Genomic DNA, 230,000 nt, shown 5'->3' with positions numbered 1-230,000 from the left:
GGGTCAACGTGTCCGCTGTGGGGTCTCTGTGCAGGGGGTCAACGTGTCCGCTGTGGGGTCTCTGTGCAGGGGGGGTCAACATGTCCGCTGTGGAGTCTCTGTGCAGGGGGGTCATCATGTCCACTGTGGTGTCTCTGTGCAGGGGGGTCAACATGGCCGCTGTGGGGTCTCTGTGCAGGGGGGTCAACATGTCCACATTGGTGGCTCTGTGCAGGGGGGTCAACATGTCCGCTGTGGGGTCTCTGTGCAGGGGGGTCAACATGTCCGCTGTGGTGTCTCTGTGCAGGGGGGTCAACATGTCCGCTGTGGAGTCTCTGTGCAGGGGGGGTCACCATGTCCGCTGTGGGGTCTCTGTGCAGGGGGGTCGACATGTCCACTGTGGGGTCTCTGTGCAGGGGGGGTCACCATGTCTACCATATCTATACCTGCTTTGCATGAAGAGGTGAAACAAGTCATGCTGTACACCACCACTCATGAACAGCCATTACCAAGACAAGTCATTACAACTCACACCACCTACACACACACTGGCACCTCCCTCTCTCTGTCTCTCTCTGTCTCTCTCTCCTCCTCTGAGCGGAAGTGCGAGTGAGCGTGCGGCGCAGACGCCCGAGAGCGGTTGTGAGCGTTTATCTATCTTTTTTGCTATTTTCACCTTGCAAATATTGTACATAGTGTGTTTTGTAGGGTTACTGGCTTGGTTTGTGTATATAAGGGGGTTTCGAGAGGTTTTGTGTGTGCGCGTGTTTTCGGTCGACCAACGCTTGCTGGTCGGCGTGCTAAACGCCGGCATGGAGTTCACCAAACTCACCAGGGAACATGGAAAGTGTCGCCTGGTTTCCCGTGTTCGGTGGAGGACTGTGCCCTGGCAGTGGGGGAGGTTGTGGGTCACAGCAGCGTTAAATCTGCTGCTAGGATGAACGGCGCTGTGGTGATTTTTGTCGACGCTGTGGCCAAAGCACACCAGGTGGTCGAGGCCGGCGTTGTTGTTAATGACAGCCTCGTGTCGGTGTCGCCGCTCACCACGCCGTCGACTAGAGTCACCGTTTCCAACATCCCGCTGTTCATCTCCGATGAGTTTTTGACAAGAGAATTGTCGAGGTATGGAAAAGTAGTTTCGTCGATCAGGAAACTGTCGTCTGGCTGCAAATCGCCGCTAGTGCGACATGTAGTTTCACACAGACGACAGGTTCAAATGATCCTGAACAAGAAAGACCAAGACTTGGATGTAGCTCTTAGGGTGAAGGTGGAGGATTTTGGTTATGTTATCTTTGTAAGCTCTGGGACCCTGAAGTGTTTTGGCTGTGGAGGGGAGGGTCATTTGGTTCGGGCCTGTCCTGCGAAACACTCCTCTGAGGGCAAAGCAAAGCGTGAAGGAGAGAGCGGAAATAAACAGGGTGAGACCAGGCAGAACAGTGAAGAGACAACAGAGAAGGGACAGGGTGAGACCAGGCAGAACAGTGAAGAGACAACAGAGAAGGGACAGGGTGAGACCAGGCAGAACAGTGAAGAGACAGCAGAGAAGGGACAGGGTGAGACCAGGCAGAACAGTGAAGAGACAGCAGGAGAGGGACAGAGTCCAGACCACACGGACAAAACGGAACCACACAAACAGAGTGGAAAGTCTACAAAGGAAAACAATGTTGAGAAGGAATCACGAAGTGAGCAGGCAGTGGCATCAAACACTACAGGTGGAGTAGCAGAAGGTGTAGTGTTAAGCAACAATGAGGATTTGGTGGAGGACGACAAAGTCTGTAGCTCTCCTGCACTACAGAGAATGCAGTTGGCTAAAACGAGAGGCTCTCAAGCCAAAAGAGGAGCATTGATAAGGGAGGGAAGCAGGCAGTATGAGGAGCAACTATCTGACGTTGAGTTGGGTATGGTGGAAGAGGAGGAGGAAGGGGATTGTGGTATAGACAGCCAGGTGCCTGTATTAAAGGAAAAACAGCACGAGGTACAAATGTCGGGAGATGAGTCTAAGGAGGACGGTGGTGGTGTAGACAGCCAGCCTCACACTTCCTCCCAGTTGTCAGGGGCGACGAATCCAGAATACTATGATGCCCGCTGAATCAAGAATTTCTTGCAAAAAACAAAAAATTTGAGGAATGTCAAAATTGAGGATTGTTTTGCCGACAAAGAATTGTTTATGCACTCTGTTCAATCTCAGAGGAGAAGAAAAGAAGAAGAACGGGGCTACACTGAGCAGGAGATGTACAGGTTGAGGAAAATGGTTCAGAAGCTCAAACAGGAATTACAGCATGGAGAGTCAGAAGCAGTATAAGACAAGTCATTTCCCGTTCTGCTCATTGTTGTTCTTTTATCATGTGTTGTTTTTTCTCTCATCAGTCTCGATGGCCAACCTCAAAGTCTCAACACTTAACCTGAATGGAGCAAGAGACGTGGGAAAGAGCATGTCTTTTTGAATTTGTAAAACTAAAGCTCATTGACGTCATGTTTGTCCAGGAAACACACAGTGATATAATGATTGCCACTGACTGGAAGAAGGAGTGGGATGGTGAGGTTGTCCGAAGCCACTTGAGTAAATGTAGTGGAGGGGTGGCTCTCCTCTTTTCTAAAAACTTTTTACCACAATCTTATGTGGTTGAGGAAATAGTGGAGGGTAGATTGATGGTAGTTAGAGCCAAATATGAGTCCTTCACTTTGGTGTTTGTAAATGTGTATGCTCCGAATGCAAGGCCTGACAGAGTTCAGTTTTTAACTGACCTCAGGGCAGTTTTAAGTCAGTGTGGACCTGAAGAGTTTCTGTTTCTGGGAGGGGATTTTAACTGCACAGAAAATGACAACATGGACAGGAATCATATTGAACCTCATGCTGCCTCCAGACGTGCAATCAAGCAGTTGACAGAAACTCATAGTTTGGTTGATGTGTGGAGAGAGATGCATGAGGATGTCAGGCAGTACACCTGGGTTCATAGTAGAGAAGCGTCTCTTACTATGGCACGGCTGGATCGTTTCTACTCTTTTAAGCATAATTTCAGTATCTTTAAAGAATGCAGGATTATACCTGTAGGTTTTTCAGATCATTCAACGGTGACATGCAATGTTTTCATTGCAAACGTAAAGCAAAGGTCTGCTTATTGGCATTTCAATACTGCTCTGCTACTAGATGCACACTTTAAAGAAACCTTTAAATTTGTTTGGGATATTTTCAAAACTAGGAAGGGGGAGTTTACATCTTTGAAACAGTGGTGGGATTATGGGAAAGTGCAGATCAAGCAGCTTTGTCAACAGTACACTCTCAATGTCTCCTGTAACATTACCAGATCTATGAGGGATCTAGAGACTGAAATAGTGGAGCTGCAGACTTCTGCAGGGTCCAAAGGAAACCGAGGCTGTGTTGAAGACCTCAAGTCCAAAAAAGCCTTGCTGGCTGACTTGCTGGGTGTTAAGGCACAGGGGGCATTGGTCCGGTCTCGTTTTCAGAGTGCCGCCCTGATGGACTCACCTTCAAAGTTTTTCTTCAGCCTGGAAAAGAAGAATGGACAAAGCAGGTTGCTTCATGCCCTAAAGTCATCAACAGGGCACCTGCTGACTACGACCAATGAGATCCAGAAGAGAGCTCTGGATTTTTACTCTCTTCTGTACAGCAGTGAGTACACCGAAAATGAAGGGGCAATTGACTCCTTCTGCAGTGGGCTGCCCAGAATTTCAGAGGAGAGTGACGAGGAGTTGTCTACAGCATTGCAGAGCATGCAGGTGGGGAAGGCCCCTGGGGTTGATGGACTCTACAAAGCTTTTTGGTCTGAGCTGTGTGACGACATCATTGAGGTCTTCAATGAATGTTTTAATGACTCCTTCTTGCCCCAGAGCTGCAGGAGAGCTGTTCTGACATTGTTGCCCAAAAAAGGCGACCTGCAAGACATGAAGAACTGGCGCCCGGTCTCTCTTCTGTGTGCAGACTACAAACTGCTCTCCAGAGTCCTGTCCAACAGACTAGAGAAGGTGATAGACCAAGTCATCCATCAGACCCAAACCTACTGTGTGCCCGGCAGGTCCATTGTTGACAATGTGTCACTAATTCGGGATGTTTTGGAAGTCTCTGGTCCATTGGGCATTGATGCTGGTCTGGTTTCCTTGGATCAGGAAAAGGCATTTGACAGGGTTGAGCACCAATACCTTTGGAAGGTGTTAGAAAGGTTTGGCCTCAGCCCTGGACTTGCTGCCAAGATTAAAGTTTTGTACAAAGATATTGAGAGTGTACTGAAAATTAATGGTGTTTTGTGTAAACCTTTCAAAGTATGTAGAGGTATAAGACAAGGCTGCGCACTGTCGGGCATGCTCTATACGCTTTCAATTGAACTGTTATTACACAATTTTCGCTCTTCTATTGGTGGTCTGTGTTTGCCTGATCTTGGCACAAGAGTTGTCTTATCTGCATATGCAGGTGATATAGTTATCATCATAAAAGGTCAAGATGATGCTGATCTGATTGAGAAACTCGTGGAAAGGTTTGGGAACCTCTCAGCTGCTAAAGTAAACTGGGCAAAAAGCGAAGCCTTAGCGGCTGGAAAGTGGTCTACAGGTCTCCCTCAGCTGCCAGGGGGGCTAAATTGGAAGAGGTGGGGTTTCAAGTACCTAGGAGTGTTTCTGGGTGATGACCAGACAGTTTGGAAAAACTGGGAGGGGGTGGTGGAAAAGGTGGAGGGGAGATTACAGAAGTGGAGATGGCTGTTACCAGAGATGTATTATAGGGGAAGGGTTTTGGTTGTTAACAACTTGGCAGCCTCCACCCTCTGGCACAAGCTAACTGTTCTGGAGCCCCCTGCCGGATTGCTAAAAAAAGTACAGTCCATCTTTGTGAACTTTTTTGGGATAACCTGCACTGGGTACCACAGAGTGTACTATACCTACCAAAAGAGGTGGGAGGGCAGGGTTTGGTGCATCTGGAGAGCAGAGTAGCAGCCTGTAGACTACAAATTATACAGCGCTACCTCACAGGGACTGATGATGTGCTGTGGCGACCTCTCATGAGTGTTATTTTAAAGAAGGTACAGGGTTTGGGTCTAGGCGCTTCTTTGTTTCTAACAGACTGTGTTTTTAAGAACATGCATGACCTGTCACCCTTCTATCAAGGATTGTTTAAAGCTTGGACTCTATTCAAGTGGTGCAGACTGGAGCCTACAGCATCTCTGTTTTGGCTTCTGGAAGAACCCCTAATCCATGGGGCCAGCAAACCAGGTCTCAACCGGAGGCTATGCTCAGCTGGAACTGTTAAGTTGAAGCACATTGTGGATGCTGCAGGTCCAATGCTTCTTGACACAGAGGCAACGGCTTCACTGCTGGGCTTGAGGTCAAGCAGACACACCAGAGACATTCTGAATGCATGGCATAAAAGACTCACCAGGGAGGAACTGGTCATGCTGCATGACCATGCCATTGGAACCGAGGCTCCTGATAATGGAGATCCGTTCCCCGAGTTGGGCCTCCAAATAGACCAAACTGGTCTAACAAGACCTCTGCTGGTGCCAAATTTAGCTACTAAAATGGACCTTTATATGTTAGATAGTAAGGTCTTGTACAAATGCTGTGTTGTTGCCATGAACAAGAAAACACTGAATGAGAGAAAGGACACTATATGGAGAACAAGGCTAAAAGTGGCAGATGATTGTAAACCAGTGTGGAGGGTGCTGTATAAAGCCCCGCTGAACAAAAGGTCAGGTGACTTGCAGTGGAGGATCCTGCAGGGAGCGCTGGCAGTCAACAGTTTCATCTCTAAGATTGACCCAACTGTTTCTGTTAAGTGTCCTTTCTGTCAGTCGCCAGAGACAATCTTTCATTGTTTCATGGAATGTGAAAGACTTCAGGTGCTCTTCGAAGCTCTTCAGATCATATTCTCACATTGTGATGAACGATGGAATGAAACTGTTTTTATCTTTGGTGCTGGGTACAAGAGGAAGGCTGCGGAAAAGTGGCAGCTGCTAAATTTTGTAATGGGGCAGGCTAAGTTTGCGATTTTTAGGAGCAGGAAAAGTCTGATTAATAATGGTTCAGAGGAAGATTTACTTCCGTTGTTCATTGCAAGAGCGAAGGCGAGAGTCCGAGTGGACTTCAGCTTCTTCACCTTAATGAACAACTGGATGAATTTATTTCGCGGTGGTGTTTCAATAAAGCCGTTTGTTCAGTCATTGAGAGGCAACTAGTATTTCATTCTGTTTTTGCATAGTATTTCTTTTGACCCTTCAGGAGTATGTGACTTGGACCACTGTCCCAAAAAAGAAAGAAAAAGAGGAAGAATTTTCTGGCTGTCTTAATGTGAAAGAGTTGCTCGTGCTGATGTTGTGAAATGGATGTGTCTTTGTTGGTTTTTTGTTTTATGTAAATTGAAGAGCTTTAAATTCTCTCTGTCTCTCTGGGCCCATGGGGATGTGTTGTGCTCAGTAAAAGACAACTAACTTGTTTTTTTTCTGGAGAATTGATTTGATTTATTTGATTTTGGGTATCTATTTACTTGCTTGTGTTTTGAATATGATTGTATATTTTTTTAAAATAAAAAGTATTTTTAAAAAATCAAAAAAAAAATCTGTCTCTCTCTCTCTGTCTCTCTCTGTGTCTCTATGTGTGTGTGTCTCTCTCGCTGTCTGTCTGTCTGTCTGTCTCTCTGTTTCTCTTTGTCTCTCTGTGTGTCTCCGTCTCTCCCTGTCTCGCTCTCTTCCTCTCTGTCTGTCTGTCTCTCTCTCTCTGTCTCTCACTGTCTCTCTCTCTCTCTCTCTGTGTCTCTCTCTCTCTCTGTGTCTCTATGTGTGTGTGTCTCTCTCTCTGTCTGTCTGTCTCTCTGTCTGTCTGTGTCTCTCTGTTTCTCTCTTTGTCTCTCTGTGTGTCTTTGTCTCTCTGTCTCTATCTCTGTCTCTCTGTCTCACGCTCTTCCTCTCTGTCTGTCTGTGTCTCTCGGAGTCTCTCTGTCTGTCTCTCTCTCTGTCTCTCTCTGTGTCTCTGTGTGTGTCTCTCTCTCTCTGTTTCTCTCTTTGTCTCTCTGTGTGTCTCTGTCTCTATCTCTGTCTCTCCCTGTCTCGCTCTCTTCCTCTCTGTCTGTCTGTGTCTCTCACTGTCTCTCTCTGTCTGTCTGTCTCTCTCTCTCGCTGTCTGTCTGTCTGTCTCTCTCTGTTTCTCTCTTTGTCTCTCTGTGTGTCTTTGTCTATCTCTCTCTCCCTGTCTCACTCTCTTCCTCTCTGTCTGTCTGTGTCTCTCTGTCTCTCGGAGTCTCTCTGTCTCTCTCTCTCTCTGTCTCTCTCTCTGTGTCTCTATGTGTGTGTGTCTCTCTTTGTCTGTCTCTCTCTCTCTGTGTGTCTCTGTGTCTCTGTCTCCATCTCTCTCTCCCTGTCTCGCTCTCTCCCTCTCTGTCTGTCTGTGTCTCTCTCACTCTCTCTCTCTCTCTCTCTCTCTCTCTCTCTCTCTGTGTCTCTGTCTCTTGCTGTCTGTCTGTCTGTCCCTCTCTCTGTCTCTCTCTCTCTGTGTCTCTGTCTCTTGCTGTCTGTCTGTCCCTCTCTCTAAGGTTTGCTTGCAGAACACATGCCGACTCTATGCGTCCTCCTGGTGTAAAACCTCAGCGGTGGCTGTAACATCATAGCTACAGGAGGTCTGTCAGAAACCCAGGCCTTCTCCCTGCAGCCCCGCTCCTTTCATGTACCACAACAGCCAAATACTGGAATGAGGAAGACAATCCATCTTGTTTGAAAAATAACGGATCCCCCCCTACATCTCGGGGGAAACACTTGCTTGTGAAGACGTTATGCAAACAACTAAAGTCGATCTTTGAGGTAAAAGCGAACACGGGGTTGAACAAACACACTGCGCCAACCGTCACACCAGAAACAGGACCGCAGGAGAAAATAACTGCACATTTTCCATGTCAATTATGATAATAAAACACACACTCTCCAGACATGAGCATTATGTAAGAGGTAAAGGGCAGGTTTGCTGTGATGACATTTTCACCAACATAACGCCTGACAAAACCTCGGGTCCTCTTCACTTTACAGCAACACTTTCTTGGGTGGAGTGAGCCTTGACTCGTGCTGACCTTTGAAAAACCTTTCCTTTCCAACTGCCAGAGATATGTCACAATCTGGCGTGTTGCAAAACACAGATACGTCCGTGTCAAATGTATGAATACAAACTACCGCATACTGGTGTCAACAATACGAGTATTTTGTGTTTCAAATACCAGAAACACTCTCTAGTGTTAGGATTCCTCCTAAGGGAACTTAAAATCAGTTTGTATTATGAACAAGATGACAACTGATCGCGTGAAAGGTTTTCCTAAATAAAATGTAGGCCTTCTCCTTTCAGAAACACTTATTTTGTTTGAATCGGTGCCGTGGGTTTGAATCCAGTCAGTCCGCAAGCCAAATCCCTCTTTCTACAGTTTGTCCTGATATCCTCCTCAGCACACCGTCAAATATATCAGCCTTGAAAATAATAATGTGCGTTTGGAGAAGGCTTGACCCTTACAAAAACAAAAAGGGGCCGAGCATCATGAGCACAGGTATGGAGACGGGGGGTTTTGTGTGTCTGCAGATGTGACACATACATGCACAAAACTGCTTCGTCCACACGATCCTGTTGGAACGAAGATTCGCTGGAAAAACACGATTCTTCGACGCGTCTTTATTCACAACAGTGAAAACCTCGCGTTGTTTGAACTTCCTCCACAGGAATGCATGAACACCACTGCAGCATCCACACCACAGCAGCATCCACACCACTGCAGCATCCACACCACAGCAGCATCCACACCACATACAGCATCCACACCACAGCAGCATCCACACCACTGCAGCATCCACACCACAGCAGCATCCACACCACACACAGCATCCACACCACACACAGCATCCACACTACACGCAGCATCCACACCACAGCAGCATACACACCACTGCAGCATCCACACCACATGCAGCATACACACCACTGCAGCATCCACACCACACACAGCATCCACACCACAGCAGCATACACACCACACACAGCATCCACATCACAGCAGCATCCACACCACACACAGCATCCACACCACTGCAGCATCCACACCACAGCAGCGTCCACACCACACACAGCATCCACACCACTGCAGCATCCACACCACACGCAGCATCCACACTACACGCAGCGTCCACACCAAACGCAGCATACACACCACTGCAGCATCCACACCACACGCAGCATCCACACCACTGCAGCATCCACACCACACACAGCATCCACACCACAGCAGCATCCACACCACACGCAGCATCCACACCACACGCAGCATCCACACCACTGCAGCATCCACACCACAGCAGCATCCACACCACAGCAGCATCCACACCACTGCAGCATCCACACCACACGCAGCATCCACACCACAGCAGCATCCACACCACACGCAGCATCCACACCACACGCAGCGTCCACACCACTGCAGCATCCACACTACACGCAGCGTCCACACCACACGCAGCCTCCACACTACACGCAGCATACACACCACTGCAGCATCCACACCACACGCAGCATCCACACCACTGCAGCATCCACACCACACACAGCATCCACACCACAGCAGCATCCACACCACTGCAGCATCCACACCACTGCAGCATCCACACCACAGCAGCATCCACACCACAGCAGCATCCACACCACTGCAGCATCCACACCACACGCAGCATCCACACCACAGCAGCATCCACACCACAGCAGCGTCCACACCACAGCAGCGTCCACACCACATGCAGCATCCACACCACAGCAGCATCCACACCACAGCAGCATCCACACCACACGCAGCATCCACACCACAGCAGCGTCCACACCACATGCAGCATCCACACCACAGCAGCATCCACACCACAACAGCATCCACACCACACGCAGCATCCACACCACACGGAGCGTCCACACCACACGCAGCATCCACACCGCAGCAGTATCCACACCACAGCAGCATCCATGTCACCTCATCACATGGGGTTTGGCTGCTAACGGTCCTCATATCACTCTCGTCATCAGCGTGTCTTGGATGACGCTAGCAGAAAAGATCTGCTCTCAAGTCTGATCTTTGCTGAAAAGTATCTTTTGAGTATCTTCAAATACAAGTTACTGCTCTCAGAAGCAGCAAATTAACAATAACGTTTTTTTTATTTCCACACTGATCAAATACGAATTACAAAACATTCAAAAGTAATTAAAATATGCATTTCAAAAAATGTAATACGTATTTTAAATGCAAATTAATTAAAATACTACTATGACGCAATACTGGAAACGGAAACGGTAACGGATACCGCCTGACACACGCCAAGGCCGTCCGCGTTAAATTTTTTTCTCACCAGCACCTTGGAAGACCCGCCCCCTGATCTGTCGCTGATTGGCTAACCCCAACCAACGGAAGCAACGAGTACCAGCCAACCAGACGCGGAGTAGGACGGGTCTTCATGAAACGCGGCAGTGGGGGAAAAAGTGGGGGCTGAACTCACGTGCTTTCGGCGAGAGGCGTGCGGCTCCCTCGGCCAATGGGAGGACGGCAGCGGGACGGTTGGCGTTTGAATCGACTGGTCATTAAAAACAGCGGCAGATGACAGCTCGCTGCCGTTTCAGCCGAGGAAGCTACCGTTAACGCGCCGACGTTACTCGCTTTTAATCAACCGAAGATGTCGAAAAAACAGATTTACTACTCTGACAAGTACAACGATGAAGAGTTCGAGTACAGGTGGGTTGAGAAATGTTAGCTGAAGTGGGTGCTAACACGAGTTTAACGAGACTTACGTGATGTTCAGATGCTAGCTTCATTTAGCTAATAGCCAGCACCGATGCTACTAGCTTCGTAACTCGTTCAAATAAGCGTTAACGCTACTAAGGTTAGTCAGCCTCACCTTTCGAGCTTCATGTTCTCAGTTGGCGAATGGACGTGAGATTTAAGGGAGTATGTCAATGAAAGAGCATATGTCTCTCTGCGTCTGACGTTAAAATAGCTAACGCTAACATTAGTTGAGTTAGCAAGCTAACTGGCTGGACTAACTTGTTAGGTCAACCAGCTAACTAACGCCCATGTTCTACCCAAAGCAACGTTAGTCTCTGCGCTGGGCGAATTTAACCAAGACGTTAATAACGGCGTCGTTACGTCTGACGAGCTTGTGTGACTTGACAGAACGGGTTGCTAGCCCAACTCCCAGTACAGGGTAGTAGCTCAATGACAGATATGGTTCGCCTAAACTTTTTTTTTCTCTTTATCTTATGAAACACATGTACATTATATTATGAACAACACAAACAGTTTATGCCAGGGGTGCATACACAAAACAAAAGGAGAAGAATTAAAAAAATAATACTCTTTGCTTCAAAATAAAGTGTTGTCAGTCTATAAGAAATGTAACCAAAACACAATTAGTTCTAATTGCCTTCTTGTTTTTAAGTCCTCTTATCGTAGTGCCATAATGGCGCAGTTCCTGATGAAAAGTTCCAAAATTTGGTTTGGAGTCCATCCATCTCTTCTTATGAATGTGGAATTTTCCCAATAATAAAATTGTCTGTGTAAAGAAAACAATATTTTTCCATCTCATTATCTCCAAGACAAATAAAAATGTCTTTATCCTGAAAGCGGATTGTTTGTTCAGGTTTCCTTCTTATATAATGCTGAACATCCACCCAAAATATTCTGGTACACATGCAGTGATAAAATAAATGACAGATTGTTCCTTCTTCTAGTTCACAAAAATTACAAGAATATTCAATATCAGTTTTACATCTCTAATGTCTTCTTTGCTGGATATATACGATGCATAATTTTAAAGGAGACCTCCTTTGGTTCGCCTAAAGGCAAGGGCTAACGTCAGCCTCAAGTGCATCGCAGCGTGTTACTGCCGCACCCATGCAGTTCCTGCGTTCAACTGAGTGAGTTTTGACACTGACTTTTATGTGATCTATTTCTCCTCTTTCCTAGGCATGTTATGCTCCCAAAGCAGCTGTCTAAACTGGTCCCCTCCTCCCACCTGATGACAGAAGAAGAATGGCGGGGTCTAGGTGTTCAGCAGAGCCAGGGCTGGATCCACTACATGATCCACAAACCAGGTGAGCAGCAGAGGACCTTCATACCCCGGTGCTTTTGGCCTGTCTCGACAGTTGGGTTAGATATTGAACGAAGTTATGAGCGTTAGACCTTTTTTGAATTGGCAGAGCCTTGGTGCTGTATTCACCAAACGGCTACATTTATACTTACAAATACCCCTTGTGTTTTTTTACTCTTCAGAGCCACATGTACTACTTTTCAGAAGACCTCTACCCAAAGAGTGATTGGGATACCATCCATCAAAACTGATACCGTCTCTGGTGTTTTGTGCTGACTTCCGACCACACATCTTCCACATTTACATCTCTCTCCATATGTTGAAATATATCACAGTCCTGTTGTTTGTAGTTTTTATTTTTAAAAGCTCAACTTTTGTTGGAAATCAGTCAAACAAAGCCAAGGAGAGTTGAAAATGGAGTGCCACCCTCCACAGGGTCGGGCTGGGGGTTAAGCAATTCTGCTGTAATTTATAAGCTAAGCAACCAACAAGTTTGTGAAGTTTCATGTGCTTTGAAAGCATTGTCTTTACTAATGTCATTTGTTAAGATTGCTTTTCTTAACGGGTTCCATCGACTGTTTTTGCTGTTCCGAATGCAGGCCTACACAACATTCCTAATCTTTGTTGGTCAGATTGTTTCGGTCTAATCTTGTTTCCTGTAATGTACATACATTTTCAGAGCCAAAATTTGTGTTGATACTAGAAAAGTACTTTTGTTGCTCTTTACAATATAAAGTGTTTATATGTTTGGGTTTTTTTTTTCCCCCAAAGTTTCCTGTTTTACCTTCTAAGATAATAGCCTTGAATGCCTTATATTTTTGTATTTGTTTTTGTTTTCTAAATAAAGTGGTCTTTAAAACAAGATGTTCTTAAACAGCAGCATGCGCTCTTCAGTCGGCTACATTGACAACAAGTGGGGTGACAAACTCGGTGTGTCTGGTGCCGAGGGAGTAGGCTGGGGCCCGAGGCTTGTTGACCGTCACCTTCTCCGGGTTATGACTTCCGGGGCCGGGTTTCTTGGTTGGATCGCTCGGCTGGCTGTGACGCCCAAGCATGGAGAAGGCAGGCCGCCGGGGGAGATAAATGTTGGGGTCTGTACTGTTGTACCTGCACGGCCCCGGCGTCTTGGACAAGTCTTCCGATGCCCCCCCTGTCTTATACAGACCTGACATTGTGTAGCTCGCGCTGGCCGGCTTATTGGGCACGTGGGAGCCCATGAGTGCAGGGAGGGTGTACTTGTTGGGAGCAGGTACTGCGTCAGTGCTGCGGTAGCGTGTGCGAGAGCCCATTGTGTATGACGGAGGTCTGCGCTGAGTGTTACATGGAGGGGCGCTCTCGGGGCTGTATGCACCTGGTCCAGGCGTCTGCAGGAGCCCCTCTAGTAGATCAACAGAATCATTAGTGTGTGTGTGTGTGTGTGTGAGTCAGCAACTCAACCCCATGTGGCAGAGGAATAGTCCCAAGTGCCTGAATAACGGTCCTCAAGTTCAGCTAAGCCGGAGAACGAGGGCTGTCCAAACCAAATGTTATTGCACACGGTCCCAGCATGTGACAACAGGCCAAAACTTTTAAGAAATGCAAAATTAATTTAGATGACTGTGCAGTTGCCAAAATATATAAAAATATGTACATTAAGATTTTTGATGTTTTTATGTTTGAGAAAAAGTAGTCACAAGTTCCCACCAGTGCAGAGTCTTGGCTTTTTGCAGTCTAAGAAGACACTCCTTACTTTTTACCCCCTGCCATTAACATCTACGATTTTCCTTTGCCCTCCTCAATGTTTTTGGCTCGCCAACAAAAGGCCAATTTTTAATGAGTTGCAGTACTTTTTTTTTTCTGTAAGGCATCCCACGATATCAAATCCAAGGCAAACTTAACCACTAAGTTTCCAGATGTTTCTTTAAGACAAACACTTACTTTGTGCTCTCATCCTGCCCAGCATCGAGTACGCCGGGCTGCCGTCCCTTCCAAAGCGAGTGATTTTTGCATCAACGTAGTACTGAGGTCCAGGACTGGAGTCCACACAATACACTGCATTTTTAGGCAGAAAGAAGTCAGTATTACTGATAATACCTAGAATAAACAGTTACTTTGTTCAATAAAACATACTTCTTCTGTGCTTATGTACATGCAGAAGTGAGCCGTCACACCATTTTGTCTCCCCTCAATGGAGGCACTTGGACACTGCATTACTTAGAACCACTTCAAGTCAATAAATGAGTTATTACCAAGGGATGGATTTTAGGAAATTAAATTGCTACGACTGACTACAGTTATTTAAAAGGCTTTATTGTGTTTCGTCAATTTGGTTCCCTGGAAGTCCTCATAACCCGGTCTGCAAGAGCAGCCCGTGCTTCTGCAGCCTATATGTGTATGGGTTGGTGTATAGCAGCAGCACTTTTTGTCACAGGCCACAAATAATACATATTTCCATTGCTCTGGTTATAGAAACGAGGAACAATCACTGTTATTGCTCATCCTGCAGTGAAAAGAGTAGGCGGGGCCGGTCGGCTTGGTGAAGTCGTGGCCAATGAAGCCGACGGTGGGTGGAAGTGCATAGCGCCCAGGTCCAGGCCCTAGAGACAGATCAGATGGAGCTGTCAGAGAGATTGAGGACCTGCATGCACACACCATGATCATGAATCACATTTACGGTGCAAAAATTTGACATGTGCGCAATATCCAAGATTGAAAACAGCAATCACTCTTCTTTAACCACGGCTTCTTTTGTTCTCCCAAGATCCAATAGCCAGGCTTCTTCTGCAGGCTTGAATTATATATATATATATACATATATATACATATACATATATATATATATATACACATATATATATGTGTGTGTGTGTGTATATATTTATATATATATATCCATCCATTATCCAAACCACTTATCCTGCTCCCAGGGTCATGGGGATGCTGGAGCCTATCTCAGCAGTCATATATATATATATATATATATATATATATATATATATACACACACACACACATATATATATATATATATATATATATATAGAGAGAGAGAGAGAGAGAGAGAGAGTTTTTTTCCGAAACCATCAATGGTGTTGTAAGTGCTCAACTAATAAGGAGCGGAATATCAACACGGATACAGGAAAAAAGATTTAATACATTGCAGCACAGGCCTGTTTCGTGCATCGCGCACTCACCAGCTGCTAATGTGTATGTATATATATACACTACCGTTCAAAAGTTTGGGATCACCCAAACAATTTCGTGTTTTCCATGAAAAGTCACACTTATTCACCACCATATGTTGTGAAATGAATAGAAAATAGAGTCAAGACATTGACAAGGTTAGAAATAATGATTTGTATTTGAAATAAGATTTTTTTACATCAAACTTTGCTTTCGTCCAAGAATCCTCCATTTGCAGCAATTACAGCATTGCAGACCTTTGGCATTCTAGCTGTTAATTTGTTGAGGTAATCTGGAGAAATTGCACCCCACGCTTCCAGAAGCAGCTCCCACAAGTTGGATTGGTTGGATGGGCACTTCTTTGAGCAGATTGAGTTTCTGGAGCATCACATTTGTGGGGTCAATTAAACGCTCAAAATGGCCAGAAAAAGAGAACTTTCATCTGAAACTCGACAGTCTATTCTTGTTCTTAGAAATGAAGGCTATTCCATGCGAGAAATTGCTAAGAAATTGAAGATTTCCTACACCGGTGTGTACTACTCCCTTCAGAGGACAGCACAAACAGGCTCTAACCAGAGTAGAAAAAGAAGTGGGAGGCCGCGTTGCACAACTGAGCAAGAAGATAAGTACATTAGAGTCTCTAGTTTGAGAAACAGACGCCTCACAGGTCCCCAACTGGCATCTTCATTAAATAGTACCTGTTAGAGCCTGTTTGTGCTGTCCTCTGAAGGGAGTAGTACACACCGGTGTAGGAAATCTTCAATTTCTTAGCAATTTCTCGCATGGAATAGCCTTCATTTCTAAGAACAAGAATAGACTGTCGAGTTTCAGATGAAAGTTCGTCTTTTTCTGGCCATTTTGAGCGTTTAATTGACCCCACAAATGTGATGCTCCAGAAACTCAATCTGCTCAAAGAAGTGCCCATCCAACCAATCCAACTTGTGGGAGCTGCTTCTGGAAGCGTGGGGTGCAATTTCTCCAGATTACCTCAACAAATTAACAGCTAGAATGCCAAAGGTCTGCAATGCTGTAATTGCTGCAAATGGAGGATTCTTTGACGAAAGCAAAGTTTGATGTAAAAAAAATCTTATTTCAAATACAAATCATTATTTCTAACCTTGTCAATGTCTTGACTCTATTTTCTATTCATTTCACAACATATGGTGGTGAATAAGTGTGACTTTTCATGGAAAACACGAAATTGTTTGGGTGATCCCAAACTTTTGAACGGTAGTGTATATAAAATATTTTGTCAGTTTCTGTGCCACATAGAAATCTTTTAAAATCAAATAAAGCCTGAACACTTGACTTGATGCATGCACAATTATCCAGGTAAGAAAATCCAGATGAACTGATTCAACCCTTTTTTTTGTTGAATTTTCTCCCTTTTTCTCCCCAATTGTACTTGGCCAATTACCCCACTTTTCCGAGCCATCCTGGTCGCTGCTCCACCCCCTCTGCCGATCCGGGGAGGGCTGCAGACTACCACATGCCTCCTCCAATACATGTGGAGTCACCAGCCGCTTCTTTTCACCTGACAGTGAGGAGTTTCACCAGGGGGACGTAGCGCGTGGGAGGGTCACGCTATCCCCCCCCCAGTTCCCCCTCCACCCCGAACAGGTGCCCCGACCAACCAGAGGAGGCGCTAGTGCAGCAACCAGGAAACATACCCACATCCAGCTTCCCACCCAACCCACAGACACGGCTAACTGTGTCTGTAGGGATGCCTGTAAGGTAACACAGGGATTCGAACTGACGGTCCCCGTGTTGGTAGGCAACAGAATAGACCGTTACGCTACTCGGACGCCCTTGAATGGTAAAACTGATCTGTTGCTTGTCGCAGCCGTCTCCATTGGAGACACTATTACATAATAGTGGCCAATGAGCATGAGGCTACAACATCCAAAGAGAGGATTTATACCTAGCTGGTACACACCAGACAGAAAAGTGTTCAGAGGAGCGCTTGCCCATGGCGACCCATTTGGAGTGATGAACTTTTTATCTTTTTTAACCAAAGAACTGAGCAAGTTCAGGCAAGTCTAATGAGCAGTACATCCTGCTCAAGTCACCCCCCCCCCCATCAGATGACTGAACTACAGAACACTGGTCAGCTAGCAGGTTGCCTGACTAACAACTGACATTTTGCTAGTACTCGGCCTTCAGGGTGTTATTCAGCTAAAACAAGGCTTGCACGTCTCTCAACACGGACTCACACACGTCACCGGTGGTGGCAGGAGTATTCTGCAAGAACTCGCTCTCCTTAAAGCAACTCACCTTTTTCTCTGCCTGCAATGACGGGACGTTTTTTCTCCATGTCGCTCATGGCAGAAGAGCTGCACCGAGTCCTTTCAAGAATCCCCGCACGCCAGCGACACCACCGAGATATTCAGCAATACTACGAGACAGGTTGTCATCGTACAACGTGAATAAAACGATGGCCGCTGAAGACACGGGAACTACTGCAGCCAAACGAACACCTTGCAAATTGACAACCCCCCCCCCAAAAAAACAAAAAAAAACAAGTAACTCAACTTGAACAAGACTTGTCCTTTGCACCTTAATGGACAGAAATGGCTCGTACTAAGCCGGTGCCGGGGCTAGCGTCACACCTGGGAAGTAACAAAAGCCTTTGAGGACCTTTGTGATGATACGGCCCAGCTCGCTGTAGTCCTGCAGGACAGCCTCTCCTCAGACACCATAGCAAGGCCTCCAGTTCACTCCCCCGAGATGCAAGGTTTCTCCCCCTGCCCTGGATTAAAGTGCAAACTCAGACCTTGTTGAGGGATTTCCTACATAGGGCACAAGGGCAGAGGGGCTTTGAAGGATTTAGGTTCGCTTCATCTCTCTTTCTGCCGTCTCTGCATCCGCTCCATCCACCGTGGTGGCTCGGCGGAAAAAGAAGAGCGGTCTCGTCTCTTTCAGCGGGGCGGTGTACAGGCGCATTCAGCTGGTGCTTAGAGACAATGTCATCACTCCAATTCACTCTCGTGTAACGCTAGATCCCCCCACAGCCATAAATGAAAGCAGGAGCCCCTTCTCCCCCCTCTCTGTTTTCACTCTCTCTCTGCTCATGGCAGCGTGCAGACCCCGTATCCCATGCAGTTACCACAGAAACCATCCTGCCCGGGTTGTCTGACCGGGACGGCCAAGTCCCCTGCAATGCCGGCTTATTGACGGGCTTATTGTTCCCTTACCAACGTGCCTGCTCCATTCATGCTGGATGGAAGAATTGATTTCACCCGGGTGGAGGGAGGAGGGTAAAGTTTCTACATACGCCGGGGTTTAAATTTCTAACTTGCACCCTCAGCACACCTTTTATGCTATTTGTATAAATGGAAGAGGCCTTACAGAATGGGTGTGGCTTTAGATTCTTTCCTAATAGTACCTCATTTTTAGATATGTTTCCTTTGCATTTCTCAGGTGTTCCTCTTATCGCATGAATCTTATTGAGTATTACCATGTACTGAAGTAGCCTGACAGAACTGTAACTCACAGGACTTGTTTTGTTTAGCCATCCCCCCACCCATCCATCCATTACCCAGACCGCCTATCCTGCTCTCAGGGCTGCAGGGATGCTGGAGCCTATCCCAGCAGTCACTGGGCAGCAGGCGGGGAGACACCCTGGACAGGCCGCCAGACCATCACAGTCCCCCCCCCCCTCCACACACACACACACACATTCACATTCACAGCTAGGGACAAGTTAGTTCGGCCAAGTCACCTGACCTACATGTCTTTGGACCGTGGGAGGAAACCGGAGCTCCTGGAGGAAACCCACGCAGACACGGGGAGAACATGCAAACTCCACACAGAGGACGACCCCCAAGGCTGGACGACCCCGGGGCTCGAACCCAGGACCCATTTTGCACAGAATTAATATGAACTTTCTTCCCACAAATGTATGCACAGTCCTCCAAATATACACAGGGTTCCCACACGTCCTGGAACTTACAGTACGTTTTCCCACTAATGGAGAAACAACTGGAAATGATCAAATTGATCAAATATCTTGTAACTATGATTGAGGTCATGGAAAATTGTAAAAGAAGGTTATAAAATCGTACTTTAACCAGCTGAGATATATTTTAACCATATTTTCAGAGATGTCACATCAGCGTGTGGAGTTTGGGCGGTGTGTCCAGTGAGCAGCTAAAAGTCGCTCTTGTGGTGACCCACATCTATATATCGAGAGACATTCATCTAAGAGGACGGTGTACCTTTAAGGGAAGAGGCGAGGGGTCAGATAATGCACTTCCGCTTCCGGTTCACAGTCAGTTCAGTGTCGTTGTCGAACGTATGACATGCAAAGTTGGAGCTAGTAAACTACCTCGACTACGTCTACTCTCACGTCTCCTGTCTCGTTGTTTTCTAACTCCACACTCCATTTAGACACCGATTTATTCTGAATAACACGACCTGTCAGCAATGGCTGTCATGCACATACCAGCAAAAGTCATGGAAAATGTCCTTGAAATTTCCTGGGAAATGATTTTGTTTTTGGATTTTGCCCCATTTTTCTCCCCAATAGACCCCGTATCGTGTGACGTACAAGCCGCGTTGTAAACAGGATGCTCGCGCAGAACGTGTGGCAAAACATGGCGGAGAAACGACGTGCGTACCGATGAAACTCACAGGTGAAAGCGTATAAAACTTAAAATTCAACGGAGAGAAGTTAGACTTTTGAGAAGATGGAAATCTCAGAATATCTTGAAGGTCTAAGCAAGGTAGACAGCAAGTATTACGAGTCGAAACTCACGCTAAGCACTGGAGAAAAACTTCCCCATCCGTTTACGCTTTCTGAAGCTGAGTGGAAAAGTGAGACCACGAAGATGCCAACCATCAACTGGAGGGATGTAACCAAATACCTCATAGACACTAGGGGTGTAAGAAAATATCGATACACTCGAGTATCGAGATGTAACCCACATAAAGTAGCCAACATGCAGTGTTAGGTTATTTCCTAGTGTTATACATTGTAGCGAATTCGGGGGACAACGCAACCACAGGAACTGCCGCGGCCGGGAAGCGAACCCGTATCGCCCGCACCGCAGAAGACATCGCTAACCGCTTGACTAAAGGGTCAGACCCGCCAGCCAGCGGCCAGCGTGTCTACTTATCCATGCACATTACAATATGATTTAATTTAGTTTCCTTGCCATTTTCAACTATGCATTTCCCCTGCATATTAAATTTGCCCAGTAGATGGCAGTAGTAACGCTGCAGATAGTAGAAACTGTTACAGTGTTTACAGCAAAGAAGAAGAATGAAACTCGTGCTCAGCAGAGCTGGAGCGCAAACGAATTCAACTACAAGAGATACAAAGTGAAAATATGAGATTTAAGAGCTAGTTAATGAGTTCTCTTTCAAGAATGCACTTTTCAGCAAGTAATACAGCAAAATGTGTCGGAGTTCTTAGGAGGATTCCGTGAACTTATAATTATTTTCTTCGGTGAGTGTCTTACCTTAACTTCGCCATGTGCCTTGCTAGCATAGTCAATGTATTCCATATGTTGATCATGCAAGGTTCTGGTTGAAAGACTACTGTATTCTATTCTTTTTGTTAGCTCGATCATTTCCTTGGTAAATGTCTTGATAAGATGTGTACAAGTTAAACAAAAACCAGTCGGAGGTGAATGTTATGTATGCACACATCGACAGTGCTGCATTTGATTTGGTGCTGTTCTATTGTGCTGGGATCGATTGGTGATGCCTGCGGGCTCTGGGTTGTTTGATCGGGTCTGCCTTTGATGCTGTGTCAGTCTAAATAAAGAATGCCACGGAGAGGTTGTGTCGAGCGACAGCGCTGTGTCCTGACGTGATTTCTAAATACAATATTGGCGACGAGGATGGGATGGTTCGCGACCAGCTAATCCAACAACGCAAAGGTGCGTGAGACTCTCCTGCTGGAAAAAGACGATCTGCTGCTGTCCAGAGCAATTACCATCGCACTACAGGTTGAGGGAGCAGCTGAGTGTGCTGCTATGCTAAATACACAGCAAGTGGCCACCTCCAGTCAAGCTGCCAACGACTCCTCCCTCTACTCACGGCTGCCCCTCGGGACGCAACCCAACCAGAGCGAGGCGGGCGCCGACTCCGCTGGGGACGTCTTGCAACTGCAACGACGGCGTTCTCGGCCCCGCCCTCAACAGTCCTGTGGTAACTGTGGGTCTCGGTCTCATGTTTCAAGGGCTCAGAACTGCCCTGCCCGTGGCCAGACATGCCGTAGCTGCGGTAAGCACAATCACTTTGCCAACGTCTGTCGATCTTCCCCGGCTGGGTCAGAGGGCCACACCCCCCAGTCTTCAACCGCCGTCATTCACAAGGTGAGCTCTGGGCCAGTGTCATTCAAATCATGCACAGTCAACATTAATGATGTGTGCATCCCCCTGCTGTTGGACACCGGTGCAAGTGTGTCTCTCCTGAATGTTGATACCTACAGTCAATTTTTTGGTTCACTGCCACTGTCCGCACCCTCAGCTGTCCTCTGTGGGTATGGTGACTCCAAAATCGATCTGGTTGGCTCTCTCCAACTGACTGTCCGCTATGGAACCAAGCTGGTGCCCAATGCAGTTTTTCATGTGGCACGCCGTGGGGCCAACCTGATGGGCCTGGACCTGTTCTCCGCTCTGGGGTTCTCCCTCTTAGACACAAGGGGGGCAGCAATCCTGACTGTCGCCACACCTTGGCAGCAGAAGTGGCCATCGCTGTTTATGGGGCTGGGCTGCCTCTCCGCCTTCACCCATCAACCTCTCCTCAACCCTGCTGTGAAATCTGTCATCCAACCACTGCGCCGCATCCCGTTGGCTCTCCGTGATGGGGTCTCCGCCGAGCTGCAACAACTGCTGGAAGCTGGCATCATTGAACCGGTGGACGCGTCACCTTGGGTCTCAAACCTCGTGGTGGCTAAGAAGAAGTCGGGGGGGCTGCGTGTCTGCGTCGATCTACGTGCAGTAAATAAGGCAGTGGTCCCTGATAAGTATCCACTGCCCACCTCAGAAGAACTCACTGCTCAGTTCTATGGCTCTGAGGTGTTCTCCAAGCTCGACCTCAGACAGGGGTACTTACAGGTGCCCCTTCACCCCAGCAGCCGAAACCTCACAGCCTTTGTGACACATGCAGGAGTGTTTCGCTACACCAGGATGCCTTTCGGTCTCAGCTCCGCCCCTAGCTGCTTCCAGAAAATCATGGTCTCCGTGCTGGCTGGCATACTGGGCGTGGCCATTTATCTGGACGATATAGTGGTACACGGGCCCACCAGTGAAATCCACGACAAGCGCCTTAACATGGTCTTCGCAGCCCTGTCCAAGCACAAGCTAACTCTCAATGCCGAGAAATGTGTCCTCTCTGTGCCAGCCATCGACTTCGTGGGGTTCCGGCTGTCAGCGAGCGGTGTAACTCCACTACAATCCAACGTGGACGCCATTCAGGCCATCCCTGAGCCCAGCTCGGCCGCCCAGGTCGCCTCCTTCCTGGGTATGACAAGTTACTACCTGAGGTTTCTTCCCCAGTACTCTGCGACCACAGCCCCCCTGCGCCAGCTGCTGCGTAAGAACGAGCCATGGGTGTGGTCAAAGGCATGCAGTGACGCTGTGCGTGATCTCAAGACTCAACTGACTTCACCACCAGTGTTGGCTCACTTCGACATCTCCAGCTCCACCTTTGTGACCTGTGACGCATCAGCCACAGCGATAGGGGCCGTGCTGTCTCAAACCCAGAACGGTGTGGAGAAGCCCATTGCCTTCGCCTCCCGTGCCCTCAACCTGACCGAGCAGCGGTACTCCGTGGGTGAGCGTGAGGCGTTAGTCTGCATCTGGGCTTGTGAAAGGTGGCACCTCTACCTCTATGGCCGCTCCTTCACCCTCAGGACAGATCACCAGGCCCTGACAGCGCTGCTGTCCACATCTGGGACAGGCCACAAACCCCTGAGGCTGCACCGCTGGTCTGACCGCCTCCGCCAGTACAACTTCAGCCTGTAGTTCACCCCAGGCAGAGACAATGTTGTCGCCGACCTGCTCTCTCGCTCTGTCTCCACCCCAGCTCCACAGACGGACACTGACTGTGTGGAAAAGGACATTGTCCAAATGCTACACACACCCCTCCAGGCCACTGTCTCTCTGCAGGAGCTGAGGGCAGCCTCCGAACAGGACCCTGTCCTCTCCCAGCTCCGCACCTACATCCAGAACGGCTGGCCTCACAAGGTCCCAGAGGAGCTGGCTGCGTTCGCCCGAGTCAGACAGGAGCTCTCCTGCTGGAACGACACCTGCGTGGCACGTGGGTTTTGCACAGTGGTCCCAGCTGCTCTCCGTGCACGTGTTTTGAATACGGCGCATGAAGGCCACCTGGGCATTGTGAAACTGAAACAGCGCTGCCGAGACCTGGTGTGGTGGCCGGGGATAGACAGAGATATTGAGGCTCTGGTGAAGGACTGTTCTGCCTGCCTTGTGAGTGGCAAGACTGGCCACCAGGCTCCCCCACCCCTGCAACCTCTCGCCTGGCCCTCTCAGCCCTGGGAACACCTGCAGTTGGACATTTGTGGTGAGATCCATGGAGTTCCCCACCACCAACGCTTCATGGTGGTCGCCTACGATCTACACTCAAAATGGCCTGAACTCACCACTTCCGGCACTGTGACCTCACAGATCATCATCGACTTCCTGAACTCTCTTTTCTCTCGCTGGGGCCTCCCAAAGGCCATCACCACTGACAACGGCCCTCAGCTGGTCTCTGCTGAGTTCACTGCTTATCTCGAAAGCAAGGGCATCCGTCATATACGCACTGCGTACTACCACCCCCAGGCCAATGGCGGCGTTGAACGTTTTCACCAGTCACTGAAGAACGGCCTCAGAGCACACATGGCCCAAGGGTGCTCTTTCACGCAGGCCATCCGTCACACTCTGCTGCACTATCGGGCCACACAGCACTCGACCACAGGCGTCTCCCCAGCCTCTCTCATGCTAGGCCGGGAACTGTGCATGCCCCTTGACAGGCTCCGCCCCTCCACACCTCAGGCACCTCCCTCTGGGGTCAGAGCCTCAGTCACTCGTCAGCAGACGCGGATGAAGCAACGGTTTGACCAGTCAAAACGAACCAGGGTGCCAGACATCAATGTGTCACACTGGGTTAGGGTCCGCAGGCCCCACAGGGACAACAAAATGGCTTCATACTGGTCCTCTCCTCTCCAAGTCACCCGTCAGCTGGGCCCAGCCACTTACCTCCTCAGCGATGGCACTCGGTGGCACTCCAGTCGTCTACGGAAGGTGTCAGCTCCGCCACACACAGCTGGTGACACAACCATAGCCATTCCCTCAGCATGGCGAGACGCCCCGGGGCTTCATGCAGCTCCTACACGGGCCCCAGACATTTCTGGGCCTCAGCTTCCCCTGCCATCTCCCTCCCCACCTCGGCCTGCCCAGCCTCAGGCCGCCCCGCGACCTGTTCGCACACGTTTACGCCCTGGCCACCTAGAGGACTTTGTGTCAACCTTTCATGTTTGAAATCCTGCCGGGGGGGGGGGGGATGTTATGTATGCACACATCGACAGTGCTGCATTTGATTTGGTGCTGTTCTATTGTGCTGGGATCGATTGGTGATGCCTGCGGGCTCTGGGTTGTTTGATCGGGTCTGCCTTTGATGCTGTGTCAGTCTAAATAAAGAATGCCACGGAGAGGTTGTGTCGAGCGACAGCGCTGTGTCCTGACGTGATTTCTAAATACAATAGTGAACTTTAGTCTAATAAACTGAAGTGTGACGCAGAGCCATGGTGTACCTGTATTACTGGGTTGTAAGCTACCGTCTGAGCTCGCATGAGTAAACGATATGATTGAAAGTAAAGTTCCGACTCACTATGCGTTCATGAATACAGATTATCGAGTGATACTAATTCCAGATCTGGTAATGTTTATTTTCTAAAGAGTAATTGAGTATTGACCTGCAATGCAGGTTGGTTTTTTGTTTATGCGAGAAATTGAGACGATCCAGTGCACCGCTAGACATTGGACAGACGAGTGCGCAGCCGCGGAACAGAGGGCGGAAGTGCAGCATCTCACCGCCAACACGAACTGTTCCAACTCCACGCTGTCTCCATGTCGTCACACAGATAAGCGCTTGAGATCTCACCACACTTTAAAAGCTTACTACCCGGGTAGATGGACTTTGGGTTTATTTTATCAGAGCTCTGAATAGGTACTTTTATTTTATATTTTTGGGCTACACACGCATTTTGATTTACTACAACTGAAAGGACATTGAAAAAGAAAGTGAGAAATCACAAACAGTGTGTTGAATAGTTCATGTTTAACAAATGCCGGCTATTGCTCTGAGTTAAACTAAAAGAAGTGTTTTTGATTTTCATTGAGTCACTCCTCCTCGAAAAGGTCCTTAGATCCGGGGCATTTGAATATTGTAAACATATCTAGTCAGGTGCCCTGCCTTACAGAGACATTATCTTTTGTGATACTGTATCGATTCTCAAACCTATTTCGATTTGTAATTGTCTACATGTAAAGGTTCGTGTCAAACATTTTGTGTTGTGTGTAACCCCACGACCGCTAGACAACAGTGTTGTAATCTATCTTGAGTCATTTGACTCTTCCACTCCGACGAACTGAGACAGGAAGTAGCATAAGCACAAAGAACACAGGACTATGAAACTGCAATATATCACCTTGCTTACAGTGTCGTAATATATCGCGATATATCGAATCGTAACCCCTGTATCGTATCGCCAGATTCCCGCCAACACACAGCCCTGAAAACACACCCAGTATATTTACGAAAGAATCGATGAAGGCATACGAGTCTTTCGAAGCATACGATTACTTTGCTGGTGGACATGTCCAAGACTGCTAACTTAAAAGGTGCAGGAGCCAGAGCCAGCAGAGGGTTGAGTGGGTGAAACCAACCATTTTCATCTGTGGTACAAACAGAGGTTGAAAAGCTATGGAGGTGGAGGCAGTAACAATGCATTATTCCTGCGATTTATCATCACAATCTTGTGGCATAACTTACACTGGTACAGTAACTGTTTTTATTCACCAGTGATCTTCAATCAATCATGGCTGTCTAGCAGAGTCATTCGGACACAAATATGGCGGCTGGCATTTCGGAAGTGGCGTTTTGATACCCATGAATTGTATCCGGCCAACTACCCCACTCTTCCGGCCCATCCCGGTCGCTACTCCACCCCCTCTGCCGATCCAGGGAGGGCTGCAGACTACCACATGTCTTACTCGCCAGCCGCTTCTTTTCCCCTGACGGTGAGCTGCTTCGCCAGGGGGACGTAGCGCACGGGAGGACCACGCCATTCCCCCCAGTCCCTGACCGACCAAAGGAGGAGCAAGCGCAGCGACCAGGACACATGCCATGGACGTATTATAGGTTGTTTGCGTATGACGTCACGAACTACAGATGGAGGGCAGGAAGTGACTTACTACATAGGGAGCACCATCACAAACTTTCGAAATGCCTATGTTTGGCGTCATTAACTGAGAAACCACAAGGAGTTTTTATTGAGCACCAAAAGTTGTTGTTCATGAGGGGGGAAAAATGCAAGAAATTGACCGAAAACGCCGGAAAAAAATGGCTTGTGAACCTTCGTCTGCGGTCGGGAGGGGCGGAGTCGGATAACGTGCGTGTGTGCAGTGACCACTTCGTCAAAAAAATTACTCTTCATAACATAAGATCATGTCCAACATGTCTTACTTTCTGTTTACACCTTTCTCTCATAATATCGTCTAAACTAGCACAGTTCGAGCTAAACTAGATCCATCTCGTCCATTCTGCTTTTCACTTCCTGCCTCCATCTGAATCTCGCGCGTCATCAGAATCACGTGACTGAAAATAAGCATAGTAGAGTATGCCGGATCTAAAAATGGCGCCTGTTCATTCATATGAGAATTGCTCGGGTTGAGGCTAGATCCAACGGGCTGTAGGCACGGAAGTAGCCGTGATTGGCTGTTGCGTCGGCCAATAGACAGCGCGGAACCTCGAAGCGCACTGACTTGAAACAAACGATGCGCACTGAAGCATTTAGCTAGCTAGCTTACAACTGACCTTAACATTGCCAGATCGTACTGTAACGATAGCTAATGTTAAAGCTTGCTAACAATGGAAATTCAAAAAGAGTTTAAACCCTAACCCACGGCTAATTCGCAAAACCACAAACTCAACATATCTTGATGTGTGAAAGAGAAGGCTCAGCTTTGTGTCATTTATTCACCGTTACCTTTGATTTTTGTTCATCCGAACAGCGTTTGTTTAGCCAAGCAAAGATCCTTGTTCCCGAGACACAACATGACCGCGCGTAGCGTGCTCATACACAGCCGTGACGTCATGCAAAAAAATATTTTTCTGGGCTTTGGAAACATTTTAAAAAGATTAAAACCCATGGCTTAAAAATATATAATACAAAGAGTAATAATTGACCGTGATTTTGGCTGCAGGTGTCCTGTCAACAGTTTTACAGGCATCTCTTTTACAATGGTGGTCTATGGACGGGGTCCCTGTTTGAGCTAGTGGTGTGTAAGAATGAGGCATACTCCAAGTTAACAGTTAATAGGCTTTAGTGTCGAACTGTGAGTGTCAACAATACAGAGATGAACCAGTGTCGGTACTTGATCTACTCGCCTTACCGGATGTGCTCGGGGTCCTACGACTACAGATGACATCACTACTTCACGCATTATGATTGGGTAGGGGCTAGTTCAGTTTAGGAACAGTGGGAAACAATAGATTGACGTTAGACGTTGCTTGGGCCTTCGGCCCTGGCACCTTTACATAACCAACTCAATGTCAACGTGGATTGTAAAAAACACATTGAATGTGCTCGGGCTCGCTCCGAATGTGCTCGGGCTTGCTCGATTATAATCCGTGACGTCATATGTAGTCGAAGGATTCCGAGTCGATATTGTACTCGAGCAGAAATGGAACCCACACCGGCACACGCAGGAGACTGTGCCTTACGTAACATTGACTACAGCTAACATCCACTGGGTGGTGCTATAATACCACATCAACATCTCCCTTTCCTTTAAGTAAACAAAACACTTCTTGAAATAACTTATGAACTTCACCCAAGACATGGTTCTATGTAGATCTCAAAAACAATTAAACAGCCCGTCTATCCCCCCCCCCCTTCCCTTCAGCCACTATCACCAGACTGCCTAAAACTGAACATTAGAACCAGTCCATGTGAGCTTATAGGTTCAGTCTGTTGGGAGGCCGTGTCTGACCACCATATCGAGAGAGAGCAGGGGAATGGGGTGACGATGGGACAGCAGAGGTGTCCAAAGCCCGTGGACTGCTGTAGAGCCTGCTGGGAGAGGGTTGAGGAGAGAATGTGCATGTTCTCTCACCCTCTGTCATTACACTCTGTGGCTGAGACCCACTGCATTCAGATGAACGCCCCTCTGTGCCAGCCCTAGGGTTTTTTGATGGCCTTGGCTCTGACATACATAGATCGACTCGATTGAGACGATACAAGGAGCCCTCGACCTCTACCAGATATGACTGTGGGGCCGCTTTCTGCAGACACACTCCCCATTGTCAGATGCCAGGCCTGTCCCCTGGTAGTGGTTTCATCCAAACTGCTTCTCCCACTGCAAGCTCAGATAAGTCTTTAGCAGTTCTGTCGTAGATGAGTTTCGAGACTTGTTTCCTATGCCACAGTTTGTCTACGACATCCATAACGATGTGTGGCTCAAGATGTGCATCAACCAGTGTCAGAGCTGCCTTAAACGCCATGACATGAGTCGTTGGGCAGAACTGCTGTTCATACCCTTCGTTGGGGTGTTTCTCCATTGTAAGATTGCCTTCCAGGCATCCTCGCCATCCCATAGTGCTTTCTTGCACAGGTTCTTTGCGATTTTGACCGCTGCTTCCGCCTTCCCGTTGGCCTTGGAATGTCTTGGTGAGGAGGCGATGTGGTCAAACCGCCACTCCACAGCGAACTGGCGGAACTGAGTACAGGCGAACTGGGGCCCATTGTCGGAAATGACTCTGTCAGGTTGCCCATAATGAGCAAATTGAGCCTTGCATCATTTTATTGTTGTCTCCGCGCTAAGGTCTGGCAGAACATCCATCTCCCAGAAATCTGAGTCGTGATCAACTACAATCAGAAAGTCTTTCCCACTGTGTTGGAAAAGATCCAGACTTATGATTTGCCAGGGGCGTGTGGGCAGTTCATGGCTCTGGCTCAGCATTGTCTCCTTGTGCTGCTCAATCGCATACTCATTGCATGTAGAGCATTTACTGACATAATCCTTGATTTTGCTCTGCATTCCAGGTCAGTATATGGTCTCCCATGCTTGTCTGTAGCAGGCCTCACCACCGATGTGACTGCCATGTACTCTGGGAAGCATCTCAGGATGCAATGATTTTGGGATCACCACTCTTTGCCCCCTAAACAAGACTCCGTTCTGGACACTTAGCTCCTTTTGATAGGCCAGAACTCTCTGACTGCCTGCTCTGTTTCATCCTTATCAGTGGGACAACTCTTCAGGATAGCAGACTTCACGACTTGCAGCTGTCTGTCGTTGTCTGTGTGTTGCTGTATCTGTAGAAGCCTTTTGTCTGTGACATTCAGATAGTTGGCCATATTTATGTGCTCAATTGCCAGCTGCTCGTCTACCATACCGCAGACTGTGTGCTCTGCATGCATAGAGCCAGGGTGTGTTTTGGAAGTGACAGCCCTGCTTAATGTGTCACTTACAAACATGTCCAGTCCTGGTTTGTAGATCACCCTCAGGTTGTAATTCTGAAGAGCCAGTAGCATGCTCTGCAAGCGCTTGGGAGCATTGAGGAGAGGCTTGCTGAAGATTGCTACGAGAGGCTTGTGATCTGTCTCCGCTGTGATATTGTCTCGGCCGTGCAGATAATGATGGAAATGCTGGCAGGCAAATACTATGCTGAGGCATTCCTTCTCTATCAAATCAAATCAAATCAATTTTATTTGTATAGCCCAATATCACAAATCACAAATTTGCCTCAGTGGGCTTAACAGCAACACAACATCCTGTCCTTAGATCCTCTCATCGGATAAGGAACAACTCCCTAAAAAATAACCCTTTAACAGGGAGAAAAAATAGGAAGAAACCTCAGGGAGAGCAACAGAGGAGGGATCTCTCTCCCAAGACGGACAGCGTGCAATGGATGTTGTGTTAACGCAATTTACATAATACAACATTGAAAGAGGATAACAGAATTATAATGGACATACAATTTATGAAGAACATGATGCACAGGATGCCAAGCAGTGTCCACATGCCAATGGAACAGTCCAGGTCCCAAGCCACCTGACCAGCATCATCATGTAAAAAAAGAAAAACTTATGTGAGGAGAGGAAGGGCAGGCATCTATCTGCACATAGTTTTGCTCTGTAGGTTTGAGTGCCCTCGATGCAAAAGCAATAGGCTGTCCCTCCTGCATCAGTCAGCAGCCCATGCCATGCTGGCTGGAGTCACTGTACTGTGACGGGTTTTGACACATCGTAGTATTGCAGCACAGACGTCTGTGTCACAAGCTGTTTTATCTCCCTGTCAGCTGCATTGTGCTTCGGCAGCCAGTGCCAGACTGTGAGTCCTTTTTTCTGAGTCTCCTCAAAGGCTCGCATACTTCTGAGAGCTGCGGCAGAAAGTTAGTCCAGTACGTGACGAATCCGATGAATCTCTGCACACCCTTGACGTCGGATGGGGCTGGCATGTCCAAAACCGCTCTGACTTTCTCCGGGTCACTTTTTAGACCTGCAGCAGACAGGATGTGGCCATGGAACCGCACCTCAGACACTCTAAACTGAAGCTTCTTGACACTGAGCCGTAGTATCACTTGTCGACAGCAGTCCAGAAGGGCTACCAGCTTGTCATCATGGTCCTTGTTTGCCTCTTCCTCACTGTCGCCACAGCCAACGATGAGGATGTCATCAGCTATAGGCTCCACTCCCTCAAGCCCTTCCAACAGCTCATGCTGTTTCCTTTGGTAGACCTCTGGGGCTACTGACACACCAAACGGAAGTTTCAACCATCTCTTCCGGCCCCAGTGGGTCCAAAAGGTGGTCATGAGGCTGCTAGCCTCATCCAGTTTACACTGAAGAAAAGCATGTCTTCCATCGACCAGTGTGAAGACCTTGGCTTCAGACAGCTTATAGAGCACATCCTCCAGTGTGGGCATGAAGTAATGCGAGCGCCTGAGTGCCTGGTTGAGATGGTGTGGCTGCAGACATATTATACGCAGCTTTTCTGGTCTTTTGACTATAACCATATTGCTGATCCAATCCGTGGGCTCACTGACTGATGTGATATGACCCTCTCTTTCATATCGGTCGAGCTGAGCCTTCACAGCTTCCTTCATAGCCACTGGAACATTGCGTGGCGCACTCTGCACCGGCTGAACTGCTGGATCCAAGTCGAAATGAACCTCTCCGGGGTGTGCCTCCACAGGACTAGTGAAGACATCCTGATATGCTCTAATGACTGTACTTCTGGTGAGAGGCATGGTGAGGCTGTCGTCCACTGCATTGAGCCCATCTACTCTGAGCTCCTCTGGGATGGTGAAGTGTATGAGCCCCATCTCCTCTGACGTGGACCCTGACAGCAGTGCCAACTGTCGTGTATTTACAACCTCAAAATCCAGCTTGTATTTGCTGTCCCGTACAACAAACTCAGTGGTAAGGGCCCACAATGATGGCAGACCTTGGTCTGAGTACATTTTCAGCGTGCTGCTACTACGCTTTAGTTTCTCCCTGGGAGCTAGCCTCTTCTTGTCCCTGAGACTCATGTTGTCGCACGTAGTCAAGCTGGCATCTCTGTAGTTTGCCAATAAGGCGAAGATTGACAAACCATTTCTTGCCTTTTGTTCCCACTGCACCAATGCTTTGTGTTGCATACACATCATTTGTGTCCATGACTGTGTTGTCTTTATCCATGTTCAGTCCCTCAACTGCGTGGAGTTTACCATCCTTTTTTCTTATTTTTATTGCAAACTCTCGCGAAGTGATTGGCTGTGCCACAAGCATTGCAGGTCTTGCCATATGCTGGGCAGTGTTCTCTTCCCCACTCATGTGCTGTGCCACAGTATTTGCATGCGGAGAGGCCCCCACCTTGTGATCTGGGGTGCCCACTCATTTTCTCTGTAGTACTGTCGGATCTTTTGAATTTTTGTTTCCCTACTACATTGACATTGTCCACGAGTGATCTCTCCTGCTCCATGGATCTCAACTGCAAATCACTCAGCTCTGCTGCTGTGCACGCTTCAATAGCCCTGGCTAGAGACGGTCCTTTTCCCTCAACAACCGTCTGCGTGTGCCCTCTTTAGCAATGTCAATGCCTGTTCTGTCCCTGATTAAGTCATCTCTTAGGGCTCCATATTCACACGTGGAAACTTTCTCCCTGAGCCGTGTCAGAAAACAGTCTATTGTTTCACCTTCCTCCTGTTTACAACAGCCAAAAACATAGCGCTCGTAAATCACATTTTTAGCGGGCTTGAAATACCTTTCCAATGAGTCCAGTATGACGGTCGCGTCGGTCAGGTTTCAGTTGTGTTTGTAGATAAGTCGACATTCAACTCCCATGACGCTCCTCAGAGTCGCCGCCTGGACCTTCTTGTCCTTGTCCACCAGCCCTGTGGCTAAAGCATAATCTTCATATTCTGCTCGGAAGATTTCCCAATTCGCACTCAGGTTGCCAGTGAGCTTCATGGGAGCTGGCGGGGGTATGGTTGCGGCCATGGCTATTCACTGCTGTTACTGCAGTACGGCTAGCTAGCATTAGCAAAACAAAAAAACTTGCAAAACTCGCTTGATGGCTCAATATCCCTTCAGCCACCAAATCGACGAATCAAAGGTCCACTTCTGACTCCATGTTTGAGCTAGTGGTGTGTAAGAACGAGGCATACTCCAAGTTAACAGTTAATGGGCTTTAGTGTCGAACCATGAGTATCTACAATACAGAGGTGAACCGGCGGACTCAGGAGACTGTGTGCCTTACGTAACATTGGCTACAGCTTGTCAGTGAATGTTCTCATTCATCCAGGTCATGGTTATCCAAAGGAGTTGAATCAAGTGCAACTGGACTTGGTATATATCCGTGAAGACGTTTCGCCTCTCATCCAAGATGCTTCCTCAGTTCGTGCCTTTCTGACTAGACCAAGCTAGTCTGACTGGCTGGTGATGAGACTCAGTATTTGTCCTCTAGGAGTCGTTGTCAGAGCTATTGATATGCGTGGCTCTTTGTGATCAGATGTTTACCAACCACATCTGATATATACCAAGTCCAGTTGCACTTGATTCAACTCCTTTGGATAACCATGACCAGGATGAATGAGAACATTCACAGACATGTTGCGGAACAATTTGGGTCTGACACCCTTAAAATGGTGATGGAATATGAAAGGATGGCTCGGAAGATTGCAGACTACAGAAACCACTTGCGATTCAATCTGAGATGCAGACAACACAGGCTCATACCCACTAGCCTGCGCCTGTGTACCACAATGAAAGGACATAGAGCAGACAGAATCATAGAGAAGGCACAGAATCAACTCCTGAATGAAAGAGTGAGACAGGTCCATTTCACTATTGAAGGGCTGAAGGAGAAATCTGACCAACTACTCCAGCAAATAACATCCCACTTGCCTGGTGCAGTCTTGGAGAGGATTACTGATTTCACCAAGAAAGCCCAACTATCTCAACACCACAAAACCAAAGAAAGGCAAACAAGGAAGTTTCAAAACTTACAGCGACGAACCAACAACACTAGCCAAGCCGATATACTTACCTGGAGACAAAAGACAGAACATCCCACACAAAACGGAACGCAGAACAGATGGATCAAGAATCTGTCGGACAAGGTACTTTCACAATCAGAGAAGGAGGTCTTAGCCAAAGGACTGAACTTCGCCATGACACCCAAACAACTACCTATAGTTGACCTCATCACATCCACAGAATCAGCCATAAGGAAAAACAAGCTAATGGAAACCGAGGCGGAACAGCTTAGGTTAAAGGTATCAGCAGCTCTGTCCAATGCGAAACTCCCTCCTTCCAACCTAACCATGGAGGAAAGGAAAGCCGTGACAGCCCTGAGCAAGGACGAAAACATCACTATCCTTCCAGCAGATAAGGGGAGATGCACGGTTATCCTCAACACAACAGACTACCATGCCAAGATCACATAATTACTCAGCGACACCGACACCTATGAATCTCTGAGACGCGATCCTACTAGTGGTTACAAGAGGAGAATAATAGAGTACCTACAGAAACTACAAAAAGGAGGAACCATTGATCAGATACAATACCACCGTCTCTACCCACAAGATAACATTCCATGCATATATGGACTCCCTAAGATCCATAAAGATGGAACCCCCCTCAGGCCCATCGTCAGCAGCATAAACTCGGTCACGTACAACATTGCCAAACATATAGCCAACATCTTGACCCCTTTAGTGGGCGAAACACCTCACCATATCCAAAACTCCGTTGACTTCGTGGACAAGGTCCAAGGCGTAAAACTGGAACCAGATGAAACCATGGTATCCTACGACGTGACCTCGTTATTCACCTGCATCCCAACCATGGAGCCTTTGGAAACTGTGAGGCAACGTTTGCTACGGGACGGCACCCTCCACAATAGGACCAACCTCAGCCCAGACCAGATTTGCCAACTACTGGACCTTTGCCTGAACACTACATATTTCCAATTCAGGGGCCAGTTTTACAGACAGAAACACGGCTGTGCAACGGGCTCACCAGTATCACCCATTGTGGCCAACTTATATATGGAAGAGGTAGAACACAGGGCCCTGGACTCCTTCAGAGGAACACCTCCGAGCCACTGGTTCAGGTATGTGGACGACACATGGGTCAAAATCCAAACACAAGGGGTGCAAGCGTTTACCAAACACATCAACTCAGTGGACAAGAACATTAAGTTCACAAGGGAAGACGTAAAGAACAACAGTTTGCCCTTCTTGGACTGCGACGTCCACATTGGGGAAGACAGGAGCCTCCACATTGGGGTTTACAGGAAACCTACACACACAGACCAATATATACTTTTCGACTCACACCACCTGCTGGAACACAAACTGAGTGTCATCAGAACTTTGCAACACAGAGCTGACAATGTACCCAGCAGCACTCACGCCCAACGAGAAGAACACAAACACCTGAGGGGAGCTTTAAAAACCTGCGGCTACCCCAGTTGGACCTTTGTGAAAACTGCAACACATTCCAAAAAGACCAACCAGGTGAGCGACGAGGAGAAAAGGAACAGAAGGAATAGCACAGTCATCCCGTATGTTTCTGGGGGCTCCAAGAAACTCAGGAGAATTTTCAACAAACACCGCATCCCGGTATACTTCAAACCCAGCAACACACTCCGACAAAGACTGGTTCATCCCAAAGACCGTGTACCACACACCCGGAAAAGCAATCTGGTGTATGCCGTACAATGCAATGAGGATTGCACTGACCTATACATAGGAGAAACCAAACAACCACTACACAAACGGATGGCCCAACACAGAAGGCCAAACTCCTCAGGACAAGTCTCAGCAGTCTATCCACACCTAAAGGAGAAGACATACTCCTTCGAAGCCAGCCACGTACACATTTTGGACAGAGAAGATAGATGGTTTGAAAGAGGGGTCAAGGAAGCTATCTATGCGAAACTGGAAAAACCAACCCTCAACAGAGGAGAAGGTCTGCGACACCACCTATCTCCCACTTACAATGCCGTCCTTTCATCTCTACCCAGGAGACTCAAGAAGCCTAGCCTCCAAGAACAACAGTCGGTCACTAACGGCTCCAACGTCTCTCATCACCACTGAACAATGAAGTCGAAACTAACACCCCCAACGACCGTCGCTGCCAAACAAATGCAAATCCATAGCTCCGATGGCGACGGGTGCGGCTGGACATCGGAGCACAGGAGAGCCACGCATATCAATAGCTCCGATAACGACGGGCGCGGCCAAACATTGGTACACAAAAGAGCCACTCATATCTATGGCTCTGTTAGCGACGGGCGTTGGTAAACATCTGATCACAAAGAGCCACGCATATCAATAGCTCTGACAACGACTCCTAGAGGACAAATACTGAGTCTCATCACCAGCCAGTCAGACTAGCTTGGTCTAGTCAGAAAGGCACGAACTGAGGAAGCCTCTTGGATGAGAGGCGAAACGTTTTCACTGATATATACCAAGTCCAGTTGCGCTTGATTCAACTCCTTTGGATTGACTACAGCTAACATCCACTGGGTGGTGATATAATACCACCCATAACAGTCCCCGGCCTTTTTTCTTTCTTTCTTTTCTTTCTTTCTTTTTTCTTTTTTTGCACAGCGGACCGGTTTAACATCGACAGTATTATTGCGGGAGGGACGGGGGTAATCAAGACCGGAATATAGGTTAGGTTTATGTCAGTAGCATCATAACGTTTAAGGTAACGTTTGGATATCAAACACTGCATAGTTTCCTCGCATGCACATATTAGAAACATTGCGACTCACCAGTATCACTGAATCAGTGGGAGCCCTGTACAGCAAGCCCTTTTAACATTTATTAGCTAGACGAGATATCTGCAATGGCGTAGTTACAGACATCTGCAACGTCATTTCGCCTAGTCAAAACTCTACTTCAAGATATCTCGTCTAGCTAATAAATGCTAGGGCTTGCCATAGTCCTGGGCTCGTTTCACTGCACCAAGGGTACAACTCGTATTTCATTTTGAAGGAAGCTTTTTTTTTTTGATAGTCTCGGCTTCTGCTGTCTCTGCGTTATCATGATCGTTACATCTTTTATTTCTTCTACCTCTTCGCAAGAAACTCTCAAGCATCGTTTGTTGTTTTTTACTCATGGTAGCTAACTAGGTGGCTAGTAGCAACATATCGAGCAGGTAAGTGGGTGATGACCGACTGATGACCTTGCGTGCGTTGCATGACTCGTTTAACGTCATCATCCTCATGCTGTTGTGGCGTGAAAGGGAATGGTGAGGGAAGGTGGAGCACAGCCAGACCGTGTCAAGTTCAATGTAATTACAGCACAAATAGTCTGTAATGATACAGGTTTATTATTCAGGTTGTTTCTTTATCATCTTATTTGTTTATTTTGCCGAAACATATCGTTTGCTCGCGGCCCGGTAGCCGATCACCCTGATACTATCCCTACCCCCCCAAGGCACGACTCCCATATGCAGAATATGCTTCTATCTGATATTTTCATTTTTCATTTTTGGACAGAAACGATATAACAATGAATCGTCTCAGACATTACAATGTATACAGATACATAACACGTTAAAACAGAATGGTCGTGGAGCTCAAACTGTTAGCTGTACCAGTATTAGTCTATGCACATCAGATATTTAGTAACATTAACTGTAAAAAAAAATAAGAAACCAAAGTATTTCAGTATGCGATTCCGTAACTCTCATATTGACAGTTTTCAACTAGCCTATAAAGGATACTGCAACACCAGAGTAGAATTCCTGAAATTCACTCTTGGCTTTTGGTTTTGGTATGCCACCCCAAGGTTTTCAGTGGCCCAATTTGGCCACCCCTATGAAACATTTGTGGGGGCGCCACTGCCGGTAGCAAATGCTTTGCGGCCCGGTGGTTGCTGACCGCTGGATGGGGAAAATGCTTTTTGGACCGCAGAGGATTTTTCGCTGCAATACCGCGAGTGACCATTGGAAAAAAATGGCTGCAAGGCTGAGCGGCGGCGCTGTATCCAGTTCTACTATAAAACATCCATGACACATACCCACATTCGGCTTCCCACCCACAGACACGGCCAATATGCACCCTCTTCCGCATTCCGACTCGGTCAGTTCGACCATTTCCGGGCAGCGCCGTAAGTGATACTTACAACAACAGCGAAGCAATGGCGTTTTTCACTCGGTCTCTTCAAGATCAAACTTCAAACAAGATCAAACTTCAAACTTCTCCTCCTCCCTGAACAGGCGCCCTGACCGGCCAGAGGAGGCGCTAGCGCAGCGAACAGGACACACACCCATATCCGGCTTCCTACCCGCAGACACGGCCAATTGTGTCTGCAGGGACGCCTGACCAATCCGGAGGTAACACGGGGATTCAAACCGGCGATCCCCGGGTTGGTAGGCGTCGGAATAGGCCCTTCTCACAATGTCGTCAATTAAATTCCGCCTTTCCGCGAAGCAGGTTATCTTCACTTCCGTTTGCGACGTAGACGACTCATGGTGTAGAGACGACTTCAAAAAATGCAGGAATGCTCAACCTGAAGTAATTTCGAAAGGTAACGTTAAGACTAGCTAATCATAGTCATATGATTATGACTATGATTCTGTCTGTCTTTCTTTAAAGTATTTTTTTTCTGACTATCAATCCGTCTGTCTGGTCTGACTGTCCGTCTATCTATCTAGCTATCTGTGTCTGTCCGTCTGTCTATCTACCTATCTATCTATCTGTCTGTCTGTCTATTTTTTTTATAATACTGCAGGTCTTATGACACAGAGCATGGCTGAAATATTTTAGTTGTTGTCTCTGAATGGTCGACAGAAGGATCATATTTGTTCCAAGTTGCTGTAGCACACTTTCATTTGTTCGTTTTTCTATCCAGCCTATTCTCAGCAAACGGCGGCAAAACCACATTTCGGCAGCATTGATTTTCTTTTCATCTATTTTAGGCAAAGTCCATCCCTCACTTCCGTATATCATGACAGGCCATATGACTGTTTGTAGTATCTTCATTTTCAGATTGGTTGAGATGGCGCCATCTTTCCATAAGTTATTTAGTTGAATTCAAGATCTCCCCCTCACTCTCTCTCTCTCTGCCAAGATCTCATTTTTCAGACTATGATTTAAAGTTATTGCCTTTAACATAAGGTATTTAGCATAATCAAACATGTACCGTTCGATGAAGAATTTGTAGCCTTTGTCGAGTTTGGAGCGTTTGGTTAATGCAAATGTTTCGGCAATCCGCGGTACACCGTCTAGCCGTATTTCAGGCAGGTTTGTGAGCGACTGCGTAAACTCCATAGTCCGTCCGGAAGTTAGCATACCCTGCAAGGAGTCAGAACGGAAGTTCTCAGACGTCATGTGAAAGGGCCTATAGACTGCCCCGCTACCCAGATGCCCCTGGGAAATGATTTTCTAAAAAAGAAAGGGAACCCTGGTACAGTATTGTACTAGAGTGCAGGTTTAAATGCACGCCTCAAGCAAGTACAGGCTGAGTACCTTAATTTTGCATGCTCAATAAGAAATTAAGTTGTAAATGACCAATTTAAAACGGGGATGGCCCCCTGCCCATGGGTCTCCCTCCCCAAGGATAGCTGCTGCCAATGGCAAAGTAAGAGGGTTGACAAGTGGGTGTGAAAAAACAAAGGAAAATACCGTTAAATATTACCTCTAATCTGCCTACTGCTACAGGCTATCCATGTGTGTTAATGGCAACAAGCATACGCAGACCCATATACTGTAGGTGCAAACCCATGTGGACACACTGTACACCCCCCCCCCTCTCTCTCCAGGGGTTGGCTCCTCGGGGCAATCAAAGCAGAGAGCTCTCAGAAGCAGTAAGACTGTAATGCAGCTCAGCGCTGGGAGGAAATCATCTCCAGACTTCAACTGTCCTTTCAGAGGAAACGGAGCGACGCAGCATCCATAAACAAACTGGCGCGCAGCTCTTCCGGTCCTGGCAGACGCGCCCGACGCTGCGCAACGGGAACGCAGCGGCCCGGCGCGCTTCAGCGCTTCCACTCTCCAGATGTAAAGAGGATAGAAATATGAGGTAAGCTAGGGTGGCGGTACCCATGACGGAATTTAAAGAGGATAGAAATATGAGGTAAGCTAGGGTGGCGGTACCCAGGACGGTGTTATGACTTCTCTTATGTACACTATTGTAGTGTTACTATTCGTGGGTTACTAACTTAATCACTATATATCACTATATATAAGTACACGGAGACGAGGATGCGGCACAAGTCTGATCTTTACTGACGGAGACATCACACACTACTAGGCTCGACCAGTGTATTACAGAACTCAGTAATGGTGACAGTCCAACACAATCGAGCACCGAGTGCTCGATCCAATACACCACATCCCTCTTTTCCAACTGAGATGTGGCCTACTCATCAGTTACTTCAACGATAGACCCTTTACCGAACCATTAACACTATGGCATCAACACTGAACAAGTCTTTTCTACTTGCATACTCCAATGATTAATAAAGCATGTTTTTTTTAAATGACAAATGACTCTCATTAAACAACATAAACCATTTCCTTTTCACATTCTGTTGGTTAGCATGTAAACATTTTGAACATTCAGCAATCTTGCAACATTTCAGGTTAAACACACCTTGTACTCTTTGTTTCACCTTCTTTTTTCTTTTTTTTTCTTAATAAACACTTGAATGATCACACAAAAGAACCCTGAGGTTAGTCATTGTATCTGGCAGGGCACCTAAATGCTCTGCCGCACTTTGTGTAGCATGTGGGTGTACTGCCTGTAGTCACCGGAGGAGGGTCGTGTGGTGGCAGGTCATGTGGTGGTGAGTCGACTGGCACAGGCGCTTGTGAGGGTGAGGGTTGTACCTCTGGGTCAAAATGTTCCTCACTGTCCGTGTCTGAATAGGCTCGGATGTATCTTCCTCAGATGTCGCCTGTTCCTTCTTTGCATCCTCCCAGCCGGTGTCTGCACAGTGTAGGACCGTGGTTCATCTCGCTGTCGGATGACAACGGCAGGCTCCCAGCCGCGCTGCGTTTGCATGTGTACGGTGTCTCCTGGGGTCAACACTGGCAGGGGCTTTGCACACTGGTCGTAACGTTGTTTTTGGCGGAACTGCAGGTTGCGGATCTTGCTGTGAATGTGCTGTGGGACTGATTGTGTCAGCACAGCACTGGAGCACGGAAATGTGCTTCGTAGAACTCTCCCCATTAACATTTGTGCAGGTGATACGTCCAGTCCTGTCACCGGTGTGTTCCTCAGTGACAGCAGCACCAGATGTGGGTCAGTGCCGGTCTGCATTGCCTTCTTCAGCGCATGTTTCACTGTCTTTATGGCTCTCTCAGCCATGCCATTTGAAGAGGGAAAACCTGGGCTGGAGTGTGTGAGCGTGAACTCCATGAAGCTGCAAATGACTTCATCTCATAGCTGGCAAATGGGACATGGTCACTCACTATCTCCCTAGGAATCCCGTGTCTGGCAAACACAGACTTCATCTTCTGGATTACTGTGTATGCTGTTTTGTCAGATATGTTGAGCACTTCAGGATATTTGGTTAGGTAATCAACTAACAACAGGTATGACTGACCGTGTAGCTCGAAGATGTCAGCTCCGACTTTCATCCATGGCAGTTCTGGGACCTGATGCGGCATAAGTGGCTCAGCCTGCTGTTTGGGCTGTAGCTGCTGGCATGCACGCACTTTTCCACCATTGCCTCTATATCTCGTGCCATGCCAGGCCAGTAGAGAGACTTTCTTGCTCTGGCTTTTGTGCGCTGCACTCCTTGGTGTGCAAGATGCAACTTCTCCAAAATCGTGCTCCTGAAGCTCTGGGGTATGATGATTTTGTCTCCGACCAAGACAATGTCATCTTCCATGCTTATAATGTCCTTTACTGCCCAGTAGGCGTGTAGTTTTCTGTCCAAACTTTTCTTTTTCATGGGCCAGCCTTTCTTGTGTTTCTCACACACAGCTTGCAGCACACTATCTGCTGCCGTTGCTTTCTTTAATTGGCTGAGTGTTTCCTCGCTCAAGGCATCTGTGGCATCCAAGGCATACACAACTCTCTCATCACAAGGGTTTTCATCAATATGGTCACCTTCTCTGCTAGCTGTAGCGCGTGAGAGTGTGTTGGCAATGTACATGTGCTTGCCTGGTGTGTATGTTACACTCAGATCATACCTCTGCAGTTGTAAAAGCATACCTTGCAGGTGCTTTGCTCAGCGGCTTGCGCATGATGACCTCCAGAGGCTTATGATCGGACTGGACAGTTACTGGTCTGCCGTAGACATACTGGTGGAATCTCTTAGCAGCAAACACTATAGCGAGCAACTCTTTCTCTATCTGTGCGTACCTCTTTTCTGTGTCGGTGAGCGCTCGTGAGGCATAGCACATTGGGCGGTCGTCCTGCATCAGACAGGCTCCCAGTCCATCCTTTGAGGAGTCTGCTTGTAGAGTGAGAGGCTGCTTGTGATCGTAGTATCTCAGCACAGGGGCTTGTGTGAGGATGGTCTTTAGTGCCTTTAGCGCTGAGCTGTGGTGCGGGCACCATTGCCACGCTACATCCTTCTTGAGCAGCTGTCTGAGGGGTGCCGTGAGTGAGGCTTCGTTTGGTATGTATTGCGCTAGGAATTTTGTCATTCCAAACAGACGTTGGAGATTTTGTTTGTCTTCCGGGGTTGGCATGTCGACAATCGCTTTGATCTTTGTGTCGTCAGCTCTCTGTCCTGCCGCCGTGATGACGTGTCCCATGTACTTTACAGTATCAACTTTAAACTGAATCTTGTCCCTGTTAAATTTCACATGTGCGGTCTTGGCTCTCTCCATTACTTTCTGCAGGATTTCATCGTGTTCCCGCTCTGATGACGCTGCGATGATCATGTCGTCTGCTATAATGTACACACCTGGGATATCGCCGAAGGTCTCACAGTTCTTTTGTTGAAACACTTCGCTGGCCGATTTGATCCCGAATGAGAGTCTGAGGAAGCGGAACCGGCCCCACGGCGTGTTGAAGGTGCATAGCTTAGACGACGGCTCATCTAGCTTGATCTGCCAGTATCCATCCTTTTCATCTAGGATGGAGAAGATGGATTTTCCTGTTAGCCTGCTGCGCACGTCTTCCGGTGTAGGAATGGAGTAGTGTTGACGCTTGACTGCCTCATTCAGGTTGCAAGGATCCAAACATACCCTTAGCGCACCATTTTTTTTCTTTGTGGCAACAAGACTGTTCACCCATTCTGTAGGTTCATTGACAGGAGTTATGACTTTCCTGTTCTGCAAGTCTGTGAGTGTCTCTCTTAGTGAGTCCATGATGGAGAGTGGTACGTTCCTGCACGCGTGAATCACAGGCGTGACGCTGGGGTCAATGTGTATGTGATGAACTCCAGGAAATTCGCCTAATCCTGTGAAGACCTCCGCATAACTCTGCAGCAGCTCCTCTTTGGTGGCCGGAGGTTTTGTTGGTTGTGGGGACTCCACTGTAAGCGCCTCGACTCTTCTCACCAGCTGCAGCTCTTCACACGCATCTCCACCCAGGATTGGCTTGTCAGCTCGGCTAGACACATGGAAGTACAATATAGCCGTATGCTTAGATGTGCGGCAATCTAGAGATGCAACACCATCTGAGGGTAGTCGTGCACCACCAAAAGCAATCAGCACAGTCTTTGTGGGCCGTAACTGAACGGGACCTGGTAGCTGCCGGAATACGCGCATAGGAAGCACATTTGCATCGGCGCCTGTGTCCAACTTGAAGTTAATTGCTACGCCTCTGACCGTGGCTGTTTCACGCCATACAGTGCCTTTAGCTTGGTGGGCTGCTTTGTTTTTGTATTTTCCAATCATGCCTATATGTAAGGAATCAATTTCACTTTCTAGATTATGCACTGTCTTTGTCTTGTAATTGCCGCTTTTTTCAGTGCTTGATTTACACACCTTGGAAAAATGATTGTTCTTACCACATTTGTGGCACACTGCACCATAAGCTGGGCATTGACGGGGCTCATGTTTATTTCCACACTTGTGGCAGAAAGTTGTTGCTACATGCCTCTTACTGCTCGTTTTGTTCTTGTTCCAGCTGCCCGTGCGCGTTTGCCCTGTTGCTTTCTTCAATGCCTCCACTGAGGCGTCTTGGACAACATGTGACGTCTGCATCGCTTGTATTTGTGACTTAGCGAGCTCGGCTGATCTACATATCTCTACGGCCCTGCGCAAAGTAAGCTCATTATCACGTAACAGTCTTTCTTTCAAACGGGCATCGTTTATGCTGAACAATAATTTATCCCTTATCATGTCATCTTCATGTCTGCCAAACTCACAGTCTTTGCTCTTCTGGCGCAGCTCTGTGATGAATCTGTCCACCGATATTCCTGCTGACATCGTGTGCGACCAGAATTGATGGCGTTCGAACACGACGTTCTTCCGAGGGCTGCAGTAGTCCTTGAAGGCTTTCAGAACGTCCTCCATCGATTCGTCGTCTCCTTCTGGGATGACGGTGAGTGTGTTATACACTTCTAGCGCCTCCTCGCCGATGGTGTGAAGCAGAATGGCTATTTTAACCGTCTCTTCCTTATCCAACGCACCTGAAGCGGTCATGTACAGCTGGAAACGCTGTTCCCATCTTCTCCAGGTTTCTGCGACATTCCCGGTAAGTATCAGCGGTGGTGGCGGCTTGAACTGTTCCATATTTGTGCTCAGGCTAGCACGTGTTAGCTAGCTGCCTCAGCTACCAGCGAACTCGTTGAAGTACCGCCCTCGAATTATACCGTAACTCCGTCTTCTGACACCATGTTGTGACTTCTCTTATGCACACTATTGTAGTGTTACTATTCGTGGGTTACTAACTTAATCACTATTATATATAAGTACACGGAGACGAGGATGCGGTATGATCTTTACTGACGAGACATCACACACTACTAGGCTCGACCAGTGTATTACAGAAGTCAGTAATGGTGACAGTCCAACACAATCGAGCACCGAGTGCTCGATCCAATACACCACAGACGGGATCTAAAGAGGACAGAAATATGAGGTAAGCTAGGGTGGCGGTACACAGGACGGGATTTAAAGAGGATAGAAATATGAGGTGAGCTAGGACGGGATTTAAAGAGGATAGAAATATGAGGTGAGCTAGGGTGGCGGTACCCAGGACGGGATCTAAAGAGGATAGAAATATGAGGTAAGCTAGGGTGGCGATACCCATGACGGGATCTAAAGAGGATAGACATATGAGGTAAGCTAGGGTGGCGGTACCCAGGACGGAATCTAAAGAGGATAGAAATATGAGGTGAGCTAGGATGGCGGTACTCAGGACGGGATCTAGAGGATAGAAATATGAAGTAAGCTAGGACGGGATTTAAAGAGGATAGAAATAGGAGGTAAGCTAGGGTGGCGGTACCCAGGACGGGATCTAAAGAGGATAGAAATATGAGGTGAGCCAGGATGGCGGTACCCAGGACGGGATCTAAAGAGGATAGAAATATGAGGTGAGCTAGGACGGGATTTAAAGAGGATAGAAATATGAGGTGAGCTAGGGTGGCGGTACCCAGGACGGGATCTAAAGAGGATAGAAATATGAGGTAAGCTAGGGTGGCGATACCCATGACGGGATCTAAAGAGGATAGAAATATGAGGTGAGCTAGGGTGGCGGTACCCAGGACGGGATCTAGAGGATAGAAATATGAGGTGAGCTAGGATGGCGGTAACCAGGACGGGATCTAAAGAGGATAGAAATATGAGGTAAGCTAGGGTGGCGGTACCCAGGACGGGATCTAAAGAGGATAGAAATATGAGGTGAGCTATAGGATGGCGGTACTCAGGACGGGATATAGAGAATAGAAATATGAGGTAAGCTAGGGTGGTGGTACCCAGGACGGGATCTAAAGAAGATAGAAATATGAGGTGAGCTAGGGTGGCGGTACCCAGGACGGGATCTAAAGAGGATAGAAATATGAGGTGAGCTAGGATGGTGGTACCCAGGATGGGATCTAAAGAGGATAGAAATATGAGGTGAGCTAGGATGGCGGTACTCAGGACGGGATCTAAAGAGGATAGAAATATGAGGTGAGCTAGGATGGCGGTACCCAGGACGGGATCTAAACAGGATAGAAATATGAGGTGAGGTAGGATGGCGGTACCCAGGACGGGATCTAGAGGACAGAAATATGAGGTGAGCTAGGATGGCGGTAACCAGGACGGGATCTAAAGAGGATAGAAATATGAAGTAAGCTAGGGTGGCGGTACCCAGGACGGGATCTAAAGAGGATAGAAATATGAGGTGAGCTATAGGATGGCGGTACTCAGGACGGGATCTAGAGAATAGAAATATGAGGTAAGCTAGGGTGGTGGTACCCAGGACGGGATCTAAAGAGGATAGAAATATGAGGTAAGCTAGGGTGGCGGTACCCAGGACGGGATCTAAAGAGGATAGAAATATGAAGTAGGCTAGGGTGGCGGTACCCAGGATGGGATCTAAAGAGGATAGAAATATGAGGTAAGCTAGGGTGGCGGTACCCAGGACGGGATATGAAGGACGGCAGTGCCTTCTACCTTCTTGTCACGGGAGACAGTTCCGTGCTCTGCGTAAGACCAAGCCCTGACGCCCAGCAGCAACCACACAACAAAGCCCGATGTTGTATACAAACTTTATTCTTGTTCGTCTGAAAAGCACTGGATTTCATATAGAGAGGGGATAAGAGGAATCAAATCTGGTACATTTACAGTAATTCCAAACTTCATTCTCGTTTTTTCTTTCTTCTTTTCTTTTCACGCTGGTTGCTTCAGGAATCAAAAATGTCACAAGTAAAATAAACAAAATAGCTTATGAACTGTACAATCAAATCCCTGTCTGCTTAACAAGGCGACGGATGAGCGGAGCGGGACGTGGGAGGAGAGGAGCGCTGCTAGCAACTAGCTGCTAGCAGCTAGCTCGCTACGACAGTCACAACACGAGCTTATGGTTCTGCAGAGCATATGGGGAGCATATGTATTCTTCCAGCAGGATACAAAGTACAGGAATTTCATCAAAAAATCTCAATAATTGGGTTAAAGCTTGCTTTTATGAACAAAAAAAAATCTTTTGCAACGAATATCTTGTCTGAGCTGAAAGTAGCGTTAGCCGACAGGGCAAAAACTGGAGAATATAGGCAGGCAAGGACAAACAAAACTGTCGATTAACAAAAAAAAAAAAAAAACAAACAAACAAACAACACAAGCTCTTGCTACAAATAAATACCACAGATAGAAAATATAACAAAACATTTTGCTGAAATGCAGGTGTAATTACAAACATAAATACTTGAGTATCTCATCTAGTGATTACAAAAAGCAGTATGGTGAGGAGCAAAGACGCTATGTTGTCTAAAGGTGACGAGGAAGACAGGAAGTACGACAGAACGAGCAACAGAGGTCTGGAGGACGCTGGTTTACAAACAGTTACACACACACACACACACACAAAAACACACACACACTCCAGATCCCTGTGGTGTCCACCTCTCCGGCTGGCCAACTTCTGAGTCTCTCCTCTCTCCACTCACGCTAACTTATTCACAAATAATGTACAATTTGGAGGTGGGGGAGGCCCCGTCGTCAGGCTGCATTTCTGAAAATGACAGGAGAGGAAGACACGTGTTTGGTTACAACAGCACCTCACACAGGATTAACGTTGAAGCAACTGCAGGCATTTCCTATTCCCACTACACTATTTGAACCAAGTGCTCCATCCATCCATCCATTATCCAAACCGCTTGTCCCGCCCTAAGGGTCGCAGGGATGCTGGAGCCTATCCCAGCAGTCATTGGGTGGCAGGCGGGAGGACACCCTGGACAAGCTGCCAGTCCATCACACAGGGCCGACACACACACACGCACACATTCATACCTAGGGACAATGTAGTATGCCCGGGTCACCTGACCTACATGTCTTTGGACTGCGGGAGGAAACCGGAGCCCCCGGAGGAAACCCACACAGACACGGGGAGAACATGCAAACTCCACACAGAGGACGACCCGGGACGACCTCCAAGGTTGGACTACCCCAGGGCTCAAACCCACAACTTTCTTGCTGTGAGCAGGGTTGGCTATCGAAAACGGTGCCCATATGGCACCGACCGAAATATCTCAGTCCTACCGAGTATCAAACTCTTTGGGAAAAAAAACGGTGCCAAATTTCGATACTTTACGGTAGACGACGTGAACGCTATCGCAGCCAGCCAATCACTAGCAGCGTTGTTGTACACCGGCGACTGACTGACGAATCAGCATGAAGCTATTTGGTATGCGTGTGCATCTCATGACTGCGTTGGAGTTGAAAACTGGCGGGCAAGATTCAGGGAGCTACTATGCCTTCCAAAGCGAGGCTACACTTTGTAAAAATAGACAACACACCTGACACAGTAAAATGCAGCCGCTGCAAAGCCATCATCAAATGCAAGTCTGGGAATGCGTGGAACACGATGAAACAGCTGACCAGGCATGAGATAAATTTACGAGTGGACCACTGCTCTGTGTTTGATAACGTTAATGTCCGTCCTGCTGCTGCCAACGTTAACGTTAGCTCTGGGACGTCTGCTGCTGGGTCTTCTGGTGCCACTACTAGCAATGATGAAACAGGTAAGGACGGTTATGATGATGTATATAAACAGGCTCACATACATTAAAGATGTCAGTCTGCACGTTGACCTCATTGTCACTGTTGACCTCACTTTCAATCTCCAAGGGCGAGAGTACAGAACCAAAATAACAGAATGTGTCAATGAATTATGGTGCTCGCTGGATAGAAAAGTAGTTTGCTGATTATCCTCTAAGGTTTTCATAATTTATAGTACCGGAAAAGTATTGTTTAGGTATCGTATCGAATTGGAGGTATTGGTTTTGGTATCGAAAATTTTCAAACGATGCCCTACCCTAGCTGTGAGGCGACCGCGCTAACCACTGCACCATCCAAGGTGCTCTGTATAATATTTGGAATTTAAACAATGACCCACATGACTTAGAATACTATTTCTTTTTTTTTTACCCCCGCCTCCCTTTTCTCCCCAATTCTACTTGGCCCAATTACCCCACTCTTCCGAGCCGTCCCGTTCGCTGCTCCACCCCCTCTGCTGATCCGATGAGGGCTGCAGACTACCACAGCCGCTTCTTTTCACCTGACAGTTAGGAGTTTCGCCAGGGGGACGTAGTGCGTGGGAGGATCACGCTATTCCCCCAAGGTCCCCTTCTCCCCACGAAAAGGCGCCCCGACCGTCCAGAGGAGGCGCTAGTGCAGCGACCAAGACACATACCCACATCCGGCTTCCCATCCGCACACACGGCCAATTGTGTCTGTAGGGACGCTTGACCAAGCCGGAGGTAACACGAGGATTCGAACCGGCGATCCCCATGTTGGTAGGCAACAGAATAGACCGCCACGCCACCCGGACGCCCCCAGAATGCTATTTCTTTAATCAATATCGTCAGCCCTTGCATATTCGGGTGAAGTGGGGCACACCACCCCCAGGTAAAAAAACACAGCAGTGCTCTTTTTCAAACAGATCAGTGACCCACAAATCCCACATTTCATTCAGATCGATAAGGTGATCGTACCATCGCTCAGGGTTGTTTTTTGTGTCCAACATGGTTAGATGTGCGTCTGCTGAAACCGTCCCCTTGCTACGCTCTGCCCCCTCTTCCTCGGCAGGAAGCTCCAAATGCTCCTCACCCTCTGCATTGGCGAGGAAAGGCTCGGAATCTGGGTCGTACTCGTAAGAGTAGTAGGACACCTCCGCCATGGAGGCCTGCTCTTCCTCACCTACGGGGGGGGGGGGGTGTGAAGACGGGACGTTGGAGGACATGGAGCAAATAAAGTACATAAGAGTCAGGTATTTCAGGGTAACCGGGTCACAGTTGGAACACTTCCACATCTCTGATGTGCAGAAGGACAGACTTCGTTTACTTGCAGTCGCTGTGGAGGCTGTGAATGTGGACACGGTCAGTCACATCCTGCACATCCTGCACATCCTGCAGCTCTGGATATTCTGATATCTGCGTTAACGTTTTCGATCTGTCCATCGGATACTTTGTTAAAATATGTGCAAATGTGTCATCTATCAAATAACAGATATGTGCAAAATATCATAATGTGTGCAAATATGTGCAAACATGCTCAATCTGTCCATCGGATAATTTGATAACACATGACATTCAAGTATAACACAACGCTGTGTTGAAAAAGTCTCATCTCAGCTCAAGTGAATGATAATTACTATGATGATGATGATGATGATTATCCATCCATTATCAAAGCCACTTATCTCAATTGGGGTCACGGGATGCTGGAGCCTATCCCAGCAGTCATTGGGCGGCAGGTGGGGGGACACCCTGGACAGGCAGCAAGGCCATCACAGGGCCAACACACACACACACACATTCACACCTAGGGGCAATTTAGTACGGCTGATCCACCTGACCTACATGTCTTTGGACTGTGGGAGGAAACTGGAGCACCCGGAGGAAACCCACGCAGGCACAGGGAGAACATGCGAACTCCACACAGAGGACGACCCGGGACGACCCCCAAGGCTGGACTACCCCGGGGTTCGAGCCCAGGACCTTCTTGCTGTGAGGCGACCATGTTAACCACTGCGCCACCGTCCTGCCCATAAAGGGCCCGAGCCGGATTCGAACCCAGGCTGCTGCGGTAAGGACTCAGCCTTATGTGGTATGTGCTCATTATTATTATTGTTATCATTTTCATTATGTTCATATAACCAGTAGGGGTCACCCTATGCTTAAAATCTTCATCCTCCTACAGCAGGCTCCTTCTAAACCTGTCTCTTGAGATTCAAGTAAACCATTAGTTGCATGTCCATAACATGGCCACCCATGAAGAGGACTTGTTTTTACCCACCTCACCATCTACTTTCGTTTACTATTCGTAGAACAGATTGGACTTTGTGGTTTAAACAACAGAAATATGTATTGGATTCATAAAAAAGAAAACAAATATACACAAAACTCGCCTGAAAAACCCCCCAAAAAAATCACAAAAACAGCAATGAAACTCAGAGTGTGAGTGACGGCACGGAGAAGGCCTGTGCGTGTGTTTATCCGTCCGGTGCTGCAGTCCGGTCCAAGTGAAATAATAAGAGAGACAACCCTGGACAGGGAAGCTAAATCCGGAGCGTGCTTCCTCTGCTAATGCAGCGGGACCTGACAGCTCCCTGGCACAGCGCGCCCTCACCCCATTACGCTCTTCTTAGCGGGCTTGTCGTCAACATCATAATGGTTTACCACAACTATGTTCTCACACAGCACTTATTAAGCCTAATCAAACATCATGTGACGTAGGTGCCTGAGCTGTGTGTGTGCGCGCCCACCAATGTGCGAGCATGCACGTGTGCGAGCATGCACGTGTGCATGCGCACATGCAAATGCACAGCAGCGCCGTTTTAATAGCATTTCTGTGGCGAGTGTGAAGCCGGAGCCTTTGTACGAAAGAGACCTTTGACTGAACAGCTTTGTGTGTCGCAGACGCCGGGAGCTGCAGGCTGCAAACAAGTCTGCACACGCCACGCACATCCCTCTCTTGTCTCTCCTTCCTCTCACACTCACACGTTCATATACTAACACACACACAAATGGTGACCCCCGCCCTCCAACACATATCAGCAATAGCAGATATACATACACAAAGTCCACCTCTTGCACAAAATCCTTAGATATAACATTTAGCAGCAGCTGACAGGTGCATACGCAAGATGCACGTTAACACACACACGCAAGCACATGCACACACCCACACACGCACGCACACACACATGCACACACACACAGCGATGATGTTATACACATTAACACTCAGCACTAGCTGACACCGACAAACAAATGTACACACATTTGTCTGACTCCTGTGTGACTGCGTTGCCTCTCTCAGCCTCTTTTGCCAATTCCAGATGAGCCACATCCTCCCTGTACACACAACCACACCCTGCCTGACACCCTCCAGCGAGCGGATTGAGCACGGCTTCTGGTCAGAATGCTGGTAGCAGAGAAACCAGACGGTCCAGAGAGTCACGACCCGTCCTCTGGCTTTCACTTTCTCTTCCGATCAGAGCGCTGGTGGCAGAGAAACCAGACGGTCCAGAGAGTCATGACCCGTCCTCCGGCTTCCACTTTCTCTTCTGGTCAGAACACTGGTAGCAGAGAAACCAGATGGTCCAGAGAGTCATGACCCGTCCTCCGGCTTCCACTTTCTCTTCTGGTCAGAACACTGGTAGCAGAGAAATCAGATGGTCCAGAGAGTCATGACCTGTCCTCCGGCTTCCACTTTCTCTTCTGATCAGAACACTGGTGGCAGAGAAACCAGACGGTCCAGAGAGTCACGACCCGTCCTCTGGCTTCTACTTTCTTTCCATGGACGAACAGCTTGCACACTTCATGTGGTGGAGGGAGGAATGTTGTATGACTCAACCAACCCTACCAACCTCTCTGCACCGCTCCGCTGTCTGTCCATACAGCCACCTCTTTACTTCCTCTCACCTTTCCTGTCAAGCTCCTGTTCCTTTCTCTCCATTTAATATTCTCATATTACACACACACACACACACACACACACACACACACAGAGCGTCTTCCCTTGAAAGTCTGAATGAGTCGACAGCAGGGGCCGTGAGCTGTACGTCTTCACTCCATCTAAATTTAGGGCATTTTGGGGTGGTTGTTCTCAAAATGGGTTACAGGGGGAAGTTTTTTTTTAGGAGTTTTCCAGGTGGTTGAACCGTGAAAGGAATATCATGCTTCCATCCAATTCAATTCATGAGAATTTTCCTGTTCCGGGGTTGTGTATGATCGAAGATTCAAACGGCGGATTTAAATCACACCATTATTTCAAAACTACAGCGTGTGGAGCTGGGGCCGTATCGGCTGGGAGAGTTTGGTCTGCGTCCTGTGGGCCCAGGGACCACGGCCCTGCCCGGAGCTGCACCCGAAGAGGTAGCACCGAGGGTGGTCTGACAGGACGCAGAAGCAAGGCAGGCTAAGCTAACTGCTAGCCCATGCAGACCAGCAGTCGTCCTGGCTGGCGTTCGTTCTCCTGGACAGTGATTTATTGTTTTTTTTTTAGATATACGTGTCAGTTTGGATATGTGTGTTCTTGTACACGGCAATAGATGACAACCTGTATCTATCCTTACAGATTCGACTCAAGTGAGGGAAAATGGGCAGAAAATAATTTCTGGACAAAGTGGAAGAACCCTCAGGATTGGAGGAAGGATCCCTCGTGCCAGTTGGGCAAGGTACTGGAAAATGCACAAACGGATTCACATGCAAAATATTGAGTGAAAGTACGTGTACGCCGAGTGAATACACCGTGTGACTAAGCTCCATAGTAAAATTACAGTCTCAGTGGTGGATTGCAAACGCTTCAATGAAGCTTTAGTTCCGAGTGCAAGGACCACAGCAACAAACACAATAGATATGTCCAATATGATCAACAATCTAAGTTCACAGAAAGTCCCCAATATTATCAATATGTTCACAGATAGTCCCCAATATGATCAATAAGTTCACAGGTAGTCCCCAATATTATCAATAAGTTCACAGATGGTCCCCAATATTATCAATAAATTCACAGGTAGTCCCCAATATTATCAATAAGTTCAGAGATAGTCCTCAATATTATCAATAAGTTCAGATAGTCCCCAATATTATCAATAAATTCACAGGTAGTCCCCAATATTATCAATAAGTTCACAGATAGTCCCCAATATTATCAATAATCTAAGTTCACAGATAGTCTGCAATATCCTCAATAAGTTCACAGATAGTCCCAATATTATCAATAAGTTCACAGATCAGCCCCAATATTATCAATAATCTAAGTTCACAGATAGTCTGCAATATCCTCAATAAGTTCACAGGTGGCCCCCAATATTATCAATAAGTTCACAGATGGTCCCCAATATTATCAGTAAGTCCACAGATAGTCCCCAATATTATCAGTAAGTTCACAGGTAGTCCCCAATATTATCAATAAGTTCACAGATCAGCCCCAATATTGTCAATAAGTTCACAGATAGTCTCCAATATTATCAATAAGTTCACAGATAGTCCCCAATATCATCAATAAGTTCACAAATAGTCCCCAATATTATCAATAAGTTCACAGATAGTTCCCAATATCATCAATAAGTTCACAGATAGTCCCCAATATTATCAATAAATTCACAGGTAGTCCCCAATATTATCAATAAGTTCACAGATAGTCCTCAATATTATCAATAAGTTCACAGATAGTCCCCAATATTATCAATAATCTAAGTTCACAGATAGTCTGCAATATCCTCAATAAGTTCACAGGTAGTCCCCAATATTATCAATAAGTTCACAGGTAGTCCCCAATATTATCAATAAGTTCACAGATAGTCCCAATATTATCAATAATCTAAGTTCACAGATAGTCTGCAATATCGTCAATAAGTTCACAGGTAGTCCCCAATATTATCAATAAGTTCACAGATGGTCCCCAATATTATCAGTAAGTCCACAGATAGTCCCCAATATTATCAGTAAGTTCACAGGTAGTCCCCAATATTATCAATAAGTTCACAGATCAGCCCCAATATTGTCAATAAGTTCACAGATAGTCTCCAATATTATCAATAGGTTCACAGATAGTTCCCAATATCATCAATAAGTTCACAGATAGTCCCCAATATTATCAATAAATTCACAGGTAGTCCCCAATATTATCAATAAGTTCAGAGATAGTCCTCAATATTATCAATAAGTTCACAGATAGTCCCCAATATTATCAATAATCTAAGTTCACAGATAGTCTGCAATATCCTCAATAAGTTCACAGGTAGTCCCCAATATTATCAATAAGTTCACAGGTAGTCCCCAATATTATCAATAAGTTCACAGATAGTCCCCAATATTATCAATAAGTTCACAGATAGTCCCAATATTATCAATAATCTAAGGTCATAGATAGTCTGCAATATCGTCAATAAGTTCACAGGTAGTCCCCAATATTATCAATAAGTTCACAGGTGGTCCCCAATATTATCAATAAGTTCACAGATGGTCCCCAATATTATCAGTAAGTCCACAGATAGTCCCCAATATTATCAGTAAGTTCACAGGTAGTCCCCAATATAATCAATAAGTTCACAGATCAGCCCCAATATTGTCAATAAGTTCACAGATGGTCTCCAATATTATCAAGAAGTTCACAGATAGTCCCCAATATCATCAATAAGTTCACAGATAGTCCCCAATATTATCAATAAGTTCACAGATAGTTCCCAATATCATCAATAAGTTCACAGATAGTCCCCAATATTATCAATAAATTCATAGGTAGTCCCCAATATTATCAATAAGTTCACAGATAGTCCTCAATATCATCAATAATCTAAGTTCACAGATAGTCTGCAATATCGTCAATAAGTTCACAGGTAGTCCCCAATATTATCAATAAGTTCACAGGTGGTCCCCAATATTATCAATAAGTTCACAGATGGTCCCCAATATTATCAGTAAGTCCACAGATAGTCCCCAATATTATCAGTAAGTTCACAGGTGGTCCCCAATATTATCAATAAGTTCACAGATGGTCCCCAATATTATCAGTAAGTCCACAGATAGTCCCCAATATTATCAGTAAGTTCACAGGTAGTCCCCAATATTATCAATAAGTTCACAGATCAGCCCCAATATTGTCAATAAGTTCACAGATAGTCTCCAATATTATCAATAAGTTCACAGATAGTCCCCAATATCATCAATAAGTTCACAGATAGTCCCCAATATTATCAATAAGTTCACAGATAGTTCCCAATATCATCAATAAGTTCACAGATAGTCCCCAATATTATCAATAAGTTCACAGATAGTTCCCAATATCCTCAATAAGTTCACAGATAGTCCCCAATATTATCAATAAATTCACAGGTAGTCCTGCAGTCATGCCTGTGGCCTTTCATTTCATTTCATTCGAATGTGACCTTACTGGTTTAGGAATGAACCCTACTGGAACTTTCTCTCCACTCTGTCTCCCTCTCAGCCTTACTCCTGTCTAAAGAAAATATCCCTGAGTGGTGAAATACCTCCTCCTTTAAAGATATACTACTGGACCCATAATGCATGTAAAAGAGAGACACACTGAGTAAATAGGGCTTTTTTGGTGGGGGGGGCCCAAGCCCCCCCCTCTTTTTCCTTCCCAATTGTATCCGGCCAATTACCCCACTCTTCTGAGCCGTCCCGGTCTCTGCTCCACCCCCTCTACCGATCCGGGGAGGGCAGCAGACTACCACATGCCTCCCCCGATACACGTGGCGTCACCGGCCGCTTCTTTTCACCTGACAGTGAGGAGTTTCACCAGGGGGACGTAGCGCGTGGGAGGATCACGCTATTCCCCCCAGTTCCCCCTCCACCCTGAACAGGCGCCCTGGGCCCGACCGACCAGAAGAGGCGCTAGTGCAGCGACCAGGACACATACCCACATCCGGCTTCCCACCCGCAGACACGGCCAACTGTGTGTGTAGGGTCGCCCGACCAGGCTGGCAGCAACACGGGGATTCGAACTGCCGACCCCCGTGTTGGTAGGCAAGGGAAAAGACTGCCACGCCACCGGGATGCTGTAAATAGGTTTTTTTAGGGAGTTGTTCCTTGTCCGATGTGAGGGTGTAACAGCGGGATGTTGTGTTGCTGTAACGCCCCCCTGAGGTATGTGTGTGATAGTGGACTACACAAATACGGCTGACTAGGAAATGAATCCAACTGCTGCTGATAGAAAGTCTGGATTCAGGAGAGAGACGGAGGACGGGGTGAAGACAGGACATGGGGGAGGGAACATGATGCGGGGAGCTCAGGGAGGAGATTGTGGAGGTTGCTGTTGAGCTGAAGACACTGCAGAGGCGCGGCCATGCAGTGTGTTAGATTAGAGTTACCCGTGTTCTCGGGCCCCGGAGTCTGCTCCGCCTCCTGGTCCGCTACCGGCTGCCCGTCCTCCAACTGAGTCTCCACTGGGAACACAGAAACACCAGAGATAAATCACTACATGTTAAGTCACCTTTGGCTTCATCTCGTTCCCAACTGTTTTACCTTAGAGACCTCCCCAAACACGGCAACCGCCGGCCGCCGGCTGCAGGGGCCGTGTGGAAACAGACACCGATCTTTTTCCATTTCGGACAGGAGACGTGGGCGTGCGTTCTCTCCGCCAGCGTACACAAACAAACAACCTTGCAGGGATGTGTACACAGGGACGCGGTGCTGCTGGTAATCTACAGCAACAGAGTGGGCCGTGTTCCCGGCGACAGTCTGCTCTGTGCCTTTTCCTCCACCTCCCACAACATGAAGCCTCCTTTGTTGTTGGGCTGTGCGTCGGAAAGGAATGTGACAAGGTTCTCAAAGGGCCGGACAAAAGCACTCTGTCATTTGGAGTGCCTTGTAATATAGCAGAGACGAGCAGGGCAGAGAGCGAGCGAGCAAGCAAGAGGGAGGGGGGGGGGGAGACAGAAGGAGAGAGAGAGAGCAAGGGAGAGAGAGCGAGTGAGAGAGAGACGGGGGGAGAGAGAGAGCGAGTGAGAGAGAGAGGGAGAGGGGGGAGGATGAGAGGGGAGCTCCTCTCACAAAACTCATCTAGTAATCAGCACACCTGAACAGATGTCCCTATAGCTTAGATCCATGCACACGCACACACACACACACACACACAATGTAAACGCACAAGTGTGTGTGTGTGTGTGTGTGTGTGTGTGTGTGTGAGCTGGCCAACATGACTCACTGTCCAGGCTGGATCAAGCAGAGGCCATATGTACCCACACACACGCACACACACGCACACAAAGAAGGCCATGTGTACTGAGACACACGCGCATGCACACACACACACGCACGCACAAAGAAGGCCATGTGTACTGATACACACACCCACAAACACACGAAGACACACACACAAAGAAGGCCATGTGTACCAACACACACACACAAACACGCACACACAAACAAAGAAGGCGATGTGTACCGAAACACACACACACACACACACACAGGTCTGTGCTGCGTGTCTGGTGAGTGATGCTGTCAGTGAGAGTTATGGCCCTGCAGCAGTATAAAGTGAACAGTAGTCTGGCCAGCCGCTCCCTGCTCTTCTTCGGCACTCCTGTCATCCATCACCGGCTGAAGGTCAGCGGGATTCGCACATTCCAAAACCTCCACAACACCAAAGCCGAGGTAAAAATATTACAAGTATCCCTGCCGCTGAATAAATTCCCCGACTCGTGTATCTGTGTGAAGAGAGCGAGAATCCCATCCTTTATAACACCAGTTCTCAATCGGGTCCTCATCAGGAGTCAGGAACAATTTATTTGTCATTTCATCTTATGTACTACATACACAATAGAAACGAAACTCCGTCTCCCCCAGCCCACAGCAGTGCAACACAAAGACAAAAACACACATCCAAAAACATCCAAAAACACACAAAAACAGAGAGAACGAAGCAAACAAAAAACAAAAAAAACAGCCCACAACACAGTCCACCCAGTGCAACACAGTCCCAAAACTCCACCGTTCAGGAGAACCAACGCCAGCCAGGATGACTGCCGATCGCATGGGCTAGCAGTTAGCTTAGCCTGCTCCGCTTCCTGTCAGACCGCCCTTGGTGTGTCCTCTTCAGGCACAGCTCCAGGCAGGGCCGTGGTCCCTGTGCCCACCCGATGCAGCAGACCAGGCTCTCCCAGCCAGACACCCTCGACACACCTCTCCGCACGCCACACGACCACACAAACGCAGACGCCGACAAAAACACTGCACAGTTGATGCTAGGCGAGGCTGCCGCCAGACCACCTTGGAGTTTCCTCTTGGGCAGGGCCGTGGGCTAGCAGTTAGCTTAGCCTGCTCGGCTTCCGCGTCCTGTCAGACCGCCCTCGGTGCCTCCTCCTCGGGCCCACAGGACGCACCCGACCAAGCTCCCTCATCCGATCCAGCGCCAGCTGTCCCAGCCAAGCGAAATCAACGATTAAAACAAAAGCTTCACACGATGACACAAACTTAGATGCACACATAGACGTGGACAAAGACACTGCAGAATTGGCACTGGGTGAGGCCGCTGCAAACGCAAGTCTGCGCCGCCATCTTCCCACACCGGAAGCGGTGTGATATCGAATGTTACCGCCAATACTGCTGTACCTGCTGTTCCAGGCCTGGAAGCTCCCTGCATAGAAAACTAGCAGCACTGGTGGTACCGAGGACCTGATTGAGAACCACTGATTTGCAAGACATGAGTAATTGCAAGGACATATTGGTGTATGAACCTAGCACAACTGTCGTTTACTCACCTCTTTACAATGAGGTCAATCTTTTTTTTTATTTCTGATTTTTCCCTTTTTCTCCCAATTTAGTGGCCAATAGATCCCTATTTTAGCTCAAACTCCCACCCTCGTACTGCATGCGTTCGCCAACTGCATCTCTCCGGCCGGCAGTCTCAAAGGAGACGCCTTCCCACTTTCGTGACAAGGCGACTCCAGGCCAAACCACTGCTTTTTCCAACACACCCAGAGACGCATTCATGTGACGAACACCAGCTGACTCCGCCCCCCTCCCGAAGACAGCGTTGCCAATTATTGCTGCTTCATTGAGTCCGGCCATAGTCGGATCTGATGAGACCGAGGCGCGAACCCCGGTCCCCAGTGGGCAACTGCATCGACACAAAGCCGATGCTTAGACCGTTACACCACCGCGGACTTCACAATGAGGTCAATCTTTATGAAATTTATCTGTCCATACAAACCCCAATTCCAATGAAGTTGGGACGTTGTGTAAAATGTGAATAAAAACAGAATACAATGATTTGCAAATCCTTTTCGACCTATATTCAATTGAATACACCACAAGACAAGATATTTTATGTTCAAACCAATAAACTTTATTGTTTTTTGCAAATATTCACTCATTTTGAATTTGATGCCTGCAACACGTTCCAAAGAAGCTGGGACAGGGGCAACAAAAGACTGGGAAAGTTGAGGAATGCTCAAAAAACGCCTGTTTGGAACATTCCACAGGTGAACAGGTTAATTGGAAACAGGTGAGTGTCATGATTGGGTATAAAAGGAGGATCCCCGAAAGGCTCAGTCGTTCACAAGCAAGGATGGGGCGAGGTTCACCACTTTGTGAACAACTGCGTGAGCAAATAGTCCAACAGTTTAAGAACAACGTTTCTCAACGTACAGTTGCAAGGAATTTGGGGATTTCATCATCTACAGTCCATAATATCATCAAAAGATTAAGAGAATCCGGAGAAATCTCTGCACGTAAGCGGCAAGGCTGAAAACCAACATTGAATGCCCGTGACCTTTGATCCCTCAGGCGGCACTGCATTAAAAACCAACATCATTGTGTTAAGGATATTACCACTTGGGAAAACCATCATCAGTTAACACAGTTCGTCGCTACATCTACAAGTGCAAGTTAAAACTTTACCATGCAAAGCGAAAGCCATATATCAACACCACCCAGAAACACCGCCGGCTTCTCTGGGCCCGAGCTCATCTGAGATGGGCTGATGCAAAGCGGACAAGTGTGCTGTGGTCTGACGAGTCCACATTTCAAATTGTTTTTGGAAATCATGGACGTCGTGTCCTCCGGGCTAAAGAGGAAAAGGACCATCCAGATTGTTATCAGCGCAAAGTCCAAAAGCCAGCATCTGTGTTGGTATGGGGGGGTGTTAGTGCCCATGGCATCATAGGTAACTTGCACATCTGTGAAGGCACCATTAATGCTGAAAGGTACATACAGGTTTTGGAGCAACATATGCTGCCATCCAAGCGACGTCTTTTTCAGGGACGTCCCTGCTTATTTCAGCAAGACAATGCCAAGCCACATTCTGCACGTGTTACAACAGTGGGGCTTCGTAGTAAAAGAGTGCAGGTACTAGACTGGCCTGCCTGCAGTCCAGACCTGTCTCCCATTGAAAATGTGTGGCGCATTATGAAGCGCAAAATACGACAACGGAGACCCCGGACTGCTGACCAACTGAAGTCGTACATCAAGCAAGAATGGGAAAGAATTCCACCTACAACGCTTCAACAAGTAGTGTCCTCAGTTCCCAAACACTTATTGAGTGTTGTTAAAAGGAAAGGTGATGTAACACAGTGGTGAACATGCCTCTGTCCCAGCTTTTTTGGAACGTGTTGCTGGCATCAAATTCAAAATGAGTGAATATTTGCAAAAAAACAATAAAGTTTATCAGTTTGAACATCAAATATTTTGTCTTTGTAGTGTATTCAATTGAATATATAGGTCGAAAAGGATTTGCAAGTCATTGTATTCGGTTTTTATTTACGTTTTACACAACATCCCAACTTCATTGGAATTGGGGTTTGTACATCCATTATCCAAACCGCCTACCCTGCTCTCAGGGTCACGGGGAAGCTGGAGCCTATCCCAGCAGTCATTGGGCGGCAGGCGGGGAGACACCCTGGACAGGCCGCCAGGCCATCACAGAGCCGGCCGACCGACACACACACACACACACACACACACATATTCAAACCTAGGGACAATTTAGTACGGCCGATTCACCTGACCTACATGTCTTTGGACTGTGGGAGGAAATCGGAGCACCCGGAGGAAACCCACGCAGACACGGGAAGAACATGCAAACTCCACACAGAGGACGACCCGGGACGACCCCCAAGATTGGACTACACCGGGGCTCGAACCCAGAACCTTCTTGCTGTGAGGCAACCGCGTTAACCACTGTGCCACTGTGCCGCAACTCGACATCAGCTGAATTCATGGATTAGTCCCCTGTCTGGTGGAAGGAGTGTTAGTAAGTCAAATCAGTTGGTGCAGTGTTTGGTTGGAATGAAACCCTATATACACATGGCTCTCAATGGCATGTGATTATCACGGGTAGACATCACTGTAAGCAGTATCAAAGTGTTAGGAGGTTTATGAGGATAGAGGGGATATTGTGAAAGTTTTTTCGATTGATGTTTTTTCACATCTCAACCAAAACAGATCTGAGGTAAGGTGAAGTGAGCTGAGAGGGCTCTTACTCTGAGGACACTGGGACAGGGGGACCTGCTCGATTCGCGTCCCGTTTCGACAGGCGAACACCTCCATCTGACACTGGTTCTGGTACAGCTGGCCATCTGACCCACAGACCGGCTCCCCGTCATAGCCGCAGTCCCTGTAGCAGGTGCACCGCTCAAACTGCTCCTCTTCTAGGCAGCCAAACACATTGTTACATTGGTTCCCTTGCACAAAACCTGGTGAAGAACCAAGAATCAACAAACTGACTGTTTGATTAAAGAAATTCCAGTGTTTAATATACCGTTCTGCACTGAAGTGTATCGGCGAACTGGTTTAACACAGATTCCTCTGGAAAATGATGCAACGGCAGACTGCTGGAAGTCAGCCACTGTCTGTGAGTCAATCGGCTCTGTGCATAACTGTAGTCCACTGACTTCCAGTTTCTACTGCAGCGGTCATACCGGTTTCCTGTTTGTTGGCATGTGCTATTGACAATGGCATATTTTTCTCGATGCCTGCAAGATTTACCATGGATAAATGTCAACAACATGCACACAACTGTCAGCAAACTTTCACCTGCACCTACCAGCAAACGGGTAAAAAGTTTCAAGTTGTACATATCAAGATACATCCACGGACGGACGGACAGACGTAAATTGATATGTAGAGGTGAGAAGAAGGATTACACAAGCCATTGGAACACATGAAGACTTGCTGCCAATTGTGAAGAAGAGAAAACTAAAATGGTATGGTCACATCTCGAGACGTTCCAGCCTTGCCAAAGACCATCCTGCAAGCACAGTGAGGGGCAGGCGAAGACGAGGAAGACAGAAGAAGCGATGGCTATGTAACATCAGACAGTGGACAGGCCTTGACTTTGCCAGCTTACAGAGGGGCAGTTGAGGACAGACAGAGGTGGCAAGGACTGGTTGCGGATTCAACAGCGGTGCCCCAACGACCTCTTGAGGGGTTACGGGATAGGTGAGGTGAGGGAGGAGGAAACTTTTCACCCGTTTGCTGGTAGGTGCAGGTGAAAGTTTGTCGACAGTTCTGTGCATGTCGTTGACATTTATTCATGGTAAATCTTCCAGGCATCACGAAAAATATGGTATGACTGCTGCAGTAGAAACCGGAAGTCAGTGGACTACAGTTATGCAGAGAGTCGATTAGAGGAAGAAGTTCGTCTCACCTATCCACTGATTGGTCGAGCTCTCCACCTCATTGCATGTGGGCCCGTCACACAGCTCCCTCGCAAGTGGACTGCTCTCACTTACATTGTAGAATCGAGTGGCTTCAAACGCTACACACACACACACACACACACACACACACACACACACACACACACAACAATTACGATGCTAACCATAACTAGTAACTGGGCCACAACCTTCAAAATTCCGATTTCCACCAAGAGCAGCCAGTTCATAAATCATCTGGAGTTTGCAGTTTTCCTCCCCTATAACTCTTTAAAGAGTAGGGCTGGAAATATTCATCAAAGGCACACCTGGTTCGTAGTAGTCATAGACTTTGACCGGAACAGGCGCTGTCTTGCCCACTATGTATTCCCGGATAGCCTGGAAGGCCACACACGTCATGCATTGGCTGGGGATCTGAGGAAAAGTGACAAACATTGCAACAAATAAGAGTTTAAACACTGAAATTAGATGACCAAACACCCAGATGTGCAAGCAAATAAAGACGAACATAAATTGTCCGCACAAATGCCATGCCCTCAAAACATAGACAACAGGCAAACTCGTGCACACACGTAGCCAAACATCCCACCCGTACACAAGCACAACTCGAAGACAAACATTCCCCCGTGACCCCATTAGACCTCCGTCTGCTCCTCCCTACCCCACAAATAAAACTGACTGAAACCACGGTAAGCAGAGAACTGGGGTTAAACTGACCTCATCGAAGTAGAAGAGCACCTTTCTCCCATCTAGCTCGTATCTCTTCAGGCCCACTCGCTTGTCCATCAGCAGCTGCTGGGGAAAGACACGGGAAAGACAGGACTTGGGTCAAAGAACAACACACAAACACTCCACCGGGGGGGGGGGGGGTGAAAACCTCTACTGCTCAGTGAAATCCCCTACTGTTGAATGAAACCCCCTATTGCACAACGAAACCCCCCTACTGCATGATGAAACTCCATAGTGCTCAGTGAAACCCCCTACTACACTATGAAACCCCCTACTGCTGAATGAAACCCCCTACTGCACAACGAAACCCCCCTACTGCATGATGAAACTCCATAGTGCTCAGTGAAACCCGCTACTACACTATGAAACCCCCTACTGCACAATGAAACCCCCTACTGCAAAATGAAACACCTTACTGCACAACAAAATTCCCCTACTGCCCAATGAAACCCCTTACTGCACAATGAAACCCCCAACTGCTCAGTGAAACCCCCAACTGCACAATGAAACCCCCTACTGCTCAGTGAAACCCCCAACTGCTAAATGAAACCCCCTACTGCTCAATGAAAGCCCCTATTACTCAATGAAACCTACTACTGCTCAATGAAACCCCCTACTGTTCAATGAAACCTACTACTGCTCAATGAAACCCCCTACTGCAAACTTCCTACTGTTCAATGAAACCCCCCTACCGCTCAATGAAACCCCCCTACTCCACAATGAAACCTCCTACTGCTCAATGAAACCCCCCTTCTGCACAATGAAACCTCCTACTGCTCAATGAGACCCCCCTACTGCTCAGTGAAACCCCCTACTGCACGATGAAACTTCCTACTGCTCAATGAAACCCCCCTACCGCTCAATGAAACCTCCTACTGCATAATGAAACCTCCTACTGCTCAATGAAACCCCCCTACCGCTCAATGAAACCCCCTACTGCACAATGAAACTTCCTACTGCTCAATGAAACCCCCCTATCGCTCAATGAAACCTCCCTACTGCTAAATGAAACCCCCTACTGCACAATGAAACCCCCTACTGCATGATGAAACTCCATAGTGCTCAGTGAAACCCCCTACTACACTATGAAACCCCCTACTGCACAATGAAACCCCCTACTGCACAATGAAACACCTTACTACATAACAAAATTTCCCTACTGCACAGTGAAACCCCCTACTGCTCAGTGAAACCTACTACTGCTCAATGAAACCCCACTGCACAATGAAACTTCCTACTGCTCAATGAAACCCCCCTACCGCTCAATGAAACCCCCTACTGCTCAATGAAACCCCCCTACTGCACAATGAAACCTCCCACTGCTCAATGATACCCCTACTGCTCAATGGAACCCCCTACTGCTCAATGAAACCCCCCTACTGCACAATGAAACCTACTACTGCTCAATGAAACCCCCCTACTGCAAAATGAAACCTCCTACTATTCAGTGAAACCCCCTACTGCTTAATGAAACCCTCCTACTGCACAATGAAACCTCTTACTGCCTACTACTCAATAAAACCTCCTACTGCTCAATGAAACCCCCTACTGCTCAATGAAACCCCCTTACTGCAAAATGAAACCTCCTACTATTCAGTGAAACCCCCTACTGCACAATGAAACCACCCTACTGTACAATGAAACCACCCTACTGTACAATGAAACCCCCCTACTGCTCAATGAAACCCCGTACTGCACACTTCCTACTGCTCAATGAAACCCCCCTACCTCTCAATGAAACCCCCGTACTGCTCAATGAAACCCCCCTACTGCTCAGTGAAACCCCCTACTGCACGATGAAACTTCCTACTGCTCAATGAAACCCCCCTACCGCTCAATGAAACCCCCCTACTCCACAATGAAACCTCCTACTGCTCAATGAAACCCCCCTTCTGCACAATGAAACCTCCTACTGCTCAATGAGACCCCCCTACTGCTCAGTGAAACCCCCTACTGCACGATGAAACTTCCTACTGCTCAATGAAACCCCCTACCGCTCAATGAAACCTCCTACTGCATAATGAAACCTCCTACTGCTCAATGAAACCCCCCTACCGCTCAATGAAACCCCCTACTGCACAATGAAACTTCCTACTGCTCAATGAAACCCCCCTATCGCTCAATGAAACCTCCCTACTGCTAAATGAAACCCCCTACTGCACAATGAAACCCCCTACTGCTTGATGAAACTCCATAGTGCTCAGTGAAACCCCCTACTACACTATGAAACCCCCTACTGCACAATGAAACCCCCTACTGCACAATGAAACACCTTACTGCATAACAAAATTTCCCTACTGCACAGTGAAACCCCCCTACTGCTCAGTGAAACCTACTACTGCTCAATGAAACCCCACTGCACAATGAAACTTCCTACTGCTCAATGAAACCCCCCTACCGCTCAATGAAACCCCCTACTGCTCAATGAAACCCCCCTACTGCACAATGAAACCTCCCACTGCTCAATGATACCCCTACTGCTCAATGAAACCCCCTACTGCTCAATGAAACCCCCCTACTGCACAATGAAACCTACTACTGCTCAATGAAACACCCCTACTGCAAAATGAAACCTCCTACTATTCAGTGAAACCCCCTACTGCTTAATGAAACCCTCCTACTGCACAATGAAACCTCTTACTGCCTACTACTCAATAAAACCTCCTACTGCTCAATGAAACCCCCTACTGCTCAATGAAACCCCCTTACTGCAAAATGAAACCTCCTACTATTCAGTGAAACCCCCTACTGCACAATGAAACCACCCTACTGTACAATGAAACCACCCTACTGTACAATGAAACCCCCCTAATGCTCATGAAACCCCGTACTGCACACTTCCTACTGCTCAATGAAACCCCCCTACCTCTCAATGAAACCCCCGTACTGCTCAATGAAACCCCCCTACTGCTCAGTGAAACCCCCTACTGCACGATGAAACTTCCTACTGCTCAATGAAACCCCCCTACCGCTCAATGAAACCCCCTACTGCATAATGAAACCTCCTACTGCTCAATGAAACCCCCCTACCGCTCAATGAAACCCCCTACTGCACAATGAAACTTCCTACTGCTCAATGAAACCCCCCTATCGCTCAATGAAACCCCCCTACTGCTCAATGAAACCCCCCTACTGCACAATGAAACCCCCTACTGCTAGATGAAACCCCCCAACTGCATGATGAAACTCCATAGTGCTCAGTGAAACCCCCTACTACACTATGAAACCCCCCTACTGCATAATGAAACCTCCTACTGCTCAATGAAACCCCCCTACCGCTCAATGAAACCCCCTACTGCACAATGAAACTTCCTACTGCTCAATGAAACCCCCCTATCGCTCAATGAAACCCCCTAATGCTCAATAAAACCCCCTACTGTACAATGAACCCCCCTACTGCATGATGAAACTCCATAGTGCTCAGTGAAACCCGCTACTGCACAATGAAACCCCCTACTGCACAATGAAACACCTTACTGCATAACAAAATTTCCCTACTGCACAGTGAAACCCCCTACTGCTCAATGAAACCCCCAACTGCTAAATGAAACCCCACTGCACAATGAAACTTCCTAATGCTCAATGAAACCCCCCTACCGCTCAATGAAACCCCCCTACTGCTCAATGAAACCCCCCTTCTGCACAGTGAAACCTCCTGCTGCTCAATGATACCCTCTACTGCTCAATGAAACCCCCTACTGCTCAATGAAACCCCCCTACTGCAAAATGAAACCTCCTACTGTACAATGAAACCACCCTACTGTATAATGAAACCCCCTACTGCTCAATGAAACCCCCTACTGCAAACTTCCTACTGCTCAATGAAACCCCCCTACCGCTCAATGAAACCCCCCTACTGCACAATGAAACCTCCTACTGCTCAATGAAACCCCCTACTGCACGATGAAACTTCCTACTGCTCAATTAAACCCCCCTACCGCTCAATGAAACCCCCCTACTGCATAAAGAAACCTCCTACTGCTCAATGAAACCCCCCAACCGTTCAATGAAACCCCCTACTGCATAATGATACCTCCTACTGCTCAATGAAACCCCCCTACCGCTAAATGAAACCCCCTACTGCATAATGAAACCTCCTACTGCTCAATGAAACCCCCCTACCGCTCAATGAAACCCCCTACTGCACAATGAAACTTCCTACTGCTCAATGAAACCCCCCTATCGCTCAATGAAACCCCCTACTGCTAGATGAAACCCCCCAACTGCATGATGAAACTCCATAGTGCTCAGTGAAACCCCCTACTACACTATGAAACCCCCCTACTACATAATGAAACCTCCTACTGCTCAATGAAACCCCCCTACCGCTCAATGAAACCCCCTACTGCACAATGAAACTTCCTACTGCTCAATGAAACCCCCCTATCGCTCAATGAAACCCCCTAATGCTCAATGAAACCCCCTACTGTACAATGAACCCCCCTACTGCATGATGAAACTCCATAGTGCTCAGTGAAACCCCCTACTACACTATGAAACCCGCTACTACACTATGAAACCCCCTACTGCACAATGAAACCCCCTACTGCACAATGAAACACCTTACTGCATAACAACATTTCCCTACTGCACAGTGAAACCCCCTACTGCTCAATGAAACCCCCAACTGCTAAATGAAACCCCTACTACTCAATGAAACCCCCTATTACTCAGTGAAACTTACTACTGCTCAATGAAACCCCCCTACTGCTCAACGAAACCCCACTGCACAATGAAACTTCCTACTGCTCAATGAAACCCCCCTACCGCTCAATGAAACGCCCCTACTGCTCAATGAAACCCCCCTACTGCACAGTGAAACCTCCTGCTGCTCAATGATACCCTCTACTGCTCAATGAAACCCCCTACTGCTCAATGAAACCCCCCTACTGCAAAATGAAACCTCCTACTATTCAGTGAAACCCCCTGCTGCTTAATGAAACCCTCCTACTGCACAATGAAACCCCCCTACTGTACAATGAAACCACCCTACTGTATAATGAAACCCCTTACTGCTCAATGAAACCCCCTACTGCAAACTTCCTACTGCTCAATGAAACCCCCCTACCGCTCAATGAAACCCCCCTACTGCACAATGAAACCTCCTACTGCTCAATGAAACCCCCTACTGCATGATGAAACTTCCTACTGCTCAATTAAACCCCCCTACCGCTCAATGAAACCCCCCTACTGCATAATGCAACCTCCTACTGCTCAATGAAACCCCCCAACCGTTCAATGAAACCCCCTACTGCATAATGAAACCTCCTACTGCTCAATGAAACCCCCCTACCGCTCAATGAAACCCCCTACTGCATAATGAAACCTCCTACTGCTCAATGAAACCCCCCTACCGCTCAATGAAACCCCCTACTGCTCAATGAAACCCCCCTATCGCTCAATGAAACCCCCTACTGCTAGATGAAACCCCCCAACTGCATGATGAAACTCCATAGTGCTGAGTGAAACCACCTACTACACTATGAAACCCCCCTACTACATAATGAAACCTCTTACTGCTCAATGAAACCCCCCTAACGCTCAATGAAACCCCCTACTGCACAAAGAAACTTCCTACTGCTCAATGAAACCCCCCTATCGCTCAATGAAACCCCCCTAATGCTCAATGAAACCCCCTACTATACAATGAACCCCCCTACTGCATGATGAAACTCCATAGTGCTCAGTGAAACCCCCTACTACACTATGAAACCCGCTACTACACTATGAAACCCCCTACTGCACATTGAAACCCCCTACTGCACAATGAAACACCTTACTACATAACAACATTCCCCTACTGCACAGTGAAACCCCCTACTGCTCAATGAAACCCCCAACTGCTAAATGAAACCCCTACTACTCAATGAAACCCCCTATTACTCAGTGAAACTTACTACTGCTCAATGAAACCCCACTGCACAATGAAACTTCCTACTGCTCAATGAAACCCCCCTACCGCTCAATGAAACCCCCCTACTGCTCAATGAAACCCCCCTACTGCAAAGTGAAACCTCCTGCTGCTCAATGATACCCTCTACTGCTCAATGAAACCCCCTACTGCTCAATGAAACCCCCCTACTGCAAAAGGAAACCTCCTACTATTCAGTGAAACCCCCTACTGCTTAATGAAACCCTCCTACTGCACAATGAAACCTCTTACTGCCTACTACTCAATAAAACCTCCTACTGCTCAATGAAACCCCCTACTACTCAATGAAACCTCCTACTATTCAGTGAAATGCCCTACTGCTTAATGAAACCCTCCTACTGCACAATGAAACCCCCCTACTGTACAATGAAACCACCCTACTGTATAATGAAACCCCCTACTGCTCAATGAAACGCCCTACTGCAAACGTCCTACTGCTCAATGAACCCCCCTATCGCTCAATGAAACCCCCCTATTGCTCAATGAAACCCCCCTACTGCACAATGAAACCCCCTACTGCTCAATGAAACCCCCCTACTGCATGATGAAACTCCATAGTGCTCAGTGGAACCCCCTACTACACTATGAAACCCCATACTACACTATGAAACCCCCTACTGCACAATGAAAAACCTTACTGCGTAACAAAATTTCCCTACTGCATAGTGAAACCCCCTACTGCTCAATGAAACCCCCAACTGCTAACTGAAACCCCTACTGCTCAATGAAACCCCCTATTACTCAGTGAAACCTACTACTGCTCAATGAAACCCCCCTACTGCTCAATGAAACCCCCTACTGCTCAATGAAACCCCCTACTGCTCAATGAAACCCCCGTACTGCACAATGAAACCCCCTACTGCTCAATGAAACCCCCCTACTGCAAAATGAAACCTCCTACTATTCAGTGAAACCCCCTACTACTTAATGAAACCCTCCTACTGCACAATTAAACCTCTTACTGCCTACTACTCAATAAAACTTCCTACTGCTCAATGAAACCCCCCTACTGCTCAATGAAACCCCCTACTGCACGATGAAACTTCCTACTGCTCAATTAAACCCCCCTACCGCTCAATGAAACCCCCCTACTGCATAATGAAACCTCCTACTGCTCAATGAAACCCCCCAACCGTTCAATGAAACCCCCTACTGCATAATGATACCTCCTACTGCTCAATGAAACCCCCCTACCGCTAAATGAAACCCCCTACTGCATAATGAAACCTCCTACTGCTCAATGAAACCCCCCTACCGCTCAATGAAACCCCCTACTGCACAATGAAACTTCCTACTGCTCAATGAAACCCCCCTATCGCTCAATGAAACCCCCTACTGCTAGATGAAACCCCCCAACTGCATGATGAAACTCCATAGTGCTCAGTGAAACCCCCTACTACACTATGAAACCCCCCTACTACATAATGAAACCTCCTACTGCTCAATGAAACCCCCCTACCGCTCAATGAAACCCCCTACTGCACAATGAAACTTCCTACTGCTCAATGAAACCCCCCTATCGCTCAATGAAACCCCCCTAATGCTCAATGAAACCCCCTACTGTACAATGAACCCCCCTACTGCATGATGAAACTCCATAGTGCTCAGTGAAACCCCCTACTACACTATGAAACCCGCTACTACACTATGAAACCCCCTACTGCACAATGAAACCCCCTACTGCACAATGAAACACCTTACTGCATAACAACATTTCCCTACTGCACAGTGAAACCCCCTGCTGCTCAATGAAACCCCCAACTGCTAAATGAAACCCCTACTACTCAATGAAACCCCCTATTACTCAGTGAAACTTACTACTGCTCAATGAAACCCCCCTACTGCTCAACGAAACCCCACTGCACAATGAAACTTCCTACTGCTCAATGAAACCCCCCTCCCGCTCAATGAAACGCCCCTACTGCTCAATGAAACCCCCCTACTGCACAGTGAAACCTCCTGCTGCTCAATGATACCCTCTACTGCTCAATGAAACCCCCTACTGCTCAATGAAACCCCCCTACTGCAAAATGAAACCTCCTACTATTCAGTGAAACCCCCTGCTGCTTAATGAAACCCTCCTACTGCACAATGAAACCCCCCTACTGTACAATGAAACCACCCTACTGTATAATGAAACCCCTTACTGCTCAATGAAACCAACTACTGCAAACTTCCTACTGCTCAATGAAACCCCCCTACCGCTCAATGAAACCCCCCTACTGCACAATGAAACCTCCTACTGCTCAATGAAACCCCCTACTGCACGATGAAACTTCCTACTGCTCAATTAAACCCCCCTACCGCTCAATGAAACCCCCCTACTGCATAATGAAACCTCCTACTGCTCAATGAAACCCCCCAACCGTTCAATGAAACCCCCTACTGCATAATGAAACCTCCTACTGCTCAATGAAACCCCCCTACCGCTCAATGAAACCCCCTACTGCATAATGAAACCTCCTACTGCTCAATGAAACCCCCCTACCGCTCTATGAAACCCCCTACTGCACAATGAAACTTCCTACTGCTCAATGAAACCCCCCTATCGCTCAATGAAACCCCCTACTGCTAGATGAAACCCCCCAACTGCATGATGAAACTCCATAGCGCTCAGTGAAACCACCTACTACACTATGAAACCCCCCTGCTACATAATGAAACCTCTTAATGCTCAATGAAACCCCCCTACCGCTCAATGAAACCCCCTACTGCACAATGAAACTTCCTACTGCTCAATGAAACCCCCCTATCGCTCAATGAAACCCCCCTAATGCTCAATGAAACCCCCTACTGTACAATGAACCCCCCTACTGCATGATGAAACTCCATAGTGCTCAGTGAAACCCCCTACTACACTATGAAACCCGCTACTACACTATGAAACCCCCTACTGCACATTGAAATCTCCTACTGCACAATGAAACACCTTACTACATAACAACATTCCCCTACTGCACAGTGAAACCCCCTACTGCTCAATGAAACCCCCAACTGCTAAATGAAACCCCTACTACTCAATGAAACCCCCTATTACTCAGTGAAACTTACTACTGCTCAATGAAACCCCACTGCACAATGAAACTTCCTACTGCTCAATGAAACCCCCCTACCGCTCAATGAAACCCCCCTACTGCTCAATGAAACCCCCCTACTGCACAGTGAAACCTCCTGCTGCTCAATGATACCCTCTACTGCTCAATGAAACCCCCTACTGCTCAATGAAACCCCCCTACTGCAAAAGGAAACCTCCTACTATTCAGTGAAACCACCTACTGCTTAATGAAACCCTCCTACTGCACAATGAAACCTCTTACTGCCTACTACTCAATAAAACCTCCTACTGCTCAATGAAACCCCCTACTGCTCAATGAAACCTCCTACTATTCAGTGAAATGCCCTACTGCTTAATGAAACCCTCCTACTGCACAATGAAACCCCCCTACTGTACAATGAAACCACCCTACTGTATAATGAAACCCCCTACTGCTCAATGAAACCCCCTACTGCAAACTTCCTACTGCTCAATGAAACCCCCCTACCGCTCAATGAAACCCCCCTACTGCACAATGAAACCTCCTACTGCTCAATGAAACCCCCTACTGCACGATGAAACTTCCTACTGCTCAATTAAACCCCCTACCGCTCAATGAAACCCCCCTACTGCATAATGAAACCTCCTACTGCTCAATGAAACCCCCCAACCGCTCAATGAAACCCCCTACTGCAAAATGAAACTTCCTACTGCTCAATGAACCCCCCTATCGCTCAATGAAACCCCCCTATTGCTCAATGAAACCCCCCTACTGCACAATGAAACCCCCTACTGCTCAATGAAACCCCCCTACTGCATGATGAAACTCCGTAGTGCTCAGTGGAACCCCCTACTACACTATGAAACCCCATACTACACTATGAAACCCCCTACTGCACAATGAAAAACCTTACTGCGTAACAAAATTTCCCTACTGCATAGTGAAACCCCCTACTGCTCAATGAAACCCCCAACTGCTAACTGAAACCCCTACTGCTCAATGAAACCCCCTATTACTCAGTGAAACCTACTACTGCTCAATGAAACCCCCCTACTGCTCAATGAAACCCCCTACTGCTCAATGAAACCCCCTACTGCTCAATGAAACCCCCTTACTGCAAAATGAAAACTCCTACTATTCAGTGGAACCCTCTACTGCTTAATGAAACCTACTACTGCTCAATGAAACCCCCCTACTGCTCAATGAAACCCCCTACTGCTCAATGAAACCCCCTACTGCTCAATGAAACCCCCTTACTGCAAAATGAAAACTCCTACTATTCAGTGGAACCCTCTACTGCTTAATGAAACCCTCCTACTGCACAATGAAACCACCCTACTGTACAATGAAACCACGCTTCTGTACAATGAAACCCCCCTACTGCTCAATGAAACCCCCCTACTGCACAATGAAACCCCCTACTGCTCAATGAAACCCCCTACTGCAAAATGAAACCTCCTACTACTCAGTGAAACCCCCTACTGCTTAATGAAACCCTCCTACTGCTCAATGATACACCCTACTGCTCAATGAGACCCCCTATTGCTCAATGAAACCCCCCCCCCACTGCACAATGAAACCCCTACTGCTCAATGAAACCCCCCTACTGCAAAATGAAACCTCCTACTGTTCAGTGAAACCCCCTACTGCTTAATGAAACCCTCCTACAGCACAATGAAACCTACTACTGCTCAATGAAACCCCCCTACCGCTCAATGAAACCCCCTACTGCTCAATGAAACCCCCCTACTGCACAATGAAACCTCCCACTGCTCAATGAAACCCCCTACTGCTCAATGAAACCCCCCTACTGCACAATGAAACCTACTACTGGTCAATGAAACCCCCCTACTGCAAAATGAAACCTCCTACTATTCAGTGAAACCCCCTACTGCTTAATGAAACCCTCCTACTGCACAATGAAACCTCTTACTGCCTACTACTCAATAAAACCTCCTACTGCTCAATGAAACCCCCTACTGCTCAATGAAACCCCCTTACTGCAAAATGAAACCTCCTACTATTCAGTGAAACCCCCTACTGCTTAATGAAACCCTCCTACTGCACAATGAAACCACCCTACTGTACAATGAAACGACCCTACTGTACAATGAAACCCCCCTACAGCTCAATGAAACCCCCCTACTGCACAATGAAACCCCCCTACTGCAAAATGAAACCTCCTACTACTCAGTGAAACCCCCTACTGCTCAATGAAACCCTCCTACTGCTCAATGATACCCCCTACTGCTCAATGAAACCCCCCTACTGCACAATGAAACCCCCTACTGCTCAATGAAACCCCCCTACTGCAAAATGAAACCTCCTACTATTCAGTGAAACTCCCTACTGCTTAATGAAACCCTCCTACTGCACAATGAAACCTCTTACTGCCTACTACTCAATAAAACCTCCTACTGCTCAATGAAACCCCCTACTACTCAGTGAAACCCCCTTACTGCAAAATGAAACCTCCTACTATTCAGTGAAACCCCCTACTGCTTAATGAAACCCTCCTACTGCACAATGAAACCACCCTACTGTACAATGAAACCACCCTACTGTACAATGAAACCCCCCTACTGCTCAATGAAACCCTCCTACTGCTCAATGAAACCCCCCTACTGCACAATGAAACCCCCTACTGCTTAATGAAACCCCCCTACTGCAAAATGAAACCTTCTACTATTCAGTGAAACCCCCTACTGCTTAATGAAACCCTCCTACCGCTCAATGAAACCTCTTATTGCCTACTGCTCAATGAAACCCCCTACTGCTAAATGAACCCTCCCTACTGCTCAATGCAGACACCTGACAGCAGTACGACATGGGTCATCCCCAGTATCAGCTCAACAGTTTATATATATATATATATATATATATATATATATATATATATATATATATATATATATATATATATATATACACTACCGTTCAAAAGTTTGGGATCCCCCAAACAATTTTGTGTTTTCCATGAAAAGTCACACTTATTCACCACCAAATGTTGTGAAATGAATAGAAAATAGAGTCAAGACATTGACAAGGTTAGAAATAATGATTTGTATTTGAAATAAGATTTTTTTTACATCAAACTTTGCTTTCGTCAAAGAATTCTCTATTTGCAGCAATTACAGCATTGCAGACCTTTGGCATTCTAGCTGTTAATTTGTTGAGCTAATCTGGAGAAATTGCACCCCACGCTTCCAGAAGCAGCTCCCACAAGTTGGATTGGTTGGATGGGCACTTCTTGCGTACCATACGGTCAAGCTGCTCCCACAACAGCTCAATGGGGTTCAGATCTGGTGACTGCGCTGGCCACTCCATTACCGATAGAATACCAGCTGCCTGCTTCTGCTCTAAATAGTTCTTGCACAATTTGGAGGTGTGTTTAGGGTCATTGTCCTGTTGTAGGATGAAATTGGCTCCAATCAAGCGCTGTCCACTGGGTATGGCATGGCGTTGCAAAATGGAGTGATAGCCTTCCTTATTCAGAATCCCTTTTACCCTGTACAAATCTCCCACCTTACCAGCACCAAAGCAACCCCAGACCATCACATTACCTCCACCATGCTTAACAGATGGCGTCAGGCATTCTTCCAGCATCTTTTCATTTGTTCTGCGTCTCACAAACGTTCTTCTTTGTGATCCAAACACCTCAAACTTGGATTCATCCGTCCACAACACTTTTTTCCAGTCTTCCTCTGTCCAATGTCTGTGTTCTTTTGCCCATCTTAATCTTTTTCTTTTATTGGTCAGTCTCAGATATGGCTTTTTCTTTGCCACTCTGCCCTGAAGCCCAGAATCCCGCAGCCGCCTCTTCACTGTAGATGTTGACACTGGTGTTTTGCGGGTACTATTTAATGAAGATGCCAGTTGGGGACCTGTGAGGCGTCTGTTTCTCAAACTAGAGACTCTAATGTACTTATCTTCTTGCTCAGTTGTGCAACGCGGCCTCCCACTTCTTTTTCTACTCTGGTTAGAGCCTGTTTGTGCTGTCCTCTGAAGGGAGTAGTACACACCGGTGTAGGAAATCTTCAATTTCTTAGCAATTTCTCGCATGGAATAGCCTTCATTTCTAAGAACAAGAATAGACTGTCGAGTTTCAGATGAAAGTTCTCTTTTTCTGGCCATTTTGAGCGTTTAATTGACCCCACAAATGTGATGCTCCAGAAACTCAATCTGCTCAAAGGAAGGTCAGTTTTGTAGCTTCTGTAACGAGCTAAACTGTTTTCAGATGTGTGAACATGATTGCACAAGGGTTTTCTAATCATCAATTAGCCTTCTGAGCCAATGAGCAAACACATTGTACCATTAGAACACTGGAGTGATAGTTGCTTGAAATGGGCCTCTATACACCTATGTAGATATTGCACCAAAAACCAGACATTTGCAGCTAGAATAGTCATTTACCACATTAGCAATGTATAGAATGTATTTCTTTAAAGTTAAGACTAGTTTAAAGTTATCTTCATTGAACAGTACAGTGCTTTTCCTTCAAAAATATGGACATTTCAATGTGATCCCAAACCTTTGAACGGTAGTGTATATATGTGTGTGTCTGTGTGTGTGTGTGTGTGTGTGTGTGGGTTAACTTATTCACTCCCTTAGAGTTTGATTCCAAAAGTGAGGCCTATATCTGTGTGCTTTTGTCTAATGTTATAAGAATGTATTTAGGAGATGGAATTAGAAACAAAACACCTTAAGTATTATTCTAGATCAGAATCAGAAACACTATTTGTCTTTTCATTTCATGCACTTGCACACATGAAATGAAATGAAACACCGTTTCCCCCAGCCCACAGCAGTGCAACACAAAGACAAAAACACATATCCAAAAACTACAAGAATGCATATATCTAAACTAAATAAATAAATAAGATCTCTGTCCAAGGGAACGGGCGCCAGCCAGCATGACTGTTGGAGCTTCCGGTCTGCATGGGCTAGCAGTTAGCTTAACCTGTCCGGCTTCCGCGTCCTGTCAGACCGCCCTCGGTGTTTCCTCTTCGGGTGCAGCTCCGGTGAGGGCCGTGGTCCCTGGACCCACAGGATGCCGCAGACCAAGCTCCCTCAGCCAATCCAAAGCCAGTTCTTCCAGCCAGACACCTTTGACACACCTCTCCGCACTCCACAAGACGACACTAAAAACACAGTCAAGGCCAGGCGAGGTCGCCGCCAGACCGCCCTTGGTGTTATCGGAACTGTCGGTCTGCATGGGCTAGCAGTTAGCTTAGCCTGCCCCGCTTCCGCGTCCTGTCAGACCGCCCTCGGTGTTACCTCTTCGGGCACAGCTCCAGGCAGGGCCGTGGTCATGGGCCTACAGGAGGCAGCAGACCAAGCTCTCCCAGGTGATCCAGTGCCAGCTCTCCCAGCCATCAAACGAAGACAAACTTAGATGCAGACGTGAACAAAGACACTGCATAGACAGTACTGGGTGAGGCCACTGCAAACGTGGGGATCCTAGGGGATCCCAAGGTGTTCCCAGGCCAGATTGGACATGTAGTCCCTCCAGCGAGTTTTGGGTCTACCCAGGGGTCTTCTCCCAGTTGGACGTGCCCAGAAAACCTCCAAAGGAAGGTGCCCAGGAGGCATCCTAATCAGATGTCCAAGCCACCTCAACTGGCTCCTTTCTACATGAAGGAGCAGTGGCTCTACTCTGAGTTCCCTCCGGATGTCTGAGCTCCTCACCCTATCTCTAAGGCTGAGCCCAGACACCCTACGGAGGAAACTAATTTCAGCCACTTGTATCCGCAATCTCACCCTTTCGGTCACTACCCAAAGCTCATGACCATAGGTGAGGGTTGAGATGAACATTGACTGGGAAATTGAGTTTTGCCTTCTGGCTCAGCTCCCTCTTCACCACAACGGTCTGGTACAACGTCCGCATTACTGCTGATGCTGCACCAATCCTCCTGTCAATCTCACGCTCCATCCTACCCTCACTCGTGAACAAGACCCCGAGATACTTGAACTCCTTCACTTGAGGCGACAACTCATCCCCAACCCGGAGGGAGCAATCCACCTCTGACTGTTCTGTGTGCTTATGCACCGAATAGCAGTTTGGAGTATCCGGCCTGCTTGGAGTCTCTCGGTGGTGTCCTGGATAGGGTTCCACCTGGGGACTCTATAGTTCTGCTGGGGGACTTCGGGACTTCAGCGCTCACATGGGAAGACCAAGTGTTGGGGTTTTATACTTTTTTTTATGTTACAATATTTTTCGACAATATTTTCTCCTATTCCAATTTATGTCCTAGTTTTGGGAAAGTATCCAAAAGATGGACATGAGATGTAGGTTGGAGAGAGAAGGTAAGCCTTGCGGCTGATGATCTGGGTTGGATATGAACTCAAAAGACTACAATCTTACTACACGCTCATTGAACGGAGCTATCATGATGCCCCATACCCTTTCTTTTTTGGAGAGTTTGTGAAAAGATGTTTCCGTTTTAGGCCGTAAGAGAGCCCGGTGTGTATGAGAACATGTATAGGAACCCAGGAATGGGTAATGAGGAAGCTGTTTACAGCGTGCTGGGTCTGTATAGAGGGCCAAGAGTGTTAATTTCCCCCACAGGGGGAATTCTCATTCTGTCAAAGGTGGCAGCCTTCGGACAGCAGAGGTTTATGAGGCACTCAGCCTGAGCTGGCGCCACCGAGACACACACACACACACACACACACACACACACACACACAAACATAGAAACAGACACACACATGCAAACAAACACACACACACACAATTGGCCTTCTTTGTAAACAGAGAGCGCCATTTGTATGACTAGCGATTAAAAAATGCAAATGAACTCTTGAAGCATCGACGCCATATACCGAGAATGTTCTGGGTCATTAAACACAGCTTATTATTGGGTGATAAGAAGCCACGGCTGCGGTAGCCCCCAGTCGGTCAGTCAGTTAGTTGGTGGACTAATCACTCAGGATCCATGAAACCAAGTAGACATGACTGTGGAAGCCAGGTCTGCCGTCATAAATTGAGGAATGTAAGTGGCAGTCAAGCAGGCTGCAGTAAAACAGGCAGGGAAGCTAAACTGAGCTTGTTAGCCACTACAGCTAGGGTCAACTTCACCCTACGTACACCCAGAAGTTACTGGCATGCAAGTTTCTGTATCTGTATGTATGTGTGTGTAAGAGTTAAGAGTGTAAACTCCCTCTCTGCACACATTGTGCAGCGAGGGAGTCCTTTATGGAGGCAGGAGCCTGCAGACTAAAGCTGTATAACTGCAGTAATGAGGGACACGTTCTGATGATAGCCTTGGGAGGTGACCTCAACCAGCACTTAAATCTGCCCCCTTCCTCTCCGCCTCTATTCGTCCACAACTTCATTCATCTGGTCCATCCAGTTTATCCATCCATCATCAGTCTCTTCTTCCAGTCCTGCATCTACCCATACAGATGCCAACATCAGCATTTCCCTCCTGTTTTTCCTCTCTGTGGCCTGCTTCAATCAATCAGCCTAGGAAAGTGTATTCATACAACACATGTCCTAAATCAAAATGCAATGCAATGTGGTCTTCACGACAATGAAACAATTACTTACCAAAATACTGGATACATACGCGTGTGTGTGCGTGTGTGTGTGTGTGTGAGCCTGTCGAAAGGTGAAGTGCGTGTAAGTGTGCGTGTTGCATAAAGTTGCAAATAGAAAACTTCCGCTTCCGGCGTGAGAAGATTGCGGCGTGAATTCATGTTTGCAGCAGCCTCACCCAGTACCAGTGTGGGAAGATGGTGGCGCGAATTCACACTTGCAGCGGCCTCACCCGGTACCGTCCATGCAGTGTCTTTGTCTACGTCTAAGTTTTGTCTTCGTTTGATGGCTGGGAGAGCTGGAGCTGGATCGGCTAGGAGAGCTTGGTCTGCTGCGTCCTGTGGGCCCAGGGACCATGGCCCTGCCTGGAGCTGCGGCCAACGAGGTAACACCGAGGGGTGTCTGACAGGACGCGGGGCAGGCTAAGCTAACTGTTAGCCCACGCAGACTGGCAGTTCCGATAACACTGACAGCAGTCTGGCAGCAGCCTCACCTGGCGTTGACTGTGGTGTTTTTGATGTCGTCGTGTGGAATGCGGGGAGGTGTGTCGAGGGTGTCTGGCTGGGAGAGCTTGGTCTATTTCGGCCGATGGGCCCAGGGATCATGTTGCCCGAGTAGGAAACACCGAGGGTGGTCTGACAGGACGTGGAAGGGGGTTAGGCTAAGCTAACTGCTAGCCCATGTAGACCGGCAGTTCTGACAGTCATCCTGGCTGGCGTTCGTTCCCTTGGACAGTGATTTTTTGTTGAGTTTGGATATAGCTGGATATAGTTTTGTTCCTGATGTATGACAGTGTGCTGATAGGCAATATTTGGGGCATGAGCCAGCCTTGCTGGGCTAGGGCAAGGGGTTGGGGGGTGGTGAGGGTTGAGTTGACCCTGTCTGGATATGAACACTGGCTCAGGTGAAGGACGACTGAGAAGTCTGGGCGTGTGTACATATGAATGTTGAAGTGTACCTCTCTGGGGGTAAGGAGATTTGCGCTCCCTCCAAAACTGTGACCCCCACCAGTACCCAGCCATGGTGGCGGTTGTCTAATACATCCAGGGAGGCCCGATGGCCCCTAGCCCAGAGACACTGATACCCCACAGGGCTTGAGATGGCTGGCCTGGCCCCACTCCTATCACACTTAAGAACAGCCATAAAAAAGACCCTTGCTTTAATGACCAACCCCAAGACTGTGACAGTATACACACACACACCTCACGAAGTCTGACCCCACTTGAATGGAAGTTAAGTTGTCAACAGAGTTGCTGTGGAAATGTTTTGGCCGTTCTGTCCCAGGAATTTAGTACAACGAAGGGAGTTGCAGGTAAACACTTCACTTCTTCCTACTCTTCTAAATATTTACATTCCAACACCTAGCCACTGTGCTGCGGAAATTATACTAACATCTAACCTGGGTATCTGTTTGTGCCTGTTTTGGAGGAAGGCATCGTGTGTGTGTGTGTGTGCCTGTGTGTGTGTGTGTGTGTGTGTGTGTGTCTATGTCTGTGTGTGTCTGTATGCCTGTCTGTCTGTGTCTGTCTGCCTGTGTGTGTGTGTGTGTGTGTGTGTGTGTGTGTGTGTGTGTCTGCCTGTCTGTGTGTCTGCTTGTCTGTCTGTGTTTGACTGTGTGCCTGTCTGTATGTGTGTCTTTCTGTGTGTGTGTCTATATGTCTGTCTGCCTGTCTGTCTTTCTGTGTGTGTGCCTGCCTGTCTGTGTGTCTGTCTGTCTGCCTGCCTGCCTGTCTGCCTATGTTTGTGTATCTGTCTGCCTGTGTGTGTGTATCTGTCTATGTGTCTGTCTGCCTGTCTGTCTTTGTGTGTCTGTGTGTGTGTGTGTGTGTGTGTGTGTGTGTGTGTGTCTCTGTCTGCTTGTCTTGTCTGTCTGCCTGTCTGTCTACGTGTGTGTGTGTGTGTGTGTGTGTGTGTGTGTGTGTGTGTGTGTGTGTCTGTCTGTCTGTCTGTCTCTTTCTGTATGCCTGTCTCTTGTGTCTGTCTTTCTGTGTGTCTGTCTGTCTCTGTGTGTGTCTGTCTGCTTGTCTGTCTGCCTGTCTTGTCTGTCTGCCTGCCTATCTGTCTGTGTGTGTCTGCGTGTCTGTCTTTTCAGCGATATAAACATAGAGTACATGAGCTGCAGTGGCTGACAGGCTGTGTGCATGTGTGTGACTGTCTGCACTGTTGTGAAAAGAAAAAGACCATGGTGTGTGTTTGTGTTGTTTTATATGTTGTTAATGAGTTATACTTCCTACACCTTCATCACTGTACTTGTGTTTTGTGTTCGATGTTTGTGGCGTCATACCCTCTCAAGACTCTCAATGTCTGCACGGAAACCGGACAGCATGGGGACCTCCAAGACGGCCATGTTGGAAGAGCCTGAGTGGAGCCACCTGTGAAGGAGGTGCGGGTGGAGGATAGGGGACGAGGAGAGGATGGAAGTGGGAATTTGGGGGTTGATGGAGAGTTTGGAAATGGCCGACTTACAGTATAAAAACAGGTCAGATTTGAGTTTATAAACAGAAGTTGGCCGGCCGGCTTATTGAGAACATGAGCAGAATCTTAGGAATGCAAAACCCCTTAACCGAGTAATAGTCCCTCTGATCCGTCTCAAGCAGGAGACAAAAACCACTGGCGTTCAGAGGACAACTCCTCTGAACTCAGTGCCACTCTGAACAGGGAACTAATGGCATTATTTGTTCTGGAACTTAGAAATGAATGCATAATGGAACTGAGTGGGGTGCAGAGGCGGATAATCCAGAATTTAAAAAACAAAAAACAAAAAAAAAAACCAAAAAAACATGGCTCTGTGTGAGTAACCAACAACTTCAAATCTTTTTTTCTTTTTTGAATTTTTCCCCATTTTCTCCCCAATTGTATCCAGCCAATTACCCCACTCTTCCGAGCTGTCCTGGTTGCTGGCCCCCCCGATCCAGGGAGGGCTGCAGACTACCACATGCCTCCTCCGATACATGTGGAGTCGCCAGCCGCTTCTTTTCACCTGACAGCGAGGAGTTTCACCAGGGGGACCTAGCGCATGGGAGGATCACACTATTCCCCCCAGTTCCCTCCCCCACGAACACGCGCTCTGACCAAGCAGAGGAGGCGGTAGTGCAGCAACCAGGACACATACTCACATCCAGCTTCCCACCCGCAGGCACAGCCAATTGTGTCTGTACGGGGATTCAAACCGCCGATCCTCGTGTTGGTAGGCAATGGAATAGACCACTACACTACCAAGATGCCCCAACAACTTCAATCTAACGTTCTTCCATGTAAAGTAGGGTTCGCTGTACCTGGCACAGGCCTCTAAGGAGATGCGGAAGTCCATGCTGTCCTGGTGAGCTGCTGGGTCTTCGTCGTCTGCGGTCGCCCGCCGTTTGCGGTTCAGCTCAGACCGGTTGTCTGCACGACTCCGGGGACGGGAAGACAGGTGGCGGGAAGGGGAGGAGGAGGAAGATGGTTGCGAGTGTCGTTCCTGAACAGGCTCCTTCAGGTCCACCTTAAGCTGAAAGGCTGGCTTGGCCACGGGGTCAGGCACATTGTAGGACACGTCGATCTAAGGACACACAAGCAACAGTAAAAAAGGCGATAGTTTAGGAGCCATTTATTTAGACTTCACACCTGTTTAATCCAGTTCAGAGACAGAAGCACAGGGGAGAAAGCAGGGGGACACCTTGGACAGGTCTTGAAGGGGTAGTTTGCTTTCGGGGGTTTTGGTTATTTTTAGGGTCTAGGGAAAATACTGCAATGCCCCAAACCAGTTTTCCAAGCACTCAGTGCGAGCAGCCAGCAACAGGGCAGCGATCCCATCCTCTAAAAAAAGCAACAAAATGTGCATCTAGTGACTCCAAAACAATATGCATTGCTAGTATATGTATTCTTGGGTTGCACAATTTATACTATCAGGTTATTTACACTTATTCTGCCTTTTTAGGAATTCCATGCCTCTGGTGGAAGGGAAAAAAATTAACAGAAATAGGGACATCCATTCCACTGCTCATAGTTATTGTTTTTATCCCAAATAAAGGTTAAGAAGTCATTTTGATCAATCGTACAAGCCAAGAACACATATATTAGCTATTGATGTTATTGTGGAGCCACTGGAGGTTCATTCATTCATCTTCAGCCACATCTTTGGGGTCAGGTTGCAGTGGCAGCAAGCTAAGTAGGGCACACCAGACGTCCCTCTCCCCAGCGACGCCATCAAGCTCCTCCTGGGAGATCCCAAGGCGTTCCCAAGCCAGATTGGACATGTAGTCCCTCCAGCGAGTTCTGGGTCTACCCGAGTCTCCTACCAGTTGGACGTGCCCGGAAAACCTCCAAAAGAAAGCGCCCAGGAGGCCTCCTAATCTAATGCCCGAACCAGCTCAACTGGTTCCTTTCGACGCGAAGGAGCAGTGGCTGTACTCCAACCTCCCTCCGGATGTCCGAGCTCCTCACCCTATCTCTAAGGCTGAGTCCAGACACCCTATGGAGAAAACTCATTTTAGCCGCTTGTGTCCGCCATCTCACCCTTTCGGTCACTGACCAAAGCTCATGACCATAGATGAGGGTTGGAATGAAGAGGAAGCTGAGCCGGAAGGCAAAGCTTTCAATTTACCAGTCCATCTTCATTCCAACTCTCACCTATGGTCAGGAGCTTTGAGACACGGGAGGTGCATTTTGTTATTTTTATGTAGAGGATGGGATTGCTCCCCCATTCACTTCCATGTTAGCGCTGGTTGAAGAGTGCTGAGTGAATGTTCATGGCTAGGTCCAGATTATATGCACGGAAAAAAGAACTCATTAGAACTCATGTAGAAGAGGTGAAGAGCTCAGAGGCTTTTTTTGGGGGGGGGGGGGTTCCACCACTTTTCTCCCCAGTTCTATCTGGCTAATTACCCCACTCTTCCGAGCCAACCCAGTCGCTGCTCTACCCCCTCTGCCGATCCGGGGAGGGCTGCAGACTACCACATGCCTCCTCCGATACATGTGGAGTCGCCAGCCGCTTCTTTTCACCTGACAGTGAGGAGTTTCACCAGGAGGACATAGCGCATGGGAGGATCATATTATTTCCCCCAGTTCCCCCTCCTCCCCACCAAACAGGCGTCCCAACCGACCAGAGGAGGCACTAGTGGAGCAACCAGGACACATGTCCATATCCGGCTTCCCACCCGCAATTGTGTCTGTAGGGAAGCCCAACCAAGCCAGAGGTAACATGGGGATTTGAACCAGCAATCCCCATGTTGGTGGGCAACGGAATAGACCATTACACTACCCGGATGCCCCCAGCTCAGAGCCTTTTTTTCTAAGTGGAAAAAGTACCATCCAACAAGATACCATTCCACCATTATTTTAGAATGACATGGGCAAAATGGAGACACGCATCCTGATAAGCCCGAAGACATAACAATAAAACACAATGTTGACCAGGTGCCTCAAATGTTTGGAATGATGAGGTCTCCGTGATCTAACTGTGTTTGCCTTTTATTGTCTGGTACTCTTGAACTCTACAAGGGGGACGCTTTTGCACAGTGGAAGTCAGCGCACAGCCTCAATGCCAAAGCAGCATCCCAAAAGACATGTGGGGATTCATTGTCTTGCTCCACAATACCGCAGCTTGGCAGATGCTGGCCATCACAGCAGAACAAACCCTTTAAGATGAAGTATTGTCTCCCTTCTCACTATGCCATCTTGGGTTCCTTCACATGTTTTTCATGAACTTTGGCTTTAAAATGCTCAATTCAGCATTTTTAAGTTGTTTGTCTCAGCAGTACACATTGAATTCTCATTGGAATGTTCTTGTGGGCCAAATATACAGCATTGGCAATGGTACGATTATTTACCAACATGCCCAAACATCTGCTGTCAGAGTGGCGTACCTAAAAATATATCTGTGGGCTGGATAACAAATTGGTTAAAGACTTTTCCAAAGTTGGGGGAGAGACATTAGTGCAGGCTGGCAATAGTAGCAAAGAATTACTTGAAAGCAGAAACTATTTGGGCCACAGAGTGTTGATAAGACCGTTTTAAAAGGGAACAGAGAGACCGGGGGAAAATAGCTATGCGATGCTGTAAAGCATTGGTTCTCAACCTGGGGGTCTCCGCCAGATAATTTTCGGGGATCGCCAGATGGTTTTGGGGAAAACAAGCACGAAACAGTCCAGACTCACCGTGCACCTTATGTGAAATATAGGTGTACTGTCCCTTTAATGGCTGTGCGTTGCAGTATAAAAGGCGGTGCCTCTGCGCCGCCCCTCGGTATACTTCAACACTTCTTTGAGAATGCAACTAAACATCTGTATGTTTAGTAGATAATGATCAGTCCTCATATCGGGGTCGGCATGAAAAATCATTGCAGGCATTGAATGTTGCAGAAATCGAACACAAATCATTGTCACCTTTAAAAACACATTGGATTTATTATTATTTTTGATTTTGAGATACTTTATTGATCCCCGTAGGAAAATTACGCTCTGCATTTAACCCATCCTAGCTGTGTAGCTAGCAGCAGTGGGCAGCCGCAGTGGGCAGCCGCCGTGCAGCGCCCGGGGACCAACTCCCGTTCGTCTTGCCATGCCTTGCTCAGGGGCACAGACAGGAGTATTAACCCTAACACGCGTGTCTTTCTGATGGTGGGAGGAAACCGGAGCACCTGAAAAAACCCACCGCAGACACGGGGAGAACATGCAAACTCCACACAGAAGACTACCTGGGATGACCCCCAAGGTTGGACAACCCCGGGGTTTGAACCCAGGACATTCTCGCTGTGGGGCGACAGAACCAACCACTGTGCTATTGTGCCACCCAAAAATTGTAAAATTGTCATATGATTCACCTGAAGACATACATCAGCAATAACAGCTTCTGTGCAAATAATAGGGATAAATGTTAAGTGTCAGCTTCTTAAGAGGACCCTGGGATCCAGCGGTCTTGATGACTTGTGCGTGGAGGAACGGTTGTCAAGAAAAGTGAAGCACAGCGAGGACACCAGCAGACTAATACCAAGTGCAGTCCAGAACAACAAGGTTCATGTATGTAGTTGATATATCACAGACTAACATTGAGTAGGGTGTGCGCACGCAAACGGTTTTTACATTACATTGTCTGTACCCGTGTTATAATTTCCCTCAGAATAGACTTTATGGGCGTCTGGGTGGCATGGCGGTCTATTCCGTTGCCTACCAACATGGGGATCGCCGGTTCGAATCGCCGTGTTACCTCCGGCTTGGTCGGGCATCCCTACAGACACAACTGGCCGTGTCTGCGGGTGGGAAGCCGGATGTGGGTACATGTCCTGGTCACTGCAGTAGCGCCTCCTCTGGTCGGTTGGGGCACCTGTTCGGGAGGGAGGGGGAACTGGGGGGAGTAGCGTGATCCTCCCACGTGCTACGTCCCCTTGGTGAAACTCCTCACTGTAAGGTGAAAAGAAGCAGCTGGCGACTCCACGTGTATCGGAGGAGGCATGTGGTAGTCTGCAGCTCTCCCCGGATCGGCAGAGGGGGTGCAGCAGTGACCAGAAGAGCTTGGAAGAGTGGACGGGTACAATTGGGGAGAAATGGGGGGGGGGGGGGGGGGGGGCAAAAAAATACAACTTTATTCAGTGCGTTTATGAGAGTCAAAGTGTGTGTGTGTACACGAAGTGCTGTTACTTCAATAAATCTAAAAGCACTAATTAAAGCCAAAACTGAATTAGTCGTTGCTGTGTCTGAGGGCGGAGCGGTGGTCTTCCTGTGTGAGTCTGGTAGCTTCCATGTGTTATATTAAAGTAACCCCTGGACAGTCACGGGCAGACAGTTTATGAGCGATCAGTGCGTTTGCATCGGGGTGTTGTGAGTTAATGTCCCAGTGCTATTGGGGGGGGGGGGTGTCATGAATACCAACCTGATAATTCTGGGGGGGGGGGGGCGTGTTGCGGCTCGGAAAGCTCGAGAACCGCCACTGTAAAGCAGAATCCACAAATCACATTCACTGGTCAGAAGATGTGTATTTTGCAGAGCATCTACTTATTTCATCCTGGGGGGGCAACCGTCTCCATGCTCCTCTTCATTTCATGCATCTCTTCACCATCTCCATGCTCCTCTTCATTTCATGCTCCTCTTCACCGTCTTCATGCTCCTCTTCACCGTCTTCATGCTCCTCTTCACCGTCTTCATGCTCCTCTTCACCGTCTTCATTCTCCTCTTTACCGTCTCCATGCTCCTCTTCACCGTCTCCATGCTCTTCTTCATTTCACGCTCCTCTTCACCGTCTTCGTGCTCCTCTTCACCGTCTCCATGCTCCTCTTCACCATCTTCATGCTCCTCTTCACCGTCTCCATGCTCCTCTTCGTTTCATGGGCAGATTATTGTTCCCCGAGCTGTGCACCTTCTGAATAAATCACCACCGATGATCTGGAACCATCGCAAAACTTTTGCTCGAATAAGAATCAGAGAGCACGTGAAAAAACTCGGAAAAACATGTGTATGCCCACACACACACATACACACACACACACACACACACGCACACACAGAAACGCAGACAAGTCTCTTTGATCGTCCCACTCTTGTGTTTCATTACAGCCCAGGTGCTGCTCGCCTGAGGGGCTGTCAGGGCTCAGAGGGGGTGTGTTGACGCACACACAGGAGTGTGAATGGCGAGATAGAGGGACTCACCCGCGAAATGAAGCAGAGAGGAGGGAGAGGGGCAAAGAAAGGAGTGTGTGTTTCTGCACGTGTGTGAGTGTTTGTGTGTGTGAATGTGTCTGTTTGAGGTGGGGAAGAGTGTGCTGCAAGCGGCGACTTCATCCATCGTGCTTCATAACATCAGCTCTTGCAGCCAGCTAAACCACTTTGTCAGACTGAGTCTGGGTCTCAGAGGCACAGGTGTTGGTAAGATTTTCCAGATTGACGTCCTTAGGCATTTTAGATTACACATGCTTTATCATTCTGATGATTTTCAAAAGCGGACGAGTGCAATGAGCCTGCAGGACAACTTGCATTTTCCTTACTGGTTTAGACTGACTTCAGCAGGAGCCTGGGCTTGGTGTGTAGTAGAAAAAGCATCCTTTTTTATTTATTTTTTCTTAATTCCCCCCCCTTTTCCCCCCGTAATTGTATCCGGCCAATTACCCCACTCTTCCGAGCCATCCCGGCCGCTGCTCCACCTCCTCTGCCGATCCAGGGAGGGCTGCAGACTACCACATACCTCCTCCCATACATGTGGAGTCGCCAGCCACTTCTTTTCACCTGACAGTGAGCAGTTTCGGGGACGTAGCGCGTGGGAGGATCACACTATTCCCCCCAGCCCCCCCCTGAACAGGCGCTCTGAACGACCAGAGATGGCGCTAGTGCAACGACCAGGACACATATCCACATCCAGCTTCCCACCCGCAGACACGGCCAATTGTGTCTGTAGGGACGCCCAACCAAGCCGGAGGTAACACGGGGATTCTAACCAGCGAGCCCCGTGTTGGTAGGCAACGGAATAGACCGCTACGCCACCTGGACACCCCAATCCCTATCCTTTATAACAGTGGTTCTCAATCAGGTCCTCGTTTTACCACCAATACTGCTGTACCTGCTGTTCCAGGTCTGAAAGCTCCCTGACTGGAGGCTGGAATACCTGGAACACCAGGTGAATGTAGGGAACTATCTGGCAGAAGAGAAAACCAACGGCACTGGTGGTACCGAGGAACTGATTGAGAACCACCGATTTATAAGACATGAGTAATTGCAAGGATAAATTGGTGTATGAACCTAGCACAATTGTCTCCTCCGATACATGTGGAGGAGGAGACAAGCTGCTTCTTTTCACCTGACAGTGAGGAGTTTCACCAGGGGGACATGGCGTGTAGGAGGATCACGCTATTCCCCCAGCCCCCCCCCGAACAGGCGCCCCGACCAACTAGAGGCGGCACTAGTGCAGCAACCAGGACAGGTACCCACAACTGCCCTCCCACCCACAGACACGGCCAATTATGTGTGTAGGGATGCCCAACCAAGCTAGAAAAAGCATCCTTGTGTACCTGTAAAGCTTCCTACAGACGGTGTGATGTGGGCTGTCCCAGATGAAGGATGACTAAATGTGGCGATATCTTTTGTCGTGGCTCCAAAACGGTGGTCCTACATCGCACTGTGAGACAGGTTCAAAGACGGCCATTATTACAGTCTTGCGACCGAAGATAATCTGGGACAAAAGTCTGACACTGTCAGAAATGTAGGATGACCATCTCACAATGTGACTGCTGCTACGACCTACGCCTACAAACCAACCAATAGAAATGCAGCACGAATTGACGCACTGATCAACGCCACGCAGAATCTTTGCTGGCGCTAAACACAAACAAACACACTGTTAGCATCTGTGACCCAAATGCCATGGATTCATCAAAACGAGCAACAAAACGAGCTAACAAAACGAGCAACAACATAAGCAAAATGAGCTGCGGCAACTATTGAAAGGACTGGATTCCTGCTTGGCGTCATGTTGCTCTACCAGCGGCGTAGACTGATTACGCGCTGCTATGGCATACACGCTGATGATGTTTTTATGGACTTGCGTCATAGCCTGCGATTCGTACAGTCTACGTACATCAAACTTGAAGTCATACCCAAGTTCATTAGATCCATATCGCACAGTGTGGCTTGCAATAAACTTCTAGGACTGCTAGAATCGCAGTCTGCAGGAGGCTTCAGACACACATGCATCATGTGTGGATGTTAAGCTAACAAGCTGCACACACGCATTCAGTCCAGAGATAAGAGAGCAGAGGAAGAGAAAGTGGAGACAAGAGGAGAAGAAAGCAATTGGGAGACGTGTTTAGCAAACAAAAGGTATGAGAGGAGAAAAGAAGAGAGCTGGATGAGAGGAGCGAAGAGAAGAACAGGATTAAACAGGAAGGAGTTAAGAGGACACAAAACCAGAGGAGATGAGAGGAAGGAGAAGGGAGGATAAAAGCGGAGAGAAACGGGGATAAGAGGACACACTATACTCAGAGAGCCGGAAAGCAAGTTAACTCCTCGCAGTTGCTTATGAAAGAGCCTTTTGTTGTTCTGGGACAAGGTGGGAAGGCGGTAAACAGCATCCTATCCGGGGGGCCGCAAGAATCAAGAGGAATGATTGCCCCCGTCCAAAACAACAAACTAAACTCTCCCAGATCACTCCAATTTAGATGGAGGAATTTGGGCATAAGGGACCAGAGCATGGGAATGGTAACCAGTCCCCCCCCCCCCCCCCCCGGCAAATCCTCCCTCTGAGTCAACAGGGCAAGCGCGGTGTTCCACAACCGTTCCTCTGTGGGCACCCTGTGAGACGGCAAAGCTACACGTGTGTTTGTCTGGGTGGGTTTGTATGTGTGCACCGGCATGTTATATGGTTTTAAGTCTCAACATGCTGATTTCAAGGAACTGTTAGGAAAATGTTCCTACCTCCCCAGCAGACGATACTGCTTGTTTAAAAAAAAAAAGTGCACTTGTTTCATGATAACAGGACTTGTTTCGAGACGTTTACTCTAAAAAGAAAGACTATCTCAAATCTAGTTTTTTATTCAGAGATTTATTTCCCTGTTTAGTGAGAATTGCTTATAACACGTGTTATAATCGTGATACAAGTGTACTTCCTTCAGATAAGAAATAATATTTGCCAGTAGGCATAAAAACAGTTTATTGGACATATCTTGAAATAAGTGTTATGAGATTTAGAATAAGATAAAATACCTTATGATAAGATTGTCTGTTTTGCAGTGCGTGTTTGTGTGTGTGTGTGTGTGTGTGTGTGTGTGTGTGTGTGTGTGTACTGATACAATACCTGCATGAGACAGCAGCCTTCTCCTTTAGCGCTGACAAAAAGGCCTGTAGGGATACTGGGGATCTGGAAGGGGGGGGTAAGAAAGCAAGTGCAAGGGGGGGGTGAGAAAGCGAGAGGGGGGAGTTAGAGAGAGAGCGGGAGAGAGAGGGGGAGAGGGCAAGAAAGAGAGAGAGGGAGAGAGAGAAAGTGAGAGAGAGAGAGGGGGAGAGAGACAGAGAGAGAGGGAGACCTTGACCTTTAACCAAGCCTTTAATGTTCCAATTCTTCATTCACAGCAAGATAACATTAACACAAATACTCATATACATAGTGAAAAATACAACAATTGCCATACACAGTAAAAACAAAAGGATACACACCTTCCCCTATTTTTTTTCTTTTTTCAGAAATTAAGAAGCACTTGGTTTTCTACCGTACACAGCACATCCCCATGTCCCCAAATAGAAATAAATCCTTCCAAGTTTGAAATAAGTTTGAAAAACATGAACTCAATTTTCAGCCGAGCAGCCACTACACCCCTGAACATGAGCATGGCATCTGCGGACCCTGTGCCTTTCATTTTGTTCCGTCTGCTAAGCCAAATGCTCATTTTTGCCTGACCTATCAAAAAATTAACCAGGGTGACACAGCTGCACTGTGCTGCCGTGTACCTCGGACCAAAGACAAACAGGCTGTCTTTGAGATCCTCTCCTAAACCTCTGAGCCACTGCTGCAGTGCAGAGAAAAGAGGGCTCAACCTGGGACATCTGAGCCATAAGTGCTGTAGAGTTTCCGCATTGTTACAGAAAGAGCGGTGGCTCCCTGCCCTAGGATCAATGTGTGCCACACGTCTGCTCGTAGCCCCAGCCCCATGTACCACCCTCCGCTGTATATCCATGTACCACCCTCCACTGTAGATCCGCAGTGTGTTTCTCTATGGGGGGGTTTTACAGGGACCTCCAGCTGCCCCTGGGGGATGAGCCTGGTGCCAACACACTCAACCACCTCGACTCCTGCATGCCGGCTAGCGATGTTCTGTTGAGAACCTTTACAGTGACTGCGTACAAGACCTTCTGTGACGTACTAGGGGGGAGAGAGAGAGAGCAGGAGCGAGAGAGAGAGAGGGAGGGGGAGCAAGAGAGAGCGGGAGAGGGGGGGGGGAGCGGGAGAGAGAGAAAGAGAGTGTGAGAGGGAGAGAGAGAGCAAGAGGGGGGAGAGAGGGTGAGAGAGAGGTAACAAAAGAGAAGAGATGATAACACAGAGGTTAAAGAGAAGAGAAGAGAAGAGAAGAGAAGAGAAGAGAAGAGAAGAGAAGAGAAGAGAAGAGAAGAGAAGAGAAGAGAAGAGAAGAAGCAGTGAAAACCAGAGGGGGCAGGTAGAGGTGAACAAGTAATTTATCAAGTGAATTAGTGCCCTAGGCTGCTCCACCGCCACTTGTGGCTCTCTGGCTACTAACCAACAGGCCTTAATTGCCCCCAATTAAGCTGATACCACTAATCACAGCATAGAAACATGCCCGGCAGAGAGAGCAGATCAGCTACACTCTCACCTGAACCATGCCAGCTAACCAACCCGGCCTTTCTCACACGGCCGGGCTGACCTGTAGCCCAACAACCGGCCTGGGTCATGTGTGCCCACGCTGTCAAACCGGTAGTGCATGGGCAAACAGGCCGCTACAGCAGCACTTATTAAGTTGACGGAAAAAACGGTGCTTTGGGGAAAAACCGATCCAGTTTGGTTTGTTTTGGCTTGGCAGTGTAAAAAAGGTCCGGGCTAATCCACAGCTAGTCCCGGAAAAAGAGAGATTAATGTTTATGGCCGGAATGTACAGCAGCCCTGCCGTCGACTTTATAATCACTGCCTCGCTCAGCGCCATTCAAAAGGGAAAGGCTCGGCGCAAACGATCTCTCTGAAATGAAAGGACTCCTCTTTAAGTGCTGGCGAAACACTAAAGTCACCGGGCTGGGTTCTTTATTATCGCTCTCCATATTGGCTAATACTGATCAAATGCTGACAGGCTTGGCAAACATCTACGACTAACTGGCAGCAAGCAGCCTGTGAAGACATCTGAATTGGTTTTGCCTCATTTGCAGTGCTAACAGAAACAGTAAGAGGTGGGCCATCCTCTACTCACTTACTGTCATACAGCAGCCTGTGATGACTTACAATATAGAATACATCATGATTTCATGATGAAGACCTTTCAAGAATAAATAGTCTTCCTCTTATGATGTCCTATCCACTTATCTTATCTTAGCTAGTCTTATTTTCTCTTATCCACTTATCTTATCCACTTACCTTGTCTTATCCACTTATCTTATCTTAGTTGGCCTTGTCTTAACTTATCTTATCCACTTATTTTATCTTATCTCGTCTTAGTTTTACCCTGGCACTCTGGAGGATCTTCTTGTTCTCTCGGTGCAACTCAAAGGTTTCCTGGAAGTCCAGGTTAGTGGAGGCCAGGGAGATGGTGAGGTTGACTCCGCCCACGTAGGACAGGATGGCGTACTCGGAAAGAGCCTGCAGAGCAACACACGTGTCCTGGCGTTGGAAAGAAAAACAGAATCAACTTCACTTGACCTGTTAACCACATGGATGCAGACTGAGGTCCTCTGGATAGGTTCTTCTTACTGTCCCGAGGTCCAGGTTCATGATTAAAAGGCCTTGGCTATTTAAGCCCCAGGACTCTGGAATGCCAAATAACTGCTGGGATAGGTTCCAGCATCCTGCGACCCTACGTAGGATAAGCGGTTTGGATAATGGATGGATGGATGGACTTTGGGGTGCCCTTCTCATGGAGCTCATGCCAGCAAACTATGTCTTCTATCTGAAACACACTTAAAATGATAATGTGCAACCTCCTAATTAATCCATTAAGATCAGGAGTGTGTATACAATAAACTGAGACCTGTGGTGCTTCAACACACCACCTCTTCTTGATTCTACAGAGGTCGATGGGTTTGTGAAATATTTTATTACCCTATTGGTTTAATATATATATATATATATATATATATATATATATATATATATATATATATATATATATATATATATATAGCCTGTTTGTGCTGTCCTCTGAAGGGAGTAGTACACACCGGTGTAGGAAATCTTCAATTTCTTAGCAATTTCTCGCATGGAATAGCCTTCATTTCTAAGAACAAGAATAGACTGTCGAGTTTCAGATGAAAGTTCTCTTTTTCTGGCCATTTTTAGCGTTTAATTGACCCCACAAATGTGATGCTCCAGAAACTCAATCTGCTCAAAGAAGTGCCCATCCAACCAATCCAACTTGTGGGAGCTGCTTCTGGAAGCGTGGGGTGCAATTTCTCCAGATTACCTCAACAAATTAACAGCTAGAATGCCAAAGGTCTGCAATGCTGTAATTGCTGCAAATGGAGGATTCTTTGACGAAAGCAAAGTTTGATGTAAAAAAAATCTTATTTCAAATACAAATCATTATTTCTAACCTTGTCAATGTCTTGACTCTATTTTCTATTCATTTCACAACATATGGTGGTGAATAAGTGTGACTTTTCATGGAAAACACAAAATTGTTTGGGTGATCCCAAACTTTTGAACGGTAGTGTATATATATATATATATATTTTTTTTTTGTGTGTGCCCCTACTCTGTTGATGGGGATGGGTTGTGGGGGGGGGGGTTGCTGTGTTTTATATGGTTGTTGTTCATTGTATAATCTGATGTAATTTGAAAACTATAAAAAAACTGCCTCAATTGAAAAAAGAAATACACTACTTAATTCAAATGGTCTGGTTCAAGAAGCACGGGCAGTGTCGTCACAATACCCGCCAACAGGACGTGAACCTTCATTCACAAATGGAAAATGGCGCTCGCTACAAGGCGTGACGAAGACAAACGCAGGATTTTAGCTGTTATTTCTTGGCTTGGTGGTGGTCAAGGCTGCAGTCCATTGCTGAAGAAAAAAAAAAGTCTAAAATCCCACGTTTGTTATCACGCCTCATGGCGAGTGTCATTTCCTGCATGCGAAGAAACGATCGCGTCTTGTTTGCCAAATTAACAGGAAAAAAATGCACAATGTCACTTTATAAGCTCGGTTTTATAAACATCCTCATGTGCAAAGCTGAAATGTTTCACCTTTTTTTTCCCTCATTTCAATTTTCATATTACTCTTTGTCCTGTTCTTATTCTTTTAACCAAAGTACTGATAATTTCTTTTTAATCAATGTGTTTTGTAAAGTACTTTTTAACAGTGGATTAGAAAAATGCTTCATAAATTAAGTTCCTTATTGTTATTAGTATGAGTAAACAATGAGTAAAATGAAAAAAAGGAAGTTGTTTTCACATTTATCTGCATGGTAACGGGTGATGAAGCTGGGTATAGATTTCCTTCACACAGTATCATGATTTGTTTGCAAAAATATTGTTGAAACTGCTTTGAGAGCTGCCACAGACTGAAGTGTACATGTGGTTATGAAAAGGTGGAGCTCTACAGGCTCAGATTTTCAGCTTCAGAACATTTCATGTCATAACCTCGTCTCCAGTTGTGGAGTTATGGGTAAAACCATACACATATGTGTGGCTACACACCACAAAGAAGTAAAAAGAGAGGGAGAGCTACCTGTGTAGAAGAAAAGCCTCCGAGGGCGTTCCTTTGTTGGGACAGCCATTTGACCACAGGCAGGGCAGAGGCCACATCCCCCAACAGCGTGTAGGTCAGCAGGCCGTAGGCTGTCATCTCCACCTCTGCCGACACCACTGAAAAAGTGGAGATTTAGTTGTGTATATTTTCTCACAGTTTCCCGATGGTAACAACCGACCAACTTCATGAGGTGTAGGGTCAGGTCCGAGATGCAATTCTGCAATTCAATTAAAGTCGAAACATCTGATTCCAAAACACTGAAACTTCTGTACAGTAAACCCAGAAGAACGCATTTAGTAGTTTTTGCTAACTTTGAACTATTCGCTGTCCTGAACTACCATGCTTCAGAGCACTGCCCTCACTCCTCTATCATCTCTCATCTCATCTCATCAGCAGCTGCTTCTCCGGGGTCGGGTCGCGGTGGCAGCAAGCTAAGTAGGGCACTCCAGACATCCCTCTCCCCAGCAACGCCCTCCAGCTCCTCCTGGGGGATCCCAAGGCGTTCCCAGTCCAGATTGGATATGTAGTCCCTCCAGCGAGTTCTGGGTCTACCCCGGGGTCTCCTCCCAGTTGGACGTGCCCAGGAAACTTCCAAAGGAAGGCGCCCAGGAGGCATCCTAATCAGATGCCCGAACTACCTCAACTGACTCCTTTTAACGCCAAGGAGCAGCGACTCTACTCAGAGCTCCCTCCGAATGTCCGAGCTCCTCACCCTATCTCTAAGCCTGAACCCAGACACCCTACGGAGGAAACTCATTTCAGCCGCTTGTATCTGCGATCTCACCCTTTCAGTCACTACCCAAAACTCATGACCACAGGTGAGGGTTGGAATGAAGATTGACTGATAAATTGTAAATTGAGAGCTTTGTCTTCCAGCTCAGCTCCTTCTTCACCACAATGGTCCGGTACAACATCCACATTGCTGCTGATGCTGCACCATCCGCCTGTCAATCTCCCGCTCCATCCTACCCTCACTCGTGAACAAGACCCCGAGATACTTGAACTCCTTCACTTGAGGCAACAGCTCATCCCCAAACCGGAGGGAGCAATCCACCACTTTCCGGTAGAGAACCATGGCCTCAGACTTGGAGGTGCTGACCCTCATCCCAGCCATTTCACATTCAGCTGGAAACTGCCCCAGTGCGTGCTGGAGGTCACGTTCTTATGAAGCCAACAAAACCACATCATCTGTGAAGAGCAGAGATGCAATTCTGTGATTCCCAAAACAGACACACTCCTCACCTTGGCTGCACCTTGAGATCCTGTCCATGAATATCACAAACAGAATCAGAGACAAGGGACAACCTTGGCAGAGTCCGACACCCACCGAAAACGTGTTTGACTTTGTGCCGAGAATGCAGACACAGCTCTCACTTTGGTTATACAAGGACCAGATGGCTTATAGCAACTGCCCCAGTACCCCATACTCCCACAGTACCCCCCATGGGGTGCCACGGGGTACATGGTCGTAAGCCTTCTCCAAGTCCACAAAACACATGTAAACTGGCTGGTCAAACTCCCATGTCTCCCTCAGCACTTCCGCATGGTAAAGAGCAGGTCCATTGTTCCATGGCCAAGAAGGAATCTGCATTTTTCCTCCTGGATCTGAGGTTCGACAATCAGCCAGAGCCTCCTTTCTAGCACCCTAGACTAGACTTTCCCAGGGAGGCTGAGCAGTGTGATGCCGGGCTCCAATTATCCATCAGATACACTCCTCTATCAGTCTCAAAGTACATGTGCAGTTAGAAGGTGTCATCACATTATATGTGGAGCATATACCTGACTGAGAGAGGCCATCGCTGAAGCCCATGAAGGTGTCTTCATCTGCCACCGTGCTGCCAGACAGGCTCCAGTGGGTGAAGCCATCTATGGAAAGGGAGAGAGAAGAATGGGAGGGAAGGGGGGGCATCTAATATGGGTATCACTGTATCATGTTCAGCATCCACTGTATCATTATCTACTGTAGCTACAGAGATGCCCCGCATTAGTTTCAATGGGGAAAATTCCTGTTCACTGTATTTACTGCACCGGGGGAACAAAGTTATTCTGACGGTGATCAAATGAAAGGGTTTTCACAAGCCAGCCAGCCATGATGGCAGAAAAGCTCCGCTTGAGAGGGGCAGAAGAAGTTGGCACTGTAAACCCAACTGAAAACAACTGTGAGATTAGAGATGGAGAGATTAGGGGTTAAACACTGTAGACTGCACAGAAACTTTCTTTGTTTAATTTTTCTTTTTTTTAAAAACTTTTCTTTTACCAGGACACCACTGCACACCGATGAAGGCGTAAGCCGAAACGTTTGTGCCAATAACTCCTCTGTGCAGTATTTACTCCAATTCACTCTAATTAACCAAGTAATATATAAAGTTTTCCAGAAGAACTGGTTGTGCAAACTTCTACTTCTTTTTTCACCAGGACATCACATTGAGATTGAAAATCTCTTGAAAAAAGCTGGTCAAGGACTTGCAAATATAGGCACCAAGCATAAAAATTCAAGATAACCTGACATAAGAAAAAAAAACCCTGCATAGCAGGCTATAAACAAATTATATCAGACAAAATAGACATATGTACATAATGCAATAGTCTAGTACAAAAAAAACAGGGTAAACACTGTTGAAGCCGGCTAGAAAAACCAGATACAGATCTTAATTTCATATTTTTGATGTGTGGCTGACTCCGTTAGTTTGACTTCCCTGACACGGGGCGCAGGAGAGTACATGTAGGCTCTTTCACATGATTTACTTTGGATCAATTTGGACTGGATATCACTGTTGTTGATGACTACAAGAGTAACGTCTACCACAGTATTTTATGTCTCATGTCATGTGTCTTCTGCTTTATTTTTTTGCAAAAAAATAAAGTTGCACCTTGCCTTGAATCCAGACCCATGACTGCATGGAAGAATCTACCCAAGCAGCTTAGCCTCATCTTTTAAATCGCCTTTAAAAAAGTCACATATAGAAAATTTGCTTTTTCTCTAATCCCTTCCCCGCCCCCCAACATTTTATTCTTCAACTCTTTGTTTATACTCTTTTACTTGTAAAGTTGCTTTGTAAACTCCCAAGAGCGCTGCTATCGCTCCTCTATCTGTGCCACGGCTTGGAAAGCTGCAGCGATGACCGTAGTGGTACCTTGTGTGATGGCCATGTGGTTGAGGCGCCGCAGGGCCAGGGGGGCGTAGTGGCTTCGGAGCAGGGCCAGGGCATACGCGGACAGCGCCGTGGTGTACGGGTCATCTGTGGAGTATGTGTTGCTCTCCAGGAAGTCTTTGGCCTTGGCCACTGACACCTTCTCTTCCTAGAGCATGCCGGAAAAGGAAGACACAGGACGCACGTAGGCAAACAGGCAGAGATGAGTATCTGCAATGTGCAGGCACACACACACACACACACACACACACACACACACACACACACACACACACACACACACACACACACACACACACACACACACACACACACACACACACACACACGTGTGAAGAATGTGAGGGTAGGGGCGTCCGGGTAGCGCAGCTGTCTGTTCCGTTGCCTACCAACACGGGGCTCGCCGGTTCGAATCCCCGTGTTACCTTCGGCTTGGTCAGGCGTCCCTACAGACGCAATTGGGCGTGTCTACGGGTGAGAGGCTGGGATGGCTCGGAACGGGTACAATTGGAGAGGAAAAGGCGGGAAAAAAAATAAAAATAAAATAATAATGTGAGGGAAAAGCTATCTCATATTCACAGTCTTCTGGGGGGCATTAATAATTCAGTTTTTAGTAAACCCCACAACTGGAAAAAAAAAATTCTCCAGAGGAAGTGAAATTTTCCACCTGACGGGAGACTGTGCTGGTTGCCATAGCAAACCCCTGACACACACACACACACACACGCCCACGCACGCACATTTCTGTGAGTTATAGATATGAGCGTAACATGACATGACCTCCGACCTACCCCTCCCCAAACACACACCCTTTTCCACAATCCCAACTACCATCATCATCATCATCATCATCATGATCGCTGTCAGAGGCCGACTGTTTCTACAGCCCGTCCTGTCCCAGTTCACTGCCCGTTTCCCCCACTGAGATACGCTTGCGGAATAACCGTTCATTTGGCCATTAAAAAGTGGAGGCTTGACTTTCATCTCGTCCAGATGTGACCTTCTCCCTCGCCCCGTAGATGATAGGGTTCAGCAGCCACTCACTGTAATTGCTCCAGTCATCTTTTAATTAGGTGAAATTGGAAAGGGGGATGGAGCCTCCGCTTTGATGTGCAGGATCCCTTTTCACTTTTTATCAGCTGTGAAAGGGCAGACTCTCAGAAGATTACCCTCAAGGGGGAGGAAAGGAAGGGATGAGACGGAGGGACGGATAGATAGAAGGAGAAGGTGGAGCGGAGCCAAGGAGTAGAGATGATCAACAACAAAAAAAAAACAGTCATCGCTGCAGAGAAACAGTGGGAGAAAAAAACAAACATGAGGTCTGAGGGCTTAAACGTCGGAGACGCCGGCAACATGGGGTCTCTTCCAAAAAACAAAACAAAACGTTCCGCAGTGTTCTGCGGCGCTTATGGTTTCTTCCTACTCGTGGAGTTGCTGAAAGTTTTTTTGTTCTTCCTTGTGATGAAGTGCAGCGGCTTGGGACGGCCAAAGTTAAAATGAGACACAACGTCCTGCATCAAACGTCATGATGAGATTCAACCCTGCGAAGCACACGAGGATAAAGTGTGCACCTCGTCCTAGGCACGGTAAAATAAAGGGAAAAAATACAAGGAAAAAGAGGATACGTCACTGATTTTTAAAGGGGAATTCGTTTTTTGCCCATCCCCTACCACACCACAGAGTCCAAGTGCAGGGTCAGTATCGTCTGGGTAGCGTAGCGGTCTATTCCGTTGCCTACCAACACAGGGATCACTGGTTCGAATCCCCGTGTTACCTCCGGCTTGGTCGGGCGTCCCTACAGTCACAATTGGCCATGTCTGCGGGTGGGAAGCCAGATGTGGGTATGTGTCCTGGTCGCTGCACTAGCGCCTCCTCTGGTCGGTCGGGGAACCTGTTTGGGGGGGAGAGGGAACTGGGGGGAATAGTGTGACCCTCCCACGCGCTACGTCCCTCTGGTGAAACTCCTCACTGTCAGGTGAAAAGAAGCGGCTGGTGACTCCACATGTATGGGAGGAGGCATGTGGTAGTCTGTAGCCCTCCCCCGGATCGGCAGAGGGGGTGGAGCAGAGACCGGGACGGCTCGGAAGAGTTGGGTAATTCGCCAAGTACAATTGGGGAGAAAAAGGGGGGATAAAAAAAAAAAAGGTGCAGGGTCAGTTAGGGGAGTGGTGCTTGCCAGCATAGAAGTTTTGTTGAAGGTCACACGAAATATCTAAAATGTTCAGAATCTGTGCAGAACTGAAGACTGTTTTAACAAAGACAGCAGCCCCGGAGCAAACAGAGAAAGTGAGCGAGGGAGAGATTCACAGAGCAAAAAAAAAAAAAGACAGGAAAAAAAGAAAGCGTCAAGGGGAGATTAAGCAAGATAGGTAGGATGGATTGCACCGGAGAAGCATCTTCCACGGGGTTTGATTGTCTCTGCATGTCTCCGCTCATAAATCTCCTGGTGCAGTCCGCGGAGTGATTAGATATTAGACTAGCAGCACTGGGGCATAACAAATATGAGCGGACTTGCTGCCAGCACATTCATCTTCGCAACTATCGGGGACGCAGTGACGCAGTTCCCACATGACTCATATCTAAGTTGACAGTTGTCTGATGCTACTGGCTGCATGTGTGTGTGTGTGTGTGTGTGTGTGTGTGTGTGTGTGTGTGTGTGTGTGTGTGAGAGAGAGTCAAATGGGGCAGGTTGTGAAGTGGATGCTGCTCAAGCTATTTCCCTCCGCGCTCTTGTTTCCACATTCAATCCTCCACTGATATTAATGCATGGTTCATAACCTGCTGCCCATATTGTGGTACAATATGGTATATTAAGGTTTTTTTTTTTTTTTTTTGCTCTTTTGGATTTTTTTTCTTTTGCCCCTTTTTCTCCCCAATTTTACTTGGCGAATTACCCCACTCTTCCGAGCCGTGCTGTTCGCTGCTCCACCCCCTCTGCTGATTCGGGAGGGCTGCAGACTACCACATGCCTCCTCCCATACATGTGGAGTCACCAGCCCCTTCTTTTCACCTGACAGTGAGGAGTTTCACCAGGGGGATGTAGCACATGGGAGGATCACGCTATTACCCCCAGTTCTGCCTCCCTGAACAGGCACCCCGACCGACCAGAAGAGGCGCTAGTGCAGTGACCAGGACACATACTGCTAGCCCATGCAGACCAACGGATCCGACAGTCATCCTTGCTGGTATTTGTTCCCTTGAACAATGATTTTTTTTTCTTTGCTTGGTTGGAATATATGTGTTAGTTTGAAGATGTGTGTTTTTGTAGTTCTTAAATTCGTTTTTGTCTGTACGTTGCACTGCTGTGGGCTGGGGGAAACGGCACTTCATGTACTCAAGTACATGAGGTGAAATGACAAAGTCTTCCTGATTTCTGACACACCGACATCCGGCTTCCCACCCGCAGACACGGGCAATTGTGTCTGTAGGGACGTGCGACCAAGCTGCAGGTAACACGGGGATTCGAACCGGCAATCCCCGTGTTGGTAGGCAGTGGAATACAACGCCTCAGCACCCGGACGCCCCCATATTATGGGGTGTTTATAGTGGGAGTTAGCATGGGGAAATACAGCTAAATGAGACATGATTTGGCCCACACATCAACCAATCAATCAATCAATCAATTTACATAGCACATTTCAAACAAACATGAAATGTTATACTATAAAAAGTACGTGTGTGTGTGTGTGTGTGTGTACATACACACAGGGTGTTGTGATGCGTCTAGTGCAGCAGTGTGTAGTTGGAGGGAAGGTGCATGTGTTCTTCCAACCCGCTTGTGTCCTTCCTGCCCTTAGCTTGCTGCCGCTGGCTAGCCTTTGTGGCGAATAGGGAAGCATGCTAGCGTGTAAGCCTTCCCTTGCCAGTACATAGCCTCTCCTTCACCAAGACTCCTGCCAGGCCTCCCCGTGGCCACACATGGTAACTGGGGTCTTGCGGCCCCAGGCTAACTTGGCAGGGGATCTCGGAGCAGCAGTGGGCCCCAGAGATATGGTGTGCAGGCCCACCCTGGTGGACACGCCCTGGCACCTATCAACCACTGCCCCGCTGCCTTGTGGGTGAGTCTGGAAGACATAAGGCTAAGGGAGCTCACCCCAACAGAAAAGCAAGCTGTGGCGGCACGCTTCGAGGCGGTTTCCGAAAAACTGGATTTCCGGCAGCCCCCTGCAGTTGTGTGGAGGTGCCGGTCGTCTAGGGATCCCCCTTGCCATCGGAACCATCTCCTCTACAATCAAGTCATGTGGCGTTGGGAGAAGCGCACCCCCCATGCCACTTTAAAAACCATCTCTGCGCAGGTATCTTCTGCTATCTGAGTCCTCAAAGGACTCACAAATAGAAGAAGATGGTCATCATCGGGCACGATGGACAACCAGCAAGTGTGTGTGTGTGTATGTGTGTGTGTGTGTGTGTGGATGGTGACTATACAACTGCTGGTTAGTATAAGGGCCCAGTGCAAGTGTGATTATGTGTATACAGTATAGTGGGTAGGATACTGACTCGGGTTCAGTTTTGCACAGTATTCATCACTGTGATATACTGGTGATGGAGAGGAAGTTATTAGTGGTTTGTTTTGTTGTGCCGCTTACCTCTGTGGTTATCCCTGTCTCCAGGAGAGCGGCGACCACATAAGCTGTGAGCGAGATCTTCCCGTGGATCCCTCCCTGTGGATGAAGGCTTATACATGATGATGCACGCTACAATGCAGAGCATTTTATGGATAACAGACACGGCAATACACACCATGTGCCAGATATCTGGGGCATTTCCTCAAATATTGCATCGCACCCTCTGCTGCAAATCTAAATAACAACTGTATTGAGGCCAAACAATTCTTTAGGCAATGTCCTCACCTTGTCTACATCTCCGTCTCATGTGTTCTTGTTAATACAAGATAACAGCTTTCACCTGGTTTTAATTGGTATGTGTACGTCTTGGAACAGGTGTTCCTGTTTTGTTGACTTAGTTCAAGCAGGGCAGCTCATGTATTTGAAAAAAATGTATATTTCATTGAAGTATTATTATCCATCCATCCATCTATTATCCAAACCACTTATTCTGCTCTCAGGGTTGCGGGGATGCTGGAGCCTATCCCAACAGTCATTGGGCGGTAGGCGGGGAGACATCCTGGATAGGCTGCCAGTCCACCACAGGGCCGACACGCCGACACACACACACACACACACCTAGGGACAATTTAGTACGGCTGAGTCACCTGACCTACATGTCTTAGGACTGTGGGAGGAAACCGGAGCACCCGGAGGAAACCCATGCAGACACGGGGAGAACATGCAAACTCCACACAGAGGACAACCCGAGACGACCCCCAAGGTTGGACTACCCCGGGGCTCAAACCCAGGACCTTCTTGCTGCAGTAATTATTATTATTATTATCATCCTGTGATGGCCTGGCGGGCTGTCCAGGGTGTCTTCCCACCTACCGCCCAATGACTGCTGGGATAGGCTCCAGCATCCCCGCGACCCTGAGAGCAGGATAAGCGGTTCGGATAATGGATGGACGGACAATGATTTGATTTTTTTTTTTTTTGATTTGGCAATGAATGGATTTGCTTGCATGCACTGATGAAACATGAGTGAATAATATTTATTCAGAACACAGAGAACATATCCCATATACTGCACAGTGCATGGCTGATCCAAACAAATGGCCGGCCGGCTTGGGTGGAGGTAGGCGAGCAGCAGCCAAATTAAGTCGTACAGCCTCATCCGCAACAGAAGCAGCGCAGACTGGGAAATCCCCAATTAAATAGACCTCCCTTTTAGCATCTGGGGCCATTGTGACTGGTGTTTGCTGAATAGGGGGGCTGAGGTGGACCGGGCCCAGCTGTTGGCAAGGCTTTGCCCTGCCCGTTGTATAGACAGAAACACCTAGATTAGCTCCCACATACACTCAAACACACACACACACACACACACACACTTCCGCACACACACACAGAAAAATGCAGGACTACCTGCAGGTCTTTGTTGAGGATGCGTCCCATGGCGGGGAAGGAGCCCTCGTCTCGCTGGTGTTTGATCAGCCAGGACTTGGCAGTGCGCAGCTCCTCAGGGTCAATGAAGATAAAGCCCCGTGACTGAGCAAAGGATTTCAGCACAAACGCTGTCAACCTGAAAGGAGAGAGAGAGAGAGAGAGAGAGAGAGAGAGAGAGAGAGAGAGAGAGAGAGAGAGAGAGAGAGAGAGAGAGAGAGAGAGAGAGAGAGAGAGAGGGAGAGACAGACAGACAGACAGAGAGAGGGAGAGGGTGAGGGAGAGAGAGTGGGAGAGAGAGAGGAGAGAGACAGAGAGGAGAGAGAGAGGAAGAGGAAGAGCAAGACAGAGAGGGAAGGAGAGAGAGAGAAGGAGAGCGAGAGAGAAGAGAGAGAGGAAGAGAGAGAGAGGGAGAGAAAGAGAAAGGAAGAGAGAGAGCAGGAGAGAGAAAGAAGACAGAGAGAGAGGAGAGAGGGTGTGAAAGACAGACAGACAGACAGACAAACAGAGCAGATGGTGGAGGTGAGAGAGTCAAGCGGGTGAGGAGGGAGGGAGACAGGGAGAAAGGGAGGAGAGGAATATCAAAGATCATTCCAAGCATGTGCTGACAAATCCCCAAAAAAAATACTTAGCGATGAAGCTTCACATTACTTCACAGTCCCTTTTCTCAGTGAAGTGAGAAATTTCCCAACCCGTCACACTCTTTAAACTTGTCAGCTTGGGGTGTCGGGGGTGGGGGTGTGCAGGGGGTGTTTAGAAGGGGAACACTTACTGATAGTGACGAGTGGAGATGCTTAGTCAAAGCCAGCAACAGGAGTATAAATGGACAGATCTGATGACATGGGGGGAAGATGGGAAGCGTGGAGTGGAGCGAAGGGGTGGTGCGAGGCGGGGGTGGGAGGTGATGATCGCTACCACAGGATGCAGCAGCAGCTGCGTTCTCAGAATGTGGAGTTTCTCAAAGTCAGATCGAATCCGGGTGTTTTTTTGGTTTTTTTGCATGCAAGTCAGGGACATTTCCTGAAAGCATTCTGCGATTTATACAAACAGCAACCCTGGGGGCAGATGCCGTGAATCTGGCTGGCCTTGGGAGTGTGACTTCAACTTTATGAGCCATGATTTCACCGGGCCACAGTGGAGAGGAGAGGGGAGGCAGGGGAACCAGGACGAGGGGCCAAGGGCAGCCCTGGGGGCCTCGACCGAGCTAATAAACACACAGTCATCCATAAACAACTGGCCTCCTGGTGGCGGTCTAAAGCCTTCGCTCTCGGCCAACAAGTCCTCGGTGACAGTGAGATGTTCCATTACAGTAACACTGCCCACGTCGGCCAGGGGACAAGGCAAACTGCTTACCATAAAAAGAAGGAAAACTGAGAGGGAAACGAAGAACATAAACAAACACAGGTTGCGCTCTGCTTTCTATAAGTGGGAGATGAGGCCAAGAGAGAGTAGCGAGGGAGATGGGGGGGGGATCCTGGTCTCATAAAGCGAAGCATTAAATCTTCCCTAGCTGGAACCGAGGCATTATTCCTCCCAAGAGACCGAGTGACGGATGGAGCCCCGAGTCTGCAGGAATTTTTATAATGTTAAGTAATATTGTGTCATCGACTTTAATTGACGGGAACCTTGGAGAAGTACTGGGAAGCGTAAAGTTGATTTAGTGGGAGAGGAAATGCTCAGAGGTGGCCCCGCTTCCACCCCTTGGCCATCGACAGGGTGTTACCTGCTTCACTGATGCTTTCCTCTCTTCATTTTCCCCTCAGCTTTCTCCTCTATCCAAACTTTCTTATTCCCTCACCCCCTCTTCTACCCATTAGTAATAAAACCCTACACTCAAACTCAATCAGGGAGACCTTCCTTTCATTATTTAGCTTCCTCTCCATTCCCAGAAAACAACTTGTTTTCCATTAAGTAACCACCTCCACCCTCCTACATGACCCCTAAACGCACCGTTGCTTTCCAATCAACTGTCTATTTAAAGCCTGCCAATCAATCAATCAATCAATCAATCAATCAATCAATCAATCAATCAATCAATCAATCCATTTCTTCTAGTAATGTCAGTGTTACACAACTCTTTGACCCCTCCACATGTCTTGAAGAGGGGGATATGGGGAAATCCATGGCCTTCATGAACAGGGTGTTACACCCTGTGACCTTACATGTCAATAAGGGGTGAACACCAAAGCTCAGGCTATCCACTCACTTATTTTTCAAATGATTATTAATTATAAAGTCGAGCCTGCCCTGAGTGAACTGGACTTGAAGGAAATCTTGACGACAATGCAAACAAACGTGTTAATAAATAAAAGGTTACAGCCTGGCATAACTAGACTGAAGTTATGGTTTGATGGCTGGGAGAGCTGGCGCTGGATCGTCTGGGAGAGCTTGGTCTGCCACGTCCTGTGGGCCCAGGGACCACGGCCTTGCCTGGAGCTGTGCCCGAAGAGGTAACACCGAGGGCGGTCTGACAGGACGCGAAAGCGGAGCAAGCTAAGGTAACTGCTAGCCCATGCAGACCGGCAGTTCCGATAACACCGGGAGCGGTCTGGCGGCGGCCTCGCCTAGCCTTGACTTTGTTTTTAGTGTCGTCATGTGGAGTGCAGGGAGGTGTGTTGAAGAAGTCTGGCTAGGAGAGCTGGTGTTGGATCGGCTGGGGGAGCTTGGTCTGCTGCGTCCTGTGGGCCCAAGGACCACGGCCCTGACCGGAGCTGCACCCAAAGAGGAAACACTGAGGGGGGTCTGTCAGGACGCGGAAGCAGGGAAGGCTAAGCTAACTGCTAGTCCATGTCGACTGGCAGTTCCAACAGTCATCCTGGCTGGCGTTTGCTCTCCTGGACAGTGATTCTTTTTTTTTGTTTAGTTAGTTTAGTTAGTTATGTGTTAGTTTGGAAAAATGTGTTCTTGCAGTTCTTGTAGTTTTTGGATGTGTGTTGTTGTCTTTGTGTTGCACTGCTGTGGGGAAATTATGTTTCATTTCCTTTCATGTGCGCAAGTGCATGAAATGAAATGACAAATAAAGAGTTTCTGATTCTGAAAGGGGAAGATGTAAGGCAGATTTGCAGAAAGAGCTCCCCACTCCTGGATTATTCTATGTTTTAATGTAGAGGAAGTTGTTGAAATATTAATTATTATTATTATGATTATTAATGAGTTGTTGCAATATTAAACACATCACTAACCTGGGTATTACTGTGTGCCATGGGGGGGTACTGAAACTGAAATGCATGCATTAGATGACATCGATGATGATGATGATTTATTTCGAACGTGTATATAAACAGATATACAGATTGGCCATTGATAATAATCTGAGGTGATCAACAAATCCACTCATCAAACTTAGCGAACAGATCTCCGTATGCACCAAATTATTTGTTACATGTTGGAAAAGGAGTAGGAGGAAGTGTACACTTATTTTTTCCTACCCCTTCTCACCTACTCTTAATCATGCACCCACGTACTCCGAGTGTTGTGTCCACTGTGGGAAGTGAGTGTTTGGTTGTGGTAATAAGTTAAGCTCCTCTACTGGTGAATTTGGCAGGTAACCAACCTTACTTGGAGGTGCTCAGATTCTATTTTAAGAATCAATTTGTGCTAAGAGGCTGTGGAGCTGCCCTTGGTGGAAAGTTTAAACAAAAACGCTCCATGCCAGTGAGGGTGTCCGGGTGGCGTGGTGGTCTATTCCAATGCCCACCAACACAGGGATCGCTGGTTCAAGTCCCTGTGTTACCTCAAGCTTGGTCGGATGTCCCTGCAGACACAGTTGGCCGTGTCTGTGAACGGTAAGCCAGATGAGGGTATGTGTCCTGATTGCTACACTAGCGCCTCTTCTGGTAGGTTGGGGCGCCTGATCGGGGGGGGGGGGACTAGGGGGAATAGCATGATCCTCCCACGTGCTACATCCCCTTGGTGAAACGCCTCACTGTCAGGTGAAAAGAAGCGGCTGGTGACTCTACATGTATCAGAGGAGGCATGTGGTAGTCTGTAGCCCTCCCCGGATCAGCAGAGGGGATGGAGCAGCGACCGGGACAGCTCGTAAGAGTTGGGTAATTGGCCGGGTACAACTGGGGAGAAAAAGGAGGAAAAAAAAAAACCCAAAATAAATAAATAAAGTGCTCCATGCCTATGGGTGATAGGAGAAGAGAGAGCAAAACACTGAATGCTGGTGATTAGGCAATAGACCGGAGCGTTTAATTCTCACAAACTATTTTTCACAAATAACAGCATCACACGCCCCGTAGCCAAGCCCTGACACCACCACAGAATTTCAACAATAACCACACTTCAGCATGCCAGTCTGGCACAGACACGGAAATAGATAGTTAAATTCATTAGCACGTATCAGTTCTCTCAATCTCTGGTATTCTCACACACACACACACACCACACCACACCACACCACACCACACACACACACACACACACATACGCCATTCCATACTAGCACCGTCAGATCAATCTCCGGCAGCCAGAAATGCCATGCCAGCCTCAACATGTCCAGCCAAGAACAGAGGCCGTCAGAGAACATGAAGCAGGGATCAGCCACGTTCGGGGCGGACAACCCATGAAGAGGGGAAGCATTTTCTCCAGAACTCTGCTCACAGCAGCAGTTTCATCCATAAAAACGTGACTCAGATTTTGTTTTTTTGCCCCATGAATAAGAGGACAAAGCCTGCGTAAGTGAAAACTTCCACCATCAGAGGTCAGTGTCCGGTCTAATGGAGGCAGCCAGCGGGAATGTGGACCTCCTTCATCAGGAGGCACCGTTGAAGTAGTAGCAGGTCTAAATTAGGGACGATTAGACCGTTAACTGAGTCTGACAGTTCAAAACAAATCCCAACACCTTGTAAAAGCGCCGCTCAAAGTACAGGGGAGTTCAATGGTGCTCTTGTCAACATCGTCTGACCAACAACAAACAATGTGGTTACCGCAGATGTGAGCTAGCATGGCTGAAAAGTCACCCAAACAGACTCCAGTTAAACATCAGAATCAGAAACACTTTGTCATTTCATTTCATGCACTTGCGAACATGAAATTAAATGAAACATGGTTTCCCCCAGCCCACAGCAGTGCAACACAAAGACAACAACACACATCCAAACTACAAGAACTGCAACATATATCAAAACTAACACAAATATCTAAACTAAGAAAAAAAATAAATTACTGTCCAGGAGAACGAACGCCAGCCACGATGACTGTCGGAACTGTCAGTCTGCATGGGTTAGCAATTAGCTTAGCCTGCCTCGCTTCCACATCCTGTCAGACCGCCCTCGGTGTTTCCTCTTCGGGCACAGCTCTAGGCAGGGCCGTGGTCCCTGGGCCCACAGGATACAGCAGACCAAGATCTCCCAGCCGATCAAGCGCCAGCTCTCCCAGCCATCAAACGAAGACAAACTTAGACGCAGACATGGACAACGACACTGCATGGACGGTACTGGGTGAGGCTGCCGCAAACATGAATTCGTGCTGCCATCTTCCCACACCAGCCATACCTGCCGAATATTATATTATACTCTGAATATTAAAACTGCATGGACTGGAGGAAGTTGGGGGTGTGTTTAAATAGAAATGCCTGTCGACATAGCCTTGTCAGCAGCGGATATCACTGCCATTTACTACCAACAGTTTCTCCTGAAGTGTCTCATCCCTTCGGGACAGGGTAGGCAGTAGGCTACAGGGTCTGAGTTGGGGGGACAGAAGGAGAAGGGTTGGGTGGGTGGTAATGGGGGTGCAGGGTGCCACCAATTACAACAGTATGCAGCTCTCAACAGTTCCAAGCACAGCCAGAGAGCCATAATAATATCAGCAGGTATGTGAACCACATCAGGAGAAGGGCTACCAGGCCTGGTTCAAACTGGCCTAAAACAGCACTGATGATAAACCCCTTAATGTGAGCACATCCTAACATTTGAGTTTGGGTGTGTGCAAGAAACAGTACTGGCTTCTCCATCTCCCCCACACCACCATCTAAAGGCTGCAGTTGCAATAGAAAAGTGATTATGCAGTCAACCGAGCATGGACTAAATAAGGGGCTAAAAAACATTTATTTAAGCATCTCTGATATATTCTCTGCACCTCTACACTTTATCGCCGGTGTGGGAAGATGGCGGCGCAAATTCACGTTTGCAGTGGCCTCACCCAGTACCGGTGTGGGAAGATGGAAGCGCGAATTCACTTTGCGGTGGCCTCACCCAGTACCTCACCCAGTACCATCCATGGTACAGTGTCTTTGTCCATGTCTGCGTCTAAGTTTGTCTTCGTTTGATGGCTGGGAGAGCTGGCGCTAGAACTTGTCTGCTGCGTCCTGTGGGTCCAGGGACCATGGGCCTGACTGGAGCTGGACCCGAAGAGGAAACACCGAGGGCGGTCTGACAGGACGCTAGCCCATGCAGACCGGCAGTTCCGACAGTCATCCTGGCTGGTGTTTGTTCTTCTGGACAGTGACCTTTTTGTTGTTTAGTTTAGATATATGCATTAGTGTGGACATATGTGTTCTTGTAGTTCTTGTAGTTTTTGAATATATTTTGTTGTCTTTGTGTTGCACTGCTGTGAGCTGGGGGAAACAATGTTTCATTTCATTTCATGTGCGCAAGTGCATGAAACAAAATGACAAAGTGCTTCTGATTTCTGATTATTACCTCTTGTCTTGTCTGTTTAAAGTCAATGCTTATATATATATATCTGAAGATTGTTGTGTTGTAGTGTTGTTATTCTACGTTAAGTACACTGAGATAGCCACGAAACCGGAGTCAATTTCCATGCAAGTGCAAACCTACATGGCCAACAAACATGATTTTCATTCTGATCGGATTCTGAAAAGAGCTCTTCTTTCTCCAGCATGCACGAACCCATGCAGAAGACACACAGGCAGGCTGTACATTTCAGACCTTAAGAGCTGTCAGTTTGAATCCTCAAGTTCATCCTCCTCGGTGTATTCCTTCTCACAGTAAGTCGGTGCGTTGCACAGCTTCCACCCTTCTCTGGGAATAGCGGTAGTGAAGTATCGAGCTCCTCTGGCATCAGAGAGAGCCAGCGCAGCACACCAAAACACCGCTGCCTGCCCATTTCATTATGTTCAATCTTTTCATTAGGGCCTGACAATTTCCGCTTAGATATATTTTTACAAGCTGGAATACATTAACACTGCATTAAGGGTGCTTTTAAGCCAGCAGTAAATGCACCAGTTTACTAGTGAACTCTGGACCCGAAACAAAAGCCTGGGTTGTTTTTGGATGTATAAACACATTGCTGATGGATTCATAAAGTGTCTGATGCAGGTTTCCTTAAGGTTCACCATCTGTGTTGTTGCCCACAAACCACACTGGTTGCTCCGGACTTCAAGGAAAAACTCAATGCCGCTCCCCGTCACATCCTCATAACCTCTCACAGCCATCTGAAGGAAGAACTCAAGGTTTCCATGGTGCATTTTAATGTTACCAATTATACCCCGGCGCTTAGGCCAACATCTCAGAGGACATGATCTCCACTTCTGCTCTCTAGTTAGTGCTAAAAAATGGTGGGGAGTCATTTGATGAAGTGCCTCCAGACCACTTAAAAATAAGTCTCCGCTGGTAGCACTAAGAGCTGGCCCATACGGGCAGGAAGGTATGGAGCCAACATGATACCGCAAATATGAACCCTCTTTAACCGAAAATAAGTCATCGGAGCCTCGTCCACCTCAGGGATGCAATTATGTAGTTTGTTTATGATTCTCGGCGGTTTATGTAACCTGCTGTTTCACTGTATCAGCTCTGTTAAATATCATAATATCCACCTCGGCTAATAAATCAACCGGAGGTATGCGCGTTGCAACGTAGGGTGACTGGAACACTGGAGGCCCTCAATGAGATTCCCTTTTTCCGTTTTCTAAATATTATGAGATGGTTTTGGCCGCCTGCCTGCCCCCAGAGAGTGTAAACATGAAATAAACACTCAGAGCAGAAAGAGGAAAAAAACAAAAAAAACCCTCTAAGTGATTCAAACCTAACAACAGGAATGTATTAATTTGAACACAATGTGCTGTGATGCTGATAAGAACATCATTGCTTTGGCTGGCAACCTCCTTCCTGGTTCAAGCTGAAAGGTATGTGGCTGCAGACCAACCTGTTTTTAGTGGGTACAAGCTGCGTGAACTTTGACGGTTACATTTACAATGCACATATACACAGGGCCCAATGTACATGTAGCGAATTCGGGGAGGGCAGCCGGGAACCGCCGCAGCCGGGATGTGAACCCGGGTCTCCTGCACCACGGGCGACTATGTCAACCAGTCGACTAAAGGTTCTGACCCATTGGCCATGGGCTAGCCGTCTAGTCATTCATGGTTGTTAAACTACCCCCCTCCTTCCGGAAGCGTGTCCCCGTGCTTCAGCATACCAGCTCCCTTGCACCTCTGGGTGCACGCGCTTCCGATGGCCTCACGATCTCACCATCCCACTTCTGACACCAATGTAGCGAATTTGGGGGGCAGCCAGGAGCTGTCGCAGCTGGGATGTGTACCCGGGTCTCCCGCACCATGGGCAACTACGTTAACCAGTCAATTAAAGGGTCTGACCCGTTAGGCAAGGGCTAGCGAGTCTAGTTATCCATGGTTATTACACTGTGCGGGCGACCCGGGTTCGCGTCCTGCCTGCCCCCCGAATTTTCTACATTGGTGTCAGAAGTGGGATGGTGAGACCATGAGGCCATCATAAGCACGTGCGCCCAGAGGTGTTAGGGAGCTGATATGCCGAAGCGCGGGACATGCTTTCCGAAGGAGGGGGGTAGTGTAACGGCCGCGGATGACTAGACTTGCTAGCCTTTGGCTAACAGGTCGGACCCTTTAGTTGACTGGTTAGCGCAGTCACCCGTGGAGCAGGGGACCTAGGTTCGTGTCCCGGCTGCCCCCCAAATTCACTATATATATATACACTACCGTTCAAAAGTTTGGGATCACCCAAACAATTTCGTGTTTTCCATGAAAAGTCACACTTATTCACCACCATATGTTGTGAAATGAATAGAAAATAGAGTCAAGACATTGACAAGGTTAGAAATAATGATTTGTATTTGAAATAAGATTTTTTTTACATCAAACTTTGCTTTCGTCAAAGAATCCTCCATTTGCAGCAATTACAGCATTGCAGACCTTTGGCATTCTAGCTGTTAATTTGTTGAGGTAATCTGGAGAAATTGCACCCCACGCTTCCAGAAGCAGCTCCCACAAGTTGGATTGGTTGGATGGGCACTTCTTTGAGCAGATTGAGTTTCTGGAGCATCACATTTGTGGGGTCAATTAAACGCTAAAAATGGCCAGAAAAAGAGAACTTTCATCTGAAACTCGACAGTCTATTCTTGTTCTTAGAAATGAAGGCTATTCCATGCGAGAAATTGCTAAGAAATTGAAGATTTCCTACACCGGTGTGTACTACTCCCTTCAGAGGACAGCACAAACAGGCTCTAACCAGAGTAGAAAAAGAAGTGGGAGGCCGCGTTGCACAACTGAGCAAGAAGATAAGTACATTAGAGTCTCTAGTTTGAGAAACAGACGCCTCACAGGTCCCCAACTGGCATCTTCATTAAATAGTACCTGTTAGAGCCTGTTTGTGCTGTCCTCTGAAGGGAGTAGTACACACCGGTGTAGGAAATCTTCAATTTCTTAGCAATTTCTCGCATGGAATAGCCTTCATTTCTAAGAACAAGAATAGACTGTCGAGTTTCAGATGAAAGTTCTCTTTTTCTGGCCATTTTGAGCGTTTAATTGACCCCACAAATGTGATGCTCCAGAAACTCAATCTGCTCAAAGAAGTGCCCATCCAACCAATCCAACTTGTGGGAGCTGCTTCTGGAAGCGTGGGGTGCAATTTCTCCAGATTACCTCAACAAATTAACAGCTAGAATGCCAAAGGTCTGCAATGCTGTAATTGCTGCAAATGGAGGATTCTTTGACGAAAGCAAAGTTTGATGTAAAAAAAATCTTATTTCAAATACAAATCATTATTTCTAACCTTGTCAATGTCTTGACTCTATTTTCTATTCATTTCACAACATATGGTGGTGAATAAGTGTGACTTTTCATGGAAAACACGAAATTGTTTGGGTGATCCCAAACTTTTGAACGGTAGTGTATATATTTGGAGCAGCCAGCTAGTAGTAGTAATAGTAGCTAGTGGAGCATCCTTGGAGCAGGTAGGGTTAAGTATTTTGCTCAAGGGTACTTTGAAAGGTGCAATAATATGGAAATTGAACCTGGGATCTTCAAACGGGGAACAACCTTACCAGAAAACTAGGTCATCCTGCTGCCCAAGCTATACAACCCCTAGATACACAACTGCACGAATACCATCTACGTCCAAGCAGTTTGCACCCAGAAGTGACTTTCATAGCAACACACTTCTTTTTTTGTGTGCCAAAAAGCAGCTGTCAAAACTCGTCAAAACCCAAATCACATAATGCATGCAAAGGTATGCGCTGATTTATCTGCAGACTTACCACATGCTGCCAGAGGAATCCCTCTCCCCGAAGGCACTGTAAGACCCATCCTGCCGCTTGTACGTCAGCTGTCTCTGGTAGCCTGGAAGATAGATGGCAGGGGGAAAGACAGAGAGGAGAGGAGAACAATGGGGAAAGAGAATACTCAAAATAGGATAACGCTGTTTTTCATCATCCCACTAAAAATTCCCAACTTCCACCAAACCTTCACTACTTGTAGAGATTTTGAGGGTTTTAGCCAGTTTTTGAGTTGGTGTATGCTGGGAGTTCAATTAATACAAAGAATTATCAGATGTGGACTATATGCAAAGAAATATCAGAATGGTCTTTTATACATCCCAGTCTTTTCAGACCAGGCTGGTACAGCTCATAGTAAGTGAACTGCACTGGTCTCCGTTGCAACCAGTTTTTCGCCAATTTTATTGTTGATCCTTTCACATATGCCCGTATGCCCATTCCCTCACGCAAATTCAGAAAAATAGATGCAATTATTACACAAACAAAAATATCAAGTTCGACGAGATCTCAAAATGTATTAGATTAAAAACAAAAAATGTAAAAAGGGGAAGGGGGGTAGATGGAGTTTTTTTTCTTAAGGGTTAAAGAAAAACAATCAATGAATCAATCATTCAATAAATTAATTTTCATTGCGCATTTTGTACATTAAGATGTAATGCAATGTGTATTACATGAGAACAAGTAAAACATACATAAAAAATATACATAGCATTAGAAATATACACAGATGTACTACATCGATATACTCTATTTGTTACTGGGGTTGCATGGGCATGCTGTGCCTGTTGCATTTGTTCCATGATTCAGACCTGTTGGGAATTATTCATATACCTGTTTAGTATGTCTGATGATGAACTGGTAGTGGGGGAAGAGGGGATTTTGCCCCCCCCCCTGGTCTCCGTAGCAACGTTCAAAATTCCATTTGCCCTCCTCCCCGCAGCACAACGGAGAAAAGGGCTAGTGGAATGCAGCAGAGATTCTTGGATGGAGAATTGAACATATGTCGGGCAATGCTCTCACTTTATACCAGTCTGAACCAGCAGTATTAATCATTTCATTTCGTACCAGTTTCAAAGTAAAGTCAAACTTCTGAGGCCATCCGTTTCGGGATGGATGACGTCCGCAGTTGTCTCACTTATAACAGTTAGAACATTGTTTTATTACCCCAGATAGGAGGAACAGTCTATTAGTATTTCCTTGTCAAAGTTTCCCAACTGCTTGACCAGTTGTTTGGCAAAAAGGTCCTCTTATTATAAGATTGTTTTTTCTAGGAGCGTCTGGGTAGCGTAATGGTCTATTCCGTTGCCTACCAACATGGGGATCGCCAGTTCGAATCCTGTGTTACCTCCGGCTTGGCCGCGCATCCCTACATACACACATACACAATTGGCTGTGGGTGTGAAGCCAGATGTGGGTATGTGTCCTGGTCGCTGCACTATCACCTCCTCTGGTCGGCAGGGGCTCCTGTTCGGGGGGGGCAGTAGCGTGATCCTCCCGTGTATTACTTCCCCCTCATGAAAGTCCTCACTGTCAGGTGAAAATAAGCGGCTGGCGACTCCACATGTATCGGAGGAGGCATGTGGTAGTCTGCAGCCCTCCCCGGATCAGCAGAGGGGGTGGAGCAGTGACCAGGACAGCTCGGAAGAGTGGGGTAATTGGCCAAGTACAATTGGGGAGGAAAAAAAAAAAAAGGGGGTGGAGGATATATATTAAAAAAACTCCTTTATTAATGCAACATTGAAACACGGAATTACAGTAAATACTTGTTATTTTTACACAATAACACAACTGTTGATAATAATCCTTCTAAGGATTGAATGAATAAAACATGCCAGGTTCTTGTAAACAAGGGCAACTGCACAGCCTTTTTGTGCAGTAAAGTGGGTGCCAATCTCACCCTTGTGAAAATACAATGCTTTAGCGAATTTGTAGCCAAGAAATTAAGAAAATAAAAATCAAGGCAAAGATAGTAATAGTATGTGCAACAACTCAAATTATCCAACTGTACTACTAATTGCAGGTTTATCTTGAATCATTTTCACTGTTTGTTAAGAATCCCAAACAAATGTCATGAAACCACTGTGAATCGCCCATGTCATATTCAAATAATCTACTTAGAAAGCGGAAATATGAGTCTTCTCATGCAGCTTGTAGACATAGCTTCCGAGTTAAGGTGAACTAACTCAAACAACCTATGGTCCAGATCGACCATTTTTATGCCAACATATATTAACTTCTTGGCAAGCTATGAAGCGCTGCCCTGAGTGACAAGCATAGGAATTCATCCATCCACCCATCCATCCATCCATCCATCCAGCCATCCATTAGGGCAGCAGGCAGGGAGACACCCTGGACAGGCCGCTAGGCCATCATAGGAATTCATATCTTATAGAATTCAAGTTTCAGAGGAATGACAGCTGGCGTGACCTTGTGTAACGAGCATTAATGAGTAGACTCACTAGCCGGTTGGCTAATGGGTCGGACCCTTTAGTTGACTGGTTAGCGCAGTCGCCTGTGGTGTGGTTGACCTGGGTTCACGTCCCGGTTGCAGCGGATTCCCAGCTGCCCCCTGAATTCGCTACATGGGTGTCAGAAGTGGGATGGTGAGGTGAGGCCATCGGAAGCGCGTGCACCCAGAGGCATGAGGGAGCTGGTATGCTGAAGTGCGGGGGCACGCTTCCGAAGGAGTGGGGTAGTGTAACGAGCATGGATGAGTAGACTCGCTCGCCGGTTGGCTAACGGGGTCACACCCTTTAGTTGACTGGTTAGTGCAGTCAACCATGCGCAGGCGACCCGGGTTCGCGTCCCGGCTGCGGCGGTTCCTGGCTGCAGCGGTTCCTGGCTGCCCCCGAATTTGCTACACTTGCGAAGCATTAATGCTTCACAAGGTCACGCCAGCTGTCATTCCTCAGAAACATTAATAAGAGAATGTGACTCAACGCTGGAAAAAGGTACTGCAAGCCTACAGCACCGGTAGCCAATATAGCCACAGGTTTAGCTGTACTGCTGTGTTTCAAAGAAAAAATGCTCTTTGATGGTAAGTGGCATTAGTATTTTCATTTTCTGATGTTGTTTGCGTAACTATTGTTTCGAGACAATGTCTTACCAAACTACATAAGAATAACGGTAATGAGGGACAAGACAACACATACTATGTGCTACTACTTGTGACAGGCTAAACGCTAAGTAACAAATAGAGCATGGGGGCAGAGCAGTTTCAGCTCTGCACTTCTTCCATAAAGAATGTAATATGGTTTGAATTTTTATTAGTTTTCAAAACAAGTGCAAGTGAGCCCGTGCTTTTTTTCGACCACACCCATAGAAACCAAGAACTGGTAAGGGAAAGGACAAGTTGAGCCTTAACAAGTCCCGTCTTAATAATGCAGTCTCTGTCCATTCTCACACTAAAGGCAAAGAGCCTGTGCTTGCAAAAATACAAAAGTAGCTAAAAAATTGTTTAGTTTTTAATGCCCTCAAAGCACTGGTCTGTTTTGAGCTGTTTTGAACTATAAAGGGTAGTTATGAGAGTTCACTCACCCCCTCCTATATCTTTCCATCAGTCACTATGATGTCTTTCCAAGCCTGTATCAAGTTTGGATGCTGCAGCTGCACAGTCCTAAAGTTCCCTGCACTTTCACAGTGGTCTTACTCAGCCTGAGGGAACTCCGAGAAGACTTTCAGAATCATTTCCCCTCAGAGGTAGCGTATCTCTTCCTCGAGCCTGTCATGATCAGCTGAGGTTCACTTTCCTCTTTGTAAGATGTCTCCGGGAGTGCAGCAGTGTCCTTGCCAGAGTGAGCAAAGCAACATGGTTGATATTTCAGAGTTCTATGAAGGTTTCTTTTTTGTCTATCGAAGCTGTTAGTTGCCAGTCATGGTCATTTTTTCTGGTACTGATTCAACGCAGGTTATGGCTGCACTGGTACAGGTATATTTTTAAAAACACAAACTTGTAACTTAAATACTCTTCATGGAATAAGTAATATTACAACATCAATTGCTGTGTATCTTCTAGCATCCTAGAACAATTGAGGGACCACAATCCCTAAATCCAGTCGTGCCATGCCATAACTCCTTGATAGTAAACTTGACTTTGTTCTTTCATAGGCCTAGTGGGTGGCAGTGATTCATCTTAGCCTGGACAGCTCCAGAACAGCCAGCAGTGCAGTCCGGAAGAAAAGCAGGGGCAAGAATCTTGATGGATCAGAAGGTTACATGGCTTGGACCCTGGGCCTTGATTCAAGCTTGATATGGACCTTGATTGAATAAGCGACCTAAACCTTGTGGGACAACTTGATTCTTATTTTACTTAAATCCCAAATTTGTTCCAGTTGAAGAGTTCAGAATATTCTGATGCTGCAAGTGACTTGAACTTGTTCCCTTAACTTATTCCTGGCCACGAAGCTCTTCAAATGAGCAGGGCCTCGTTGAGCACCACACTCTGAAGCATCTTGAGTGAGATCTTGCATCAATCTTGTGCAGCATACTCGACAACAGGACTGCCTTCACACCCTAGCAGCCAGCTAGCATTTATTCTTTTTAAGACTGCCCCTTGGGTCAATGTAGATAAGGAGATAAGATGGGCGTGTAGCTTCACTAATGGAGCCATTATCCCCTTGCTGGTAGAATTCATATTCTACAAATATTTGTGGAGAGCCATCAGAGTGAATTTCTGACAAGTCTTTTTTTTTCTTCTCCATCGGAATCAGTACTAGGACACTTCCCCATCCCTCGCTGGCTTTCATAGGCTTTCACATCATTGTCCAGGGTCCTCTTAGAAAATGTAAATCCTGGGCTTGACAATCCTTTTGGGGCTTGAGAGCTAAGCTCTGTTATAGCATCTAGTCTAGCATTAATAGAGCTGGGGCCAGTGTTTTATGCATTTCTTCCACAGGGGGTTACAAAGGTCCTTACTGCGTGTTTTCTCCAGTAAAGTAGGACTCTGGGCCAATGAAAAAGTAAATTCAGGAAAATAGAAGCAATTAGATATATTCTACAAATATATCTAAGACACAATTCAAACTTAACCAGTGAAATATATATATTTTTTAAATATACAGGAGAAAGGGTAGGGGGTAACCAAAGGTAAGATTTTTGTTGGTCAGGGTGTCATTATGGAGCAGGTGCAGGCTCCAGCTGGGAAGGATAAAACAGAGGAAATGGGGGTTAAGACTTGGCTGGGTTATTCAGCAATGGCGTCCGGGTTCATGTTCCAAACCATAATCTGAAAAAAGTCAGTACCAGCCAAGCCACAGGTTTCTCTGTCAAGAAATCCACAAGTCCACAAACAAAAGGCAGTATCCAAGGTAAACTTCAACTCCACAGTTTCTAGAAAATCCTCCAACAGTGTATCATTTGTGATCAATTAGAGAAACATTTCTACATCCTGGAATGAAGCTGCTTACAGCACCGTGGGGCTGAAGGTTGTTCTGACCTGTGTCAGTCTCACAGTGTAAGGACCTTCTGATTCCCTCTGCTCAAACATAGCGTCACATTTCTAAATCTGAATTTGGGTATGTATCATATTCATGACCACATTCCTATCTGCTTAAGAATTTCATTGAGTAGATCTACCTGTCATCCACACCTCCGTACCCTTTATTTGAGGAACAGTTTGGGTCACTGATGCTAAAGGTGTCCCTTCAGCCCAGTGGTATGCTACTGAAGCAGTGGGGTTAAACAAACTCTCATTTGGGTCTTTGACTCAAGGGACATGTGTACACCTTAACTTTCTGGAGCCGGAGATATTTGAAACAGTTTCCAGAGCGCATATACATTTGCGTTTTAGAACGTTGACGCTTCTATCCAACGTGACCTACAGTTAGCCCAATGGTAAATATGCTTCCATTCCTAGACCATAAAGAAACAATAGTAAGAAGTAGAGGGCTCAGAGCCCACTGCCAATGTCACTCAGACAATGGAATGAAAGGTAATGTAGGAAAAAGGGAAAATACTCTAAAAACAGTAAAACAAGTTTGACGGAGAAAATCAGGCTGAGGAGGGAATTAGAAAGGTTCTTCAAACACAAGTAGACTTTGCAGTAGTCTAACAATAAGGTAATTTATATCCCATTTACTTCCAGGCAGTCTTGGGGCTGGAGCATCAAGAGGCATCTGTGTGAGTCCATTTATGCAACTTAATAAAATTGATTTTTAGAAACCAGACCATTTATTTGAAGTTTGCTTGCCTTGCAGCAGGTAGTCAGTGGCCTCGTTCTCCACCTCAGGGCTGAGCTGCCTCGTCTTCTGCAGGTATTTGAGAACGAAGACGTTGGGAGCAAAGTGGATCATGTTCTGCTCCCCACAGCCAAAGGGCAGCCGCAGCAACTTGTCCAGGTTATTCAAGGTCGGCCCCATTACATCCCCTATAGGTGTAATTGAATGGTCACACATGAACATTTAGCCCATCCCACCCATCCAATCTACACACACGTGCACATACACAATACATATCTAATAATTCAACACTGCAAAATCATTATAGTTGCATCCATGTATATGCCTGATACAAGCCTAAGGATGCACATATCGCGTACTTCATTTGATCAATAAAGTGGGTCTCCTTCTTAGATAGCAAAACACAAGCATGCGCATGCAAATTTACCAATCATAGATGCGGTGGCACTCTCCGATCCGGGGACCACATTGTGAGGAACCCCCAGGGTAAATGCCTCATTGTGGTTCTCATCAGATTCTTCCTTCCTCCAGATCTTAAACTCCCCAACTGAGCCCCAACCTGTCGAGAAGCCTATGTGACGGATCTAAATGAACAAAGGGATGATTACATTAATTATCCACAAAGGTAAATTAAGGTCGAGCGTACAAAAATACCAGAAAAAAAAAACCGGTCAAACCTGGCCAGGGAGAGGGCCTGTCCACTGGAGGATCAGGGATTCATTGGTCGGCTGCAGACCGTAGCCCACCTTTAGCAAATCACAGAAAAGCATGAATCACAAAAACAACTACTCTGCTGTGTTGACTGTGAAAGTCAACAACAAATCATTGGAGAGCAATGAGTCTCCTTGACAAGAAACTGGTGCTGTTTGTAGACTGCCCCATACCAGGCACTAATAACGTCCATCTGCCAAGCACTGGCAGTGCCAATCTTAATAACCTACCTCCCTCACACAAACACACAAACACAAACACACAGAGAGACCTATTCAGAGCACATTTACTCTCTGGTATTTCAGGGTTTCATTTCGTAATCACATTAAACCAAAGACCATGCGCGGGGCAAACCCCAGCGCTCACCCAACCCAAAACACAATCCAGTCCCTAAGAAAATAAATGATTCTTATTGGGTCGTATTATACAGTGTTCTACATCAGGCTTTTAATTGCTCCCTTGGTGAATGGTGCGAGGCTAATGCCGGGGGCTGAGGTTGGTACCAGTGTGCCAGCCAGCGAGTGCCATGCGAGCACCAGGCCATGGCTCACCGAGTATCCTCGCTGACATCAGCCAGTTAAGCGTGACCTCACAGGCAGGCATGCCAGTAAAAGTGGCGCCAGTCCTCCTAACACACAGACCCTGTGGCCTTCCCATTCTTTCTCCCTCTCTTCTCCCGAGCTGTGTCCAAACATCCACTCGATATCCGAACCTAGTCTTTTGCCCTCTCTGCTGCAGGGAACCTCAATCCGTCCTATAGTACGGTCATTTACTTAGCTCCCTCCCGATACAACCAATCGACTGTAGCCAGCTTTCATCCTTTTTCTTCTTCACCCTAAACCACCCTTTAATACAACCTATTCTCCATGCCTTTCAATGTGCCGCAGCTTTAATGGAGAAGAGGACAAATCTCCCTCTAACCTTATGCTTCCGAGCTGAAGGAAAAGATTCCATTAGAAAGGCAAAATGCTTTCTTGAATCAATCAAAAACATTTCTTAAGCAAGTTTGTACACCACCAGCTCACAGCTTTTATCTGCTGTGATTTTGAGTTTATTAGTATTCATGCTCACAGTTAACAACTGAATAGAAGCAGAATGTACTTTAATAAAAATAGAAATATAGATATTTACAATATATTAAATATATTTATAATATATATAGAAATATACATGACTGTACATCATACAAACATAAAACTATACATATATCTATATACACACATCCACCCATACATTCATACTCATACATATGCGTTTACAAATACAACCATACATTTACACACAACCATGTATACGTCTTAAAATGCCATAACAAAAATATACAACACAAACACAAACAAAGGGACAAAACAAAGACAGAACACAAAGACTTCAGCTACCGATCATTTCCATCCTCATGAAGTCTCTGATGATGATGATCTTACCTGCACTACACCTCCCTTCCAGCTGATCCAGAAGCTGCGGAACTCATCCCAGGAGAGGATGTCTGGCGTCGGAGCACTGACCAGGGGCTCCCCCATCTTGCCCAGGGATATCCAGGAACGAGTGTTCTGCCTGCCCCCCAGTATGATCTCCAGTAACTCCGCACTGTCGTGTGGGCTGGCAGAGAGGGCGATGTGGGCATCATTATGGGTCTTCACAGCCACCTGGAATTGGGTCATCCTGGCCGGCTTTTTCACATACTGGTACTCATACTTGTTGGGGGTGGAGATGTGGATTCTCTCTATTGAACACAGAAATGTAATACTGTTACTTAGGCCACGTCCAGATTAAAGTAATAATAAAATCAGGACATGTCCACAACATCTTTGAAACAATCATGGAAACCATCAGGAAACATCAATAAAGGGAACATATCCTTTAAAAAAGGGGAGTATTGGGCATCCAGGTGGCATGGCAGTAAATTTCGTTACCTACCAACACGGGGATAGCCAGTTCAAATCCCTGTGTTACCTCTGGCTTGGTCGGGCTTCCCTACAGACAAAAGTGGTCGTGTCCGTGGGTGGCAAGCTGGATGTGGGTATGTGTCCTGATCGCTGCACCAGCACCTCCTCTGATCGCTCGGAGCGCTTGTTTTTTTTGGGGGGGGGGGCACTGGGGGGAATAACGTGATCCTCCCATGCGCTACATCCCCCTGGCGAAACTCCTCACCGTCAGGTGAAAAGAAGCGGCTGGTGACTCCACATGTATCGGAGGAGGCATGTGGCAGCCTGAAGCCCTCCCTGGATCAGCAGAGGGGGTGGAGGTAGGACCGGTAGGATGGCTCAGAAAATAGGGTAATTGGGCAAGTACAATTGGGGAGAAAAAAAAAGGGGGGGAGTATTATAGTAAACAAGATTTGTCTAGTCTTGCAGTGGCTTTTGCTGTCAGTGGGTTGTACCATTTCCACGCTGTCACAGTACTTAAATAATACCTCTGTTTCACCAGCTTTTTTATATGACCCAATAGCCCCATTTGCATAAGCAATTCAGAATTGCCCCTTTGGGTGATATTACACCAGAAACAAACAACTCAGATTTTTGCATAAAGCTGAGAGCAAGCTAGCCTCTGGTTAAGCAACCATTGCTTCTGTCAGGAAGAGGGGGTGAGGACAGCAATACTACCAGCCAATCGGAGCAGCAGCTCATGAGTAATACTATTTTCATGTTAATGACCCTAAAAATAGCCTGTTTCATTAGAGTCAGGTGTGGGGCACTGAAAACCAAATGACTTTTGAGGAAACCAAACAACCTTTAGTTATGAAGATGTCAAATATGACTTTCATACATAACCGCATACAGTAGTTATACCAATTTGGTCAAAAGGTAGGAAAATAGTACCTCCCCTTTAAAAATTAATGGGAGGGGCGTCCGGGTAGCGTAGTGGTCTATTCCGTTGCCTACCAACATGGGGATCGCCGGTTCGAATCCCCATGTTACCTCCGGTTTGGTCAGGCGTCCCTACAGACACAATTGGCCGTGTCTGCGGGTGGAAGTCGGATGTGGCTATGTGTCCTGGTCGCTGGGGGACTGAGGGGAATAGCATGATCCTCCCATGCGCTACGTCCCCCTGGTGAAACTCTTCACTGTCCGGTGAAAAGAAGCGGCTGGCGACTCCAGATGTATTAGAGGAGGCATGTGGTAGTCTGCAGCCCTCGCCGGATCAGCAGAGGGGGTGGAGCAGCATGGCTCGAAAGAGTGAGGTAATTGGCCAAGTAAATTGGGGAGAAAAGGGGGGGGGTGAATGGGAGTTGTGTATCAAAAAAAGTACTTACCATTGGGACAAAAGAAGACACTGTAGGTGTATTCTCTGGGCAGGCCCTCTGGCTGTAAAGACAGATACAGGGAAAAAGACAGGGAAAATGCCAGAGGGACATAAAGACAGGAGAAACAGAGAGAAGGAGAACAGGAGAAGGAGAGAAAAAGACATGTTGGGGGGGCTTAGGAGCGAGGAAAAGGGTGTGGGAGTATCAGTGTTAACAAAAGTTCTTTTAAAATCAATGCTACGGTTCTATTAGAATCCAACAGGTCATGTTGGTTAACTGTCTCCCTCCACTTATGGTGAAGCCATTTCTGGCCTGCTCCCCTACCTCCACCAGGACACTCCTTCGGACATAGTCCATGCCTGTGGGAGTCCTTCTCTCGTCCACATCATTGGCCGTTTTTCCAGTCTGGAGCCCATCTGAGCAACAGCTGGGTTCACTGTAGGCAATGGCACGGGCTGTTGGATAAAATTAGGCCATCTTAACTATCTTGTCCCGATGCTTTACTGAACATTTCTCCATCATCCATAAAAAACTCTCAACACACATACATACTTCTGTCGCTGTTTTGGCCTTCTTCTTCCTTACTAGCAGCTGCTAATGATGTTGCCATCCAAGGAATATACATATTCCCCTGCAGAACCGAGCTGCTATAGATAAGAGCACAAGCTAAATGTTCAACATGTGACTTAGTGTTGTATAAAATGTAAAATCCAGCTAACATTTCTTGCAGCATTTTTGTTAATACCTACGTGCATGTTGCACTATGACAACAAACATCAAAATGTGTTTGTGAAACCACCTATAGCTTGGTAGGACCACATCTCCCACAGCTCTCAGGCAGTAAAAGCTCTGTACATCCATTACGACAAACATTACAAAACACAAACATGTCCGTAAGAGGAACTCCCCATTTTCTTTCTGAGGAGCACATTGGAGCCATGGCCCCATGCCAGCGGCGTCTCTTTGTGCATGTGTACTGAAAAGGAAAGACTAAGGGGCCAGGGGACAGGCAGAGAGGCCGCGGGGGGCCCATTGACCGTCGGTGACCCGCAAACTCATCAACATGCCACTGAGTGCCACAGCAAGTCTCTAGCTGCTCCCCTGCCGCTGGCCTGCTTTGTTCTCAAATGAACTCTGGAGGGGGCTGTTTGTAACTCTGGGTGGGTGACCAGATCACACACAGCCCAGCTCCTCGGCCAGCCCAGCTCCTCGGCCAGCGCAGCTCTCCTAGGTCAGGGACCTGCGCTACAGAGGGGCATCCCACCGGGTGGAGGGCAGCCCCGCGGAAAGGCTGCTTTTGTTTTGAAAGTGGCACGGCACTTAAGAATTCAAATCATGTCACCGGCCTGGCGCTGGACTAGCCCCGTTTGTGTTGGTAAGGATGAACGTCATAATCCTGACTAAGACTACAGCCATACGAATCTGGTTAAACACCGTTTTCGTAACGAAACAGGCTTACGAGTTTGCCATCCATACTTGCGTTTCATGTATTTCCGTACATGAAATGAAACAAAATATTGTTTCCTCCAGCCCACAGCAGTGCAACACAAAGACAAAAACACATCCAAAAACTACAAGAACTTCAAGAACACACATACTAACACATATATATATATAAACTAACACATACAGCCAAACTAAAAAAAAAATAATTTAAAAAAAATCACTATCCAAGGGAACGAACACCAGCCAGGATGACTGTCAGAACTGCTGGTCTGCATGGGCTAGCAGTTAGCTTAGCCTGCCCCGCTTCTGCGTCTTGTCAGACCTCCCCCTTGGGTGCAGCTCCAGGCAGGGGCAGTGGTTCTTGGGCCCACAGGACGCGGCACACCAGGCTCCCCCAGCCAATCCAACATCAACTTTCCCAGCCAGACACCCTCGATACCCCTCCCCACAATCTACATGACGACTTCAAAAACACCACAGGCGAGGCCGCCGCCAGACTGCCTCGGTGTTATCGAAACTGCCGGGCTGCATGGGCTAGCAGTTACCTTAGCCTGCCCTGCTTTCGCGTCCTGTCAGACCGCCCTCAGTGTTACCGCCTCGGTCGCAGCTCCAGGCAGGGCCGTGGTCCCTGTGCCCACAGAACGTGGCAGACAAAGTTCTCCCAGCCGATCCAGCGCCAGCTCTCTCAGCCATCAAATGAAGACATAACTTAAAACGCAGACGTGGACAGAGACACTGCATGTGTGGTACTGGGTGAGGCCGCTGCAAATGTGAATTCGTACCGCCACCTTCCGTCTCATCTTAATTCATCTTTGATACACATCTTCCATCGTGTATGAAAATATATATTTTATATTACTCCTGACCATTTTCCACAGCATACCACCCTAGAGTAAAAGATTTCCTGGATGAATCTATCACAGTGAACACTCAGTCCCCTTTATTTGTTTGTAATAATCATATTAGCATTGTGGGCTAACGGTTTTGAAAGCCCTGGAAAACTTCTCAAAACAATCGACACTTTCAACTGCATCATTTTGCAACGACAGCGTAAAGGTGACTTAATGTTCACCGTAATGGATTACCCATCCCCAGCAAGTCCCAACTCACTGCAGGTTGACTTACATACTGTGCTGAAGTTAATGGGAACCAATGGCTGCCTGGAAGGAGGGAAAAACACATTCAAAAAATTGCCAGGAGTAATGGAAAATATAGGCGATTTGTAGGAAATGGGCTGAAAAATGCCAACACACCAATATGTTTTCTTTGTCTCTTCTACCGGGCCGGGTCGTTCCGGTAAGCAGCTTGTGATTTTGGATATGTTTTCTTGAAAAAAAAAAACGCATTTCTGGCGGTGCAAAACGCTGGCTTAGTGTGGTTGGAAGGCCATGTCAGTGTGGACACGGCTTAAGATTCCTCACAATCCAAAGCGTTGATTCACGGTAAACAGCCGATTCATCCGTGATTTAAAAACATCTGATTGACACGTTGCAGCAGCGTTTCTTTGTTTACTGGTGCAGTTCTTTTCCGAGACCTATTTAACACCGACAAAATTAAGGATAAGATATCAAAAAGGCATGACACTTGACGGAGAATAATCCTAAAACTTCCTGCAGACTGCAGAACTTTTTGCAAAGTCTCTGACAATATGGTAACGGCTCATTTATAATATATTTTCTAAACTAGTGAAGTGGCAATAACTGGCTATGAAATCGGTTTTGCCTTTTTGGTCACTGGCATGAAAAATGTTTCATTGAGAAATGTTTGGGAAGATGTTTTCATCTCAAAGAGTCACGAATATGTGTAATACTTTTGGTGTGAATATCTCATATTCCCTCTTTAGTGTAAACTTGTTATTCTACCTCTTAAAACACTGAGATACTGAATTCTTTTGCTACAGCCACACTACCAAACCAGACGTTAACTAAGACGTGCACAAATCTTATATGCAACTATTTGCAGTATTTTAGTGTAACGAAACCTATCCAGGCGGCACGGTGTCACAGTGGTTAGCACGGTCGCCTCATAGCAAGAAGGTCCTGGGTTCAAGCCCCGGGGTAGTCCAACCTTGGGGGTTGTCCCAGGTCGTCCTCTGTGTGGAGTTTGCATGTTCCAACCGTGTCTGCGTGGGTTTTCTCCCGGTGCTCCGGTTTCCTCCCACAGTCCAAACACATGTAGGTCAGGTGAATCGGCCGTACTAAATTGCCCCTAGGTATGAACGTGTATGTGTGTGTGTGTATGTGTGTGTGGGCCCTGTCTATGGCCTGGCGGCCTGTCCAGGGTGTCTCCCCGCCTGCCGCCCAATGACTGCTGGGATACGCTCCAGCATTGTCGCGACCCTGAGAGCAGGATAAGCAGTTCGGATAATGGATAGATGGAAACCCCTCCATTCATGCGTCATGGTTGTATGGCCTGGGTCAGCTATGCTCACCTGTCCCCCATTACACGACTGGCTTACCATTGTCTGTTCCTGCACCCATGTTGCCCTCATGATCCCCATTCCCTTATTTGACTTGCCATTTCGGTTGCTGCCCCTGATTGCTCCATTTACCTGATTGCCCCTGCATTACTCACCTGTTCCCCATTCCCTGATTGGCAAGCTTGTTCCTGCCCTGCCCTGCTCACCTGTTTCCCATTTCCCTGACTGGCTCTCCAGCAAGTTGTATATTCCCCCTGGTTGCCCTGGTGCTTTGTCAGATCGCCACACACACACACATACTGTCTTTTGGTAGCCGGATGCATCATGTCTTGTCTCTGGTCTTTCTTACTGCCTGAATCTATGTTCCCGTGTTGTGAGTTTGTTTATGTTAATAAAACCTTGTTCTAGCCCAGTCTGTCTCCACTGTCTGCATTTGGGCCCTCAACTCCTGCTCGCAGCATGAGAATATGTTTATATTACCTTTGTAATTTTGTGTTTGGTCCAAGTGTCTCCTGAGAGCAACTCCCGGTATGTGAAAACTTACTCAGTAGATGATAAAACCCTCTCTGATTCTGATCCGGTCATAATTCTGAACTCTTGTTCTCTGTACGGTTGTGCTCCGAGTACCTGTGATGTTAGCAGCTCCCAGTTCGGTAAAGGACAGCACTATGGATGTGGGCGCTGCCTCCCCTGCAGCCACACACTTCTTCCTTGTCAGATGGTGCTTTCCCGGGTGGCCCACAAATTTAATCCCCTTGGGGACCGAGACTTTAACGTGAACCTGTGAGGGGAGAGGAGAGAAGACAAGCAAGGGAGAGAGCACAGGAGGGGAGGAGAATACAGAATCAGAAAAACTTTGTCATTTCATTTCATGCACTTGCGCACATGAAAGGAAACGAAACCTCGCTTCCCCCAGCCCAAAGCAGTGCAACACAAACAAGAACACACATCCAAAAACTACAAGAACACATATGTCCAAACTAACACATATATCTAAAAAAAAAAGAAAAAAAAAAGAAATCACTGTCAGGCGTCCGGGTAGTGCAGCAGTCTGTTCAGTTGCCTACCAACACGGGGATCGCCGGTTCGAATCCCCGTGTTGCCTACGGCTTGGTCGAGCATCCCTACAGATACAATTGGCTGTGTCTGCCGGTGGGAAGCCGGATGTGGGTATGTGTGCTGGTCGCTGCACTAACGCCTCCTCTGGTCGGTCAGGGTGCCTGTTCAGGGGGGATGGGGAACTGAGGGGAATAGCGTGATCTTCCCACATGGTACGTCCCCCTGGTGAAACTCCTCACTGTCAGGTGAAAAGAAGCGGCTGACGACTCCACATGTATCGGAGGAGGCATGTGGTAGTCTGCAGCCCTCCCCGGATCGGCAGAGGGGACGCAGCAACGACCGGGACAGCTCAGAAGAGTGGGATAATTGGCCAAGTACAACTGGGGGGAAAAAAAAAAATCACTGCCCAAGAGAACGAACGCCAGCCAGGATGACTGTCAGAACAGCCGGTCTGCATGGGCTAGCAGTTAGCTTAGCCTGCTCGCTTCTGTGTCCTGTCAGACCGCCCTCAGTGTTTCCTCTTCGGGCGCAGCTGCGGTCAGGGCTGTGGTCCTTGGGCCCACAGGATGTAGCAGACCAGGGTCCCTGATCCAACGTCAGCTCTCCCAGCCAGACACCTTTGACACACCTCCCTGCACGCCACACGACGACACTAAAAACACAGTCAAGGTTAGGCGAGGCCACCGCCAGACCGCCCTCGGTGTTATCGGAACTGCCGGTATGCACGGGCTAGCAGTTAGCTTAGCCTGCCCCACTTCTGCGTGTGTGTGTGTGTGCATATAGATGGTAAGAGGAGAAAAAGAAAGGAGAGGAAATAATGAGGGGGAATGTCGTCAGAAGCAATGGATGTCCTCTGACAAGCCATCATGGCAACATATCTGCCCGGCCCACCCCTCCCTCTTATAGCGTGTCTTCCTCAAAGCTCTTAAAGCATTCGGGGAGTATTTCTAAATCGCAATGCGAGTTTTCCATGCTGACTGACTCACGCATCTCATGCTCCCTGAAGGATTAAGTTCCACTCATCGTCCAATTTTCACAGAGGGCTCAGTAATGCAGTGGGATCTGTTCACTGCTCTTTGTCCGCATGCCACAAGTCGTAAATAACTTAGCAGAAAATATAGGAATCACATGTTGCCGGGGCAGACATCGAAAGAAGGGCTATGATGGTTTGCATAATCACCTAACATGACATTACGGCCGTGCACGCACAGGCCATTCAACAGGCACGTATGTGAACACCATGATGTCATCGCTGTGAAGTGAGGGCTGGACCCATTTGAAGATGCAACTTTAAGGAATCTTCAAACTGAATGGCAAACAATACTGCTGGATGGATCCTAAAGCCCCCCCCCCCCCCGCCACAATCCACCACCAGGAAAACACACACACACACACACTGGCCTCCCCCCTCATACCTCCTTGCATTAATGTTATCATTGTGAGCTGGAAAAACAACACTTTTAGGGCACTTTTCCCCCCTTTTTCTCCCCAATTGTACTTGGCCAATTACCCCACTCTTCCGAGCTGTCCCGGTCGCTGCTCCACCCCCTCTGCCAATCCAGGGAGGGCTGCAGACCACCACATGCCTCCTCCGATACATGTGGAGTCGTCAGCCGCTTCTTTTCACCTGACAGTGAGGACTTTCGCCAGGGGGACGTAGCATGTGGAAGGATCACGCTATTCTCCCCAGTTCCCCATACCCCCAAAACAGCCACCCCGAGCGACCAGGACACATATCCACATCCGGCTTCCCACCCTCAGACATGGCCAATGGTGTCTGTAGGGACGCCCAACCAAGCTGGAGGTAACACAGGGATTCGAACTGGCAATCCCCGTGTTGGTAGGCAACAGAACAGACTGCTATGCCACCCGGACACCCCCTTGTTAAACATTTGATGTGACAGAGACTAGGTCATCACCTAGTAGCGTGCCCTGACCTTCTTACCTCAGCGCAGGCCGGCAGGTAGTTGTAGACGGTGAGCGGCACTTTGGTCTGTTCTCCTCTGATAACGCTGTAAGGCAATGTGAAGTCCACAAAGAAGGGCTTAAAGGTGCGCAGCACCGTCCTCTTCGCTAAGCTCAGCCCTTTTTCTTCTGACAGGCCAACGGCTTCCGTTACCCAGCTGGTGATGGAGTCCGGCACGTCCAGTCGCAGCTCTGCTTCCCCAGTTTCAGCACTGCCAGAGACACATGTTGAGAGAAACTTGGGTGATGCTGAGGTGCGCATTGAAGGGAAAAAGCCACTCTTTCACTTGGGCAGTGATACTAGTACAACGGCTGGTAAGAAATGGATTCAGAATCAAGACAGCAAAGTACGCCTGTGCAATAGCCACACTGCAAATGCATCCATCCATCCATCCATCCATCCATTATCCAAACTGCTTATCCTGCTCTCAGCGTCGCGGGGACACTGGAGCCTATCCCAGCAGTCATTGGGCGGCACGCGGGGAAACACCCCGGACAGGCTGCCAGGCCATCACAGCACCGAACAACACACCCAACACACACACAACACACACACACACATTGATGTCTTTGGACTGAGGGAGGAAACCGGAGCACCTGGAGGAAACCCACGCAGACACGGGGAGAACATGCAAACTCCACACAGAGGACACAGACGACCCCAAGGTTGAACTACCCCGGGGCTCAAACCCAACACCTTCTTGCTGTGAGGCGACCGCCTTAACCACTGCGCCACCATGCCACGCCCCCACTGCAAATGCAGCGTAAGGCAAATTGGGCCCTTCAGTCACGTTAGGCTAGAACGCTTACTGCTTTGATAGAAAACAAAATCTTGCAAGAGCCGCTACTCTTGAATGAATATATCCCAGTGCATCTGAGAAACTGTATAATTTATCCAGCTTGAATGACTCCTTGCACAACTGCCTTGTTTCCCCTCCAAAATTACTCAAATCATTCTTTGCAAATGGAGCTTTGCAGGATGAAAGCTGCATACATCTGCTGACATTCCATAACGCCTGGTCAATATTTAGTATTGCATTTGATATCGCAAAAAAAAAGAAAAAGAAAATATCGCAATGTTAATTTCTTTCAGCATCGTTTAGCCCAACTCAGTTTGAGGAACGAAAATTACATAGGCATCAATAACACGGAAGGAATAAAACACAGTGGATTAGTTTTATGTCGGAAACACCTGTGTCAACTCACACACCTGCTCCAACAGAACCGCCATAAACACCCACTGACAGATAGGTGTGAAAAGCAGTCAGGTGCTGACCCAATGTGTTTCTGTGAATGAAGTGGGCTGAGATCATTACTGGCAACATGTATTCCATGTTGGCCTTGGCAATCTTTCACAGGACATAATAAACATTCAGAAAAGCTGCATGTCCACCCTTCCTTTTGATCAGAGTTGTCCAAAACCCACTTTAATGCACTTCAATAAAGGAAATCAAAGTTCTGGAACGCAGAGGAAATGATGCAGGGCTCAGGTCCCATCCAAAGGAATCGAGCCTATGGAAATCTATGGGCGGTTTATTTGTACTGGCTGCAAATAAATGGAAGGACCTGAGAGTGAAAGGCTGTTCCAAGATAGCCTGGTTTAAATGAGGCACAGTCAAACCCAGCGGGAGGAAACGGAGGACGCCGTGGAGATGATGGAATATCCCACTTCGCACATATACACACCTCTGTGTCTCTCTCCTTACCTCTCCTCCCATCTCCTTTCCGCTCTCTCTCTCTTCTTCCTTTCCCTTCCATTACCTCTCATCTCCTCTCATGCCCTCCCCTCAGTGTTTTTACATTCAGACCACAACTAAATCTCCACTTTAGCATCTGCAGTCTGGTGCACCTGAGATAACCTCACTCACTAACTCACTCACACACACACACACACACACACACACACACAGCAAGAGAGAGAGTGACAGAGAGGGAGAGAGAGAGACAGAGAGAGTGAGACAGAGCAAGAGAGACAGCGAGAGAGTGCGAGAGAAAGTGAAGGAGGGAGAGCGAGTGAAACAGAGTGAGAGACAGAGCGACAGAGAGAGAGCGAGAGCAAGCGAAAGCGAGAGAGAGACAGAGAGAGCGACAGAGAAAGCGAGAGAGCGAGCGAGAGAGTGAGAGAGGGACAGAGAGAGCGAGAGAGCAAGAGAGAGACAGAGAGAGAGACAGAGCGAGAGGGAGACAGAGAATGAGAGAGAGAGACAGACAGAGTGAGAGAGAGCAAGAGACAGAGAGCGAGAGAGACAGAGAGGGAGACAGAGAGCGAGAGAGAGACAGAGATAGTGAGTGCAAGAGAGAGACAGAGAGAGAGACAGCGAGTGAGAGAGAGTGAGACAGAGAGCGAGAGAGACAGAGTGAGAGCGAGAGAAAGACAGAGAGCAAGAGAGACAGAGAGAGCGAGAGAGAGAGAGACAGCGAGTGAGAGAGAGTGAGCGAGAGCGAGTGAGAGAGTGAGCGAGAGAGAGACAGAGAGCTAGAGAGGGAGAAAGAAAGACAGAGTGAGAGCGAGAGAAAGACAGAGAGCAAGAGAGACAGAGAGAGCAAGACAGAGAGAGAGTGCAAGAGAGCAAGCGAGAGACAGAGAGAGAGCGCGAGACAGAGAGAGAGTGCAAGAGAGCAAGCGAGACAGAGAGAGAGAGAGTGAGCGAGCGAGAGACAGAGTGAGCGAGAGTGAGAGAGCGACAGAGAGAGGGAAGCATACGCATACACTTGTAATATAAAAAAGACTCAAATACCTGACATTGAGGCAGTGCCACACCCACGTCTCCGGAAAGAATGTCCGCCTGCGCTTCTCCGTTCTGCAACCAAACACAAGCTGACATCAATAAAAAGCTTCAGCTGGCGCTCCGCTCACAATAAAAAGCCATAATTGGAAAATGAACAATTCAGTAATTCACACCGACATCTTCTAAATCACACCATGTGTTTAATGTTCATCTCTAGAATGAAAACTATGTGAGGTATGGAGGACAGAGAGCCCTGTAAATACGGACAACCAGCCAACTCTGAGTTCTTCTGTCTTGCTTTCCTCTCCTTTTGGATTTTATTTCATTCACCTTATAACTTATAGCTTATTTAACCCCTGGGCAGTGAATACCAACCTATACCACCACGTATTCTGTCAACATTTCTTAGAGTGTTCTGATGTTGCCTTACACACCAAGGTGCTCAAACATGCAATATGTGTGTTCAGAAATGTTAAAATTCCCAACATTTCAGGCAGACGTAGCGAACCTTCACACCACGGCGGTTTCCTGTGTTCAGGCAGATGTAGCGAACCTTCACACCACGGCGGTTTCGTGGTCAGGGAGCAGCATACCCACGACAGTGTTGTTTCCAATCCCAGCACAGTGAAACTAATGCAGTTTTCCCTGCCCACCAACCCCTCCATCACACAAAAAATGAATGAGGGTGGGGCGTCTGGGTAGCGTGGTGGTCAATTCCATTACCTACCAACACGGGGAGAGCCGGTTCGAATCCCCGTGTTACCTCCAGCTTGGTGGGGCATCCCTACAGACACCTTTTTTTTAAACTTTCTTTGGATTTCCCCCCCTTTTTTCTTCCCAATTGTATCCGGCCAATTACCCCACTCTTCCGAGCTGGCCCGGTCACTGCTCCACCCCCTCTGCTGATCCAGGGAGGGCTGCAGACTACCACATGCCTCCTCCAATACATGTGTTGTCACCAGCCGCTTCCTTTCACCTGACAGTGAGGAGTTTCGCCAGGGGGACGTAGCACGTGGAAGGATCATGCTATTCCCCCCCAGTCCCCCCCCCAAAATAAGCGCCCTGACCGACCAGAGGAAGCGCTAGTGCAGCAACCAAGACACATACCCACATCTGGCTTCCCACCCGCAGACACGGCCAATTGTGTCTATAGGGAAGCCCGCGCACACCGGAGGTAACACGGGGATTCGAACCGGCGATCCCTGTGTTGGTAAGCAATGGAATAGACTGCTACGCTACCTAGACGCCTCCTACAGACACAACTGGCCATGTTTGCGGGTGGAAAGCCAGATGTGGGTATGTGTCCTGGTCTGCTGCACTAGCGCCTCCTCTGCTCAGACGGGGTGCCTGTTTGGGGGGGAATAGCATGAGCCTCTCACGTGCTACATCCCCCTGGGGAAACTCCTCACTGTCAGGTGAAAAGGAGCGGCTGGCGACTCCACATGTATCGGAGGAGGCATGTGGTAGTCTGCAGCCCTCCCTGGATCGGCAGAGGGGGTGGAGCGACAACTGGGACAACTCAGAAGAGTGGGGTAATTGGCCGGATACAATTGAGGAGAAAAAGCCAAATAAAAAAAAAAGAGGGTTGAAGGTTTGTGTACTTGCCATTCTCCCTTAAAATGAACAGTGCAGTCAAGTACAAGGTGCTTTGTGAATTGCAGAGACTGTTGTGAGTCGTCATTGAAAAAGACAAACTCCTCCAGCGTAATCTCCTCACTCTGAGCTCATGTTTTCACTAATTGGCTCTTAAAAGCAATTGCGAGTCCCGTTTTCTTTTTTGGCTGAGTCAGTGGAGAGCAGTTGCAAGAGGATCAGAAAGTGTTTCTGCTCTGTGGAAAACTGCCTGATCCATTATTCTGGCACAGCGGAGAGCTCACTAATAAAAAACGCAACCATTCAGAAGCTCGCATATCACAACAACTGCTCTGTTTTGCGAGCCGACCAATCACGAGGAAGGGAGAGCACGAAGGTTTGAGATGACAGCAGGAAACAGAAAGAAGATGGAGAAAGTGGCAGTAGGAAAATTCGGCTGCATCTGCCAGCCAGCTCCCAGGGACTCGGATCCTGCAGACTCAGAGACTCGGATCCTACAGACTCATACTGGGAGGACACTGGCTTTGTTATGGGAGTTTCTGGTGCATGTCTGAAAGTTAAACGTACTAGGTGTCTTGGACACAATGTGCGCACCATCATGTGGCTGTGGCTGAGACAGCACTTTTCCTATCCAAGCAACAGAACAGCTTCAACACGTCTTAAATCAGGAATCAGGAACAATTTATTGTCATCTCATTCATGTACTTGCATACACAAAAGAGATGAAATTTCGTTTCTTCCAGCCCACAGGAGTGCAACACAAAAGACAAAAAACACATATCCAAAACCTCCCAAAAACGACACCACCAAAACATACAAAACCAGAGAGAACAAAGCAAAACAACACTAACAGTCAACAACACAGACCATTTAGTAAATTTGCAACACAATTCAAAAATTTCCCCGCCCAAGAGAACGAACGCCAGCCAGGATGACTGTCTGAACTGCCGGTCTGCATTGGCTAGCAGTTAGCTTAGCCTGCACCGCTTCCACGCCCTGTCAGACCGGCCTCAGTGTTTCCTCTTCGGGCACAGGACTTTAGGCCCACAAGACTCAGAAGACCAAGCTCCCTCAGCCGATCTATCGCCAGCTCTCCCAGCCAGACACCTTCGACACACCTCCCCTGCACTCCACACAGACGCAGACAAAAACACTGCACAATCGACGCTAGGTGAGGCCGCCGCCAGACTGCCCTCAGCCGTATCTTGGTGTTATCGGGAACTGCCAGTCTGCATGGGCTACCAGTTAGCTTAGCCTGCCCCGCTCTCCCAGCCGATCTAACACCAGCTCTCCCAGCCATCAAACGAAATCGACGATCACAGACATAAATCCTCATAAAAGGTATTCATACAATGACACAAACTCAGATGCAGAGGTGGATAAAGACACTGCAGTCAGCACTGGGTGAGGCCGCTGCAAACACAAGTCCACATCGCTAACTTCTCACCTTAACGTTACACACCTGAAGATTTACATGCAAACCATTATCTTCATTGAGACTTCCTATCACTGCCATACATCAGACAATCGCTTATTCACAAATATCCAAATAAAAACCCATCTTTGCTTCCTCAGTTTCATGGATACTGTGTTTAGTGCTTACTGTTGGGTAGAACTTTCCTGAACTATAGATATGGCACAAGTTGTTTTACATCTACGCAATGGAGATCAAATGTAGAGCAGCAAGTCATGTGGCAGCAAGTATGAATAAGAAACAAAGTTGTTGTTGCTATATCTGTAACAAGCCGATATGGCATACTTGCCTCATAGAATACCTTTATCATAAGATACTAGAAAATCAGAGTGAGCTTGATGGAAATTATGGAAAAATGAGAGTCAGCACCTCCAAGTCTGAGGCCATGGTTCTCTACTGGAAAATGTTGGATTGCTCCCTCCAGGTTGGGGATGAGTTGTTGCCTCAAGTGAAGCAGTTCAAGTATCTCAGTCTATTCCGTTGCCTACCAACATGGGGATCGGCGGTTCAAATCCCCGTGTTACCGACGGCTTGGTCGGGCGTCCCTCCAGACACAACTGGCCGTGTCTGCGGGTGGAAAGCCAGATGTAAGTATGTGTCCTGGCTGCTGCACTAGCGCCTCCTCTGGTCAGTCGGCGTGCCTGTTCGGGGGGGAGGGGGACTGGGGGGAATAGCGTGATCCTCCCACTCGCTACGTCCCCCTGGTGAAACTCCTCACTGTCAGGTGAAAAGAAGCAGCTGGTGACTCCACATGTATCGAAGGAGACATGTGATAGTCTGCAGCCCTCCCCAGATCAGCAGAGGGGGTGGAGAAGCGACCGGGACAGCTCGGAAGAGTGGGGTAATTGGCCAGATACAATTGGGGAGAAAAAGGGGGAAAATAATAATAAAAAAAAGTTTAAAAAAAGAAAGGACCTCGGACAGCCGTGGGTTCGAACCCAAACCTTCTTGCTTTGAGGTAACAGTGCTAACCACTGTGCCACCCACAAAATAGAAAAATAAATCAAAATATTAAATTGTTGAATTCTTTTTTTTCTTTACTTTGACGTAAAAATTAGAAAGATCCTGACACTCATGTCCCAATGGCAGGGGTGCTTGTCATTCACCTGGGCACTGGGCGAGAGTGCATGGCGGCCACTAAGGTGGCGGTGTGGGGCTGGAAGGCAGGAACTGCCTCATCCGTGTACATCCCTCCACTCTGCCGGTGGTTTAAACTCACTATATCTGTCATCACCACCAGCCCCGTTTCCTATGGTGAAAACGCACACACACAAGCACACACACACACACACACACACACACACACACACACACACACACACACACACACACACACACACACACACACACAGAGTTAAACAAACATTTACCGACATATATGTATATTTATAAGTGATGATGTACTTCAGTAAAATTAGCCTTGCAGTTTCATCATCACATTTCATTGTGACTGATGTGAGTTCATACTGTGAAAGCAAAGCGTGCATCCTTGGTGATGTCCCAGTGCCATGGAAACACAGAGGACCGCCTCCGTCTCCTTGAAGAAAGCGCAGGCCACCAGAAGTGCCCGTCATCTTTGGGAATGCCAAACGCATCTGAAACGTCAAAATCTGCTAGCTCTTGAAACACCTGGGCAGTGGAAACACACGAAGACATGTGCACGCATACAAAACACACACACACACACACACACAATCTGACCATAAATTTAGAGCTCATAACTATTTAGATTATGTATGATTGTCATTTATGTAAAGTTACAGTTTTTTTTTTGAAGCAACATTAAATAAAATCTGTCTCAGTCCAGGTGGTGTGGCGGTTCATTATGTTGCCTACCAACACGGGGATCGCCGGTTCGAATCCCCGTGTTACCTCCGGCTTGGTCGGGCATCCCTACAGACACAATTAGCCGTGTCTACGGGTGGGAAACCGGATGTGGGTATGTGTCCTGGTCGCTGCACTAGCGCCTCCTCTGGTCGGTCGGGGCACCTGTTCACGGGGGAGGAAGAACTGGGGGGGGGGGGGATAGCGTGATCCTCCCAAGCTCTACGTCGCCCTGGTGAAACTCCTCACTGTCAGGTGAAAAGAAGCGGCTGGCAACGCCACATGTCGGAGGAGGCATGTGGTAGTCTGCAGCCCTCCCCAGATCGGGTGGAGCAGCGACCGGGACGGCTCGGAAGAGTGGGGTAAAAAAAAAAAAAGAAAGAAAAAAAATGTTAAAAAAAAATCTGTCAGTGCAGTGAGATGATTTCACATGCATCATACGGTATCTCGCATAACTAACCTACTCAATCAGAATCAGATGTAGATTCAGAAAGTTGAATTTGAAGAAGACACTTTGTCATTGTACAGTACAATGACAATCGTGTTCCGCATTTAACCCATCCTATAGTACAGGAGCAGTAGGCAGCTGCAGCACCCGGGGACCAAATCAAGTTCTTCTTTCCATTGCCTTGCTCAGGGACACAGGCAGGAGTATAAACCCTAACGTGCATGTCTTTGATGGTGGGAGAAAACAGGAGCACCTGGAGGAAACCCATGCAGACAAGGGGAGAACATGCAAACTCCACACAGAAAGGACCTGGGACAGCCTGGTTTGAACCCAGGACCTTCTTGCTGTGAGGTAACCACTGGGCAACCGTGCTGCCCCCCCCACCCCGTTTTCTCCCAAATTGCACTTGGTCAATTACCTCATTCTTCCGAGCCGTGCCAGTCACTGTTCCAACCCCTCTGCTGATCCGGGGAGGGCTGCAGACTACCACATACCTCCTCCGATACACGTGGAGTCGCCAGCTGCGTTTTTTCACCTGACAGTGAGGAGTGTCGCCAGGGGGACGTAGCACGTGGGAGGATCACGCTATTCCCCCCGGTCCCCCCCCCCGAACAGGCACCCCGACCAACCAGAGAAGGCGCTAGTGCAGCGACCAGGGCACATACCCACATCCAACTTCCCACCCACAGACACGACCAATTGTGTCTGTAGGGACTCCCAACCAAGCCGGAGGTAACACGGGGACTCAAACCGGTGATCCTCATGTTTGTAGGCAACGGAATAGTCTGCTATACTACCCGGACGCCCCCATGACGCCCCTTTTGCAAGTCATATGATACAAACAAGTAAAATAATCTTACTCCGTTGACTTTTTTTTTTTAACTTTTCCAGGGAATATGTAAGTTTAAGACTTGATACGAGATTACACCCAGTCATGAAGGGACATTTACAATCAACCTCGAGAACCGACCTTGTCCGGAGTAAGCTGGAAGTCGGGCTTCAGCAGGTAAAGGCTCTTGTCGACGGTGGCCACACACACACAGGATCCCCTCTCTCCTCGCACGCGCATGCTCACGGGTTCCCCGGGCATCGACTCGTTGGCTGACAGAGCAACCGTCAACTGGAACCAACCAGAATGAAATAAGATATGATCAGACCAACTGGATCTACTCCCTGCAGGAGAACCCCAGTGTGCAGCAGCAACGGACGAAAACAGTGCATAGGACAACAAAAAGGCAAAAGCAAAATGTAGCACAAAATGCATAAATTACTGCATACGTTATAACTTAGTTTAAGATGCGCCATGCTCTGAATCAATACTGGTTAATAGGATGTTTAAAAGTGTACTTTGGTGCAACACGTTTATATGAAATGCTGTGGGAACAGTAGACAGAATTATTATTCACTTACAAATCAGATTCACTCACTACACTGTGTTGTGTATTGCTATTATTAGTACTGCCGACTCCCCATACTTTGGAATAACAAGCATCAGTCATATACGGTTACATAAGACTGGTAGAAAACACTTAGAGAGTGGAAAACTGCAGGTTTTTTGAAAGACGACCTGGAGGTGAGGGAGGGCAGGCATGAGTCAACCGCACACATCAGAACCGTTTCCCAGCAGCACACAGGCACAAATTAGCCCCGCTAATCAATTCTGCCGCCCTCCTTGCACCACGCCGTAGCCCTGTCACGCTCCCCGTCTCGTCTCTTTCCCTAACGGCCTCTTGTCTCGTCGTGTCCACACCTTGGCGGCCTCCGCTCAACCAAAACACACCCACGTACATTAACACGCACATAAACACACGCAGTGGAGGGACGGCATACCAGCAAGCTGTAAATACTTCAGGGAGTTTTAACTCGGCCTAATGCGGGCAGGAACCGAGCAGCTCTCCCAGGCAAACACAGCTGTTTGTTTACAGAGGTTAGAGCCAGTTCTCTGAAGAGAGAGAGAGAGAGAGAGAGAGGGAGAGAAGAGGGGGAGAGGTGGAAGAATTGAAGATGATAAGATTTTCACTGGGAATGGTGAAGAAGGACAAGATTAGGAACGAGTATATTAGAGGGACAGCTCCGGTTGGACGGTTTGGAGACAAAGCAAGAGAGGCAAGATGGAGATGGTTTGGACATGTGTAGAGGAGAGATGCTGGGTATATTTGGAGAAGGATGCTGAATATGGAGCTGCCAGGGAAGAGGAAAAGAAGAAGGGCAAAGAGGAGGTTTATGGATGTGATGAGGGAGGACATGCAGGTGGCTGGTATGACAGAGGAAGATGCAGAGGACAGGAAGAAATGGAAACAGATGATCCACTGTGGTGACCCCTAACGGGAGCAGCTGAATGTAGTAGTAGTAGTAGTATGTGTGTGTGTGTGTGTGTGTGTGTGTGTGTGTGTGTGTGTGTGTGTGTGTGTGTGTGTGTGTGTGTGTGTGTGTGTGTGTGTATATATATATATTACTAATGTATGTCTTTCATTCTGGCCTCATAAGCAAAGGCCTCTTGAATTCTCGCCCTATCAAAAACGGCCTTATGAGTACCTTGGATTCCTCCCCCCTTTTATTTTCTCCCCAATTGTATTCGGCCAATTACCTCCCTCTTCCAAGCTGTCCCGGTCGCTGCTCCACCGCCTCTGCCGATTCAGGGAGGGCTTCAGACTGCCACATGCCTCCTCCGATACATGTGGAGTCACCAGCCGCTTCTTTTCACCTGACAGTGAGGAGTTTCGCCAGGGGGATGTAGCGCGTGGGAGGATCACGCTATTCCCCCCAGTGCCCCCCCCCCCACAAAAAAAACAAGCACTCCAACCGACCAGAGGAGGCACCAGTGCAGCAACCAGGACACACACCCACATCCAGCATCCCACGCGCAGACACGGCCAATTGTGTCTGTAGGGACGCCCGACCAAGCCGGAGGTAACATGGAGATTCGATCCGGCGATCTCCGTGTTGGTTCGCAACGGAATAGACCGCTATGTTCCCCGGACGCCCCGTCAGTTGGATGTCTACTGGTTGAATTTTTGGATGTAGTTATAATGTGGAGACGAATAGATAGTGATGCTGTAACATTCAAGCAATGTTATATACACACACACACACACACACACACACACACACTACAGCCCATCCTAACATGACGTGATGCAAACAAGCTTTAATCCGTCCTATTTGACAGCGAACTGGGCAAGCGACGTGTTACTAGTGTAACCAGTTATTTTTTTGTCCGGTGCGGGATTTGACACGGGGTGTACTGCACCACAAGGCGACATCACTAACCGCTCGGCTAAAGGGTCAGACCCGTTAGCTAGGGACTAAGGTGTCTTATTAGTAGTTTACACTAGGTTGAGAACTCGCTTGCTTCGACTCTTATCTAAGCAAGGTTTCACTTGACTTCCAATGGAAATGACAGGGAAGACAAAGTTAATGCTCACTCTGTAAGATGACTGGTTCCCGTTTTTGTGAACCTGCGACACAATCGGATCCTGTCTGGACACTTTGACGGGTGAAATCGCCAGGCATTTGCTCGCTGGCGTTAGAAACTGGTGTTGGCTGCGGTAGCTACATACAAACAACACGAAAGCTTGTGTCACTAGCCAGTTAGCTGACACATATGTACTACTAAACTACTAACTACTAAAAATACTCTCTGGCCGAGCACCAGGGGGTCGACTCGGCCCCTTTGGTCGAGCAGTTACTGATGTTGCCTCATGGTACAGTACAACCCTGGTTCGAATCCTGTAGCAGGCGGCTATATGCTTGGTTACGTTGGTGTTAGCGGCGGGATCCGGAAGTGTCTGGAAGCGTGCAGATCAGGGGCGATTCTAGGATCAGAGCTTTAGGGGTGCTGAGCACCCAGAGTGCTGGCCGGCCAGGCAAGATAAATTTGGGGGGGTGGATCAAACCATTTTCGAAGCATGGGGGGGTGCTGTATTTTTGTTGTTAAAATATTACGTTTAAACCATATACTGGATATGGTTTTGACATTTCTTCAGCTTATTAAACATGGACATACAGTAAAAAATAAAATTTCTCTTCAATTTTAGGGGTGCTGGGGTTCAATTTAGGGGTGCTGCAGCACCCCCAAAAATGGGCTAGAAACGCCTATGGTGCAGATCATCATAAGTCTCCTCGGAGCGCGGGAATAAAGAAGCGCGAGGGCATGCTTCTGGGAGAGGGTGCCTACTGTAAACTACTAAAAAGACTCACCGGCCCATCGGCCACGTGGTCGGCCCCTTTGGTCGAGCGGTTAGCGAAGGTCACCTCGTAGTACTGCCCTGGTTCGAATCCCGCAGCAGGCGGAAATATGCTCGGTAACACAGACTCTCTGAAATTATGCCAATTTACTATTCACTAACATCCTGCAACCCTCAGCTGGAAGATTTATCAACTTCCAGATTATATTCTTGGTCCAATTCTGCCATGTTTTTAAAATTGTTAGCTACCTACTGTTAACACTGTGCAAACCCATGTGGATGTGTTTTCATTTCACCTGTCAATCAAATTTTGAATGGGCAGGTCTTATCACTTTGGACGTGCCCACTGTTCAAACTGAGTTTTTGGGACTTCCGTGAAAACTGGATGTATTAAACGTGTTTATTTTAATGAATTGTTCTGGAAATTTAGCAAAAAGTAGATGATTTGCATCAGTGTTTAGCAGGATTTATTATATTTTAAGCTGCTAGACAAGACTTTTAAATGTGTTCTCGTTTATTTTGGCCTCGATGCAACGTCCCGTGTTCAACCCAGGGCTCTCATTGCATGTATTATACTCTAATAATAATAATCATGAATTACATTTATATAGCACTTTATCTAGACACTCAAAATGCTTCACATTGAAGGGGGATAACTCACTTCAACCACCACCAGTGTAGCACCACCTGGGTGATGCACGGCAGCCATTTTGCACCAGAACTCTCAACACACATCAGCTTGAGGTGGAGAGGGAGGAATCACTGAGCCAATTACACGGGGGGATGATTAGGTGGCCAGATGGAGAAAGCCAGGTTGGGAATTTTGCCAGGGCACCGGGGACTCCCTACTCTTTGTGATAAGTGCCATGGGATCTTTAATGACCATAGTGAGTCAGGACCTCGGTTTAACATCTCACCCGAAGGATGGACGAGACGTTAAAACCGTTAAACTCTCTACTCCTTTCTTTCAGTCATGCTCTTCTTTCCTATCCAATAAAGGCAAAATCATGAATTAGTATGTGAGCTGCAAAAGTGCATGCGAACATATCAGAATGAGCTGAATTCGTCATCACTCTAGAGCTTCTACTTTCTGTGTCAAGATGGGGGGGGGAGTCTTTCACCATATTTTTTCATTGCACATGGCAGTCTTGCTGTGCTCCACTGTTATCACATCAGACACGTGTACCTGGTTCTTAAAGGCAGGCTGGACGGGGATCTGCAGGCTGTCTGTGACGCCCTCGCCGTTCTCCCTCACGTAGTAGACCAGCATGCGGCTGAGGGGAGCCATGACATGGCTGACGGGGATGCGCAGATACGACACACAGATCTCCATCTCTGCCAGGGGGGAGGAACCTCCGACACCTGGTACAGGAAAGGGAATAGGAAGTTGGGACACTTTCTCATCGACAAACTGTGTTGCTTCCCAGTGTTAAAAAATTGTGATGTGGAGGACATCCCATCCAAGCCATCGTGGCAGATAACCAACAGGACATCCTCAGGGAGGAAACAGCTCACTGGGTACCTCTTTGTTGAATAGCAGATGCTCGATGGAAATAATGCCGGTGAGTACACCACACTTCAAATGTGTTTGAGTGCGGCACTGCTTTGCACAAAGTTCACACAAAGTTTTACGTTCAAATGCTCGGCGCTCGGTGCCGTGGACATACTAAGCTCTCGGCGCTGTCTGCAAAGCACAACAAAGCATTCTTTCTTTGAGAAATGACCAAGACTAGCAGACACTGCTGTAAAGACAGGGTCCTGGATAACATGTTGATTAAGACTGAAAAGAACCTCTCTCTTCTTTTCTCTTAAGGATGCAGTCTCTCTACGCATGACTTTAAAACTAAGTAGTTATGATAGGCCACAAATTCTTGAATACAAAGAATCTCTCTTCCCTGCTGTCAACTGGACCGGGCTTTTCCCATACTTTCTCCTGTAATCTTAAGCCAATTTAGAAAATACAGACGGCAAAGTTGACGGCAAAACCACCGATGCCAAATTAAGCTTTGAATGTAACTGACCAGAAGCGGAGGGAGGAACGTGGGTGGTGTGGATGTTCTTGTCAAAGGTGACAGCTGCCCGCCTGCCACGGTACGAGGCCGTGAGGTTGGCCGGCTGCTGACCCGACAGAACAATGTTCCCCCTGGACGCCACCTCGTAGTGCAGGGTGAAGTTACAGGGACAGGTGGACTTTAGAGCAATCTCTGCCTCCTGGCCGACCTTCAGGTCACACACACACACGCACGCACGCACGCACGCACGCACGCACGCACGCACGCACGCACACACACACACACACACACACACACACACACACACACACACACACAGGGGCAAAACCAAATATACTGTCAGATATTGTCAAACGTTCCAAGTGATCCTTCAGCTTCATCAGAAAGGCAAAGAGTCATTCACTTTTTTTCTTTTTTTTTTTTGGATTTTCCCCCCTTTTTCTCCCCAATTGTATCCTGCCAATTGCTCCCTCTTCCAAGCCGTCCCAGTCGCTGCTTCACCCCCCTCTGCCAATCCGGGGAGGGCTGCAGACTACCACATGCCTCCTCTGATACATGTGGGGTCGCCAACCACTTCTTTTCACCTGACAGTGAGGAGTTTCACCAGGGGGATGTAGTACGTGAGAGGCTCACGCTATTCCCCCCCAAACAGGCACCCCATCTGAGCAGAGGAGGCGCTAGTGCAGCAGACCAGGACACATACCCACATCTGGCTTTCCACCCGCAAACATGGCCAGTTGTGTCTGTAGGAGGCGTCTAGGTAGCGTAGAAGTCTGTTCCAATCAGTCTATTCTCATGCGCTACGTCCACCCGGTGGACGTAGCGCATGAGAGAATCAGGCTATTCCCCCCAGTTCCCCCTCCCCCCCGGACAGGTGCCCCGACCGACCAGAGGAGGCACTAGTGCAGCGACCAGGACACACCCACATCTGGCTTCCCACCAACAGACACGGCCAATTGTGTCTGTAGGAACGCCCGACCAAGCCGGAGGTAACACGAGGATTCGAACTGGCGATCCTCATGTTGGTAGGCAACGGTATAGACCGCCACACTACCCGGACGCCCTATCATTCACATTTTATGGCATTTGGAAATTGTCCTAGATGAGGTTTGACCTGGAATCACGCCACATTTCAGTTCAGCCAGGTCAACACATATTTCTAAAAATGTATATTTTATTGGACTTAAATGGCCATATGATTTTTAGATTTACCAGTTGACACACCTATTCACTACATCTGGAGTTCACCATATGTACCAAAAACACAGAACACGAACGCCACATACAGTACACAGCAGATCCACGCAGCTGGCACGAGGCTTAGAAGCAGGTAAGAAAGAGTAAAATTAGAGGCATCAACATGCAGCATAGGCTACTACTTCTCCGATTAAACATCCCATCTTTTTTTCTCAATTTGTGACTGCTATATGGCGAAAAAGTGGTTAGTTGTCAGCTAGTTTCCTGACTCAACTTGCTCCCCTCTACCTCAAAAAATGATCACAGATGAATTCTTAAGGCAGCCACTTAACATCTAACGGCTTCAGCGGTGCCACCTCCAAACCTCGTTTGTACCGAGCAGCTCCCGACCGCAAATTTGTGCGAATGTACTACTGTGAGACCAGGTGATGTTGAAAGTAGAAGACCTTTGCTACGTATTTAGGCCCTACAGAAGGCCATGTTTACCTTGAGTGGAGCGCTTGGGCTCTGGATCTGGATGTGACACTTGCTGGGAGAGTACCAGCTACTGATGGACAGATAGCTTGGAAGGTACTGGTCTCCGACTGGCTTGCCGTCAATGGATGTCACCTTGGTCTACACCATGCAAAACAAAAAAACTAATATCAACAAGTTTGCAAAGAATTCATTCAAAATCATCCTATTCCTTCACCCCCCCCCTTTTTTTCTCTCGAATTGTATCTGGCCAATTACCCCACTCTTCCGAGCCGTCCCGGTCGCTGCTCCACCCCCTCTGGGGAGGGCTGCAGACTACCACATGCCTCCGATACATGTGGAGTCACCAGCCGCTTCTTTTCACCTGACAGTGAGGAGTTCCACTGGGGGGACGTAGCGCATGGGAGGATCACGCCATTCTCCCCAGTTCCCCCTTGCCCCTGAACAGGTGCGCGGCCAACCAGAGGAGGCGCTAGTGCAGCGACCAGGACACACACCCACACCCAGCTTCACATCCACAGACACGGCCAATTGTGTCTGTAGGATGCCCGACCAAGCCAGAGGTAGCACGGGGATTCGATCCGGTGATCCCCATGTTGGTAGGTAACGCAATAGACCGCCACCCTACCCGGACACCCGATATCCTATTGCGTCATAACCTGTTGAAAATAAAAATGTACAGAATATTCTTTAATCACAATCATTCACACAAAAATATAAGTCACACACACACACACACACACACACACACACACACAGGCAGCCTCTCCGGGGCAGCAGAGCAACTGACCTCTAGCCAGACATACTGGGCAGCGGTGGGGATGGAGGGAATCTCAAACACAGCCTGTCCATCTTTGGAGGTAAGCTCGCTGGTGTACACATTGTCCTTGGGGGTCAGCTCTGCCTTAACCCGCACCCTCACCCCATCAGCCGGACTCCCATCTGGATAGGTCACCTCAATCTGGAGGGGCGACAGTTGATTTCTCTTAACTACTCCATGATTACGATACTCAAAACTTACTGATCATATTCTTCATTTGTAGTCTTTCAAACTGCTCTTCAGAACAATGAAAACGCTTTGCTGTTCACCTACAACAATGCCTGATTCTACCTGTCAAATCTGTCAATTCTCCCAAATCTACCAGCATTTCGATGGCTGGTGGCTCGATTTTATTCTATTTTTTTAATTCAAACAACAAATTTACAACAATAAGGCAAACATTACAATCGAAAACATTTCATCCTCTAGAAAACACTGAGCAGACACCACAAGAGGTGTAAAACATGTACACAGACCATACAAAAAAGGCATAAAATAAATCAATTAAGCAGAATAAAACATAAAATAACCATGAATAAATCAATTAAGCAGAATAAAACATAAAATAACCATAAATAAATCAAGTAAGCAGAATAAAATGTAAAATAACAATAAGATAACTAAATCGTAAATAATGATGGACTAAGAGATTGTTAGTCTTTAAAATACCACATTGGTCAGATCTTTTTCTAGTAATCTATAGAGCTCTTTGGCACATTTTGATTTCATTCATTTCAGAGACTTTATAATATAGAGTTGAGTTTCATTCTAGTAGCACATGAAGATGGGTGGGGTCTTAATATATTTAGCCTGATGAATGAAAAAAATTGGCTAAAATAAGTAAAACATTGATCAGCAGGTCCAATCTTTTATCTTCTAATAACACACCAAAAATAATACTATTACGATCCATAATATGCATTGTTGTGGTTTTTTCTACTTAACCAGTCCATAAATTGTTTCCAGAACAATTGGGTATGAGGGCAAGAAACAAAGAGATGCTCTGTTGTTTCAACATCACCATTACACAAAACACACTCATTATTCTCAAAGCCACATCTTAATCTTAACAATTCACTGGAAGGATAAAAATATTCATTATTTTGTAGTGAATTTCTTTTGTTTTGGGTGGAAGTGGGTATTTGAAGAATTTGGTTCTCAAGTTGGATGCTGTTGGTTGGTCAAAAATGTTTAAAATATAATTTCTATAAGACTGAGCAGGGTATAAATCGTTTGTTAGAACAGACCGAGTGAATTTGTTTGAACACCTTTCATCAAGAAAATGAATTCCATTTAAAATATTTACATGACTGGAGGCTTGTACAATCTAGCCGGGCTGGCTATCAACTAAACATGGAAGATGTTGTTGGAAATGTTTATCACTCCCTGTGTTGTGTGTCAGCACCGCTGTCTCACCTTCCCTTTGTAAGGCAGCCCGGGTTTGAACTGCTTGCGCGTGTCCCTGGAGTACTTGATGTCAATGAGCTGCTTGTTGACGGGTGTGGAGTCGTCAAACGTGGTTTGCCTGCTTCCATCCACGCTGGTCACAGACGCCCACATGCTCACCGTGCCCCTGAAGTGATCGGCCATGTCAGCGGGCATCATGTCCTTCACACACAAGCTGAAGGTTGCGGAGCCTTTTATCTGAGAACAGTGAAGGGCAGCTCTGGTGTAACTGCACAGCAAACGTGTGAGTTTGGGTGCAAAAATCTACTACTACTACTACTACTACTACTACTACTACTACTTTCAGCTGCTCCCGTTAGGGGTCACCACAGCGGATCATCCATTTCCATCTCTTCCTGTCCTCTGCATCTTCCTCTGTCATACCAGCCACCTGCATGTCCTCCCTCATCACATCCATAAACCTCCTCTTTGGCCTTCCTCTTTTCCTCTTCCCTGGCAGCTCCATATTCAGCATCCTTCTCCCAATATACCCAGCATCTCTCCTCCACACATGTCAAAACATCTCAATCTTGCCTCTCTTGCTTTGTCTCCAAACCGTCCAACCTGAGCTGTCCCTCTAATATACTCGTTCCTAATCCTGTCCTTCTTCATCACTACCAATGAAAATCTTATCATCTTCAACTCTGCCACCTCCAGCTCCACCTCCTGTCTTTTCATCAGTGCCACTGTCTCCAAACCATACAACATAGCTGGTCTCACAACCATCTTGTAAACCTTCCCTTTAACTCTTTCTGGTACCCTTCTGTCACAAATCACTCCTGACACTCTTCTCCACCCACTCCACCCTGCCTGCACTCTCTTCTTCACCTCTCTTCTGCACTCCCAATACTTTCGATGATAAACCCCAAGTATTTAAACTCATACGCCTTCATCACCTCTACTCCTTGCATCCTCACCATTCCCCTGTCCTCCCTCTCATTCACGCATATGTATTCTGTCTTGCTCCTACTGACTTTCATTCCTCTTCTGTCCATTGCATACCTCCACCCCTCTAGGCTCTCCTCAACCGTCACCCTACTCTTACTACAGAACACAATGTCATCCGCAAACATCTGAATAAAGATGGCAAAAATCATCAACTCCATTTAGAAAGCCTCTTGAAGTGTTGCAGGATCACAAATCATAGTTTCTTATTTTAGCATTTTCTGACTTGGATTACAATCTCATTTTTGACGAACAACATGTCTTCAAAGATACGCTGTTCTGATGACCAAGTTTCCACACAAAGTGCAGTGCTCCATATGAGGTTCTCTACACCCAACAGGTGCTGAACGAACTCACCTCCATGCTTTTGACCACGGGATGGCCCATCTCGTGGCGGTAGTAGCCCACTCCATTCACCGTCATATTTACTGTCAGCTTCCCCGTCACTGGCTTCCCAAAGGTGTACCTGAAACACACCAGCTCAGAGTCAAGTCCGAGTCAACTTTATTTCCACTGCACCCCCCCTTTTTTTTGTTGTTGTTGTCCCAATTGTATCCGGTCAAGCAACCCACTCTTCCGAGCCATCCCCGTTGCTGCTCCACCCCCTCTGCCGATCTGGGGAGGGCTGCAGACGACCACATGTCTGCTCCGATGCATGTGGAGTCACCAGAGGGACGTAGCACGTGGTAGGATCACGCTATTCCCCCCATTTCCCCCTCCCCCCTGAACAAGCACCCCGACCGAACAGAGGAGGCGCTAGTGCAGCGACCAGGACATATACCCACATCCGGCTTCCCACCCACAGACATGGCCAATTGCGTCTGTAGGGACGCCCGACCAAGCCGGAGGTAACACGGAGATTCGAACCGGCGATCCCTGTGTTGGTAGGCAATGGAATAGACCGCTACACTACCCAGACGCCCTTCCATTGCACTTCTGTTCCAAAGCCTTTTACAAAACAGGACGTGGGAAAGAAAAAAAATCATGGTAGAAGCACAAATAAGTAAGAGATAATCCATGACAAGGTGAGTTAAAGGGTTTTAACATACGATGTGGAGGCAACGAACCATCCGACGTGTATATACCATGGACACTAACCAAAAATTAAGATAAAAGCATTCACATATCTTTTGTTGAATATATTGGACTCAGAATTAAAGTGTTATGAAGCCAAGTTAGCTGCCGAGATAACTTTGAATGTAATGTTAATGTTTTTATTTGTTTTATTTTTCTACCAATGCTCTTGATCCACCCTGCTTTTATATATAGTAAATAAAAATCTCTGTTCTATTTTATTTCATAGGCACTAAGTACTTCCTTTAGTTCAGCTCTTCATATTTTTTATCTTCTCTGTATTATTTTTTTGCTTTATATTCTGGCTATTGTGTATATTTTTGACATTGTGTGCTTTTGGATTGTGTGAGCTGTAATGATGCTTTACTTTCCCCTCAGGATCAATCGATTTATCTATTTATCTATCCATCCATCTTGGCTTGCTACTGAATCAGTGTGTTGCTATGGTTACAAAGTAACTTTGTGTCCAGTGTGTGAATGTCACAGTGATTTAACTGGAGCCAGACTGTGTGTGTATGTGTATGTGTGTGTGTGTGTGTGTTAAACGGTCTGAACCAACACCTTCCAGCCCATCTGAAACCAGTGTTCTCCATAACCACGGCATAAAAGTAATAAAAATTACAAATAAACAAAAAGAAAAAAGAAAACATCAGACACAGCTATCGATCTATCGACGCGTACACCTGAACATGGAGGAATGCAATGGTAAAGAGAGAGAGAGTGTGTAACACATAAACATGCACCATGGAAAAATGCAAAGATCTGCTGAAAGGACAAACATGTATAAAATACCAGATACAAAGAGCTAGTAAGTGATATACTCACACACACACACACACACACACACACACACACACACACACACACACACACACACACACACACACACACACACACACACACACACACACACACACACACACACACCGGAGTGTCTACGTTGTCGTAGTGGACCTACCTGGCTCGGACAGTGGCCAGTTCACAGGAGTTGAGCTCTCGGATATAATGTGGTGGCTCAATAACCAGCTCGAACTTGGGCATCACTGTTTGTGTGCAGGAGAGAGAGAATATCAATGGGGTGAACAACTCCACCATCTTGGTGATGTCATTTCATCCTTCCGTCTGCTGCCCGACACTTTGCTCATAATGTCCGCGGCACATGACTTCTGTTTTTTGCCCCTTCTTCCTCCCCAATTGTACCCAGCAAATTACCCCACTCTTCGGAGCTGTCCTGCTTGCTGCTCCCTCCCCTCTGCTGATCCGGGGAGGGCTGCAGACTACCACATGCCTCGTCCGATACATGTGGAGTCGCCCGCTGCCTCTTTTCACCTGACAGTGAGGAGTTTCACCAGGGGGGACGTAGCGCGTGGGAAGATCACCCTATTCACACCAGTTCCCCCTCCCCACGAACAGGCGCCCCGACCGAACAGAGGAGGCGCTAGTGCAGCAACCAGGACACATATCCACATCCGGCTTCCCAACCGCAGACACGGCCAATTGTGTCTGTAGGGACGCCCAACCAAGCCGGAGGTAACACGGGAATTCGAACCGCCGATCCCCGTGTTGGTAGGCAACGGAATAGACCGCTAAGCTACCCGGACGCAGCGGCACATGACTTTAACCTTACTCTGCACCTACTGCGCTTGGTTATGGATGACAGTTTAGGCTAAATGGCAATTATATATATATATATATATATATATATATATATATATATATATATATATATCTCAGAAAAAAACACGCAACAATAATACAACAAAAATAGTAAAAGAACATAAATTACACAAAATCCTCCCTGATACAAAGTTTTGTAAAATGCCTTAAATGTAAATCTGTCATAACACACGTAGGTCCACAATAAGCCTTGATGCACAATGCTATCATTTTTCCGATGAAAGGAGGAAAGGTTCAGTTTCTTCCATTTTGACTATCTGTCATGTCCCGGTCCTCACCATACGTCTGCACTTCAAAGGACTTGTTGTAGGTGTGGCCCTGCATCTCCACGAAGATGAACCACTCTCCGAACACCGGCTGGTCCGACAGAGGGAAACTCATGTTGACGACCCCTGTGGAGAGACTGTGTGAATCTTCGCTGCATCACCATGAACACCTCTGGGGCTGCTCGACCATGTGGCTAACACAGTTGGGCTTACCACAACAGACAGACTTCAGGGCTTTCCACTGGACCATCCTGGACCCTCTTGGATCCTGCAGGATTAAATACGCACATCAGAAAACCATATTTGGATCAAACATATGGGACTATTAAATCTTTTTACTCTTTTTTTGACTTTGATATACTTTAATGATCCCCGTAGGGAAATACCTCTCCGCATTTAACCCATCTTAGCTGTGTAGCTAGGAGCAGTGGGAAGCCACCGTGAGCACCCAGGGACCAACTCCAGTTCGTCTTGCCATGCCTCAGTGAGGGACACAGACAGCAGTATTAACCCTAACATGCATGTCTTCCCCCCCCCACCCTCTTCTCCCAATTGTACCTGGCCAATTACCCCTCTCGTCTGAGCTGTCACAGTCTCTGCTCCACCCCCTCTGCCGATCCGGGGAGGGCTGCAGACTACCACGTGCCTCCTTCGATACATGTGGAGTCACCAGCCGCTTCTTTTCACCTGACAGTGAGGGGTTTCACCAGGGGGATGTAGCGCGTGGGAGGATCACGCTATTGCCCCCTGTACCCCCTCCCCCCTGAACGGGCACCCCGACCGACCAGAGGAGGCGCTAGTGCAGCAACCAGGACACATACCCACATCCGGCTTCTCACCCGCAGACACGGCCAATTGTGTCTGTAGGGATGCCCGACCAAGCCAGAGGTAACACGGGGATTCGAACCGGTGTTGGTAAGCAACGGAATAGACCGCCACTCCACCTGGATGCCATGCGTGTCTTTTTGATGGTGGGGGGGGGAGCACCCAGAGAAAATCCACTGCAGACACGGGGAGAACATGCAAACTCCACACAGAGAACGACCTAGGATGACCTTAAGGTTGGACAACCCCAGAGTTCGAACCCAGGACCTTCTTGCTGTGAAGCAACAGCGCTAACCGTTGTGCCACCGTGCTGCCCAAATGTATTATTCAATATATTTGGAGTGCTAAGAGCTCCGCATTGAGATTCCATAGATCCAACTGTGTCCCACCTGACCACCTGACGCCATAGGACCCGGCTGATGTCTCAGAACAGCGTCAAAATACTTCTATAACTTTCACTCTGGTGATCAAACAGGTGATGGTCTATATATACTTATTGTTGGCCATAAGTTAGGCACCGGTTTCAGAGAGTAACTCATAGCCTGCTATACCAACACCCCCCCACACACACATACACCTTAAAAACGATTTATGATGAGAGAGACAAGAGATACAATGAGCGAGTGAGGAGGGGATGGAGAGGGAGAGAAAAAGTGGGAGGAGATAGGAAAAGAGCGATGGGGAGAGAAGAAAAAAAAGAGGAAAAGGAGGGAGCAGAGGGTTGTTTCTTGTTGTTTATCCTCGTACTATTCCAGGGGGTGCACCCTGTTATCAAGGTGAGCTGCCCTAAACTGCTGCCCTGTAATCTGCCACCGGGCTGGAAGCTAAACGTGCCGGTGCCCCCTTCCGACACGGCTCGCCCCACCCTAGGTGGTCCCGCCAGGCCCCACTCACCACAACATACGCCTCGATCTGCAAAGACAAAAAAAAAAGAAGAAAGGAAGAAAGGAAGGGAGAGAGGAGGTGGAGAACAAGTCAAGGACGGCAAATATTAAACAAAATTTGAAAAAAAAAACTACAAGCCACAGGGGAACTTATCCCTCTCCTTTAATTCTTCCCACTCCTCCTCCCATGTCTAACAATCATTCATCTGTGAAAGTTAGCACTGCCTTTTGCCAGCAGCGGACCTTCAAAGCCGTGGACATCAATAAAGTGTCTGTCTACAACGTTGCACGATGTATTTAGACCCGTTGCAGACATTCCAGCTGCAGACTGGCTGCAGCCGAGCCTCTGGAAAGAGGCACACTGTACATTTCTATGTGCTCTACGGACTTCCTCCTCTTATTCCCACCCAGAAAAATAGCCTTGGGAATGTGGCTTCACGCTAAATACTGTGAAATCCGTCATATGGTTTAAGTGCTTGTATGATTCGAAAAAATGTAAACAAAATATTGGATAGATGTGTGGATGCTGGGGGAAATCCTAATCATGTTGCAAGAATAAAGTGAAGGGAAAATGATTAGCCCAGCCTGCGCTCTGTTCTTGCCACTATTTAAAGACATGTATTTAGGTTGTCGTGTGTGCAGGAACCATTCTTGTTTGCTATGGCTGATTATTAACATTAGCTGCAAGTTATTTGTGCTGAAGCTGTGAAGTTTGACTTTTGCCAGAAATGACAAAAAAGTTCTCGCTACCTTGTCATTGACGGGCCTGAGGTCAGGGGTCACTGTGTACACGTTAATGAGCACTGCAGGCAGAAAGAAAGAGCACACAATGAGGATTTAAAACACACCGAGTCGACACCCTTTCAACATCAAAACAGTCATCAAAGGGGGTAATAGAATGGTGCTTCGATTACCCCCTTTGTTTTTCCTTTGTAAATAGTGCAACTAGTTTTTCAAAACCTAGTCTGAAAACAGGAGGCGAGGGTTGTCTTATTAATTGCCCCCCCCCCCCGTCATAAGTAGAATAAACCAGACCAAATTCATTTTAGTGGTTGATGTAGAACATGCCAACCAGCATGGCATCACTGCACATCTACCAAATTTAACTGTCACAGCACTTTTTTCATGGTGCTCACGAATATAAGCCAACACACACACACACACAGAGTGAGTTTCATGTGACCAGCCTCGAAAAATCCCACGCCATGCAAGGACTGTTACACTAGAACGACCAAAACGGTCATTTTGACAATTTTGGATTTTCAAAGTTTAATAACTTGGTGAAAAATAAAGCTACAGACCTGCCGCTCCCTGGATGCTCCTAAAATTGCATATATTTGCATTAACATGAGTTTTAGATCCATCCATCCATTATCCAAACCGCTTATCCTGTTCTCACGGTCGCGGAAAATTACCGTTCCCGCCCGATTTCGAACCGAGGACCTTTCACGTGTTAGGCGAACGTGATAGCCACTACACTAGATCAAAAAAGGCTATGATAAGATCTGTCTAAAACGACCACGAGCGGTCAAAATGACGGCGCGTCATCGTGCGCGTGTGCTGGTCGCGTCATTTCCTTCGCGAAGTTCATTGCTCTGTCCTTACCAACAGAATAATAATAATAATAATAATAATAATAATAATAATAATAATAATAACTGCTCTGTCCTAGAAACACGCTAGCGTTCTCCAGTGCAGAGTAATGCCTCTTTTCCACTACAAGGTACCGGCTAAACTCGACTCGACTCGCCTCTGTGTCGTTTTCCATTATCGTAACAGAACTTCCTCAGTGTAGCTGGATTTTCGGCGCTCCATTTTTTTTTTCAATTTCAAAATGTACTTTTAAGATAACTATAAATGCAACTTGATTGAGTGATTGCTAACTCCGCTTCGACCGCTTCGGTATTAAAAAATGCCGGGCGATATCCCATGCGCGCATTGATGACGCAGTGACGCGTTTGTTTTGGTACCCGCGCCAGTTTTTTTTTTCTCTTGTGGAATCTGACAAAGGCGGTACCAGAAAAGTGGTAAATTACCAAAATGCTGGTACTTTACAGTAATTGAAAACGAAAAGAGGGCGACTCGAGTCGAGTCGAAATGAGCCGGTACCGTGTCGAGGAAAAGGGGCATAATAGTCTAAACTTAATTTGTGATTATTGCCAACATGTCTGGTTACAGACGCCGTTACAGACGCACCATGACTACCACCGAGGCGCTGCAGTATTTACAGGCGTTGGACAGCGGCCATTTTAAATTGTTTGAAAAATAGTACTGTTACGTGCATGGATAAGTAGACACACTGGCCGCTGGCCGGCGGGTCTAACCCTTTGGTCGAGCGGTTAGCGATGTCTCCCGCGGTGCGAGCGATACGGATTCGCTTCCCGGCCGCGGCAGTTCCTGTGGTTGCCTCCCGAATTCGCTACATTGATGTCAGAAGTGGGATGGGGAGGCCGTAAGGCCATCGGAAGCGTATGCGCCCAGAGGCGTGAAGGAGCTGATATGCTTAAGCGCGGGGACGCGCTTCCCAAAGGAGGGGGGTAATGTAACGTGCATGGATAACTCGACACGCTGGCTAGTGGGTCTGACCATTTAGTCGAGCGGTTAGCGATGTCTCTCGCGGAGCGGGCGATACGGGTTCGCTTCCCGGCCGCAGCAGTTCCTATGGTTGCCTCCCGAATCGCTACAGCATTAAAGTTGCTCAATTGTTAATTTTGGTGTCAGATGTTACTTAACAGACATAACATATGTAATGCATTAATATCTCAATTGGGTATTTATCTTGACAGAATATAGAGTTTAAAAACCGGCCGCCCATGGTCGTTTTAGGTAGGAGTGAAATCCCGGTCGTTCTAGTGTTAACACGATTCCTTATAACTCCATCCAACAGGTAGGTGTATACAGTGTGTTATGTATGTAATGACCTTTATGTTTAGGTTTGTAGACTGGTTTGTCGGTCTGGATGAAGACAGCCGTGCCCTTGCTTTCCACTGTGACTGTGGTGTAGTTGTGGAAGATGTAGCCCCCCTCAGTCAGCTGGCGGTTCCCCCACACCTTCAGATGGGCCTGACCCCTCAGCCCGGGGGGCACCTGTGGCATGAAACACAAAGTACTATCTCAGACACCACAGGACATCTTGATTCTTTCCTTGACTGACTCAGATTAAAGTAAATGGGAGCAAAATGTCAGCAAACAGGGCCAAATACTACGTTTTCCCTCTAGTGATTTTTTTCTAGATGAGTTGAAGTGGGTTTTAAAAAAACCAAAAGCTCCCCCGTAGTCAAAAACACCATCCAATGGAGTGTCCGGATAGCATAGCGGTTCCGTTGCCTACCGACACGGGGCTCGCCGGTTCGAATCCCTATGTTACTTCCGGCTTGGTCTGGCGTCCCTACAGACACAAGTGGCCGTGTTTTCGGGTGGGCAGCCGGATGTGGGTATGTGTCACTGAAATAGCGCCTCCTCTGGTCAGTCGGGGCGCCTGTTTGGGGGGAGGGTGAACTGGGGGGAATAGCGTGATCCTTCCACGCGCTAAGTCCCCCTGGTGAAACTCCTCACTGTCGGGTGAAAAGAAGCGGCTGGCGACTCCACATGTTTCAGAGGAAGCATGTAGTAGTCTGCAGCCCTCCCCGGATCGGCAGAGGGGGTGGAGGAGAGACCGGGACGACTGGGAAAAGTGGGGTAATTGGCCAGATACAATTGGGGAGAAAAAGTGGGAACCCCCCCCCCAAAAGAAAAAACACCATCCAAGTTATTTGCAGAATGGACAAACCTATTAACCATCAGATACAGGCCAGCAGAATCTGGTGAAGCTGCACTAATGCACTTTTAGGGAAACCAAGGACAGAACACAGAAACGGACACAACAAATTAAAGGCTGAAAGGGAAGATGCCAAGCTATGACATGGCAAGCCAGATCTGGCTCCGTTTCATGAGAATGAGGGTGGAGATTGAAGGCGGGGGTGGGAGGGAGAGAAAGGAAGGAATTGAGCCGTGCGCTCTAGATTGATCTATTCCAGCCTTTGGGGGCGGCGGTCCATACAGGCACGTCAACAGCTGTTACACATTACGTTGGGGCTGTTACCTTCTTCCCAATGAATGTGCAGACACAGATGTTGCATTACAAATAATGTTATTGTTGATTTGCATCTTGCCTGTGGAATGCGCACAAACGAACGGGGAGGGGAGGGGGTGTTGGGGCAGGAGGAGGGTTTGGGGGTCTCTCACTACTGTGCAGCTGTCGCTGTTAAACATCATCATGCACTTGAACATCCCTGGAGACCAGCTTGTCTATAGCACATTTGAGTGAAAACCATTGAGAACCACATGTGAACAGCAGAGTGTGAGGCTCACCTTCAGTTTGATGCTGCCTTTGTCTGAAATAGAACACAGAGACAAAAAAAATATAATTTTTTTTGTTTTGTTTTCGTCACAGAGCCTTACTATTTATTCATTCAACCTGATCTGGGTTTTTTTTGTTTTAGCTTCTACTGGGGCTCAACTGTTTTCAAAAGATATCCTCTATTAATAACACATTTATTTGGATATAACAAACCATTACTATCCACCAGCTATATCTATCTATTATTGACTCAGGAGTGCCTCCGGGCCGTGAGCCTGGTAGGACTGGAGTAGTTCATCTAGAGGTGGGGTGGGAATGCAGCTGCAACCTGTCTCAATGCCACTTCCAGGCGGGGCCAGCCCCATCCATCAGTGGGACTGTCAAACAAAACACACACGTGTGTATACACTGCAGGACTACTGGGATGGACTGGGCTGATGCCTCCAGTTGAAGATGACATCCATGAAGAATCCTGACTACTCCAGAAGCACACACACCGCAGCAGACAGGGCAGAGGTCAAATGGGCTCACATTGTGCAGGGTGTGTGTGTGTGGGGGGGGGGTCTGCCTGTCTGATATTAATATTTTGTTATACATTTTTTTATACATTTACATCCTTGATAGCTCACCAAAACTTCAAACTTCAACTTGTTCTGCACACTTCTGGCTCACCCAACCACTTGCATGCCAGGCTATCATGCGTCCAGTCTTTAAAAATGACCCATTTTATGTCCCCGCAGCTAATCTAAAGTGCCAGATGATTACTGCAGGGCAAGTTCTCACCGAGCACGGTGCCATGGCCGTGGGCCATCGTCTCTCCCTTCATGGACAGCTGCACCTGGACACGTGTCTCCACCTTGACGTTGAAGATGGTAACGCTCACGCTCTCCTCCACACCCGCCCGAAGTACCGAGGGCGCGGTGACCAGGTAACCCCTTGAATGACCAACCGAGAGGAGGAGGATGATGAAAGATGGAAGAATAACAATGACAGAGGGTACAGGGTGAAGAGAGAGACAGAAAGGAATGGAGCTCTACCCGAGGAGGAAACACCAAGGGCGGTCTGACAGGAAGTGGAAGCGGGGCAGGCTAAGCTAACTGCTAGCCCATGCAGAACGGCAGTTCCGATACCACCGAGGGCGGTCTGGCGGCGGCCTCGCCTGGCCTTGACTGTGTTTTTAGTGTCGTTGTGTAGAGTGCGGGGAGGTGTGTCGAAGGTGTCTGGCTGGGAGAGCTGGCGTTGGATCGGCTGAGGGAGCCTGGTCTGCTGCGTCCTGTGGGCCGACGGACCACGGCCCTGACCGGAGCTGCGCCCGAACAGCTAACACCGAGGGCGGTCTGACAGGACGCGGAAGCGTGGCAGACTAAGCTAACTGCTAGCCCATGCAGACCGGAAGTTCCGACAGTCATCCTGGCGTTCGCTCTCTTGGACAGTCTTTTTTTCCCACATGTTGGATATATGTTTTTTTTATAGTTTTTTGTGTTTGGATATATGTGTTTTTGTCTTTGTGTTGCACTGCTGTCAGCTGGCGGAAACGACATTTCGTTCCATTTCATGTACGCATGTGCGTGAAATGAAATGGCAAATAAAGTGTTTCTGATTCTGATCCTTGAATGGAAGTTGAATGTGGGGATTAGGGATGAGGGAAGAAAAAGAAGGACGAGACAGAAGTAAATATACTGTATGGTGTGTGCATGTACATTGTGTAACGTGCATGAATAAGTCGACACGCTGGCCGCTGGCTGCCGGGCCTGACCCTTTAGTCTAACGGTTAGCGATGTCTCCTGCGGTGCGGGCGATACGGGTTCGCTTCCCGGCCGCGGCAGTTCCTGTGTGTTGCGTTGTTCCCCGAATTCGCTACAATTGCTTATTCATAGATTCCCTGCATTATTCTGTTTACCAGCAGCACGCTAGCAGTAAAACCAAATCATCAGTAGCAGTTGTAAGTGAAGGCTAAAATAATATGCAAATGAGTTTAAAATCGTACACCTTTAAGGCGGGATGGGTAGGCTGTACTCACATCTCTCAATCACACACAGACACACACGTGTTGTGTATGGATTAGTGCAGCGGGGTCAGGTTTAACTGCGAGGTTCCCAGAGACCTGGTACCTGTTGGCCAGTGAGATTTATGCTCTAGAGCGTTGCTCTGTGGGTGGTCTGGCACCTCTGACAGAACCTGCGGTCTGTCCTGCACGCAGTCACACCGACATTTCACCGAGGGAATGCGGCGGTCACCGAACAAAGGTCATTCTACTGCACATAAAGCTTCTGAAAACAAGACCAAGTCACAGTCTACCTTGGCTCGAGAGGGCAATGTCAAAGGGCTCCGATGTCATCCTTGGCTGTCTCCCAAGCGGAGAGCCAGCGGGACTGATGCTCTTTCGTGACGGTGCTGCGTTGGTCACTGAATAGAGCCTTATGCTAAGAATGCCATCAGGTTTTCTTCTTTATGCAACCCGTCTGCCTCTGCTAAAGAATGCTTAGTGCTGGGCAATGTGGAAAATGATAACCAATGGGAATTCAACACGATATCCATAGCACAATATCTGCATACATGTGCAAAAACACCGTGTTCAGTAAACAAGGCAAGGTTCATCATATTGAATTGTTTGGTAATGCCAAGTATAACATCGTAACGATCACGGCTGAATAGACTCACTAGCCCGTGGCTAACGGGTTGGACCCTTGGATCGGACCCTTTAGTCGACTGGTTAACGTAGTCACCCGTGGTGCGGGAGACCCGGGTTCCCGTCCCGGCTGTGGTGGTTCCTGGGCTGCCCCCCGAGTTCACTGTAATATGATCAAACTAAAACTAGTTTTCAAGTAATACTGCCTCAGATGTTTCAGACCTTGTTTGGTGAGTGTTGTTATCGCTAACGGTATCACCGTGGCATAAGACAATATTCAGATTTCATCCTGATAAAATACCAGTGAGAGACGATAAACAATAAAGCTGAATTATTGCCCAACTGAAATTCATGCTATTCCCAGGCGCTGGGGGGGGAAATGGCTGTGACCAAAGGACATGGGTCTATATAATGTCTTAAGAAGGCTCCAGCTCTGCTGATCTGAGTCAAGTCCTCTCCACAAACGAAGCCCCTCAATGTGACAGGGCCCATCCATGCATAACACGTGGTATATGTGTCTATAGGAGCTGCTCACGGGTTCAAATCCGGTCATTATACAGCATACGAGTTGTTAAGAAGCCTGCCAATGTCGAAACACCCTCCTGGAAGGAAACCTAGTCTACATCTCACAAATTAGGAAGTGAGCAAAGCCGCCGGGACAAGCCCCACTCGCACGCCTGAGCACGGATCAGGTGGTTGGCATTAGAGCCGGAGGCGACGAGCGTTCCTGAGAAAATCCCTTTGAAAACGGGGCACTTGAGAACTGAAGAGATAATACGAGGAAACCGACTCGATCTGCTGCGTTTGATATCCACTGGTCTCACCGGGGGAGGGGGGTCTTTTGGACCCGACAGTAACCGTGCACATGACGCACCTCCTCGTTCGTGTCACCCTGATCCATGCGCACAGGATCTGGTTCAGCTCGGCGCCTTAGCGGGGGACTGGTGATTTGCCGTCCCCCTTTTTCTAAGTCGAGCCCCTTGGGGGTGGTCGGACCCCACCGTTACTTTTTTATTGCGACCACGACTTTAGACAGTCAGTCAGCCTCTCGCCCAGCTTCCCCCTCGTGGTTGGCGTTAGATGTTGAGGGTTTGAGTCAGTCTGTCAAGTCAGTCAGTCAGTCAGTCTGGCTGCTGCTATTGTCTGTAGTGCTTCCCTGTCTCCTCTAAGCAGCTTGCACCTCTTCACCATTTACTACTACTACAAGCTCTCCTCAAGCACCCTGCTGACAACTACCTTGAATGATAGCATCAGCAAGCCCTCGAGTAAAACATGTATATATGGTCTCCTGGTGAGGAGGGATAAGCTGAAGAAATCCGTGCCCTTTGCCAGACCTTTGGTACCTCGTCTCACTGGACACGAGGAAAGGAAGCTGCATATGTATTCATGACATGGACAGCCAATACGCAGGAAACCATGCAGAGTCCATTAAGTCCAGTTTTGCAACATAAACCTTGTAAGCTCCGTGCAGCGAACGAGAAATGGCTAAAAAAAAAAAAAAGACCATGCAAAGTGACGGGACGTTGTCATCATAGCGTGCACTGCAAGGAAGGTTAAGCAATCTCCAGTTTCTACGAATTTGGTCACAATGAACCAGTCTGCTAAAAAAAAAAAAGACAAGAGGACTTAAATCACCACTCATCATTGCATAAGACTCACTCAACAAAAAGAAGCAACGTTACTGTTAGTTCTATCAACATCATGTTCACCCATCTTCCATAAAGAGTCCGCCTCATTTGCACACTGAGTAAAGAAAAAATCCCGTTGATGTTGACATACCAGTATGAGAGCGTTTCATGGAGAAACGAACTTACTGTCTTTCCTGTGCATAACCCCTGCTCACGTTGCAGATGAACAAAGTCCACGAAAGACACAACGCTGTCAAGGGGAACCTCAGCATTTTCCCCCCACATAGATGTATATGGGTAGTTGTTTCCCTCTGTTCTGCAGAGAAGGCTGGATGTGGAGATGATAGCCGCTGGGAGGTATGAAGGAACTTCCACCAGTCTACACGGCTCTATACATCGGAGCTGCTCGGCGTTGCTAGGTAGACCTGTGTGCAAGAGTGCCGCCGGGGAATCAGCAACCAATGATCATGTTCTTATCATATCCGTCCCAAATGAATCCAGTTTTTTTTCTTTCCTCTCTCTCCCTCTCTCTCTCCCTCTCTCTCAAAGCCCGATGCACACGGACAGTCCTCTTTCTCGTGCCTTCATCCGCCCCGGTTCCGCTCTCTCGTGTTTCAGCATTACACACTTACAAGAATCCTCCCCCTTCAAAAAAAACCCCTCAGAAGTCTCCTCGCTGGAAACGCTTAAAAAAAAAAAAGTCCGATTCCCACCCCGTTCCTCTCTCTCTCCTCTTCTGATCATCTCTCTTTGAAGGCTTTTTTCTTTTATTTTTTTTCTTGCTCCTACATCTGCGGGCTCCACATTTCATTCACACGATCCGCTTCTCACGCCGCCCGAGTAGCGGAGAAGCCCGCGGCTCAGCGGAGCTAGTGTTTCAGATGCTGTGTGAGAATAACGGGGGAACCTTGCTGGCCAAGTGCACTTTTTTTTTTCTCGACGGTACTGCCGCTCTGGAAACATCTTCAATGTATATAACCGGGACTACGAAATTGACGAATCACTGGCCGAGAGCAGCACCAGATTGTATTCGTAGCCTTTTGGCGACCCCCAGCGGCACTTTCGCCACAATGCTCCGACCTTCACTGGAAACGAGGTTACACGGCGAGGGAAAAAAGGCCCAGGCGAAGAATTTACGAGCAAGACATCGTATTTTTTATTGAAAAAAACCCCCCAAAAAACAAAACAAAAAACATTTCAAGTTATTTATTTCCTAAAAGTTGTTTCACAAGAGCAGCACGGGGGCCCAGTGGTGAGCGCTGTCGCCTCACAGCAAGAAGGTCCTGGGTTCGAACCCCAGGTTTGTCCAACCGGGGGGGGGGGGGGGGGGGCTCATCCCAGGTCGTCCTGTGTGTGGGGTTTGCATGTTCTCCCCGTGTCTGCGGTGGGTTTCCTCCGGGTGCTCCGGTTTCCCCCACCATCAAAAAGACATGCATGTTAGGGTTAATACTCCTGTCTGTGCCCCTGAGCAAGGCATGGCAAGACGAACTGGAAGTTGGTCCCTGGGCGCTGCCCACTGCGGCTGCCCACTGCTCCTAGCTACACAGCAAGGATGGGTCAAATGCAGAGCATAATTTCCCCACGGGGATCAATAAAGTATCTCAAAAAACAAAACAAAGTTATTGAAAAGGCCAGACGTAGGAAACACATGATTATAATTTAACAGAGGACCACGTTCCACCGTGGGAGGTCACCCATTTATTAGAGAACTCGGATTCAAGCACAGGTGTTTGCACCTGGCTGAAGTGCCCTTGAGCAAAAACACTGACTCACTGTATACTACTCCAGTGGTTCTTTTTCAGCCTTGCACTCGGGCCTCCCCATGGAAACTCAGTGGAGAATAAAAAATAAGAACAACAATAAATGAATAGCATATCACATTCTTGTTATTATGAACACTATGATTTGATTTTGAGATACTTCATTGATCCCCGTGGGGAAATTCATGCTCTGCATTTAACCCATCCTAGCTGTGTAGGTGGGAGCAGTGGGCAGCCGCCGTGCAGCGCCCAGGGACCAACTTCCAGTTCGTCTTGCCATGCTTTGCTCAGGGGCACAGACAGGAGTATTAATCCTAACATGCATGTCTTTTTGATGGTGGGGAAACCGGAGCACCCGGCGAAAACCCACCGCAGACACGGGGAGAACATGCAAACTCCACAGAGGACGACCTGGGATGACCCCCCCCCCAAGGTTGGACTACCCTGGGTTCGAACCCAGGACCTTCTTACTGTGAGACAACAGTGCTAACCACTGGGTCACCGTGCCACTCTATGTTCATTCAACTCAAGCATAACCATGAATAATGTCCCCAACACTGAGGTTTCTCTGCTTCTCAGATATGATTTGATGATAGAGCACACAGTGCAGTTTCCTGGGTTCGGGCTCCATGAAACTAGTCTTGGAGAAAACCACCTGGTTTTTATGGTTCACTTCCACTCCGTGAGCCTGGCAGAGCTGAACTGTGAGGGACCCGTCCAGGGACAGGAGTCCAGCCAGTCGGTCAAGGGGAAAGTGACAGTTGCGGCTGCTGTGTCCATGGCTGTAGATCAGCAGCAGATCCTTGCGGCACACCCCAAGGTGCTGGTGGAGGGCACAGCTCTGCAGGAAATTCAGTTTTCGGGCCAAACGGATCAGACGAACAGGATTCCGCTCCAGGAAGGCTTGGTTGATGGACAGCGCGAGGCTGACAGAGGGGGAAGTGCGGAGCCGCTTCGGAAGCTTGATGGTGTGCTGCATGGCACAAGGGGAACCTGGGGAGGTAGGAGAATGAGGAAATGCTATCGGCAAAATTTAAGCTATATCTAAGCTATGCAAACATACTTGTCTGAACTTTGGAGCTACTTATATTTGTGTTTTCAACCACTTCCTCTAAAAACACTGACACATAAGAAATCGCCACACAACTGAAATAAAAGCCTCATCAAGTACCTAAGTTGTACAGCAGGCCGAGAGCCTGGAAGTCTTCCTGGTTGGGATGCGGCCCTGATCCGGCAGCGTAGCAGTTTAGCAGCCAGCTCAAGCACTCCTGTAGGTGTGTGTCATTGATACGTGGGTCGTAGAGTCGCAGGGGCTCGCCACACAGGCGTACGGAGGAATAAATGAGGAAACGCACAATCCGCTCGAGAATGACCTCACAGTCCGGCCCAGACACCCTCTGGATGATCATGTCCTGCTTCACGCTACGCAGCCGGTCAAAGACGAAGTCATACACCTGGAAGACACATGACACCTGAAGTGAGCACTGCCTACCTTGGCACCGGTACCCAGGCACTGCCACACCCTGTGTATACATCACCTGAACTATTCAAAATCAAACGCACAATCAAAATGGTCTTTTACTGGTTTGATTTACATTTCTTTTTCTGCTGCTGGGAGGAAGTACACTGGGAATTGTTCAAGTTGTACCTAACTTATCCAGGAGTTCTGCACTGTTACCATTCCTTTTGGGAAATTGTTTCCTGGTGCTTGCTTGTTAAAGCTGGACCTTAAAAGTCTTTCATTTTACCAATTTGGACGCAGCAGTATTCACTCAGAAATGAGAAAGCAAGTCCAAATTGGGCAGCTTATAGCATGTAAAATTAAGAAAGATATTAAAATCAATGTTGTTGCAAGAAAAGAGTTCTTCCAGGAAATGTATTAAAAAGAAGTTCTAAACGCAGGCTTTTCGAGAGGTTTAAAATTAAATGATTTTGTTCATTTTCATGCACATTTCATGACTGGAACATGCGAGTCTCCGGAATACCTTTGCAATGTGTTTGCACCCGTCTATAGACAAAGGTCTTTCAAACTGTCAATTCAGAAGTTCAAGCGGCTGGTATAGTAGAAGCTACTGGATTAAAAAAAAAATCACTAAATGACTCAGTAAAATACTGATTACCATAACGATGAGATAATGACTACATAAATTTAACTTACGTCTGTCCAAGGTTGCAGACTGGGAGACACAACAATCTCATCAACTAAATAACATACAGTCTTCAGCAGCACAGCGGGTGGACGGAGGTCACTGGGTCGGGTGGAGTCCTTCCCCGCCGCTGGTCTGGTGTACTCCTTCACAGCACGCAAGCTGTCTGCCCTGGGTCGTCTGTCTCGCTCTGTGCCGGCCAACATCTCGAAGCGGTGCAGACGGTTCTGTGCCTCCCGCTCCTGTAGCTCCCAAATAGGACACATGGACTGGCAAGTTCCCCTGGGTACACTTTCCTGATCCCGATGCCCCAGTCTCTCCTCCACATTTTTCATCCCTGCCTCGTCTCTTCGCCCTCGCCATTGCTCCTGCCTCCTCTCTCTCCCTGATGTAGGGCCCCTTCTTTGAGAGTGGGATCTGTGTGCAGAGAAGAGATATGACTTTGTTGGCTGCTTAAGATACTATCCAGTGTCAAAAACGAACTTGAAATATCTGCTAACTGTGACTTGTCATGTAAGGACTTGTCTCTGGTTGCACAAAAAGACAAAACGCTTGAATCAGTCAAGAGCAGCAAAAAATATTCATGGAAAAATAGACTTGGCGAGCAGAGGCATGCCCCTCTTTTGCATTTAAATGTTGTTTTTTGGTGAGGGTCTAAGTTGTGATTTCCAACTTATATGTAGTTTTAGTGAATAGGAATATGAAGCATTCATTCCCCACCACTGTCTGTGTACAGAGGGTGCACCTTCCGAGTCTCTGCCGTTTGATTCCTCTGCAAAACTACAGCACACAGAAGCTATTGTTGCATCTTGTTTGTCACTTGTAGGATTAACAAGAAGGGGATAACGTTTTCTAACCTACAATGCAAGAGTCACATGTGCTCTGACTTATAATAGTAAATAGGTAATGGTTCAAATAAAGGACTGTGTTAAAGGTACCTGCCGTAAATTAGCAAACTATTATTAAACCTACCGCGTGTTGCCAAGGCATGAGAGGTGTGTACTGATCTTTAATTTGACAGGAAAAGATTAGCTATCATTATGTCACACTCTGTATATCCACACACCACCATACCCGCACCGCCGCGGCACGCCACCTTTCGTCCCTAGTGAACAAGTTGGCAACCGCAGCGGGACATCTAGGACATGACAGCATGGTGTATATAGCGTACATAGGTTAGCATCTGATAACGGTATAGGCGACATTACCACACACACACGAAACCTAAACATGATCAAGACTCGTATGCGAAACCTCGGCGGAAGTACTCGTTGTTACCCGGGTCTCACGCCGGGACAAAGCGCCTCTCTCCCTCCCTCTTTCTCTGCTGAAGGAGCAGCCGGCTAGCCATGCTAACCACCCACAACCGCGGCTGGCTCCTCAAGATGCTAAGCCGCTGGTCAACAAACGGGGTGGTTTTGTTTTGCATCGTGCGCTTGACAAAACGGTGGCGTATTGTTCAGATTGTCAGGGGTCAACTCGGGGAGACATCTTTAAACGACGGGTTAAAGCTGTTTGGTTGTAAAAACTCACACGCGACGAGGTGCCGTTCTGCCGCTCATTGAATGTTTGTCGTCACTTACCGCCGCCATGCAATCACAAATTAGTCCTGACGTCACATCCGAAATAGGTTGCGACAGCCTTTAAAACTCTTTAAAAATAATCTACAAACACAAATTTACTCTAAGTAGTTAATAATATATAGTGATAATTTATCAATTAACTTTGCGCACAGCTGGGCTTAAAGAGATGTGTCACTTCAAATATATCCAGTTCGCGTGGGTCTGAACTTTAGCTATGTATTAAAAAAATCCATCCATCCATCCATTATCCAAACCGCTTATCCTTACTAAAAATTAAGCTAACACATGATTTTACACACACACACACAGGTGACAAGTTAAAAGAAAAACCTGAATGTTTGACCCCTACAGTGAGGGGGGGGGGGTTCCTGGCATGGCTTGCGTCCACTTGTCCCATTAGAGGGAAGGGTCACTGCAAATCAATAGTTATTCTGATATATTATCCTATCTGAAATATCTGATCCTACCATATATTATCCTATCTGAAATATCTGATATCTGATCCTACCATATATTATCCTATCTGAAATATCTGATATATTATCCTACCAAATATTATCCTATCTGAAATATCTGATATATTATCCTACCAAATATTATCCTATCTGATCTAATATATTATCCTACCATATATTATCCTATCTGAAATATCTGATATATTATCCTACCATATATTATCCTACGATGTGACATGTCTATCCTGATGGGAGTGGTCTCTCCAGGATGACAATGCCCCCCCATCTACAGGACACGAGGGGTCACTGGATGGTTTAATGAGGATGAAGATGATGTAAATCATATGCTATGGCCTTCAGTCAGTCACCAGACCTCAATCCAGCTGAACACCTATGGGAGATTTTGGACCGATGTGTTAGACAACACTCTCCAACACCATCATCTAAACACCAAAAGGGGGAACATCTTTTGGAAGATGGTCTTTCATCCTTCCTGTAGGGTTCAGAGACTTGTAGAATCTATGAAAAGGAGCAGTGAAGCTGTTCTGGAGGATCGTGGCGGCCCAACTCCTTTCTAAGACACTTTCTGTTGGGTTTTTGTCACCCATCTGTGTATACGTATATACTCTAATTCAGCCACTGAAGATGCACAAGCCAGTGCATTCCTAGTGGCTGTGCCAAGGCTGGATAAATGGGGAGGGTTGCGTCAGCACACACACACACACACACACACACACACACACACACACACACACACACACACACACACACACACACACACAGAGGCAAAAAACGTACTTGGCAGCAACTGAAGATTAAATATAAAAATATAGTTCAAACAGATAAGGCATAATTTCATTAAAAGCAACTGTGAAGTTTAGCCTACTCTACCTAAGTGAACAGTAATCAGTGGCTACATTCAACATGTGAGATCCAAGTAGTTGGTGAAAATTTCTAAGCAAAATTTCCAGCCATCCCAACACTGCCAGTATTTAATATTGTCTATTTGAAAGCAACACCTAACGCTTTTGTACATACAAGTCTCCAAATTTGTGCTTACTGGATACGTCCAAATTTGACTTCCATTATAACCAATAGGAAAAAAAAGAAAGGCCGAGGCCCGAAAAACAGGTGGGAGGGAGGTCCACTACCACCGCCACTCAGAGGCTGAAGAGATGGCCTTCAGTCAAAACAGCGGGCAACACATTGCTGAAGGCATCTCTGGAGGAAGCTCATCTGACCCACCCTCTCCCAGGACACAAGGGCCCTCATAAGAGGTTATTCAGATCAATGATACATGTAAATTCATCCTTTTACCAGTGCTGGCTCAGTGACGCACACTCATCCACATTAGACACAACTGGGCACACCGATATTCTTGTAGCGGTACAATCCTTTGTAATCGACTCTGTGCATATCGGTAGTCCACTGACTTCCGGTTTCTACTGCAGCGGTCATACCAGTTTCCTGTTTGTTGGCGTGTGCTATTGACAATAGCATATTTGTCACGATGCCTGCAAGATTTACCATGGATAAATGTCAACCACATGCACACAATTGCCGACAAACTTTCACCTGAACCTACCAGCAGACGGGTGACAAGTCTCAAGTTGTACATATCAGGTTACGTCTGTCCGTCCGGACCGTCCTCATAATTGTGGACGTAACTTTGATACTTTTTTTTTGTTTCGTTTTATAATCCAGAAATTAGTGATGACTGTCAAGGGGGTTGAATACTTTTGCAAGGCACTGCATGCCCGTAAACTGAATAAACGAGAAACTGCGACTACAATGGCAGAAGGATGAAAGGGTGATGAAACGCTGTCGGGCGTTGTCTCGGATTCAGAGCCAGTAATAATAATGAGCATTTATGTAGGTCTATAATTTATCCTTGATGAGAAAAAATGTCACAACCTTTCATTTTATGTCACAAGAACTGAAAAGACAGGACCTCGTTCAACCAAATCCCTCAGGATTAAACATGCATAAATTACATCAAACCTCTTGGAAATGTTTTTTATTAACGAACAACAACAACATAAACAATACTGTAGAAGAACAAAATAATTAATGATTAATGCCTTCAATTAAATCTAAAGACATGTCCAGTCTGGCCTGGGAACGCCTTGGGATCCCCCAGGAGGAGCTGGAGGGCGTTGCTGGAGAGAGGGATGTCTGGAGTGCCCTACTTAGCTTGCTGCCATCGCGACCCGACCCTAGAGAGGCGGCTGATGATGAATGAATGAATGAATGAATGAATGAATTGAAAGACACGTGCTGCGCCGCTATGCCGTCCATCTCAGTCGAGGACGGAGGAATGTCTGGCTGACTCCTCCCCAAGTCACAAATTAGTGGTGGGGACAAGTTTAGACAATCCAAAAAGTGGTAGGGACATATCCCCTTTGTTTGGGTGGCATGGTGGCTCAGTGGTTAGCACTGTTGCCTCACAGCCAGAAGGTCCTAGGTTCAAACCCCAGGCCATCCCAGGTCCTTTCTGTGTGGAGTTTGCATGTTCTCCCCGTGTCTGTGTGGGTTTCCTCCGGGTGCTCCTGTTTCCTCCCACCATCAAAAGGACACGCATGTTAGGGTTAATACTCCTGTCTGTGCCCCTGAGCAAGGCAGTGGAAAGAAGACCTGGAGTTGGTCCCCGGGTGCTGCAGCTGCCCTCTGCTCCTGTACAACAGGATGGGTTACATGCAGAGAATACACTCATTGTAACTGTACAACGATGAAATAAACTGGCTTTGCCACAAGCTCTGGACGGCATAGCTCTTGGTGTACACGCAAGCTTCTCCAACACAACAAGGTGGCGATCCAGAAGTACAGGACTAATACCCGTGCAGTGGTCTACGCTACACCACATCAAGGCAGCATTAGTGCTTGGCCCCCTTAGTTGCTGCTTGCAGCTATATTTTTCTTTTATTTCTTCTTTGGATTTTCCTTTTACCATCTTAAATCTTTCATGTGCACATGTGTATCTGCAACCACATAGAGCCTAAGATGTTACGCGGACTGCTTGTAAAGGGTTTATGGATGAGGTACGGGCCATCCCAACCCTATTACTATAGTGTAGGCCTATGCCCACACGTAGGGCTGATTAATTCCAGGTCATTCCTTCATGTGATCATGGATTGGACACTAGATAAAAGCAACAGACGAAGCTCTTCTGAGCCATTTTATACAGGAGAGTTTCAGGACTGTGTCCTGACGCTGGTGCGGCACACATGCCAGACACCACAGCGGTGTTGTATTTTCATGATACAGGCATAACATTTAACGACTATGTAATCTGAGGGCTGTTTCAAATTAAGTAATTTTTATTGCGAACAATACTGTAGGCTTTAAACTCAATCCATTTAGTACACCCTCGCAACACAAATGCCCAGATGCATGACACAGGCCTCCGTATATCTACATGAAAGATCACAGTGTTAACAGCCACCCGTCACTGACCAAAGATGACTACCAAGCGAGCAAATCCATACATTCTCTGAAATTCATAAATACAAAAAGGGTCGCCAGTGTATCTCCCTCAGTAGGATTTCTTACGGCTTGGGGCAGTAGAGCTCATGGGTTCTGGCCAGACCGAGGTGTTCTTCCTCCAAAGCCTGATGGATGTGGACCGTGTGCTGACAAACCAGAGACGACAGCTCCAAAAGCTCCGAAGATGCCCTGGATGGAAGAGTAAAGACACCAGTGCGTGAGTCCAAATGCTGCCATGTGCCGAATAAAAACCCTGACTCCAGCTAAGTGCCCCCCCCCATTTTCTTTTCATCTTTTAGACGGTACGCTATGGAATCCGTTTTAAATTCATGTAACACTAAAACATCAAATGTTTTTGTTTAACCAAATCACAAATTGTGCGTGTTTGTGTGGGCAGACAGACTGCTAAAAAATACAGTGCCAAGGAGACGACAGCATCTTAAAAGGGGGAAAAAACTCACTTAAAATAAAAAGCACAACAAATGCCAATATACTTTATGGGGAAAAAAGCAAAGACACATACATATTTCTCTTGGACGCTCCGTGCAGAAGGGGCTGTAGTAATGATGTAGTAATGATGATGAATAAAAAGTGCATTTCCCAGAGAAAACGTGCGGGTTCACTGAAAGTGTTGACAACGGGGCTGCAGAGGGCTGCAGCAGCACAACATTCTGTAATGGATTTTCTTGAAGAAATGTCGCTGCATTCCCATAAAAATGAAGCTTATGTTAGAGGCTAATACAGAGCTTCCCATCAGTCAAAACAGTAATACAGCAGCTACATGCAATCATCTTTGGCAACAGGACCTAGAGTTCAGTGGCTGAGAGGAGAGTGGAGATGCACCAGTCAGCCATACTAAGAGCTCTGCATAAAACTGGCCTGTATGGGAGGGTGGCTAGAAAGAAGAAATTATGCAAAAAAAAAAAAAACCAAAAACATCAATCCATGTCTGGAATTTGACAGAAAGCACAAGAGTGACCCAGCTAAGATATGGGACAAGGTTTTGCGGTCAGGTGAGACCAAGCTAGAGCTTTCTGGCCAAAATTCAAAGCGCTGTGTGGCGCAAACCTAACACTGCCCACGCCTCAACCAAACACCACCCCTACAGCGAAGAAGGGTGGTGGGGCAGCATCACGCTTTTCCTCTGCAGGGGCTGGGCATCTTGGTAGAATTGAAGGAAGAATGGACTGAGCTAAATACAAGGAGATACTGCAAGACAACCTGCTTCAGCCTGCTAAAAAACTGAAGCTTGGGAGAAACGCCACCTTTCAGCAGGACGACGGTCCCGAGCACAAGGGTAACACAGGAACGCTTAAACAAAGGTGAACGCCCTGCAACGGCCAAGTCAAAGTCCAGATTCTCAATCCTATTGAGAATCTGTGGCACTGTTTGAACATTGCAGTCCAGAAGCATCATGCAACCGACCTGAACCACCTGGAGCAGATCTGCCAGGATGAACAGGGGGAAATCACTTCCAAACAGTGTGCAGAACAGGTACGTACTTGCCTCAAAAGCCTCACAGCTGTTACTGCAGCAAAAGGTGGCTCTGCCAAGTCCCAATGTGTAGGGCGTGTAGGGTGTGAATACTGAAATACTGATCTGCTGAAAGTTAATTTTGGCTTTGAAATATGATTGTCAGAGCAGATGGGTTCGCAATACAAATACCGACTGGAAAAATGTGTACATTTCATCTGTAATCCAGACAAAACTGACAACTTTCAAGAGAGTTGAATACTTTTGCAAGGGACTGTAACCATATACTAAATGAATATGTTGGCCACAGGTTAACATAATTAGAAGATTTCTCAACAAGAAATGGGGGAGGGGTCTACAATTTTTTCTTGAACTCGACTCCGACCCAATGATGCCCAGAATTTAAAGCTGCAACCCGTAACTGGTTAACGTAGTCGCCTGTGGTGGTGCGGGCGACCCGGGTTTGCGTCCCAGCTGTGGCGGACTCCCAGCTACCCTCCGAATTCTCTACATTGGTGTCAGAAGTGGGATGGCGAGACCGACGGAAAGCACAAGCGCCCAGAGGCGTGAGGGAGCTGATATGCTGAAGCGCGGGGACACACTTCCCAAAAAAAGCAGGGTAGTGTAATGACCATGAATGAGTGGACTCACTAGCCCTTGGCTAACGGGTCGGACCCTTTAGTCGACTGGTTAATGTAGTCGCCCGTGGTGCAGGAGACCTGGGTTCGCGTCCCGGCTGTGGTGGTTCCCGGTTGCCCCCTGAATTCGCTACATTATTCTCCATTAAGGAATCATAATTTATCCATTGGGACCATGCAGTCAGGTTGCATAATGCTTGCGGTCATCTTTACCATGGCTGGAGACGCTCTTTACCATGGCTGGAGACGCTCTGCAGTCTCCGTGCACCTATCTGACCAGGTAGGATGAACACTGGGTGCAGCGGCAAATGGGAACCTTGGAAACAACTCCGGCAGGAATAAAACTGAAACATGATGCCCATGTTGTGATGCTTCTGTCACACAGAAGATCAGGATAACAACGTGGTGTTGTAGCGTGATGAAGTTTACACTGCCCGTGTCAAATCTGGTCTGGGGATCTCAATTTGACAAGAGTGAGCTGACAGCCCACAATACGTGCCTCACTACGCCATGTTTCTTGTCACCATCTCTCTGGCTCCTACATCCTGACATGTTGGAACACTTCTCAGCTGTAATATTGACTGACCTGCAAACACAATTGCCACGTCTTTGCATTTCAAATGGGTAAAACCTTACGTATGGCAGTTTTAATAGGAACATCCCAGGGTGGCGTCCAATACTATTAGTCGCTTTCACTGTATTTGAGCTGAGAGCAACATTACAGAGAAACTATTCATGTGTAGTGTAGAAACAACAGCAACAATACCCCGTCCAGTGGGGAGGAGATAATTAAAGGGTTAGAATACTTTCTTTTTTATCCCCACACATTTTTGAGCTGAAAACAGGTTGGTATGGGTGTAGGATGGTAGAACTGCTTGTCTCCATGATGGATTCAGTAATAAACAAGACAAATGATATGACCCCCTTAAGGGAGGAAATTACACATTTTCTTACGTCCGACACAAAACATGCATTATGATCAAACCCCTCCGAATTGCTGACTTAATACTGGGCATCAGGCGTCTGAGTAGCATGGTGGTCTATTCCGTTGACTACCAACACAGGGTTCGGTGGTTTGAATCCCCGTGTTACCTCCGGCTTGATCAGGCCTCCCTACAGACACAATTGGCCGTGTCTGTGGGTGGGAAGCCGGATGTGGGTATGTGTGCTGGTCACTGCAACTAGCGCCTCCTCTGGTCAGTTGGAGCACCTGTTTGGGGGGGAGGGGGAACTGGAGGGAATAGCGTGACCCTCCCACGCGCTACGCCCCCCTTGTGAAACTCCTCACTGGCAGGTGAAAAGAAGCAGCTGATGACTCCACATGTATCGGGGGCATGGATGTAATATAGTAGAACTGGATATGGTGCCGCTGCTCAGCCCTTCAGCAATTTTCCCCCAGTGGTCACTCGCGGTATTGCAGGGGGGGGAATCCCCTGCAGCCCAAAAAGCATGTTCCCCATAGACCACCATTGTAAAAGAGACGCCTGTAAAACTGTTGACAGGTCACCTGCAGCTATAATCATGGTCAATTATTACTCTTTGTATTGTATATTTTTAAGCCATGGGGTTTTATCTTTTACATTTTTTTCCAAAGCCCAGAAAAATCTTTTTTTCTGTATGACGTCACGGCTGTGTACGAGCACACTACGCACAGTCATGTTGTGTCTTGGGAACGAGGATCATTGCTAGGTTAAATAAACGTTGTTCGGATTAACAAAAATCAAAGGTAATGGTGAATAAATGACACAAAGCTGAGCCTTCTCTTTCACACATCAAGACAATTTGAGTTTGTGGTTTTGCGTCGCATTTATTGGTCACTAGCATAGCATTCATGAACGCACAGTGCCAGATCCTGAACATGGTTCGCTCATTCTCATAGCCTAGACAGGGTATCTGTAGGTTTCAGAAAATTAAATTTAAGACTTTTTAAGACCTTTTTAATGCCACTTGGAATGGAATTTAAGACCAAGATCTACAACAAAATATATACATATGGTTGGTAAGACCTAACGCCCAACAGCTGAATATTTAAACATTTTATTCGCGCGAGTGCAGTTTTATCGAAATGGTTAAACAAATGTATGTTTTGTGACATGTTGAGGTTGGAACCGCATTTCTTGACGTTCAGACCGAATATTTAAACATTTGATTCGCGGAATTTCGCAGTATTGCAATCAGATAAGCTGAAGTCCTTCTCCATGTTGAAAAAGCTGCCAGAAACTATACGCTGCTATGATTGGTTGATTCGCTGTGAGCATTTGATGACAAAACAACGAATCACAGCAGAGCGCGCAGCGGAGGTCCCTCCCCCCTCCCTCCGGACGATCAATTCTAGCATCAACTTTTCTTCTTCTCTCGGCTGTCATTTTGTCATGACTTAGTTAGGATTTGTCCGCCAAATTCTATATAGGCTATACCATTTAGCAATTAACCGCTCAGTAAAATCAACATCGGTATTCTTTTCGATAACTAGTTACATTAATATTACATACAACCATGAGTTGCAGGTAATATTGCCATGGTATCGCATCATCCAGGTCATTTATTTGTCTATGGGGATACATATTTGTTTTAATTACAGGGAATAGCATGCTATAGCTAACAGGTGCACCTGATACGAACCTGGAATTCATGAAAATAGCATGTGGTGGAATGAATATGTACCGTATAAGTGTCAAATATTATCTTATGTCAGTTTAGGTGTTCAATAGATTTTTTGTTCGTTTTAAAAGGCGTTGTTTTATTATTTTTGCGGAGCTACCGGAACATGACTTACCACTGCTCAGAATTTTCATCTCTGCTGTGGATTTCCGGTTTCCAGAGGCTTCTATAAACGATTCTATCTGACCAATAGATGTCGCTGGCTGAACACATTTATGCATTTCACCATAGAACGGTCTATTTACAACCTCACATTAGCTGCAGCGAAAAAAGCAGCCAACTCTAGTCACGACTGCAAGTAGTTACCAGAATGATTCGCGCTCTGCACGCAACCCAAGCTAAATTAATCTTTGCACAACACAAACGAAGAAGAAGAAATAGTCCTCTCCCGGACAGTTCTTTTTTAAGACGTTTGAGTAATGAATTTAATACAATTTTCTGACATTTTTAATGAATTTAAGACATTTTAAGGCCTTTAATTTAGATACATGAATTTAAGACTTTTTAAGCTTTTTTAAGGATCCGCGGATACCCTGCTAGAGGCATGGCGGGAGTACCACTACTGCACATATTCAGTGGGCTGCATGTACCCGGAAGTAACCCGGAAGCCAGAAACTTTTTCGGCATATGTGCCAGGCGAGCAATTCTTATAGGAACGAACAGGCGCCATTTTTAGATCCGATATCCAGTTCTACTAATACATCTATGATCAGAAGAGGCATGTGGTAGTCTGCAGCCCTCCCCGGATCAGCAGAGGGGGTGGAGCAGTGACCGGGATGGCTCGGAAGAATGGGGTAATATAAGTTGAGTAGGACTAAACTAAACTCTGTATGTACTTGGGAGAGGATGAGGTGAGGTGTTCTACTACAACACTGCCACACTGAGTCTAGCCCACACCACCATCACTGTCTTCTACATCTACACCCCTTTACATCCTTCATATATAGACACCGCCATCACTGTCCTCTACACCCCTTTTAATCTTTTTACTAAATGTGAGTAGGCAGAGAAAGCCTAAAAACAATTTTAACAGCCAAGGCGGCAAGAATGACACAAAATAAAAGCCAAGAATCACGAGGACCTTACAAATTAATGTGAGCGAGGATCAGAAATGCTTGACTGCATATGATGTGGCTGTAAGCTGTATGGTCATACCCTGCAAGCTGCTGAGTGACATCTTTAGAAACGGTTTTCATGTCTCGGAGACACTCCAGAGAGCTGCTGTTGTCCCTCTGATCTCCATGTTTGCACTCTGCCAGCATCTCCTCCATCTCCTTCAGATGGGACTCCACTTTAACTGAAGTGTTGGGAATGAACAGTAATGTACAGTTTATAACCATGTTCTGAGAAACAAGATTACACAAAGCCGAATTGTGACGATTAATATGATCAAGCTCACTTACATTCTATAAAGTTGAATGAAAACACCGAAAGGAATGATTTCAAGATTTTTATATTTTTGCAAGCGTTTCTGCAGTGGAATATACACAATTAAATATAGAAATTTATAAAAAGTAGTCATGAAAAACTGATATAACTAGGTGAACCTTCATCCTTTTAATCTAGTCATTTTGACCACATTCTTTTTATTGCGTTTTCTATTTTTAGACGTTAACACCAACCTAGGAATTCCCTCCTGTCACCCTCGATGTAGAGGTTCTTCACAGGCAGCGAATGTCGGGTGGTGTCAACAGCTGTGGCGAAAGACTTGTAGTTCTCTGTGAACTGCTTAGAAGCTGCAGCCAAGGGAGTTAACGCTGCAATCTAACGGGAAACCATTGCAGAAAAAGAGAAAAGTGACTAATGCACTCTTCTACAAAGGGACATGGTAACTGGACATTTTCCCCCATTTTAAAGTCTACATCTCCAGACTTTCATTTTAGACAGATAAATGCAGGTTGAGGAGAGCCTGGAGAGGTGGAGGTATGATTGGAGAGAAAAGGAATGAAAGTCAGTAGGAGCAAGAGGGAATACATATGCGTGAATGAGAGGGAGAACAGTGGGACAGTGAGGATGCAAGGAGTAGAGGTGGCGAAGGTGGATGAGTTTAAATACTGTCAACTGTGCCAAGTAAGGGGGAGTGCAGAAGAGAGGTGAGGAGAGTGCAGACAGGGTGGAGTGGGTGGAGAAGAGTATCAGGAGTGATTTGTGACAGAAGGGTACCAGCAAGAGTTAGAGGGAAGATTTACAAGATGGCAGTGAGACCAGCTATGTTGTATGGTTTGGAGACGGTGGCACTAATGAAAAGACAGGAGGCAGAGCTGGAGGTGGAAGAGTTGAAGATGATAAGATTTTCATTAGGAGTGATGAAGAAGGACAGGATTAGGAATGAGTATGTTAGAGGGACAGCTCAGGTTGGAAGGTTTGGAGACAAAGCAAGAGAGGCAAGATTGAGATGGTTTGGACAGATGTGGAGGGGAGATGCTAGGTATTTTGGGAGAAGGATGCTGAATATGGAGCTGCCAGGAAAGAAGGAAAAAAGGAAGGGCAAAGAGGAGGTTTATGGATGTGGTGAGGGAGCACATGCAGGTGGCTGATGTGACAGAAGAAGACGCAGAGGACAGGAAGAGATGGAAACGGATGATCCGCTGTGGCGACCCCTAACAGGAGCAGCTGAAAGTAGTAGATATTTATATTGATATACAAATTTAGATTCTGTCCAGGGTGTCTCCCCGCCTGCCGCCTAGTGACTGCTGGGATAAGCTCCAGCATCCCCACGACCCTGACAGCAGGATAAGCGGTTTGGATAATGGATGGAATTTAGATTCATTTATCACATTTTTACACCTCTGAAAAAAATGATAGAATATTTCTGGCCCTCATCTACACAGAAAGTCTCTCATGAGGGGAACAGCTTTTGGCATGGTGGTCAACGTTCTAGTTTTTGGATACTTGCTCTAAATTTTCCGTACATTTTCCTGTACAGTACTCCAATCAGTGGCCGTCTGGCGATCTATGCAGTTGTAGAGGGCAGCAACTGTCTAGGGGTTGTGTAGAACAATGTTTCATCTTTATTTGAGCCCGTATTTTACAAGGGAGCCTCCTTCATAATCATGTGTGCTGTGGCTGCTTACTGTCCACTTCCAATGTGCTTGCTACAGCACTTAGTTAAAAAATAAGTCGCGTCCGGGTAGCGTAGTGGTCTATTCCGTTGCCTTCCAACACGGGGATCACTGGTTCGAATTCCTGTGTTAGCTCCGGCTTGGTCGGGCGTCACTCTGGACACAATTGGCCGTGTCTGTGGGTGGGAAGCTGGATGTGGGTATGTGTCATGATCGCTGCACTAGTGCTTCCTCTGGTCGGTTGGGAGGGGAACTGGGGGGGGAATAGTGTGATCCTCCCACGCGCTACATCTCCCTGGTGAAACCCCTCACTGTCAGGTGAAAAGAAACGGCTGGCGACTCCACATGTATCGGAGGAGGCATGTGGTAGTCTGCAGCCCTCCCTGGATCGGCAGAAGGGGTGGAGCAGAGACTGGGACGGCTTGGAAGAGTGGGGTAATTGGCCGAATACAGTTTGGGGGGGGGAAGACGTATAGTCAATGTCACATTGCCACTATCAAAAAAAAAGTAACTCATTATGTAAGATGTTACATCAGGCCGTCAAATTCGTCATATAGAGGACTAAATTTAATAACCTGTAAATCTAGTAGCTCGTGCATCTGTCGATCCTTTTCCATTAAGCGATGCTGCCGTTTCTTCTCCTGGACTTCTTCATGCAGCCTCATCTCCTCCTCCATCACCTCCAAGATTCTTGCCTCCGCTGTGGCTTTCAGTTTCTTAGTGCCGTTTTCCATCTAAGGGCAAATAGTACAGCACAGAAGTGACAACAACTTGGATGTAACGTTGGCAAATCTGAACCTAGAACTACATGCAAAAATGAGAAGAAACAGAAATAGGGACAGAATATATATAAAATTTAGGCTACTTTACCTTAGCTGTGAGGTACACCAACAGGAACGCTTGCATTTCAATGATACTTTTGCAACTTTCTGGTTTTCTCTCTTGTTCAACTGCATTTTGAATCACTTCTTTATCTGAGACAAATGGGAAAAAAATTCTTATAACAGCCAGTTCCAATCTTTCATTCAACACATAGAGGTGACGTGTTTGAATGAAGTTACCTTTAATGACTGAAATGTCAAAATCTGGGCGAATGCAATATCCGTCAGAAAAAGTGGACTGCAGGACACTTCTCCCCAATACTGATGGTTCCACAAAACTAGAAATTGCTGTGAGGAGACAGTGTGGCAGAAGTAAATCCCAGCTTGCAATCTAGCAAACTCAGTGGCTTAAAACACACCACAAAAGCACATCAGCAACACCACCTGACAAAAAAATGTATGTTTCAAATGTCAACGACCGACATTCAAAACCTCTTTCATAAATAAATCTGCATTATAAAATTATTCAGCTATAGTTGTTGTCACAGTGTGCTCTACAATGTAGCCCTGTCACTAAACTAGACACCATGGCTATGGCAGAATATCACAATTATAGACAGTGCATGCAAATAATTAATTTATTAATAATTATTGCTATAAAATAATTATTAAAATAATATTATTAAATATATGTTATTATATATGTATATATTACTAAATATTACTATTAAAATATTATTAAAATAATAATTGTTGCTGTAAAATAATTAAAATACTATTAAATATGTATATATTATTATATATGTATATATCGTTACATATTATTAAACATCATTAAAATAATAATTATTGCCAGAAAATAATAAATAACAAACATAACCAACACACAGCATGAGCCACAATGAAGACATCACTGCATAACTGGATTAAAACAGAAAATGCCAGACAGGGAGAGAGATGTAGCATCTCTGCAGATACTCACACTTTTCACCACATGTTGGTAAAGCCTGGGGGATCATCGAGCGTCTCGGTGGAGTGGCTACCTTTGTTTTCACACAACTGGGCACGGGGGAGGAGCGCCTTGGTGACATGGCTATGGACTCGTTGGTTAGAGAGTTACTCTGTTAAGGGTTACAGGCAAAAACAGAGCAGTCTTCAATATGAAAATTACCACCACAACACACTTCACAAGCAAAAGTGCACAGAGAAGGGAAAGGTGAGATAGCATTTGCAAAGACGTTGATTCTATCTAACGTCGTAAAAACTGTAGCATTTATTTTGGTTAGATACTAACCAATAAAAGAGCTTTCATGTTCATGACCAGGGGAATATGGCAGATGACATATAAACACACACACAAAATATCTCCCTCTCACTCTTTTTCGGATGGTGTCTCTTCCTCGAGCTCGGGTCCTCTACCAGCGGTCGGAGTTTGAGGGTTCTGCGCAGTTAGTATCTTAGCTGTTCCTAGGACCACACTCTTCTGGACAGACCTCAGATGTTGTTCCTGGAATTTGCTGGAGACACTTTCCCCGTCTGGGGGTCACAACCTCTAGTGCTCCTATTACCACTGGGACTACTGTTGATTTCACCTTCCACATCCCATCTCGTTCGTCCCTCAGTCATTGGTATTCCTGTAGCTTTTCATGTTCTTTCTTCCTGATGCTGCCGTCGCTCAGAACTAGTACATCGATCACTACTGTTGTCTTCTGTTCCTTGTCGACCAACACAATGTCTGGTTGGGTTAGCCAGCACCTGCTTGCCAGTCTGGAACTTAAAGTCCCACAGGACTTTAACCTGCCATTCTCAACCACCCTTGGAGGCGTCTCCCAATCTGTATTCAGTACAAATATTCCTATACATTATCCCAGCCACCTGGTTATGCCTTGCAGTGTACACTTTCCCAGCTAACATTTTACACCCTGCTACTATGTGCTGGACTGTCTCAGGGGCGTCTTTGCATAGCCTGCATCTTGGGTCTTGTCTGGAGTGGTACACCCCTGCCTCAACCGATCTGGTCCGGAGTTCCTTTTCATGTGCTGCTATGATCAGAGCTTCTGTGCTGTCCTTTAGTCCAGCCTTTTCTAGCCGCTGGTGGGATTTCTTGATATCAGCTATGCTTGCTAGTTTGCTGCACTTCTTCAACCAGGGCCTCTCTTTCATCACACCTTTCTATACCTGTATTAACTGGCTAACAACTCTCCATACTGCCTTAATCTTGGCTTCCAGCCTTCTCTTCCATGCTGTTGGTGAGCTGTGTTCTTAATCCTGACCCAAGCATATCCAGGATTATGGTTGCAGTGGCATATACAAGCTCATTGGTCTCTGTTATGGTGGCAGTTTAGATGTTGCATAGGGCTGTGTTCACATCCACAAGCAGTCTTTGTGATGGTAATTGTGATGGCTGATCCAGTAGCATCTGGACACTGCTTGGCATCCTCATCATATCCTTCATATATTTTATAATTCCATTACAATTCTGTTATCCTCTTTCAATGTTGTATTCTGTAAAGTGTGTAAACACAACATCCATTGCACGTTGTCCGTCTTGGGATAGTGAGCCATCCTCTGTTGCTCTCCCTGAGGTTTCTTCCTATTTTTTCTCCCGGTTAAAGAGGTTTTTTTAGCGAGTTGTTCCTTATCCGATGCAAGGGTCTAACGACAGGATGTTGTGTTGCTGTAAAGCCCCTTGAGACAAATTTGTAATTTGTGATATTGGGCTATACAAATAAAATTGACTTTACTTAATTTGTGACTGAGTCGTGGAAGCCATGCGCTGGGGTTGACTGTCTTTATTCTCATGATTCTCATTTGAACCTCAGTAGCTTCAGCTGTCCTGGCTGGTAGGATTTCAGCTGATTGGGGTCTGTCCTCATGTCTCTCCTGCCTACTGGGTGGCCATTCAGGGTGCTGACCTGTATATTCATCCTATTGGATCCTCTCCATCTCAAGTCATGACATTTCTTTCCCTTCAATTGATGTTCAAGCATTGAGCCACTACCCGCTACTGACTCAGTGTGGAAGTTGGTCTCTTACTGGCCCACAGTTACCACATTTGCTTCATATAGCCCCTCTCCAGGGGTCTGCTGCTATAGTAGCATCCCACCAGTTCCAGGTTCTCGGCCCTTGTCCATGAATGTCTTGTTCCAGTTGCCCATTTCTCTTCAGGTTGCCCTGGTTCCCCAACACCTGACATGGACCTTGTTAACCCGGGCAACATTTGAGCTGGTATGACTCTTTTCATGTTACGTTCACTTATATCCGAGGTAGCTGGCTTGTATAGCATCAGCAGTCTAAGCTATGGACCCTTACTGGAGACTTGTCCCACCAGGGTTCGAACCCCCAATCTCCGGCATGGAAAGCTGAGCTTGAGGAAGACACACACCACCCAAAAAAAGGGCGAGAGGGGGATACACACACACACACACACACACACACACACACACACACACACACACACACACCCTAATATGTAGTACCTTTGAAAGACTTGTCTTTTCAACAGATTGCAGGTATCGAGACTTCACAATAGTCCCACTGGCTGATGGGGAAAGGAAACAGTAAATACGACACAGACACACACACACACACACACACGCACACACATACACACACACACACACATCAACAAATGGAAAGAAATTGACGTCATTGAAAATGTGGCTTTGCTGAAAATCACCAGATAAAATTACTGTGGTAATCACTGTGGCAAGTGTACTTGATAAAGCCATCTTAATGAAACATTGAGGTAATTTCCTATAATTCAAAAGAGGACGAAACGACTGCAACAGTCGTCATATCCTGACAGGGCTTTCCGACTATGAGTTGGTTTACACAGAAATCCATACTGGGAGTAATCAATGAAAGGCAATATTTCAGTTGAAGCGTTTACATGGCATGAAGTGATGTGACTGGTCTAAAACCCAGGTAAACGCTGATTATTTTTAATCATCAACTCTTCCAATACTTCTTGTTGGTACTAACTGATCATCGTATTTATAACAGTGTGCAGGTAAACATGTCCAATCATTTCTTCATCTAATATAAGCCCCCCTGCCTTTTTTAAAAATTAATTCTTGCAGAACACCATGACATAGGAGTTGACACTCTATGTGCCATCCTGTGTGAGAGTGTTCTGTCAGCCAGCTATCATAGCTGGGTATGTAGTTGTCATGGAAACTGTAGTAAAAGCTTATAGCCACTACCAACAGTACTGCCCATTCAGTTACATTGGACTGAGGAGTCAACTGAAGGATGGAGGGGATGCATTATGACTTCTAAAGGGAATTGGTTACATATGCATTATGTGCGAGAGCCAAAACAGTTTCTGTATGAGAAGAGCCAAATGTGATTTAGTTTTACAGTTCTGTTGCAATAATGCACAAGTTCATGTTAAAATGAGGACAATGTGACATCATATCTATAAAATTTGTTTGATCTTGGTGGTGAAAAAAAAGGAACATGATGAAATCACAAGTAATCAATGAACTGTATAACAGATTGTAATTGCACCATCATGTTGCTTTTCAAGGTTTTTCTGATAATGGAGTCAGACAATTTTCAAAAAAAGTATTCCAATTTATAGGCTATGGGAACACTACCAGCCTGCAGATCTAAACCTAACCATTACAAGTTTCCTGACCTACACCTGGCGTTAAAAACCACCCAATTTTGTGGCAACAAGATGTTGAATGTGAGAGGCTTTCTCCAAGAAGTGCATCTCTTTGGACCCATCACCCCCTCATGATTTTGCCCTGCAGACAACATACAAATTGAGCATTGGAGATGCAATCCATTGTGTTACCAGTATGCCATGTCAGCATCCAAAATTTGAATTAACATGTAAAGGACTTTATCAACTTTAACCACAAAAATAAAGAAAATACAGAAAGAGAAAGACTCTAATAAGATGTAAATGTTTTAATAAGCAATGTGACAGAAGTGTGAAGGCTGATGGGAAGTCTCACTGAGACATTTCTCACATTTTTGCAAGTTTAGCACTGATTATGACAACTATCAAGGGAGGACCCAACATCTCTCCAGTCATGTCTTCTCCATTCTTTGAGAAAAAAAAAAATCAAAATAAAGTAATTTAATTGCCGTTTGCATCGCTGATACTACCATGGCATACAGTAACTGACTGCAATGCCAATTGTTGAGTTTGCATTATGATTTTCAACTTCAAAGAACACCATTTGTCCATGTACTTCAGACATCACATTTACTAATATACTTCCATGATCCTCGTAGGGAAATTAGGCTCTGCGTTTAACCCATTCTAGCTGTGTAGCTAGGAGCAATGGGCAGCTGCTGTGCAGCACCAAGGGACCAACTCCAATTCGTCTTGCCATGCCTCGGGCACAGACAGGAGTATTAGGCCTAACATGCACATCTTTTTGATGGTGGGGGAAACCGCAGCACCTGGAGAAAACCCAAAGCAGACATGGAAAGAACATGCAAACTCCACACAGAGGACGACCTGGGATGACACCCAAGGTTGGACAACCCCGGGGTTCGAACCCAGGCCCTTCTTGATGTGAGGTGACAGCACCAATGACTGGGCCACCGTGCCGCCCAATTTGGCCGTGTTTTATGCCGATTCCATGCAAGAATTAAGTGTTTACATGAGTGGTTTCATAAGAGTTAGGCTTAATCCTAGCAAGCATTAACCACGGGATGATCGTATTATCAGTCTGCATGTTCCAGTTAAAACATCACCCGTGTTTACATGCACAGTGATATTACAAATCACAAGTAAAAAGTCCTTTTTGATCAAATGACAGGGGGTGGATTTTTGGGGGATCATTAGCACTCTGAAATGTTTTGAGCACCTGTATTACATTTTTTGAAGACCTAGTTAGGTAAACATAAATATGTATTTACAGGTTTAGCTCTTGAAGATTTAAGTGCTGCTATCATCTAATATGGCATTTTCATTTTTGTTAGATGTTAACAACCACATTGGCATTTGGTAATTTAGTGAACTAAGTCCACATTAAAAAAAATCTTAGCATCTTCAACTCTGCCACCTGCAGCTCCACCTCCTGTCTTTTCATCAGTGCCACTGTCTCCAAACCACATAATATATCTGGTCTCACAACCATCTTGTAAAACTTCCCTTTAACTCTTGCTGGTACCCTTCTGTCACAAATCACTCCTGACACTCTTCTCCACCCACTCCACCCTGCATGCACTCTCTTCTTCACCTCTCTTCTGCACTCCCCGTTACTTTGGACAGGTGACCTCAAGTATTTAAGCTCATCCACCTTCGTCACCTCCACTCCTTGCATCCTCGCCATTCCACTGTCCTCCCTCTCATTCACGCATATGTACTCTGTCTTGCTCCTACTGACTTTCATTCCTCTTCTCTCCAGTGCATACCTCCACCTCTCCAGGCTCTCCTCCACCTGCACCCTACTCCCGCTACAGATCACAATGTCATCCGTAAACGTCATAGTCCACGGAGACTCCTGCCTGATCTTGTCTGTCAACCTGTCCATCACCACTGCAAACATCAATCTTACAAAGTTTCCGTTTTTGGTATTTGAATGCACATATGACGCAACTCAAAAGAGATTTTCACTCTAATAACATCGATTTCCACGCAAAACTGGGAAGAATTGGCCTATTGGCGAGCCCAGTGCTTGTGAGCGGAGCTCCCGTTTTGATTAACGGAGACGTTGTGGATGGAAGGCTTTACCAGCAGACACCAACAATAAATGTTTGATTCAGAATTGACACCAAACAGTTAAAGAAAATGTTTTTTTAAAAGGTCAATCAAATATTTACACATTTTACCAGAGTGCACCGAATGTGCCATATGATTAGCGAGTAGGTTTGACTTACATGTGACGCTGCTTTTCTTAACAGCTCCGCTCTTAGCTTTGCTATTCCCACCTGCGGAGCTGGAAAAAAGTCAAATTAAAAGTTTTTTTCCCCCGGATGTTACTTGTGCAGAACAGTGAAACGGAAACGTTACGTTGACGAGCCTTCGCAAACATTCGATTACATGTTTGCTGCTGCTACAAAGCAAGTTACGACTGCGAATCGAAGGAGAAATTAAAAAGTCTTTACCTTTTACCATCAGCAGTCGCGTTTTTAAAATGACTCGAAGGCGCCACCGATCTCCTGGACGCCATAACTGAATAACCCGCCAGCCGGATGTCCGAGGAACGTTTCCCTCGTTTGTTCTTCTTCTCTGTGTGTTTTAGTGGCTGGCAAACCAGCGAAAATGGTGCATTGCGCCACCTACTGTTTCCGGACTGTGTAGTTCCATCATTATAATCTTTTCTTTTTTTTACGTATCAATTTTTTTAACAAAGATGTATTTAAATCCAATTCAAAACATTAAAAAGAGAACATATACATATAAATAATTGAAAAAACAGACAAACTCGAAAACAATTATAAACAATACAGCAGGAGACAAATGAAAAAAATACATATGTTCAAGGCATCGTATATTTTCAGTCTTAATGGCTTTTTTGTTTTTAACATTTCGCAGAGATTCAAAATAATAGTTTAAGTTCCAGCTCAAACTGAACAATATGTGGTCTTTTACTTGACCATCTGCATTTGTGAATGTAAAATTTATCAAACAAAATAAAGAGATTTAAAAAAAATACTTTATCCTTGTTTTTCTTTTCATAAAAAATAAAATATCCTCTTTATTCAGATAAACTTCAATACCACATATTCTTTCAAACATATGTTCAACCTCGACCCAAAAAAAACATTCATAAAGTAAGTGTTAAAATGTTCCAACATCATAATCACAAAAAACACATTTTACATCAATGTCACGTTTGTATTTGTTAAGCGTCTGATTTGTTGGATAAACAAGATGAATTATTTTGAAATATACATCTTTAACTTTGTTGGTGACACAAAACTTATCATTAAAGGTCCATACTACATTCCAGTCAAGTTTTCACACGGAGAAATACAAAAATGTTTTGGATGAGGAGTTGTATAATTAATAGGTACATTCCTAATATATCTATTATTACAGTATTTTCCCTTAATGTCCATACCATTTAACATAATCTTCACAGCAAATGTAGGCGTTTCATTATAGATATAAAACCTTGTTAAAAGAAACACTCAACGGTAGGGAAAGTGCTCAACAAATAAGGAGCAACATAATCCAGTGAGTCCAGTAAATTCTGTATGAGACAGTCCAAGCCTGTTTCATGCCATAAGCAATCATCAGCTGTCAATAAAGCTACTCGAGAAAAAGAACATACCATTTACTGGCTCGTCGTGCACATCACGTGCACAGTGTCCAATGGGGCGGGAGAGGGGCAACATTCAAAAAATTCAAAACCACGTGATCGTTAACGGAGGTGACAGTCAACGATTCAAAAACACGTGATCGCTAACGGTCGGGGGGGGGTTGGTATTTATCTATTGTTATGATTTATTTATAATTACAAAATAGGTCCTTATATCTATGTCACAACTGCTGGCCAGTTCATTCCTGTTATTCAGTGTGGACATTTTGGTTTGCAAACGATTAAATATTTTTCAGTTAGACATAGTAGATTGCATAAATTGGCCAGCAGTTGCAGACATAGATAGAAGCACATATTTTGTAATTATAAAAAAATCATTCCAATGGACAAATACCCCCCCCTCCTCACTGGACCGTTAGCGATCACGTGTTTTTGAATTTTTGAATGTTGCACCTCTCCCTTCCTCATTGGACGTTGTGCACTTCATGTGCATGACGAGCCAGTAGATGGTATGTTCTTTACTCGAGTAGCTTTATTGACAGCTGATGATTGCTTATGGCATGAAACAGGCTTGTACTGTCTCATACAGAATTTACTTGATTCACTGGATTACTTTGCTCCTTATTTGTTGAGCACTTTGTTTCGTTAAACAAAGTCGTACACACACACACACACCTAGGGACTATATATATATATATATATATATATATATATATATATGTGTGTGTGTGTGTGTGTGTGTGTGTGTGTAGTGTATGGAGATACACACGAAAGCAAATGTTTTTATTTGCAGTAATATGTATTTTATGTTTGACCGCTGACCCTCGATGTGTATTGGTTGCGTATGTTGTATAAATGTAGGCCACTCTGGTGCGCGCCCTTTGGAAGAAGGCAGAGCACGAGGGTCACTCGTGTTTCCGTGCTTGCTTAACGCAGTCGTTTTGTAATGTTACGACGGTCTAGCAAATAAAGGAGGAAGACCAAGATACACCTTGATCGTTGTAGAATTCAGTTATCCTGTAGATACACGACAGGTTTTGGCGACGAGGATGGGATCTTCCTCTTTATTTTTATGTGCAGCGGGTTGCTCCCGTCTGGACCGGTAATGTTTGAACGATGCTAGCAGCTTAGCAGCTAACGTACGCGATGGCACTGTATAGTCCAGATATAGGACTGCAGTTTGACGACACGGCAGAAACCTTCGACCATTATGAAGAAAGGCTTATGCAACTCTTGTCTGCTAACCAAACTGAGCAAGATAGGAGAAGAGCCGTGCTTTTATCCGTGGTTGGAACGAAGAATTTGGCCTTGCTAAAGGACCTGATATCACCGGGAAAGTTCAGTGAAGTTGCTTTTGCAACCTTGCTACAGACGTTGCGGGATTTTTACACACCAGAGAAGAAGGTATTGGTGGAAAGATTTGCTTTTAGAAGCCGTCGACAACAATCTGGAGAGACTTGCTGATTACATTGCTAGCTTGAAAGGATTAGCTTCTACATGCCATTTTGGCGCGAGCCTGGAGGAGCAGCTACGAGATCAGCTCGTGCGTGGAAAATCTAACAAAGCTGCGCCGGAAGTTACTGAATGCCGCCATCGGCGAGGGATTAACATGGCAAAAGATGGTGGAATTAACGAACAATTTCGAATGCACGAATTCTGGATTAGAAAGCACGCAGAAGGGACAGTCATCTGTGCATATGCGAGCGGATCCTGTCGGAGTGCGGAGACACCGAGAGCCCAGGACTGCGCGGAACCAGAGGGGGGTCGGCGACAGCCACCAGGACCGCTACAGGTGCCTCGGGAAAGGGGAGCTGCCGCTTCAAAGACTTCCGGTGTCACGGATGTGGAAAGACCGGACATCTGGAGCGAGCCTGTCGGAACCAGCGCACCGACGCCGGTAGGGACCAAGGGAGGCGGTCTGCTGGACATTCGTCTGCCCGCCCGCCTCGGACCAAAGGCGGCCCGGAGGTGAACTTTGTGGACCAGGCAGACACAACTCGCGAACCGGACTCAGGGACTGGTTCTGAACAGCGAACTGATATGAGACTGTCTTCAGTAAAGACTTGAGTGTGAGTATGTGAAGCCTTACAAGGTGATGGTAAAATGCAGTGGCGTTAGGATGGACATGGAGGTAGATACCGGGGCAGCCATGTCAGTTATCTCAGAGAGCCTGTACAAATCCAAACTGGAAGGGTCGACATTGCATTCATGTGACGTGACATTGAGAACATACACAGACCACCCGTTAGCTTTGTGGGGTAAAATCCTAGTGAATGTGCAATGTGGGAAGCAGCATTTACAGCTGCCCTTGCTAGTGGCCCGTGGTAAAGCACCAGCGCGATTGGAGTCGAGTGCTCAACTTAGATTGGTCAAAAGTGAATCGCGTTGCCGCATCTGACCCAGTGGCGCAAGTGTGCTCAGAGCACAGAGCAGTATTCAGCGCAGAGCTAGGCCGTGCAAAAGGCCTCACTGCATCCTTGCGTGTATCCTGTTACGGGTCTAGATAGATCGATGCCATCGGCTATCCACTAGTTTACCTTAGATACACATGACCCGCGCTCAGGAACATGTTACATCACTTTGAATATACTTGGCTGCACTGAGCAACTCGTGTGTGTGTCATTCTTTATAAGATAGCCTACTGAAACATATCCCCGGATGCTATACCAACATGTTGCAAAGCGAGGCCAGTGCCTTATGCACTGTGTGCAGCCGTGCATAAACAACAGGGAATGATCTCTCCTGTGCAGCATAGTGAATGGGCTGCACCGCTAGTGTGCATTCCGAAAAAAAGATGGATCAGTGCGCATTTGCGGAGATTACAAGGTGACGGTAAATCAGTGGCTTGGTGTAGATCAGTACCCACTTCCAAAACCACAGGATTTATCCTCCACTTTAGCAGGTGGAAAGCATTTCACTAAACTTGACTTGATGCAGGCCTACACTCAGCTCGACATGGATGAGAAAAGTAAGCCGTTTCTCACCATCAATACACACACAGAGGTCTCTATGTATGCAACCGCTTGCCATATGGGGTCGCTGGCACGCTGGAAAATAGTATTACAAGGGCTTGATGGCGTGGTATGCTACTCAGACGATATTTTGATAACAGGAACAGATACCACCGCACATCTGCGCAATCTTAAACAAGTGTTACAGAGACTGGAATAACATGGGTTTAGGCTTAAAGAGAAATGCGCCTCCTTTCAGAACAGTGTGGCCTACCTCGGGCATGTAATTGATGCCGAGGGTGTGCGCCCAATTAAAGAGAAAACTGAGGCTATTGACAAAGCGCCTGTGCCGAAAAATGTGACAGAATTGAGGTCGTATTTAGCCATGCTCAATTACTATGGCAAATTTATACCAAACCTGTCCAGCAAGATTAAGCCTATGACTGGGCTCCTACATAAAGATAAAGAGTGGGATCAGACAAGAAAATGTCAAGAGGCGTTTGAGCATACTAAAGCACAGCTTGTAGCCGCGCCAGTGCTTACACATTATGATCCTAAACTGCCTGTAATTTTAGCATGTGATGCTTCGCCTTACGGCATAGGTGCCGTGATTTCACATCAGTTTCCAGACAACAGTGCGAAACCTATAGCCTACGTGTGTAGGACACTCACTAAAATAGAAGTCAACTATTCTCAGATAGAGAAAGAAGCACTGTATCATCTTTGGATTGACCAAGTTTAATGACTATCTGTATGGACGAAAGTTTACTCTGTTTACAGACCACAAACCACTCCTAAAGAGACTAGGGCCCAAGACTGAAGTGCCTACATAGGCTGCAGAGCTGATCATTAATTTTAGCATTATACCAGTATGACATACGTTACAAGCCATCCTTACAACATGCAAATGCGGATGCATTATCACGTTTACCACTACAGACTCAAGAGGCAGACTCAGATTATAGTTCTGTGTTTAGGGTCTCATTCTTGGATAAAGTGTCAGTGTCCTCACAAGAAATTGCAAAACAGACAAAGACTGATGCAGTACTACAGAGAGTGAAGCACTTCACATTGAATGGTTGGCCAAAGCATTTGAATGAAATGAGTTAAGGCCATACTTCATAAGAAACACTGAACTGACTGTTGAATCTGACTGTGTGATGTTTGGTTTCCGGGTAATCATACCAGAGGTATTAAGACCACAGATGTTACATAAATTCCATGAAAATCACCAAGGAATGGTAAAGATGAAGGCAATAGCCCGTAGTCACTTTTGGTGGCCAAACCTTGATTCTGACATAGAGTCACTGGTGCACAGTTGCCAGACATGCCAGTTAAACAGACACCAACCTGCCACAGCTCCTGTTCACAATTGGAGCTGGCCTAACCGTCCTTGGCAGAGGATACACATAGATTATGCTCAGAGAGGAAAGTTCAACTTCCTAGTGGTCACTGAGAGCTATTCACGTTGGCCAGATGTAGCTTTGATGAGTAGCACTACATCTGAAAAGACCATAGAAGTTTTGAGGAGATACTTTGCCACTTGGGGTCTTCCAACGAACTTGGTCTGATAATGGACCACAATTTGTATGTACTGAGTTTGAAACATTCCTGAAAAACAATGGGGTGAAACACATTAAGAGTTCTCCTTACCACCGAGCTTTTAATGGGGCTGCAGAGCGTTTGGTACAGAATCTGAAAACAGCTCTTGAAAAGGGAAAGAGTAACAATATGACGTTGCAGCACTACATGCACAATTTCCTATTCTATTATAGGAGTACACCACAATCTACTACAGGGAAAACACCTGCAGAATTGTTTCTCAGACGTCAATTCAAAACCAGGTTGTCTCTCACCAAATCTAATTTCACAGAGTCCATGCAACAGAGACAGGACAGTCAACAGTCCAAGCAAGCAGATAAATTGGCACAAGTCAGACACTTCCTACCAAAACAGAAGGTGTTGGTTCGAAACCACAGGGGAGGGGAAGGTGTTAAATGGGTGCCTGGGTGCATTGTAAAGGCACTTGGTCCTGTCACATATCTTGTGAAAGTGTATGGAAAGGTGTACAAGAGACATGTCAATCAAATGATCAATACTGAGATTAAGAACTGTAATGTGTCAGATGAATCTGATGATGATCTGAGGGTTGTTCCAAATGTATCACATGCATGTGTAGCAACGCCTGTAAACGTTCCAGAATCCACTGAGAGGGTTTAGCAGCAAGGATCCAGTGAGACTGCTCCCTCCTCAGTTGCAGAGGGTGTCCAGACGCCGCAGCGGCATGTGTGAAGCCCCTGATAGATTAAATCTGTGAGAACCCAGTTGTTATAACAATGTAATGTTGAAAAAACCCAAATGAAATGTTGTTGCATTGTAAATGTACTGGGTTCAGATTTCAGGGGAGGAGTGTAGTGTATGGAGATACACACGAAAGCAAATGTTTTTATTTGCAGTAATATGTATTTTATGTTTGACCTCTGACCCTCGATGTCTATTGGTTGTGTATGTTGTATAAATGTACGCGCGCCACTCTGGTGCGTGCCCCTTGGATGAAGACAGATCAGGAGGGTCACTCGTGTTTTCATGCCTGCTTAACGCAGTCGTTTTGTAATGTTACTACGGTCTAGCAAATAAAAGAGGAAGACCAAGATACACCTTGATCGTTGTATAATTCAGTTATCCTGTAGATACACGACACACTGTAAATTTAAATTAAAAAAAAAGTAAAGTAGAGCGAATGTAACGGTGAATTCATATTGTTACATTACAGGTCACATACTTGTTAAATGTTTGTACTGAGTTGAAAGTAACATTGCATAGATGTTTTGTTGATTAGTAAAATAGGCCAAGTGAAAAAGAAAAAAAAAGGAACAGAAAGTTAATGGCTTTAAGTTAAGGATAAACATCGCTAAGATGAAGCACATAAATGCTTTAACAATGCTTAGCTTGTTATTTGAGTTTATTATTACATGATTCAGATTTATTTGCATTGGTTACATATTCAGGTGTTCTGCTTCAAAGTGGGAGATGAGATGTGTAGTAACTAGGCTTAGCCTGTTTTGGCGCTGCTGCTGCTACGTACCTGTTGAATGACATTTAACACCACAGAAGAAGGCATTCGGTAAAACGATGGTCAAGCTGAATCAATAAGCTATCCGTCTGAGTTATCGTGTCGCATCATTGTTAATCTAAATAACAATACATATATGTCAGTTTGGATGAGCGGTTGTCGAGAAAAACAAGAAATTAGAAGGACAGACGTATTGACCCTTTTAGAGCCTACGTAATAATTACGTCCGCTGGCGGCAAAACAAAGCCAGAAGCGGTAACGTTAAAGACGAATCACGTCCTCAGGCAGCGTACATCATCTAGCTCAGTGGTTCTCAACCTTTTTGGGGTCCTGGACCCCCTGCGTATTTTTGATCTACCCTGAGGACCCCTCCACCTGATCTTGGGGGAGGGGGGTTGCAATTTGATAGAAACAGTAGAAACTGCATTTTAAATTGCATTATAGCATTTATTCACTCTTTGGGGCAAAAATAAGAGCTTTCAGTTGTAACTTAGATATAGTTAACAAAACAGAATTCTTATGCAGTAACTTTCAGATATATGTAACAAAACAGAATATGTATTCAGTTACTTTCAGATATATGTAACAACAGAATTTTTATGCAGTAACTTTTAACAATGCAAACGGGAGCGAGATCTCTTATTAAAATACAATAAATTACACTTGTGAAACAGATGTAATTAGAAAAAAAAGTCCTGTTACCCTTTATAGTTTAGGTAGATAAAGGTCTCAGTCACATTTGAGTAAAATAATCCTATTTCTATAAATGTCATAGGATCTTTTTTTAAAGATATTTTATTTTCACGGACCCCTTGCAATTACACCACGGACCACTAGGGGTCCGCGGACCCCCGGTTGAGAAACACTGATCTAGCTAACGTTAGCCCAACATGTCTTCATGCTGTGTTTTTGGGCGCCAGAATCGAAGAAGTAATAAACTAAACCTGACGTTTTATCGCATATCAGCTGCCACTCCCAGTCAAAAAGATCGGAGACAACTGTGGTTAAACGCGATGAGACGAAAGGATTGAACTGAGGAGATCATCAAAAATGCTTGTGTTTGTAGCGCACACTTCATCAGGTAAGTAAGGTAACGTTACACTATACTTTTGTCTGTTGCAGGTATGGATATTTGTCTCCAGCTAAGCCCCGCCCACAGAAAACGTCACTATGTTAAGGGGCCAATACAGAGGCAGGAAAAATGGGTACCGTCTCTTTAATTGCTGAGCCGTTACACCATATAAAAGGCGGAACGCTCGGCGTTCGCCGTCAGTTTGCTTCAAGACTTTGAGAGAGCAACATCAGAGATCTGAAGAGCGTAACCTACAGTGTGGTCGGAGTCAGTGCCGAACAAAGCAACATCACTAGTGATTTGAAGAGCGTAACCTACATTGCGGTTGGAGTTTTTTATAATAAAAAAAAAGGTATTAATGCTGAGCGTGTGTGAGTGGGCAGGCGTAAGTCATGTACCATAATACATAGCGTCAAAACATAGCTGAGGACTGAGAAATGACATAATTTCATCTGTCGCTTGACAAAACAACACACAAATTTGCTTTACAATCACATTAAGTTATGACTACTGTTATTATCGATTGTAGTTGCATTTGTTGTAAAACCTAAACCGTCTCTGCTGTCCGGCTGAGGAGCTCCCTCTGCCAATCAACTTTCTGTAGCGCTGAGGATTCTGGAACTTTTCTTGGATTCTGGAACGTTTTTTTTTTTTTTTTTTCTCCCCAATTGTATCTGGCCAATTACCCCGTTGTTTTTGAGCCGTCCCGGTCACTGCTCCACCCCCTCTCTGCCGATCCGGTGGTAGCCGCGACTGGCCAGAGGGGGCGCTAGTGCGGCGACTAGGACAAATACCCAAACTCACATGTCACGATGTGATGGCGTTACAGAACATAACTTAACCACCAATTGGACATTAGTCATTTTAACTTTGTGTTTTGAAAGTGCTTTTTAATTTGAACAAGCTTTTTGTTGGATTAAGAAATTTAACAGATATCAAGGGACACCAAGTGAAACATGGTAAATTTTTTTGATATGCTAAATGATTTTCTTATAAATTATATAGACAGGTGAGAAACAGTTTATCTAACCCTATCATTAGTTCCATATCATTCATATTACAACCAGTGCAACAGCAGTGGAAGGGGGATCAGATGGACAGACAGAATTTTACCACACATAAATCACAACAGGGTTTTAAAAGTCCACTGACATGTGAGGGGATGTGATAAAAAAAACAACACATGACAGTGAGGAGGCCTAACATAAATTAATCTCAGAAACAAATGAAGGTGGTGTGTCCAAAAAAAAGTGGGGTCTCACCGAAGTGTAGAAAATCTTAGCCCTGCATATTAACTTAAAGTTGTATAGATGTGTTCATACGGGTGTGGTTGTCGTTGTGTTTTTATGATGTAGGGTGTAACGTGCCCATATATATTTGCTCTTTTTCCAGATGAGTTTACAGAGGCAGATGTCCTGTCATTTAGCGAGCAGGGAGACCTCCATCACTCTTCCATCACATCCCTCTCAGTTAGCAAGAGGTGATGTTCTGTGTGGCAGGTCCTCAAATTATGTGGTACAGGACATACTGGGGGAAGGCAGCTTTGGAACGGTTGCAGAATGTGTAAAGACAGACAGCAACACAATTGTGGCAGTGAAAATGGTCAAGAATGACGCAAAGTCAGCTATTGCAAATAAACACGAGGTAAAATAGAATTTGTTTTAAAAGTATAGGCTCTGTTTTCAATCCGGATTTACAACTGTAAGAACCTCTTTTCAACCTCTAATGTATTCCTCAGCTGGCCATGCTAACAAGAGTCAGCTCATTGGACGCAGATCAGTGCAACATTGCGAGATGGGGTGGCTGTTTCCTCCACCTGAATTTCCTTTGTCTCGAGTTTGAACTGCTGGACATAAGTCTTGAGGACCTCATGGATAATAGCATGTATGAACCTTTGCCCATGAAGGAGATTAGGAACATCCTGCATCAGGTCAGCTATTCTGCTGCTAACGTATTGATACAGATGGTGCCTTGTGGGACCACTAACCTTTGGTTTCATCCAGAAAGGAAAACTTTTGAAAAATTCAAGTTTGTTTTTTTAGAGGAAGATTTTTGCATTTCATTATTCAAACGAAAGACCACTTCGCTGTTTCTAAAACGAATTGTGCTCAACATTATGCATACAAATTGTGAAAAATTGACTACAAATATATGACACATATTTGGCTCATGAAGTGACGGTGAATTCTGCATATCTTTTCAGCTGGCCACAGCATTTCACCATCTGAAAGGCATTGGAGTGATTCATAGTGACATGAAGCTTGATAATGTGATGGTGGTAGACCAACTGCAAGAGCCTCTGCGGGTCAAGCTGATAGATTTTGGGCTTGCCTGCCATGTGACAGAGGTGGATGTGAACGAGTTTGGTGGCACCCTGTATTACTAGTGAGTGACAGACAACACGAGGGCGGGAGATATGGTTTTAGTTTTCATGACGGATATGCTGTAATGTTTTCCTGTTTCTATACTCTCAGCGCTCCAGAGATTCTGCTTGGCCTCCCATTCGACGAGTCCATTGACATCTGGGCTCTTGGTTGTGCGGCTGTGGAACTGGCCCTTGGGAAGACACTGTATCCAGGGGAGAGCTTTTGTGACATGGTCAGTGCCTCAGTTAAACAATGCAATAAGTCTGTTTTTAAAAAGACATTTCATCTATATGTTGTGTGTTTATAACAAACACAAACCTCCTAATAAGTAGAGATGTTTTCACATCTTTTCACTGAAGATCCAGTTGTTTATTAGGTCATTTTTGAAGGACGTTGCCAAGGCATAAAGTCAGAGATATCATTTGTCTTATTTAAAGATGATATATGAAAAACTGCCAGATTAGTAACAGTTGTTCATGTTGCATTTCATACATTGTACAGAAATCATTTTTCAGTTTTGTTTCCAATGGTTGGCCGATATTTGTCTTTTAAATGTGCACCTGTTGTGTTCTTCTTGACAATTGTTATAGTGTGCTCATGTGTTCCAAATGCGATGTTGTATTTTGTGTGTAGATGAGATACATGGTGGAGACATTGGGGCAGCCACCTGACAGGCTCCTAATCTGTGGAATTAGATCCAAACGTTTTTTTGTGAGAAATACCTCCTCCTCCGAGCAAGCGTGGCGACTTAAGGTACCATCACTCACTTTTCTACTCTGATGGAGCTGGTCTCTGACCTAACATGCTATCTGCCTGTGTGTCAGTCACACTGTCTGTTGTTCTGCCTGGTTTACTGTAGTTAGGCAAGCTGTAACATGTAGAACATTATCTCTCTGTAGACACCAGAGGAGTCTAAAAAGCAGAAGGACACCGGGTCTGTGGCCAGAAAGTTGAGCCCAAAATCCCTTGACGAGCTTAAGGGTGTAAGTGATCTCTTTTGAACATTCAACATTTAGGATTTGAACAGAAGGACATTTTACAAGGATGTGTGACAATTTGAAGAACCTCATGTACTTCTCATTATGTTTAACCACTGTCATTTTTTACCCAGAAGAGTGATGTGAAATAGTCTTGACTCTTGTTGCCTAATGAACTTCCAGCTGATTCAACATCAACATCAAAAGCAAGGTTCTTCTGTAACAACAGCCATGGAGGTGGAACATTTTGCAGACTTGGTAAAAGAAATGTTTGAAATGGATGCGAGCCTGAGAGTAACACCCAGTCAGGTTCTGCAACACCCATTCATCACCATGGACTGCTCTCAGGATAACTTCCCGTGGAACTCCCAGTAAGTGTGGGTAGATGCTTTCATTTATCAAGAAGATGGAAGAAAACAATGCACATTATAGTCTCCATTAAAGAGATAAAAAAAGTGTCTAGTAATGTCAGAGAATCCTCTTATATTAACAGTAGGATGTATTATAGTTTATAAACAGTAGGATGACAAGCACTTTGGACTTTGCAGTGTTGCATCTACAACCTCCTCTGAGGAAAAGGCTCTAGCGTGGTCAACGTGTGACTCCAACAGCATCACAGACGAAGCCCAGGGAGGAACATCCTCCGTTGATAAAGATAAGGAGAGGGCCAAGGGAGCAATGTCCAAGTTTTGTGGAATGTTGCCCTTTGATGAAGAGGAGTCCAAGGGAGCAAGCGATATCCAGACTGGTCAGTAAGATGTATAATGGATTAGAGTTTCCTTGCATTTAGCTGAAGCACGATACTGACCAACAATGTTTTTATGATTTTCAGAAGTTGTCATCAAGTCCAAGAAGGGCCGTGTCAGATGCTTCTTGGAGAGGGTGATGAAGGTTCTGTGCTGCTGCTGTTCCAGCACAGTTGAAGATTAACGCCATTTTTAACTGTATAACGTCTGTGAAACATCTCTACCATGCACTGTTGATGACAGAGCAATACTTTCATAAAGCAAACTTACAAAAACAGGAATGTAGATACAGGCGGCAAGGAAGGTTTGAGACAAGGCATGAAGCACCCAGCTACCAAAAGTTAACATACAGTAACATTTATAAACCGACAATGAGCCAGGGTAACCAGGGGGAATATATAACTGTTGGAGAGCCAATCAGACAAAAGGGTATCAGGTGAGCAGGACCGGAACAAATATGGCACGCTAATCGGTATGGGGAACAGGTGAGCAAAGCAGGGGCAAGAACAGAAATGGCAAGCCAATGGGAAACAGGTGAGCCTTGAGGACCCAGACCACAGAACTATGACAGGACCAAGCTGTGCTCTAACCCGGCCTGTCCTCACTGTCCGCTTTTGGGTCCCCTCCTGCTCCCACCCGTGACAGAACGAGCCGACTAAGTATGAACCCAGCAGATCTGCTCAGCCTGCCATATACGGGGTGTCGAGGGACACTTTCTTCCATGAAGACCCAGTCTTCTTTGGGCTTCTCACCGTACTCTGGAAGCGGGACCCTCAGATAGCCCAAAGACTTGCTTTCTTCAGGTGGAAATTGCATATGAATCCGGTTCCTCCAAGCCCTGCATGATGGCATCTAAGCGGCCCAGCATCCCCGAACCTAAGCTGCCCGGTGTTCCAGAGCCTCAGCTGCCTGGCATCCCATAGTTCCAGAATGGTCTCTGTTGCTGTGCCGCTGCGGTCTGTTTCTCTGCCACCGGCCATCCTTGCCATAGTGCTGTTTTTTCCTGTGCTGTTGGCCATCTTTGCCGACTGGTAGTCTGTTCCTGAGCCGTCAGCTGCCCCGCCGCCTCCGAACCCTGCTCCCCGAGCGGCTGCACGCTCCGAAGCCGGCTCCCCGCCGCCGCCTCTGAAGCTGGCTCCCCGAGTGGCTGCCCCACCGCGGCCTCCGAAGCCGGACCCCCGATTGACGGCGCTTTTGCCGGCTTCTTTGAATTTCTTAGCTGATTATATTGAGAATGCACCAAGACTATCTTTGATTTTTTTTTGTCAGATCTTTAAGCCATTTCTGTTAAACTCAAAATTAGCACCACTCCCGATTTCTGATATAAATTAATGGTCTATATTATCTTTTATTCTGACAGTTTATCAGACGGATTTCCTGCTGTACTGGCATTCACAAATTGTTTTTATCTGTAATAAGTTTGGAAAATATCACCCTTTCAGCAAGTTGTTGGAATTAGTATTTGGGTGAAGTTGCTAAATGGGCCAACAGATTACTGTGCAATTCAGATTGCCGATCCAGTCACATAGAGTCATAATTAAACAAACTACTTTGTTAGATAAGGCTGCATTGGTTGTATTTGAGGGTAAATAAAGATCCTGGAAATTCAAATCAGCGTTTAAGTAAATTAAATGTTTTTTTTATTGGTGATCATTGAAGATGTTGTGGATTAGTCATTTATTTTTGATACTTGCTTTTTTTTTTTACTCCTGGGAAGATGATGAAAAAGGACACAATGTCCGAAAAGGTTTTGGTGACGTAATAAATGCACAGGCGTCATGGCTGTCTGCATCACATTTCAGTTTTTCTCTACGAAATTCATCTTCAGAAGCTAAGGGAATGAAAGAGGACATTTATACTCATTTGATTGAAGCTTTTTACAGGAATCTAGAGGACATTGTGCGTAAAGAGATTTGACAAAAAGTACTTGGATGGGAGACCTCCCGGGAAAACTGAGTCGCTGTTGGAAATGGTGTCGGTGGGCCAGAAGGAGGCGGTCTTCCCTCTGTTGCTAATAAACAAATGCCAATGCCCCAGTGCAGTGAAGGGGACACTGTGCTTTAGGAGATGCTGTCCATCGGATGAGACGTTAAACCTAGGTCCCGACTCACTGTGGTCATTAAAGATCCCATGGCACTTATCACAAAGAGTAGGGGGTCCCCCGGTGTCCTTGCAAAATCCCAACCAGGCTCTCTCCATCTGGCCACCTAATCACCCTCCCGTGTAATTTGCTCAATGATAAATCCCTCTCCACCTCAAGCTGATGTGTGGCGAGTTTTCTGGCACAAAATGGCTGCCGTGCGTCATCCAGGTGGTGCTACACACTGGTGGTGGTTGAGGTGAGTTACCCCCCTTCACTGTGAAGCACTTTGAGTGTCTAGATAAAGCGCTATATAAATATAATCCATTATTATAATATCTGCTTTCCAATGTGGGAGGGCTCAGTGATGATCTTGCCCACAGACTTGGCCTCACTGAGACCCTGAGATTGGTCAGGTTACAATGAGTGATCTTCTCAGCTGACCAGGTGATGCTCCGTAGTCTGGCTATGTCCCGTGAGGTGACTGACCCAAACACAGTTATGGAGGAAGTGAATCTGGATTCACTGATGGCTGTAGTAGAATTAAACAAGCTGTCATTGACTGTGGCTTGTGCCAGTCACAGAACACACATAACTAAGGCCTGAGAAAAGAGAGGGGGGGGGGGTAATCTGGTTTAAATTGTTTGTGTGATGTGTAGTAACTACGTTTAGCCTGCAGTAGCGCTGCTGCTGGTATTTACCTGTTGAATGACATTTAACACCATAGAAGAAGGCATTCAGCAAAAAGATGGTCAAGCTGAATCAACGTGCTGTCCGTCTGAGTTATTGTGTCGCCTCGTTGTTAATCTAATTAACAACACATATATGACGTGGTGTCAGCAGTAAAGCATGGAGCAACTAAAGCCACTGAACAGCTCGTGTCTGGAAGGGAACCTGGCGGAACATTGGCGGTTCGTGGATTCAGAGGTTTGAGCTGTACCTCGTTGCTAGCGGCATCTCCGAAAAGTCAGGAGGTGAAGTGCGCTACTTTTCTCCTTGTGGCTGGAGAGGAAGCGATCAAGTATTTAATACCATGGACTCTGATGATGATGATGCAGACCGCGGCTTAGACGCAACAAAAGAGAAGTTTCGGCAGTACTGTGAACAAGGAGCAACACAACACACCCGAGACACGTGTTTTTCACAAGGGTCCAAGGAAAGGGTGAGTCGATCGATGTATACGTGACTGACTTGAAAGATAAAGCAAAGGACTGCGAGTTTGGGCAGCTGACAGACTCGCCGATAAGGGGCCGCATCGTGTGTGGAGTAACAAATGATCAGGGGAGAGCCAGACTGCTCAGAGAGCCCGACTTGTCATTGGCAAAAGCTGTTGATATCTGCAGAGCTAACGAAGCTACACAAAGCCACCTGAGAGCTTTGCATGAAGAAACTGAAGTGGCAGTTAGCAAGCTAAGCAAAACGAAGCTAAGAAAAAAAGCCTAAAGAGAGCAGGGTCAGTGATAATAAATATGACTGCAGTAAATGTGGATACAAACATGAGGCTCGCAAATGTCCTGCCTATGGTCAAACATGCCAAGTGTGCAAAAGAACAACAAAAAAACCCCACTATGGTCGCATGTGATGTGCAAAGCAAAGAAACCGACAGAAGGCTATCGGAAAATGGAGAGACATGTAAATGAAATTGAAGAAAGCCCGACAGAGCCGAGGAGACCCATATCTTGCTCTCCTTGAGTCCGGAAATGCACCTTTGGATGGAGTGAGACTGTCTCTTGCCCACCTACTAATGGGTCAGCGACTGAAGACAAAACTAGCAGCAACTACGCAGCTGTTGAAGCCTCAGCTGTACAAGGAGGTGCATGGACAAATGAGGAAGACAGTTGAAACACAAACAGTGCTTTGATCGAGGCGCGGGAGACCTGCCTGCACTACAGGAGCTAGAGAGACTGTGAGATCCAGAGTGGGCAATACATGGCAGCCAGCTGTTGTGGAACATCGCCATGTTCAGCCATGGTCTTTTGTGATCCAAACACCTGAAGGCAGCATCTTTCGCAGAAACAGGCGACATGTGCTAAAGAGCAGAGAAGACAGACTCCCAGAACAGGAGAACTTCACGGCGTCTGCTAGTGAACCAGCAGACATCACAGTGATGCAAACACCCGTCGCTTCTCCTATAAGAGAGACTGTAACACCGGAGGTGACTACAACAGGTCCAGTAACGATCTCACGCTCTTGGAGAGTGATAAAACCTCCACAACGTTATTTACAGTAAATTTAAATAAATAAACAAGTAAAGTAGAGCGAATGTAACGGTGAATTCATGTTGTTACATTACAGGTCACATACTTGTTTAATGTCTGTACTGAGTTGAAAGTAACATTGCATAGATGTTTTGTTGATTAGTAAAATAGGCCAAGTGAAAAAGAAAAAAGGGAACCGTGTAGTGTATGGAGATACACACGAAAGCAAATGTTTTATTTGCAGTAATATGTATTTTATGTTTGACCGCTGACCCTCGATGTGTATTGGTTGCGTATGTTGTATAAATGTAGGCCACTCTGGTGCGCGCCCTTTGGAAGAAGACAGACCAAGAGGGTCACTCATGTGTTTCCGTGCCTGCTTAACGCAGTCGTTTTGTAATGTTACTACGGTCTAGCAAATAAAAGAGGAAGACCAAGATACACCTTGATCGTTGTAGAATTCAGTTATCCTGTAGATACACAACAAGTTTTGGCGACGAGGATGGGATCTTCCTCTTTATTTTTATGTGCAACGGCTTGCTCCCGTCTGGACAGGTAAGTTTTGAACGATGCTAGCAGCTTAGCAGCTAACGTACGCAATGGCACTGTATAGTACAGATGTAAGACTGCAGTTTGACGAAACGGCAGAAACCTTCTACAATTATGAAGAAATCAGATAAGAATTGCATAAGCCTAACAAAATTGAGCGAGATAGGGGAAGAGCCATATTTTTGTCAGTGGTTGGGCCGAAGAATTTGGCCTTGCTAAAGGACTTGATATCACCGGGAAAGTTCAGTGAAGTTGCTTTTGCAACCTTGCTACAGACGTTGCGGGATTTTTACACACCAGAGAAGAAGGTATTGGTGGAAAGATTTGCTTTTAGAAGCCGTCGACAACAGTCTGGAGAGACTTGCTGATTACATTGCTAGCTTGAAAGGATTAGCTTCTACACGCAATTTTGGCGCGAGCCTGGAGGAGCAGCTCCGAGATCAGCTCGTGTGTGGGACATCTAACAAAGAGCTGCGCCGGAAGTTACTGAATGCCGCCATTGGCGAGGGATTAACATGGCAAAAGATGGTGGAATTAATGAACAATGTCGAATTCACGAATTCTGGATTAGAAAGCACGCAGAAGGGACAGTCATCTGTGCATATGCGAGCGGATCCTGTCGGAGTGCGGAGACACCGAGAGCCCAGGACTGCGCGGAACCAGCGGGAGGTCAGCGACAGCCACCAGGACCGCTACAGGTGCCTCGGGAAAGGACACGGACCGGGGAGCTGCCGCTTCAAAGACTTCCGGTGTCACGGATGTGGAAAGAACGGACATCTGGAGCGAGCCTGTCGGAACCAGCGCACCGACGCCGGTAGGGACCAAGGGAGGTGGTCTGCTGGACATTCGTCTGCTGGACATTCGTCTGCCCGCCCGCCTCGGACCAAAGGCGGCCCGGAGGTGAACTTTGTGGACCAGGCAGACACAACTCGCGAACCGGACTCAGGGACTGGTTCTGAACAGCGAACTGATATGAGACTGTATTCAGTAAAGATCGAGTGCGAGTATGTGAAGCCTTACAGGGTGATGGTAAAATGCAGTGGTGTTAAGATGTACATGGAGGTAGATACCGGGGCAGCCATGTCAGTTATCTAAGAGAGCCTGTACAAATCCAAACTGGAAGGGTCGACATTGCATTCATGTGACGTTACATTGAGAACATATACAGACCAACCGTTAGCTTTGTTGGGGAAAATCCTAGTGAATGTGCAATGTGGGAAGCAGCATTTACAGCTGCCCTTGCTAGTGGCCCGTGGTAAAGCACCGGTGCTGATGGGGCGTGATTCGATGCGAGTGCTCAGCTTAGATTGGTCAAAAGTGAATCGCGTTGTCGCATCTGACCCAGTGGAGCAAGTGTGCTCAGAGCACAGAGCAGTATTCAGCGCAGAGCTAGGCCGTGCAAAAGGCGTCACTGCATCCTTGCGTGTATCCCCGGATGCTATACCAACATGTTGCAAACCGAGGCCAGTGCCTTATGCTCTGCGTGAAGCCGTGGATAAAAAGTTAACCGAACTCGAACAACAGGAATTATCTCTCGTGTGCAGCATAGTGAATGGGCTGCGCCGTTAGTGTGCATTCCGAAAAAAGATGGATCATTGCGAATTTGCGGAGATTATAAGGTGACGGTAAATCAGTGGCTTGGTGTAGATCAGTACCCACTTCCAAAACCGCAGGATTTATCCTCCACTTTAGCAGGTGGAAAGCATTTCACTAAACTTGACTTGATGCAGGCCTACACTCAGCTCGACATGGATGAGAAAAGTAAGCCCTTTCTCACCATCAATACACACACAGAGGTCTCTATGTATGCAACCGCTTGCCATATGGGGTCGCTAGCGCGCCCGCTATTTTCCAGCGCAATCTAGATGAACTATTACAAGGGCTTAATGGCGTGGTATGCTACTTAGACGATATTTTGATAACAGGAGGAGATAGCACCGCAAATCTGCGCAATCCTAAACAAGTGTTACAGAGACTGGAAGAACATGGGTTTAGGCTTAACAAAGAGAAATGCGCATTCTTTCAGAACAGTGTGGCCTACCTCGGGCATGTAATTGATGCCGAGGGTGTGCGCCCAATTAAAGAGAATACTTAGGCTATTGACAAAGCGCCTGTGCCGAAAAATGTGACAGAATTGAGGTCGTGCTTAGGCATGTTCAATTACTATGGCAAATTTATACCAAACCTGTCCAGCAAGATTAAGCCTATGACTGAGCTCCTCCATAAAGATAAAGAGTGGGATTGGACAAGAAAATGTCAAGAGGCGTTTGAGCATACTAAAGCACAGCTTGTAGCCGCGCCAGTGCTTACACATTTTGGCATGTGATGCTTCGCCTTACGGCATGGGTGCCGTGATTTCACATCAGTTTCCAGACAACAGTGAGAAACCTATAGCCTACGTGTCTAGGACACTCACTAAAACAGAAGTCAACCATTCTCAGATAGAAAAAGAAGCACTTAGCATCATCTTTGGGTTGACCAAGTTTAATGACTATCTGCATGGACGAAAGTTTACTCTGCTTACAGACCACAAACCACTCCTAAAGATACTAGGGCCCAAGACTGAAGTGCCTACATAGGCTGCAGAGCTGGTCATTAATTTTAACAGCATACTAGTATGACATACGTTACAAGCTATCCTTACAACATGCAAACGCGGATGCATTATCGCGGTTACCACTACAGACTCAGATTATAGTTCTGTGTTTAGGGTCTCATTCTTGGATAAAGTACCAGTGTCCTCACAAGAGACTGCAAAACAGTCAAAGACTGATGCAGTACTACAGAGAGTGAAGCACTTCACATTGAATGGTTGGCCAAAGCATTTGAATGAAATGAGTTAAGGCCATACTTCATAAGAAACACTGAACTGACTGTTGAATCGGACTGTGTGATTTCCTGGTAATCATACCAGAGGTATTAAGACCACAGATGTTACGTGAATTGCATGAAAATCATCAGGGAATGGTAAAGATGAAGGCAATAGCCCGTAGTCACTTTTGGTGGCCAAACCTTGATTCTGACAAGAGTCACTGGTAAACAGTTGCCAGACACGCCAGTTAAACAGACACCAACTTGCCACAGCTCCTGTTCACAATTGGAGCTGGCCTAACCGTCCTTGGCAGAGGATACACATAGATTATGCTCAGAGAGGAAAGTCAACTTCCTAGTGGTCACTGATAGCTATTCATGTTGGCCAGATGTAGCTTTGATGAGTAGCACTAAATCTGAAAAGACCATATAAGTTTTGAGAGGATACTTTCCCACTTGGGGTCTTCCAGATGAACTTGTGCCTGATAACGGACCACAATTTGTATCTGCTGAGTTTCAAAACATTCCTGAAAAACAATGGGGTGAAACACATTAAGAGTTCTCCTTACCACCCAGCTTCTAATGGGGCTGCAGAGCGTTGGTGCAGAACCTGAAAACAGCTCTTGAAAAGGGACGACTGGGGAATGGACGTGGATCCACGCAGGCCTCGCTCGCGCCTCCTCTCCCGGAGGCGTCCATCGATGCGGGTGGCGAGTTTGATCAGGCCATCGAGGGAGGTGGGCTCCTCCCGGGTGGCTAGCTGGTCCTTGACAGCCTTGCTGAGACCTCTCCGGAAGGTGACCCGAAGTGACTGGTCGTCCCAGCCGCTCTCAGCTGCGGCCAGCCTGAACTCCACCGAGTAGTCTGTGACACTGCCACTGCCCTGCTGGATACTGCTCAGCCGAGCACCAGGGTCCTGGCCACAGACTGGATGGTGGAAAACCTTCCGTAGTTCCGCCACAAAGTCCCCGTAGGTGAGGCAGAAACTGGCCCTCATGGACCAGGAAGCAGTGGCCCACTGAGCTGCTCGGCCTGTGAGCAGGTTGGTCACGTAAGCGACACGGGCAGCATCAGACGTGAGCATGCTTGGTTGGTGCATGAAGACCAGCTCACACTCCATGATGAACGTGGCACATGTCTCAAAGTCACCATCAAATGGTCGTGAGCTGGAGAGGCAGGGCTCTGGGTTGGGAACTGGGTTGAGCCCCACAGGGTTAACTGGGGCAGCGGGCCCAGGGGGCGGGTTACCCACGACTCCAGGGGCAGGCTGGCCCGGCGGCTGGGTGGTGAGAGCCGCCGTAATGGTCTGCAACTACCGCAGGATCTCTGCTTGTTGGCTCGCCAGCGCCGCCTGCTGGCTCGTTAGGTTACCCACAGAGGCCTGGAGGGGCTGGACCCGAGTCTGAAGATCCCTCACGGCTGCTGGGTGTGGGAGTTGGTCAGTTGGATCTGTCTGATGAGAGCTGCTTGGACTGGTCGGTACGCTCTCTGTGCCGGCTGGGGTCGTCATGGTCAGTTCGTACTGTTATGGTTTGTGGTAGACCCCAAGCTCACGACACCAGGCAAAGATGGGGTTAGCCGAAACTGGCGTACTTTATTACTAGCTCATACAACGGTCAACACAGGGGGGCAATGAGCGACTAAGAAAACAGGAAGTCGAAGAAAAAACTCACGGGTAATCCAAACTGGGAACACGGCAGGATACTTCCACAGGGAAACTTCACAAAGTAAACCAAGGGCTGGGATAAACTCGGAGAGAAATGCACTGGGAGGGAAGAGTAACCACTCCTGCGAGGAGGTTACGGCATGAACTGAAAACGGGCGCTGGGAGACCAGCAAATTTAAGCCACAGCCCTGACGACTAAGCCCGGCCCTGACGAGCTGATTGGCTGCCGGCGCGGGGGTGGGCGAGCCGTAACAATTATTGTGCAATTCAGATTGCGGGTCATAAGCCTATGGCAGGAAACTATAGGGCTAAAGAACTCACACAAGGGAAAAGAAAAAAAAATGCTGGACCGCTGTCACAAGGAACAAGACGAACTGGCACAGAAGGAAGAGAACACTAAGACTATATACTCTGGAGGAGGGGAGACAATGAGACACAGGTGCAACACATTAGGGCAGGGCATGTAATCACACAGGAGGGAGACACGTGAGGGCAGGAAGTAAAGGACCTGAAACGAGACAAGAGGTGAGTAACAAAATAAATCAAGAAGTACAAGACAAAGAACACTGGGAGAAACAAAAGATAATTTAACTATCCAGACGGGGCGTGACACATAGCAATGCCGCATGTGCCACATATTTGCCAAAGGTGGCCCATATTTGTTTTGTGATGTTTGGGCCGTATTCACCATTTACCACACGGGCCACTCACCGCATCTTTCCCAGAGAAGGCCCACATGTGATTTGGCATTTTGGACTATATTTGCTATTATACATGTGGGCCACTTCAGGCTCACATCCAGTTTGTCAGGGCCAGAAGAAGGCCATCAGTGCTGCATCATTGCCTGAAGTGGCCCATATCCGGATGCTGTCTGGGAAGTAGTCAAAATCAGCACCACTACAACATTGAAAGGAGATACGTCAGTCTTGCTGACAACTGAGATGAAAAAGAAACTACAACCAACTTGTGAGGCCTGCTAAAGAGGACTACAGTAACCTACAGAACCACTAGAGGGGGGTACAGCGCTGCATTTGCTGTTAAATTAAAAGCGTCCCGTGTCGATGGCTTTGCATTAGGTGTTATTAGTGACAAGTTTTCACAGGAGCTCTACTTTAACTGTTGTTTTCATTTTAGGTTTTAGATCAACTGCTAACTACATTGACAACAACTTTGTCCAGGGACCGGCAACAACTCGAGGACAAGCCTCCGAGAGACAAACCAGTGTGTGGTGATGAACTGGTGTAAAATAACTATACATTGACTTTATTATGAACATGCATTGGGGTTGCTGGTGATAAAAATCTAATTGAGAGAGAGAGAGACACACGCACACACGCACACACACACACACACACACACACACACACACACACACACACACACACACACACACACACACACACACACACACACACACATGTATAGAGAGCCAGTGGGATTGAGATCTGGACTGAGATGGATTCAGCCTTCCACGTGTGTCTAGTTTAAAATCCAGTGGCTGAGTGCTGCAACATGTGCTTGCTGGTCTTCTGTGTGCCCAGGTCTTCAGCAGCATAAAGGGTGCTGATCCCACCTGGCTGAGCTGGGCTGGGACTCCACAAAAGACAATACGAGAGGGCGTGGGGCTTGGGAGTAAATACTGAGCAGCGACGTCTTTCCTCGGAGACTTCCACAGACAAGGGTGGATCACATTACTGTGGAGAGATAAAGAGAGAAAGCACGAGCTGGGAAGTCAGAGAGAGAGAGAGAGAGAGAGAGAGAGAGAGAGAGAGAGAGAGAGAGAGAGAGAGAGAGAGAGAGAGAGAGAGAGAGAGAGAGAGAGAGAGAGAGAGAGAGAGAGAGAGAGAGAGAGAGAGAGAGAGAGAAACGAGGCCTTCTGTCGGTATTTGAACTATTGGAGGAGGACTGAACAATTGATCCTGCAGCGTCAATGCTGATATTTAGTTCTCCTCTTTTGAAAAGACGCTTCAATATTCCAGATGAATTTTCTCCTCAAAATGAACAGAGTAGGTCATCTAGTCCCTTTCTGGTGCTCCATGTCCTCAGGGCGAGTAACTGTATACAACGGGCACGTTTGACTTACAAATACCTTTAACAGTAACCTTAGAAACAAAACATCTCTTTGAGTAGGTTAAAGTGGCAGTAGACAACTTTTCTTTTGCTGCTTTAACTTATCAGTATGACATACGTAAATGTTGATTGCGTCGTGTAATGGCTACATTAATCGATCAAACCTTACTTTATTCAGACACGTAAGTCCATCCATCCATCATCCAAACCGCTTATCCTGCTCTCAGGGTCACGGGGATGCTGACGCCTATCCCAGCTATCATTGGGCGGCAGGTGGGGAGACACCCTGGAGAGACCGCCAGGCCATCACACACACACACACACACACACACACACACACACACACACACACACACACACACACACACACACACACACACACACACACACACACACACACCCCTAGGGACAATGTAGTATGGCCGAGTCACCTGACCTACATGTCTTTGGATTGTGGGAGGAAACCCACACAGACACGAGGAGAACATGCAAACTCCACACAGAGGACGACCCGGGACGACCCCCCAAGGTTGGACAACCCCGGGACTCGAACCCAGGACCTTTTTTTCTGTGAGGCGACCACACTAACCACTGCGCCACTGTGCCATATTGCTGTGTAGAGCCATTTTCAAAAACTCACCAGTGGTAAACTTATCTTTTAACACAGCCAGCAGAGGGTGTAGGTTGTCATCTCCCCCCTTGCTTCCGTTTTAGATTTGTATTTAATCAAAAGACAAAAAGAAGTATGTACATACATACACATAGGTCCATATTAAAAACAACAACAACAACAAAATTCAACGCAGGACAACAACACAAAAGTATAGCTAAAAACAGCAGTTCACAAGTCCACAACGATTAAAACCTAAACAGACATTTGTTCCAAAGTTTCCAGAAACAAGAGGAGTACCTTGTGTCACTTTGTGTAGGCTCAGTTAACAGCATTGTAATTACGTTCCTTGAATCAATTAATCGACAGATAAATTTGCACATAAAATTCCTCAACACAGCATGAAGAGTGGGAACATTACTAGTCACAAACACGTGACTTGCACTTGTCCATCTTGGAAGCTTTAGAAAGATTGTGAACGCATCATACGCTACCTGCAGCTTTTTCATTGTTGCTTTGCTATAGTCACACCACAAGTGGGCAGTATAGAGTGGAGTACAGTAGGCCCTAAAAAGAGCAGTTTTACCATCAGATGTACATATATGGCATTTGCGTGCCAGCGTATTGGCTTGTGTCTACAGTCTGTAACACTGGCGCTGCACATCATTGTCGTCACATAGATCATCCCTGATGATGTGACCAGATATCTCATTTTGTTCACCACATTTACTGCTTGGTCTGCCATGAGGAATGAAGGAATATTTTTTTGCTTCTGATCCTCCTTGGTTTTAGCAACCATGACAACACTCTTTTTGGAGTTGAATATAATGTCATGCTGCATACCATAACTTGAGCAGACTGAGCAGTTGCTGTAAGCCAGCACTAGGAGGACTAAGCCATCAGTGTACACCAGATGGTTAATAAGACTATCCCCCACCATACAGCCAGTCTTACACTCTTTTAACTTTCTAGAGAGATCATCCATATACACACTGAAGAGAACAGGTGACAGTAGTCCACCTTGTCGGACCCCATTGGTCACTAGGAAGGGTGTAGATATACTTGTAACAGAGCATACTTCCGCCCGCTGCGGGATTCGATCCAGGTTGTACTGCACCACTATATGCGACATCGCTAACCGCTCGACTAAAGGGGGTCGACCCCTGCCAGTCGGCCAGTGAGTCTTTTTGTAGGTTACTTACTCGTACCCCATCTGACTTGCATGGTCTGATATGAACACCAGAAGTGCAAGAGGGGCCCCCCTCGCTCTTGTAGTTTAACAAACAATTTACCATGATTAACTAGGTCAAAAGAAAAGGCTTTCACGCATCCATAAAACACATAAATACTGTCGTGTTATGTCTTCTGTACTTACTAACAACTTCCTTCAGTGCATACGTATATGAACAAATCTGTGCCGTGTTTATTTTTAAAACCAAATGGATTGTCAGTAGTTGGTATGTATTCTTGAATTTGTTCTAATACTTGCTACAGAACAATGACATCATCGGCATTTGGATTGGTTGCTATAAGCCTCGCATTCACTATGCAAGTCTGTCTGCCGCCGGGAGACGTTTCATTGGCAATGAAGGCTTTATTTACAGCACACAGGAAGTGCGTCAACCCCTGCGCAGCCAAAAACATGAAGAGGATAGCTCTTCCGGCGTCGGTAGAGGCTAGTTCCCATCGATGCAGAGAACGGAAATGGGTCTAGAACGGTCAACTGAGCATGCGCGAAATGCTTCTACCATGCCTCCACACGCCCCGCGTAGCATCCAGGCGCTAGGATTCTAGGAAGACCCACCCCTACTCTGCGTCTGATTAGCTAACTTTAACCCCAACCCCGCCCGAACCGTAACCTTAACCTACCCAAACAGCGGAGGCAACGAGTACTTGCGCATGCTCAGCTGACCGTTCTCTGCATCGATGGGAACTCGCCGGGCCGAATCCCCGTGTTACTTCCGGCTTGGTCGGGCGTCCCTGCAGACACAACTGGCCACGTCTGGCCACTAGCGCCTCCTCTGGTCGGTCGGGGCGCTCGGCAGAGATCGGTAAAGAGGGAGCGGAGCAGCGAACGGGGCGGCTCAAGCAGAGCGAGGTGATTGGCAAGACACAATTGGGCAGAAAAAGGGGTTTAAAAAAAAGAGGATAGCGCTTTTGTTTTCCAAGATAGATATCCCCAGTTGCAGAAATGGCGGGCGGGGGAACAACCGACGTGACAGTGGAAACGGACGAAGGAGACAAAGAAGGTGAGGGAGGAGAGTGATAGAAACGAAGGTAAAACAAGAGTGAATCTCGGACGGACATTCACTCAATGGAGTGACCTCTGATGTTGCGTCGAACTGCGTTTCCCCGTCGAGATCTGTCCCCCCTAGCCTAGCCAGAGGAAAGGGTTGGCATGGAAACAGGTTAGCTGTCGATTACGAGTAGGTTAAGGTAAGCCTTAGGCAGTGGTTCTCAAACTTTCTGTCTTGCCCCCCCTTGGAGGAAGAAACGTTTTCATGCTCCCCGCCCCAACAAAATGGTGGCAAAATGGGTCAAGCTTAACTTTATTTAAACCACGTCAAGATCATGAACATTCCTTTCACTTTCCAGTCAGTAATTTCTGCTGTGGAAACAACAAACGCAGGTTCCACTTCAACTTTATCAGACTTACTTTTGTGACATTTGTCAGTAGATTGCTCCATCAGACTGTGCTTTTTCAAAAACAGAGAAAAACGAAATAAAATTTAAAAATCACTTTTGCCAGAATAACAAAAATAAAGCTCAATCTGTGCAAAAACAAAACAAAACAAAACAAAATACAGATATTCAGGAAAAATGATGAGCAAGTCAGTTGTGAGAGCTGAAGTCTTATCACTGCATTAGTGGCTGCAATGAGCCTGTTGTGCACTGCACATCTTTTCAAAACGGGGTTGCAGGCTTGATACCGCCACTCTCAAGTCATGCTCAATACTGAGCTTAGATCTGTACTTTGTTTTAAGCGAGGCAACAGCAGAAAAGCCCATCTCACAGAGACAGGATGTGGCGAAGGGACGCAGAATGCTCACAGCCCTATGAGTTGATGCTCCCTCTTCACACCAAGCCAGAATTCACTGTGTCTGAGCCTCAGGGTGGAGTCAGACATCATCTACATCAGGGGTGTCAAACTCCAGGCCTCGAGGGCTGCAGTGTCTGCAGGTATTTGTTGCAACCGTGCACTACACCACCTGATTAAACTAGTTCCTTTCCCTCCTTGATCCAGGAGGTGAGCTAAATTAGTTAAATCAGGTGGTGTAGTGCACGGTTGCAACAAATACCTGCAGACACTGTGGCCCTCGAGGCCTGGAGTTTGACACCCCTAAATTCTGGATGAACTGGTCCTCTTCAGCAGAGCTGAAACCAGCAAGTGCTGCTGCATTGAATGGATCTGTCACCCAGTCATGCTGAGCACTGTTTGGGAAGTATTTTTGTAAGAATCCTCTCGGGGAAAAGATGTGCTCCTTAAGACACGAAATCACTGTGGTGGCTCCAGAATCGCTGGTTTCAACGAATGCCCACAGACTCTCAAAGAAATCAGTATTTCCTTGATCAAGTCGCCTGCCCCATGTCTCACTGATCTTGTCTGCCAGGTGAGGAAGGGGCTTGTCTCTGCCTTGAAGCTGAAGATTTAATTCGTTCAGCTTTCCAAATATGTCACTGAGATAGGACAGGTTCATCAGAAATTGTTCATCACTAAACTTGCTTGCAACTTCATGTATATGTTCCTCCCCCAGAAACACCCGAATTTCCTCTCCGAGCTCAAAGACCCGCGACACTTTACCTCGTGAGAGCCACCTGGCCTCGCTGTGAAACACCACAGCTGAATGTTCACCTCCCACCCCCTCACAAAGTGCAGAGAACAGCCGCGCTCTCGGGGGTCTTGCTTTGATGAAACTGACCACGCTAACAGTATCGGTCAAAACCTGGTTTAGGTCAGGGCTGATCTGTCTTGATGCTAGCGCTTCCCTGTGTATGACACAGTGCATCCATTGCGCATTTGGCGAGACCCTCTTGATTAGTGTCTGCAATCCCCTCATTTTCCCTGCCATGATCTGTGCACCAGGAGTTTGCATGTTCTCCCATGTCTGCGTGGGTTTTCTCCAGGGGGCTCCGGCTTCCTCCCACAGTCCAAAGACATGAATTGGCGGTACTAAATTGTCCCTAGGAATGAATGTGCGTGAGTGTGTGTGTGTGTGTGTGTGTGTGTGTGTGTGTGTGTGTGTGTGTGGGCCCTATGATGGCCTCGTGGCCTGTCCAGGTTGTCTCCCCGCCTGCCGCCCAATGACAGCTGGAATAGGCTGCAGCATCCCCGCGACCCTGAGAGCAGGATAAGCGGTTAAGACAATGGATGGATGGATGGATGGGTGGTCTGTGCACCATCCGTGCAAACGCCCGCGCAGTTCTCCCATGTCAGCCCATGTTCTGTCATGTAACAGTCAAGAAGCCTAAAGAGCTCATCCAGCTGTCCTTTACTCGGGACGTACCTGCAAAACAGCAAATCCTCACAGTGGCTCTGACATGACAAAACTAACATAAGCAATAAACAAGCAGTCTACATTGCTGTCAGTAGCCTCGTCCACTTGTAAGGCGAAACGTTTGCCTTTCAGTTTTTCAGTGAGTTGTTCTTCAAGGTCATTTGAGATGTCGCATATACGTCTTGCAGCTGTGTCATTGGACAGAGGGGCACTCTTCAATTTTGCGGCACTCGTCTCATCAAACATAGTTGACATCATATCTAAAGCCACGGGAAGTATGAGCTATGAGATGTTGTGTGTGGTTTCTTGCGCCGGGCAATTCTGTGTGCGACTTTGTATGACGTCATTAGTGCTTTGTTGTTCACTGATGCAGCTTTTACAAGCCATGTTCCTGCTGACGGTCTGCACCAGGTTTTCTCTGGAAGACCTCCAGTGGCTTATTGACGTGACTGGGGTGTAATGTCTCCAAGTGTCTTCTTCATGTGTTTGGTCTCATCCTACCAGCTGCCAGAGGTTTCACACATAAAATACACACTGGTCTCTCCTCATCTCCCACCACATTCACTGTGAACCCAAGAGCAAGACAGGCTCCGTCATATTTTCTGACCTTGGTTTTTGGTTGGTTAGCGTCAGCTAAGCACTTTGTCTTGTTTGTCTCGAAAGCATCGCCCGTCTTTCTTTTCATCCCTGTCAAACATCTCTCCATCCTGTGAGCCTACAGACTCCCTGTCTCATGAAAGCACGTTTTGTTGATTGCTCCGCTGTGAAAAAGATTCCGACTTCAAAACAGTAGTTCCGCACTACATCCCCATCCCCCTCCGGGTCATGCGCGGCCCCCTTCCCGTCATGCCCCTGTGCCCTCCGAGGGGGGGGGCGCCACACATGAAATGCTGGAGTTCCTCTTCTTCCTCTATATGGTGTTTATTGGCGGTTGGCAAACAACGAATTGGTGCATTACCGCTACCAGCTGGACTGGAGTGTGGACCAGACTGTCTATTCGTTACACTATCGGCTCTGCGCATAACTGTAGTCCACTGACTTCCGGTTTCTACTGCAGCGGTCAGCGTGATTTTTTTTCGTACCAACATTCAGTTGACATTCGCTCTACTGGATCAGTAAGAAACACAACCTGCCTGAAGTAATGGCGTGACCACTGTATGCAGATAGCCTCCTGTTGGTTTTTTTCAGTCGTTTCTGGGTGCATGCATTTTCACCGTACATCTGCTTGAAGGTACGCAATGGGAGTGTGTTGCTTGACGCACCTGTGTCTATCTTCAGACGTAGTGTGTATCCACGAAGAGGCAGGTCAAGTGGTGTCACCTTCAGGACTGTGTACGCCTCCTCTCTGGCTGGCTTGCTGTCTATGCTATGCATGCACTTTTCACTGATAGTTATGGAGTGGAACTGTTTCTGGTAAGTACTTTCGTTCTCACTGTCTGTTTCACTGCTACTCTACAGCATGTATGCGAGTCCTGCTCTGTTGCTTTTTGTCTATATAGGTTTTGCGCTTGTGCTGTTTGATTGTGCACTTGTCACTGTTGAACACAATACCTGTCTTGGCTGCTCTCTCCATCAGGTTGGTCAGGTTCCTGTCATGCTCCTCTTCGCTTGCTCCGTAGACTGCGATATCATCGGCTATGCTGACGACACCGTCGAGCCCCTCCAGGATTTGGTCCATCTTTGCCTGGAAGAGATCTTGAGAGACGCTGAGACCAAATGGCAAACGTTTCCAGCAGTATCTACCAAATGGAGTTCGGAATGTGGTTAGCAGTTGTGACTCCTCCTCTAGGTGTATTGACCAATATCCAGCTTTTGCGTCAAGTTTGCTGAATATTTTTGCATTTGCAAACTTCGGGTTCAGTTCCTCCACAGTAGGAATCTTGTGTGGGCATCTCCTGAGGCTGGCATTAAGCTTTTGGGGGTCTAAGCATATGCGAAGGGAACCGTCTTTCTTTGTTCTGTATGCCAGACTCGAGCACCAGTCTGTGTGCTGTTCTACTTTTCTTAACACATCTTGTTCGACTAGGTTATTCAGTTCATCTTTCAGTTTGTCTTTGATGTGAATGCTGCACTTACGTAGTGGGTCTATGAATGGTTCAGCATCCTTTTTCAGGAAGAGCTTGGCCTTTCCACTGAAGTTGCCAATTTTGTCAAACTGGTCTGGATATGCTCTCTTCAGGTCTGCACTGTTAGATATGGTCATTTTGGGTTTTGTCTGTCTTGCATCAGTTGCAGTCTATGGATTCTGAAATTTACGTTCAACTTTAGCTGTTTTTCAAAGAAGTCCCATAGTTTGGCAGGCTTTTTCTTTTCATCATCGGTGAGACCACTGGCGTTCAGTCTTTTTAATCCTTCATCTCCGATTCCACGACATATTTTCCTAGCTTGTTTAGCTGCGCCATTTATTTCTTCATCTTCTAAATACAGAGTCATTTTCTGTTTATACAGTGAAATTGCCTCACCCAGGTCCGGGTCTGACCAATTCATCGTCGGTAGATGCGATGCCATGACATCTCCTGTTTCTAGCTAGCTAGTTAGCTTTGCGGCTAGCTCAGCTCCGGCGCACTCTTGCTTGAATGATGACAGAAATTATCCACGGACAATTTTATCAGTCTATCTTCATTCTTCATAGAGAGTATCCCACCGCTGCCACCATGAAGTAATACTTGGGGTAGTATTGGTCGAGGATCAATGACCACACTGGGTTATAGAACTCAGGTTTAATCGCGGCTCAGTAGGCAGACGTAATAACCATACATGGTAGTGGTGTAACCATAATAACAGTCCAGGTAGTACATAACACCTAGTGTAGTTCCAGTGGATATACATGGCATTATTTCACTACACTGCCTACCGGATGTTCTACTCTGTCTTTACCATAGCCCTGAGATCAGGGTTTCTAGTTGGGATTCTTACGCCTCTTTCTTGTTCTTGCATTGGACAGTAGCCAGGCTGCTAATAAACGGAAAGCGATCTGGTTGGCTTTGCGACAGCGTCACAACCAATAAAAACATTGGGAAACACGAGGGGGGGTTGAAAAGTTGTCTACTATAGCTTTAAAAATGAAATCGCTGCAGGATATGAAAAATGGAAAGACTTTTGAATTTAGGTTTAAAGACTCGTCACCAGAAAATGATCGTTACTGGGCCAAAGTATCTAGAATGGAGGAAAATTATGTACGAAACCCGGCTTAGAGACTTGTGTTGAGTTGACCTTTCTGTTTTAATTAATTCTCATGCTAAAGGTTGAACATTCGGGCTTGGCTGTAAAACAGATTTGTGAATGTGTGTGTGTGTGTGTGTGTGTGTGCTTGTGTTTGTGTGTGTGTATATGTAGTGATGTGTGTGTGTGTGTGTGTGTGTGGGCAGATGGGTGTCTGTGTGTCCTACCTTATCAGTCTGTGTAAAGGCCGGGCCTCTCAACTCTCTCTCTCTCTCTCTCTCTCTCTCTCTCTCTCTCTCTCTCTCTCTCTCTCTCTCTCTCTCTCTCTCTCTCTCTCTCTCTCTCTCTCTCTCTCTCCCTCTAACCTTAGCCCTCTGTGGTCCTCCGTCAGCCTCCAGTCAGTTCAGTTGTGCTGAGACCCCAGTCCCCCTTTTTTCCCCTGGAGGTTGTTAATGCTAGCATTTGCATTTGCACAGAGTTGTGCCAGCCCAGGGGCCTGGCATGCTAACGTCAGCTGCTGCACGCACTCGAAAAAAGATACCCCATGTTATGAAAACCGTCTTACCAGAGGGGTGAACCGATTTCTATTTGTCACGTCCTGTGTGAAGCTAGGCACCGAAAACCATCAAGGATGCTGACAAAAGGAGAAGTTGCTGCTATAGGTGTAACTTGACAAAGGCAGGTGACGGAAAACATCCCTGCATTTCCCATCAAACAAAAAAAATAAACAGCAAGAAAATAAAGACGAGGGCATGAGGCGCTCTCTTTTACGCTCTCTAAGTGGTCAGGCCTCCTGCTCTGTGCAGCAGGTTGGGTTCGGCTGCAGCCTGCACAGCCGTGGCATGAAGCGCATGTTGAAAGGCACCGCGAGGAGACCCGGAGCCTCTGAATGAGACCTTGTGTCTCCGACAGAGCGAGTCTCTCCTGTCTGTCTCTCTCTTGCTCCCCTCCGAAACTCGGACGTCTCTACGACAGGCCAGCCTGCGTCACTCTGATCTCACTGATACTCCACCGGGCCCACAGTAACACTGAGATAGTTAGCAACATCCACCCCTCCATCATCCAAACCGCTGATCCTACTCTCAGGGTTGCGGAGCAGTCACTGGGCGGCAGGCGGGGAGACACCCCGGACAAGCCGCCAGTCCCTCACAGCCCCCCCCCACACACACACACACATCTAGGGACAATGTAGTGCGGCTGATTCATCTGACCTACATGTCTTTGGACTGTGGGAGGAAACCGCAGCCCCCGGAGGAAACCCACCCAGACATGGGGAGAACATGCACACTCCACACAGAGGACGACCCGGGACGGCCCACCAAGGTTGGACTAGCCCGGAAATCGAACCCAGAGCCTTCTTGCTGTGAGGCAACGGTGCCAACCAGCGTGCCGCTAGTTAACAAAATCATAATACTAAATTTAACCATCAGTGAAATCACAGGGCGTCCGGGTAGCACGGCGGTCTGTTCCGTTGCCTACCAACACGGAGATTGCCGGTTCGAATCCCCGTGTTACCTCCAGCTTGGTTGCGCATCCCTACAGACACAATTGGCTGTGTCTGTGGGTGGGAAGCCGGATGTGGGTATGTGTACTGCACTAGCGCCTCCTCTGGTCAGTCGGGGAGCCTGTTCGGGGGGGAGGGGTAACTGGCCCGATATAATTGGGGAGAAAAAGGGGGAAAATGTCAAAAACAAATAAACAAATAAGTACATGGAATCCCAACTTGAAGTAGACCCTTTAAGAAGTGAGTACCAGTCCAAAGGCCTCCACTTAGCTCAAAGGTCCTCACTTTCCCATATTTGTGGGGACCATGCACCCCCCCCCCCACACACACACACTTTGACATGCTAGCCAGCCACTCAGCACCGCCCGACTCCCCTTCCTCTTGGTAAGCTGTTACTCATCGCTGCCCAGTCCGCCTGTCTGGTCCACATAGGCCTGCAGGAATGCCTCAGAGACACAATGCCGTATAAAGTCAGGAGGCAACATTCACAGCGTTAACCACTCGGCGTTGGTGGTGGGGGTGGGGGTTGGGTTGGGGGTCATAACCAAATCACACTGCTCTCTCTAGTCAAACCATGACTTCTTCTTACCACTTTACCTCAGTTGAGTTATTTGTTTGAAAGTTATCACAAGTCCCACATTTCATTACAGCACGCTCTTCATCAGGCTTCGCCATTTGCCTGACGAAGAGCATGCTGGCTGAGACGTCTGACAACGAGGGTGGATAACTTCTCTCAGCTGCTACGACATCCTGTCATGTGACACGCTACTATAATGTTCTTAACACCGCCTCACCCTGGTTTGCATGTGCGCTCAGCTACATCGTAGTTCACGCAGGTCGTGAAACGGTACGACACGTTTGTCTGCCTGTCAGGCTTCGAGTCAGCATCCATCTTGTCTGTTGCCTGGACAGAGGCTCTTGGGATGTAGTGGAGAAGAAACCTTAAACTAGCAGTCGCTGGGCGGCAGGCGGGGAGACCTGGGGCCCTGTGTGATGCCCCCGGCGGCTTGTCCAGGGTGTCTCCCCCGCCCGCCGCCCGGTGACCCCTGGGAGAGGCTCCAGCACCCCCCGTGACCCTGAGAGCAGGGTAAGCGGTTGGATAACGGATGGATGGATGGAAACCTTAGACTAGGCCGGACCCTTGGTGTGGTCTTCCTCTTGTCCCTGCGTGCGTCCAGCAGAGCAGGCGGGTGTATGGTTGTCATTGTTTGCGTTTGTCTTTGTGGGCCTCGCTCCGGCTTCAGGACCCGCCCAGCCGGCCAGGAGCTGCCTGTATTAAGTTATTAGGCTTCTCTTTGTTGGTGTGTGGTGGTAATCAGTGGAGTATTAAGGGTGATGTTTACCTCTCCCGTGCATGCTCCCTAAGCTCTGTGCCGGATCCTCCCCACGGCAGTCTCCATGTCTACCCCAAGACCTGATGCATGGCCTGCTATTCTCCTCCAGTACTCAAGAAGTGCTTCATATGTCTGCAGGGAAGTCCTGTCACATGCAAGTTGCAAGTTTGTTTTTTTTCAACTTTATTTAAATTTCAACAACTTATACAAGCAAATTCACAATTTTGCCTGTACGTTTTTTACCATTCATTTCCAGCAGTACCTGTATGTTTTACAGATGATTTAATAAAAGGAAATTAAAAAAGGTAAATTAAAATTATATGTATCATTATATATTATTAATAAATTATTATTATATTATAATATTATTATAAATACATTATTAACAATATATATTATATATGATAATATATAAATATATATTATATATAATAAAGTTAAATAAATTTTTTAATAAATTCAAATCATTTAAAAAAGTTACATGTTTTTCAGACTGTCATCACGCTTTATCATCTCGTCTGGCTTTGGTTGCAGCAGAGCTGGCGGGGTGGACGCGTCAGGGCCTTTTGTGGCTGAAATATGAGACGTTTCCACCCACACGAATTTGGAGATGGAAACCGCAGCTTCCTCACACGCTGAGTCGTGTCAGTGTTTCGAAGAGATGTCAGAAATAACAGTCCCGAGCCACAGGCCTTGTCCCTCCGCTGGCCCGGGGTCTTCTCCTCTTCATTACCTCCGTCACTAACCTGCTAAAGTGTGTAATTGCTCAGCTTACCTCAGCAGGATGTGCAGGTAGTCTGGCCTCCAGGGAATTGTCCTTGTAGCATGCCTGACTGGGAGGCTGGGGTCTGGGGTCTGGGGTCAGGGGTCTGGGGGGGGTCAGGGGAGGGGTTATGTGAGATTATTCTGACAGCCAGTAAAACTATATACAGATCTTTAAAGAAAGACATAGCATACGCTCATATTGTCAGGATAACATTGAAATATAAAAGTGAGAAGTAATACGATCACATCTGATTCAGAGAGAAGTTCTTTCGCCACTGCACAACTACCACCTCTCCAGATCTCTCAGTTCAGCCATAGCAGGTCAAATCTTGGAGCGGATGGTGCTTGCATTCATACGCCATTCATTCATTTCATGAAACACCACAGGTGCGATACAGTGGTGAGATAAGACTCTGTTGCATGGATCAACTGCAGGTATGAAAAATGTAACCCCCCCCTTTTCTCCCCAGTTGTATCTGGCCAATCACCGCACTCTTCTGAGCCGTCCCGGTCGCTGCTCCACCCCCTCCGCCGACCCGGGGAGGGCTGCAGACTACCACAGGCCTCCTCCCATGTGGAGTCACCAGCCGCTTCTTTTCACCTGACAGCGAGGAGTTTCACCAGGGGGACGTAGCGCGTGGGAGGATCACGCTATCCCCCCCCCCCGGACAGGCGCCCCGCCCAACCAGAGGAGGTGCAAGTGCAGCGACCAGGACACATAGCCACATCCGGCTTCCCACCCGCAGACACGGCCAGTTGTGTCTGTAGGGACGCCCGACCAAGCCGGAGGTAACACGGGGATTCGAACCAGCTTTGGCGGGATACTGGGTTGACCCGGCGATCCCCGTGTTGCTAGGCAACGGAATAGACCACCACGCTACCCGGACGCCCCCTAGATGTGATTTTACTCTCCATAAAAGCTGTCCATGTTTAAAACACTAATTTGGTCACATGCTCGTTGTCTTGACTTTATCACACCTGCAATATATCAGCAAATCAAGAGAGAGAGAGACTATTCACCTTACAGGTATACACACACACACACACACACACACACACACACACACACACACACACACACACACACACACACACACACACACACACACACACACACACACACACACACACACACACAAAGGGTGGTGGCTCCCTTTCTCTAGGAGCAGTGTGCAGCCTTTTCCTTCAGCGCCCGGGGACCAATTCCAGGTGGACATCCATGTCGTGGTGAGGGACAGGACAGGAGAACGTTCTCGTCAACAAAAAAAAAACAAAAAAAAAACGAAACACTTCTATGCACCCAATGAATTGCCTTTCAGAGAATGGTCCGAAAAAGAGAAAATATCCAGCGAGCGGCAGTTCTGTGGGCGAAAATGCCTTGTTGATGCCAGAGGTCAGAGGAGACAGAAAGGCAACAGTAACTCAAGTAACCACTCATTACAACCGAGGTATGCAGAAGAGCATCTCTGAACGCACAACACGTCGAACCTTGAGGCAGATGGGCTACAGCAGCAGAAGACCCCATCGGGTGCCACTCCTGTCAGCTAAGAACAGGAAACTGAGGCTACAATTCGCACAGGCTCACCAAAATTGGACAATAGAAGATTGGAAAAACGTTGCCTGGTCTGATGAGTCTCGATTTCTGCTGCGACATTCGGATGGTAGGGTCAGAATTTGGCGTCAACAACATGAAGGCATGGATCCATCCTGCCTTGTATCAACGGTTCAGGCTGGTGGTGGTGGTGTAATGGTGTGGGGGATATTTTCTTGGCACACTTTGGGCCCCTTAGTACCAATTGAGCATCGTGTCAACGCCACAACCTACCTGAGTATTGTTGCTGACCATGTCCATCCCTTTATGACCACAGTGTTCCCATCTTCTGATGGCTACTTCCAGCAGGATAACGCGCCATGTCATAAAGCTCGAATCATCTCAGACTGGTTTCTTGAACATGACAATGAGTTCACTGTACTCAAATGGCCTCCACAGTCACCAGATCTCAATCCAATAGAGCACCTTTGGGATGTGGTGGACCGGGAGATTCGCATCATGGATGTGCAGCTGACAAATCTGCAGCAACTGCGTGATGCTATCATGTCAATATGGACCAAACACTCTGAGGAATGTTTCCAGTACCTTGTTGAATCTATGCCACGAAGGATTAAGGCAGTTCTGAAGGCAAAAGGGGGTCCAACCCGGTACTAGCAAGGTGTACCTAATAAAGTGGCCAGTGAGTGTGTACATATATATATTGTGTGTGTGTGTGTGTGTGTGTGTGTGTGTGTGTGTGTGTGTGTGTGTGTGTGTGTGTGTGTGTGTGTGTGTGTGTGTGTGTGTGTGTGTGTGTGTGTAAGAGCTAGTGTGACTAGTTAACAAAAGCACAATGAATGTGTAATGAATAAATATTGCAGACATACACGTGTATATATGTATGTTCGAGACAATATCTTTTTTGGATCCTATTAGGTCTGGTTCATCTAAGACATATCACAGCGTCCATCTTTTGCACGTCATGCCATACTTTATACTTGAATAAATTACGTGTTATGTGTGTCTTAACGCATGCGCAATAATCCAGGTAAGAACATTACAGAAGGTCGAATCAGTTCAGCTGGATACAATGTTTATTGACAGATATGTTTCATCACGCAACTAAGTAACATCCTCAGAGTGAAGACGTTACTTAGTTGTTACTTGGAACATCTTCAGAGTGAAGACGTTACTTAGTTGTTACTTGTAACATCTTCAGGGTGGAGATGTTACTTAGTTGCGTGACGAAACATATCTGTTAATAAACATTGTATCCAGATGAACTGATTCGACCGTCTTTGATGTGTTAGGTATGGTTGTTCTGCTTTTTCGTATCATGCAAACTTGTGTAGGCGAAAATCAGCAGCGATGGCTCTCTCCTGGGGACATTTTAGTAGTTAAAAACAAGCATTTTTTTTAAAATTTACAGTGATAAAGAAAGAGTAGGTTTTGAGGGGAAAAAGCACGAAAATGTAGAGCCTATGGTGTACGTAATTTGAGGTGTATATTTTCCTTTGCAGCCCTGATGTGTGTGTGTGTGTGTGTGTGTGTGTGTGTGTGTGTGTGTGTGTGTGTGTGTGTGTGTGTGTGTGTGTGTGTGTGTGTGTGTGTGTGTGTGTGTGTGTGTGTGTGTGTGTGTGAGAACCATGCGTAGTGCTTTAGCGGGGCAGTGTAGCGTGCAGTGCAGGAGTGAGCAGAGGCGATCCGGGCCAGGAGAGCCCCAGAACCCTGGTAATCCCCCGGTTTTCAGGAGCCCTGGCCCGTACTTGATGAGCTTGGGCAAGAAAAGGGTTGCTCTCTCCCTCTCTGTCGCTCTCTTGCTCTCTCTCTCTCTCTCTCTCTCTCTCTCTCTCTCT

The 230,000-nt window shown here is 46.9% G+C and overlaps 6 protein-coding genes across 8 annotated transcripts; 2 read left to right on the top strand and 4 right to left on the bottom strand.

Moving 5' to 3' along the window:
* The first annotated feature begins 1,195 nt into the window (after window positions 1–1,195).
* On the top strand, window positions 1,196–2,068 carry LOC130109778 (processed variable antigen-like). Its single transcript, XM_056276759.1, has one exon. The coding sequence runs from the start codon at window positions 1,196–1,198 to the stop codon at window positions 2,066–2,068; it is 873 nt and encodes a 290-aa protein (XP_056132734.1).
* Window positions 2,069–10,584: 8,516 nt separating this feature from the next.
* On the top strand, window positions 10,585–12,937 carry cks2 (CDC28 protein kinase regulatory subunit 2). Its single transcript, XM_056277294.1, has 3 exons — window positions 10,585–10,714; window positions 11,945–12,072; window positions 12,251–12,937. The coding sequence occupies exons 1-3, from the start codon at window positions 10,656–10,658 to the stop codon at window positions 12,292–12,294; spliced, it is 231 nt and encodes a 76-aa protein (XP_056133269.1). The 5' UTR covers window positions 10,585–10,655; the 3' UTR covers window positions 12,295–12,937.
* A 21-nt stretch (window positions 12,938–12,958) lies between these two features.
* Window positions 12,959–17,553, bottom strand: cimap1d (CIMAP1 family member D). The gene is made up of 4 exons (XM_056277293.1): window positions 17,505–17,553; window positions 14,534–14,644; window positions 13,986–14,099; window positions 12,959–13,449 (listed from the first exon to the last, which is right to left on the bottom strand). The coding sequence occupies exons 1-4, from the start codon at window positions 17,551–17,553 to the stop codon at window positions 12,959–12,961; spliced, it is 765 nt and encodes a 254-aa protein (XP_056133268.1).
* Window positions 17,554–46,574: 29,021 nt separating this feature from the next.
* Window positions 46,575–166,199, bottom strand: cpamd8 (C3 and PZP like alpha-2-macroglobulin domain containing 8). The gene is made up of 44 exons (XM_056276951.1): window positions 166,053–166,199; window positions 162,393–162,544; window positions 161,621–161,643; window positions 160,192–160,357; window positions 158,021–158,073; window positions 157,281–157,298; window positions 155,775–155,829; window positions 155,574–155,687; window positions 154,577–154,661; window positions 152,902–153,010; window positions 151,570–151,797; window positions 150,124–150,294; window positions 149,346–149,474; window positions 147,672–147,870; window positions 146,837–147,003; window positions 142,434–142,583; window positions 140,659–140,820; window positions 140,298–140,440; window positions 136,134–136,196; window positions 133,376–133,607; window positions 130,999–131,152; window positions 126,831–126,961; window positions 126,516–126,567; window positions 124,687–124,985; window positions 123,229–123,297; window positions 122,979–123,135; window positions 122,563–122,739; window positions 116,358–116,439; window positions 105,864–106,020; window positions 104,478–104,552; window positions 99,874–100,039; window positions 98,519–98,605; window positions 96,719–96,855; window positions 94,501–94,656; window positions 92,137–92,199; window positions 83,661–83,923; window positions 82,670–82,757; window positions 63,867–63,941; window positions 63,458–63,563; window positions 63,140–63,250; window positions 61,974–62,186; window positions 56,862–56,936; window positions 49,513–49,717; window positions 46,575–47,531 (listed from the first exon to the last, which is right to left on the bottom strand). Coding segments are annotated over exons 1-44 (5,604 nt in total). The 5' UTR covers window positions 166,139–166,199; the 3' UTR covers window positions 46,575–47,530.
* A 1,850-nt stretch (window positions 166,200–168,049) lies between these two features.
* On the bottom strand, window positions 168,050–171,355 carry sac3d1 (SAC3 domain containing 1). 3 transcript variants are annotated; one of them, XM_056277822.1, is made up of 4 exons: window positions 171,307–171,355; window positions 169,785–170,190; window positions 168,798–169,080; window positions 168,050–168,619 (listed from the first exon to the last, which is right to left on the bottom strand). In XM_056277822.1, exons 1-4 carry the CDS (start codon window positions 171,333–171,335, stop codon window positions 168,153–168,155), a joined length of 1,185 nt encoding a protein of 394 aa, XP_056133797.1. In that variant the 5' UTR covers window positions 171,336–171,355; the 3' UTR covers window positions 168,050–168,152. The 3 variants fall into 3 exon arrangements, with proteins under 3 accessions (XP_056133797.1, XP_056133799.1, XP_056133798.1); XM_056277824.1 differs by lacking the exon at window positions 171,307–171,355 and adding an exon at window positions 171,028–171,130; XM_056277823.1 differs by lacking the exon at window positions 171,307–171,355 and adding an exon at window positions 171,052–171,074.
* Window positions 171,356–173,820: 2,465 nt separating this feature from the next.
* Window positions 173,821–191,100, bottom strand: haus8 (HAUS augmin like complex subunit 8). The gene is made up of 11 exons (XM_056277724.1): window positions 191,024–191,100; window positions 190,796–190,854; window positions 187,429–187,490; window positions 184,932–185,070; window positions 184,190–184,297; window positions 183,999–184,102; window positions 183,704–183,862; window positions 181,689–181,830; window positions 181,222–181,363; window positions 175,361–175,483; window positions 173,821–174,484 (listed from the first exon to the last, which is right to left on the bottom strand). Exons 1-11 carry the CDS (start codon window positions 191,086–191,088, stop codon window positions 174,400–174,402), a joined length of 1,188 nt encoding a protein of 395 aa, XP_056133699.1. The 5' UTR covers window positions 191,089–191,100; the 3' UTR covers window positions 173,821–174,399.
* Between the last annotated feature and the right edge of the window lie 38,900 nt (window positions 191,101–230,000).

This window comes from Lampris incognitus, chromosome 3 (assembly GCF_029633865.1).
Source record: "Lampris incognitus isolate fLamInc1 chromosome 3, fLamInc1.hap2, whole genome shotgun sequence".
In the NCBI taxonomy this organism is placed as follows: Eukaryota; Metazoa; Chordata; class Actinopteri; order Lampriformes; family Lampridae; genus Lampris; species Lampris incognitus.
The sequence above is the reverse complement of the archived record's forward strand: the minus strand, read 5'-3'. Positions and strand labels throughout refer to the sequence as shown.

What these genes read in the sequence shown, in the direction of transcription:
- LOC130109778 (XM_056276759.1), top strand. Translation starts at nt 1,196, where the DNA reads ATGATCCTGAACAAGAAAGACCAAGACTTGGATGTAGCTCTTAGGGTG.
- cks2 (XM_056277294.1), top strand. Translation starts at nt 10,656, where the DNA reads ATGTCGAAAAAACAGATTTACTACTCTGACAAGTACAACGATGAAGAG. An exon ending in GATGAAGAGTTCGAGTACAG is followed by an intron (nt 10,715 to 11,944) that starts GTGGGTTGAGAA and finishes CCTCTTTCCTAG; the next exon opens with GCATGTTATGCTCCCAAAGC. An exon ending in CTACATGATCCACAAACCAG is followed by an intron (nt 12,073 to 12,250) that starts GTGAGCAGCAGA and finishes TTTACTCTTCAG; the next exon opens with AGCCACATGTACTACTTTTC.
- cimap1d (XM_056277293.1), bottom strand. Translation starts at nt 17,553, where the DNA reads ATGAGCGACATGGAGAAAAAACGTCCCGTCATTGCAGGCAGAGAAAAA. An exon ending in CATTGCAGGCAGAGAAAAAG is followed by an intron (nt 14,645 to 17,504) that starts GTGAGTTGCTTT and finishes ATCTGTCTCTAG; the next exon opens with GGCCTGGACCTGGGCGCTAT. An exon ending in CTGCAGGATGAGCAATAACA is followed by an intron (nt 14,100 to 14,533) that starts GTGATTGTTCCT and finishes CTAAAAATGCAG; the next exon opens with TGTATTGTGTGGACTCCAGT.
- cpamd8 (XM_056276951.1), bottom strand. Translation starts at nt 166,138, where the DNA reads ATGCTGAGGTTCCCCTTGACAGCGTTGTGTCTTTCGTGGACTTTGTTC. An exon ending in CACTGACTACCTGCTGCAAG is followed by an intron (nt 116,440 to 122,562) that starts GCAAGCAAACTT and finishes TCTATCTTCCAG; the next exon opens with GCTACCAGAGACAGCTGACG. An exon ending in CCACATGGCCATCACACAAG is followed by an intron (nt 98,606 to 99,873) that starts GTACCACTACGG and finishes CCCTTTCCATAG; the next exon opens with ATGGCTTCACCCACTGGAGC.
- sac3d1 (XM_056277822.1), bottom strand. Translation starts at nt 171,335, where the DNA reads ATGAGCGGCAGAACGGCACCTCGTCGCGT. An exon ending in AGAACGGCACCTCGTCGCGT is followed by an intron (nt 170,191 to 171,306) that starts GTGAGTTTTTAC and finishes CTCTGCACACAG; the next exon opens with ATCCCACTCTCAAAGAAGGG. An exon ending in CGGCCTGCTGTACAACTTAG is followed by an intron (nt 168,620 to 168,797) that starts GTACTTGATGAG and finishes CTACCTCCCCAG; the next exon opens with GTTCCCCTTGTGCCATGCAG.
- haus8 (XM_056277724.1), bottom strand. Translation starts at nt 191,088, where the DNA reads ATGGCGTCCAGGAGATCGGTGGCGCCTTCGAGTCATTTTAAAAACGCG. An exon ending in TAAGAAAAGCAGCGTCACAT is followed by an intron (nt 187,491 to 190,795) that starts GTAAGTCAAACC and finishes TTTCCCCATCAG; the next exon opens with CCAGTGGGACTATTGTGAAG. An exon ending in TGACATTTCAGTCATTAAAG is followed by an intron (nt 184,103 to 184,189) that starts GTAACTTCATTC and finishes CATTTGTCTCAG; the next exon opens with ATAAAGAAGTGATTCAAAAT.